Below are 236,248 nucleotides of genomic sequence, written 5' to 3' on the forward strand. Positions count from 1 at the left end.
TTATGCATAACAGAAAATAAAACAGTTCAGCTTCAGGGAATTCTGTGGGAAAAGTGATGCTCTTTCAAAATGCCACCCACTTCCAGCTGTGACCAAACACAAGCTGGCCCATCTCTGTTGCCTGTACCTGTGTGCTGACACACAGCAGTGCAGAGATGCTCAGCCTGGAACACGCTCCTATCATTGAGAATACAGGCAGGGTCTGGGAATGTTTTCCCGTCGTCTGCGGGAGAGGAGAAGCCGGCTCCCTGCGTGAGCACGGGGGGGAAGAGCTGTCAGAGATTTCAGGGAACAGTAGGAGAGAACCGAGTCAATTGTGAGAGGCAAACCTTTGATAAAGGGGGGGGAGAGACACTTTGTGCTTATATCTCCTCAGCGTTTTTCTGAATAGCCTCTCCTCTTATAAGGAAGTGATGAAGTGGCCCTAGAAGGGTATTTGGGGACCGCACCCTCAGCACTTGGACCTTGCTGCAATTTCAGTCAGTGACAAACTGTTGAAAGCATGGAAAGGATTTTAGCTGCCTTTATGAACTGCAACCTCTATTTCTACAAGCAAAGCTAATAGCCAAATCACTGAAAAAGAAAAAAAAAAATTGAAAGAAGGAAAATATCAGGGGATGTAATCAGAGACATCTAGTTGCAAATCAGCCCAAACGTGCAGTCCAGAAAAAAAACAATGAAGGAACAAAATAAGGCCTAGAAGAAGAATTAGCAAGAAACACATCCTTGACTAAACTTTTCAGCTTCACATTTGCAACTATAGACCTGGAAGGTGAAGAGATGTTTTGTGATTGCTCAGAGCAGGAATTGTGACCCTGTGCTCAGACCCATGATACTGAAGATGTGCAGAAAGATCAATAAAATCAACAATGGCAATGATATGCAGAGTGAAAACAGGCAAAACCCCGTGTATCTAAGTTATAAGAAAAGAAATCTGAAGGGGATATCTGCAAAAACAACTAACCAATGCAGTATTTGTGCTACCACCATATGCTCTGCATTTAATAAATAGGAGTATAATAATTCACCAACATCTAATAAATGGAGGAGATGAGTGCTGATGATTAAAACAGACCAACAGATTCAGTGATCTAGGGTCTTAGTACTGAACATCCAAAGACTTAATATTGAACATCCAAAAGCAGCATACATGAGGTAGATGAGGGTCAGGTAGTATTCATATGGCAGATAAGTGAAGATTCCAAATTGTGACCAGTTACTTCTGACCAAAAAGGCAAGTAACTCATCTTCAGATGAATAACACTTTCCTGAGCTTCAGGCAGAGTGAAGCTCTCCCAGAAACTTCCCCATATGGCTTTTGCTCAGCAGGCTGCAGTGCAAACACTCTCCAAAACCAGCATTTGAAGGGAAAGCATTTATTGAGTGGGAAGTGGATAATTCTGTTGAGTCTCTAATGGTATAAATGTTACTGGAGAAGGCATTCCATAACATAATGTTCGTCAGAGATTCAAGCCAAGGCAGCAGATGGAGAACATGCTGTCAGCAGGCAGAGGAGAAGCAGAGCTAAGCTTTGTGAGTCCCAGGGGAGTCAAGGAGAGCTGGTCCCTGCATGAGGCTCCTGACATAGGCAGAGAGGTCACCATGGCCCATCAGCAACGGAGACAGACAAAATCCTGTTTTGTTCAAAGCCAGTGATGATTGACAAGCTTCTCTAACCCTGAGCAGCCTGTTCTCTGGCCTGGCTGGTGAGTCAGAAGTTCTGTCTACCCCTGGCAACACAGCCCTGAGGTGGCATATGCCTTTATTTTAGAGAAGCACTGTACCAGAGGAGTACCTAGCTGTGTCTGGAGTAGATGAGACAAAGGTTAAAGCCATAAAATCCTTTTGTAAGGGACCCTATAATGTAGCTATTTACTTACCCCACAGCTCTGTCAGGTTTTATAAAGGCTACTGAGGGACTTATCGAATTTTAGTTTTTTAAGTGCAGGTGTTTCGGCTAAGCCGTTTGTGTATGTTCCTCCAAGGAGGTACAATGGGGGGAAATAAACTCCTGCAGAGGGGTAACTTCTCATCCCCCAAGAGAGGTGATCTGACTGGAAGGGCGCCTCTCTGTTTATAGCCTACCTGGCTTTGATGCCACTGCCACCAGGTAAGGGGGAATTCAATGAGATGGTGCTACAAACCAGCCTACACCTCCAGAAAGCTGTTCTTGTAAGGTTTCATGCAACACTTAGCAGGATGTGCCTGCTAGGTCAAAATCTGATCCCCGACGTAGTGTGTCCAGGACATAGCTCCCTCTCCTATGACACCCCAGAAGTGCAATGCAGTGAGATGAGACTGAAGCCTTGGGGGAAGCCCTGTGTGCACAACTTGGTTACAACAGCATGTCCTGAGGACACTGCACAGGGCCAGCTGGAGACACTTGTTAATGAGAATCCTGGTACACAGAGAATGAGAAATGTGACCTTTAGAAATTCAAATCAGGCTTGGCACATGTGTCTTCCAAATGACTGCTGTGACTCCCGTCAGGGCTCATGTGGATATGGGGTGTGTCTCAATGGCAGGCTCGCTGCTTGTTTTCCACGTGCTGTGACCCAGCCTCCTCCCTGCCACAGCAGCACAAGCCCTCTGCTCCACGTGTCCCTGAGTGTGTCGGGCCATGCTCACACGCTGAGCTGGGCTCTGTGACTCCAGGAGCTCCAGCTCCGCACCCTCAACCTGCCCACCCGGCCGGCAACGTGAGAGCGAGCACTGTGTGTGTGCCCAGGTGTGTGCACGGCTCTTCTGCAGTTCCTAGCAACTAAACTGCAGCCTCCCCACCTATCTACTCTTCCCTGTGCATCAGCTTGCTTATTCAAATATACCTCACTGGTGTCCAACCCTCTCTTTTCACCCTTTCACTCTTTTTTGCCCTTTTCCTTTCCCCTTGCCTCACTGAGATGCATTTCTGCTCTTGCTCACTCCTGGTATCAAGCCCACTGTAAAGGACTGTGATTTATGTGGAAAGAAGGGAAACCAGAAGGAAAAATACCTAAACAACTCCCATAGAACTTACTGCAGAAAGGTTATTGGAGCATCTGGGGAAAAGGATTTTCTACCAGGTAACTGGTCAAACTGTTCCTTAAAATCCTGTCTCTCTTAGGGAAGGTTTTCCTGAATGATCCCTCTCTTGCTAAGAAGGGAGTTCATGAGGCTACAAAATACCCTTGCAAGCTGTAGAAGAGAAAAATAAAAAAATTCCTCAAAATATAGTATAGAACCTTAAGCCCAGCATCAGGTTTCATAGCTTAGAATTGTGAGCATCTGAGTCAATTATCCAATAGTCTGATCTGGGGAAAACCCAGGAACAGGATGAAACAGGATATTTAATTTTATTATGGGAGAGATTATTATGGAAGTTCTGGCCTGCAGAGAATGTCTCCATGCAAGGTCTAAGTTTGATTGAGAGTCAAAATCTTACCACTTTCTTGAATTTCTCCTTTTATTTTCTCCTCTTTACATAATCCACATTTTATTTCCAGGGAAGTAGGTAGAAAATCAAACAAGTTAGGGAAAGTTACATTGTCTCATTGATGGCAACTCTGAATACATCAGTAATAAAACAAGCAAGACAGTGTATTACAGCTACAGAGTTTTCCTCCAAGATGTAAAAACTCCAAAAGGAGGAGATGGATATAGTGGGAAAACTACAATTTGTGGCACAATTACATGTGAGAAAAAGGATTCTGAACCACAGATGCTGAAAAAAATCAAACACATTACCAAAAAATCAGAAGAAAAAGAAGGGAAATAAACAAAAGATACACCCTATGAAAAAAAAAAAAAAAAAGAAAAAAAAAGAGTACCTAAGCTGTCAGGGAATACAAAATAACAGATCTATTTTAGGGCCACATCTGAATCTCTCTGGAAATGAGAGGTGGCTATTGCAATGACTGAAAACCACACTGGGTTTTAGTGCTGGCAGCACAACTCACCTAGAATGGGGAAATGCAAATTAAGTATCAGAGAAGGTTCATACCATGCTGTTGGCTGTCCTACCTTGACTACACTATCTCTCTATGCTGCAAAGATGAATGTATTTTAAAAAAAAAAGGAATATAAATGTTCTAGTCAAACCTTAGGTCATGCAAAGAGCATGTCTTTCTGGAGAAGCAATACATAAGTTATGTAACTAAACATTGTTTAATATATTACACTAAACATTGTTGTTCGTGCCTTTTCTTAGCACTCTCTTGCTTGGTTCCAGTGGACAGATCAGCAGCTGCAATGTTTTTTTTGTTTTGTTTTGGTTTTTTTTGTTTTTTGTTTTTTTTTTTTTGGTTTTTGGTTTTTTTTTTGTTTTTTTTTTTTTTTTTTTTTTTTTTTTGTTTTTTTTTTTTTTTGTTTTTTTGTTTTTTTTAGCAGGTAGATTTAAGAACTCCAGAAGGGGACTGCTGATTATCAATATTTGCATGGATTGTAATTTCAATGTATGATTTTTTATTACTAGTATTTTGTAACTTCACGCACTAGTTTCACATTACTTCTGAATCACCACCAAAAGTGACAACTTTAATTAGGTTTTTAAATATATACAAGACAGAGGGAGGCATTTGGAAGCCAAGCACATTGTATTTCTCCCTATCAGCCTCTAGGCAATCACTTGGATTGAAACTATGCCAGCAAATGGAACACTCCTGTGTACATACCTCAGTTTTACCCTCAGTGAACTGGACTTGTTCATGTAATTACTGATAGGGTGAAATCACCATGGAGAATGAAATGATCTCCTGAGTGAAGCTGGTATTTCCTCTGACTGTAAAATGTAACTATTTGACAGGGCATATGCTTTGGAGTTTATACAAGTGAAGTCTGTGAAAGCCAAGAGAACCTTCCTGGATGACGCAGAAAAATCCCAGAAAGTCAGTAACAAAATAAAGAGCTGCCACAAGTGTCACCCCAGAATTATACACAGATATTTTGCTTCTTTCTCCTGGCAGCTGTGTGAACATTGAAAGGTCCCACTTCAGGACCACAGATGAATCCCTCTGGAAAATGAAAGGAAGAGAACAAAATGTCAGTGGGGTTTGCCAGTGGACACAAGACTCACAAGGAGGGGAAATTACCAATGAAAATTGTGGAAGAGAACTGCTCCTGCAGTCACAGCACAAAGCTTAAGCTGTTGGACTGGCAGCAAAATCCATTGGCACAGAAATGGCACAAAAATCACCAAATCAGTCCTAATTTGATATCTGTGCTTCCTGATTCCACAGGAAAAGAACCCAAAGTCATTATTTTCCAGGTGTACATTTTGGGATGATATTGCAATGTAACCTTTAAACACACTGAAACAAACGAAACATATTGTGGAGGAAAAATCAACATATTTCTCAAATATTTCTTTTGTCCATATGGTTTAAAGAGTGAAGAAGAGCACCATGTTACTCTTCAGAGCCAACACAGCCCACTCTTTTCATGTTTATTCTTATTCTACACACTTTTTCTTCTGCTTCTGAAAGGGAAATATATGCATCTATTGAGAACTTCTAACAGTCTTGAGAACTGAACCTTATTATCACAAGAATGGGATAAAGTAGGTGGATGAAGAGGCAGCACATTGGGAGTCCTTTATCCAGCTGAACTTGTTAGATGGGTGATTGAGTGCATTTCTATTTTAAATGATCATTTATGTGCATTAGGCAGCAGGTCCACTCAGACTGTTGAGTTTACTCAGGGTTAAGCTGGGAGTCTTGCTTTGTGCATTGGACTCATTTTTTTTCTTTAAACAAGCCTACTGAAAGTTGACATTGGCACTTGGAAGCATTCTGAACAGCTGCTAAGAGTAGATCACACAAGCCATCACTGAGGTGTCATTCAGCTCTCAGAACTGTAAACCAATGTCCTTTTATCCTCTTCTCTGAGGAGTGTCTGAATTGCTGAGGGCTGAACATATTTCATTCTAGAGCTGCAAAATCATTACTATCCCTAAATTTTGCAACAACATCACTGGTTGCTGAAAAGGAGTTTCATCTTCTGTGGGTAAGCGGTGCACTTTCAAGGGTAACTTTTATGAATTACCAGCATCTATCAACAACAAAAGTAAGGTCTGTGATAGTCCAGAAAACATTCCTTGCAATAGTTTAAGTGCAGTAAGGAAAGTGTGTGCTTTCCTTTCCTCACCAAGATATGAACTTTAGCTCTACATTTTTTCAAAGCAAGCATTTATTCCTTCTAATTCTTTTCATATTGGGCAAAAGAATTCAGTATATTTTATTTTTCCAGAGGAAAAAAACATTGACAATTGCAATGAAGTAAGTGACAATTCATTCTTGCATCTCCTAAAATACAACCATTTGGCTCAAAACAATTAACAAAAGAGAACGTACACCAAAATGCTTTGGTAACTCAAGGTACCATGTTCTCATTGACTGCATGCAAGTCCTTCCCTGAGACACACAAACTTGTATCACAAGAAACCTTTTTTCCCTTTACCCACTGCATTTTTTCTTATATTGAATTACTGACAGAGGTGCAACATACTGCATAAAACATTCAAAGATATGCAAACATGTTTGCAGTGAGCAGCCACAAATCTACAGTAGCTGCCTGGAAAGCAATTTACTGTGAACACAAACATGTTCTCTACATCTGCTACATGCAGTTGGCTACATCCCTAAAACAGTTATTATACTATTCCAGAAAATTCTGAAACATGGTCTGTACAAGCTTGTGGAACAAAATGTTTTGTCAAGAATGCTGCTGATACTGTCAGTATTCTTCAAGGCAAAGAGCTACAAAGTGTTGGGATGAAATTAGTTTGCAATTGCAAATAGTAGGCTTCCTCCCTTTTTTTATTTTTTTTTTTTTTTTTTTAATTTGAAAAACGTTTTACTCACAGGCCCAAAAGAACCTACTTAGACATCTGCTGCCTCTTTACCTCTTACCCAGCACAGGACATGATGTTCAGTCTTGCATAACCCAACTCCTGCTTCTTCTTGCATGATGACCCCAGCTGATCCAGTCACCAACACTACCTTCCCTGGAGGCTCCAGGCTTGAACCCAAAGGCATCTCACAGGAGCACAAACACAGGGATGGGAACAGTATGCTTCAAAAGGATAGTGCTTGTCATACAGAAAAATGACAGGATGGTTTAGCACTCTCCAGGGTGTCCAAAGCCAGTAATGTGAAGAGCATTCCCTCATTTGCTGATGCAGTCATTATGGGGTTCTCCTCAGACTTGTACTAGAAACCTGTGATAATTAGTCACAAACCATCTTCACCCTGCAGCACGTGGCACAGATTCTGTAGCTACCAGTACCAGTGACATTAGTTTTGACACATATTAGGGTTACAAAGTTTATTCTTGTTGATGCAAATTTTGATTTTGACATAAGCCACTTATTTTTCACTTTTGCTTAAGAAAACAGAAAATTGCAAGCAGTCATTCTCAATCTCTTTGCTAAAAACCTCAAGAAATATCAGAAAATATTCTGCTGTAAAAGAAGATTGTTTTCTGTCATGGAAAAAAATGGAAGAAATCTATTCTCTTCTGATTCTTGTGAACAAATCAGTTTTATTAGCAAACATAACAGTGTAAGAAATAATATAAAAAAACTAAAGATGCCCTATTTTCTTTGCCACAAATTGCTACATACTCTCTAATGACTCTGGGTGCTCTGATTATTCACTTAGTCTCTTAGGATACACTTTCAGCCAAAAAGATAGTAAATAACCTTTTAAATCAGATATTAAACCACCTTTTCCCCTAAAGCACATTACAGTAAATGGATAACAGTAAAGAATAATAAATAGAAAAGTTAGTAATAAATTCATTACTGCAAAAGAACAAAACTAGATTTCCTTTCTAAAATTATTTTTGTGACTTATCAGTCCAGTTGATTTGGCAGGAGAATGCTGCTAGGATTTACATGTATCTGTTTCGAATGTACTCTCTGTACATGAGGAAGTCATCTCTTCCCAGGGGCTGCATGTTTCCTCTTCCAGCCTGAATGTGTGCATGGAAAATCTCTATCGATTTCCTATCAGCTCTTGGAGGCTGGACTTCGTAAATATTGTCTTGAGAAAAGGAGGAGATGCGTATTCTGGAAAAAAACAAACATGCAGAATATTTGGAGCTTTAGGCAAAAAATTTTCCACAGAGAGAGAGGAGTATTTATTTTCCTTGAATTATACAGAAGTGTCAATGAGAGGGCAAGTTCCCAGTAGATAATTCATTTACCTAGATTTTTATCACTACTGCAGACCTAGTAAGACCCAGCTTTCCAAGTAGGGTAATTAGGTAAGTTGTCATTAATCTCATTACAGAATACCTTCTCACTTCCCTTTGCCCTGCCCTCATTTCTTCATCCTTCCTCAGATCTGCTACGGTCAGTAAGTACCCCAGCTAAAGTAGATCTGTGCCATGCATTATAGCAGATTAAAGAAAGACTTCATTGAGCTTCCACTTAGTAGCAATTATAACAAGTGAATACACTCTGAGTCAACACAGAGAAAGGACTAATTAGGTAAGAAATTTCCATCTAATTATCAGGAAGCAGACAATTTATTATAAGCAACAGCACTCAGGTATTTTATGAATATATTTTTTAAATCTTCTTCATCCAGCAAATAACATATTTGAATCCTAATAGACACATGGGTCAAAGCTTCCCATGTAAGAAAGTAAAGTGGCAACTTACTGTCAAAGTTCACTATTTCATAAAGCAAACATCAGCCAGCTCAAATGCATATTGCCATATTCTACAGAAGCCACAGTCATGACTCACTATCTGTGTGCTTTTCAGGAGACAAGAAAGTTATTTTTGTGCATAGAATCTCTTATTTTGAAGGTGAAAAAACAAGTAAGAACTAGAGCACTTAAGCAAAGGGAAAGCCCTTCTATAAATAAAATGCCCTAATAAAGTCCTACTTGCACCATGTGCACAAACTAATGTTTGACACTGTTTCTAAATTAGGATCTCCATTGAAACTGTCAAAAAACTCTTGCTCCCTCATTTTGCAGCCTTTTATTTTAGTAAAATATATTGTATTTTGGATGTTTCATCATGCGACAGTTCATTAGTCTTAAAAAATTACTGCAGCGTGTCATGTAGGATATACTGTGCCTATCTTCCAGTACAACTAGAATATGGTATATAAAGCAAAAAGGTTTCCAGATGAAAATAATACTTTTCAATTTTATATCTCTACTTTCCATAGCCATACATTCATTTGATTACTGTTTGATTGCAATCATAGAATTACTTATACAAGTATACTATTGAACTTGAGACAATAAAATCACTGGTCCCCCACAGAGTTTGGCCACATACTCTAAGCTTTTTTTTTTTTTAAACAATGTCATGTGATAGTTTCTTCTCATTATCACTTCTGATTTATTTAAGGTGGATGTTTTCAGAACTGGTAAAAAACCTTAATCCAGGTGTTTTAAAAGTAGATTTTTTTTCCAAAGCATCCATATTTTCTGCAGTCCTTATTTAACCAGTGAAAAGCATCCAAGCTGAGACTCTAGTAATGGCATTTGACATTAGCACACTGTACTAACTTACCAATGTTACTATCCAACAATAAAAGATGTCACTTACTCAAATATAACTGGTCTGTCTGGTCCACTAGCAAGTGGGCAATTAAGTAAAGTGCAAAACAGAGCCATTACACTAAATTGATGCCTTCTCTATTTATTGATTGGTTTCTAAAGATACAACATTTCTGAAGCACTAATGACTCAAAAATCCTTTCCTTAGGTACAATGGAAGCTGGGCAGCAAAGGGCATTTAATTTTGCACATTTAATAACCAAATCTCAATTTTCCTCCTACTTGCATCAACATGATAAAAATATATTGAAAGAACCACATGTTCATGAGTGCCAACTTTGATTAATAACCCTGTATTAAGCTGTAACTATTTGTAGAATACTTGTCTTATCCAGTCATTTAATTAAAAGTTATTTCTCTAACATATTCGTGTAAAAATCTACTTTACTTGATAAGTTTAATATAGTACAATAGTCATGAAGGAGAGCACATTATTTATGACTTGGCTATCAGGTTTCCTTAGAGATCTGTAGCTTTATGGCCTCCCAGTGAAAATTACGTAGACAGGAACATAAGCTTTATGTCATGAAGGACAGCACCTTTGACACACAATTTTCAATTATTTTCATCCCACTTATGAGCAGGCTTCCTGGTGTTATGGTTTCACCAAGAGTATCATTGTCTCTACAGGAACAGATACAGTTAAAACCTTCAGTTATAATAAGGATGTTCCATACTTCCAAAGAGAAGTTCATGATGATGTAGATTAGCTCTCAGTCAGTCACCAGAAAGCCACTGCATTTGTTTCAACATTAATTAGTTCTCCTCAAGTCTCTGAAGTATATCTAATAAGTAATCAAAATCTACTTTTTCACCTTGTTTGAATCCTAAGCAAATATCCACGAAGAAGATCAGAGGGCTAGAATACCTCTCCTATGAAGACAGGCTGACAGAGTTGGGGTTCTTCAGCATAGAGACAAGGAGGCTCAAGGGAGACCTTATATCACCTTCCAATGCCTAAAGGGGGCTGCAAGAGAGCTGGAGAGGGACTTTTTTAAAGGGCATGAAGTGATGGGACAAGGGGGAATGGCTTTTAACTGAAAGAAGACAGGTTTAATTCAGGCATTAGAAGGAAATCCTTCACTGTGAGGGCAGCAAGGCACTGGAACAGGTCACCTAGAGAAGTTGTGCTTGCCTTGTTCCTGGCAGTGTTCAAAGCCAGCCTGGATAGGGCTTTGAGCAACCAGGTCTAGTGGAAAGTGTCCCTGCCCATGGCAGGGGCTTGGAGAACAGGATGGTCTTTAAGAGTCCTTCCAACCCATTCTATGACCTGACCTGAAGCACAGGCACTGAAGACAGCTTGGACTCTGATGTATGCACCAGCCACACTTTGCTAAGGATGTTTAAGCTCCTCTTTTGTGCTACAGGGAATCAAAACACTCAAATCCCTTTTCAGGAGGGAATAAAGTTTCTTGTACTCCTAGATAAACGTATGAAGTACATTTGAAAAGGTCTGAGAGTGTATTTTTACAACAGTATTATTTATATCATACCAAAATGAATACTAGGGAATTAGGAACAGGTGCACTGTGTCAGCCAACAGTAATTACACTACAGTACTTAGAGTCTGTCTTCATACACATTATAATAGATTGTGCTAAAAGTAGTCCAGCTCTGTTTAGCTCTAAGTAAAATTCCATCTTTTTTTCCTTCATGCAATTTCTAAAAACAAAAAGAAGAACTTCAGTATCCTTCCACATCCTCCACTCAACTTCAGTATTATTTCACTGCATCACTTTGGTCCCTGTTCAAGTCCCCATTTTTTATTTTTAGTCTATACTTACAGTTTCTAAATTCAAGACAGAACCTTCTCTTCAGTATTTATACAATTCATATTTGAATTCAGAAATATCACTACAGCAACATTATAAAAATAAGAAATATTTCTTTTTTTGTAATGGCTTCATGAATTTAATTAAAATGGTCAAGTGTTTAAAATTGTGAAATGTGGGGTTATTAAAAAGATTTTCTTGAGAAGTGTGGAAGAGACAACTAACCTAAACTTAAATTATATCTCACTGCTGATATGAACACAAAATTTTAGACTGAGTATATAATTTTACTATGAAAAGAACTAGGGTTTGATTGCATTTGTATCATATATGAAGCAATGACTTGAGAATTAAATTAGTCAGATTTTTTTTTTCAATTTAAAAGGTATCTAACATCAAATTAATAAAAGTTGGTATAATTTTTTAATTTCTTCAAGAGCTCCTTGAGAAACAAGTGCAAGCTGTGCCTCAGCTGCTCTTACTGAAAACCCTCCCTATCTCCCTAATCTTGAGTACACTTATGTTCATTCTATTGTATTTCTTAAAAGTGAGTATTCTCCAAGGCAATTCCTGATTCAGAGCAGCCATTCTAACTCTAAGTGAAAGCTTCCTTGTTTCAGAGTCGAACAACATGCCTTTTAAGCATGGCTACATTTGTGACTTTAACTAAAAGAACAATCTGTCACCACCTTAACATATTAAAACCTTTTAAAAAAGTTACAGAACAAAATCCAAGAAAAAATTTTAAGCAGTCTAAGGATATACTGTAATAAAAAAGAAATCACCAACTCTAAGACATTCTATTTCCTCTCTCATGTGCATAGAGGACCATGTTTGGTAGAACTGGCAAGGAGAGATCTACATGACTTCAAGAGAGGAGTGACAGGAGGCACGATCTGCGTGCCCTTTGACTTTTACACTTCTACTATTCAAAAACACATGGAAATTACTTGGGAAAAGAGAAAAATTAACATCTGACTATCCCAAAGCCACCAGAATTCTGTGCAGAGACTCACTTTAATGTGTTCATTTTACAGCAGCTCAGCATTGGGAAAAAAAATTACATTTAAAGGGGTAAGAAAGGAATTATTATCTCCTACACTGTCTTACATGCTGGGAGATTTTGCAATTACAAAAAAGAAATTGCCTTCATTCATAGCAAAAGAATACTCTTCTTCTTGCAAAATATTTTCTTAATAAACTTGTCCATTTAAAACATTCAGGCTTGCTCCCTCATATTGAAAAACAGTTTTACAGTTTGCCAATCTAATTTACTACTTGAATACCCATTAGGCATGTTTTATTAGAAAACTACAGGCTCATTTACCTACAAATGTGGTATCATCACTTTAAATGTAGGTAATACCAAGTAACTAAACACTGCTATTAGACAGTATTGTCTCATACACAGCATTACATCTGTTTCATGTCATTCTTTCTCAGTCCAACTGAGACTCACCCAGTCTCTCTCCCTACTTAGGTATAAATGCTGTGTTTAAGGTTTCCTCACTTCACCAGCACAGAGGGGTGGACAAGAGGCACTATAGGGAACAAAGTTGAGGCTTCTGTAAATCCACGGACTGCAGAAAAGCTCTTGCAGCTCTAAGAAGTGGCCACGCTGTTGGATAAAGGATCATGTACCCCAGCAACAGAAGTAAATAAAATTCTGCCTTGCCTTGGTGAAACTTTAAGCTGCCTACACTGCAGGAAGATGTCAACTGGGAAGGTATACTTGATCATCTAAATTTTAAGTCCTGGTTCAATATTAGTATGACATTTGGATAACACCATGACCCTTTTTATACGCTTGTACTAACAAATGCAACTTTGACTGTCTTTTAGTGAAGAGTAAGCAAGAAGAAATTACCCTCTAAACTCAGTAGATTCACCACTTTCTGTTAATTCAAGATTGCTAAGACTTTTAAATACAAACATTTTGGTACTACAAAAACTAAAAAAAACAAAACAAAAAACAAGACTCCCCAAAAGAACACAAACAAAAACTAAACCCCCAAAAAACAAAAAACCCAGTTCTTCATGCTATGCATTGAAACCCCTTATGCAGTAAAGAAAATGTAAATGTGACTCTAAAGCAATTTAAAATCAAGTTTACCTATCACTTTTCATAACTAATGACAAAAGCAAAATCAGGCTAATGACAAAATCAAAAAGGAAAAAGAAAAAGAAAAAGAATACTTACAAATTTATGACCTTATCCAAGGGCCGCCTTGAACAAAATTGCTGGCTGCCCTTGTCTTGTTTATGCTGACTCTGTCCCAGCTGAACAAACCTGTGAAAAGCAGTAGATTGAATAATACATCAAAGATATAAAAATAATTATCCCCCAAAAAATCATTAAAGAAAATGACACTAAGAAATGAGATTTTGAGTCATGCTATGTAAGTCACTGATCATGATGTACTTTGGTGAACAAGAGAGATATTTAAAAGTTCATAGTGGGTGCATGCATGAACTAAGAATCTCCTTTGAGAAAAGATTTGCTCATCAATTGGTGTCACCTAGTATGCCATGGGAAGAAACAGGCCTCCCCTAAGAAACAGGCAGCCCTCTACAGTTAACTTCCTATGTCCTTCTCAAAGCAATCAGTCACAGGAATAGTCTATGGAAAAATCAGCAAAAGACACAAAGTCTCTCAAGCTTCAGATTTAAGTCAGTCCTCTGCTTAATTCAATCTAGTTTATTCATCTGAAATGCTGTTAGTCTAGATCACTTATTTACAACCACAACCTTTTGGGAAAACTTCTCCATCTCCAAATATTTGCTGGAAGACACTGCCAATGGAAAATACTGTCATGGTTTTTTTTTTTTTTTTTTTTCCTTGGCAATGAAGTGGAACAAAATCTTCTGAAAAGTAGTTTATCACTAATCTTAGTCACTCAGAATAGGAAGAAAAGTCAGACAGTTTCAAATGTAAATATATGTAGCTATCTTGCATTCAATTCTCCAACACAGCTGTGCCACTGGAAGGACAAGTAAATGTCAGTTGTGATTTACTAGTTTAATTTTCTGAGGCAGAGAGTTTTTCTTAACAGTGAGCTTCCATTTAGCTTAAGAAGTCTTACTGGTCTACTTCAGGAATATTTACTATATTTTAACAAGCAACTATTACCAGTACAAAACCAATTGCATGAAAGAGTGTACAGAAGTCAAATGAACAACATGTTCCTAAGCAACTTACTGCAGCTTTTCTTTCTGCTACATTCAGATTCTATACTGTAGAGACAAATGCCTCAGAGACAAGCAACATCGCTTTGACTGTTAAAGGAATAAATACTTATATTACTAAATAAGAGAATTTTAGGTGGAAATCAATATAATTAAGATCTTCTACTGCAGGAGCCTGCTATTGAAACCAACCTAAAAAAAAACAACAAAGGTAAACCAATTGCATAAGTGTTTTAATTAATTGCTTCAAATTATTCAATATTTTGAAAGTTACAAGACCTAAATGCACACAAGCAAGTTTCCTGACATCAGGAAGATACCACACACAGTTGATCTGCAGCATACAACCTCAAATTATTGGAGGGACTTCCTGTTCCTTCCAAATTCAACCAATCTGGGCTTCTGTGATTTCTGTTTTGATGAGAATTATCTCAGCCATCAGTGAAAACAGGCTGAATAGATCCAAATTATTTTTAATTTGCATTTGTGAATAGGCTTAATATAGGTCAGTTGACATAAAGTAACTTAACCTGAAGTACTTTGAATCTGTGAGACCCTAATCCTCACAATGAAAAAACATGTAACATGTCCAGCGATGTCACGTGAAGTCAGGATCTTACAGCCCCTCTTCCCTCATTACAGTAACAGAAAAAGGCTTGATGTGAGAACTGTCATCATACTGTGAAAGAAATTGCTGCTATTCTCAAGTGATGTACATTTTGCAAAGTATAGATTTTACTGACATCCTTTATTATATAAATCAGCACACCAGACCAGAAATAGCACTATGTCTTGTTAGCTAAAAGAGATAAAGAATTTGTAATTTTTTTCTATTTTTAAAACCTGCATTGCTCAAAGGAAATGAAATAAATGCAAGGTTTGTCTTGTTTTTTTCTTAAAAGGGAAATAAATAGGGAGCTTCAAAGCCTCCAAAGGGTTTACAGTTTTACATTAACAAAAGATTGAACATTAGTCCAGCCTGAAGAAATTATAGAATTGGAAGTAGCTGCAACTCTGGATGTTAACACAGAGTTGTTCATCTGCACAGAGAGACTCACTGTAGATACCAGCTCACACTGGGCCATTTTCAGAACCACAATAACTACCTGCTGTATCAAAGGATAGTTGTCAAATTTGCATCCATCTTCTAGGGTTAAAATAAAAAAGAAACAAAGGTAGAGGCATAGATGAAGGTAAAAATTTCAGTTATAATGAGAAACATCCTCCTTAACCCTATTCAAGTGTAGGATCTTCAAATGACTCAGCTTGTAGGAAATAGTTAGAAGTGGGAATTTTAAAGAACAAAAGAGTGTAAGAGAAATAGCTACAGCTAAAGAAAAAGTAAGAGAAAAATAATTTTAAATATAAAGAAAAAAGGTTTTGAGTGGATTAAGGAACTAAGTCAGGATGAAACACCACATGTCACCAAATTAGATATCACAGTGAATGAAAATTTCCCTTAAAAACTGAAAAGGTTTCAAATATAACAAGACAGCTACTGCTATTACACATTAGAAACTAAAAACAAATGCACACAAGGCCATTTCAATGCATGTCTCACAAATATTCACTTCAATATACACACAGTGCCTTCCTCAGATGAAGTGTAGATTTCTTAGACCCCTATAAGACATCATGTTAAACAAAAAGACAATTTCTATTATTTTATATACATTTTTAAAGAATAAGCTATTTCATTATGACTGACTTGAACTGGAGTAATTAAACACTCGAAAAATGCAAACCCCACAGATTGCAAAGCTTACAATCATGGAACTATTCTTATGGAATTTACTTACCAATGCAATATGGAATTCCTATTAATTTACTTATGAATTTCTAGAATTATATTAAGTGACAGATATTTCTTTTGAAGCATCTTTCATTTGATTTAAGCTCCAAATTTTGCTTTCAGAGATATCTGCATAGCTTCCACTGAAATCAGCATTGACACAGACAGCTGAAAGCAGTTTGATTTTGAAAGAGATAGCATATATAGACAAATTTCTCATTTAAGTAAGTTTAATTAAAGGCAGCACTTTGACAAACTGCACTTAACTAGCTCAAATTATCCTTTACCAATTACCACTGGAAATTTATCTCACCTTGCATATATTGCAAGATCATCTTCTGAAGGGATATCTGAGAGATTGACTCCATACACATCTTTTGTTGATTGCACTACATTCTGGAACATAAGGAAGATTCAGATTAAGAATACTGTAGCAACATCCAAAGAAAGATTGCTCTTAAGAAAGAACTTCCTTACAAGCCAAAATATCATCTCAGAAGTGCAGACAAAAACAAACAGGTTTCTCACATCCACAGCAATCATAACTTATACATATTTTTTAAAGAAAGTAATTTATTTAAAATATTAACCAACACCATTTATTCAACAAGTAAAGAATTCTTGAAAGATATCATCAGCTAAAACAACATATTAGGAGAATAAATTATATTCATAGAACATAATTGTGTAGTTATTAAATTCTCTTCTGTATTGAAACTTAATATAGAATAAATCATATTCATTCATAACATGCTCCCATATTTGCTTTCACATTTCCTGCTGTCAATTCTGCAATAATTACAAACCTCAGGTTGAACAGAACTATTTTTATTTTATACATTATGCAGTCATGTCAGTCAACTATAACAAGGAATCAGTGCACATGCACTGATAGTTCACTAACTGTGTCTAGTGATTCAGTGCTAAACTGAGGAGGGTTTTCTGGCAGGACACATGAGTCAAAAATAAAGGCAATTTTCTCTTAGTTCAAAATTATTCAAAGAACTTCAGAAAGGTATGTCCTGACCAGAAGTATAAATGCACTTTTATTAACTTCTCAGAGATGTGGACAGAAAGGAGCCAGCCTTTTGAGTACCTCAGAAAATAAGGAATTAGATGAATTAACAATGTAAATTATGACTAAAATTCAATGCATGAAAAGGTGCTAAAAGATTGGAATGTATTTCTTCATATCATTAATAAAAAGTCAAAATAGCTCACCCAATTTTTAAGCCATTGAAATTAAATATTTCAAATCGTACTTTGTGTTTACATACACCGTTCATTTAAGCATCTTAAAAATCAAAAAAGGTGTTTTAGGTCTGAGTGTTGAAGTATGTTCAAAACAGAGGGAAAAAATGATGTGAGATAAATTATGCAATAGAAGGAATCAAGAAGAAAATTTCAACTTGGATTTTTGTTAAAAAACCTAGAAACAATCTGATTTGCTGGAGAACAGGTACTCTGTTATTCAGAGATAATGGAAAACCTTTAGATAAAATACCGTCTATAAACACAAATAAATAAATGTGCTTGTACTGGCTTAGGAAGAAGACACTGTTGAAGGCTGAAAATCCATTATCTGAGAACACACAATCCTAGGCTAAAGACTGAATAGAACCAAAATTGGAATCGAGGCCAAAAAAAAAAAAAAAAAAGGCAGTGTAATTGTCTGTTGCCTATCAGGCACTCAATTTTATGCTAAGGTCATAAATACTCAATTTTCTTCAGAAGTGATAACATGCACAATCCTATAACCATTTAAATTAGCTGTAGCTTTTAAAAAAACCAACCCTGCCAGACAACATAAGTATTTTCCAAATTTCTATAGTACACATTAGCATAACCTTTTGCTATGATACTTTCAATGGTATCCAAAATGGATATCTACAAGAAGGAATTTGAAGAACTATTACATGAACTAATAAAATAGATACTTCCATAATTCTTCATACAACTCAGTATTTTCATTAAATTAGCACCCAAGGGATTCCAACAAAATGGGAGTTATGCTAGCAAAAAAGATTAATAGTCCACAACTGCAAATATACATTCTTTCCACCTGACTGGGCAAATGCAATTTATTTCACTATTTTATTCACTGCTATTATCTGCAACCTTAGTAGCAGTAATAGCATAGGACGTGTGAGGTAACATTATCATGCACATTTTTGAAGTTAGTTAATTTTTTTTTAAATGCCAGACCACATAATTATGGGACAGCAATTTGAAAGTGTCCACATAAATCAGGTTGAAATTTAGACAGAATGAACATTACTTTACAGTTAATCGACCTAAGCAAGAGGCATTGTCCAAAGCAATTGCTTTGTAATTCCAAGAGGTGGCTCTCATTACCTCAGGTTCATACTACATGTCTTTCAGGGGCTTTGCTCCAGGTTAACTCCCATGGACTAAATGTTAATTAAGTAGGTAGATCAAGTACATTCCTGGAGAAAAGGAATCATTTGCATGCTCCGAGGCCACCTAATGATCTGTTCCAGAGCACAGTAACAGACAATAACCAGACAGGCACTAAAGCTCTGCATTAACACACTAATACAGGTGCATTTTACATTATGCAATGACCCAAATACCTTTCAAATGCCATAGGTTTCTGACAGTAGTTTTCTTTTTTTGTTATGCTATTTTCGAGTTTCACTATTACATGACAAGAAGAACAGAAAAGGTTAACAAACAGTTGTGAGGCAGTTATGCTAATATCTGCACCAAAAACATTACACTGGAGACCTTTGTCACTAAATTTCTCAGTGCTTTATTTCTGACTGTTCTATAATGCTTTTTTAAGGGAATGTGAATTTTAAGCTTTCTTGCCTAACACAGTAATTTCTTACCTCTGTGATTTTTGTATTGTCTCCTGTATCAGTCACCTTTACTGGAGTTGAACGTTGAGAAACAGCACCTTCATCTTCTTTATCTGTCCCAGAATCATCTTCAGAACTACTTGACACTGCTTCCTCGCTTGGGGGTGGAGGAGCACTAGCAGCTGTTTTGCGCTGTAGCACAGTTTCTTCTCTATTATTTTTGTTCCTATAAGGAAAGGCAGTGTGTATTTATAAAATCAGCAAGATATTAGCAATGAATATTTTCAATTCCTAATGTTGGTTACAATCTTTCCAGGGAAATAAGTTGTAACTTCTGGGGCAACTTTTTGCTCATCTTTTAAAATCCCTGATTGATTAGTCTTCTTCAATCTCTTCTTATTCCAGAGCATTTAAAGAAAGCCCAAAGGATTCTGTCGGCTTTTCTCCACCAATTCTCTGATTCTTTACTTAAATCCCTCCTCACAACTGAATAAATAAAAAAGAATAAAATTTAATTGAGACATAACATCTTTGGTTTTGATCTTGTAAAAAGTTTCACTTTCTGATGAATAACAATATCCACTCCAATAGCTTCCTTTATCTTGGTTCCAAATCTTAATGGCAATGTCACTCTTTTTCCTTTATTTTCCATACCTCTCCCCTCAATTTAATTCTTTAATCAGCAACATTTCTTGATGCAGTATGTATTTCTCACTCAAGAAATTCTAGTCAATATAAAGAGGTGCCTTATTTATAAGAAGCCTTCAAGATAAAGCATCTCTATGTAAGCAGGCTAACACTGGATTCAGCTTTATGCACTCTGAAAGGTACACATTACTTTGCCCAGCAGTAATCATACCAGACTTATGTGTTCTGCATCCTCTCCTACTGGCCACAGAAGAGTATTTAGTTGCAATTTCCTCTCAGACACTGTCACAATCTTTCAGGGAAGGCAGTTAATGAATAGACACTAACTAATGAATAGACAGTTTAGAGACAAATCCCTGGAAATAGGGAAGGAACATCTCTTCCTTGCTGCAGTGACTGTCCCATGTTTCACTGACAGATAGTTTGTCTCATTCTAAAGGAAGACAGCAGCATACTAAAGGCTGTGAAAAGAGCTCATAGATTGATGCAAATCCTATTTGGAGATGCAGGTCTAGTGCTCTCATCAGCATCACTTGAGCCCTAGTGGAGCACACCATGACTGTTACAGACGCTTTCTCTTGAAGTGAAATTCACATAGCAGTTTATCTCTGTACTGAATTAGCTACACTTTATATGCTCAAAGAACATGTATAAACAAGTAGGAGAGTCCTTCAAAGGTTCTGATCAGAGAGCATATCACACCCCCAAGGACATTATTGTATCAGAAAAAATCTTAGAGCTGGAACAAATGCCTTGGGGAAAATAACACCATGGGCAAGTTTGACTTCTGACTCAGCAGAACCTGACATTTCCTTGGACTGAAATGTACAGAAAGTTATAAAGACATAAGCATTCTTTTCAGGGAAAATAAATGGATTTTTCCCTACTTTTCTAGAGGAGGTGAAGGCCACAGAAAAGCAGTCCTTTCTGAAAGCTGAGGAATGGAGCAAGTAGCCAAACACTGGTGTTATCCTTACCCCACTCCCAACATGTACTCAGCCAAGATCTAGGCATCCTTGGGACCTGAATGCCTACAAACAAAAAGAGATCACCAAATTTCCTTCAGAAGTGTCTTAGATCATAAGATAACGACAGATGAGCGAGGCAAAGGTACCGCCTTTTGCAAGGCTAAATACAGGTGAGGTGCAAGAGTGAAGCTGTTTTACCCTACGACACAGTCAGTGAAGGGGAAGCCTTATAAGTGATACACAGGGAGTCCTGGAATGTGGCTTTGATGGAGCTGATTCTCTGTCCCACATCAACCCCTAAAAATCACAGCAAAGAGCTCGAATAGAAGTGCCTGAGAAAATTATATAATGGTCAACTATTTAATGGAGTACCTGGAGACAAATTAGTCCAAAATCTGACATTCTACCAAAGCGGAAGAATAAAGCTTATCCTCAAAATACGCATAAACTCAAATTCTTAGCAGAGATAAACTGTGTAACAGTTGAACAGTCTTCCTGTTTATTCCCAGGGAATCAGTAGCATGAAATGAGGTTCTACTGGTGATAAGCATAGTCTATTCTCAACATCTATTGACAATGAGACCCTCAGGATCAGAGCACATGAGAGTCAAATGTTCCAGTGTTTAACAGAACAGCAAGCTTTCAGAGGAACTTATAATGTTGTGACAGCACAGTAACTACTGATAAAAGGTTTCCTTAATATGAGCTACCAAAGAGAGAACGAATTCAGGAAGATTCTGCATAGCCCTTGTGGGACACAGCAGTGGAACAAAGAGAGTAACAAGGCAGGTCCAGGATACAAAAGCAGCTAAATGAAGCATTCATTTGTCCCAGCAACTGTTGCTGGATTATTTTATATAATTTTATCCATAAATATTTTAATAGCATATTTTATCAAAGACTATGCTGAAATTGGCATTTATTGCTGTTTCAGAATATGCACTATTTAATGAAAAATTTATCATTTTTTTAAAGACAAGAAAATATGCACTGCTGTCAACTCCAATAGAGAATAGAGTTGCCACTATGATGAAGAGATGATCAAATTTTAATAACTTGTGTATATTATTGATAAAATCTTCTAATGAATTTCCCTTTGAGGAATAAGAGAAAACAGAAAATATTAAACAAGTCGAATTAAGAATTCCTAGTGTCAAATAAAAATCTCAAATTAGATGTGATTTTCAAAGTGTAATTAGTGTGATCTTCAAAATTCCACAGTGTAACACCAATGAATTTTTTATTTCCTGTGTAACATAGAATATTCTTCACAGACACACACATAAGAGTTTATATATTTTCATTACAATTTCACGACTATTAAACCAGAACAAAATTTCTGATTTCAGACTTACCCCAACACAGATTTTCCAGTTTCATCGGGTTTACGAACAGTGAATGGACTTGGATCAATTCCCACATTCTTCGGCATAAAATCTCTGCCAAAATAGAAAGGAAGAAGTGTTCATGTACAAAGTGCAAGACATAAAATTTCTAAACTTTCTGAAGGACCACCTCTAGCATCTACCTGGGAACTAAAGAAAAAAAATCATCATAAAGAGATATCAAGTTCTAACTTTATAATTTCAAGTTGATGTACATATAACCTAGGTATTTAAAAGACTTTCAGTTGCATTATTTAGTTCCATAAAACATCTGCAAGTATCACCACCTGCCAAAGATGCTAGAGCATTGTGCTCCATTCCTGTGCTGAAGAGGCCGGGTAACTCAGGGCTTCGTACATGGTTTTCAAAATGCTGCCAAAACACAAATTGGGTCAAACAGCTACATGAAACATAATCTGCCTGGAAATCTTTAGCCAAACCATGATTCAGATTATGCTCCAAATAGCCAGCTGACTGCTGCCAACAACAACAAAAAAAAAAAACCCAAAAACATCTGACCAGCTGTGAGAACCAGATGAACTGAAGAAAGCAACTGCAAAATGAGAGCAGAACAACGGGAAAACAATTGTTTTGAAAGTAGCTTCTGTGATGTGAATCAACAGAAAATAGTTCATCTCTCAGGCATCAAGTGCCGAGACACTAGGCACTCCATAACAAAAAATAATTGGAAATCTAACTGCTTTTTAACTGATTTTTTTAGAGTAGCATTGTGATTTAGTTTCAAGAACTTTCCTAAATTTGAAATTACACATATTTAACCTAATAAATCAAATGCATGTTTAATTCACACCAAATCAACTTCCATTCAAGGATTTAGAGTCACAAAACATCCCAATATACCGTGTAGAATTGGTCATTGCCAAGCAGAAGGTCTCATCAAAACTGCTCAACTCATATGGCCTAAAAAACTCATTGTGGATATCAATTTCCTCTTCATATTTGTGGAATTTCTTCACTGTCAACTTGCGTCTGTTTTCAGCACATGTCACTGAGGGGAAAAAAAAAAAATCTTTTTACTAGCAATTACTGACTCTTGCAAAAATCTAATCAAACAGTAGCCTGCTCACCTAGCCACCACACCAGGCAATTTTTTCCTACAGTCATATCCCCTCTGAGATAAGGAAATATAACATGAAGAAGATGTATTGCACATCTTTAATAAATATGCATTATCAACCACTGTTGATTTAATTTGATTTCACTTCATGATGACAATTCCTAATAAAACATGCTCCACAGCACCCCAGAGAAATAAGGCACACCAGCTATATTGTGTCATCTGTGACAGGAATAGGACCACCAGCACAGACTCTAAATATATGCTAATGGACAAGAAAAGAAGAAAAAAAAATAATTAAGTGTGCCCTAGCTCACAAACATATGAAGGTCAAGTTTTAGCCATTTAGGTAGCTCTTGCAACCTGCAATTGAAAAATCGTATCTCCTTGGAGGGGGGAAGGGGTGGAGAAGTATTTAAAAAAACATTATGGAAACACTCTTTTTTCAGATTTGGGATCTAAAACAATTTACGAGCATTTGTGACTAAAACTTCTTTTTCAAGATACTCTGCAAGGCAAGGAGCAAATATAGGTCCTACCTTCATCAAAAGGAAGAGGCAAATGCTTTAGCACACCTGTGGTCCACCAGTAAGTATAGCTGTACAAGAAAAACAGAAACACAATTGACACAGAAGATTGGATCTTGTACCCAGCCTAACTAGTTTGAACATAACATTCACCCATCCATACAGTGTCACTTCAGCAAACATTGCTGAATTGGAGGGAGGATTTCAACAGGCCCCTGTCCAATTACTTTGCTCTTAAATCAAGAAATTTAAACACACGAAACCACACAGGTATGGACAGAACAGTGGTTTTGTTTCACTTAAAAAATATGTTTCAGGTGCCTACCTCTACAGCACTGAAAATTAATGTATTAATGTCTTAGTACATATCAAAAGTATTTATGTATTTCTTGTTTTGGTCAATGGAGGGTGGGAGGAGTGGGCAGAAGGCATACCCTCCCAGATGTTATTCAGATCCCAAAATTTAAGAAAAATATATGAAGAAGTGAAGGTCAATGATAATAAGATCAGATGACTGTCAAAGCAGCTGACAAAAGAAATACATTTTGATGTAACAGCTGTCGTAAGTCTGAGAGCCGTTGGCATATCCAACAGCAAAATTCAAGCCCTGCTGGAAGTTTATTCAGGATTTCTGTAAAACAACAAAGGAAGTCAAGCAGCATTCATAAAACAAAGCACGTTTTAGCTTTCATTCATGTTTACACATTTTTATTGTCTCTTCTCAAATATACTTTAATTTCTTCTCTAATTTATTCTGATAGTTTCTTCCGTTTCATTACATGGAATGAAAACACAATTGTCTTCATTGATTTTTATTTCAAATGCTTGCGTATTCACAATACTGTGAGGGCTATAATCAGTATTAATGTGGTTATCTCCTACTCCTGTCAATGTAGCCATCTGCAGCAGACACGATGGGTGTATTCCCATGGTCAGGGATAGGCTTGTTAGTGGGATTTAGGAGATGGTACAGGACAGGCAGGAAAACACACTTCAGTTCCAAGAAAGGTGTATATCCTAGACAGTAAGGAATGAGTTATGCTTGATGGCTCTGCCTCTTCTCAAAGTACCATGCTAGTAAGCAATATTCTCCAGTGCCTTCAGAAATTATGCAGACACACTCAGTTTTGTTGCCTACATAGATGATAAGTAACATGGGAAGACAAAGTCTCCTTTTCCATACTCACTGTTCTTTCCTGTGAATCATTAATTATATAGAAATAAGATATGAACTTTATTAAATATCTTCCTCCTGATGAGGAGGCAGTTACAATATAGAAAAAGCACAGATAGTCAATAAGAAGTTTCAATTACAGGAAACATCATCTTCCTTCTCCTATATCATGATTTCATTATGAGTGTCATTATTTCTTTTGCTGCTGTGCCCAATGAATGTAAAAGAGGCACTACATGGACAGGCAGGAAAAAGTTACACAAAGAACTTGTCCAAATGTTTGGCAGAAACAAAAAAATCACTTAGAGGGTTTTTTTTTCGTATATTTATTTCACCTAGTTATTACAGGAAGGTGTCATTTTATTCACATAATGAAACATCTTGATTGTATATTATACCTGCTCAGAGGAAATTCTGGCTAGAATGAAAGGTAAAAATAATTAACAAGTAAATGAAGAGTACCAACATTTCTTTTTGATATTCCACCTCTTTTGAGGACAGTATGTGTGACAAATAAGAGATGGCCTGTTTGAACAGAGTAACAGATGAAAGGGAGACTAGAACATTTGCATATTTGCAATATATCAGCTGAATTAATTTTAGACATACAATAATGTTCAGAACGAGTAGTTGAGAAAATTAATATTGCATGTTTAATGTATGCCTTAAATAGCACTTGGTTGTATGGCTCATATAAGCTACCTTCAAGAGAAGCCTCAGGAGACAATACAAGAGGACTGAAATTCAGAAAGAGCCATATCATGTGCCAGCTGCTGTGACAAGTTAACAAATAAGCAGCCAACAGGGACTGATCACACTGGGTAAACACTTGCAGTTTTGTCCAGACAAAAATCTAAATGCAGATATTCAGATCTGCCATTTGTACTAAAGAGCTTTACAGCTCACAAAATGAATAAAGATAAAAAAAGCCAAAATCCTAAGAGATTATTTTGTTGACAAGTTGAGTATTGTCCTTCTTGTCAAAATGGATTTTTTAAAATGCATAGTCTTCAAAAAATAATTTTTTCATTGTCTTCAAAAAATAATTTCCCTCTATGAAGCAATTGAATTACTTTAAAATTTTATACTTTATTACTTCTCTTTATTACCATGCAACTACAGTGGAATGCAAATGAAGAAAAATAGTCTTAAAACAGGCTAGACATAGACTGAAAGGAAGGTAGAAAATCATGGGTTTCTTGGTATGCACAGCTCCAGAGTAAGTGCAGTACACAGAAAAAATAAATGTTATCCTTATCATATAATCTCATATTCAACCATTAATAAATCTGACAATGAAGAATGCACCTATATATTGTTTTGTGAAACTGTAGTAACTGTACTTCAATATAGCACTGAAGCATTTTACACTGAAGGATGTAATTTCATGTGAAATTAAACTTTTTAAGTACAACAGGAAAATAACATACTAAACAAATCCTTTGAAACACCAACATTCAGCGTTTTTTGGTAATCTCTTGAAGGTGTTTTTAAGCTTTTGTATAAACATAAAAAACAGTAACCAAGTTTTTGACAGGCTGACCTAATTATTTGATTAGCAACGTGTATTTTTTACAATGTATTAGAGCAATACCAAAAAAAACCAAAAAACAGCAAAATACCTTTGCCTGGTCTGTGACAGACTGAGGGTGTTCTTGTGATGCAAATAAAAATCAGTGGGAAGTTCCCAGAGATGTGGTTTTCCTTCTGCAGGCTTGAACACTCCCAGAAAGAGATTGATAGAATCTTGCCTGTCCGCATCTGTTAGACAAGAGCCACACTTAACACCAGGAGCACTGCACAGCTCAAGCCCATTCAGACACTGCTTCTCTTTGCTCCTCAGAGACAGAGTTTGTGTCCTACGACTGCTGCAGGGCCCTCTGGGCTTCAAGCAGCACCAGGGAACTTCATTTACAGCAGACCTGCTACACTGCAGGGCACGTGGGGCTGGTACCAAGGCTGCCCCTTCCCTTGGCTTCTCCCTCAGGAGCCCAGGCTTGGCAGAGGTCAGACCTCACGCTGCAACTCTCTCTCCCACATGTGTGCATGAAGCACATGCATGGATTAAGGCATGTTTCAGGAAATCTGACATACCTTAGTGAATTTACTGCAGCCTAAATAACTGAAAAATGACTCGATGAAATTAAACAATATCCATATAACACAAGTTTCCAACAAAACACACAAATTATTAATTCTTTGGGATTTTCTTGCCAATACATAGTAAAACGATTAAATTTCACAAACACCTTTTAGTAATTTGGACTTGTTTCCTGTTGGTTTAAATCATCAATTTAGCTGGTCATATTCTAAGCTCCACCAAATTATCACTTGGTAAGTGTCTTACTTTTTCTCATCCATAAATTTAATTAGTAGTAATTATCCTAAGAGCGTTGAGGTCAACAGATGAAAACACTTCCTTATAGGACTAGATTACTTTTAGATTCATGTATTTTGAATGATAGACAAGCAGTAATGTGTGGCTAAGAGATTTATTTAAGAAGCAATGAGGAAGCCCCTTTCAACCCTGCTCTGAATCTTATATACTGTATGACCCCAACTGAATCACTAAAATTTTCTGAGTCTGTTTAATTCAGGTACATAAAATACACGAGCATCAAAAAAATGTTTCTCAGATCAGAAACACAAGGAAATGCTGATTCATGATCTAACTAGCCCTCAGATTTTTATTTCCATTTTAAAGGCTATTTGATCAATAGAAACAATAATAAATGCAGTACAGCAAATCAGCATCTTGTTCCAAAACTGTTTCTTTTTCTCTTCTTTCTTAGAAAACTTGAAGAATAAAATGATCTCTCTTAATGTGCCACATTAACAAGCAAGCTGCTGCCATCTAAACAGGCAGTGTTGGACAATAAACCTTTAAATTTCATTGAAACAAATATTTTAAAACTCCATACTCAAAATGCAACAAAGTAAATATGACATTGAATGCTACATTTCAACAATGTCATCTTCAAACACAAGGAACGCATACAGCACCAAAAAATATATGCCTTAAATGTGATCAAATAAGTAAATTGGGGTAAGTGTGCAGCACCTTTAAGAAAATTTCATTCAAAGACAGTATTGACTTCAGTAAAGACTAATGTCTGTTTTTGTACTTTCCTACAAGTTCATTGAGATGACAAGATGGACTTTATTTCTAAATTTTTTCTTCTTTTTGTAACATCTTTTTTAGAACAAATTCTTTTATTACTAGAAGACATGCATATCATGACTATCCTTGCAAGCAGACCACAACCCCAAATGTGAGCCTAGAACTTTGCTCAGGTTTCTGCCTAACTATTTCAGTAGCTGGCATAAAAGTAAACAGCTCAGAAATTTGTTCCATCTTCTATGTCACAGTACAGGTGACACTGCAAGTGTGCTACCTTTGGCTCAAAAGAGTTGATGAAGCTAGACTTTATTGCCAATGCAAACAATAAGAGACCACATCACTGAAATAAACAAGTTCTCCATTTCTCATTTAGTTTGGACAAATATGATACACAAATTTTGTGAATTACATTCAGAAAAGTTACTCTGAATGGTGTGCTCTCAACATTTTTATATACACAAAAGCAGTAATTTCAGCCAAAGAAATCGGAGATTAATGAATGAAGTATTTCTAGCCATTGTCCCACTCACTGTTTTAAAGTTCACAGTTTCTAAATAATTGCAGTCTGCTAAGACAAAGGGAAAAAAAGGTACTTCCAACCATGGCTATGCAACTTCTGTGAAAAAGAGTAATAGAGGATTGACAGAATATTTATAACACAGTAGAACTCAGTGTTTGCCCTTCTGATTTGTCTTAGACTGTCCTTTGATCATTCTTTTAGATCTTTTACAAGACTTCTAAACACACTACAGTATTTTTTTTGTTATTTTGCATAAGATAAGGTTCAGCATTTTTCAAAGTTTTCCCTTAGCAATGTTGCCCAGAAGAAAGTAGAACACTCAGTGTTCAACTAATGAGTGATATGAGCTAATAAAGGAATAAGTTAATATTTTACAGCTTATTTAACTGAAAAAACCCTAGCTTTTTTACTTGATTTTTAAATTTGTCTTTTTTTACCAGATTTAACAGTTTGTAGCTCCTATTTACACAAAACAATTACATGCATTACAGCTTGCTTTGTTTTGAGCTCTCAGAAACAACACAAGAAATACTCCAGATGAAACCTTCTAGTGATGTTTGGATTTACCAGTTTCCTTATATTTGCTGAAGACGTTCTGTCCAACATTTTAAAACTCTGTAACAGTTACCTGCTTCTCTATTGATCTACAAATGTCACTGACAGATGCAGTGCTACATGTGTACATTTTCTAAACAAAGGGCTGCATGCTACAACACAGGATGAATAAATAGATCATCAAATCAGAATACCTATTTGAGATGCTACTAAATTATTTGGAAATTATAGTACAGAGGAATTCTGTCATAAGGTCATAGTGTAGATTATTGAAACATCATGAGTAAGATGTTTTGTAAACAATGGCTTGAAAGAAACCACTTAAATTTACCTGAGAAAGCATTACTGTAGTATCTTGAGAGTGTTTGCATAATATCTTTGGAATGCTGAGTCCATGGAGCAATCTTTCTGTAAGTTTTTACTCTGTGGACAAGCTGAGAGCCTCCATACTGCAGAGAAAGCGTGTCCCCATGATCTTCATATAATTCCTCAAATAATCTGAAGGAAAGGCAAAATGTGTCATCTATGAAACTTCTGAATAGAAGTTTTTAAGAGAAAATATAATTAAGTCTTTCTGCAAGTGCAATACAATTTCTTCACCTTTATTCAGATAAATATGTGAAAATTTTATTCAGACATAATAATTACTAAGAAGGTTTAGACTTTGAGATTTTCATTACTTTTTAATATAAAAGAAGAGGCTCACATAGAGTATGCAGTTCCATAGATTCAGGAAAATTAACATGTCCTACTACTTAATGGGGAGAAAACAAGCAATATATCTTCTCTAACCAAGGCATGTTTAATACACTAAAAGGGACAGAACATATCAATATCTCAAGGCTACATTTTCTGTTAAGTGCACCAGGAATGAAGTTAGCATAACCTTCCAAAAATCTCTGTAGTTACAATAATGATGACTCAAAGGTACAAAATGAATAAACATCACTCGTAAGAAAAGTGTATGGAAATTAGGTAACATTTGCTGGAGCTAGAAAATCTTGATGTAAGCAGAGAGCAAAAAGAATTGGCTAAGAATTGACTTGAACAAGGAGAGCTGGCTAAAAAGCAAAAAAGTCTTCTGGCATCAAGAAGTTGACACTATCCAAACTGGGACTAGTCCAAATAGCAAAAATTAAACAAGCTTCCTATCAATGACAAAAACAAGACAACAGTCTTGGAAAAAGAGGCTATCTTAAGGAGATGGCACTTAGTCTAGAAGGTAAGAGACTGAAAAGTGCTTCTCAGAAATGGAGACTATGGCCTTGCTTAAGCAAGAAAATGACAAGGATGATACTTTGCTAAAGAAGACTGGAAGTTTAGTTAAGAGGCAAGAAAACTCAAACCAGAACAAAACAAGCCCCAGTCCCTCCCCAAAACTAAAAATTAAACCCAGTCATTAAACCTGGGGAATGTGTTCCACATCAGTATAGGAAGATAAAGTAATTCAGACATCTACATGTAATACCTGCAAATGAAAGAAGTCCTTGAGGAGTGAAAAGGAAGATAGAAACAAGCAACAAAATAAAATAAAAAAAAAAAGGGAAGACAACAAAAGCATTGTTGCCTTGTTCAAAAACAAGACAACAAAAGCATTCCCCTAATAAAGTTTTCAAGAAAAGGGACAGTATTGCATATGTAACCTTGCAACCATCTGACTGAAGTTCTCCTGAAGGAGCTGGATGAAGAACAGTTATCTGAGCAGCAAATCAATATTTATAAAAACTAAATAGTTGTCCAGCAAATCTTCTGTCCAAGGTCAAGTACAATATAATCAATTAGGAGGAAACATCTGCTAAGTAACTTTAAAAAAAAAACAAAAAAACAAAACCCCCAAAATAACAGACAAAAAAAAAATCCTCTAAAGAAATAACCCCAAACCCACTTGCCTCCACAGAAATTGTTCAGAGATCACAACACCATGTATGAGAATCTCATTTGTTTCTTTGGGTTTGGTGGGTCTGTTTGGTTTTTTTTTGACTAGTAGCCCCAGGAGGCTGCACAGCAACTGGTATTGGCAGCAGGGATTATTTATTCCCAGAGGTAAACCTGCAGCTCCCAGCAGCTGGGACATGGTGGATGAGAGGCACTGCTAGCACACCCAGGAAGCCACCAGCGGGTGCTCTCCCTGGCCACCAGGCAGAGGCAAGGAGCCAACCTCCTGCACAGTGAACCAACATGCTGCAGGTGAGGGGGTTTCTGGAGCACATACCAGCTCCAGGCACCAGGCAAGTGCTGGAAACTAATAGGAAAAAATAAGAGGAGCTGAAGGTGTATCTCAAATGAAGGGGACTGAAACCTGACTACTTGTGGTTTCTGAATACAAGTTAGGTCTCCATGCTCTAAAACTATCAAATCATTAGTTAAAAATCAGCAATGAAACCATAAGTTTCACAGTCACAACAACACCTTAAAAGAATAAAAACATAGCACCTTAAGGACTCCTACATTAATTTCTGAAGCATGTGTACAAGTTAAGCAGCTTAGTTCACCCTTACCCCCAAAGCATTTCAATACAAATGCTGGGCTTTCATAAAGAGTTTGAAGATGCTTGTATAAGTACCATTGACACTTGATCTGAAAGAATGCTGAAAAACTTTTCTTCAATAAATCAAAAACCATGAAATCTTCCCAAAGAAAAAGTAGGAAATAGCAAGGTAAGATGTACTTCTATAAAATTACCAGTTTGGCATTCTCCATGAAAGTGTGTATTTACTTCAGTTTTCACTCTCAGTCAGCATTCTGCCTCAAGCAATTGAAGCAAGTATAAAAGACTGCGGTGGAGGTTTTCTTACATTTATTTCAAAGGAAAACACATCTCTTTAAATTTCTTTTATAAAAAGAATGAAATCAAGCAGTTATATTGTAAGACTGATTAATATCCTTTTCCAGAAGATTGAACTTTCAGCATGACAGGATTTTCTCAAGATTTCAAGTATGATAGACGTTTTAAACTTGGATGAATAAACATGAAATCATTCCAGCAGAAATAACTGTACAGTTCTTCTATATGGACATAATTCTCCATAATCTCTCGATTCAAAATTAAAAAACCAAGACATACTTTTAATCTATCTTACCTTACAGCATCTGTATCAAATTGTAAATTTGGTTTATCAATCAATCCCAATGAATACAACTGGTAGGCCAAAGCACATTTCCCCACCATAAACTGGGCTGTGTTGGTGCGATCTAAACAGTCCACACAGTTGGTTCGAAGGACTCCAGTCTGGTAAAGCAAACCAAATAGAAGATTTATCTTAGTCAACAAATTACTACACTAATTATTATTACTTTTTTACTCCTAGCTAAGTCTTATCAAATCTCAAGTTATGTCTTTACAAAAATTTGAGGAAAGACATTTCTAATAAAAGTAATTCATCTCTAGCAAGCTACATCAGATGGCTGTCATGCCTATTTTCAAAATATTCTTGCTTTTATCATCACAGCAACTGGATGTTCCTTCAACTCACAAACAGCCCTGAAGAAGTCACAATTTGGATGTGACTCACAAGATGTCTAGTCAGAGGTGAACTGTGATCAGAATGCTTACATGTATGTCACTGGTGACTCTCAAATTATTAAAGATAAAATAATCACTTTCGTACTACAGGTAAACCTGTAAGTCTAAGATTAAAAATTAACATTAAAAATCAACTAGGGCTGATTTTGTTTAAAGAGATCAAATTGTATCTGCTCTGCTGTTTATCCACCCTCAACAAACATATCCCAGTGATCAGCTAGTACAGGAATGGTAATATGCTCTCTAACATAAAAGAAATAAAAATTATGAATGGCAAGTCAAAGCAACTAATGGCTTCTTAAGAATATGCCCTGTGTTCAGAGTATATAACTGTAGCATTCAGGTATAAATTTGATACTGTATGGTTTGCAGTTTAGTCAGTACTTTTCTGACCTTAAAGGAAGACATTTTTCTAGTTTTATTTTCTTTTAGTTCTGGAAACTGTAACAATGTACAGAATATTCAGCACTGGTGAAAATGTCAGCAACCCATGTTCACGTACATGAATATGCTACCAGGGTTAAGTATGTGTTTACTCCTCACTTCTTCTCTAGAACATTTTATGATGCAGTTTGCTAAAATGCTGCTGGTTTAACTTTCACTGCACTGGTAACATTACAGATTAAACAGTAATGGAAACCAGTTTAAAATACAAGCATTTCTCAGACTAAGTCCGGCAAAGATACAATTCCAACACCATAAGGTTTTGGGGTACCATGCAAGAACTTAAGGCCCTAATTCTCAAATAGATTTCTAGGAAGGACAGCCATAATAATATGTACTATAAATATTAATGTAACAGCAGTCTGTGAGTCATCAATCAGGCATTTAAGTGAAATGATTCACTGTTCCTTGGGAGTGCTGACCTACATCACTATAAACTAAAAAAATATATTTTAGTACCTGCAAGCGACCAGTGGAAACAACACAACCTCCCAGTTCATTCCACCTGAAAAAGAAACAGAACAGAATGACTTTCAAATTATTTCATAAAATAACAGATCACACAATCATGTATTGATCTACTCAGTGACAAATAGTTACTTCTGGATTTTCAGGGACTTGAGAGTTCATCTGCAGCAGTCTAAGCAAATACAGTTTCTATTTTCAAAAAAAAGTTTTATATTTTGTATGTATAAAACCATAAAATCCTCTCGTTAACAACAGACTCGTTTACAGTAACATTTAGATGACAATTATTTTATTAGTATGCCTCAAAAGAAGTCACTTAGTAATTTCCAAATTAGTAAGTCTTAAAATAACAAATAATTTAATAAACATAGAAATTCCAAACAACTTTCTAAGGAATAGGTGCTATTCATTATGCATCAAATAAATTATAGGTACTTTTCATCTGGACGCAAGATACTGCAGTAGGAATCGGGTCGATTTACAAAAAATCCAGTCTTCTTCACTACACTTTCTGCAATCACATTCAGCCTGTCTAGGACATTGCAAAGTTTGCTGAGGAGAGGAAAAAAAAAAAAAGAGACAGTCAAGATACATTAATACTAAAAAAAAAATATCTCACTACATAAAAAGATTTTCCATAACAAAAATGATTTAAAAACAGGCCCATATCACAGCTTTATTCATTCAACAATAAATTATGTCTATGGTTTTCTTAGATTTTACAGGAGAGAGAGACTGACTCTATCTGAGCAATTTTGCTTCTTTTTGATAAAAAATATTACATAAACTAGAAGAGGAAGACATAAAAAACATAAAACTCCTTGATTTTTACATCACACTGATTTTTCTCTACCAAACTTTCTGTGATTCAAAAATATGAATGAGGCAGAAAAGGATGTATGATCATCCTGAATCACATTCCCTTGTTTTGTTTGCAAGTTGCTGTTTTGTTCAGCAACATTTGCTTCAATATGTGCACTGCAGCTGCAAGCACTAGTACAAAAAAAACTTTTTCTACCTTTTAGTGTATTTGGCCATATCCCAGGGTATATATATAATTGCATGCTCTGGGGGTAAGAACTGGTTGAGATATGTCACAGCAGCAACAAGTTCTTCACTGAGAATCCTTTCGTGCTTTCTTTTTTCACGTTCCTTTAGCAAAAAGAAAAGGAATTTAACCTCAAAATTTTCATTAACAAATGTATATAACCCATACACATGCACACATACACATATGCATATATAATGGAAATCAAAAGTGGAAGCTGTAACAACACCAGGCAGTTCTTCATAAGTAGTACAATTAAAATAATAACAGAAAAGATAGAAAAATCGGAACATTCTAGATTTTTAACAGTCATATTATATTAGTAGTAAAAGTCACCTGTTTCAACCATGCATAATCATTGGCTGAAAAATGGTATGCCGTAAGCGTAAAGAAGAAAACAGAAAAAAAAGTGGCAATGCAGATGAAATGGAGAACCACAAAAGATAAGCAAAAACACAGGCAGGAAGGGAAGCATCCCATTCAAAAGGAAATTCTTCTCCATTACTGACAGGAGATGGCTAACAACAGTTCCCATCTCCCAGTCTTACAATAATTTTTGAAAATTAGAATTGTGTTGCCATTGCCTGAATATAACATTTGTTTTCATAGAGCCACAGAATGGTTTGGGTTAGAACAGACCTTAAGGTTATCTAGTTCCAACCTTGCTTTGAATGGAATCATACTATTTCAGTAGTTATTAGTGCTAAATTAAATTTAGTGATAAAATTTATTTGGACTTAGATCTAATGGGTAATAGAAAAAACCTGAAAAGAACAGTGAAAGATTACTGTAAAAAATCTCTAAACACAAGAAATTTTGTGGAAGCAGAGTTATGTACTATATTGTGTAGGATGAGATTTATGAAGAAAATATTCCATTTGTAAGCTAATATTAGTTTCAGAACATAACCAAACAACTACTGTACAGAAAGAAGCATAATATTAAAAATTAAACACATAGAACATATTCAAAATATTGTACCTTCACAAGATTCAATATAATAATGGGAGAGCCAAATCTCTGAAGCATCTGGTCAAAGTGAAGAGCAGCAACGTGTGCATAAGGATCTGCTTGGTCCACTGAAACAAACATATATTGAAGATGATAACAAGTGAGCTGTAGAATTTTCCCTTAATAGTACTCTTCACAAAAGATGTATTAATTCTCTGGTAGCAATGACACAGTTAAATGCTTTCCCCTCTTTTCATGCAAAAGCTGTTAAAAAAATATTCACTTTGCCGAATGATAGGCAACTTCTTAAATTTTCATGAAATGCTTATAAAGAACAATTATTCTGGCCCCATTAATCTCAGCCCAAACATTTTCCACCATTTTCAACAGGTTTAATATTTTATCCACAATACTAAGATAAATGTACCTAACTTCACACACAAAGTAATACAAAGAAAGCTCACGTCTTCAAACAGAAACATTTCCTATTTAATTTCTGAATGTAAAGTCTAAGATTGAGATTTTTTTCCATAATTTTTTACTTTGAATTAAGGCTTCACAAAGCACAAGTGAACAGACAATTTGTCCATTTTTGCAAGTTCAGTTTTCAATTATTCTCTCAGATATTCCTTTAGGACACAGCACTAACCATAATCTATCACAAAGAATAATTTGTACACACGTGTTATGGGTGGCTTAGGCATCATAGTTGAAATGTCTTGAGACCAGTACAGAGGGACAGACCCTCGAACCTGAACATAGGAAGAATAACTCCCCGCAGAAAATGACATAACTGAAGCATCATAAAGTATTTGTTCAGTTTCCACTTCATTAGCAACATCTCCCTAAACCAAACAGAAATACACATATGATGTAGACATGACATTCAAAGCTGCATGTAATACAGATAATTGATCATTACAAACAGAGCACAATTAAACTGTGAGACACTGAACCACAGTAGTGAGAACAACACTGAAGGTTAAATTCCCATTTGTCCCTAATGAATATTACCATGTTTTAATTTTTTCCCTCAGTTTGGGAAATAACATTAAGTGTAAAAAAACCAAAACAAGTGCCAAATTAGAACAATTAAATTTATAATTTTAGGAACAATTTTATTATGCCAACGAAAAATGTAATAATATCTGCATTAACATCATCTAATAGCATATTTTATAGCCGAACCCTTATCAACCCTCTAAACCATTTCAGCTCTTCAGTCAGTCAAGTTCAAGCTTTCATACTGGGGAAACAACCCCTAAAATCATATTTCATTTACCTCACAGTTTGCTCCTCGTTTCAGAAAACGTGTTCCAGCAAATTTGCTTGATCTTCTGGCTATCAGCGTGACATATATAGGGCGGCCATATATTAATAGTTCTTGAAAGAGAAGTTAAGGTTTACATGTCACATGCAATTTTTTGTTCACTTACTTTATGCCCACAAAAATAAGTTCTAACAAAAGTGTATGAAACTGATATATCTGATTTACTGAAATCACCCTAACAGTGGTGAGTATCACTTCCAGACTTATTTTGCAGCTGGAAGAGAACATTGCCCTTTCCAACAACCTGTTTTAAGAACTTTGAAAAGCAAATCTGCATTGCAATACATCACCCACTTTTCAGAACCTACAGAAGAGAGCAGCATTTCTATTTTATGAAATGACAATGGAGGTGAAATAGATACAAGATACACTTAGCAGTGCAAATGCTGTTTTTGTGAATACTGGGATTAAAACTTGGGAGCTTAATTTTCACTTTACAGGTGAAGTGTATTAGTCACCCTCCAATTATTTGTTTAGAAAAACATACAAATTTACAACTACTTACATAACAATAACTGAAAAGAGGGAAACACACTACAGATGCAGTGGTGGCTTTTTTACAGTCTTTTTCCATTTTACTAAAACCAAACAGAATCAGAGCCTAGTGTGACTACCACTACTTCCTCAGTGTTAGGGAGGCACAAGAAAGAGCTAAGAAGATACTTCCTCACACACTAAGCACCTGCAGGCTGTTGGTGGTCAGATCCAGCTTTGATTAAGTAAGACCACAAATGAAATAGTGGTATACAAAAACAGATCTAGCTTTTTATCTGGGGTCTAAGCCAATGACCAACAGTCTCACAATCATAAAAAAGCAAAATTAAATTTTGCAGACACTACTAATGTTAACTTCATAATTGTATTTGCTTCCCCAGAAATTTTAAGCTAACATGATAGTGATGGTGAATAAAACAGAGTATCTTTGTAATATACTAAATTCTTAACATGTAACATGACATTTCTTTGGACTGTGGCATGCATTTGGACTTTTGCTCCTCCTGCTACAATGTACCTTTTTAACAATTTAAAATAGTATATAGTCAAGAAAAGAGATTTTCACATGTCCTAGTGTTCTTCACACAGCAGGGCTGAAGTTCCATCATCGTCTTCAACAGAAAGACAGTAAATACAAGAATTTCTGCAAATCTCAGTAACTAAGAAATGTTTTGGAGAAGATTAGTAGGAAAGCATTTCTATGGTAATGTCATGGTTTAAACAAAGCTGAAACCAGATCAGTCAGCAATTCAGTTCTGCTTAGCTTTTCTCCCTTTCCTCAAACATCTGCAAAAAAATACAGCTGAGCCCAAAAATCCTCTCAAGTTCTTTACTACTAAACCCCACACTTATAAACAGAACCTCACTGAAAATGCAGTCTACCTCTGTTAGGGTCCTCTTACAATAACTATAATTCTTACTTAGAAAGTAATGAAAATAAAAGCTAAACAGTAAGTATAAAATTGAACATTATCTATATGACAAAGAAATAATTCAATGTTCAAACTGGGTTTTTTCAAAATTGATAAACCAAAATTCATTACGACAGTAGAAGGATACTTGATTGCCCACAGAATCCATTAATGATATACAGCAGCCAGTCGCGATGAACAGCACTTCTTACTGCTTCCAGAAGCTTGGCATTCCACACGTACTTCTCATAAGGCTTACTGCAAATCCCAAATACACCTAGGAAGTTGTTACAATAAAAATGCATTAGCAATTAAGAAACAAGCTCACTTGCTTTAAAATCCAGGACATCGGGTCTTTGTTTTGATTTTCCCTTGGCTGCAACTCAGTGTAGCATTTACTCGCATCCTTGAGGTTTGCTGAACACAGATAATTCCAGGCACATGCTGAAGTCCAGCGTTTATGAGGATTTGCAGTTTTTCTAGAGTTGCCAGTCATTGTTGTGATTGAGTGCCTTCATGCAGAAGTTACTGATCTCCTTCAGTACTGAAAAGAGATCTCTACAGAGTACCATCAAGGGATTTGATAACAAGGGAAATAAAGTTGTACATTCCAGTTAAGACAAAAATGCTCTTACAGGAGAACTTTATAAGCTTCTCAATTCTGGGCCACCTCTAATTACCTGCCAGGTTCTGGAATATCATGACCATCAATCCTTTTTCACACAATTCAACACAGTTTTCCTAATTTGCACTGACACCAAGAAACACAGCTATTGTAGACCTACAAATTAAAATTCTGTTTCTGATATATCTGGAATCAGAGTCTTGTTCTGTTTCAAATATCAGGACCAAGATGACAACTGTCGCTGAATGGTGGTAGAGGGAATTGAATGAATCTGAAACTTAGAAGAAAGAGGACAAGAATTATATTGCCTATATTTTTTCACACTTTTTTCAAATGAAGTTTCTGACAGGACAAATTATATGGCAGCAGTATGAACGCCAATTATAGCAGACAACTACAGCAGTCAAATGTTCCATTGGAGGAAAAAGGAGTTCTTCTTACAGACTGCAGGTGAAAATGCAACTGTTGAACAAACTGTTGTTACCTAGACCCAACTTACTGCAAGCCCAGGGTAAACAGATGTAACTGAAATATTTTCATGGAGTTTAGACTGTCAGCAGAAGCTGGTCACAAGCACTTAGCCAGCAATTTTTCCTCTTTCTTACTACTAGCAGCATTACTTTGGTGAGAATTAATTCTTAAATGACACGTGGCTATTTGTTACACATATTCTATGATTAGACAGGTGAGTAGCACACAGTGCTGATGGGGTCAAGGTTAGGGCATCTTCATTTCTGATTGTTTTTACAATGACATAGAAGAGATGGTGCCTTTGTAAGGATTCCTGAGGGATCCTCCAGATTAGAGTCTTTGCAGAAGAGGAATTATTGCTCTCTTCATTCCTTATGGTCCTTTCTGATATTTGATAATCAGTTGCTGGTACCTTGATATATATGACCATGCTACTAATATCTTTTTCTTGGGGGCATGGGGGTTACATTCAACAGAATAAAATCCAATATTAAAAATTTTAGGAGAAACTTTCTGTGTGTGTGTGTACAAAGAAAAATAGTTTTTCCCTTTGACTGCTCATCTTTATACTCTTATGGATACACTAGATCCAAACTGAAGCCTGAAGTTTCCACCCGAAATGAGTAATTTTTCTTACATTTCTTGACAGGGGTTGCTACAGTAAGATGATGCTAACTTCATACAGTTCCTCTGTTGTCAGTATTCTCCAATATAAAACAAAAAAAAAAGGTATTGGTACTTAATCAGTTATTGCTTCCCACTCTCTCTGTAACTCATTCCTGTTGGAAGACTCAGAAGTCAGTTGAGTAATCTATTGCTGAAAAATGTCAGCATGCTCAGTCATCTTCCCCAATTGCAATGTAACTTAAAACAATGACTACACACTTCTAGAAATTGCATTATTCACATTGAAATATATTTGGCACTTCACAAAATATTTTATTAACTCACAAGTGTTAGGACACTACTGACCAACATCATCAGTTTAATTAGATGTGTTTTCTTACCACTTCCCCCCTGTGTTGAAAGTCCTTCATCTTCAAATATATCAAAACTCTCTTGCCGGGTCTGGGTTGTTTCAGTTTTTAATATCTCAAGTGGCATTCTCAGGACAGTAAGATTATACTGAAGGGAGTGAGATAGATCATAGCTGTAACTGATAGACAGTTAACATTTATTAATAATTGTAGATGCAGAGGAATTTTCTGAAAGCCCTTACTTTCCATCTGTACTTGTATTTAACACAGTACTATTTTTATAGAAAAGACTTTTGAACAAGAAACACAGATTCTGATTCTATAATGGCAAATGATACAAATGATTTCCAAAAGAAGATTTACAAACACAGAAACTGTTTACAAAGACTGAAAAAGTGTTTATATTCTTCTTTTAACTGAAAATGACACATATTTCACATATCTTTTAAACAAAGTATATCAAAATCTTAATTCACCATGTCCCAAGAAGCATTCCAGAAGTTTTAAAAAAGCTATTCCATCAGAAATATCTATATACATTGACAACCTCATTTTTCTAAGATTTAAGTACTGCTACTTTCTAACCGCTACCTGAACTCAAAACAGCCAAAAAACTGGTCTAAAAAAAACTGGTACAAAAATGATATCCGTCCCCAAATTTATGATTGCAGCACAGTTGCATATTAAGGTGCTGGCTGCTGAATAAAGAAAAGGTTTTTTTTTTAATTCGTTCCATAATAGTTACAAATTTTCCACCTCATGTCTCTTTTACTAACACTCTATACTAATGGCTAAATTTTTTAAGCTACTAGGCTTCTTCCAAAGGAGAAACCAAAGGTACATTACACTTAAAATCACAAATACTCATATATTTCCATTTTAGTCTAAGACAGCATCAGTGATTACTGGCCCGCATGTAAGTTCTAGATATCCATTAAAGAGCTAAAGAATTATTTAAACATTAGACATTTAGATTTATCACTAATGATAACAACATGTAACCCATGCACCCACATATTTCCATAATAATGTCCTGACCCATCTGTTAGGGAAAAAAAAAAAATCTGTAACATGCTCTGGTTGCATATAACAGAACCTTTAAACAGTATCCTAGTAAGAGACATGTTCAGGCTGTTTCCCCCACTCTCCCCTTCGACCAAATATTTTCTTATAATTTTCTTCAGGATTTACATAAAAATCATGCAGGAAAATGTGTTATGCTTTCAGCCAAGAACAATTTAAATGAAGCTGATAGATTAAAAAGATTCTAAACAATAAGAAAGAATACTAGTATCATCCTATGTTTCTCCTTTTGAAACTGAAAATCAGGCTAAATATGCAGTTTAAACACAGAGCACAAAAATATTTTATGAAAAAATTCTTTTAATGAAAAATAAAACATAAACAGTAAATTATCTGCCAGTAGGAAAGTTTTCATTTATGCCACACAGGATTTGTGCCAAAAACACACTTTTGTATAAGTCATTCACTTACTCATTTTTTTTCTGTACAAGAAATTTTAAATATGTAGTTTATCTTCATTCTACAGTTTCAGCTTGGAGAAAATAATTCTTTGGGAAGACCTCCCTATGGCCTTCCAGTACTTTGAGAGGGTTTATAAAAAAGGAGGGAGAGCAACTTTTTACATGGGCAGATGATGATTAGACAAGAATGAATGGTTTTAAACTAAAACTGGACAGATTTGGGAGGAAATTCTGTACTGTGAGTGCAGTAGGGCTGGAACTGGATGATCTGTAAGGTCCCTTCCAGCCCAAACCATTCTATGATTCCTTTTATGATAAACGTGTTTGTTAGAGTCACATAAGAATCTTCTCCTTTCCTGTCTATGTAAAACCACAGAAACAGCACAAATTTGTCATCTCCAAGCAAAGGAGGTTGTGGGAAGAAGTTGTATAGAATTAGGGCTGGGAGACAATGCATGGAAGAAAAACTCATGTTTTACACAGCAAAAAATCTTGCACATGCCAAAGCATGAAATACACATAAAACTTGGGTAGGTTTTATCTTCACAGATCAAGCTGTGAAAGCCTTCATTTTCCAAGAAATTTCATTTTCATCTTCAAGACTGACACCTTTTGGTAATTGCAAGAGGGATTTTTAATTTTCTTTTTTTTTATCTTCAAGTCTTCTTCTACTACTGCCAGGTTTACCATCACATTTCTCCCATTTTTGTGCTGTCCCAAAAATCTCACTTAATAGTAGCTGGGACACAGAAACTTGCCTTCAGTATGGCATTCATGAAACAATAAACAAGAGAACTGCAATGCCTAGAAAGCCCTATGAAAGACATACCCCACAGAGGGTGTATCTTAAATGAGGACCTATATCTCTACCTTTGCTCCAGAGTCAAGGCAAAGCTTTATTTATGGAAAATGAGATCAATAAAGAATAAATAACAAGACAAGCAACCCCCCTGAAACATTATACTTTTCCAAAGAGAGAACTTCTGCATAATCTGGCAAGGCTGAACAGTCAGTGGAAACAGTAGTTTCAGTGTTTACTTTTTTCCATGCCATTAATAGTTCTATATTTTTTAACCTAATGGAGACTAAATTCCTAGCCAATTGATTAAAGGAGAAAGCAGTTTCAAAATAAACAGATGAAAATGGATAAGCAGCATGATTATGTGTCTTATTTGTCCAGAATATCAACCTAAAAGTCTTGGGTATCAAAACCAAAACCTATAATCTTCTAGCAAGTGTAAGTGCACATTGTTTTAAAGGAATAGTAACTAATACCTACCTAAAATAGAAGTTGCTAGAAAGGTCCACATTTTGAAAGATTCTCAGATACCTAGCAAAATAATTCAAGTTGTAGGAAAAATTATTATTTTAACAAGACAGACTATAGGATGTCATTCAGAGGATTACAGAAAAGAAATTACACATAAATATTGATTGTTGCCCTATGTTCCCTTCCTATCGTACAGCAATTGTTTTGACAGGTAATTAAACTAGAAAGTCAGCATATGAATTAAATAAATCAAATACTCTTTTTTTTAAAAAAACAAAACTAACGTCTACTCATACACATACTCTGTTTCTTTTCACAGTTGTAAAGTTGTGGTTCTATTTCCCACTTATGTACATCAAATTTTTCAGGACTTAAAAAAGAAAACTCTCAAAAATACTACAAAAGAAATAAAATTTTTCCATTACTCTCAAATAAATGAAGAAGAAAAGAAATATCTAGTAAAATCTTTGTAGATTGTTGTAGCCTTGCAAATTCCCAGAAGAAACCATTACATTGTCTATGAATAATACAATGGCTGACACCATAAATGTGTAGGTTAGATAACATGGTCTCCTGCACACTAAGAGGAGAGACTATGATCAATCCCACCTTAAAGTGGAAGTTTTTTTAATATTTACTACTGGCTTGGTTCTTTACCTGACATCAATTTATCATATATTATGACTTTTTGACTATTCACACTTAGTACAGACTGAAAAGCAGTTTAATGATACCAGTTATCTCCTATTTCATAGAAGCAAAGTTACCCTACCCTGATAAAAACATAAAGACTCAAACTTCTCTCTTCATAAAAAATTCCCTGAAAAGAAAGAAGCAGTTAAACTTACCAGTGAATCTTTTCACCGCCCTTTACAACTGCAACATTCACAAGATTCTGACAGCACAGAATAATTTACTAATTGATTCAGCACTTTTTGAAGGGCACAAACATCTCTTCAGGTGAGATTAACATCATGCAAGAGCTACTAAATAAAGAACAGTGCCCCAAATCGTACAAACCATTATTTTGCCCTTGCAGGAACAATGCTTATATTTGACACTTCTTGGTGCAGATTTGCTAAACTTAGCTGTGACATGGAGACGTGGACAATTGACTCTAGAAGACGAGGACAGTTGTAGTTACTCTCCAGGCACCAGATGCCACGGAACTTGTCTATTTCCCAACCAACAAGATAAAATGGCTTGAATGACATACTAATACAAAAAACCCATGACTGAAGTTTCCAGTTGCAGTTCAACATTGTTTAGAAAATATTTAAGAAGTACACACTAATTATCAGCATTATTTACCTGGCCTCATCGGGATGACTGACTCTTACAGAGTCATTTGGAATGTAGATCATATTTGTATCTTCTATTTTATATATTGCATGACCACCAATATCTGCCATTTTTCTTCTTTTTGTTATTAACACAATGTAATAGCCTTCTAAAAACCTGACAAAACCTGTTAAAACAGCATTACAATACTTTTAGTGGCATATTTGTGTTTATTTGATAAAACATAATTAGCAAAACAGTATCAGGATTGTCTCAAGACTTCAAAGAATTTTTATTTGTTCTGAATGTTATATGCATATATATATATACACACAGTCTTAAAATTCACTCCCATTAATCAATAAAATACATAGTTTTTACTTATTTCCCCTCCCACTGTGGGTATTTTTAATACTAGGTAGCAGAGTTAGGACACTGAAAACTTGGACTATGTTTCTGTCTACTTAACATACTTGTATTTGCTTTTGACAGGACTCTCATTGTTCAGAGTGAGGCATACTCTACTTACTTCAGGTACTAAAGGTTAATTTTCCAGGGTAAGGAAGAATCCCGGACTCCAATTTTTTTTTCAGGTTCATGTACTCTCTGCTGGGGAGGGACACAGAACAGCAAAAGGAGTTGTGGGTAAAACAACACCTTTGTGTTCTCTCTCTCCCTAATAGCAGGGATCTGAATTTCTTGACTACAGCAGCATCTCCCCCAAATCAGGCATTCAGAGTATCAGGGGTACTCCTTTTTTTTTTTCCTGTTTCCTCTCTCAGATATCAACACTTGACCCTGCTGAAACACAGAAGGCTAAGAAGATAGAACAGGCAGTGTCTGGTTTTATTGCCTATAAAAAGATGGCTTCTGAAGCCTCCACCCTCATTCCCTGTAGGGCATAGCCGTGCTTCTTCATGGAGTGCCTCCTATGGATACTTCTATTATATATGATTGGAGAAAAGTGTAACAAACCTTTAAATGCAACACAAATGTAGAAATTCAAACGGAAAATAGAAATACATAACCATCTCTGAAGTCAAATGTGCTACTAATACAGTATAGTACAGCAGTAATATGTTTTAATAAGTAATATATTACATTAATTAGCTGCTGGAGATAGCTGCTCTGATAGGTTGCTGAGAGCTTGAAACTCATTATTGCACTATCAACAAATAAATTAATTTGGGGAGGGAGGTGATGATGATGATACAAACGGACCCTCACAATTCATAGTTTTACTTGTATTTATACTCAGTTCTTTTAGCTTTGCAGTATAAAGTAAAGAAGGATGAGGAGAGCACACATTTTCCTCTCTATCACTGCTGGAGGCTGCAACGTGATCGAATGAACTGCAATCTTTTCTTCCACCTTATTAGCCCCCCTTGGAAAAATGCTCTCACCTGCACAAAGACAGGAGGACCTGCTGACAATAAGAAACAAACCTGCCATTTGAAGCAGACTATTGAATTTCAGTTGTTAAATAGTAGTCACAGTTCTTCCTGTATCCTCCTGGTACTAAAATCACTTATGTGAACAGTCTCTGTCCTTTGAATTTCAGCAAACATTATACCAAAGTCTGATAAGGAACTTGGCCTTTCTCCTTGGCCTGGTTCCCTCCCTTTAAAAGCAATTTCCACTTTTAAACACCACACAGTAAACCAGAACTCAGCCTATTAGCACCTCCATTCTGAGTGCACTGAATGTACTGCATCCGGTTAATGAAATAACTAGAGGAGAGAACAAAGCTGTTCTTTACAATTTTAGGAAAAATAGTCCCGTTCTTCTCACCTGAGCCAGGAGGCAGAAATAAACAACCAGTTGCATTCCTTCAAATTACATTTTATATTGATATGGTCTGAGTCATGTAATTTGGAACTATATCATCTGATAGAGAGTCTGTTACTGCTAAAGAGTCCTCCAGAAATACATATACCATATATGTTAACCAATACATTTGTGCAGCTACAGAACAGAAACTCTCCTGTTACAAACAGTACGTCTAAACAGTCATACAACTGGGATGCAAAATTTTAACTGATTGCAACCACTTTACAACCAAATATTTATCACATATTTAGACAGTGAGCACTGATGGCTTGTGCAAAAAAAAAAAAAAAAACTAATGCTGTAAGGCTGTTAGAAGCTCCTTTAGCTTTACCCATATTATGAATACTCTTAAGTCAGTAAGAAACATAAATACCATCTGAGCAATTTCTGAAAAGCTGGATGCATTGATAAGTTCCAAAATGCTTCACAGACAAAAAGAATGAAGATGAAAGTCTGCTTAATTTGCCACTTTGTATTAGAATAGAATTTTATTACGTTTTGATTGTTATGCTAAATTCAGGAGCATCCTTTAAAGTAATTGCATTCTCCACTTTCTCTGCAGCTTTGCCTTTGGATGTCCAGATGTATATTGACTCTGATAAACCACAAAGTATTCTTGAGAGCTGTCACAGCACATATTAACATTTACTTTAGAGACATCAGCCATCAATATACTGACCTCAGTATCAGACAATAGGCAGGAAAGTAGTGACTTTCAGATGAAGTTAGAAGTTATTAAATCCTTGAAGCAATGCTTGAAGATTATGGACAGCTGAGCAGCATTTTAAAATTCAGCTGACATACCAGTCGGTTATACTTGTTCAAACATGAAAAAGAAATCTTTAAATATGTCATTGCAAAAAGTTAACCAAACTGAAAAGTTATCTTTCTGAATAGTGTGTGATAAAGAATGTTGACTCTCATTTTCTTTTTAAAAAGCATTCCGTGAGCTCTGGAATTCAGAAGCCAGGTTCCACATGATTTGTATTCTAAGATCAGCTGAGTTTTGTAATATCTTCAGCCAAGTTTCTAGAGTTTGGCTATTTCCTAGATCTGTCCCTTAGTGACAATGAAAAGACTGCTTACAGCACAAATTCCACTTTTGTACTGACCACTCATTTTTAAAAAATACACAGAAACTTACTTATCTTTGAGCACGACAAATTTCTAAATCCTCTTTAGTTTTATAAATAAATAAAATCGGGGGAGACGGAAAGATACACAACATGACACAATAAGCCTCACCTCCCAGGAAAACAAAAGATTTTATAAAATCAAAACACTTACCAACTATACCAAAAGCAGAGACAGCTCGAGATAGCCCAGAAGAGCCCTTCTGCCCCATCTTTGTTCTGTTTCCCAGGTCTAAACGACCGAGAAGTTCCCTCACCTCTTGTTGTGTATAAACATGCTTTAAAAGAAAATGTCACAGAAGTTACTGTTTTGGTACCTAAATTTTATTTCATGTCAGAGAACAGCAGAATTTGCTTGATCTGTGAAATATACAATAAACCAAAGGCCTGCTCTACATTCCTTGTTTCCCATTTCAATGCTACCAACAAGTAACCAGTATTTGAAACAACTGGGAAAAAAGCCCAGCAAGTAAATACAGAGGCACTTACCTTATCATCAATTATAACCAAATCCTTTGGTTCAGTGCGATCTATTTTCAAAACACGGTATTTGGTTTCTGCAGGATTACTTCCAACTAGAAAATACCGCTACACAAAAGAAAACCAAGAAAACAAGTCAGAATATTATACAAGATAAAGCAACAAAACCCAGTGTAACTTAAGACATCAGCAGTGCCATTTACATATTGCTTAGATTAGATCCATTCCTACTAACATCAAATATGCAATATACCATATACTGTTAATTAACTGTTTTACACACCAGTATCTTAAGAGGTATATTTGTATACAATCAACCTCTACAACTTAAAAGACCTCTTTCTCTCCTTTTTACAAGGAAAGAAAAAAAAATTAAAATCAAAAGTTAAAACCTGTTTAGAGAAGATAAACTGTAACTTGCACCAGGTCCAACCACACCCTGCCCCAGCCATTACTGTGTTTTCACTTGTGCTATAAAATTTAGCAGAAGCTTATATATGAGTTCTTAACTTTTAATGATCTAAAACTTCTGTTGCTATATTGTACTACTTTGCTATTTCTGATCCATACCAAACACTGCAAAATTGTACGTACTTCAGTACCTCAAGTTTTCTTCTATTTTTTTTTAATATTTGCTATGATAGTCTTCTCAACAGTGTTCTTCCACAAAATGAAAATATTCTGGTTAACAATACTACTGTTTAAAAAAAATTAGCTTTATTTCACATTTAAAATATGAAAGAATGACCACAGATAAAAATATAGTACGTCCATTTTTTATGTAAGGAGATCAAACTATAAATTTCTACATTTAGAGGAATTAACAATAAGCTCAGGTTGCAGGACTGAATTGCTAAAAGTAGCTCTCATTTTTTCTAATTCATTTAATCAGTGTGGTGCTATCACAGCAAGGCAGATCTCATTAATAATGCTCAACCTAGTAGGAAAGCATGGCAAATTCATGTGGACCTACGCAGGCAGCTCTTAACTCTAAGAGTCACATGGATTTAAGATGTGGGAAAATAAATCAATAATCATATTCATACAAACTTCAGAATTTCATAATTTATACCAATTAGATGTTATTAAACATCTTTACTCTCAAAATATTTAAAGTGAAAAAAGAACTTAAAGACCTCTTCAGATTCCTTGAATTCACAAAAGCATATAGATATTCAGTAAGCTCTAAACAGGAAAAAAAAAACAACTTAACTTTAAAAGCCATAAAAGGAAACAGCATCAACTTCTGGCTCCACCTTGTACACTGACATTACTGTGGTAACTAAGTGGCAAGTTTTGCTGTTTACTCCCAAATGACAGTAAGAAGGCCCTTCAAATTCACAGGCCATCACAACACTCCCTCACTGAAGTCTTTATGGCAGCGCTTTGGCACAGGAAAGCGTTTCCTACAGTGTTTTTTTGAGCAGTGATGTGCTGCAGTGCACAGCCCAGGCTCCCCAGTCTGGCCTCCTCAGAGCAGCCTCTGAGGATCCCTTAGTGCCAAGCTCTTGCTTCCCAGGAGGGAAATTACAAGGACAGTGCACAGGACCAAATGGTACAGCTCTTCTGCTGGTATCACCCACCATCAGCAAGAAACACCAAACACCAAAAGACAGACACTTGCTATGACCATGCCATTATACCATCTTTTTCTTTTGCAGCAAAGGTGAATGGGCAGAGGGAAATATATTCATTTGTAATACTCAGATGATAAGTTAGTATGCACTTCAAGAGTGCAGCTTCTTTATTTGTAGAAAACTGTTACTTAATTAAAGGTAAACACTTTTAAGTGTTCCATAACACTGCAGTACAGTACAGTGATGTCCCACTATGTCCAGCTCACTAAATGAGTGCGATTTCTTCCCAAAGTGACACCTATGGTTACCAACAAATAATACTGAATAAAAATAGAAGAGCAAAACTCTAAGATGCTTGTCCTAATGACAGTTTGGCCCATAGAGCACATTTAAAATTGGAACACACAAGACACGCAGGGAGGGGGAGAGAGAGATGGATATAGAGTTGCAAATGCTATTTCTAAGGAAGTTCAGCTGCATACTTCTCCATTATCATTTTAATTAACCAATAAAACATAAAGAAGTGCTATAAGGAATGTGTCACTCACATCACCTTGGCAGCTGCAATACAGGGCTGTGCACAGCTACAGGGCCAGCATTAGGTGCTGCTGCTGCTTAGAACTGCAGCAGCAGTGTTAGATTAGATGAGGAGTAATTATACCTGCAGACCATGGAAGCAACCACTATAATGAATGGTACTTACAGGCTCTCTGAAGTAATTTAAAGACTAATTTACGGGGTTTAAGCTGGAGAGCCAGACTGTGTGATGTATTAAGGAAGGTCACTTGAGAGCAGCATCAAACCTGAGCATCAATGGACTTAAAGTAAGGCATGCAATGAGATATCTCTATTTAGGAAATGGGCATGTTACCCACTGCATGCCAGAGGATATTCTTGTGGAAATAATAAAGGAAAAATCTGCAAAAACTTTTGAATGGGGGTTACTGCTCAAAACTAGGAACTCAAAATTAGACCTCTGCTTAGCACGTTTTCAGGACAGGCTAACAACCCCAGAATTACTTGAGAAACAGCCTGATATGCCCACTCATATTCAACCTTCAAGATCTGAAAGAAAAAACAAAGATTGTATGAAAACTAATGATGAAAAAAAATACACAAAAAAGACACTTCAGCATTAGCTGTTTCTGCCACCTAATTTATGCATCTAATGAATAAATAAGTCTGTCTTACTGGATGACATGGAGCACAAATAAAACCGTATCAGTGACATGTGCTGCAATTACATTTCCCATCACATGAATACTAGGAAATCATAAAGAAAAATACCAAATCAACACAAAACTGAGCATGTAAGAGCAAATAAATTTCTATGGCTGTAATATAATTGTAAAATTAATCAAAGCTAAAATGTGCTGTAGTGTTTACAACTATTTTGATTAACAGAAATTGTTACAATAAAAAAAAAGCAAAAGCTACAGAAACCTTTCTGGGAGTATTTAGCCTTATAACTTCATTAGGTTTATTACTAAGTTGAACTGAATAATTTGAAGCATTTCCCAAATGTCTCAAACAATTCCACTCCATAGCACAGTCAGTGCATTTAGGTAAACAGGCAACCTTGACCAACAAAGTACTTTTTCCAGAGAACAAAACTGCAGGAGAAACTGCCAGCTCCCTCATCCTGCTCTGGCCAGAGCCTTCCAACCACACCTGAGGTGACCCATGCTGCTTCCAGGTTTACTGCGCCCCTGGCCTTTGCTGAAATTTGTTAACAAGCACACTTTACCAACTATGGCAACACACCAGGCAGCTACAAGAGCTGGACTGAAGCTTAATTTATTGCACAATTATCACTAAGCAACCACAAGATAGGAACAGCATTAGTCATTTCCACCTGGGACTGAGTTTTAACCAAAGCAATCTAATTGAAAGACTTTGCACCATCTTTTATCAATCTTTTGATCAAGCCAAAGCAAACAAAACAGCTTCTTCTAAAAGGAGTCAAAACAAAATAAAAAGACTTACTGAAATTTGTTTTTTAATGGCAGGATAACAGTTCTGAAATCAAGCATTCTGCTTACTTTTTTTTCCCTTTTTTTTTTCTTTAAGATAACTTCTTAGAACTCTGAGTCTATAACTATCATTTGCTTCTTTGTATAGACTAATTATGATCAAGAAATGCTAGCACAGCAAAAAAACTTTTTCAACCCTCAGTTAAAAAGCTACAAAGAGCTTAATCAGCAGGAAAAAAAGCGCGCAAAAATACACTACAAGTTGAAAAATAGGCAGTGCACTAATATAGCCAATTTTAAAATCTTCAAATAGCATTAAGAAAGCACTTATGATCTTAGACAAAAAGCTGCAAATGATAGCTGTTGAGACTATAGATGTGTCTAAAAACACAAAGCCCAGAAGAAGCAGGTTCACCATGGCCATCTTCCAGATCCCTACCCAGCTGCTCTCTCACTCCCTCTCCTCAACAGGACTGGCACAAAAAATAAGATGGAAAAGGTAATGGGTCAGGACAGAAAGATTTCCTAACACTTACTATTACAGGCAAAAGAGACTTGACCTAGGGAGAAGGTATGTAATTTACTGACAATTAAAATAGAATCATAGTATAATTACACCTCAGTGTAAAAACTCCATTCTGCTCCTTCATTCTACAGGACCTAGAGTAATTCTGGAAGTTTCTTCCATCTCTCATAGAAACTGGCAGAACAACACGAAGAAAGGAAGACATGATAAGGCGCAAAGAGAGGTACCTGGAAAAGCAAAGCTGTCTGCTTCCCATAATCTGTTGAAACTCTTCAAAAGAAGCTCCTTCAACATGAGAAATTTTAAAAACATATGCTGCTAAGCACCACTCCCTGGGCATGTAGGAATGAGTACCCATTCTCCATCTTATAAGCCACAGAATTCCATTAATCCCTTTTGTCCCAAGGCAACCAAAGCTTTTTGGTCCCAAACAAGACTTTTCTCTTGCTACTCCATTGAAGGATTCTCCCTTCAAATTCTCAGCTAAATCTATTAACTATCTATCTATACATTTTTCTTTAGCCAAACACTTATCTGCTCTTTAGCATCTATTCTGCTGGAATGCTTTCAAAAAAATAAGTAACTGGATGCCTTTTCAGCAGTCACTTCAGGAGACTAAAGAAGTCTTCCTGTCCCTTCACAGAATCACAGAATAATGAGGTTGGAAGAGACCTCTAAGATCATCAAGTCCAACCTATGCCCTAACACCTCAACTAGACTATAGCACCAAGTGCCATGTCCAATCTTTTTATAAACACATCCAGAGATGGTGATTCGACCACCTCCCTGGGAGGACAATTCCAGTACTTTATTATTCTTTCAGTGAAATTTTTTTTCCTAATATCCAACCTATACCTTCCCTGATGTAGCTTGAGACTGTGTCCTCTTGTTCTGTCAGTTGCTGCCTGGTGGAAGAGACCAACCACCACCTGTCTACAACCTCCCTTCAGGAAGCTGTAGAGAGCAATAAGGTCACCTCTGAGCCTCCTCTTCTCCAGGCTAAACAAACCCAGCTCCTTCAAACGTTCCTCATAGAGTTTGTGTTCCAAGCCCCTCACCAGCCTTGTTGCCCTCATCTGGACACGCTCAAGCATTTCAATGTCCTTCCTAAACTGAGGGGCCCAGAACTGGACACAGCACTGAAGATGCGGTCTCACCAGCACCGAGTACAGGGGAAGAATGACCTCCCTACTCCTGCTGGTCACACAATTCCTAATACAGGCCAGGATGCCATTGGCCTTCTTGGCCACCAAGGCACACTGCTGGCTCATATTCAACCGGCTGTCAACCAGCACCCCCAGGTCCCTTTCCACCTGAACACTGCCCAGCCACACTGTCCCCTGTAATGCTATAGGGGATTTTTGTGGCCAAAATGTAGAACTCGGCACTTAGACTTATTAAACTTCATGCTGTTGGACTCTGCCCATCCATCCAACCGATCTAAGTCTCTCTGCAGAGCCCTCCTTCCATCCAACAGATCAACACAAGCTCCCAGCTTAGTGTTGTCTGCAAATTTACTAATGAAGGACTTGATGCCCTCATCCATGTTGTCTATAAAAATATTAAATAGAACTGGTCCCAGTACAGACCCCTGTGGGACACCACTGGTGACTGGCCGCCAGCTGGATCAGCAGCTCAACCCTCCCACTCCTTCAGATAAAACACCCAGATCTTCTTCTCCTCTGCTGCTTCTGAATTGATAAACTCTCAGTAAACTTTCATTGGTGTGTAATCTGTTGTAAGGTGCATGAACTTTTATAGTACACCATTATACTTCAGATTATTTCTTTTATCTACTCCTGAGAATCATCATAATTTCTTGCTTTATTGTGCTCTGATTATCCTAATTATTTACCATACCTTAAAAGACTAATCAGAGCTGGTCCCCATTTTAAGCTAATAACATTAATGAAAATGCTTAAGTACATCAGTCCTAAAAACATTACTTGAAAAAAATCATCCCTATCAGATAATTCCTCATTCACTCCACACTAATTTATCTACTAATTTCTCTACTAAGCTTCTTCTTTCCATAACAGAGATTTTCCTTGTGGCACTGCATCTCAATAGAAGATTTGATTTAAATACATAAGGCCATCACATTTTTAGATTAAAATATGCAATACAACCAGATTAATCTGACAGCATCTACCTAAGTCTAGACTGTGTTTTATTTCATTTGCCTGAATTTGCAATTACTTTCCTATATGCAGGACTTCAGAATGGATTGAATATTCCATTTGTTATATTCCAGTCACAGCACTACCCTTGTCTTGAGTGACTTGAAAATATTCAGAGTCATTTCACTGTTTAGTATATTTATTTTTACCTCAACACTGATTGATCCCTTTTTCATAACCTTATTATTGTTACTCAATTTCTTTTCACCCCTTGTTCAGTACATTCATACTCAAAGTAAATTTCTACTTTAAATAGAGAATAATATTTATTTAGTTTTTAGGGCCATAACAAACTCAGTTTTAATAATAAAAATTTGTAATAGAGAGTGACTATTTTTATTCACCCTTTGTTACATTACAATAAATACTTTTTCCCCCATAGAATATTACCTTTAAATACACCAGTTTGTGATCATTTATCCACAAGCCTCCCATCCATAAAGGTGGATTCATACCAAAATCAAATCTGTATGTGTATCTCTCTTCTGTTGCTCTAGTGATCATATAATGACACCCAGGACAGATCAACACAGATCAAAAGACATAAAACCCATGTTGCTAGAACTGAGGCAGACATTTGTAGGTACATCTTTCACATCAAGTGGGTGCATCCACTTTTGAACTTTAGTTTTGTTCTGCCTGAATAGCACATATCCTTCAAAACCTGTGGTGTTCTCATCTCCGCTATGCCACCAGCTATCTGTCCTGTTCATAAATGCTCTCAGAGCCCACATACACCAGTAGATCAAGTTTCTCTATTTTATAGCCATATATCCAGCGCTATGGCAAGACGCTGAGACAGAAACAGTGTTTTCTTGAGTCGCACAAAACTCCTCCTCTTGTCCCAATTCCATGCTCTGTTCCACCACATCACCATCAATCCCAGAACGCCAATACACAGGGAATAGGAGAGTCAGCTGAAAGGAGCTGGCTTCTGCTAATGAAACTGTTCCAGAGAGACCACATTTCACAGCCACTTCCAGCTAGAAAATTATGATAGCTAATGGTTGCCCAGTAGGCTGTTCACTGCTTTCAATACATTTTTTTAATGTGTCAGATACCCATCTATATAAATCAGTGCACTTCATAATTCAGTAAAAATTCTACAGCCTTTTCTGTAAAATCATATTTTATATTGAAGTTTCTCCAAATTGACCACAGATTAACTTCAACATTAACTATGCAACCTTTTGAAATTTTAATATAAAAATCTTTACAATGTTATTATTAGAATAAACAACATTTAAAATAAAACACATGCCCATAGTTTTCTCTGGTGATTAAAGGGCAGAAATATCTACAGGTAATTATGCCAGTCACTTCACTTAATAAGCTTGTGCAAGTCATTTGGATATTGTGGAGATGAAGACTGTAAAAGGACCTGATTAGAATAAAATACTGTGAATTAAGCCTCATATCCTCATATCCTGAAAGATAGGCAAGTGATATGACTTTATAGAGACAATACAAATTGTCTTATTCAATGTCACATTGCCTCAGGGGAATGGTAATTTCCAGTGAACTAACCTACAGCTTTCAGGTAGGCTTCATCTGGGGGAAACACAAGAGTTCCATCTTCTCCTGAAGAAGAGAGGAAAGTATCTTTTGTCTTTTTTTAGTCATAGTGCTCAAATATCTTTAGTGCCCTCTGGTGTGCATTTCAGTGATCAATATATGAATAAAAGGAAAGATAATTGGCATTGATCTGAATAAAACCTTCAGTTAATCTTTCTGACTATTTCTAAACAAGCTTTCAACTTCCTAGGACAAGCAGGAGATACAGTTAACATTTCCATGGCATTTATTGACCCAAGGCATCAGTTGAAAAGGTAGGTTTCAGCAACTACCCTAAATATAAACATTAATAGAAAATATAGAATTTTGCTCTCTGTTAATTCAATTGACACTGTGAATTCAGTTCTCCTCACCTCTTGCAATCTCTTATTTGACTCCAATAACAGTACCAGAGCCTATCCTCTTTGACTTCAATAATACTATTGTATTTTTATCTGAAAAGAAACCCAAACGAAGAAACCCTCTGTAAACCATTTCCACTTTTTCCACTTCCTCATCCATTTCATCTCTTCCTGCTTTAACACAGAAGGGTTTAAAAGGAATAAGCTGTATGACCAGTGTAAACTTCATTGTTTCTCCCACTTCTGACAACTTAAATAATCCCTTCTTTGTACCAGAAATCTTAGGATACAGTCTCATGTTAGCCTGTATCTGACACAACTCCAAATCCCACATGCTGGATTTAGCAAGTCTATGGCCTTAGGGAAATCAGAAAAGCACCTGAAACAGGAGAAAGCTGTTCATTTTTATTTTTGGATGGTGCTTATGCTGTACAAGTGACTGTCACAGCTGGCAACTGTATGATTGTGAGATCTTATGCAAAGGAGATGGCATGAGGGATACCTTGGGGAGAAGTTTGTCAGCAGCACAACATGACACTGAATGAGCTGTAACAGTGACTGATCAAACCAGAAGTCCAATTTTGGGCTCCCCAGTACAAGATAGACATTGATATACCAGAGTGATTCCAGCCGAGAGCTCTCCAGATGATCCACATGACAGAGCACGTGGCATGCTGGTGGAGGCTGAGAGAACTGGGTTTAGGTTTGTTCAGCCTTCAGAAAGCTTTGGCAGCGCCTTGCTGCTATCTAAAACCATCTAACAGGAAAGTGCAGGTAAGAGACAAACTCTTGCAAGTGGTCTGCAGAGGCTGCAAAATCTATATGTTTGAAGGTATTCAAAACTCAGCTGCACACAACCCTGAGCAATATGCTTGTTGAAGATGATTTGAGCAGGGGGCTCCACGTGGTGTTCTCTGTGTTCTCTGGAAGTCCCTTCTAACATCCCCTTAGTCCATGCATTTATTAAATGCAGCAAGTCTTTTCAAATAATCATACCAAAATGATTCCTACGGAATTTTTTCTTTTGAAAAAATTACTAGAATTTGAATATCAACCCATGAAGTGCTTCAATTTGTACTTTCTAAGAGTAAGAACAAAACCTTACTCAGGGAAAAAATTCCATTTTCATCACTCACAAGAAGTGACTGAAGTAACAGCTTTGAGATGCCCTTGCTCAGCTGAGACATTTCAAACAGCACGTGCTCATCCACAAACCATTGCCTTTCACAGCTGATGAAAACCATCTTGCCTCCTGGAGCAATCAGGACTGCTGAATCTGCCCCTCACCAAATTCTGAACAAAGCACAGCATGGACAAACCCATCCATCCAGGCAGAGACTGCTAGCTACCACTGGCCAGATGTAAAAGTCTGTAGCTCCTGAAATGACAGCATCAAGCATCAGCTGGAGAGGCCCAGAGAGTGGCAGATAGCTGACAGAACTCCACAGCACAATATTTGCCCTGCACACAGCACGTTGTCTCTCAGCAACAGAGAGAAGCAGGCCAGGTATCCACACATGCCAGTCACTAGAAGCCAAATCTCAGCTAACTGAGATGTAGCATGAGTTGTGAGCCAAGAACAACTAAACTGAGTAATACAGGACCTGATTCAGAAATCACATTTGCCTGGTGCCCTACTCATGTGTAACAATAATTTAGCAGAAAATAGAAGAAAAAATAGCCTTTACCAGCAACAAGGAGAAAAATTAATGAGGTAGCTTTCAAAATTCATTTAGACATAGGTAAAAAGTAACACCTTGGAAAGACTTTCTGGAGTGTAACCTTCATTTTTAAAATTTACTTGTAAAAATAACTTTGCATACTTTAATCAGTCTCTGTTTCATAGGCTGTTCAGTGGGGAATTATGACAAAAGCGCAAATCAGCTTCTGACAGAAGCAAAGCTGGAAGTCAGATTTCTATTTATACTGAGATCATTCTTGCATCTGTGACATTTTGGGAAGTTTCCAAGGGGCTTCAGTGTACAAATTATCTTTCTGTCATCAGTACAGGTAACATCTGAACTTGAAACTAGACCTAACTGTTGCATTTAAAGCCATGGTACCTAACTCTATCAAAAACTACTTCAAGTGAAGAAAACCAACATACTATGAAACACAAAGAAATTTGATTGGGAGCTAAGAAATGGTAAACACAGTGGTATTTACATCAAGAATTGGATTCTGAGCCACAATGTGCTCATCACATGACTAAAGCAGCAATTACTATTCCAACCTCCAATCCACTTTGCCCATGAGAAAAAAAATACTGTGAACAACACATGCCTATAGTTTCTGCAACAGGACATAAGGAATGCTGAAAATCTTCAAGAGCTGACTTCCAGAGGTCAGAATGAAAACTTTGGAAACTGTTTCACCAGTCATTCAGACAAGGAGGACTGAAGTGTGTCATAAACAGCAAACACGTCTGTGCAGGTGGTAACCCATTGAGCCATTCTTAATTCAAATATTAATTCCGGACACCTTCAGCTGTCCAGTTTTAACTTCCCGTGGCACGGGGGAGCCCTGTTCTCCTGGCAGTTCTGACAGCAGCCACAGGGCAGAACAAGCAGGGGCCCAACCGCGGCAGCAGCCCCACCGCAGGGCCCTGCGCCGACCTGCCCGCCAGAGGCCACTCCTCCGCTTAAGTCACGAGGCAAAGACACAGTGAAAACAAGAATTTTAAAACCTTCCTTTTCTCCGTTCTTGGGATGTTTTGAGAGTGTGACCAAAAAGAACTAGATCCCAACACACCAAAAGAAAGGCGTAGTTTTTGACAAGCTGGAACCCAGCCGAGGCAGCAGCTCCGGGCAGGGCCGAGCCGGGGTGGCGGGGGAGGGGGCGGGACCTCCCCCCCCGCGCTGTGCGGCGGCCGCAGCCCCGGGACCTGCGGCAGCGGCGGGGGACGCTACTTACAGCCCTGGTCTCGTACAGCACCAGCTTCTGCACGGAGCTGATCAGGGGGGCGGCGGCCGCCACCGGCATGGCAGCGCCGAGGAGCAGCGGGGGCGAGAGCGGCGGGGGCTGCCCGGGAACACCCCGGGCGCAGCCGGAGCCGGAGCACTCCGGGGCTGAGCGGGGAACCACCGCCGGCACCGCGGGAACCCGGAAGTGCCGGCGCGCCAACGCGCAGGCGCGCCCGCGGGGGGCTGCGAGAGCGCGCCTGCGTCGTGGAGCCGCGTCACGCGCGGCCTCCCGGCAACGGCGGCTCCGGGCGCGGCGGCGGCGGCGGCGGCGCTGCTCATCCGCACTCGCTGCTCCCGCCGGGAACCGCTCCCCGCGGGATGAACATGCTCAGCACGGTCAGCACCAGGAACAGCTCCGCAGCACCGCCCACGCTCCTGTGTGGGGCGGGACCTCTGCCTCTCCCTCCCTCAGGGGGCGGGGCGCGGCCGTTGCCCGGGCAGCGGGGGCGCGCACGACGGGGCTCCCACCGGGAGGGGGACTGCCACCGGGACATCGTCCTGGGTGTGCGTAGAAGGGAGTTTGTTTGTGTGTTTGTGTGTGTTTGTGTGTGTCTGGTTTAATATGTGGGTGTGGGTGTGTCTGGTTTAATTCTTTGCTTTGTCTGTGATGGTTTTTATGAATTAGGAAATTGGCCCTTGTGAAGGTTTGGGAGCGAGCGAGACTGCCGGGAACGGCAGGTAAAGCTCAGCCGGTGAGTTTTCTGTCGGGGCAGCGGGGAGTTGGTTGGCATGTCGTGGCTTTTTTCTTTTTTTTAATATTAAAATGTTTAATGCAAGAGTGTCTGAACATTTGGGTTTGATGTTTCAAGACAAAGTTTTTCAGATTCTCATCCTGAAGTGGATTTTTTTAGTTGAATTTTTAAATTTAATTTAAAACTGACTGGGAGTTGTGTGGGGCTTTGCTGGGTTGGATGGTTGCATGTGGGTTTTGCTGGGGCTGTGACATTGAAGTGGCCCTCTAAAGACAGTGAGGTTTTGTTTTGCCTTTTTCAAACAAGCTTCAGCAAGCTTCTCATGTTTTGGCCTCCATTTTTATTTGAAAGGTCCATGCAAATTTTCCTCCAACTTGTCTTAATTAGAAAATTGTTTAGGTTTTAATTTGTTGTGCAGCACTAGACTTGCTACTGCCTGCATTCCTGGAAGAGCTGGGATTTCTGAAGAGGATGGTGGAAGAGATCAAGAGCTGTGATTTAATTCCGCAGAGTCTTTTTCGTGTACCTGCCTGTGTGGACACAGAGAGTAGTTCCATTGACCATGACAGGGCTCTTCTGTGTCTGAAGCACAAAACCAAAGGTCTTGGCAGGCCCGTGGCCCATTTCAGGGACCAGAGAGAAGTCACAATTGTGTGGTAATTGGAGCAGGAAAGGAAGATCAACAAAACAACTAAACAAGAGCAACAAGCAATATGAGAGTCATGAAGAAGTCATCAACAGCTTGTGATCAGGGGTTGTTCCAACAGTCCTTTGTTTTTCATAAGTGGATTTTCTCTCTTTTGATGGGTGCATTGTGTGTGTTCTGTAAATGCTTTTTGTTCTTGTAAAAGCTTTCTTTTTTACAAATCCATTTACCTTGTAATTCACTTCCATTTTAAGGTGATTTTACACACATGTAACTACTGTACTTTATAACAAATACTTTTTTCCTTCTAGCCTTAGAAAACACATGGCTTCACAAGAGGAAAAACAAGCTCAGCCCTTTACAGACATCTTTGATGAAGATGAAGCTGAAAGATCTATTCTGTTGTCCAAGCCCACTTGTTTAGTTGTTTTTGGAAAGCCAGTAAGATGTCTGATAGACGTGTTTTTGTCAGATATTCTGCTAACAATTTTATTTTTCCTTTCAAAACATTAGCTTACCAGTGCTACCAAAAGGGTCAAATACCAGCTTTTTTGGATTTTGCCACTCTTCAAATCCTGCAGAGGATGGTTAAAATTCTGGTCTCATTTAATGAGACCAATTTTTGCCTTCAGTCAATTGCGATTAAAAATGTTATTACTGTACTTCAAAGTTACACATTGCTCAAAACATTTCTTCTCTTTTGACATTGGCAAAATTGACTGTTTTTATTTTTGTGGTGGTTTAACCCCAGCCAGCAAGCAAACCCCACACAGCCTTTTGCTCACTCACTCGCCATGGTGGGGTGGGACAGAGGATCAGAAGGGTTAAAGGGATAAAATGCATGGGTTGACAAAAGCCATGCACATGAGCAAAGCAGAACAAGGAATTCATTTACCACTTCCTATGGGCAGGCAGATGCTCAGCCATCCCCAAGAACCAGGGCTCCATGAATCTTCATGGTGACTTGGGAGGACAAATGTTATCACTCCAAAAATACTTCCCTTTCTTTCTCTTCCTCAGCTTTGTATGCTGGGCTTGTCACCATGTGCTTTGGAATATTCTTGTGTGTCAGTCAGAGTCAGCTGTCCCAGCTCTGTTCCCTCCCAGCTTCCATCCACCCTCATTTTCCTCACCAGTGTGGCAGTATGGAAAGCACGAAAGGCCTTGGCTCTGTCTAAGCCCTGCTTAGCAGTAACAGAAACACCTCTGTATTATCAACACTTTTTTTCAGCACAAATCCAAAATACAGCCCCACACTAGCTACTGTGAAGAAAGTGAACTCTACCCCAGCCAGAACCAGGATAATGCTATTAAAATATTTTAGTTTTTAATAAACTTACGTAAATTGGTGAAAAAGAACCTTCAGGTTAATGTACTGACTTAGAGACATGCAAGGAGATATTACAGATCTTAATATTAAAACTTTGACAAAATTCTATCCTATATATTTGGAAACACTCAAAATCCACCAAGGTGTTGTGATAACAGAATCTGTACTACACTTTAACTATAATTCAAGGTCTGTCTTTCTCTCAACTAATTTGTGGCCTCCTTAACTTAGGAAAATTTGATGTTTTGTAAACCAAAACTTTTCAGACTTCCTTTTTTTCCCCAAATGTGGCTTTGCATTATTGCCTCAGTTTGTTGAAGGGAGTTTTTTTTTGGGGGTTTTTTTTGGTACAAGTTTGCCTTATAACACGTCTTATGAGTGTATGCTCTTGTAAAAGTGCACTCAGCTCAACAGAAAACTACAGTGAACTAACTCATCTAGTTTTAAATGAACATCAAAATTTTAACCTTACATGAAAAAGGTGACTTCATGTTTTATAGACCAAACCACCATAAAATGCTCATTGGAAGATAGTACAAAAAAATTCTCATATTCTCAACCATTGCCTTCAGTAGATGCTTAACATCAATATAACAAGCTACTGAAATTGTACAGACCTTACCAAAAAAAGGAAAGCAGGGAATTAAATAGTTTATTTTCATGGTATTAACTTTTATATATCTGACTGATGTGCAGAGTACCTATCCTATTTAAGATACATCTTTTAAATTAAAAACATAGTGCCATTAAAGCAAAGCCAAATACATCTATTCTGGTCACACCTGTAAGATGTAAGGTATGAGTAGACTGGAGTGTTTGTTGATACACTCTTAACTGGGAATGTAGTTTATTTGTTGAGTTTTGCTATTTTCTATCACAGAATTTATCAAGGACAAAAAAAATTGTCAAAACAGGTCTTCATATATGCCCTCCTAAAAAAAGGGCACAATCCTAAGGGTGGAAGATGGTGAGTTTTGCAAAATCCCATTCAGTTAATCACTCTTGGAAGCCTTATAGCTCTCAGTTATGTTGGTTTTCCTTTGTATTCATGTAAATAATAAAGATTTTGTCAACATCCAACCAGATTTGTGGACTAACAAGGGCAGTTACTAAGCATTTGTTGTTTTAGTAAAAAAGTATTATCCTTATGTATCCTACTCAGAAAGGGTTGAGTAGGTTTGTGTCATAATTTGCTTTGAGGCTGAAGATAATAAATTTTAGTCCTAAGGAGTTTCTCATAGGAATTTGTGGTCAAATCATAGCTGAGTTTTAGATACAGTTACTCAGAAATAAACTCAGTATAATGACTTTGGAGATAATTAGCTACAAGTAGCAGCATATTAGCAATGCTAGGCAATATGAAGTAGAGGATGGTATTAAAAAGAGTGTTTTATGTTTGCCCAATGGATAACTCAGAAGCCCTAATCCCAGTGGTAGATTTTCATTGTTTTTATCATGTGAAAATATGTTCTTCATTGTGCTATATGTTTGGTTTTGTTCTGTCTGGTTTTCTTTTAAAAGTGTAATTTTCATTTTAAGGGTTCTGGAAAGAAAACATTAGCTAGCAAACTAGCACAGAGATGGAACTGCATTTTCATAGAAGGTAAACACATGCTATATTTGGAACATTACTTTGGCTTCACAATAGCTTTTGGTTTAGAATACCCTCACTGTTCCCTGTAATTCAAAGGGCATGTTTCTGATTGCAGCAAACACTTCTGATAAGGACAAAGTTAGCATTTTACCAGAAATAAAATTACTGATCATGGTCTTTTAGTTATTGAAAGGCTTAGAAAAATCACTGTGGGTTTTTTTTTTTTTTTTTTTTTTTTTAATCATAAATTCTATTCCCAATCCTGTAAGGGGATTCATGTGACCCTTCTGTTTCACATTCAACTCCAAAGAGTGCAGACCATGAAAAAATAGGAGGCTCTTTCTGTTTGTGCCATGTCCAATATGAGTGGGTGTACTCCAGGAAACAGAATTATTTATCAGATTAAATTCCTTTACTTCTTTTAAAGATTTAGAACTGTAACATGGTAAAAATCACTTTTAATAAAGTGCTTTTTGACTTAGGTATATAAAGAATTTTTATATCATAGTATTGTATAAGAAGAAAAAAAAATTAATACTTGGTCCAAAACGTACATCAGGCCAAAATCAGAAGGGACTTCAGGAATGTTCTTAAGCCAGTCCACTCTGTTTGAATGTATTTAAATCAGTACTGACAAATGGTCATCAAATTAGTTTTTAAAAATTTCTAGGCAGTCTGTCTCTGTAACGATCTGCCATTAGAAAGCTTTTCTTAGCAACCAACCTAAATCTTAGTTACTGTGTTTTTAAGCCTTATTTCTAATTCAGGGAATTACTCCTTTCTTATTTTGTTCATGATATTTCTTTTAATCTTCTTTTAGCTAGTGAATGCACACATGTGTACACACTTATTATGCTAGTAATTTTTTTTCATTTTCTACATCAAAAAAGGAAGAAACAAAAAAATTCAGCATACATAAACATGAAAAATTTTGTTCAGAAGGGACCTCCAAAGGTGACTGAGTCCAACATTCCTCTCAAAGCAGGATCAACTAGAGAGGGCTCAGTTCAATCTGGAATATCTCCAAGGATGGAAACTCCACCTCCTCCCAGAGAAACACTTCACAATGTTTGACTGCCGCCTTGATGAAAAATTGCTTCCCAATTGCCCCATTTGAATTTCTCATGTTCCTATTTGTGTCTGTTGCCTCTTGTCCTAACTGCACTTCAGTGGTGACCATGGGTGTGTCTTTGTGACCTCCCAGTAAGTAGTTTTAGATAGCAGTAAGAGCTGTCTGGTTTCCTCCAGGCTGGACAAGGTCAGTTCTTTTGGCCTCTCTTAGGCTGTTCAATTCTTCTGATGGTTTTAATGTCCCCTGCTGAACTTGCTCCAGTGTATCAACATCTGTCCTGTGCTGGGTTAAAAATAATCCAAGACAGAAAATTATTGAATAGGAAAGGTATTTGCAAACTTTTTAATGACACAATGCCTTCTATTCATTTATCCAGTGAATAGGTCAATGCTCATAAGTAAAACAGGGCCAGGGTGCACACAGATTGCTGACTTTCAGTTGCCTGTATTGTTAATTAGTACATTCCCTGTCTCAGTTTTGGCTCATGGCAAATATCGTTCTCCCAAACACCTATCCATAGTATGAAAGGTAGGATGTGCAACAGTCATCATTCCTAGTAGGAACAGTTGGAAAACAGCAACTGTGTTTTGAGAAGAAAGATTAGGGCTGTATAGGCATGGGTCACCTGGCTTCAGGACCTTTCCCTGGCCTGGTTTTTTAGTAATATAAATGTAGCCTTAAGAGTCATTCTTGAAAACTTTTATAAAATATCTGATTATTTAATTAATACAGAAGTGTGAAAGACTTCCAGGGTCATTCTAGTACAATGTCACTATCCACAGAGTCATAGGGCAGTCTCTGAATTTGATGGATGTCATTTTTCTTAAAGTAGATGGTTTTGTGGGTCTAAACAGTTCTTCTAAATCTTGGGTTTTAAATTTAAAAAGTGATTGAGCTCAAATAAGCATCTCTGGATTACAAGACAGTAATGCTGATTGAATTTAAATCAGTAGTTCAGATAATCCTGCAAAACGGCTGTTGTGTATTTCTGTGTAGTATATACAGGGTTAAATTGTAGGGAGAAACACCCACCCAGTCCTTGCCATAAGACACCAGGTTCTGGATGGGCAAAGTAAAATAATGGCCCTAAATATAATTGCTTTTCATTCAATAATGATTTGAATAGTTGCTTGGAGCGCACATACATCCTCCTGTGTGTGTATGTGTATGTACATATGTATCTGCAGGTACAAGTCAGTTTAGAAAATATTTTGTATTAATTGTTTTTCTTATGTTTGATATGCTTCCTTAGCTTCAGAAGTAATTCAAACGAATATTCAACAAAGAACAGGATATGGACTTAAGGTAAAGGTCTAATCTTCTAGTAAGTTTTGTCACATTTTTAACAAACACTTACTATAAAAGACTATGTTTTGCATTTTACCCTAGTGTCAAAAATTGCTGTGTCAAGGTCAAAGTATTCCTGAGGAACTGGTAACAAAAATGATTCTGCAAATGCTTGATGAGTCACCAGAAGTTGCTCATTATGGTAAGTATACTTATAGCCTAAACTTCTTAGGGTGTACTACCTGTAATTTTTTGTCCATTTTACATCTATTGGTGCTCAAGTACAATTCTAGCTTTTTCTCACGCTCTTCAGGTTATGGAATATCAATAAACTGAAAGTGTGTTTAGGGATTAATTTACCAGTATGGGAGATCAGAAAGTGTCATACTGGTCCTGTGTTGTGTGGATTTTGAGAAAATAATTTTTCCAAAATTTAAAATGTTGATATGACTCTAATTTGACAATATTATCTGTTCAGAAGAATCTTAGGATTTAAAATACAGGTGTTTTATTCTTCAATACTTCTATAACAACAACATAACAAAAATCCATCAGCAAAAACATTTTAAGCATTTTAAATAAAGAAAAAGAAGGAAAACAAATTACTGAAAATGCAAAGTATCAAGGCTTTTTTTTTTCCTCTTACCAAATTATGTATTTCCTTTGCATTTTGTCACACAGAGTAGGATGGATGAGAATACTAATGGTAGTGGCTATAATTCTTCTGTTTGAGGAAAGATTTTGTTAATTGAGGCTGTCACGATGAGTGCTGCAGATCTTGCTAGTGTCTGAACCTGCTTCCCTGATGAGAAAACAAATGTATTGCCAAGGGGAAAGGAAGTAAAATGGAAATGTAGTTTCTTTTTCTTGTTCTCATTTATATTTGAAATTTCCACTATAGGAGAGAGACTGGTGTAGTGTCAATGTTAGTTTCTACTGCTCTAAAAACTAACCTGGCTTTTAAGTTTTCAGTTGGAATGGGTTTTATTCCTTCTCTAGTACAAGACTCAACAGTTTGCAAAATATGCAGCATTACCTGGTGAAACCAGGGTTTTAAAACAGTATAAAAAAGAGAAACAGGGAAGAAATTTTTAAAAAGGGGCACAAAAATCTGCTTGAAGAGGTAGCAGCAGAAATGCCAGTCTCTTAATACTTATGTGAGGACTCTGGTAAAGGCATGAAGAGGCTTCTGTGTTACTGGAGTTCCCCTCCTTGAATTAGTCTGAAGATGTTTGTATCACAGAGGAGCACAGAGGTCCTGGAAACTGTAAACACAACTGTAAAGTTGAGTAAAGTTTGGCTCTTGTAGCCAAGACACTTTCTGCATTACACATGCCCCAAAGTAGCAAGGAATCGAATAACCAACATCCTCACTATTTTTCCTGCCAAGTAGAACTGACCTCCAAAACCAATTTTAGTTTTAGTATTTCTAATAACTTTTTGTTTATCAGCTACTATCTTAACGAATTCTTGAGAAGCTTAAGTAGGTTTTCAGCAGGAACTAATTCAATTCACACTAAATTATTCATTAAAGATTTTAGAAACTGTTGTATGAAAGGTTGTTTTTTTTTATTTTTAGTGTTTTTAAAATGCAAATTTTTAAACACTACATGCAATAAGTGTGTCTCAAAAGTTTCTTGGTAATTCCCTGGTTACTTTTTGATCTAGTTGATAGTTGCCTTAGGTATACTTCATGATTTTTAGTCTCCTCACATTATTGATTTGGGGGTAAACATTCTCTCAGAGAATGGTTTCCCATGTTACACTACCATTTCCCTCACATCAGCTGTTGTTATCTGGGATATGTTGATAGGCAGAGGCTGTGCATGTTCTTCACACCTTGCTACAAGTTAGAATTCTCTAAAGGTATCAACAGTTTAGAATCCAGGATTTTAATTTCCTAGAGAATGGCTATATGTTTTACTATCCCTTGTTTATCTCTTCTTCTCTTGCCTCTATGAATAGTAGCTTCCCAAAGAAGTAGGAACACCTCTTGCAAAGACTGCTGTCACGTTTTTGTGCTGCCCAGACTTGCATTTAAATGTAATCACATAAAATTCTAAGCATGTACTGTTTCTCTAAGGAAATATTCTCATTATTTGGCTAAAACATCCACCTGATTTTTGTTTAGTCTCTCGTCCTGGCCTCATGGATATCGATTTTGTAGCTATTCAGTAGTTCTTACTGCATGAATACAGTCATCAGTAGTTACAGTACTTCCCTAGGAACTTGAAGCCACAAGTTCTTCCATGGGGCTGTGCACTGTAATACTAGGAAAACATATTATTACCACTCTGCTTGTCATGTCTAGGCAACATGTGTTTACCAAACAGGACTCAGCACTGGGAATCCTGAGTGAACAGATGCTTACCAAATGATCCACGTGCATATCATGTGCATAGTGCCTCTGTTTGAGAGGCAGGAGAGTGGTCAGACTCCCTTCATTAGAAGGCAAAACATTTAAAGGTTGTGTAAAAAGCTTAGATTCCTAGTTTAAATGCTTTAAATCATAGAGTGGCTACTCTTTGCAGTGTCTTTTATAAAGTCTTTTAGTGGCAAAACTGGTCACTGAAAGCTTGTTACTTTTTAGGCACTAAAATATCTGAACTAGGCAATAAAGCGGGTAGTCTGAGTATAGTCTTTAATGTCTACATGTTTCTGAGTTAACAGATGTTGAGAGTACTCTATAAATCTGAAAACAGCACTTTTTTTTGTCTGTATTTCATCTGAAGCAGACATGGGTGCACAGATTTTTTAGCAGTGTTGTGTAATGTACATGGTTTAAAATGGTACCACTATATGTATTGTTTAAAGGAGATGAGTATAAATAGCTCTATAATTTACAAACCATCTTAAAATATGTTCAATTAAATGTATTTGGCAGGTTATGTTCTTACTGGATTTCCTTCTCTCTCAGAGGAATACATGACTGTTCCACAACAAATAGAGAAAATAATGAATCTAAAATTAAAACCGGATTTCCTGATTAACATCAAGGTAATTGTCATCTTCAGTAACTTCCTAGTATTTCTCCTAATTATTAGTGGACTCATATGCTATGCATGCTAAATATAATATTTTCCTCTGTATACTTGAGTATAGAATTTATTGAGGAATGATAAATTCTTCTCTTTTATATTGGAATAGAGTTTCACTGGTTTGTTCCATTATAAGCATTGCTGAGGTAAAATAATGAACATTTCCTAAAACTTCAGCAGCAGTTACAGTTTTTGCACCTCCACCAATTAGAAGATAGAGGTTTTCAAGAAAGAGAAACTTTGAATTACATGATTATTATGGGACTTTGGACACATGTACATCTGCCACATTACATCCTGTGTAATGCAGGAAGAAACTTCTCACATATGGAAGTTAGAAAGTAAATAGTTTTATTTTTCAGTCACTAATTGTGAAATTGTTTCATTATTAATTCATCTTGTTTACAAATCTCAATTTCTTCATGAGCTATGATGTGACATACCAGATATTTTACAAAAGTGACTCTGATATAACCAGAGAAACATTGCTAGTGTGGGATTTAGAGGATTTTCTCAATGTAACTTAAAAGAATGGACTTGCTTGCTACGACCATGTTAGTAAGCAAAACAAAGCAAGAGGGACTCTTCAGACATCGGGCCAACTGCTTTGGCCAAACACTGCTGAGCTGTCTTGAGACAGAACGGGGTGGCAGTGCCCAAACTGTCCACAGGGAAAGGCCCAAGACCTGTGCCATTCTCCAGATTGTGCCCAGCTGTTCACTGGGGGAGGATTCTAGCTGGCTCACACTGAACTGTGCCAGACTCCATCCAACAAAACAAACGTATGTATAGTTATGAACACACTTTCAGGCCCTTCCTATAGCAATAATCAACTAGATTATTTTTGTCTTCTACTTTGAATGTGCAGAATGGGCTGCTGAGACAGCTCTGAATAGTCAGCCTCTGCTGGTGTGCTCCATTCTCATTGGGATTTTGATTCTAGTTGGCATGTCTGTGTGTTTGGTCAGATACTAAGCCTCTGGGCACAATCTGTCACTCTATCACTTTGCAGATTTAACTCAGTGTTTGTTTTAATCCCATACTTTTAAGATTTAATTTGCTTGAACATGCATAATGAAAGTTGGTGAATGCCTACTTCAAACCTTTTTTCTGTGGTATCAGAAAGATCCTAAAACATCAACAAAACATTTTTTTGTCCTGCTTTTCAGGCAGATTTGATTTTTTCAGAAAGTCGGTCTTTGTTTTAATGCTATGTAGTGAGAAATCCCTGTTGCTGAGCGAATGTGTTGTATAGATTCATGTGTAACAATACGAATAGAACAGTGATACTAAATAAACCAGAAAGAAAAATTAAATTCTTGACTTCAGGTAGTCACACTGTCTCTTCCAGGAAAAGGACTGAAACTAAATGCACATTAAAAATCCTTGCCCCAAAGTCAAAGAAATAACTTTGTTTTTTATTTCAGTGGATTGAAGCTGTTTTCACAGATATGTCAGAATTGTAACTATTTTCATTAGATCAAAAACAAAGGAAGAAGGGAGATTCTAGATAACTGTGGCAATAATGAAATACGATTATTAGTAGACCAATTTAGAGAAATTTTGTCTCTCCAAGAAAAAGATGTTATAGCAGTACAATAAACACAATTTCCCTTTAATTTTTCCTTGCTAGTGTCCAGATTATGAGTTATGCCAAAGAATATCAGGACAAAGGCAAAACCCTGATTCAGGGGAGATATATCAGAGGAGCCAGTGGGATCCTAAAGTTACTGACAAGTGTAAGAAAGAGAAAGATCAGGATGAAGAAGAGCATGAAGAAGAAGATGAAGAGCAGGATGTAGAGGAAGAAGAAGGAGAAGAAGAAGAGGTAAATATTGCTAATTTCTAAACAGTGCAAAATATTACAATGTACTTTAGACAAAGCAGAAAAAAATCTGATCTTCTAAAATATCACTGTACTATGTTATGCATTTATTTTGCTCAAATTTAATCTTAATTCCATTTCTGTCCTGCTTTAAGAGATGTGGGGTAACACCTAAACAGTAGGTTTAAATGACAGCAAATGTTGATCATTGTATAGCTTAACGTGGACTCAGTCTTTGACTCAAAAGTCACTGATCTTTTTCTTACCTTAAGTTAAAAGTGTGTATCAGGAGGAGAAGGGTGGCTCTACACTGCCTGTTTTTTTCATCTAGACAAACAAAAGAGTTCTTAATTTTTGTTAATTGTAGCAACTTTTTGCTAATATTTGCAGGATACTAACTTGTTTTCTGGTTTTAGTGTTACACTATTACAAATGGATTTTCTTTTTTTCATGAAGGAATTTAATTTGAATTCAGGTCAAATTTTTATAATAAGAGCCAGAGATTTATCAGCACAAGTTCTAGGCACACTGCTCTCCATTCATAGAAATTACACTTCATCAGAATAGGATCATGGTAAGCAGTCACTGGAGTAATACTCATTGCAATACTCTCCAAAGCTACTTTATTTAAATTTGAGTGAAGGCAAAAATGATTTTAATACATTATTTCTGTGTCTTGAAATTTTGTTTTGCAGACTGGAGAAGGTCCACATAAGAAATTAGAATCTTTTCATCAATTAGTGCAGAGACCTGAAGATTTTCTTGAAAATGCAGAGAAAAGAATTGGAATATACAAGGATATAATGCTTCCTCCTTTAGAAGTAAGAAAAAGCAAAGTAATATGATTATGCATAACAAAACATTTTTAAAATATCTTGCACTGTTTTCATTGGTTTTTTTAGTTTGAGATTTGTTGAATTGATGTGGTCATGCTACAACATATCCCCAGTTTCTGAAATTTATTTTGAAATCAGTGATACACAGTTGTCATCTGTAGGTGTGTTTCTACTCTACAGTCATGATAAAGTTATCAATTTTGACTTTTAAAAGTGAAACCATACCTGCCACCACCACAAATGCTAGTAAGTGAAATGTTTGAAGACTCCATTGTTTCATTGCCGTTACCAGAGTACATTCTAGAATGCAATCCCACAAGTAATCTGCATCCATTGTCTTCCACTCTGATAGAGTCCCTTTCTCACCTGCTTCATTGCCTGCAGATTTATATACACAGTAATTAGCCCATTAGTTTGTTTTACCACTTAATTTCTGAAGCTATAACGTTTTCTTTCCCAGTTGTGTTCAGAAAAGTTTAAAAAACATGCAGTTTTACTGTATGTGTTTTGCTTTGTTGGTTTTTTTCAGTTTTTTCTTTTTTTTTTGTTTTTAATCTCTTAGTAGAAGCAACTGCAAAATCCTCATGTTTGATGCCCACTTGACAATTACTGTTTATACCTTTCAATTTCCCTATGGATTGGTTAAACCTATAGATAAAATTGTGTAAAAGTGGTGTAAAGGTCTTTGCTAGAGTAACAGATTTGTTACTGCTGTGAAGGGGAAAACAAAAAATATGGTATCTTTAATCCTTACACAATCTCAAATGCATTTCTTATAAGTGAGGTAATGAAAAGTTGTTTAGATTAAATTACTTTAGGATCTAAACCACACCTTCAACACTTTCAACACATTCCACTAGTTGGTAGGGTTCACTTAGGATTCACTAGCAATGAATATATTGGTGAAGATGCTTAGTGGTCCACTAATACATTAAAAGAACACAGGGTTTTATTGGCCCAGGCAGAGATTGAGATTATGAAATTGAAACAAAAAGCTTATAAGGTGTGCAGTTTGCACTGATAGGAAGATAGGTAGAACAAACTTTGGAGAAACATTTTGATGTCCTGATAAATTGTTGGGATTAAATAAATACTGCAGTGAGGAAGGAAACCTAATGAACAACTACAATATGTGAAATAATAGGCTTGACCTCAGTACTTCAGACAATCTGCCATCTGTGGGGGTTTAGTTAGTCAAAACTAAGTCAATACATGAGATGCTATTGTTTAAACTCAAATACTATGAATGTACTAGTAAGACTGTAAGAGCACTGTATATAAGAGAAATACAAACTATTATCCTCTCTTTACAGGAGTATTAGAAAGAATTAATTAGTTATTATCTATTTTGACCAAAGATAGAGCAGATGATTTAATTTACAGTATAGAAGACAGAGTAGATGAAATAAGCCAGGAAATGAGCTCTGACCATAAATGTAGTGAAGAACTGGAACAGATTACCTGCAAAGGTGTAAAGTCACCTTCAAGTGGCCATTTTAGGCTTGAGGTTAGACCAGCATTTGTCAGGAATGGAGTGAGTGTTTTCAGTCCTCAGAGAGAGGCATTGAAACTAGCCGACATGGGCTAGTTTTTTTAGTCTAAGACATTATTTGTAGCGTGAAAATTTAAAACAAGAAAAGTAAAATATATGGTCCAAATTTTAAAGGAATTGGGAGTCAGGACCAAAATTAAAACATTGGGCTTATGACTGGCATTTCTGAGAAATGTATTAAGTGAGATTGTCTTCATTTTCCAGCTAAGAATTAAGGTAGTTGGACAATTAAAAGTTGAATTCATACACAAAATGTTACCGTATCTTGATATTTTTTAGCTCTCTTGCATTTGAGCTAAGACATCTAAGCTATCTTCTGAACCCATTGTAACTCCAGTTTTGGAATTATCTCTGTATTTATCTGTCATCAAATAAAAGTTAATCTCCAGAAGATTTTATAAACCATTAATACAATGAATTTTGATTTTGCTGAAGTTTCCAGGAGTCCAACCTTTGATATGTATAGGAAGAGAATGAGCCTCAGTGTCATTATCTGGTTAAGAATACTCAATTGACTGGCATGTTCTTTAACAGGGATTGCTGGCTTACCAGGATTGTCGATATCTTATTGAAGTGGATGGAAGTCAGCAACCAGATAATGTCTTGGAGGTAAGTAAACTGTGCACCAGCTAAATTAACCTCCACTAGAAAATAATTTCTCAATTCTGTGGATTGTTTTCCTGTTGGGAAAATGTTGTGTTTAAAATGCATTCATTTACTAGAATGCATTTTCATTTATTAGAAAACATAGCTTTTGAAATACTTGCTTTCATTCCTCTATTAGTTGTAAGATTCACTGTTCTGCTCCCAGGCTTACATATATGTTACGTGACAATATTTTCAGGCAAGCTACAAACTTTTGTATTATGTCCATCTGGTTTCAGTGCTTTTTCTGATCCATATTAATGTAAAATATAATGAGAAATTAAAACTTTTTCAGTATGATATATTTACAAAACTGGTTTATTTGATACTTGTGTCTAAAATGTATTTTTTATAATGGAATATAATTTTTATTAATTTTTATGTTGTTTTGCAATGTAATAGAAGACCCTTGATTCTTTTAAGAATTCTGCTGAGTGCTTGTGTCTAGATTTTTAGCTTGTAACAGAGTAACTTGTTCTCCCTGTTAAAAAACTTATAATGGTAAATTTTGAAGATGAATAATCTTATCCTCTGCCTCATAACTAAAGTTGTTTCAAATCAGAACCTAGACTATGGGGTTGAAAATTAGGTAGGAGATTGTTTTTGACAAGGTAGGAAGTGAACTTCTGCATTTTCTCCTCTGTTTGAAATAAATTGTATTATTATAATTTTGTAAGTTAATTATTTCAGTGTATGCTTAACTCTACCAAGAATGGTCCTATGGGAAAAAAAAAAAAACAAACCAGTAATTTTGCAGCATTAGAACATACAATTTCCTCATTTATGATCTGTTTGTGAACATTACAACAGCACAAAATTTATAGTAAATGCAATCAAGTTATGTTATGATTCCAACGATTTTACCTACAAGTAAGGCAAAAGCCTATAATAAAATTAGCCCAAACATGACAGAATTTGCTTTTTCATTTCAAGAATACTTGCATTCAATCAATATTACATTCAGGAAACATTTCAAATAAACTTAATAGAATCTGATTCTTGTTGGTAAACATTTGGTTTAAATACCTTTCAAAAAATACTACCCAAAGTTGTATTGCTTATGAATGTGTATAATCTGATTTCCCAAAGATGTTTGCCTCTTTTTCCAATTGGAGGTCCTCTGAGTACTTGGCCTGCCTTGAGAGAACCTTCACAGTCTTGTCCTTTAGTAGGCTTGGGATTCATAGCATAATGAGGTGACAGAAGGGCTGTGATTTGGCCTTTTGCACTGCCTGTATCAACCAAATAGCTTCTTAAAACTCCGCTCAATAACTAGCATGAGTCTGAGTTAGAAACTGGGCCTTGGTGTTTATGTAGCCATTACATAAATAATAAGTTACAATTTTGAATAGATTTTAGGGGCCCTTCTGAAGACAAAAGCAGTTCTGATTTATCATTGTCACTGCTAGAAATGAAGGGATGGGACTATTTGCAGGCTAAGAACGATTTCTTGCTCAGGTAAACATCAATCTCAGAGACCATGAGATTTTAGAGAAGCAAGCATTCGTCCATAGATCAAGAGTAGTCACAAATTTCTTCATTACAAAGCAATATATGACTTTCTAAACCAATAGACAGCTGCCACAGAATTTATTTTGCTTTTCTAACCTATCACCTTTACTTACTTCTCCTGCACTGCAGATACTTTTATCCAATGGACTTCTAACTCACAGGCACACATATGCTTCTATTATAACTTCTAAACTCTTAGCTTACTCTATACAACAGCACCCTTACATTATCAATCCTTCATCATCTTTTCAGTACTTTCTCACTAACTTAAGGCATATTCTCACCTACAACTATAGAAATATAAGTTTTTGATTTTTCTACTTAATATCTGTGTATTGTATTTTTACATCACTCTTAACTTCTTCTAAGGCTGCAAATCAAATCCTTAAGTGTTTGTGGAAGTTTCTGTTTTTCCTATTCCCACACTGAGTGGCACTAAATCAAGACTTATTTTCTTTTCAGACAGTGATAGGCCGACTTGAATCTATGGAAGTTCAAAATGCAGCTCCTGTAATCAGACTCCAAAGTGAACAAGAAGAAGAAACACTGGAGGGAAAGCAAAATGTAAGTGTGCTTTTCTAAAGTGTGATTGACTGTAATAACTAGAATTACTTTTTTTTTTCTGCTGTAAGCTTATATCACAGCATCTTTGTTTCACAACAGTGAAATAGTTTGTTTTACCATGCAGTAAGAGCATTTTGTAAGCGCTGACCTTTCAGAAATGAGAATTTAAGGCCATTCTGGGACTGAAATCCATTTTAAAAGTATGAAAATAAAAAAACCCCTGTCATTTCCAAAAAACAGGTAATGATTATAATAAAACTTTGAGCAAAATGTTTGTTTTAGGAATAGAGGAAAAATTAATTCCTTCCAAAGAAATAAAGAAACTTTAGCCAAAGGATAACAATCTCAGCAACTGACTCTTAGCTCAGTCTACTCTTTTCCTGAATAAGAATCAACATGCTAATCCAAATGTAGCAACATTCTGCCAAACTGAAATTACATTAGTTCTATCTTCTTGTAATTAATTAGAAACATGACAAGTTACTGCTGAATTTTGCTGAATCATGGCAATTATAATTTGGGTCCCTTCCAAATAAACGTGAAAACCAGAAGTTTTGCATGAACGTCATCACCTATATTTAGCTGCGATCAACTTTCCTATTTCTGAAACAAAACTTTGAATATGTGAATGGAAGTGTAATGGGAAGACCCCACGTTTTCAGAGAAATACCCCTCCTTCACTTTTCTGTTTTCTCAGTTCTTAACAAATTCACATGTGAAAGACTCTCCGTGTAAGAGGTCATCTGTATTTATTATTTAGTTCGTTTGTGTGTTTGTTTTAGTTTGTGTGTAAGCTTTTAGTAACCACAGTATTCAGGGCAAAGAGTTCTGCATCGTAACTGAACATTGTGCACAGAATTGCTTCCCTTTGTCTTGAACCTTTTAGCTCAGTGTCCTCCAGTATGCAGAAGTCAATGAATAGTTTGGTTCTCTACATCTGCCCTCTAATAACTCATGATTTCAGATTTCTATCCTGCTCTTACATAGCTATACTGAAGAATTCCAGTCTGTATAATTTTATTCCTTCTTACACAACAAGCTTGTTGTGGGATTGATCAGTTATATTACCTTTTTCTGAAATTTATCTGATTTTGCTGTGTCCTTTCTGAGATTAGGGCAGCAGGAGGCCCGTTGCAGTAAAGACAAGGGCAATATTTAAACAATTTAAACTTAAACCTTTATCATCTATTCTCTCTGTGCTCAGTATTCCTACCATTCAAGTTGGTTTTCTGATGGCTCTTGGGCATTGAAAAAATGCTTTCACAGAGGGATCTATTTCTGAGTAGGGACAGTCAGTGAAAACACGTAACTTTCTGTGTAAATCTGCTATTTTAATGCCTGCTTTTGTTGGTTCTTAAAGTTGTTCTGCAGCTCCTCACAGCTAGGACTTGTCCATACTATTCTGAATTTAGAGTCATCATGACTTCAGGATTCACTCACTATCCACATTCTGTAAAATGGCTATTAAATTTACTCCTATCATATTATCATTTTCTTTTTAAGTTTGTTTATTTTCCATCAAAAGGTTTCAAAAAAGTCTAATAAAAAGGCATATGTAGCTTCAGACAAAAATTACACTTGCAATTCTTGCTATTTTAATAAACAGGATGAACTTTTCCGGGCTCTGTCATCTTACAAGCTGATAGCACCCAGATACCGATGGCGTAGGAGCCGGTGGGGACAAGTCTGTCCCGTGGCTCTAAAGGAAGGGGACATTGTAATGGGAAACCCAGAGTTTGCTGTCAGGTTAGTGGAATTTGACACTCTTAATGTTCATATCTATTTTATAAGATCTCTATATCTGCTAGCTTCTCTTCTGTTTTAAGTTTTCTAGGTAAAATGTACGTACTGTCAAGCCAAGAGGCATTGAAAAAATTTGTGCAGAATCCACGGCCTTACCTCTTACCTCCAATGCCAGTTTCTCCTTGTAAAGTATTCGTATTTGGTCCTCCATTCTCTGGAAGAACAACTATTTGTAATGTAATTGCACACAATTATAAAGGAAAGGTAGGTTCATAAATGTCTTAGGTAGCAGAGTATCAGCTGGGGCTTGGCAATCAGTTAGCACATTCTTGTCATGTTATTAATATTCACAGTACAAATACAGGGATTACAGAGGAAACAGGATTTTAGTGAAATTCGTTTTTTTTATAAAAGTAGCTACAGATCAGGAATACTTTTATATACCCTCTTATGTTGCAGTTGTCTTAGCATTAGAATGCTATTAATAACTTTTGTGTCTAAGATAATTAAATATAAATGCAAATTAAAAATAATTTATTTTTCAAAAAAAACCCCAACCCTACACTTGAATTATATGTAAATTTTTCTGAAATCTGCAGAGCTTTTCCAAAATCGTTTTATTTTATAGAAGTTGGATCAGATGCTATATTTGGCTGCTGTGATATTTGTATTTTTTCAAATCATTTCACTAGGTTCTTGATATGGACAAACTTATTCAACAATATAAAGAATCAAGAGAAAAAAACACTGCAGAGTTGCAAAAGTATGCAGTAGAAAAGGCTATAGCAGCAGTGAAAAATAGATTGGGATCAGAAGAACAATCAGAAGAATCAGGTGAATAAGCTGTTCTGTGGTCTTTGAAGCTGTCTTACTTGCTTTATATTATTTAACTGAAGCAGTTGCTGTCACTTTGACTTGAAAAAGTTGTGGAAGTTCTTATGATTGCTGTGCATTAAATATAAACTAAAAGAATATGCAGTAAAGGGAACAGCTTAGTAAAAATCAGTTTTTACATATATATATAAATCTTTTGAATTTGAGGGCCATGTCCAAAAGAGTTTTCTGAACTCTGAGCTGAAAGAAGAAATTTGTTCTGACTGACACTGGTTGAAAACATTCTCTTTTAATGACTTTTGGGCAAGTTAAATCTCTGCAAAAATGAAATTCTCATCAAAAAAGCAGCTTGTCAGCTGGGCTGATGTGAATCCACACTATACAGATTTTTAACTTTGAAGCAGCCATTCAAGTATGCTGCCACAGATGGCACATTCATAAGTTGCTTCAGCTCTAGTCACATTTAGACTTCTTAAGCTGCCTAGTTTTTTGCAGCTTGACAAATTCAATAAATATATTGCAAAGGTGAAAATAATATGTTATTTTAGTATCTTTTAAACAAAGTTTGTATTTTTTTTCCAAGGAAGTTCAATGGAGGCTTTTCAAAATTATTTCTTTTGAAGCAAAAATGCTCTGTTGAATTAGAATTGCCTTTTTATAGTTAGCTCTAGTTATGGTTCCAATGGACAATGGGGCCATTTTGCCTTATTCACCTAAGCAAGGAACTGTGTTTGACTTTCTCATGGTCAGATACCTCTAACAAGAGGTCAGTGTATTCCTCTAGTGCTGCAAAACTGATGTTGACAGTGATAAAAAATCATTGGCATTGCAGTAAGAATAATGATGAGCTATGACACCAGAATTGAAACAGTTAAACAGTGGTACATTCCAGATTCCTGACTATGTAAATACTTTTGAGGACAGGGATGTTAATCCTATTAGAATTAATGAGAAATTAATCCTAATTAAAATTTTATTGCAAAACTGAAGTACAAACAGAGGATGTATTTTCCCTTACATACCTTTTTGTAGCATAAGATTGTTTCAGAATTTTTTAATAGATAAGAAAATGTTTGGGTTTGGGCTGCATTGAGTTTTTTTGCAGAATGGAAATTACTAAGATGCTGCCCCTTTTCTAGGCACCTTGTAACTTGGCAAAAGTAACCTGATAAATGTGTACATTTGTGCATGTAAAAAGTTTGATACATGTACATTTGATACATGTAAAAAGTATCAATGCAATCATTGAAAAATCTTGACATAAATACAGAAAGTAAATATGGCATTTTTTCCAAATTATACTCATGGTAGATACTGCAGTTGGCTAAAACAGTTCTTCATCAAATTTTATCAAATTAATTGTGAGTTAACTGCGAGTGTTCCTTAAAAAGCTTTTAAATAATTATAGTTGTTGTGCCAGCAATTACCAAGAAAATGTGGATCAAATATTAATGTTTTGCACATCATAGGGAATGCAGGCTACTTTATTGTTTAAAATACACTGCCTTGATCTAAAATTTGTATTGATTGAAAAATTAGTCTGGTAAACCTTTTGATTTAGGAGCCAAAGGGAAATCAAATCAAAGGAAACTCTAGAAAGTTGTAAGTGCTTGATTGTTCTAGTACAGAAATGTCATTCTGTTAATATTGAAACAATATTTAGCTTAGAGGTGGAAAATACTGTAAAGTTTAAAAGGTTGTGGTTTTTATACTGAGATAGCAAACCAAGATCTTAAGTTTATGAGAGACACTCTTCATCTGCATTCAGAACTGGGTGTTTGTTTCTTTCTTAGAGCAATTGTGTATTGCTTAAAAATGACTGCTGTGCTGAAGTTATGATGTAATGCTTTATTTAAGTCCTAATTTCTAATTTCTCTGTGAAGTGCATTTAAAAAAATCTATGTTTTAGTAAAAAATCTAAAAAAATATATGTTGTTAGGAATACCTGAGATAACTGCTGACCACCCAGAAGTTCAGGCCATGGTAGAAGCCATGAAAAGTGTGTCATTCTCTGAAGATACAATGTCACCTCAAATATATGCTGAAGCTCTGGAGGGAGCTATTGCAAGGGTGAGACTACAAGTACTATGTAGCAAAGTACTATTTTCCTAAGAGCAACTTGTAACAGGTTTTGCATTTTTCATGTATGTTCTTAATTTTTCCATTTGAGAGATCAGTTTCATTTATATCACATAGCCCAAAAGCTTACATAGGATTGAGGAGACACTGAGGAAGATTATGAAAGACAAGTCTAATGAGGTCTATTTTATAGACCTTTATATACAATAAAAATATGTATGTGCATGTATGTATATATATTCACACACTTATACAGAAATTATTTCTGTCTTGCAAATTACCTGAGCTACAAATTGTTAACAGCTGGGAGAATTATCTGACAGATCATTGTCTGCTCGCTCTATTCGTATATTTGTAGTCACTATTAAAGAACTGAACATCACATGTAAGAGTTTGAAAATAATTGTTTATAAAGATTTATCCTAGAATCTTGGAATGTTTTAAATTTGTTCAATGGCATGTAACAATTGAAACTGGAGTGTAAATTCTTTATAGGCAAGCTTAAAAATCACTATTACATTAGTCTCTTATATTTTAAAATGTTTTTAATTTCATTCAGACATATAAAGTTTTAAATGTCTTACTTTTTATTGACTTGAAATGACAATAAGGAAAAATCATAGCATTTAAAAAGTAATTTTGTATTGTGCAGTCTTTTTTGTACAGCTGACTTAAGTCTTTTTATATTCCTGAATATGACATTTTCTAATAGCTTATGAAGACAAACAAACACAGGTTTCCTGGTGCTTCAGAAAGAGGAGGGTGGGTAGTCGATAACTACCCTCTGTCAGAAGACCACTGGTCAGCTTTATCACAGAAAGGACTTCTACCTGACACTGTTGTCTGTCTGAAGGATACACAAAAAGATGGTTAGTAAATGCACTCTAATGCCAGTTTATATTTTCTTTCTTTTTTTCTGTGTTGATATCTGTATATAAAACATACTTAGGAGAAAAATTAGTAGTTATGTCCCATTTATAAAGCTTCAGGTATCTGGAGAATGAATCATCCAGTGAAACAAGACTACCACAATTTCTTACAATTTGGAGTAAGGGAATTACACAGAATTTAAACCAGGAATACTTTGCAATAACAGTAAAGAAGATTCCTCCCATTTTAAATCAGTTTTAATTTTTCTTCTCAGCAGGAAATACCAGTAGACTCTTGTAGCATCAGATTTTTGTATTCTTTGACTGGGTGGCTGGCCAACACCTTGTGGCTGTTGGTCAGTTTTCTCTGCCTTGGTTTTCCCATTTGCAAAATCAGATTAGAGGTAGGGAATTTCTCAGCTTGAAGAAAAGGCAAGGGGGAAGGTACTTGTATGCATGTGTCTCCTGTTCTCCATTCTGGGTCCAAAAATAAACCCCAGTAACTTCCTACCCAGATGGATACAATGGTTTAGTATCCATGAATTCAGAGTAAGGGATTTTTACTTTGTTCTTTCCAGCCGAAAGGAAGATTGGCACCAGGCATCAACTGAACGTGTTCATGTACTGTTAAAAGTTTGTCTGTCAAATCATGTCCTCATGGATCATATTTGCTTCATTCATACCACACCACAAGTTTAATTGATCTTTAGCAATGTCTGATCATTACCTGTTCAACCCAGTCCATTAACAAAAATTTTGCAGTGGCAGAAACTTCCATTGAAGAAAGACATGATGGGTCTATTCACATACAGTTCAAGAAAACTCATTAGGTGCCCAGCACTGGAATCAGTCTAGAGATCTTTTCAAACCCTTGTCCCTGAATATAAAAATCAATCTGAGAAAATCAAGGTTACACAGTTTACTAAGAACAGATTTCTTATTTAAAAAAACCCCAACTTTTCAGAAGTATGTCGACTGATCAGCAAATCATCCTCACAACTCAGGAATAGTACCTAAACTACTTAGTCACACAGCTTTGTGAAATTTTGTAAGTAAAAGTGTTTCGGTGTGGCCAGAGTTCATATACAGACTAAATACTGGCTGAACATTTCTATGAGAAAGTTCTAGATCCAGTGCTTGTCAGAAAACCGTATTTGCAGAAGCTGTCATTCAAGACTTCATCTCAGACACTTCTGGAAAGAACCTTGGGGCAAATTGCATTTCCATGCCTCATCTTTGCTTCCCAGTTATTCCAAGCTTATTGAAATGTTCATCGGCCTAGTTTCTGGGACACGGTGCATTGTCCTTTCATCCAGCCACAAAAAGCATCTCCTTCCTGTAGCTGGCATATGGTAATGAAATGTCAATACTGTATGCTAAATAATAAGCATAATAAATAATACTCTAGCCTGTACTGCAGGGAGAGCACTGAGGTGGGAGAGATGCTTTCAGAATTATATTAAATTTGTCTTCACTTCTCATAATTTAACAAATCAGTGAATTAGCTGGATAGAAGAAAAGGTTGTCTCATCATCCCTGAAATGTTTTAATCTAGACATTTTGGAAACACATAATTCTTCATGACAACCGTGTTGAAAACTAATCAGTAGCTGCTCGTTTTTTATTTTTTATTTCTTATTTTTTATTTTGTGAAGGGAAGAATTTGGGAATTCATAGCAGAGACTTTCAAATTAAGGCCCCTCTAGAGCCTTCCTATTATGTGCTTCCTTCCTGCAATATACACCTCTGCCATTTCCACTAGTTCTCAAAACCTAGCTCTTAATTACTTGCTCTAATCTGAACAACATATTTTATACTCTTGATAGTATAAAATTTTGGCTAAAAAATGTAGCTTTTTGCTTATAGATACATTTCCTTGAATTTAGCTATTTTGTTTCACTTTATTCTTTTTATTTGCACAATTGTGTTGACTCTTTACTTGATTCCCACTCATTTCTGTCATTTAAATAATCATGTAGTTGTGAAGTTTACCTTTTCACAGCATTTGAGTCATTACTTTGTAAGCTGTTCGCTGACCTAGTCTAAACTCTCATAAGTCCACTGATGAAAGCAGGTTTCAGCACACAGCCATATATAAATCTATTTGTCAAAGTAAATAAAGTTCTTAGTAGGAACAGCATATTCTTAATTTCTGCCAAACAGCTGCAGTAGTAGAGGTATGCACATTATTTATATTTTTATTTGAATGTTTTTCATTAGTTTCTTCATAGCATTCTTTCTACACTTGCAAATAAAATAAATGTCAGAGTAACACATGATATGTGAAAGAAAAAGATAAATCATTTCAGTTCTGTCTCCCTTTATAGCCTTCATAACCTTCCAATATCCCAGATTCAATTTTTTAGGTGCTTTAAATTAAAAAAAAAAAAAGCTCTAAAATTGTAGAAATCAACAGCATAATAACATTTCAGTGGTATATATACTTTTTGTTGACTTTAGAAGAAAATTGTCAATTATTTATTAATTGATTTTCCTAACCCAATGACTTTAGTTTTATACAGATTAAAGTCATTACTGTCATGTAATTGTGCTGCAGGAGCCTGTATACTACGCAGAGCATACCTAACAAGTAGGAATGAAAATAACTCTAAGATTTTGGAAAGACCAATAGATGAAGTATTAGAAAAGAAAGAAGATGATGCAAGGTAAAATATTCCAAATATCTGAATATATAAAATGAGCACAAGAAAATTCTAGCCTCACTTTGTGTTAAAGGTATCAGTGCATTTATCACACAAATTAACTAAAGTAGTACACTAAGACTAGTTATTATATGTAGGAAATAATCCAGTATCTGTTGTCTTTGAGGAATATTACATTTATATCAGTACATATGGTGGCAGTAAAATCTTTTCCTAAATGCTTTTTCATTAGCCTTTCATTAATCCAACCTTTTAATGCAATGAGACAAGAACATTTTAGATAATAAAGTACATATGATTTTTATTTTTTACAACTGAAATTATATTTCCACATCTTTATATTTAATATATCTGCAACTTGCTTTAGTAATATTTGTAAAGGTCTTAAGATAAATAAACTTTTATTTACAGAAGAGGAATGGAAGAAACACTGACATCAGAGGAAGATCAGTCTTCAGCTGCTGCTGAGGAGAAAGGTGTGTATCATTTGACTTCTGATCTAATTATGTGTTTCAATCATTTAGTGGTTTGATTTTCCAGTTTTGATTTTCCTTTTTTACATTCAGCATCTAGAAAAATGACTTTTTGTTACTCTCTTCACTGGTATACAGGCACTTATTTCTTTGTGTCATTCCTCATGGATGTTGCAGAATAGAGATGATTTCCATAAAATCAGCCAGCACTGTTGCAGTTTTCAATAAATCCAAAGGATGGGATTCTATTTCCTCTAGTAACTTTTCTAAGTGGTTTATTAACTGTCTTGAAATTACTCATCAAAAAAATCTGTAGCTCTTTAAAAGTTACAAAACCTTGCTGGAACTTAGTCAATATTTAATGAGAAAATCTCAAAATTGTCTGATTTTCGGGTCTTCCTCCAGAAAAGGAAGACCAGAGTAAGCTCAGCCTGAAGTAATTAAAAGGGAATGGAACTCAGTTCAGCAATGGCTCTCTTAACAAGCATTAGGAATTGCTCAATCTGATAGCAACACACATTATGAATTGCTGAATCCAGAAGCCCAGTAGAGTTAGGCAGCTGCAGCTCCATGTCTCTAGGACCATGTAATGAGTCTGAGCATATATTCCCATTTCCCTTTTCATCCTCTTCTTACTCTATTATCCATGCTACTTCCTCTCCAATCCACTTTTGATGCTTACTTTTCCTTGCCTTCTCAGAAAAGCTTCCTAATATTATATATCTCCCGCAATCCCAAAATTATTTTCCCTAGGCATCCCCTAATGAATCTCATGCCCTGTAGGCAGGAATACATCTCAGCCAGAGAGCTTCTTGGAGTGACCCATCTCAAAAGATTTCACACCCAGACAACGCCTTCATCATCATCTTCTAATGGCCCTGAGCGGTGTCAGGTCAAGGTGTCAAGGTTGTATTTGTTGTGATTAAGTTTTGGGGGTTCACCCATCTGTCATTTTTTCTCCCCTCCTTTGTTCTTATGGAGATTAGTCTTTAACAACGTAATTTAACACCATAAAAACGAATGGAATTCTGTGTATTACATGAGGTTCCCTCTCTGGTAACAACATAAATAAAACATTTTGGGTGAAGATGTTCTTACTTTGTTGCTTTCTATATTGACACAACCACATATTTTTTTGTTTCTTGTAAAGATCCTACTTTATATCAGAATTGTGTTATACTTAGTTTCCAGCAGAGAAAATATAATTGTCCTGGGCAGAAGTGAATAATTTGTGAGGAGTGAGATTTTGACAGCAGATCAGCTGTCACAAATAGGCTGGATTTTTGCACCTCAGATTCAGTCAGTTGAATTGAGGTTTAGAGTTAGTTCCAGTTAGTTTCAATGGTTTGAACGTCACCAAAACGTCCAAAAAGCTGCAGCGTTTTACTTCCCTCTTAGCCTTCTTTAATCCCTACATAGTTTCTTAGAAAAATGTTTCTGTCTGATTTGGATCTGCTGTCATGATGAATTCCATGCATAAATATCTGTCTCTGTATTAAGAACTAGGTTGGGGACTTCGGAGTATTTTCTTTCTCTACTATACAGTCTCAAGATTTCCCATTCATAGCCTAAATTATCACCCAAGGCCTGGAGATGAAATTAAAACATGAAGTGCATGAATTCCCACTTCTTTTTTTTTTTTTTTTCATCAAGGGTCTAGACTGCTACTACTGTTTTTCTTTCAAACATAATATACTGGTTTCTATACAAAATTACTATAGCCAAGCTTAAGTTCTGTATTACCAGTATGTCTCACATACATTTTCTTTCCTGACCTTTCTGACATTTATTTTATATATATATAACACAGCCCAAGTTGTAAAGGTAGTATAAGATAGACTGAATAAGATAGCATGCTTTTAATTTTTAATGAGGTAACATTTCACCTACTCTGTGAAAAAAATACTGAAGGTTTCTAGGATTCTTTACATTGCATGTAAGCTTTTTAAAAAATCCACATTATATCTTTTTATAGCTTCTAATAAAACACATAGTTCTTCTCCAAAGTGAATGAATCCTATAGTATTAAATATAAAGGCTTCTACAAAGATATTTTGTCATCTGTGTCTCAAATAACAAAGTTCATGGTAGTTTTGAATATCTAACTAATTTTGATCTGAGTACATCAAAAAAACATTTATTAATTATAGAAGTAATACTGTCATGTGGTCTTAAGACATGTTAAGTCCTTGTTCAGAGAAAATCTTGTTTTCCTACACCTACATTTTATTTCAATAATCAAACACTGACTCACCAAAACACTTCAGTCATGCCGCTCTTAGCCTGACATCATTTCATTTGACATGTAGTGCCATCAGCACATTGACTGCAGCTTTTCTCCCATGTGACATGTCTTTACAGCAATATAAATAAATGTTCACAGTTCATGTGTTCACAGTTTGTTTATAATATATAGCAGTTATAATATAAAAAAGATAGCTTAGAAAAATACTCCAGAGCCCAAATCATACTCTTTTGGTCTCTCATATATGGTATCCTATGGGAGTGGCTCAAAGCTGCACCAGGAGAGGCTTAGACTGGGCATCAGGAAGTGTTTCTTTACTGAGAAGGTGGTCAAACACCAGAATAGGATTCCTAAAGATGTGATTGATGCCCCAAACCATTTAAGAATCATTTAGGAAATGCCACTAATAACATGCTTATACTTTTGGTCAGGCCTGAATTGCTCAGCTGATGAGCAGTAGATGATCATTGTAGGTCCCTTCCAACTGAAACAGTTCTGTTCTATTCTATTCTATTCTATTTTATTCTATTCTATTCTGTTCCACTCCACTCCACTCCACTCCACTCCACTCCACTCCACTCCACCGCTCCATTCCGTTCTACATAAATAGACGCACATTTTAATAGTCACTATTTTTGTAATGCCAGTAGAATCTGGGATTGCTTCAGCACTGAATATATTAAAGTTTATAATATTGTTTGTGTTTAAAAGATAAAAATGCTTCCAGTAATGAACAAGGTACTTACACATGTCTTAATAAGAGTAAAAGTAACTTGAGAAGGAGACTTCATGTAAATCTAACAAATGTATTTAAGTGAGTTAAGAAGCTAAGTTCAATGCTGAAATGTCTGCTAAAGATACAGAAATCAGTTCATATGGTTACTCTTGCTTGTATTGTCTCGCTGAAACTTAAAGCCTCATATATTTTTTTCATGTCCTTTAACACAATTATTCTGAGGGTTTTTTTCAGGAATTTCTTGCTTTATTTACTTTATGCTCTGCAAAGCTTTTGCAGAAGCTTTGCATGAGTATGACTATTTATACTAGCTATATCAATTCATGAGACTATATTTCAGCTGTTGTAGAGGAGTTCTCAGCTTCAAGCAGATCTGTGGGTTCACTCCAATCTTCCTGAAGTAATACTTGGCATATTCTTTTCCTGCCGCATTTCTGCGAGAGATTACTTGATTACTTCCTTTCTGTAGCAAACTCAACTGGAGCACACATGCTTATGCCTCAGTATCTCAGGCTGGTGTGTTTGTACAAACCCATCTTCACTGATGTCTCTTCTGCTGCTCATGCTATTTGGGCATAAGTTCTTGGCAAAAATAAATTGGTAGCTGGGCTCATAATTCCAGATGTCACCTCTCATGCTTGTGCTTTCACAGCTGTTAAGATCAGTATTAGTTATATACTCTTTAATATTGAATCCCAACTCTTTACTATTGATCTTTCTCATTACAGATGGTGGAGGGTTGAATCAATATCCTTCTCTTAGGCTTTTATTCTATTTTCTTGCTGTTTTATTTTTATCATCATGTTAACTTCAATAAGATATTTGAAACAACAACAGCAAAAAATAGTTAAACCTGTTTATGTTAGTGTATTTCCCATTTATTTGAAGATAAATACTTTTTGGAATCAATTGTAATTATAATATTTACCAGGCAGATGATGTGTGCTCAGTCCTGCAGCCTCTAAATATATTTCCTTTGTTTTTCTTGACTGACTTGCATCCTGATTTGTGCTTTCCCCTACCTTTAACTGGAGACTTTTCAGAGAGAGAGTTTGGACAAGGACAGTTTATTAAACTGGAGATGAGAGATTGCACATTACTTGTACTGCAAACTTCAAAGCAAGCTCTAGTGATATTACCTTCACAGTTTGTTCAGTGTTTGAGCAAAGCTGCATGATCTTCAAAGCCACTTTCTGCTGTCCTTCATAAATCAGATGTGATAATTGCATTCTAATACCTGTAATCCCAGCATTTTAGGCAGAGAAATTTCAAAAATTGAAAAACAGAAAGCTTAAGAACAACTTCCTCAGTTAAATCCCAAATACCTTCAGGTCTTAAAGTCTTTTAGTCTCTCATTCAGATAAATAAAGACTAAGGAATATTGGTGGAGAACAATTACTCAGTGTTTTGCAGAAAAAAGAACAAAAGCCTATGATTAAAGCTGTCAGTCTTTCTGGAAGCTCTTGTCACTTTCTGAACATAATAAGACAAAGGACATCCTCTTAATTTACTTCACTTAATGTCTGTCCATCTGTCCTCCTTGACCCTATCCATTACCAGTCTTGTAAATTAAATAGAACCATAAGCTAATGAAAAGATATATGAAATCTTGTAACAGCTTTCTCTCAAAAAACACTTTGAAGGCAACTCATCTTTAATGGAGATGGTTGGCTTTAGTTTTTAAAATATACATTTTAGCTTTTATCTGCTAGAATTTTTAGACTATTTTAAAGAACACACCAGAAATAAATAAAATAGAAACCATTTTATTTTAACAGAAAGTTGTTAAATATACATATTTTTATGCATTAGAAAGAATCAACTTTATCTGTAAACCAAAGTTGTCTTTCCAATTTAAAAAATTCGGTACATACAATATAAGTTTGTCTGTGGAGTGTATTTCACTGTAACATGCTGAAGATTATTTGGCAGTGTATATTTATGAGTAAGAAAGGAAAAGTCGGTATAAACAAACTACAGTCTGTTTCAAAAAGACAACTGAAAATACATTAATAATGAAATACAGGTCAGTTCCAAGAAATCAAAGTGTCACTCTTATCATATATTTTGCCTTCCTGTTTATTTTGCTAGTTAAGCTCTAATGAAGAAGACATACTGGCTTCTGGTGTGTCTGTGTCAGCTTTGGCAGCGTTTCAATGAGGATAAAAGAAGGACTGTTTAATCTTTTTTGATGTTGCATATGGACCGAGGGAAGAAAAGGTCACAGATACTAAGATATTTAAGGCTCTCTTTCCACAACAATTCACTAGAGAATGTGAGGGCCGAAAGCCTTTGAGGATTGTTTGTCTCTATGGTGACAATGCTCAGTTAAAGCACAGAACATGCAGAGCAAAAGAATATGAGAGATTGGCATGTAGGCGTTCCCTACAAAAGCCCAAGATTTAAGGCTGGGGAAGATTGTTTCCTATCACCACTGTGATAAGAAAATTCAATTAAGAACAGTACTGTTAGGTAAAAGGCCACCTCCTTGGAGAGAAAGTTGTTTGCATTTTTATATAATTTATTTTTAAACCACTTCTGTCTTTTCATGTATTTTTCTTGACTATGTTTTTAATTTTTAAAAAAAATCTTCTCACTATAAATAACCTCGCCAAGCAGAGTTATTATAATTTATATCTAATGGAAAAGGTACAGCTGCCTTATTTGGTCCCTGAGACAAAGTAAATGTCAGGAAGGCAACATTTTTATCATGATAACGTTCAAATACCTGAACCAAAACCAAATGAGTTTTGGGTTGTATGATTTTTCGTTTGTCTCTTTTCACTGGGAATGTAAACCTTTTTTCTTTTGTTACTTCTCCCCTCTTTCCAGGGGAAAATTTCTCCAGTTCACTTAGACCTGAGTAATCTATTTAAAGTTTCTGTAAGTAGGCAATAATAGCTGCTGGATATGTTTCCTTAAGCAGCAAAACCTTCTGGATAGAGGTATTCTGTTGGAATTATGTGTCTAAAGTAGCAAAATGAAGCTGGAACACATGCTGGTCCATCCTTTGCTGAATATGGCCTGTCAGAAGAGGTAACATGAATTGTAAGTGCATCTGAGATAAACTACTCTATGAACTACTCTATTAAGTGGATTCATTGCCATTTTCAATATTCTGTCTCAAATGATGCCAAATATTAATTTAAATCTCTTGTTCTGCTTGTATATTTCTAAAGTGTCATGACCTGCTGAGAACTGAAAGGTTTTTAAAGGGCTGGTCTGTAAGATGAAGTGTTGAAAGCCAGATCCAGCCAGCCCTCATCCCATCTTCCTTGTGCTACTGCCATGAACGGGGCAGTGGTTCACAAGGCAGCACATGTGATTTCTGCAGTGTGACTGTGCCAGGGATAACATGTGCAAGCAGCAGTTAGTGTAACCCACTTGTTAGTGTAACCCACTTAATAGTGTATCCTTTCCTTCTTTTCTTAACATCTGTGTTCCTAAGGGAGTCATCATTACTAATTGCATTAGAGCTGCCCAAATTTTAAGCATGTTTTACCTGGCTAAATCTCTGTCTCCTTTGGAATATATCACTGCAGAATGCAACATAATTAGTGGTACCATTTGCACAACATCTTTTAATGTACATAAAAAAGGTATATTTATGTTCCTATTTAGAATCATGGCAAGAGGCAAAAATGTCATTGCAGGGCATATGTAATGACATATATAGAATGAATATCTAGTTTAGCAAAATGCAAATGTTTGTAAGCCTTTTCAAGGGAAAACATTTCTAATTCAAGATCAAACTATTTGAAATCTGCAAGGTGTCTCTCCTTAATGATATTCCCTTTTGCACTTTGATTTATGTTTAGACTAATAATCAAATAAGAGGAAGGTTAGCCACAAAGGTGTCAGTCTAATAGCTATGTTGTTCAAAACTAAACCAAAAAAAAACGGGGGGAAGATGTATTAAGTATTGGTTATTATAAAAGATCACAAAAAATACTTGTCAAAATGCTTATTTGCTAATAATTCTGCAGTTTACCTTGGCTGTGCAATGGTATTGCTGGAGCAATGGCTGACAGCCCTGAGGGCTGACAAGGGGTCCTGGGCTCTGGGCAGGTGGGGGGAACCCCAGGGGCTGGGTAGGGACAGCCAGGCCTGGGGGTGTCCTCAGGTCCCTCAGGCAGCACATGAATTGCTATAGAGAGCCCAACTTGCTTCAAACCTCAGTTAATCATGGATATAGTTCAGGTAAATGGTGATATTGAAAGGATAAAAGTTTCAACATCAAAAGCAGAAGAATAAAATTATTAAAAGCATGTAAGTATTTAGAAATGTAGCATATTTCTAGAGAGCTACACATTGGGATACAGACCCTTAAAAGATGTAGACATTGCAGTACCCAAAGCTCCCACAGTACCTCTAAAGTGCCTGATTTCATGTATGGACTTGTAGAAATAGGCACAAGTAGCAAACTAGCAAGGGACCAACCTTAGTGGGCCATGAAGGAATTTCAAAAGAAGGTGTGTTACATATGGTCCTTGTTCTGAAGGCACTCGCATATCCCAGCTGATACTGGCACTTTGAGGTGATGCTTTAGTTGGTAGAATGTTACACAAAAATTAGGCAGCATCTTTACTCTGACCATTACGTTTTGATCTGTTTCCTGCCAAATCTTACTGGTACCTAATCACTGAAACCCTGCTACATTAAACACTTTTTGCCTTTTGGCTCTATTTTGGAAAATTAAATGTGTCATTTGGAAATTTCTTCAACAGTCCACAAGAGGAGATTGAGAGATATTTGATTCATAAGAAAATATATTTTCTTAATGAAGAAAATTGTAACAGGGCAATCTAACCCTTCATAAGCCAGAAAAATTGTTTGGATTTTTCAGGGAAAAACTCAGAATGAATGTTAGAGTGCTGCAGTTTGACAGAGTGAGCATTGGCCTGCTTAATGCTAGAGAGTGACCATAAAGCATTGGGGGTTTAATGTTTTGAGGTTTTGTATTTTTGGGAAAGTAGTCAAAGCTTTTTACATATAAGGCATTACAAAAGACTTTCATTTTTAGTAATACCTCTGCTTTATTCATGTAGGAAGTTACATAAGGAAGAACAGTAGTAATGGTCCTTTTTTATGTAATCTGTTGAAGTTCATTGGAATAGACCGAGCATGTTGTTACTTGTGTCAAAATCTGTTCATGCTCTTTCAAACTAAAAACAAGACAGGAACAACAAGAGAAGGGGAAAATTTTGGTGAAATAGAAAATCATTGCATTCACTGATAATTTTTTTTCTTGTATCTTTGTTTCTGGCAAGAAAAAAGCACAGCATATGCTGTAAGTCCCAGCAAACTTAGAGTAATATCAGATCATTTAACTCACTGCTCTCAACTGCTTTTCTGTCTGTTAGCTGACATCACTTATTAACAGAACACAAAAAAAATTACAAGAAAAAAAAGACAGTCAAAGCTGAAAATTAAATGAATGCAGAGAATGGGAACAGCAGCAACAACACCACATCCCTGCTGTCAGCGACAAGGTCTTATGGAGTCATAAAGGCACTTGGGTATCATCTTCAAGCTGAGATAGGACTTTGTCTCAGGACTTTCAGGGTCTAACAATGTATGAATGGATAGTAATTGCAGCCCTGTCTAGCTCCTAATTGGAACCGTTTTTAATGTGTCAGTATCAAGTTTATAATTCCATATCTGTTGTCAATATCAAGTTTTAAATTCAACATCAGCTGTCAATATCAAGTTCTTAATTCCATCTGTCTTCTTTAGCAAGAAATTGTGGTGGAAGAAACTAACCCCTTGTTCATTTGCTTACAGAGTATGACAACACATTTGGCATGGTTTTGTCATGTTTACAATGTGTAGTACCAGTGACTTTCTTATTTATATTAGTTCATCCTTTCAGTCTCTACCTCCTGTCAGCTTTCTGTGAGACAGTGTTAGGAAGCAGGCTTGGACTGATCTTAAACAACAGACACTACAAATTTCTGCATGTTTCTTAAGAGATTAAAATATTCTCTCTTTCAATTACTAAACAAGTGATTGTATGCAGACATGGCTTCATTAAAGCCAGAATTTCCTGTGAGAGTTTCCCAGTTCCAGTATTTAGAGAGGGAAGTCATTATAAGATTTTTAAACTTTATTTTCATTTATATGTTCATTCAGATTTTTCCCATATTGGCATGAGGCATGACAATACGGAGAGTCTGTAAAAAGCTGTTCATCATTGAATCATACTTTTTAGATTAATATATTCTGTATTGTATTTCTTTGCAGAAAGAGTCATATTTATTTTGAATGCTGATTTAAATAACCATATGTAAATATAGTTCAACAATTTGACCTCATTTATTTTCCTGGAGAAGCCTCAGTGTATAGAGTATCAATATAATTAAACTGGGAGTTTATGAAGTGTCTTTGTAAACTACTAGTGTAATAATTCATAATTATGGGGAGGAAGAAGCATTAAAAGGTATGCCACCATATTTGAGCAATATAAAAATAGTTCTAAAGCATAATGATAGTTTTTAAATGTAAAAAAATTTAGAGGAGCATTGCCTATTTTACATTATTTGATTTTCAGAAATAATGCAACCTGAGTTTGCAGAGGATGGTTTTCCAGATACAGAAGAAATGAAAACAATTAAAATGAAGATTGACCTTTTCATGAATGATTGGGAAAAAGTGGAATCAGAAATCAGGGAGTCATCTCAAGTTCAGGTGGTTGTTTTAGAGATTGCTGAGCAAACACCAGAAAGTCTGCTTAATCAAATTGTGCTGGTTATGGAAAGTAAGTAATACTGTTTATGTGATTGGCACTTCAACTATCAAGAGGGATTTTGGATAGCTCATGTGATGAGCAAATTAGGGAGTAGGTTATACTCAGTTTGATATTACTGATATGAAGACGGTCATATTGTGTTCTCTGAGTTCTCTGAGCTGAAAAGCACAATAGCAGCCTTTCAGACATCTAAGAGTGGGGAAAATATATATATTTGAAATATATATATATATAATGTAGCTATGCAAATAAGTGCATAATGGCTCCCTAAACATTCTGAAAGCACATTTCCATGATTACTTGTTCTATCTGTGCATGCCAGGATACTGGTTTGAGACATGGATGGATAGTGAAAGTTCACGAATGTGTAATATTCATTGGGTGAGTGAGACTTTCAGGATGTGTAATAATCTATCCTAACTGTGGATATTCTCAGCTCAGTCAGAGAGAAAGAGAAAGGTTTTCTAACCAGGCAAGAGCCTGGGAAAGAGTTGGGAAAGAATGTAAATAATTCTCTAATCTATCTTGTCATTCACATTGTTTATAGATATGTTCTGCCACTGTGCATCATTCACTGTACACCAATGGTGTGACACGTTTTTACTCTAAGACCAATGAAATTAGTCTTCTCAATGTCCTCTATATATAGAGCGGTATATTTGAAATAAATCAGAGCTCTTTTCTTTGCCTTCTGATCTAGAGTTCTCTGTTCCCGTCCTGCTCGACAGCGACACCTAACCACCTGCACAGACTGTATTTCAAAATTTAATTTTACATTAATTATTTTTAAATTAATATTTTTGTGGCAAATTACATTTCTTCATTTGTGTGGTCTTGCAGAATTTTGAGCACTAGATATAAATAATACTGTGTTTTTCCTATTATCACTACAAATCAAGTGTTTTATTAACCAAAACATCTATTGTTCTGGCTCTATAATAAACTGAAATTTGAGTGATGATTCTTCCCAACAAGTAACAGGAAAAAAAATAACTGTTAAACAGAATGGTACTATCTGCACTTGTTTGTATAATACTTTTGTAATACAAGTTCCCATTGAAAATACAATTTACTTCAACCAAAAACAACCTGTAGAATTTCCATTTTTGGAGGATGCAATATACTAATTTCCACATCTGGGGAGAACATTTCGTTCTGTGAGTAGAAGAAACGCAAGATGCAGTTGGAAATATTTTCTTCCATGTATTCGCCTACTTTCATGGACAAAGAGAATATATTCTGGTATAGCCAAAGGATAACTATTAAAACAGAAAAAAACCCTTAACCTTTTCAGAACCTTTTAAATATTATGGCTGGGAATTATCTGATGAAGACTTAGAGGAGGAAGCACAAGATCTGGATGCTGAAGCGGAAAATGAGGAAGAGGAAGAGGAAGGTGAAGAAGAGGAAGAGGAAGGGGAAGAGGAAGAAGAGGAAAAAGTAAGCATGCCAGTTTTTATCTATTTATGCTTTTATTATAACTCCTTTATTTTGAGTTTGAACATAACCTCAGAGACGACAGATTTTGCTTGATCCTGATTTTTTTTTAATCCAGTTAAAGCCTTCTTAAAAAATAAATATTAGCATGTGCTTCAAGAACACTTTCACTACATTTCTGTGTTGTGGCCGATAGTAGTTTTACTACAGCAAGAAGCTCAAATACCCCCGTGCTAATAGAGAGAATGACTGTACCTAGTTTTGCCCAATGGCAAGGAAGGGTTTTATGAAAGAAACGAATGTGAACTTTGATTTCTGTCAGCTCCAATGATTCCATGAGCCATCATGTAAGCATCAGAAGATGCAGAGTCCTGTTCCATTTCAGATATTGATAATTTTCACACACCCACTTTAATGAAAGTAGAGGTCTACCTTTGCCTTTCTATTTTCATCCTATATTGGAAGATTCCCATCCCAAAATTTAACAGTACAGGATATCTACAGACTGAGTGAGCAGTATTGAATATATTTTTTAGAAATTACCTTTACTGGATAAGTAATCTGACTTCATAACACCGGCTCTCACTGTATTTTCTGAAGAGGTCTGCATTTAAACAGATCAGTTTCAAAAACACAGTAGGGAAAGATTTTATCATAGATACTTCTACCCTAATTTTGGTCCTCAATGGCTAACTATGATATTCATGATATTTTAAATTTAATTCTTTTCTCAGTAATTCTCTTGGACAGTGTGTTTTCTGACTCAGAATCTAAAAAGTGTGTCTTTTCATAGACTTATTTTCAGCATGCAAAATGTTTTGAGAAAACCACCCTAATTCAATTGTCAGTTAATATATTTGGTGTTATTTAATCTGATCTACTTAATCTAAGTAAACTCCTGAATTCTTTAAAATTTTCATATTTTCAGGATGAAGAAACAATTAAGCAAAAGAAAAGGCATATGGGAGACACAAAACACTTTTGTCCAGTCAGTCTGAAAGAGAACTTTGTCCTCTATCCTGGACTCCAGGAGTACGCAGCTAAATATAAAGAAAAGATTTATTACTTTTCAACTTCTGAGTACAGAGATAAATTTTTGAAGAACCCTGAGGAGTATGTAGCTCACAATGAACCACTACAAGTGAGAATCTTAAAAATTATTTAAAGCAGATAATAGCAGATTAAAATAACTACTTTATGTTTCCATTTAGATTTGTTTATTACGGCTGATTTGTTCCTAAGTAACAATATATTAGGCAAGCCCTTGAAGCAAATAAAACACATGGCTTCCCTAGTGATTTTTAATGTAAATTTGTGTTAACACATTGAATTAATGATGCAAATACAGCGGAAAAGAGAGGAAGATTATAAAGACTTATGATAATCTTAAAGTGTGTTTAACAAATTACAAATATTGGGGGGTTTGTGGGTTTTTTATAACTTGAAAAAGGGCAAAAGAATGGAAGATTTACCAGACCTGTCTAATGAAGTTTCATTTTTACCTGCTGATAGTAGAGTAGTAGATTTGTTTGGTGTTTCCAGAGAGCAGATAGTTTGGTTATAACAGCAATAGAAACTCTGGTAATATTAAAATACAAAAGTATGTGACTGGTTTTTGATGAATTTTTTAATCATTATATTTTTGAAGTGAAAAACAGTAGGGGGTGGGTGCCCTGTATACTCCAAGATGTTACAGAATATTCCATTTTTTTCCCATAGGCTCCTCCTTTACGGGTGTGTTTACTTGGGATTCATGGAGCAGGTAAAACTACTTGTGCACGAGAGATAACAGACAAATTAGGCATTTTCCATATTCAATTTGAAGAATATCTACAGGAATTGATTTTACCCAAGACTAAAAGGAAAGTTGGGCCCTCTTCTGATGAAGATCATGAAGATGACAATAAAATACCAGAGGAACTGGAAGACTTCTCTCAGACCATAACTAAAACTGAAACAGAAAAGACCAAACAGGTAATAATAATATTTTATACATCCATACACAAAATAACCATTTTCTGGCCAGAATGGTAATTCCTTATAAAATTGTAAAAATTGTAAAATTATGTTAAATTAAATACTTGATTAAATTTAGAAATAATACTTCATGACAATGCTTTATAAATATCACCAGCATTCTTCAAAAATATTTTCAGGAGTTATATACAGGGTTTTTTTCTAAATATTAGAGATAGATTCTAAATGCCTAATGGAAGACCAACTGAGGGGGGGAAAAAAGGTCAAGGTCAGAATAATAATGGGATGGTTTCCTGTAAGTGTTTATAATATACAGATTCAGTCAAGTGCGTGTGTTCCAACTGCACAGGACTTTAAAAATGTTCCCAGCTGTGCTCTTTGCACTCTCTTGGAGCAAAAGAATAGAATGCCTCTACCAACCCTTTGATCTGATCATCCCTCATAAAAAATCAGAACTATTTATCATTAATAACAGTGTAAGCTAGTATTTTTTTAATGCAATAGTTTTCTTAACCTGGATTTTAGTGTTTTTTTTGCCTATTGGCAGTAGTTTCAAACCACAAAAATAAACCAACTCTTGGGTAGCATAAAGCATGCCTTGTAGCTTAACTAAAAAAATGTTTCAAATAGCTGTATGTTCATGATACTGGTAGAATTATTAATGAATAATAATTTTCAGAAAATTAGTACTTTTGCTTAAGCAGATTGACTACTGGCTTAAAATCCTTATAAATGCACATTCTAAACCCTATCTCTTATAGGATGCAATTTCTTTGAAGAAGAAACTTCTACCTAACTGTTTATTTGGGATAGTATTTTCTTTTATTATGCAGTGGTCTGTTGAGAGAAAAAAAATCCACAAAGTTTTAATGCAAATGAATTCCTTAGGTACCAATGGATATGATAAAAGCCATTCATTATGTGGAGAAGTCTCACCACAGGTACACAGCATATGAATCTTTCAAAAATATGTAGTAAAAAACTGAAAATCTATCTCTCACACAACAGAAATAAGGATTTATTCAACACTCAAAAATTCAGGAAGAAATATGTTTCTGCATCACATTTTAAGAGCCTTTTTTTTAGTGTGTGCTCCTTTATATCTGCCAAGTTCCCTCAAGTTATTAGTCATTAAAGATCTTCAAACACTTCCTACTACAGGATTTAAGGAAGCAGGCAGGAGAGGCAGCAGACTACAGAGGAGGAGGCGTACAGAAACAATACTCAGGCACAGTATTAGGAAGATGAGCACCCAGTGGAAGTGGAAAATAATGAGGCCTCTGAATATAATTTTATTTCTGCTCTTTTACAGCAGTAAAATATCTAGAAAATATGAGTCTGACACTGAAACATGATCTTTGCAAGTACAGTTTAATCTGTGGCCTAGAGGGCTCTGTGTCTAACAGGAAAGCCTGGGTAAAAAAATGGTACTACTCAAAAACAGAATAGGATTAAATTTGGGATCATTTTTGTAAACTGGACATATACAGGTCGATGGGGTGCACTTGCAGGTGATGAAAGAGCTGCCAAAGGTACGTTAAAGATGTGGAGCAGGTCCCTGATAACTTGGAAGGTAGTGTTCTGATGAAATAATACAAGAGCAAGTAATATTTGAAAGAAATGCTTCATCACAGATACAGTACAGATCAAAATCATGGATGGCAGAAGAAAAATCCAGGTTTTCATCAAAATCAAAGAGGGGGTTCTTTTGAAAAGTCAGCTTACAACTTGGTCATCACAGCCAAAATATGGCAAGTGTTTCTGGCACTGATGGTTATGGCTGGATCTCACTCAATTTTATTTCTTTGGCATAAATACATGTCTTACACCAAGGCATTTCTGTTATTATTTTTTCCTTGTCATCTTCATATCTGCTGGGAAAAAATCTTCGATTTAGTATTTCTTTTTCTCATACTCCTTTTAAACTGCTTCATCTGATGGTGTGACCTAAGCACAGCTCATACAATTTCAGTTTAGTTTAGAAATCCATTCACTCATCCCTGCACAAAACTCTAGAGGATAATTTCCAAGGTTGTAGAGTTCCCAGGCATTTCTCTGAATATGAATACAACTGGACTATCTGACTACCCACTGACCCTCTAATTCTGCAAAATTGCATTAAATTCCATTGTATCGCTCTCATTCACTTTGGCACAAGACAGTAGACATTTATCTGTCAAAGCTTAAGGTCAGCTATAATGTTCAAAGCAAAAACCACTACAGGCAAATAAAAATATACTATGCAGTGTAGGAAGTTCAGCAAAAAGATATCATCGTGATGGTTTTAGTACCACATCATTGAAAGGTCTCGGGGGGAAACCTTGTCCTTCAAATCACTGTTCTGTGATTTCTGTGTTCTCTTTTTTCTACCTGGAATATACATCTCATGCTTCTTCTCTTTTATCAGATGCAAACACCATTCCTACCTCTCTTTAGCAGTGGTAATGTCAGGGATACATTTTTATATGTTTTACTGTTTTCTCCCACTTCACACATTTCTTTCAAGATACCTCTGTGTTGCAAATATGGCTAGCACTTTGTCTACTTAGGCATCTTCTGTCATACAAACATCTTTTTATATATATATTGTATCAGGCACCAGAAAAAATATTACACATACACAGTATTAGAGCTGTGACTTCCAGCATATTCTCAAGTTCTTTTGTCTATATTATCAGAATAGATGTCAGGCATAAGAATTCTTATTCAGCTATGGCCTTTTGATATCAGACACATTTTGATTCTTAATTTATGAATTATGTAAACTAATCCAGAACCACCAACATATATCATCTTTTCAATATTTTTTACCACAGTCTATGTCAGGAAGCCATTCTATGAGAAATGCATCCTCAACCATATCAATCTCACAGTTAGATATTCTGGGAAAAAAAACCTTAACGGTTTTGCACAATAATTTAGTATTTTGGTCTGTCATTTGAATACTCTGCATTTGACTAGCCATTAATACTACTACTGTTGTATAGAACAATGCTATCTATCTGGTATCTGTTCTTCTGCCTATACCAAATAACCTTACATATCCTTCTTCAACATAATTTTTGGAATCCATCCAAATATAATTGTTGCTTTCAAAAAGTGAAAAAACATTCTGATGTAGTGCAAGTAGTCTTCCAGCGTGGGAACATGTATAGCCAAGTAGAAAACTGCTTGTAGGCAATTAGGAGAAACTGTGCTCATTTCAGTTTCTATTCTTCTGAATTGAGCATATGTATAATTAAATACTTAACAGTTGTGCTTGATTTTAGGTTTCATTAAAACTCATACAGCAGCATTTGCCCTAATTTTAGGGAATTGCCTAAAATGTGTAACATAGTATGATGCAATATGGCAAATGAGTTTGTTTCTGCTAGTTTAAGTCAAATGAAGACAGTACCCTACTTAACCAAAAACAATAAACGTGCCAAGTCAAGTAGATACTTCTTTCTGGTTTGTTTTTTTGTTGTTGTTGATTGTTTGTTTTTTGTTGTGGTTTTTTTTTTTGTTTGTTTTTTTGTTTTTTTTTGTTTGGTTTTTGTTTGTTTGTTTTTTGTTTTGTTTTGTTTTGTTTTGTTTTGTTTTTTTGGTGGATTTTCTTTACATAAAGGAAGTGGAATTAACTGGTGAGGAAGAGGCAATCAAAGCAAATCTAATGGACAATACAGAACTGCCTCCAGAAGTCCTTGATAAGATTGTTCCTGACTGGTGGAAGAAAGAGCCATTCCGGTAACTGTAATTAGATTCTCTCTTTCTTTAATTAATTTTAGGAAGTATATCATCCATTGTGTCCACAATTGTAAATTACTATCACAGAGATTATTTCAATGCTCTTGTACTTTTTATGAGTAATGACCTACCTGTCAGTCTTGGTTTTGTTGTATTATTTTAATTGATATTTTGACAATAATATCATGTTTCATATGCTGCACACAGGATTGGACAAAAGTACTTGGCACACCTGAATTAGATTAAATCTCCTAAATAGCTGGGTAGTTTTCATGGTCTTACAGGATAGATACGAAAACAAACCTTTTATATTTTTATATAATTTTTGTCCTGACTACAGATAGGGGACAATAGTTCTCTACACAGTGTAAAAACAGGGAGATTAGTTCTAGGAAAAAAAGAATGCACCAAGACAAAAAATTACCCAGTATTATGCATAATGTTGTAATATTATATTGTATTAAATTCTATTGTATTGTATTATATCACATCACAATATATTACACTAATAAACTATACTGTGTTGTACTCTTCTTCCCCACAGCATTCAGGGCTACTTGTTCTTTCCTCCACTTCCACTTCTTCTAGCTTCTTTGGTTTTCTGCAATTTTACAATGTATCCTATTAAAGTCTAAAGTAATAGGTATAAATACTAGCTTCTTATCAATACAACATTCATCCTTACATAACTACTTGTCTAATTCAAAATTGTAAGCGCTCCAATAAGCCATAGAGCTTTATAGGTATAACTGACTTGTTGTTAACATATGCAGGAAGAGAAACAGAAGTCATGCTGAGTGGCAAATTTCTCATCCTTTACTACAGAAGAAGCATAAATTTTCAGGCACAAGGTTTCTTGGAAAGTTGTTACCATAAAAGTGTATGGGACACCTTTTATTTTTTGAGACCAATGCCTAAAAAGTATTGTTTTTAGAGTGACACAAGCAAGTCTGAGGACCCAATTAGGTTTGGATTTTTAATTTTAAGTTCTTTTAAAATATTAAGTGTTGCACATTAAAACCTCAGAAGAAATTTGTAAGTACACTAATCAAAATACACAGCAAAATATCAATTTTACATTGTCAAAATATACTAGCTGAAAGTATTTTTCAAATTGTGCTCCTAATATATGCATTTAATATGGGAAGTTTTGTGGGGTTTTTTTCAATTACATGTTCATTGTGTTGTACTTTAAACTACACTGTATAATACTAAAGGTGTTATTTTCCAATTAGGTCCACAGGCTTTATACTGGATGGCTTCCCTCGTACTTCAGATGAAGCCAGCTATTTGTCAGAACGAGGACTCTGTCCTGATGTTGCAGTTTATATTCAAGTAGAAGAAGGTGACATTCTTAACCGTCTTTTTCCTCCACGTCTGAAAAAATGGAAAGACAAACAGCTTAAAAAAAAGGAATATAAAAAGAAGCTAAAGGAACTAAAAGCAAAACAAAGGGTAAGTTTTCAGCCCTATGCCATTTTTTTTGGTATTGTTTCTACAGGACAGGTCTGAACACAGATTCTGAAACTCCCAAAGCTGTGAAGAGCACAGAGAGTAACAGGTAATGGAGCCAGAAGAAACAGTCCTACACATTCACAACATTCCTAGGCTTACCATAGGAACCAAAAATAATTTAGGGCTCCTTTCCTCTTCTATGCAATTAATGCATGCAGGAGTTTGGGCATCTTGCAGCCCAAAAAAAGTAGCCGTGCTGCCAGATAAATGGCAGTCCTGGAAAGTCCAGGGAAAAAGGCAAGCCCATGGAGGGAGTGAATATGGCAATAAAAAAAAATCAAACAGACAGTTTGTACACTGTAGTACTGCTGCATCCCAGATTCCCTGAGCATGTGCTGTTGAGTTATCAGCATCTCCCATAGACTGACTTCAGTACCATACAGGGAGTGTGTCTGTTCTCAACTCTGATACTCTGCACAGGAATGCAGTAACTCTAAGCCACATTCTCAGTGCTGTTGCAGCTGCTCTGTGTCCCATTCTAAAGAATTTGTGCCTACTGTTGAAGAGGTTACAAATGGTTGAGGTAACCTGAAGCCTCTATGCAGACATTTACAATTGACACATGTAATATTTTAAAGGTTCCTCATTTTCTATAAAAGTGAGGAAGTACTATACATGTAAATATCAGAAAAGGTCTGTGCATAATTACTACAGAGCAGCTGACACATGGGAAGTTAGGACAACAGAATCTGGGACAAGACTCATACAATACCATCTACTATCTCTAAACATTGCTATCTAAACATTAAACATTACCATTACTATCTCTAAACAGTCAAAGGGAACACAACACATTTACTACCATACTCAGTGACCCCTTTGCCAAATGGGTGAAAACCACCTATAGAAACCACCTATAAATTTAGAAACTCTGTAATTTACCAATCAACCTATTACTATATTTTCAGTGTGATAAGAATCACAGTCTTTTTTTTCTTGTAATATCAATCTCAGAAATTGCCAAATTAGTTTTTCTAAAATATTCTTACAAGTTTGCCTAGTAGAGAGTTATATCTGGTCTGCAACATTTCAAACTCTAGGTAATGTTTTTTAACATTAGAACCAACTGGAACAGAATTTAAGGTGGAAAAAGAAGAGTTGATTATAGGTTACCTTACCAGTTTTCAGAGGGGAGTTTTTATCAGGAAGTATCATCAGACTTTTTACATCTTTTTTTTCACTAACAGAATGAGATGATTGCCAGAAGAAGGGAAGAACTTTTAGCAGAACAACAGAAGAAGCAGGAGGTAAGAAAACCTAACAAGACAGTTTTTAATAGAAGCATTTGCATTCATACCAGAATGCATTCTAGAATTTTCTAGAGCTTTTAGTCACAGACTTCAGGACAGTGTAGAAAAGTAAAATTATAATAGACTTTAAGAAACTTCAACTTTCAAAAATAATTTTATATTATGTTTGAATTGCTTTAGAAACTATAGATTCATGAAGACTAAAAACTATTTTAAAAGAATTCTCCATATGTGCTTAAATTCAGGAAAATACTTATGAATGTGTTTAAACTATATCATATGTAAGCATAAGAGTAGCCCCACTAATTGAAATTAGGCATGTGCCTTTAAGTACACTGTCAAATCCATGGTTAATCCAGAATAGGACTGTACCAGGATTTCTGCCCAAAGTCAATTACATAATATATTTATAAATGCATTCGTGTACTACTTGACTGTTCATGATATTCTGTCAGCTACACTTTCATCAAACATGCTTGTTTATAACAAAGTCCTCTCAAACTCAATACCATGTATGAAAAAACACTCATCAAAACTGCAGTGTAGCTCCTGAGGTTTTTTAAGTACTCTTGGAAGTGGTATGATGCTTCACTGTATGCACTATGCAATACTGCTGTATTTTCTTCTGAAATAAGATTCTAGAATTTACTAGATTTTTTGCATATGATAAAGGATACCCCAAAATGAGGTTTTGTTGAATTAATGGCTTTTTTAATTTAAAAAGAGACAAGAATACCATATGTTCCTTCAAAATATCTGTATCATAGACATGAAACAACAAAATATTTTCTCTTTATAGGCTTTAGCAGATAAGGATAATGATGAAGCTACTGAGGAGGAGGAGGAAAATGAAGATATTGAAGCTATACTCGCAGAAGAGTTTTTAGAAGATGAAGAGGAAGAACCAGAAGAAGAAGAAAATGAAGAAGATGCTGTTGAGCGCATGCAAAATGAAATTTCAGAAAAGTTTGAATTAGAAGTAGAAAGATTACAAAGTGTGCAGGTACTGATACCACTGCTTATTTTGTTAAATTATAAGAATTTCCATATTTATTTTCACATTAAAAATTATAGTGCCTAAATAACTGTGCTGCTATACTCATGATCTAAGTATGTGAACATGATGATGACTGTACTAAGAAGGTATAAACTTTAAAGAGTATATAATTTATGTAACTAATATAGTAGAGAGAAAAAAAAAAATAAAAGAAAGCTTTTGGGTAGACCTATCCAGTCTTGGTGTAATTTTATTTTTGATAGGTCAGTTGACCCAGGTAACCAACCTAGAGAGTTGTGAATGTATGAACAGTATTTCAAAATAATTTTTGAGGCAAAATTCTTACTAGACAGATCTATTTTTAATACAGATCCTATTTGTTGGTGATGAAACCAAATGTAAAGAAAAAATCCAAATCTAATCTCAGTTAAGATGCCAGGTGTTTGGCACCATTCCCACACTTAGTGACATAATTTTCTTGAAATCAGTGCAATTGCCTATGGCGAGAACCTCATCTAACACCAGATATCTGCAATGCTAATGCCACATCAAAGGCAGTAGGTAGATCAGAGACATTTGTTTATTATCTACGAAGTATTTCACTTCAGAAATAAACTAACCATGAATTAGAAGAAGCTCTATCCACTGACCAGACAGAAGGTTTACAAAACCAGATAATAATACAATATTGTAACAGTGTGACACCTAATACAGAAATTTAAACTTCAGTGGACAGGAAGACTAATTCCTACCAAACTTTGCTGATTTATGTTGACTGAGAGCATGCTTAGGAAATCCTTGATAGTTCACAGAAAATCTTGCCATCAATCTTTATTTAAAATCTGATTGCATTTATGATTCTAATATTTCATTATGTTTTCATAACCAGGAAGAACTTGAAAAGTTACTAATACCACCAGTTGAGATCAATGGGGGACGGAAGCCTCGTGTTGTGTGCTACCAAATATACAGCAAGCTGAAATCCCTAGTGGAAAACCGCAGGAGCATTTTTGAGAAATGTTACCCAATAAGTTTGCCACTTGCACAGAAGATGCTAGTTTTCTCATATAAATTGCGAAGTTCTTTTGGTCAGTGGGATCCAATCAAGGTAATGTTCTTAAATGGCTGAAGAATGTTTTCAAGAGCTGACACTCTTTAAAAATGTATTTCACATTAAAAAGATGCTATCAGACAGTAGCAACTAATACCAGAAATATTTAATGAAAACTACATGATTGAATCAAAATTACACGACTGAATATACTCAAAATACAGCAACCATTAATAATAAAAGGTGTTGGTCTTTTTAGTGTTGCAGCTAATTTAAGGCTGAGAAGCATTAAGTTAAATTTGTTACACTATCATTGGTGACATGATTAAAGGTGGCATTGAGTCAGAAAGAAATGCGTAACTCTTAATGATACACAAAACACAGGACAACAGAGAAGGTCTTAAAACCTTCCAATAGTAGTGAGAACAAAGTAAAAGGATTTGGAGTATGAATTTGTAAGAAGCCACACTCACAACTGGCCACTAAACCTAGCAGTGGCAAAAAAAGGTACTTAATTAGACGTACTTAGTTCATTAGCACTAATTCTTTCTTGTCAAAATTTAAAATCTTTGAAGAGCAACAAATCTATTTCCATGGTATTTTACTAGAGATCTGGAAAGTTGAGGTCAGAAAGTACTCATCACTATCCCCAAGGTAGGAAAAGAAATGTTCTCAGGTAATTCTTTTGGTTTAATGCTAGAAATAAAAGCTGATTGGATTGTGAGTAAATAAAAATTAAAAAGGTAGATTTGTTGAAAAAAAAGTCCAGTGAACAACATACAGAAAACACAAAAGCCCTGAAGGAAACATACTTTGGCCTTCATTTTACTATGCCAATTAATCAAACAATTTGATTCCCTTTTATATATATCATGTTATCATGTTGGGTCTTCACTTGTTCCGGATCACATTTGTCTCTCTTTAACCTTAGGATCAGAATCTTCATTCTTTTTCATGGCTGCATCAATTGGCATCTAATAATCTAGGTGCATACTAATAGAAGTAGACATGTCTACATTTACATCATTTACCACTACTGAACCACAGTTTGTGTTTAATTGCAATTACTCTCTAAACCCTAGTCTTTGCACTTCATTCTGTCAGATTTCACTACATTTTTGTATTCCATTTCTCCACTTCATTCCTTTGTTCTATACAGTGTTTTTTTACCAACCAAAAAGTACAATTCAGTTAGAAGAAAGAAGTCATAGGAAGTTATTGGATAAAATAAGAGTGATGTGCTGATAGTGAAAATGTACAAGCTGATAAAAATGAAAGGGAAATAGGATCATTTTGAGGGCATTTTAGGATAATAATAGAAATTATAAAATTTATTACAGATTGGAAGTTTTGGAGTAGAAAGGCAGATTGAGTATATTCCAGTTACTTTGAGATTAAATTTGGGGGCGGGGGGGGGAAGTAGTTATGCAACTGGTTAGATAAGCAGAGAATAAACATTATGAGCTGAGTGGGGAATGGAAGCAGATATGCAGTAGAATAGACTCATGAAATCCCACAAATTGAGAGCAAACACCCTGAAATGACTTGATCCAGGAGTAGGAACCTAAGCGTATGAGAAGAGTCTGGCAGGACAATGCTACACAGTAGCATGTTGTAATAACCAGACCAACCTTACTGATTCCTTCAAAGAATAGTAATAGATTTGTGATTTTCCTTGACAAGAAGCTGAGTTGGCTCTTCCCCATTATTTGATGTGTATTCATGTAACTTCTGGGTTTTTTTCCTTAGTGTATTTCAGTTTGCTCAATACAGAGTCAGATTTACTGGACTATTTTTGCCAGGTTCTTTGCTGGGAGAAAACTTTTTTAAAATGGTAATTTTTTCCACCTTCCTTCTTTTGTTGAAGGAAGGTCAATGTTACACATTACTCAGAATTACACTTTTGAGTCTCTTTAGAATAGTAAGGTGAATGCCATCTGGTCTGGGCAATTTTTTCTACATACTGATTTTCTACATTTTGTTTTAAAGCATCTTTTATTGACATTTTAAGACAGTTCTTCTAAGAAGGGCTGCAACAGGGACACGAGTGAGTTTTTCCATAGAGAATAGTAGTGCAAGGAATTAATCTGGTATTACTTCAGTGACTATTTCTGCCAACTGCAGAAATATCTCTTACATATCAATGATCCATCAACACTGCAGACTTTTTAGTAGGCTGTCTGATGTGTTTGAAGAGATTTCATCATCAGTGCATGTATTTTTTCAAGAACTTTTTCAGCTTATCTTGTGGTTTTTCACTTGACCATAATGTAAGTATTGATATCTTTTTACGTTTTCTTAATTTACATATGACTTCTGGTGAATACAATATTCTCAGTGCATTTTCTGTTGGCAGGCAGGCAGGCGGGTGAGTTTAATTCACTGAGGAATAAAGCTATTCTCTTTGTTCTTTGAAAATTAAAGAAACTATTATGTTATTCTTCTCTGACTACACTATCTTGACAGACATAAAGTGTTATGGTACCACCTACTGGAAATAGCAAGTATTCTTTCTGTCTTCAATGTATCATTCATATTTTTGAACAAGAAGTGTAGGTATAGAAGTTTGTCAGATTTGAGCAAAATATTATGTCCATATGTGTGAATTTTAGAATGCTTTGATGGTTTGTCTCATACAGTTGGTATTCCTCTATCTGCCTATAAAGCCACTTCTCTGGGATGGAGGAAGAAAAGGCTTTATTAAACCTAATTAACTGATTCCGATTTTGTATGTTACACAGTTAAGCCAAGGAGATGTGATCAAGCCACAGCAAAGGCAGGAAAGTGCAGTCTTTCCAGTAATCCATCGACAATATATTTATTTCTTTTCAAGTAAAGAAAATAAAGAAATGTTTATGACAAATCCCATCAAATATATTTGTCAGCCAAAACCTAAGCAATCTGTGCCAGTAAAGATTGCAATTGTGGGACTTCCAAAATCTGGAAAGACTACAGGTATGAGCAGTTATCTATTTAAAACCCATTTTTTAATAACTGAAGCTGTATCTGTCCTTACTATTATTAAAAAATCATAAACCATTAATATTATTGGTCTTCCTGCTTTTCTTGCTGGCCACAGATTCTTTTAGTTACATTCTCTGGTATCTCATTTGACAGTCTGATAGTTATGCATTTTCCATCTGAATTTTATCCTAGATCCTTAAGAGGTTAGTGACGTGGACTTACATTTAGAAAAAGTGGACATACACTATTTATACCCCTTGTATTATTTATTAGTATTTTATAATTGTTTCTTACTTTTTTGAGTCAATGTAAGATAATGTAAAATGGAGAAATAGTCCTAGGATCAAGGATGAGGACCCCAAATTCCCCACTCCTCAGTCTGTTTTGAAATTTCTAGATTAAAAAACGCCCAAGATTTCCATCCCTCTCCCCTCCCTTTCCTCCTCCATGACTCTGTCAATCCACACATTTCTGCCTTTTACTGGAGGAGGAGAAAAATAATTTTAAACCATAGTTACTGAGAATAGGATGTTAGGAAGAAATTATCTCATATTTAGGATGAAATTTTAGCATATTTCCCATTTCCTGGGTAAATAATGTAACTGATGGGTTGTTCTGTAAGAGGAACAGCAATGAAGGCATATTTGCTAACACACTCTAATAATATTGACTATATCTGCTGAGGTTTGTTCTAAATTGAATAGTGTTTGCATGCCCTGTGCATATACCAGATTGTGATGTTGCTTACCCTAAAAGTTGTGACTTGAAATCAAAATATTTTGCAGTTGCCCGGAGACTTGCGAGTGTTTATGGGTTCCTGCGCCTGTCCCTAGGAGATGCCATCCGGTTTGTGATAAACAGCCAGCCAGAGAGCAAGTTGGCACTTAAGGTACAGTCACACCTTCTCCAAGGACTCACCGTGCCTGATGAATTGGCCATCCAGGCTCTAGATGTGGCTCTGCTAAATCTCGTGGATAATCCCACTGGGTAAGAGTTTTCTTGGGGTTTTCTCCAAGACACGTCAGCTCTTCATAGCCATGGATTCCCACATTACCGCTGTAGAACAATTTCACTAAAACACATCAGTGGTTTCTGCATTAAAAAAAATAATCTGTACAAAAGGAGATTTTTTTTTTACAATCGCTCTGGGAAATGAGACTGAAGCATAATTTTCTGCAATTTTCAAGTAACTATATTCCAGTACATCAAAGTGATATACTTTTTGACAGTTACTTTTTTTCAATCAAGAAGCCAGTATCTTCTACTATCCTTTGAGTGTTACCATTTGGTCTCTCTTATACCAACTACAGAACCAACTTGGACATACCTGATTCTCTTTGATCATGCAGGCTGTTTCAGTACTCAAGTTTTTTTTTTGGTTTTTTTTTTTTCTGGTTTTCTTAACAACTGAAGTTATTAAGAAGGAACTGAAACCAGTGGGTGTTTCCATCTCATTCATTTGTAATCCTAGGCTCTTTCTCCCCCACTGAAACACCTTTGAAACTGGGCAGTCGTAAAAAGCTTTATCATCAGTATTTCACAAAATACAACTTCTCTCCCCAAAAAGGAGAATTGTTACAGAGAAAGGCAATTCTGCAATATTCTCTGAAAACTATTTGTGCTTGAGATCAGAATCCTTTCAGCGTCTCTTTCATGTTAAATCCTGGAATATTGTTTCAGTATATTTTGTTCCAGTATTGCCTAATACATGAAAAGCATTTCTTCTTCAATATGATTATAAAAACTCTTCAAATACTGTAGAAAATAATTTTACTTACCACTTTAAAAACTGCTCCTCCCAATCCACATGGAGACTTCTCATAGTTAAAATTATGTTTCTGAATGATTGATGTGTCAGAATACTAAAGTACACCATTTTTATAAGTCCCAGCCATCCACTTACCTTTTGCCCTTTGTGCATTTCCTTTTCTCATTACTACTTCTTCTTCTGCCAACTTGATTTTTTTTATTTGGTCATAAATTCTTAGGAGTGAAGAATGTGCTTGTCAAGTGAGAGCAGTGATAACTTCATGGCAAGGGTGTAGAGTTTTGTCTCCATGGAAAATGTACTAGAAATACACACAGACTTACTGGTTGATTGGAAACTCACTTCTTAGTGAGTTTCTTCAAAACTATTTTTCTGTTTCTGTTTGTGTGCAGAGTTGTAATTGATGGATATCCTCTAACAAGAACACACGTAAATCTCTTGGAATCAACTAGGATCATTCCAGTGAAAATCTTTGAATTAGATATGGATACAAAGGAAGTGTTCAGAAGAGCACTGCTGGATAAGGAAAAAACAAACCGGTAGTGATACTCCCTGATAGAACTGTTTTTATTTTCTAGATGATATTGTAATATCTCTATGTGCCTCAGTGCTATACCCAGAGGTTGTATCTAACCTGGAGCATAACTCAGCTGTCTCTGAACTCCACATATGAAAAACATGGGAACCAGTCCCTCTCCTTTGTAATGCTCTGATTTCCATAGACCAGAAATAGGGATGTAAGGTGTTTGGGGTATGCTCTGGCCAGATCCCTCAGTTGCATGACTGAGATTACAAATGTGCAATGCTGTGCACCCACTGCTTAGTTTACCTGGTTTAATGAAACTGTACATCACAAATGTTACCACTTCTCTCTGCTGCTGAAATTTATTTTTATTCAATTATTGTCATGAAAGATATTGATACTTCATGTAATAATCTCTCTTCTAAAAATTTAATTAGAGTTGTTCTAAAAATATGGAAATAATGCATATTTAGTAGTGTATAGAATTCAGTTCTAAGCTTTTCAGTTCAGTTTGTTCTTCTGAGAAGATAAATATTCTGTTTAAAGAGCCATTGATTGTTTTTGAAGAAGAACAGTAAGTAGTTTATAAGCAGACAGAGAATGAAAAAGAACAGAACATTCACCTTAAAATTAAATTGTGTAAGAACCTGTTTCTCATTAGAGGAAGTGTTTCTAAGAAGTTCCAGATAGCTTGGACCGTTACTGCATGCCTCTTTCATTTTGTCCTTTTCTTTTTGTCTCTTTCTTTTTATCAAGTAATCAGTACAATGTTAAATTGTTTACTAAAAGACTAAAGACAATTTGCATTGCAAAAAAATTAAATCAATGATGTGTTTTTGAAAGTATTTACTTTAAACTTCATTTTAAATACCGAACTAATTATATTTCATAGGCTTAAGTAGAAATCAAGTGTGCAATATCAGGGTACCATTTAATTGTGTAGTGAGTGTCAGGTAATATGTGTTGATACATTCCAAATCCTTTGAACAATAATTATTGAGTTGTATTTGGGACATAAATAGAAAAAGTATTGTTCTTTGTTTTTGAAGGACTGTCTGATCATAAGTACACTGCTTTTCACATGTAGCTTTTAGTATTCTTCATAAGAAATTTGTATTTCTCAAATATGTTCTACAGTGTCAAATAAGCAAAATTTTGTAAAAAGAACTTACAGTGAACTCTAGAATTTACACCTGAAATTCAATGAAATTATCTAATCCTCAAATTTAAATCACTGTTATTTTTCATTGTCTTTAGACTTCCCTATCCTGAACATGACAGCCCACAGATTCTAGCTATTAAAAATTCCTGCTATAAACAGCACATTGATGATATTAGAACTTACTATATGACGGAACATCAAAACTGGTGTGTGATTGATGCCAATCATAGCAAATGGAGGGTCTGGAATACCGTTCTGCAGAAAGTTCAGATGGTTGTTAAACAAATCCAGACATACCTGGAAAGAAGGAAAGAAGGTAAAAGAAAAACAAAGTTTTGCAGTATATTTGTTTCTTTAAAAAGCTGCAATATACTATGTACATGACAACTTCACCTTTCTTTGGATGAGGCTAATTTTTGGGCACATACGTACCCTTAAATTCTTCAATCTTATCTGCAGAGATCCTGAAGAGATCTCTTGAAAATAGTGATGACAAAGCCAACTACAGGGCAATCTGAGGCCATCCTCCAAAGAGGAGGGTAACAGAAATCTGCTAAAGGAAGTCAAAGTCCTTGGTCCATAGTAGATCTGGCAACACTGGGTGGTAAATCACAAAGAGTACCCCAGAGATACAAGGGGAACTCTAACTTGCAGCTTCACTTTAGTGTTAGTGAAGGAAGAGGGAGGGATAGGGAAGATGTTAATTTAAAATCTAGAAATAAGCTTAAATATGTCATCTGAGTTAATTTCTGTGCTTTGGGAAGAAGACCAGTTTATCCTAAAATAGCACAGTTCCCACTTGAGCTTTTGTCTGTCGGCACTGGTCAGGATTAAATATGCCTTTTAAACATGTCTGTACATGTCAGAATTCCTTTGAAGGGCAAATATACTTCCTTATCTTATATCCACCTTTTGGGTTTAACTTTTACAGCTCTGTGGCTGCACCCATCTTAAAAATTGGAGTCATAATCAAAAATATTAAAATACACTTAACGCTTACACATCAAGCTTGAAAAAGCACAATTTTTAAGTAATTTGGTTTTGAGATGACATTTTAGTCAAGATTTTGAATGTATTTCCTCCAGATAGACTGTAGCATTTGCAAGATATAGATGAAAAAAGGGGAGGCTTTCATCACACCTTGTACTCTTTTTCACCAATGTAAAGAAATATAATAATAGCTGAAATGTCCCTTAGTAACACAAAGGAGTGAAACAATAAATCATAAATAAGAAGAACAGACCAATAAGCTGAGCATGCAGAGTATCCCACACCATTAATAATTATTATATTTCTTAAATGCTACAAAAATGTTATTAAAATTAATTGGTAAAATGAGTTACAACTTCATTTCATTACCAAATTGCTGGTTTAGTTCTCATTATTTTATATAATTTTCAAATTATGAATTACCTCCTAGACTATAGCATTCCTGAGTAGAATTGTTGGATGTTTCTATGTCTCATAAATTGCACATTATCATTAATTGCTTTAATTAACAGGAAAAGCAGTCAGCATTGCTGGTTTATGTATCACTCCCAAGGAACTACAGAGTCAGCTGGGGGAGTGTGGACAGTACTGTCCTGTCAGCCTTGCAGAGAAAGGTGAACTGGTTGACTGCTCTGTAACCCCCTCACTGGAGTTTGCTGCAGAATTTCAGGGGCGCTATTACAGAATGGCTTCACAGGAAGAACTGGAAGTGAGTGCCAAAAAGCAGGTCAAAAAGGAGGGGATTATGGCAAGAGGGAACATTATTGCTTAGATTCTTTGATTCCATAAAGAAATAGGTAATATGCAACTTGAATTAGACCACTGTTGTTAGCATTCAAGCTTTTGTTCTGCATACTTCTGCTATCAAATGCCTAGGCAGACTAAATACAGCACAGACGCCATTGAACTAAAGCTCATGTTACAAGTTGTCACAGATCAAACATTCATTTGAAAACAGTATCTTTCTCCTTTCTTTATCTGTTGTGGAGAGACTGGGTTAGAAAGTGGCTTATGACAGCAGTAGATAGTGATGGATGGTGGGTGAATAGTGACTACTTCAACTGAGAGTAGGTTGGAAAAGAAATTACCCAAGAGCAACAGCAATGCCAACACACTGTTTCATTGTAGAAAAAATAGGTATCTAAATTGTGTGAGCCAGTCCTCTGGAGTTTGACTAACAGTCCTACAGTGCTTTTTTCATTATAAAAATATTTCTTTTTCTACAGAAATTCTTGAGCAGACCTGAGGTTTATGTATCATCACTGGCATCTCACCCTCTCCCACATATGCTACCAAAGAAATTGACTGCAGCAGAAGTGAAGGCCTTATTCCCTGTAAAGCCTGAAATGCAGGGATACTGTCCAGTCACTTACCTAGATGGAAAACAGAGGTATGTCACTAGAGTTTTCATTATCTGAATTACAGAACAAGTGTCCTACATTAATGCATTAATGAGGAAATATTTTCAAAGTACTTTTTAATGCTGTTCAGGGTTTAGACAGGAAAAGCAATTCCTATTCTCTACATTGCACCCGTGGCTTTGGAAATCAAGATAAAATCACCTTTTAAAACTTGTGTGGATACAGGTTCTACAAGAATCGGTGTTGGCTTGATGTCTTTCATGATGAAGATGGACAGATATAGTTTGAATTCGCTCTATCATAAGCCTTCAAAGGTTAAAAGAAATCTCAGAAATTCCTAGTAGATGCAAAACTACCTATTATGATTTTTGTAGAGATCCATAAAGCTCTACCATAAAGTGACACAGATTTCCTCAGTGTGCAAGAATTTGTCATCAGAGGAGAACCTTAATAGCCAATTCTATGTTATCCCTTTTTAATCTCCTGAACAAATATGATTGGCATTTTAAATGGAGAAGCTCTAAAGAAGCACTATAAAAGTTCCTTAATAAGCAGATTTTGAGGCAGAGACTCTATCAGATTTTTAACCTTGTAACTATCTGTCATGTAGTGGAAATTTGGATGATCCAATTGCTATTTTTGTAGTTGCTACACTTGCTAAATTACCAGAAGGCCACCAGTAGCTCATGAATTTACTCCACACAAATTATGTTTTATGTTTTCTGTGAATGAGTTATTCTTGCTTCGGCTTTTCAGATACGAAGCTTTGGTGCCTGGCAACATCGAGTATGCAGCAAAATACCAAGACAAGGTATATATTTTTGAAAGTGAAGAAAAACTTCAGAAGTTTATGAGGTAAATACTCTAACTGCATTTTAATCTTAAGATGTTCATACAATCTTAAGATGTCTATACATCTTAAAAATGCTTACTTTATATCTGGTTAGGTTACCAGAGAAGTACTGGAATCTGAAGCTTCCCTATAAACTGCCTCCAAAAAAAGAGCCTATGCTACTAACTACACTTCCTTTGCCTGGATACCTTGAACAGGCCAGTTTTTGCTTTTCTATTTTAAAACATGATTTTGTGATATATATCATATATCTAGCATATCCCACTCAGGTTTTTTTTTTTTAATTTTTAATGCATTTGAGTCTTATATTTATTAATGAGATTATATTAAATTGATTTTTTTAGTTACAATTGAGAGCAATTTTTAAAACAACAGATGTTTGTAGCTTTAATGGAAAAAATACAAGGCCATCAGAGGGGGATAATAAGCTGCAGTATTATATGATGATTTTCTGACTTAGTTGTTTATCATATCTTGTAAGAGTACATTTTGGTTTGACTTTTAACACCAGCATAGACACAAGCTTACTTGGAAAAATTTAAGAGTAGTATGTTATACTTTGACACACGAATAAATAAAAAAAATATTCACACAGCCCTCCCTATTTTATACTAATTTGTTATCTTCTACTATTCACCAACTTAAGATATCGTCCTGTATTGTTAGAGCTGCATTACAACAGGATAAGGCATTCATCAAGATTTCTGTAATGGTCTTTTAAACCAATTTTCTTTTTTTTAGGGAGTAGCAACTTCTCTAATAAAAGCTCTGCATGAAGTTGGCAGCCTTAAGCCAAAGTTTCCATTCCTAAGTGTGAAAGAAACTGCTCTGCTTTTTGTCTCCTTCCATCTAAAAGGTAGTGTATAAAATAGCATGCTATAAAATAACTAATTGTATAAATGATATAAGACCTCTGATACAAGATAGCCAATCAGTGTTCATATTTGCTATTTTTTAGAATTTCTCTTTGGGTTTTTTTCAGGCAGAGATATCAGTTGCATGTAATAATCTTTAATAGTTTGCAATCAGCTTAACTATTGCCAGCTTTCTTGATTTCAATGCCCTTGTTTGCAGGTCTGCTATTGCTTTGGGCTGGTTTCTAGTACTGCTGGAGATTTCTGGAGCAAGACTGACATTTCTTTCAACCCACCACTTTTGTCATTTATAAGCCAACCTGTTCACTGGGTGAACTTCACCTGGCCTTTCATATTTTACATTTTTACTTATTATTTTAATTATTATTTCTAAGCTCTTCATATCCTGTGTTTCCTCATGTAGTTTCCAGATCCCTCCAGAATTTTCTTGAACTGTCACAGATTTTTTTTTGCTAGCACAGCTTTGTAAGGAAGACCATTGAACAGGGCAGGCACATGGTAAGCCCCTGCATAAATGTACAATTCCTATGCCACCAAACTGCTTTCATACTGTAGTTTGCTTCATTCACAAAGGCTATTTTCATTCTATTGTTAGCATGGCTTTGCTAACATAAGGATGCCCATGCTAGGAGTGTTTTGCTCATATATTGCAACATTAAATCATTATTAGTAGTGGATGATGAACCAGAAGGGTTATGCAAGTGCAGAAATCTCTTCTTCTCATGCAGTGCCAAACTGTTTGACCATAGGAATCCAGGAAAACAAGTTATCTTCTTCTAGCACTGGGTAGGACTGCTTCCAACTTTAAGATATAGCATTCCTGTACACTAATAAATCACTTGAATGTGAGGAAGAACTTCTTTCATGTGCTAGTGACCAAACACTGGAAGAGATTTCCCAGAGAAGTTGTGGAGTCTTCATCAATGGAAATATTCAAGAGCCATCTGAACACAATCCTGTGCTGTGTGCCCTGGGATGACCCTGCTTGAGCAGGCAGGTTGTCCCAGATGATCCAATGTGGTCCCTTCCAGCCTGACCCATCCTGTGATTCTGTGATTAGTTGCAAATACAGAATTATTTATTATTGTGCATCTCTTCAGAGTAGTCATGCCATTCTTGATAAAAAAAAAAAATTATCAAAATGCCTTAAGTTGTGGTCCCCTGGAAATTTATTTCATCCTATTTCTATGTCAAGTTAGACCTTCTCATCTTCAATTAACATCATTCTTAAATCTCACATTTAAAGACTGAGTGTCCTTCAAGCTGGACTCCTTTAAGGGGTGTATTCAGAGCTGTGCTTGAAAAATCTCTCAGAAACTGTTAAATGTAGCTGTCTACAGTTTAAAGCTAGTGGGCTGAAGTGTCTTATAGCATAGTTCTTCATGCTGTCCAGTTTATGTAATGAGATATAAAATACTGTCCATAAGAAAAAAAAATGGTTATGATTTGGCTCACTCCTTCCCCTTTGCCTTGGGGTAACAATTAAAATAATAAACTGTACTCTGAGGACTGGCACTCAATACTAATGTATGCCAAAATAGGGCTTAGGGCAGAGAGAAACCTTCCTTCCTCCTCCAAACTACTGGTCAGCTCTTCACAGACTCATGGAATCACAGAATATGCTGACTTGGAAGAGACCACAGTGATCATTGAGTCCAACTCCTGGCACTGCAAAAGAGCATCCCAAGATCCAATATCCTGGAGAGCATTGTCCAAACACTTCTGGAATGCTGTCAGGCTTGGTACTGTGACCACTTCCCTGAGGAGTCTGTGCCAGTACCAAACCACTCAACCCAGTGAAGAACCCTTTCCTGATACCCAACTTAACCCTCCCCTGACACAACTTTAGGCCATTCCCTCAGGCCCTGTCACTGGCCACCACAGAGATCAGTGCCTGCTGATCCTCTTCCCCTCACAAGGATGTTGAAGACTGCAATGAGGTCTCCCCTCAGTCTCCTCCAGGCTGAACAGACCAAGTGACCTCAGCCACTCCTCCTATGGCTTCCTCTCAAGGCCCTTCACCATCTCTGTTGGCCTCCTTTGGACGCTCTGATAGTTTAATGCCACCTTATATTGTGGTGCCCAAAACTGTACACCAGACTCGAGATGAGTCCACCCCAGTGCAGAGCAGAGCAGAGCAGGACAATCTCCCTTGCCTGGCTGGCGATGCTGAGCCTGATACCCCCAGGACACCACTGGCCCTCCTGGCTGCCAGGGCACTGCTGGCTCACTTTCCACCTGCCACTGACCAGCACCTCCAGGTCCCTTTCCACAGCACTGCTTTCCAGCCTCTCATTTCCTAGTCTGTCTGTGTATCCATGCCAGGTGCAGAATCAGGCACTTTCCCTCCTTGAACTTCATATGATTGGTGATTTCCCAGTCCTCTGATTTGTCAAGGTCTCTCTGCTGGGCCTCCCTGCCCTCAAGGGAATCAACAGCTCCTCCCAGTTTTGTATCATCTGCGACCTCGCTTAGTATCCCTTCCAGTCCTGCATCCAAGTCATTTATGAAGATGTTGAAGAGCACAGGGCTGAAGATGGAGCCCTGTGTAACCCCATCAGTGACAGGTCACCAGTCCAATGTCACCCCATTCCTTATAACCCTTTGTGCCTGAGTGGTGAGCCAGTTGCTCACCCATGGCATGATGTGTTTATCCAGCTGTGTGCCTGACATTTTGTCCAGAAGGATACTGTGAGAGAGTATTGAAAGCTGTACTGAAATTCAAAAAGATCACATCAACTGACTTCCCTTGGTCAACTAGGTGGATTATTACCTTGTCATGCAAGTAAGTCAGGTTTGATAAGCAGGACTTTATTCTCATGAAGCCATGTTGGTCACAGTCCTGCTTATCATACCTGACTTACTTGCATGACAAGGTAGCCCACGTTATAGGCAAAGCCCACCATATAGGTCATAGAACACCTGTACCAAGAACACAGTGGCCCAGCACCAGCTATACCAGACCTGGGCTATCCCCAGGATGCGCCACATCAGGTTGTGTGCCACACTACCCAAATTTGCCACTGCCTGGAGTTTCACCAGTATCTCATGGTCTGAGAAATGAGAAGTTGACAGCAGCTGGGCATGTTTATTGTGTCTTCTTTTAGAAAAGCCTGATCCTCCTGATTATCATGACAATTTGGAGTCAGGAACTTTCTGAAATAGAGGACTTGATCTTTTTGGCTTGGCACCAGCAGTCAAGGTGTTTATCTGTACCAAGGGTAATGCTAACAGAGGTAGACTTGGTCCCTTTGAAAATTTCTGTAATGTAATTCCACGAAGTTTATAGGAGACACTAACATGCTGCTTAAATTCTTGCAGCGCACAACCCCCGGAGCTCAGAGCCAGCGCGGCAGATGTACAGGAAGAAGCTGTTGCAGTTCGTGGAGCACTGCCAACTCATCCCCTACCTTGGGACTGCCATGATGGGCCCGTATAAGGAGCCAAGAGATCGGCCCCGTGGCCTTGATGACAGACTGCAGACTTTTTTCTCCCTGAAAGGCACCCGCCCCACTTTTGTGTGAACCCTGTATTTCTGCTGATTAACACATGGAGTGTTGCCATCAGGCACCAGCATGGCTGCAACGTGGCCTGCGAACATCACGTGTTCTCAGGCCAGTTTTTAACCATGAAATCTTAGAAATAAAATCTTTTGTCTGAAGTTGAGTGATATCAAGCTACTGGAGAGCGTCCAAAGGAAGGCTATGACAATAGTGAAAGCCCTTGAGGGGAAGCCATATGAGGAGCAGCTGAGGTCCCTTGGTCTCTTCAGCCTGGAGGAGACTGAAGGGACACCTTGTTGCAGTCTACAGCTCCCTTGTGAGTGGAAGAGGAGGGGTAGACACTGATCTCTTCTCTGTGGTTCCCAGTGACAGGCCGCATGGGAATGGCCTGAAGCTGTGCCAGGGGAGGATGAGTTTAAATATGAGGAAAAGGTTTTTCACCCAGAGGGTGGTTAGGCACTGGAACAGGCTCCCTGTAGAAGTGGTCACAGCACCAAGCCTGACAGAGTTCAAGTACAGCATTTGGCAACGCTCTCTGATACACGGTGTGATTTTGGGGGCAGTCCTGGGCAGGGCCGGGAGCTGGAACCGGATGATCCATGCGCACCCCTTCCCAGCCGGGCTCCTCTGTGATTCTGTGGCTCCAAGTCCCGTCCGTGTTGCGCTCATTGCGGCAGCGCAGGCGCGCTGCCAGCCCCGGCCCGGAAGTGCGGCGGCGGCGGCGGCGGCGAGCGGCGAGCGGTGAGTGGTGAGTGGTGGGTGCCGGGGCAGGGCGGGCGGCGGCCGGGCCGGGTGCTCCGGGCCCGCGGCTCTCGCGGGGCAACGCCCGCTCCCTGCTCCTGCCCACGAGGGACGAGCGGCCTTCCCTTGAGGGTCGGCCCGAAGGGCTCACACGGTGCACGGGGACGGCGACCCGCACGGTGCCCTTGGCCGTGGCCGTGTCGAGGCCCAGCCCCGGGCCGTGCGCTGCCCCCGGGGTCACCTCCCGGGAGCTCCCGAGCCCTTCCACGGCTGGGCCGGAGTGTATCCGAACGCACCGCCGGCAGCGTGCGGCCTTCTGCTGGAGTACAGCCTTATTCTATAATGGTGAGGGGTTTTTAGTGAAGTCGCGTGGTTTGGATTTTGCAGTCAAAATACTAATACTGTCACCTCCTGGTTAAACATCGAAGTCCTTCATGCGATCAGAACTTACAAAACACCCACTACTTTGTCTGGAACACGTGTAGATGTTAGGGGATGCCTGCAGGCAGAGTTGGCAGCAGCCGTCCAGGAATTCTTATATTGCACGATAAGGCAGGTTGGGTCACACCTGCAGCTGTGCTTTCAGGTGCTCCAGCAACAAACATCGGGCTCACATGCTCCAGAAGTTAAAGTACCCAGATAAAACAATTTGGCTCCGCTATGAACTATTTGGTAGCTGATTAGGGCTAAAGAATCCCCTTTTCGCCATCTCAGTAGCATTTAGGTATCATCTGTAGGTAGTGTCTGCTGTTTCATGAAGCATTTGTTCAGGTCATTGAACCTGTTGCACTAACTAAATACAAATATTTAAATTTACATGTGTTTAATATGACACTTGTATTATCTTTGGTTTAGCTGAGCTTTGTAAATAGGACATTGTGGGCATATCTCTTCTGTAATATTTGGTGGATTCTTCTAAAATTGTTGTATTTTTTTTTGTTTATTATTAATTTTTGTAAATTTACTATTGAAGCAGCTTAGCAAGTCAAATTGATCGTTAATAGTACCTTAATGAGTCCTATATTAGAACCCTTCAAAACACTGCTGTTTATGTGTTTGTATTGCCTACCTTCTTAGGCTGAAGCTTAGTAAAGTTAAAAAGTGTTAAAAAAGAGAATTTTTCAGAAGGATAAATGGGGGTAAAAGAAGTAATGAAGTCCTGCCACATTGATACCAGTGAAGAGAACTTTAAGATCATCTAGTCCAACTCATGCCCTAACACCTCAAATAAACCATGGCACCATTTATTATAGGATTTCCTACCTTGTCCCTGAGTAAACTGCACTGATCAAGCTGCAGCTGACCTTTTTGTTTCCAATGTAGTGGGTTGGTGCTGGCTGGACACCAGTGCCCACCAGAGCCACTCCATCACTCCCCTTGTGAGTGGAACAGGGAACAAAGGATATAATAGCAGCTCATGGGTTGAGATAAGAACAGAGAGAGATCACTCCCCAGTTTCCAGCACAGGCAAAACAGACTTGACTTGAGGAAATTACTTTATTGTCAATAAGATCATTGTTGGATAATGAGAAATAAACCCAAATCTTTAAACAGCTCACCCCACCTCTCCCTTCTTTCCAGGCTCAGCTTTAGTCCCAGTTTTCTCTACCTCGTCCCTCCAGCAGTGCAGGGGGATGGAGAATGGGGGCTGCAGTCCGTTCATTGCACATTGTCTTTGATTCTGCTTTGACTCCTCACACTCTTCACCTGCTCCAGTGTGGGGTCCCTCCCACAGGAGACAGTCCTTCTTCCATAAACTACTTTAGCCTGAGTCCTTCCCGTGGGCTGCAATTCTGCTCTGGCTTGGATCCCTTCCACAGGTGCACTCCTTCAGGGACAGTCTGCTCCAGCCTGGGTTCTCCATGGGATTGGAGAGTTCTGCCAGCCAACCCATTTCAGTGAGTCCATAGGTCCTGCCAGGGGCCTGCTCCAGCACAGGCTTCCCACAGGCTCCCAGCCTCTTTCAGGCATCAGCCTGCTCTGGTGTGGGGTCCTCCAGGGGCTGCAGGTGGATCTGTGCTCCACCATGAACCTCCATGGGCTGAAGGGGCACAGCTGCCTCGCCATGGTCTGCACCAGGGGCTGTGGGGGAATCTCTGCTCTGGCACCTGGAGCACCTCCTCCCCCTTCTTCTCCACTGTCCTTGGTGTCTGCAGGGCCGCTGTTCCCACTTTTCTCACTCCTCTCTCCAGCTGTAGTTGTGCACATTTCTTTCCCCCCTATTAAATCTGTTATCTCAGAGGTGATACCACCGTCCACTGATGGGCTTAGCCTTGGCCAGCAGTGGGTCCATCTTGGAGGCAGCTGGTGTTGGCTCTGTAAGACATTGGGGAAGCTTCTGACAGCTTCTCACAGAAGCCACCCCTGTAACTAACCTGCTACCAAAGCCTTGCCATGCAAAACCAGTGCTGTACTAAGGAGCTGTGACCAAGGAATTGTTTCTGTCTGATTGTTTTAGTTTCAGAAGCTAGGGTAGCAATTTTTTTTAGATAATACAGGGTTCACAGTACATCAGAGATAAAAAAATGATAGGCAGTAATTCTGATCTAAAAAAACTATCTGTAGCCTTTTCATAGGATTTTCAAATACTTTTTGAAGAAATTCCATGTCAGCAGTAGTGTTGATTTTTCAAAAGTTCAGAGGATTCAGAATTGCTTCAGAAACTCTTGAACTCTGTTATGGGTATAACAAATGATACTTGGGTCTTATAATGCCAACTGTTAAAATAATTCTTTACTAAAGCTATTCTGTTTTTCTAGGCACCTCCTTTAATATTCATAATTAAAATGGCAAAAACAACTGATCCTTCTGAGAAACTGATCATCCACTCCAAAGCTCACAAAGATACCATTCTAGCTAATTTTGAGGAACAAAGAAAAAAGGATTTTCTTTGTGACATTACTCTGATAGTGGAGAATGTGCAATTCAGAGCCCACAAAGCTTTGCTGGCTGCCAGCAGTGAATACTTCTCAATGATGTTTGTAAATGAGGGTGAAATAGGGCAGTCAGTTTACATGTTGGAAGGAATGGTTGCAGACACCTTTGGAGTTCTGCTAGAATTTATTTACACTGGTTGCCTCTGTGCCAGTGAGAAAAGCACAGAACAAATCCTGGCCACTGCACAGCTGCTGAAAGTAACTGACTTGGTGTGGGCCTGTACAGACTACCTGGAAAGCCGCAGCCCAGGTAGTGCATTGCCAGCTCCAGCTGAAAGTGTAGCCTCTGTTGTTGGAAGTGACAGGAAAAATGATGATCCACCAAAGCGAAAACGGGGGCGACCAAGGAAAATCAAGGTTGTCCAGGAAGAAGAAGAAGAATCAGGAGCAAATTCTGCTGAAGATGGGCAGCTGAGAGAAAACAACTCCATGCAAAATGAGCAAAATTATATGAAAAAAGACACTGAAGTAGAAGAAACAGTTGCCAGTGAACAGGCTTCAGTGAGGAAAGAGGGAGAAGAAACTGAACCTGCTTGTGGCTCAGAGGCTGCTGTTGATCTGTCAGCTGAGAAAGATGAAAACTATGATCCCAAATCTGAAGGAATACAGAGCACTCAGAGCCGTTACAGCAAACGTAGAATAAGGAGATCAATCAAACTAAAAGATTATAAACTTCTTGGGGATGAGGATGAGAAAGGACTGGCAAAGAGAACTGATGGAAAAAGAAAACGTGCGGGTTCTGAAGCCCGCTGTAAAGACTGTGGCAAAGTATTTAAGTACAATCACTTCTTGGCTATTCACCAGCGAAGCCATACAGGTAGGCCTTCAGAGAGTGCTGCTTTTGGGTTAGGTTAAGGGATGTTGCCAAATGCAAGTGACGGTTGAAGTGCTGTTTTTTGACTACAGCAAGAATATCCAAAATAGCATGCTGGTCCAAATTACGATGTGTTCTGTGTTTACTGTTTTATTCTTGTCAGCATATCTCAGAACCTTTATGTCTTACCTAGATTTCAGTGTAATTAATAATTTAATTGTTTAAGCACTGAATTATATGGCAATAGCTAAAGAATTCTTTTATTTCTATGTGAAGCTTGTCTCTTTACCACTAATCGAGACTTAATTTTTTCAGTAGCTACAACATTGCAGCGCATCTCACTACCAGCTTAGAATATCTAGTAAGAAATGATGCATCTCTGACTAAAAATGTCATCTTTTGCTTTCAGGGGAGCGCCCTTTTAAATGCAGTGAGTGTGGCAAAGGCTTTTCCCAGAAGCATTCTCTTCAAGTCCATGAGCGAATGCACACCGGGGAACGGCCGTACACGTGCACCATTTGCAGTAAGGCTCTAACAACAAAGCATTCTCTTCTGGAGCACATGAGCCTACATTCAGGTAAATACTTCAAGGCAAATGTCTCTCTCTGCTGCAAGAATCTGCCTTTCTGAAAAAAAGGTACTTCTGATCCGTCTTGTATGTGCTGGTGTCACATTCCACTGAGGGGAACTGCAAGGAGTTATTTTAAAAATGGACGGTCAGGAACAAAATAATGTCACACGAGACAAACATTGTATCTGAGAACTGTTTATTGGTAATGAAAAAACAAAATTAAAAGAAGTTATCCTACTAAAGAGAGCTAGAAAAGACAGAACAAGAGGAAGAAAAATGGGAGAGGAATGGGAGGAGAGAGAGGGGAGACAGAGAGAAAAAGAGGGCTTTACTACCGGGGAGTGCTGTCGATGTCCACGAGGTGGGGGGTGTGCACGCTGCCTGCCTGGGCACGGCTCCTGCGGTGACGGGTGGCCGGACACAAGGTGAGGGATGCTCGGGCAGGAGGACCAGAGCCATGCACACGGTTGTGGCAAGGATCACAGCAGTGGGCTGGCTCGGAGGTGGGCAGGATTGGACGCAGGGACGCTGGGACAAAGCAGTCAGGGAGTTGGTCAGGGACACAGGGAAGCAGGACAGATGCAAGGGCCAGCAAGGACCAGCAAGGGCAGGAGAGCAAAAAGGCAGGCTGGGGCCAGGGCAAAAAGCATAAGCACTAAATCGAAAGCAAGTTTCTAAAAGCCCGTCAAATCACCAAGCCTCAAAAGCAAAAGCACAGTCTCAAAAAAGCCCCAACTGAAAAGCCCAACTCAGAAAGCCCCAGGGCCTGTGACACAGTTACATTTCATACCCCAGCTCCTCCCAAAGTCCACCTGCTGACAGGAAACCATTGGCCCAGTCCAATGTCCCAGTGCAGTCCATTAGCAGAGACCTTTTGCCATCTGACTGGAGAGTGTCTCTGGGGTACAGTGTCTTTGGTACTGCTGACTGCCTGTCCCATGCAAGACATGAACTCGTTGCCAGGAAAGCTCTCCCCAGAGACAAGGCTTTCCTCCATATTTTCCTAGGTGCCTCCTGGACGTGGCACGTGTGCAACTCTTCCCCCATGTGCCTTTGACATTGTTGAGGCAAATCAAAACTGAATTGGCTCCTCACAGCTGAATTTTGTATTTTATTTATTTTCTTACACTTGCTTTGGACGTGGCTTACATTTTAATAAGTGATTTTCTCTACAGGGCAGAAGGCTTTTACCTGTGATCAGTGTGGGAAATACTTCAGCCAAAAGAGACAGCTCAAGAGCCACTATCGACTACACACAGGTATGACAAGTTTGGATTGAGGACCTGGCTTACAGTCCATGCTGATTTGTCTTCCTAAAGATTAACATAGGCTGAAAGTTCTTCCTCAGTGATGTATTTAGTCTTTGCTACCTTGATGTGTCCTATCTTGGATAGGTATAACAGTGGATAGGGTGAAAAAGACATAATGGTGTATAGTAAATGCAATGTGTAGAAAAGTGTTTAATTGAGAAGGGCTCTTATGATGATTAAAAATTAGTTACATTGTATTTGACATACAACTTGATTATTTTAGCCCTGCTGTCCATGCTACATAGAAGCTGGGAATTGTATAAACAATTGTGTCTGCTGCCTGGTCTGCAAACTGCACTGTAGTTGCCCGCTACTTTGGACTAGTAAGGGCATACAAGCTTTAGGAAGTGTTCTTCTCACTTCTGGAACAGGATGAAGATACACACAGAGGAAGTGGTGGAGAAAATCAGAATTTACAAAGCTTCGGGAGAAGGCGTTTTTAGGCAGGAGCAGGTGTCAGTCCCCTGTTTTCCTGTGGTAATACTAAATTGAGAAATAGGAGTGTGACAGTTAAGACAGGGAGGAAGCAGTGAATCACCTTTTGTTTTATCTCTATATTATATCAAAGTGGTTATTTTACAGGAAAGTGCTTTAACAAAGATCACTGAAGAGATAGAGGGGATCACTTAGGCACTGACACTTTTTTTGTTGTTGCGACAAGGCCGTTCACTGCCGGAATGTAACCAGTGTCGGCGCAAATTCATGGATGCAGCTCAGCTAAAGAAACATCTAAGAACACATACAGGTAATGCTGTACCTTGTGTTTTGTGGGGTTTGTGGTTGGTTTTTTCTTGACGTTACACGGACAAAACAATGTTAAGCAAATTGCACTTGTCTCTGTGGCATGAACTTCTGCTCTACTTGTAACATAATGATGCCTGTGTTGCTAATGAAGAGATTTGACATCAAGAATGCAGGAGCACAAAAAAAGCTTGTGTTACAGCAGCACAGAAGCAGTGCCTATTACAGGAAGAGGGCTTTTTTCCCCAGTTTTATAAACCTGCTGCAGAAAATGCCAGTTAGCTTTCCCGTGATAGAATCCTGGACTGAGAATTCAGTTTGTTGGGAGAGTTGTATCCAGCATGTATCGGGCTTGCAGTGAGCTGACAAGCAACAGAAAGTGTTTGTCCAAATGAGTTGGACACCTCTGTCTGTGAGGGATGGGTGCTTATGAAAAGTGCTGTGACCAGAAAAATAATTATTTCCATTTAGCTTTTACTGTGCGGTAATAAACCAGATGTTGAGAGGAGATGGGCTGGGAGGGATGATTTAATGCAAGTGCGTCAGAGGGTGTTTTAAGAGATTTAGAGGGCAGGCTGGTAATGAATCACTGGGTAACAGAGATAAAAATGTTGATCTATTCTCTCATAATAACAAGGCATAAACTTCATAAAATACTTCCCTTTGAAGAGTAAGTTCATAAGGTGATATGTGAGTAATTTTGTCTTTTAAAGTAAGTGGAAACAGTGGCAATTGTTTCCTCACAAAATCAAATTGTTCTTAAGCGTGTCACTTGCAGTTGTAATACATAACAGCCTCAAGCATACTTTAACTCATTCATTTCCTCCTCTTTTCTAAGTGAAAAAGATTTAAATTTTCTGGGATATGCTGAGGTCAAAACTTGTGCTTCTGGGAGCTTTTGGTTATCCAGACTAGTGCTAGCATGTGATACTTATATAATTTTGTACTGAAGAGAACTCAGTGTTGACACAGGCAAGAGTTTTGTACCTGAAGCTGATAGAGCTCTCTAAATGTAGTGGGAAATGAGTTTGGGGTGGGAAGTGAGAAGAGGAAGCTTACTAGCAAGGTAAGATGCAAAAATATATGAGTTAAGCTGATTTTCAGCAGAAACTGGCTTGCAATATATTTTGCTACTAGAAAAGACAGGCAAGATACCAGTATTAATTATGTAGAAATAATAATTCATTTGTCCCATCTCATAAGCAAAGGAAAATTCCAAGGCATTTGGGGGACAAGCGTTAACATAGATACAACTGTTCTCCTTTGGCAGCAGTCTGGTAACATGTGTCATAATAATACAGTCTAATTGGGAAGTTACTCCTGTATTCAGTAGCAAGCTGGGACTGGATGACCAGAGGTCCCTTCTGACAAATGTTTCTTGTTCTCTCATCCTTTATCCATGCCCTCCAAAGCCACATGAAAGCTGGTAAGCATTGCAGTTCTATGCTGAATGGGAAGCTTCCTTGGAAACTGGCTGCTGCCCAGCGCCTGGGTTTGGTGTGCTTTGATGGTGTGAATTACCACAGTGGTGATCTGGATTCTTGTGTCTGGTGTCTTAAAGAACCTCAGTGCTACAAGGATTTGTTATGGTGTGAATTAGGATTTGCTTTGGTTGTGTAGGATCTGTTTCTATGAACCTTCTTATAATTTAACTTGGCCTCTCTGCTTCTACTCAATTAGACATCAGAATTCCAAATGCACTAAAAAAAAACCCCAACAAATAAACAAAAATTCCCCAAACAAACTCACATTTTATTTAACTCATGATAATTTTTTTTTTTTCTAACTGGTGTTCCCAGAATATCATAGGCCTAGTAGGATGAAACCTTATAGAAAGCCAGGCAAGTTTTTAAGATAATGGATTCATTTTCCAGCTTTGGAAGTTGGAGCTTACTCACCTGGATGGTGCTGCACGTGAACATGGCATTAATTCCAGGGTTCAGGGACAGCCTTTTTCAAAGCATTTCTGTTCCGTATGGAGCACCCACATCTGTGCCATAGGTACAGCTTTTTGTTGCTTTGGGGGCTTGGATCACCTAATCCTTCATCTTCAAAGGGGAGAAATGCTAGAGGTGTACATTTAAAATGTTATACCCTCATTTTGACTAGTGAGTTCATTCGGTTTTGGATATCTGCTGAACCATGACAGAAGTGTGAGGAGCCAACAGTGCACTGTGATACTGTGTATGGTAAAATGCAAAATGTTTTTAATGAATTTATGAAATGTGCGATTTAAAAAGGGAAGTTGCGTTTCTTTTTGATAGGTGAGAAGCCCTTCACTTGTGAGATTTGTGGCAAATCATTTACGGCTAAAAGTTCACTTCAGACTCACATTAGAATTCACAGGTAAAGTATGTCTTATTTTCATTACATTCTATTAAAATGTAACTTCTAGTTTTATACCTAGAAGTAGTGCTTGTTTAATTATAGAACAGTCAGGACTTGTTTGCATTTTGAATGATTGTTAAAAACTTAACATTTTTGCTTAATCTGTGTAAGAAAAAAATTGGTAGTGGAAAGTACTGAAGTCCTAAATACTCATGTGCCAAGATACTGTAAGAGTCTTCTTTGGTGTTTTGTGTCTGTTCACTGACAGTGTACTTACTGCTATGCTATTTTTGTGAAAATTTTATTCTAAGTTTTGTTTGAGAACAGGACAGTAGCTATGATGTATCAAGGTTATTGGAGCATTGCCTTGTTGCTCGTGAGCTATCCTCTCTCTTTAACAGCACTAGTTGTCTTTTACCCCTGTCAGCGCAATGCATTGTATAAAGACATGTTAGATTGTAAATCACTGGAGAACTGTTGTCCAAGAAAACATTTCCAGTAAAATTTCTTGTCCTTTTAACACAGACAGCAAGTTAGGATTTGGAAACTTCTTTTTGGTTTTAAGCCCACACTTTTAAGTAATGTTCTTAAAATGGTCAGTGCTTAGAATTGTGTAAAGTTGTTGCATTCTTGTCAAGGTCAAGCAGCATGGAGCTTGTACCTCTGTTTTTCTGAGAGGAAGGCAGTTATCTCTGTAGCTCTGGAGTATATACTAATTGTACAGTTTGTGAAGTCAAATAGAGATAATCAGGAGATCAAATAGAGGATGTTTTTAACACTACCCTTTAAGTACTTACAATTTAGAAAAACAATGTAATCATTTAAGTGTTTTATTACAGAATAAGTTTCAGAAAGTAGCATTGTCAAAGTGAATATTTTAATGAGATCAAATTCTTTCCTTTTGCAGAGGAGAAAAGCCATATTCTTGTGATATATGTGGAAAATCCTTCTCTGATTCCAGTGCTAAGAGAAGACATTGTATCTTACACACAGGCAAAAAGCCTTTTGCCTGCCCAGAATGTAGTTTGCAGTTTGCTCGTCTGGACAATCTGAAGTCTCATTTGAAAATTCACAGCAAGGAAAAGCAGTTTCAGGAAGCCAGCGCCGCCCCAAGCACCAACGCTCATCCGGAAGAAGTGAGAAACATTCTCCAGCTGCAGCAATACCAACTTGCCACCTCAGGAGGGCAGGAAATTCAGCTGCTGGTTACGGATGCAGTACACAACATCAACTTCATGCCCAGCCACAATCAAGGCATCAGTATTGTGACTGCAGAAAATGCCCCCAGCATGACTACGGAGCAGGCCGCGAACCTCGCGCTCCTTGCGCAGCCACCACAGCAGCTGCAAAACTTGTTGCTTTCAGCTCAGCAGGAGCAAGCAGAACAAATTCAAAGTATCAATGTGATTGCAAACCAAATAGAGGCTGCCCAACCTGAACAAATGCATGTCATCACTCTTTCCAAGGAAGCACTAGAACATCTCCATGCTCATCAAGGACAAAATGAACAAATCCACTTGGCGGGATCTTCACATCCAGCTCAGCACGTGCAGCTGGCTCAGGAATCAAGTCAGCAGTCTCACTCTAGCCACGATACAGTTCCTTCCCATCAAGTCAGTGAAGAACATAATCAAAGTGTACTTGTTCCGAATCCCATCAGCAGCCTCTGTCAGTAAATGAGTCATCTCATGAGCATCCTATCCAGGGACAGGCTTTCTGAAATGCTTGTTTGTCAGCAGAGGGCTAGGCCAGAGAATGCTTCTCATCCAGGCAGGGATTACACATGTCATACTTTCTTTTTTGCAACATAAGCTATCCAAAGATGCATTTCTTGGTGATTTTGGATGAGTGACTCAGTTTCCTTAGCCATATTTATTTTAGACTATTTTGTTTTTGTGGATTGGTATTTCTTTACTATACATAGTCCTCCACAAGTACCTCACAAGCAATTAATGTGGGGTTTTGTGCCTCATACACATCTCTGCCTCCTGAGGAGATATTTTGCCCTCATTTGCATTTCTGAGTGACTCTCCAGAGAAGTTCACCTTGCTTGTAGGAGAACAATGTTTAGGATATCTGTGGATCACAAAGTACCACTTCTCTGATAAGCTTAACGTTACACCTGAGCTACTGTCAAGCTTCAGACAACCAGTACTTTTTGCAAAGCTAACACCGTATTTCTTATGTTTAATGAGCTTTTTCTCTGCAGGTTAATGTAGAATTCTCTATGTAATCATTCCCTGAAGTGCATTACGAGTTACTGACTACCAAATTTATTTGGTTTGGGTTGAAACTGTTGCAGCCTTTAACTGGCCCTGAATCTTCCCTAGTGTTTACTGTGTGCTGTATACATCTTGCTCCTCAGAAACATTTAAGCCATTGCACTTGAAAAGTGGCAATGAGATGTGATGGTTACACTGGAGAAGTGAAACCCCACAAATTCTGCCCTGTTAGTTCTACCACTCACTCTCTGTGTGACTGTGGGCAAGGTAGTTGACCTCTGTGCCTTATTTCACCATCTAGTAAGTGGGGATAGTGTTCACACTCTCTGCCAAGCACTTTGAAGAGCTCTTGATTTTGAAAGCACTGTCTGTTGAAGTGCAAAACCCTCTACCTGACAGGATTCTATCTAAGCTTAGGAGCCACTGTATATTTAAAGTGTTATTTTTTGTACTTTTGAGAGAAGAACATAATCTTACTTTAATATATGTTAAGACTGGTAATTGTTTATGTGAGGATTCAAACAATGAAGAGCATCACTTCAGAGCATAACAAGTTACATAAATGGTGCACATCACTTAAAGTTGTACAGCTATTTTTGTTGACTAAATTAGAGGTGTACAGATTGTTTTCAATGACTGACTGCTAACAAAAAAGATTTGACATCATAATAAAATGCCTTGCCAAAATACATGCTTTCTGTTTTCAGGTTTGACTACTGGTAACACCTTTACACTGGTATGTTAAAATCCACATATAATGCCACTGATGTGTTAAAATCCAGGTAAAATGCCACTGTTACTTAAAAGAACATGCTCAATTGTCTCTTCAGCTTTAAAATGTCATACTTGTGATTTACATGGATGTTTTATGTTACAACAAACAAAAAATTCTAAAAAACATGGTGAATTTAAAAGCAAAATTATCCACATTTTTTATAAAATCCCGTGTTCCAAGTCCAGATTACTTGGCGAGCTCCTGACTGCATGCTGCAGATGTTTGGCTAAGTATCTCCTGTTATCAAAGTTCTGGATCACTTTTATATAAATGGATCATGATAAGGGTAGACAGTGGGAATATATCAATGCAAAAAAAACCCAAAAAACCCCCAACAAATCCAAAAAGCAACAAGCCATCCTACAGCAAAGGTGTTCAGGCTTTTCACCTTTCCTTTCAGAATAGAGAAATAAAATTTGCGTACATTCTGCCACCAAAGTGAACCAGCATATTCTACAGTTCTGCCTGAGAAGAACTCAGAGAGGTCTGAGAAGCCTGAAGTCTTGGTGTAGTAAGAGCAGATAAATAAATCCAGTAAAGCCTGTTACAACACTTATGACAATCTTGCTGATTAATTGTATAAGCTTACAGTAAATACTCTGGCAGTTTAATCCTAAAACTTCTGCTTTTATCTAAAACATTGTACAGTGCAGCCAGACTACTATCTGGTCATAAGTTTACAGGAACCTGCACAGAATTCATTGCCATATATTTACAAACCCTGAAATGCTTAAAAACAGGTTACAAGCTAAATTCTGAGGCTACCAGTAAAGGAACTGTTCAGTACTTTTCTTCTTTGGACTTCATTTTGTTCATTATGCAGTTATCATTGCAGGGTTCAGTTCCATGCTGCAGTTAAAACATGGGACACTTCCACATGCTGATTTCTCAGTGCTTTCCCTGTAACTAAAAAAACTCAAGCTTGGTTTTTGGAATTTTGTTTTGCTTTTCTGCAGATTACCAGTGAAGAAACAAGCTGCTGTGAATAGCAGGGCAATGACTAATCCTGCACCCTGCATTGCTTAAGCTGTCAGCACATATTGTAGCTTGCACTCAAGAAGCTGGCGTGGCTTCTCATACCAACAAATGTTGCTTTTTGGACACCATTTGCTTCCTTTCTAGTGAATGCCTTTCTGTTAAAAGATGAAAATTAATCCTGTTTCTGTGTATGCATTCTTAAGGCTTCAGCTGAAGTCTAGGATTGCTTTGAATTTGAAAGGAAACCACTTCATCTTTGTTTTTCAGTCCATCTGCCACTAATAACTATTTATGAAGAAAATGCATCCCTTAGAAACTGTTTCAGAGCAGCTCTCTAAATATCTTTACTCCTTAGCCAGTAAACACCTTAACTTCTCTTTTTCTCACATAGACTAATCCTAGCAAATCCGTCTCACTGCTTTCTATGTAAAAATGAGATTAAGGTTTTAGACATAAATGCAGGGCACTAAGAGGACTACAGAAAGATCTGGGTTTGTAAGCATTTAACACCATTGTATGTTTCCTCTGCTCAATTTGTAAGTTACTCAGTGTAGTTGAACTCTAATAGGATCTCACTTTTTTTTTTTTTTCCCCAAATGCAAGTTTATCAGATTTTGGCTTTTTCTGAAGATTTTGGTTGGTTCTCCAGGTGCAAGTTGAAACAAATCTCTGAGAGGTAAAGCAAACACACTCTGGAGCCTGCATTTGCCTGTTGTATGTGTAATTCCCCTGCTTGGATTTCCAATCCAGCATCTTGGGTTTTGATAAATGAATATCAGAGTATTTATTTCATATGGTCTGTAAAAGCAAATTACCCTGACAATAGGAAAAGAAAGCACTACTAGGGATTGTGCAGCGATTTTATCTTAACATCTAGGAGGAAAAGGAGAAGACTTTACCTCATCACAAACTCTTTACAACTGAATGCCTATTCACAGGTTAAAGTTAAGGATATTGAGCCTGACATTGATCTTGCCAGCTGTTGAGGAAAGGTCTGCTTGCATTTCTTTCTTTGTGACTCGTTTCAGTGTTGTAGCTGGTTAGTCATCGTGGTGAAGGTCATGGTTGGTGTTTGCTAATACCTATCCTGGTGTGCTTGGATGTGGGTTTTTTCAGTCTTTTCCCACTTCACTTTAACTGTAGGAGCTAGTAGGGCATTCATTCCTAATCACCAACCCTGTGCCTGTGTGAGCACAGCAGCTGGGCATGTTTCCTGTCTCCCCACATCTTCCAACTCTGCTCCAGACTGTGTCCCTGACAGTATCCTGTGTAAGTATCATTATCCCAGAGAAGTGAGTCTGGGCTGGGAGTGGCTGGGAGGAGGCCGGTTTGCACAGCAGGCGTGCCCTGGAGTGCAGGAGCAGCCAAGGGTCTTTCCCGGGCATGCTTATCTTCACATGGGCAGAAGTCCATCTGTGCCAGCCTTTTCCCCAGTCCTTCTGCACTGCAGGTTCTCGCTAAGAGCAGAGGAGGAAGAAGTAATGCCCTACTCTCCAGAGCTATGATTTTAGGACCTCTTTTACTTCGTCATTAGAGACTAATTAAAGAGTCTGCTTCTTGCAGAGTTGCAGTCCCATGAGCTACAACAGTTCTCTATGTTCTATCCCTTTTCAGATCCTCTGTAAAACACAGTGAACAATAAATGGTTTTCCACAACAGAGGGACTACTGATCATATCTGTCCCAAGCAATTCTTCCAAATGGAAAAACCCATCCAGGCATATTCTCAGCATCTCACTGTACTATGCTTACTGCTCATTTCTGGCTAATATTTTAATCCTACCTAATTGAAAGTATCTTTGGAATAGCAGGAAACAGACTTCTGCTTTAGTTAGCAAACTTCCTACCCTGTCCTGCAAATTTTTCTGACATGAGGAAGAACTTCCCTGTGTGAGTGACTGAGTATACTGCAACACATGGCCCAGAGAAGTTGTGGAGTCTCCCTCACTGGAGAGAGAACTGTCTGGACACAATCCTGTGCCCTGTGCTCTGGGATGACCCTGCTTGAGCAGGGAGGTTGGACCAGATGACCCACTGTGGCCCCTTCCAACCTGACCCGTTCCATGATTCTGTGATTTTACTTGCCCTTCACCAAGATGTCTCTCAGTGACCCCTAGCAGCTCTGCTTTAGAGTAGGGGTCTCTCTCAAATACATGTGTGTGTGTGTATGTATAATTTTTTTTTTAATTAATTTTGTCTGTTTTCTGTTTCTCTTCTGGTTTGTTTTTTTTTTTTTTTTTTTGAGATGCTATTTTGGACTGGAAGGAACTGAAACAGCTGCAGCTGCACTAGGTGGAGAAGTTTGGACCAAGAAAACCCTTTAAGAATCACACAGAAGCAAAACTCTTGAGTCATGTGTCTGGGTATGTGTGCATTCTTCAAAGGACTTCAAGTTTCCAAGAGCATTGCTGCACAACCTTTGAAAGGCTTTCAGGATCATTGTTTAAAGGTGCTGCACAACCTCGTGTGCAGTCTGTATTTTTCCAAATTTTACCAATTTGTGGTAATTGTTTTCCTCTCTGAACTGAATGCAGCACAGCACATCTGTCACAACTGGCAAGCAGAACAGCACCAGCTAATTCACATCTAACTATTGCCACCCACAGAACATTTATCCTCATCTGAGTACTACAAGCAGGCCTGCAGAACAATATCATGTTGTCATAAACAGGTAAAAAATAGAGTGTAAAATTAATATTAGTCACGCAGTTCAGGATTTTAATATATGTTATTTTCATAATTGGCAACCTGTTGAATAGAATTTAATGTGCCTGAATCACCAAGTGATGAGAAAGGAAGTGGAGAAATAAAAACCAGAGTAGGTTGAGACAACAAGTAATTGGTGGTTCTTGGCATGCTCTTTTTATAAAAAAAAAAACCAACATAAATTTTCAGAAAAACAGTCCTGTTATGCTTGTTAGACTAATCATTGCTTTTCTTTTTGACTTTGACCATCAGTTGACTATTATGTTTATAGTTAATTCCCTTTCTTGCCCACAATGACAATAAGAATCTCTAGAAATTATCAGTTAAAAAACAGTATTTTTTTCAAAGAAAACGGATTAATGGGAGCCAGTCCTATGTATGTGGAGATTAAATTTTAAGAACAGAACTTTTTGTGTGTAAATTCAAGCACATTTACAAAATGCAGATATCCATCTCAAGATTTTTTAAGTGGATGTAGTGGATTGCTCTGGGTTTAATCCTTAAATGTTGTGGTGCAAAAAGGAGCAAAGAGATGCTTCAAAAAGCCCAATAAACTTCAGTTGTATTTATCTGTATCAAGCTAAAAATATGGATGCAGGGAAAAATAAGATAGCCAAGACAGTATATTCTGAAGCTAATTTTATATTTGACTCTGGGTACACTGCTTCTGCTCTGGATTTCACATAAGGCTACTATAGACTTTTTTTTGGCTATAGCAAAAGCCATATGCTCTGGCTACCAAAATTAGATTCTGCTTAGCTTACAGCCTACAGAGGCTCCAGCAGCTGTGCTGCCGACCTTTGAGAGGAGGAAGGAAAGGGCTTTCCTTTGCATCAGTCAGTCACAGCCCACAAAACTCAGCTCATCTGCTGCCACCCAGGACCTGGCTGTGAATTAAAACTGCCTTGTCTTACCATTTTAACATGTCTCCTTGTCCAAACTGTTTTGTCTGCCTTGTTTTTCTGCATTTTTTTTTTCAGCAGGAGAACATCATCACATGAAATGATACACCTTGTGCATGGATCTTTCAGGCAAGGGAGCAGCTGTGATAGCTAAACATTGAGAATCTGATCTTCTTCACAGTCTCTGATATTGTGAGGATGGAGCTCTTCAAATTCAGCACTGCTGCAAATCCCAACAAAACTCTTAAAAAAGCATTGCCCTAATGAATCACTGTAGGAAATTGATCTGGCCACTGAGCCAGACCAGAGAGACTTCAGGGCTACCTGGAGGAAGCCCATCTGCAACCTGTGATTTCTTTCTCAGTCTGGTGTTTTTTATAGACACTGTAATTCAGCACATTTAGCTCAGAGGCTTTTTGGTTCTCACTCTGTGGTTATGTAAAAATGCATCACTTTATAAAGCCACAGGGATATGCAGTCAGGGGAAAAGTGTACATTGTTATTAAAATGAGAAATCAGTTTGTTTGGGTTTTTTTTTAATTTAACATAGGTTTATTCTGCATGAAAACCACAACTGCCTCATCTGCAACAGGACTTTGACACATGAAAGTTTACGGTGCTCAGAGATGAAAAGTGACCTGACCCCACTGTGCTGATGGAAGCCCAAGCTGAACCTACAGCTGTCCCACAAAGCAGCTTTAGCACATGCTGCATGAGCCAAAAGAGAGCAAAGCTGCCGCGGTGGCACAAAGCTTTGCTGTGGGAGCCGCGACCCCTCTGGAAGTGCTCCGTGCACGCGCTGCTGGCAGGAATGATGTCTCAGCAGTGCCCAGCAAATACAGCCGTGGGTAGGAGTTTTTGTGTCAAAAGGAGGCACACACTTTACACACGGTGTAATTAAGCTGTAAATCTCATTGCCACAGAAATTTGTGGATGCCAGACTTTCACAATTCCCTGAAAAGCAAAGAAATTCAAATGGAAAAGAGCTGCCAGTGGGAATTAAACACAAAGATACCAGGAAATCCTTGATCAGAGGCACACTGGAGGCTGGGAGTGGAGTGGGGAAGCAGTTCTCTCATGATTGCTTTTACTTACCACTTTTTGCTGGGCATTTGCTATTAGCAAGAGTCTCTTCATCCTTTAAGTATTACTGACAGCATCCATCAAGAGCTCTGGAAAGAGCTAGCTTCAGTCCTCTGCTCTGCCACAGGTTTTTTGTGTAACCTGGTTTTCCTTCCTTCTGGGGAAAAGAGAAATTGGAGCATTTTCCAACCTCCCACAGGGTTGAAAACTGCTCACATTAGGCTTGGGAAATGCTTAGAAATGCAGGGTAAGGTGTGGGCTGGTGTCTGGTGTTGCTGTGGAGCTGGGCCCTGTTGACAGATTCAAATTTGTGGTGGCCAGGCTGGTGTGGGCCCATGGTGGGTGCCTGTGGCAGTGATGGTGGTGGGGCTGCTCCAGCACCTGGTTTTCCATGTGACCAAGTTTATGGCAGAGGTGACCTTTGGGCTTCAGCCCCAGCACCAGTTTGGAAGCTGCAGGGAGTGGTGTGCACTTGAAGCAAATGAATAATATCTATGTAGTCCATAAAAGCAATCTAATATTAAGTTTGCTACTGTAGAGGACTAATGATACCCGGACAATGTCTAAACAATGTAGCAAAACCAGACTTATTTAAAAAAAAAAAAAGAAAAATACTGGTTTTCCTTAGTGAAAAGGAATTTCCTTAGCTGAACAGGAATTTCACTCTTATCAAGTCTCCTTTCTTAGACAAGTTAGTGGCCTTAACTTATCATAAAGTTCACCTTCTAACCCTACTCCCTCTGACAGATGTCCTTCTTTGGGACACTGCTTCTATGGCTCAGTGCTGCCAGTGTCATTGCTCTCCCAGCAGGAGATGCTGGACCTTCTCAGAGCAGCAGCAATTAAACACACTGTATGAAATAATTGAAAGATTGTCTTCTGGAATGGAAGCAGGGCTCTGCCCAAAGGTCTGTCAAAATTTCAGTAGTGAAACAGGGATGGAAGTAGTTGTTCCCCCAGGCTGATGGGCAACCCACATCTCTGACCTCAGCTCAGCTGCTCACTGACAACCCTGTGACAAATGCCTGTCATAACTGTGGTCCCTTTTATCTACCCTGCAGATACCATAACTGGAAAGGGAGATGAAGGAGAGTCAGTTTATGGTCCTACTTTTGAAGGTAGGTCTCCCCAGCTATCTGACTGTGCAAATGGTGAATTTCCACAAAAATCAAGTTGTTGATCTGATCTTATTCACATAACAACCTGGGAACTGTTTTTCATGTCCCTAAAGCAAAAAGGTTTGGTTTTCAGTCAGAATTATAACCTGCTTGTATTAGCAAGGGCAGACTGCTTTAGTGAGAACACTTTTTGATCTGTAACCTTGCCTCTGTCTTCTTATGTTCCCTGCCTGAGGCTCCGCTCCACCAGCCCCTTGTCCTTGCCTAAATGAGGGCTGATGGTCACCCACTGCCTACTTCAAAATTCAAATACTCACCTTTGTAGACAGGACCCTAGAAATGCAGAAGTAGATTAGCTACAGATCTCCAGGCACACCTACCACCTGTTTAAATGTGTTTCAAGTAACTGAAGTAAGTCAGCTTTAACTCTAGATTTCCTGGACATCAGGCAGCTTCTCAGGTTTGGGCAAGGGTTAGGCATTGCTGCCAGCAGCCTCAACTCTGCTTGAGGTGGAAGGGGAGTTCTGAATCTCATGTAAAAACCTGCAAGTCGAGAAATTACAAATATGACCTAAATTTAACTGAAAATGTTCCCTTGTACTGGCATAAAGTAATAAAATGTAAATAAAAAAAGAACATTCTAACTTCTGATATTTAAGAAAAACAACCCATGTAATTGACATAAGCATTTGGGATTTTCTGTTTAGATTAAATGCTATCCATTGAGACACTTTATGACAGTTAAAGCACTTTTGAAAATTATTTATGTTCCTTTCTATAAAAGCTTTTCCACTGGCAATGGTGCAAACCATTGGAGCAGGCTGGGCAGCAGCCAGCACTGAGATCAGAAATGCTAAGTGCAGCTAAAAAGTTTCTTTCCCAAGATGCTGGAGAGTCTGCCTGCGAGGAGAATCTGCTCTCACCTCAAGGTCCCAGGTTGGATGAAGCAAAATGTAGTAGCACTGGCAAGCAGGAAAGCTGCTGGAGGTGGGAGTGGGTGTGGTATTTAAAGCACTAAATGGTATGAGCTTCCTGGAGTGGAAAGAAAAAGGCAAAAGTCACTGTGATGCTGGAGCGCCTGGAACAGGAGCAAGCCCAGGCTTCCAGGGCATACATATCTCTGAGAACATAACATAAGCTGATAATAAAAAAAAAAAAAAACAGGACTGGCTGTTGAATTATTTCCAAGGTGGGTGTCACCAAGAACTTAAAATTTTGCAAATCCTCTTTTCCAGCAATGTTATCCAATGTATTTGTGCTGGAGCCCATCTTTCACCTTTGCACCTTCTGTTTGGGTAAAAATTGTCTTTTTTATGACCCGTAGATTTACTTGATTTACACATCAGGTAGAAACAAGTTTGCATGTACCCAGGCACCTCTGCACACAGGGGAGCTGTGGCAGCTTGCATGCACTGTTTGACTCCAGCTCCATCATCCTCCCCCAGGCAGAGCTTGTGCTTTCCCTGTGCTACTCAGGAAAGAAGCTGCCATGTCATGTGGGAAGGGGACAATATACCAAAAACTGCTTCTGTAATTTTAAGGCGGATTTCATTTGGAATCAGTCAACCTTGAATGTGTCCCTGCAAGAGTTCTGTTACCCGTATTGCACATAGTCCATGTGTTGATGCATTAAATGAGGAGATTGCTACTTCTTGCTCTCCCCCTCTTTAATTAAAGTTGCTTTCCACCCTTAAGAAAGGTGTTCCCCTGGGTATGCCTTTCTATTTTAAGGCTTAGATTGCTTTCTCAATACTTCCCGCAAACCTACTTTACCATGAGGGCAGAGGACAAATAACTTCAATATCTGAAAAGGGTGAGAGATGCCGCTGTCAGCCGGTAATGTTCCGGGAGACTCCGTGCTTGGCACGTGTCTGGGCACTGCAACCAGCACCTGCTGGAATTAATGGGACACAACCTCATTTTACTGTAATGAGATGAGAGGACTGAGGCAATTACGCAGAATCGCTCGTACTGGAGCATTGTGTCAAAGGACAAAACATCCCACTCCAAAATTAGTCTGCTGGAGTAATTTTGCAAGTCACAAGGCAGCAGTCAGAATAACTGTTCAGTTAAAATTTAACTACCATTTGTATGAATCAGTTTCTGAGAAAGGCTCTCAAACAAGGCAACAAGAATAAAAAAAAAAACTGAGAAAAATAAAATCTAAATATTTCTTTGCTTTCCTTCAAGCTTGTTGAGAGCTTGATGGGGCTCTTGACTGCTCATTGTGATCAGGTTAGATGGTGATGGAGGATGACAGGATCAGTGGTTCCCCTGCTCCCCACCCCAAAGCCACGCTCCTCTCCACAGAAAAGGAAGTCAAGTCCTTCCCATAATCCCCCAAACACAAGCTTACCTAATGCTTGCTTCTCCCCAGTCATCACTCTTGGGAGTCATTTCTTCTCTCTCTCACCAGTTCTTTCCCAGCCAGCATGGAGGATCCTCTTCACCTCCTCACAGCTCTCATTCCCATTGCTTGCCTCCTCTCCTTACCCTGGAAAAAATCTTCTACTCTGGGAGCACCCTGGCCTCCTTAACTCAGTATCTGCTCTCCACTCATTCAGCTCTGTCATTTTATTTAAATAAAGAAGTATCCTGTTCACCCTCCTGTGCAAATTGCCAAGGGCTGGGAGCAGCTGGGTATCCCAGCCCAGCCAGCCATGTCCCACCCTCACAGCCCTGACTGTGCTCACGGGAGCCTTGTCCTGTGCCACTGGCAGTGGCATGAGGAGAGGCAGAGCTGAGCCTGTGATTGGAGCACCCTCTCTGCCTCCTACCTTCCTCATCCGTACAGTGGGAATAATACAGCAGCCACAGGGAATTGCCATGATCAGTATCTTGAGCTACTCTGGTGAGAGTCGTTACAGACCAACAACAGGGATCCAGAGTGCTTTTTTATGGGTACATTTTTATTAGCTTCTTTACTGGCTGAAAGATGGATTTAAACCAGACTTTGCTGGCATAAGACTCAGTGAAACCTTTGAGGGAAAGGAAAAAGTTGAGTGCAAAAGAAGGAAAAGGAGCTTGAGGGAGCTGGTAAAAGGGACTTGTACAGTGAATAGCAGCAAAGGGAGCACCACAACTGCAGCACTTCATCCCCCAACTCTTTCCCTGGATGAAAGCTCCTCCGTCTATCACAAAGAAAGAGGGATCCTCGGGATGGCCAACAAGGGTCACCATAGGAACAGCTCACAGTTCCACATCACCTTCCAGCCAGTGCTCCACCTGGACAAGAAATATGTTACTCAAGCTAGAAAACCCTATGGCAAAACTAAGGAAGCTGTCAGGGCATCTCCAGGACCAAAAGTTACAAACTCATGCTGCAGAGCTCAGTGTCAGCCCAAGGTGGGCCCTGACAGACAGGGAGGTGTTTCACAAAACCTCCAGTCTCTGCTCTGCCCTCACAAACTGAAAAACATTGTTTTAACAGATGCATACTAGAAGTTTGTTCTCAGTAGGTTAACATATAGGACTAGCCTGCTAAAATTTTTAGATTTTCAGGAATGTAATAAACAAGAATATTGCTTTGAGCAGTTTGCTTGATGGAAGAGAACAAAATATTTAAGTTTTACCACAGAAAGAACAATTCATAGTGTAGTTTCCATGTTACCACACCATGCAGAAAGACAGCATCTTTAACAGTAGCAAAATAGCATAACTTTCAAACCTACAGAGAACAACCCAAAAGCTGGAAATATTCATAACCAGCAACATTCACTCCAAGTTGCTGCCCTGCCACCGGCTCTGTGCAATCTGAAAGGTGTAGGATCCATGACCTTATAGCCAGGCCCTCCTAAATCTGAGTGGGAGTTTAATCCTGAGGAAGCAAAAACAAGCCACAGTGTACAACAAGGACAGCCAGGTACTTTCCAGGCTCTGCTCTGTTCAGGTTTTCTGATGTCCCCAATTGAACAAGGGATGCCTGCAGCATCCCCTCCTTGCTTGGTGCAACTCTGCTGGATGGGGTGGGATGGGATGGGATATGGTACAAAGCTGTATGGAGCTCTGCTGGCATCCATCACCATGCAGGAGGCACAGCTTGTCCTCCCACAGCGTAGGAGAAGGACAGCCTGAAAATCATAGAGATCGCAAAATGCTGGACTGCTTTCAGGATTCAGATTAGTGCTGTGAAGGAAGGAAATGAAGGATATTTCACAGGGAGTCACTTCTAATACTGTCACTTCTCACAGAGTCTCCTGACTTCATCTCAAAAGTACTGGCCATTTGTAGCTGGGGCACATGGAACAGCACTTGCTTCTTTAAATAAATGTAGCTGCATAAAGCCACAGTATTTCCACCTCTCCTAAAACGCCAACTGGAGGCTACTTAATCACAAACTGACAGCACACATTGTGAGGAGGAACTTTCTAAAGAGTGTAGTGAGTGTAGCCTGTCACTAGGAAACAGGTGCCTGGGTTTAATGGCCCCACAAAACAGAGGCTGCAGAGCTTGGCTTTGGATGGAAATGGATCCCACGGGCACTTTCTCTCTCCTGTAGGCAAGTGATCAAGGACACAGAGATCCTCCAAACATTGGAGGCTGTACCTACATATAACAAAAGGCCTACAGTAGCCTGCAAGATAATTAACTGTGGGACCTTCAATTCATGATTCTCAGAGGGTTTTTCCTGCCTGCTGTAAGGTAGAGCATAATTTCCCACTCAGCTTTTTACAGACCAGCAAAAATAAAACCATGTCATCTTGCACATTTGAATGGCTTGAAAATATTTTGGGTTTTTGGCTTAAATGTTCACAAGGTGTTCAGTATTTTTACATGAGAAGAGAAAAAGACCTATGAACATAGTGCACTTACAATTTATGGAAAATAATGTTAATATGTTTATATAGTTACAAGCACTGATATGATAAAATGACATCTCAGACAAAAAAGAAGAAAATATATGTTTGTAGGACTGTGGCTTCAGTGAAGGCCAAACATTTGTTCCTGCTCTGACTACTATAAGCTAATGTCCTTGAAATCAGATTGGCTGCATGAGGCTAAAACCAGGAAATGCTAAAGCAGGCAGAAGATTTAAGTAATTATTTATAGCAGACGGTCTCAATTTAAAAAAAAAAGTGACTACTGCCACTGAAACGGAGAAAAATATTGTTTATAAAGTTATTGCAATATTGTTAAGGTTATGTGTGGATGTAAATATATAATCCAGTGTCAGTGATTTCTTGTATGCAAGGTCTCTGTGACACACAGTGCAGCACTGGGGCATAGATGGCTCCAGGGGAGCAATAAAATAAGAGAAGGTATGTCTAAGATCAAAATGCAGGCTGGAAAGAGAGGCCATAACCGAGTGCACTGGAGGTTCAAAGGAAAGAGCACTCATTTGTGGAGCTGGGAAGCAAACACAAGGCTAAACCAACCCTGCTGTGCCAGGGCAACCCGGACACCATCAGAGTGCAGCTATCCCACCCCTGTCCCCAGCTCTGCCAGAGTGACCTTTGCTCCTGGGCTCACTGCATGAGCTGCTGAACCTCAGACAACAGCGCCAGGGTAAAATGGGGAAGGCTGAATTAGGGAAGTATTTGGAGAGACCTGATTTTGTCCGAGCTTAAATCCACAGATTTCATGAAAAGTAACGATCTTAAGTTTACTTCTAAATGGGAACAGATTTAACAAATCAGCAAATGTTTAACTGAATGCCTGAAGAGGGCATAGACCCAGAGTGATCTCCAGAGGCTCTGAGGATGAAGATTGTATTAATTTTAGCAAGGGAATTTAGGTTTTTCTTTAATGATGCTACAAAACAAGAAGATTATTTAACCTAAAATACCTTTATATGTCTGCAGCTAGCTAAGAAGCCAATAACACATTTCATCCTTCCATTTTCTAAAGCATTCTGCAATCTATATACACACTATTACATAGGAATTAAATCTTCTGTAGGAACATTTCAAATCAATCTGTCTAGAGAGTAATTTTTTTCACTTCATAGTTCTGTGTCAAATATTAAAAGAGACTGTGATATTTTCTTCATAAAACCCCACATTTCCTGACAAATTACTTTTTGTAAGTAACAGAGACTACTGCTATGAAAAGATACGGTTTTGCATATTGAGACAGAGGTTAGTGGCTCTTATTTCTTGCAAGGATTGTAAATTATATTCAGATGTTTAAAGTCAGGAAAGCAATTTTAGTTCTGAAGACTATCAGAGGACGACAATGTTAGGAGGCCAGTTAATTGATTTTTTTATTTGCTGTTGGTTTGGTCACCCATGGCAGGTCTGCTCTGTGGCTGCATCCCAGTGTCTCCAGTGTTCCACAAGAGATCAAAGCAGAACACAGCATGTGATTTGAGTCCAAATGACCTGATCTGAACAGATGTCAGAGCCCAGAAACTCATTCTCTGGCAGTGGGCAATGTTCAGGGACTCTGAGAGCAGGCAAATGCCTCATCACATCAAGTATCAGAAAGCTGATCCTGTGCCAAAAGTCACAGACCTGGTGACAAGGATGGTGGCTGGATGTCCAGCTGGATGTCATACACTCAGGGTCTAGGACAACAATGCATGGGAGCTGGGCAGGCGATAACTGGCTGAAGTTACACCACATGAAAAAAGTTATAATGAGAAGAGAAGGGTACAACCAGGAAATATTTTGAATTTCAGGCATAACAATTCTTCAGGCAAGCCATAATTACTGTATTTGCATTGGTCATGGCAGGACACTCTGCCAGAAAAAAGCATGGTAAAATCTTTCATCCAGTATTAAGAGGTCACCTAAAGAAACAAGTGCATCTTTCAAGCCTGGTTCCCCAGTGCCTGCAAGTTGGAGTCCAAGGCTATGAACAATTAAACAGAAATAGGATATTCATCTTAATCCAAAATGATGTTTTGTGACATATTTTCTGCTATAACTTACATCTCTGGTCAAGTCAGTAGAAATACAGTGCTGTCTCTCAGAGTGCCATACCAGAGAAATAGCGTGCACAAGCATCCAGAGGACATGCAAGTCCAGAGGCAAGCCATAGGGTTTCCACAAAGCCAGGAAATTCAGGGGCAGTTGGCAAATGGGGAGGTGAAGACTTTCATTGTCAGCTGCTGGGTTTGGAGAAGTTCCCTTCCCAGCAACCATATAAAACAACTCCCTTCTACAAAGAACAGCTGGCAGCAACATGCATTCTGAGAAAACTATTATCTTACCAGATTACACAGTGTTTCATTTATGTAATGTGTCACCACTGTAAGAAAAACTGGTATCTTTCAAGTTTTGCTTTATTGGGTTTTTTAAAGTTTATGAGCTTCTTACTCCAGCAAAACACTCTCTTAGACACTGCTTTAAATGGAAAGTGATGAAAGAAGCCCTCAGACTACACACCAGTTTTCTTTGCACAGGCGTATGTGTCAAAAGCACAAGGACGTTGTGTTAATACAGCACAGACAGTAGGCTCCAATCATTCCCCCTACTTATTCAAGCACTGATGAGACAGAAGTTGGAGGCCAAAGTCATTATCTACAAGGTAGTTTACCTAATCTGAGGCCAGAGGGTTTCTGAATCCGATCCAGGAGGGCTGCTAAAGCCAGCAGAAGTTGTTAGTGTGGCTCCTCAGCTGTGTAGGTACTCCACAGGGATCTGGGGAAGCCCTGGGATCTCTGAAGCATACGTTCATTTTCAGACAGACCTCTGACAACATATTTCACCTTCCTACAGACCAACCTTGCCTTCCTTTTTAGACTATCATGGCTACAGCTCTTTGCTATTGCCCTTCACATACTTTATTGCTTGGGATGCCCTTCACTAATTCACTGTTGACCCACAGCTGTAAGTCAGACAAAAAATTCTTGCCACCAGTTCCAGGGAGGAAAAAAAGGTACTCGGAGGGACTGGTTTTGAAAGAACTTCACTGATAATATCAACTATGCAGCACATCAAATGGATCAGAATGATGTAATACAGCTATTGCACAAAGAAAATGGGTAAGTGGAATGATTTTACGAACTTCATAGAAAAAGTCTTGGTACTGTAATTCTGATAAGATTTGGGATGTTAAGAGGCAGTAATGGGTGGCCAGATCAACAGAGCTCAGTTGTGCCTGGACCTCAGCTGCTGTGTGGGAAGAAGCACCAGTCCAGGCCACCAGGGCTCAGCAAGAGCACAGGTGAGTGGGACCCAAGGCCAGGCACAGGCAACCCACAGGTGTTACGTCTCAGGCAGGGGCCAGATGCAAGAGCCTCAGAACAAAAACATCTACTGAGAAAAAGTTGTGGAGACCTCCCTGAAGTTCCTTCACTTGAAAACCTCCCAGACTGACCAAGGCATTTTTATCAGCCAGGCTTGAGGACACAGCTAAACTCCTAGGGAATATGCTCCTGCCCTGACACAGGCCAAAGCCCACCACTGTATTACACTATCACCAACTAAAAAATGCGTGTTAAAAAATACAGTCAGTGGATGTACTGTTACAAGAACTCCATCTAAACATTATTTCCTTTGGCCTTATTTCCTTTGGTCAGCTAAATCAGCCTGTCCTCATTATCTGGTTGGCTGCAGCTGCACAGGTGAAAAGTTTATTCTTTCCACTCCATCTTACCTCTACCTGTTGCCTTTTATTATTCTCAAGACATATCTCTGGCTTGCCTTAGGCTAAAAGCATCCGCCTGTATCTCTATCTCTAAAAGAGTTAAGAAAATATTTTAAACATTATTTTATTATCACTAAGCACTCTATTATTTTATTTGTTCCTTATGTTAAAAGCAGCCTTTCCACCCCACCTGGTGGGGCTGAGTGAGTACCTGTAACAGAGAATTCGTGTGCACCAAACACAGCTCCACCTTGCCTGCCTCAGGCCAGCAGCTTGTACAGTACAGGTGCCAATGTCCTCACACAGAATTCCTGCTGGGGACAGACACACAGGCACCTTAAATACACCCCTGATGTCATGCAGTATGGCATGCACCGCCCTGGATGTGCCTGGGGCCATATCCAGCCCTGGCTGGACACACCCCTACAGCGGGATTTACTGCCATACCTGCCTTAGGATGCAAGGACCAACAAAGGTTACAAAGCTCCAGGCACAGGAGTCAACACATTATTTCTGAACAATTCACCATTCTGGTGAACGGCACCAGGATACAATAATGCATCATAATGTAAATGGTAACAAATACCTCAAAACCTCCTCAGATGCTGTATTCCCCCTGCTAAAACACCCACCACATATTTACATTTCACATGCACTTCTCTTTCCGTGCACTTGAAATGACAATATGGAAAGAGAACCAATGTTTACAAAATGAAGGAAATATATATTCCCTTCAGTTAATCTTCTAAATTTTGTTTTTCATTTACTGCTGTCATCCCAAACTGCTGTATACTCCTGTGGAATCTCTTCAATCCATTATCACATCTTGCAAAGCACCAATTGATACAACACAATCTGCTCCAAATCCTGGGCATTTGCTATGTTTCAAATGTGCTTTCCTAAAATGGGCATCTGCAGACTCTTAGGTTTTGCCCATTTTGTCAAGGATTTTACATAATTTTCCAGTAATGCAGTGCTTGGAATTCCTTATAGATTCAAAACAGACGTAAATGCCTTACTAACCACTAAGTATACAACAGTGCAATGAGAACTGAATCCAGTGATTAATGTGGTGTTTTAAATCCAACAACAACAACCCAGATTGCCATGATCCTGCTGACTGTATGCTGCAACAAAGTCCCAAGAGGCTGACTATAAGGAAAAACAGACAAACCACATTTATCTTTTCCCCGGATTCCCACCAGCCCCCAGAATGATAAACATGTTTTCACTTGCTTGTGGAGATGTTCTTGCCTTTGCTGGTAGTCTTAGTTCTATTTTTTTATGTACTTCATTTTCTCCCACTTTTTCCATACACATAAACACTAATTAGAGTCTTGTCTTTTATCTTATTTAACTTAACTGTCCTATTACTTTCTCAAAAGAAGAGATTTTTAGTATGCACTCCTGATGAAATGCAGATTGCAGCAACCATTATACTTCATGTGTCTAGTACATCAACAGAACTGCCACTGCAATCCCTCATAAAACACTGATAAGTGCTGAAGATATATTTAACATTATAACCCACAAGACCTGCAAAAAAGAAAACCTGAGTTCACATGTCTAGTAAAATCTCAGTAGACCCTCTGAATAAAGCCCTGATCCAAGCAGAAGACCCTTGTCCCAGAAGGACATAAAAACCTCTTCAGGTACGGCCAGGAGGGATGAGTGGAATCCATAGAAAACTCCCTCATTCCATGCTCCCTGCAATTTTGACTACATTGCAATTTTTACTTATGCTGTTTCTCAACTTATGCTGTTTATTCAAAGTGGAACAGAAATATCGTATTTTAATAATGTGTGCGAAAAATATTTCTTATTAAAAGGCCAGAAACTTTTGTCATACTGCAGAAATAACTAAATTATTGTACGCTACCACTCCAGTAAAAATGGAGAATGAGAGATAACTGAAGTCATTGTGCGACTCCATTTTCTTATCACTTTTCAGAACTAAATTCTGATGCTACTGACATTTACATACAACAGAACATGTTTGGTCATTTTAATGCAGTTGTTACAAGGTTCCAGTTCGTATCACAAAATTGATTCTATTTTGTTTCTCTGCAGATCTTTCTTTTATGTTTTCTCCCTGAGACTTCTTTGCAGGAAGGCAAAGCATTAACCATCCTGCCTGCTAGCAGAAAGCACCACAATATATGGCAGTACAGAACTTTGTCAGAAAGCTTTGTACCCGAATTATGTATTACCAGCAGCCCTACAGGCCCCTCGATAGCTAACACAGTAACCATGATAGGTAGCTCGACTTAAAATGTCTGCATTTGTATTGGTCTCTTGGCTCCTGGCAATATAACACCTTCAGGAAAGAAAGTAAAATGGGAAGATTAAGCTAGGGATTTATTTGGCAGTTTCCTCTTTATTGCCCAAGTCCAGCTCACACTTAGGAGAACCAAGGGGAAATTGTCCTGATTATAACTCTTTTCTTCCATTTGTCCTTTGACCTAGAGCATAATAAAATTTACTTTATAGCTCTAGCTTAGCTCTCCTTGAATACAAGCACACATGAATGTTTGCCTTGGTTTCCCAACATTCACCTCTGTCGACACTGCACAAAATGCTGAGGCAGATTTACACAAATAAACTTTTATTTGCAGAGAGTCCACTGATCATTATATATATAGACTCAAGCTGCCTTAGGGAGAAACAAAGGACAGAGAAAATGTGATAGGCATAGGGGGAACTCTACACAGTGGTCTGGGGGAATCACTGATTCTTAGAATCATTTAGGTTGGACGCATCCTTCGAGTCCAGCTGCAAACCTGACACTGCCAGGTCCACGAAAAGAAGCGGCGGGATGACCAAGGAGCCTTCTCCAGGTGCTCTATACAGCGCAGCTGTAAAGATAAGGGTTACAATTTGTACCACGCCTCCCTCCTGCTACTGCAACCATTCCACCCGGGACCTACACAAACTCCCAGCGTGCCGCTGCCAGCTGTGATGGCACCAGTGCTGCTGGGAGCACAGCTGGACAACACTCTGCAAGCGCCGCACGTAGATTGCTACGGTTCACGCGCGATTCATTTAAACCACCACTTAAGTATAAATTAAGTACGCTTGGCAGTTTTGTCACGGTAGAAATGGGGCAGCGGCGTGGGAACGGGGCAGCAGCTGTGGCCCGCGGCCACGAGCAGCTGGTGCGGGCCGGCGGGAGCAGCTTTCTCCGCACCGCCCGCCCAGCGCCGCTCCCGCCACCAGCACGGACCGCGTGGCCGCCGCCCGCGCGGGAAACGCAGCCCCGCGCGCGCCCCTGCCCCGCCCTCCGCCTCGCCCCCAGCCAATGAGCGGACCCGGCGGGGAGGGGGCGGGACCTCTCTGGTGACGTAGCGGCGCGTAACGCGCGGGAAAAGCTCCCTCCCGGAGGAGCGGCGGGGTCGCGTGGGGGGAGGGGGGGGGGGGGGTGGCGCCGCCGCGCTGCGGACCGTTCCATTACCCGCCGGATGGGGGGGCAGGAGGAAGCCGGGCGAAACCACAGCCCCGCCGCGGGAGGGGGGCGGGGCCAGCTCGGGGCGCTCCCGTGACGTGACGCTGCGCGGGGCGGCGGCGCGCAGCGGGAGCGGAGCGGGGCAGGGAAGGGAAGGGAAGGGAAGTGCCGAGCAGGAGCGGGAGCCGCAGCCCCCTCGTTTCGCCACATCGCCGCCATGGGCCGGACACTTACGACATTTACGTTCCCCCTCGCCGTCGTTTCCGTGGCGTGCTGCCTCTGCGGGCTGGCCGCGAACCTGGAGACGACCGACGGTGAGAGATTCGCGCCCTCCCCCCTCCTTTGCTCCGGGAGCTGCTGACGGGGCAGCCCCGCCCCGTGCCCGGCGCTGTGGGGAGCGAGGCGGGCTCCGCGCACCGAGCCCGGCGGGGCTGTCCGTCTGTGCGCGCCTGCTGCCGGACCCTCCGCGGGCGGCGGGCCGGGAGCGCCGCGGAGCTCCGGGACCCGCCCTGCGCTCCCCCGGCGCTCGCTCGGCCGCCGCCGCCGCTTCCTGCGCGCAGCGGCCGGAGCCCGCCGAGCTTTTGAGCCGCGCTCCTGCTTGTGCCGGTCTGGGACCCGTTATCCTGTGCTATCCCCCCTTGGAGGAGGGAGCCGGTGCCAGGGAACCGTGGGCGGCTGCTTCTTGCACCCTTGGAACGGGTCTGGGAGCGGTGCAGCCGTGTCGTTCTGGCCCTGCTGCCGCGTGTTCCTTATCCCGCTGGGAGCCCCGTTACTCGTCCCGCGGGCTTGGCCCCAGCTGCTCACAGCTCGGGCCCTGTGGGCTGTTTGCCGAAGTGTTTGCGGGGCCGAGAACCGCGAAATGTGACGCGAGCCCCAAAACGCGGGGACAGCAGCAAAAAAGAAAACAAAAAAGTTGTCTGGAAGCGCTTCAGTGTTCCCTGGCCGCGGTCCGTAGCGGCGCTGGCTGCAGCCGAGGGTGACGCTGCCCGGTCACCGCTGCTCTAGCCCGCAGGGATCTCCTCCAGCCGTGCCCCGCCGGCGGGATGCGGGCCGGTGCGGAACACCCTGCGGGAGCGGCAGCCTGGGCTGCTCCGCCGGGGCTTAGCACGCTCCGCTGCGACGGGAGAGGGCACTGTTGGGCCGGCAGGCCAGACCCCTCCAGTGGTTCCTGGTTCCTCCTCGACTGTAAGGGGAGTATCCGAATTTACCCTGCGCGAGAGCCAGTACAAGGGGTTTATCTTGGGATAAACGTCAGCTTGGCTAGGCTGAAAAGCTGAGTTCGTGGTATCAGGGTATTTTTTTTTTTTTCAGTGAAGAGCAGGCATCTAGTGATGGGGAGAGTTGGGGAGCTTGCTGTTTTCCCATGTAAAAGACCCCACAGAGGCTTTCACAGCAGGAGGTGTCATTGGGACAACGTCTGAGACCCTGATACAGATTCTGAAGTTAACAGCTCATTGATAAAAACATCTCCTCATCCTTTACTCTTGCAAATCTGATCCTTCACCGTGTTAGTCCGGGAAGGCTGTACTTGAAACTAAATTAGAAGTCCTAGTGTACATTGTATTAGTTGGCTCTACCAGTTGTCTTCCTGTCTTAACAGACGTACTGTGCTAAATTTTCCACATACCAGTGAGGAGTGTACAAGAGTGAAGGTTGTTCATTTGTCAGAGGCCACTGTGTGTGCTGTGATCATTCCTCAGATGTATATCCACCATAATTGACTGACTTTCCCCCACCCCAAAGTCATAAAGCTCTTGAAGTGCATTGGGCGCTACCTTCCTAAAGGGAATAGGGCATCTGTTGCACACCTCACTGATGCAACCTCAAAAAGGTCTTTTCTTATCTTCTTATGTGAAAGGGAAGGAATAGTGGCAGCCTTTCTGACCTGATCCTGCCATAACCAAGAGAAAGGCCATGTGGATTCAGGCTTCAGATTGTCAGAATACTGAAGTTAGATAATGTACTTGTAGTTGTTATTTGAGAGGTAAATGAGCATGCTGCCTGCCAGAGATCTGTGGATAGCAACATTCCTTTCATGGAGAAAAGTGAAAGGTCACCCCTAGGTGCCTGGAGTGGGTGGATATGATGTGAAATGTGCTGGAGAGCATGCAACAGAAGGAGTTGTGGGTTGTATGTGGGTTTGCTGAGTATGATGGCTGTATGAGTAAGTCTCAATTAAAACTAATGTGGTAAAACTGTAGATTTTGAGAAAATCTTAATTGATCCAGTTAGTGGATGTGTTGTCGTGGTTTTAAGGTAACAATGTTTGACCTGAGATTGACGTAAAAAGGCAGCTGGACTGATTAGGTTGCTGGCTTCTGCTGTGATCAAAATACAAATAGATTGACTTTTTTTCTGCTCTCCTTTTTATACATGTGTACATTAATTTCTCCAGGTTCTTGTCTTTATTTCCCATACTTTGACTGCTTTCTACTGTATTTATAGCTGGCTGCATTACCTAAAGCTCAGGTTCAGTCTCAGTTGCAGTGAGGTTGGGAAGCAGTGCTCTATACCTAGTGTTCTCCTGTGTAAAGCATGCAGTTTCTGCTTGGACAGTAGGGTTCTTCTCACTCTGGTTTGCTTTGAGGAATCTTGAGTTGCCAGTTGAACACTGGCTTTATTGGGCTGCCCGTGACAAGATTTTTCACGTATTCACTTATGCAGCTTTTGGTGTTAGTATAATGGATTGAAAAGCTTTGTAATTTCAAACTAAAACTACTAGAGCTACTAGAACTCAGTGCTGTATGAAATTCCTAAAGCTATGCTGTCTGATGTTGTTTTGTTGGGTTGTTTTTTAGTTCAATACAGTCTCTAATGTAACTTTATTTTTTCATAGTTTCCACAGTTTCTCCTCCTACCAGTGTTGCTACGCCCAATGTCACTGTAATACCTACTTCCAATGTCACTGTAACACCCACCAATGCCACCACTGCGTCTTCCAATGCGACCACAGCATCTTCCAATGCTACCACGGCGTCTTCCAATGCTACCACGGCCAGTACTCCCACCACAGCTCACACTCCTATAGGTAATACAGAAACACTGAACTCAGAATGGCAGGAGACTGGAACTGGTGAATAACATGAAAGACAGCAGCTTCTTCCAAAGTTCACTGTAGCAGCCTGGCTACTAAAAATCTGATGTGCAGAATGCATTAAAGGTTCTAAGGTTTGGAAGGAGTGGGTTTGAGAAAACTCTTAGTTATGTTTTCTGTGTTAAAAATTGGCTCAGTGGTAATTGAATTAGTAATTCCCACTAATTATGAATTCTTAGGAGCTTGGGGTTTTTTTGGTGTTTTTGGATTTTTTTTTCCAAAAATTTCTCTGTCATCTCTACAGTGAAATTCTTTTTTAAAAAGTCACTGAATCTTTAAAAACTTGCTGATCAAGGGAGCTGGGAGGTAATAAGTTGGTACTTGATTAGGCTCAGAGCAGCCTAATGTACAGTATGATTAGCTTTGAGTAAACCCACAGATGCTGACACCTGTCCCAGGCACATAGGGGAATACTGATTAATTTTTAGTAATACTAATCTTTAGGGGAGGGGGAGAGGTCAGAGACCCAGCTTAGGTGGCTTGATGATGAAAGTTTTTAGGAGACAGTTTCATTTTAGGTGACTGGTTTTATTCCAGTGATGGCATTCACAGTGTTTTGAGGACAGGAGAAGAGAGAGTGTGTGTCTCCTGTCTAGAGGTATTAGATTAGGTACTTTTTTAGTACAATTAATACTAACTGATTCTAATGAAAGTTTAATGAAAGTATTTTGCCTAGATGCAGATTCTCAGTTGTCTTGCAGCAGATCTCTTGATCCTTGTTCAAATACCAGCATTTATATGAGTGCTTGAAAGAAAAGTCATTTTGTCTGAGCAAAGAATCACTGATCTGTGGAGAACCTTGAAGTATTTGGGTAACAGTAGTATGCAAGTTTGAAAATAATCCTTGTTGCAGGAACTTGGCTTAATGCCATTCAGCTCACCACCTTAATTGTGTGGGATACAGACTGAGGGCAAAGGTTATCCTTGTTAAAGCAAAACAGGAAAAATCATTTGTATAGGAACGTCAATGCTTGCAAACCTTGCTTTGGAGTTTATGGTGTGTACGTACTGTCTTCTCTCAAACAGCCAACGTCACCAATGCAACTACTCATGCTCCTCCGCCTAAAACTACCGTGACTTCAGCCACCACGACAGCCACTCCTGCAGGTAACTCTACAACTGCCATAATTCAAGCATTAATTACTTAGAAATCAGTGTCACTTTAAGAGTGTTATCTTGAAAGACTCACCAAGTGGCACCATTGGAGTAATATTAGTGTATCTGGTGTTGTCACTTCTAACTTCATGGCAAGTCTTTTTGTTAAGGTGATGTATGCAAGTAGCAAGGTTATATAGCCTGAGAAATAGAGCTAATTAGTGAGATATAAAAAGTCAGAAACATGTTGGTCAAATGAGATAAACTGGATGATTTTAATAGTGTGGTTGGAAGTACCTTGTTAACTCCCCTGTCTTTGGGAGGTGGTATTTTGTTCTTGCAGCATAATAATGGGATGGGGTTTTTTTTTGTTTTGTTTTGTTTGTTTGTTTGTTTTTTGTTTTTGTTAAATGAAATTGTTCTACAGTGATGGGAATAAGCTGAAGTATTTTATTTCCAAGTCAGTCCTAAGTGTGCCATTTCATGAAAACATCTCACAAAGCAAAGCTCTTTAAAACTACCCATCAGCAGATGGCTGTTATTTCCAGACTTGTGTTTGTAACTTCAGCTGTTTTTTTAAGCCTAACTCTTGGGGTAAAGTACAGTAGATGGAAGATAACAATTTCTGTTAAATTTAAGCCAAAAAAAAAAAAATTGGAGCAAGGAGCAGTGACTGGAAAGTATGTCTTGAATGTGGGCATATCAATAATATATTCTATGTAGAGGAGGAAGGCTTTGGCTTTTTGAAGTACAAATAAAGTCCAGCTGGGTATTGCTCAGTTTTGAGGTCTGGAGCAGTTGGTCTATAAATAGTTCTAGCCTTGTGCAAACAGCATTTAATCAGAATTTCAGTACCAGTAATCTAAATTCAGATGCTGGCATAGCTTAACTTTTGATTCTTTTTTGTTTTCTTATTGGTGTTTTGATGTTTTGAGTACTCTTAATACAAGGAACCCAGCACTTAAATCTGTAGAACTGTGGTGAGCATTGTGCACTTACAGTTTCCAATTTGCTGTTTAACAGGTTCAAATACTACTGTGGCTCCTGTACCTGCTCCACGCAAATCTACGTTTGATGCTGCGAGTTTCATAGGTGGAATTGTCCTTGTTCTGGGTCTGCAGGCTGTTCTTTTCTTTCTGTACAAATTCTGCAGATCTAAAGACCGAAATTACCACACGCTTTAGGACCTGCCCCTTGGTAATGGACTAGTAGCCCAACACCTGTAGTTCACTGAACCAAAATATTTTCTGTTGCTCGTGGAAGACAGCAGTTCATAATATCCTTTAAATCTCTAAAAGAAGACTTCAAATGAATATTTTTGCAACATTATACTTGGCAAGAAGTGGTATGAATCTCTTCAACAGGATTACTTGCAATATGCTGCATGGGTTCTAATGGCTGTTTTATTTTCCTTTAGTGGCTGCTGATGTGGGACTTTTCTTGATAACGCCAAATGTAGAATGTTTAGAGATTCTTATTCAGTGGCAACACTGTCCAGTAGACAATCTTAAAATTACTTTTTCTGAAGGCTAATATAAACAACATCTGATACAGTATACCTTCAGTTTTATCAAGATGTGAATTATCGGTGACTGATTTCAGGGAGTGAAATACCATTTGTAGTAGCTTATGGCTCTTATAGTGTGTTGCTAGAAAGATGGGCAAAAATGTAGAATTAGATAATGTCTTAACAGAATAGCATAACCCTGTTTTTTTTTTTTACACGAGAATTAAAGTTGCCTCATAAAATACTTCATTCCAAAAAGAATTCCTATGTCATTTCAAATTAATGTTGAGGGTGGATGTAGGAATAATCCTTCTAATGGGGAAGTAAGTACTAGTGCCTTAAAAGACTAAATTTCAATAGGTTGTAAGCATGTCCCAGCTATATCGAAGATAAATAAAACTTTTAAGTATTTACTTTACATAGGAATATAGAATACACATGACTTGAGCATTCCAGTTTAAAAATAATTTCCCTAGAATAACTGTCCCTTAGTGATTTTGTTTTAGAGCAAGGAGTACGGTACAGCGATGTTCAGCCACAGACTGAAGCTTTGGCTTGTTTACCTTTTGTTCTGACCTACAAAGACCAACCATAAAATTAGTGATATAATTCAGTTCACTCCCTGTATAAAAAGGCAACAGCTCACAATTATACTTGAAATACTGATGTTTGGGAAATCCTGATGTTTTTGTTATTCAAACGGTTCTTAAAACTTGTTGCAATTAATTTCAGGAGCTTGGGTTGTTGTTATTTTTCTTTATTGCCCTCCCGTATGTCTGCTTGCTGAGGGAGCAGTTAAGGGTCATTCAGGAGGGTCTGCTGATTTGATCCTAGTCAGGATTGCTGTAATCCTGGGACCGCAGGTTACACCTTTTTTCTGTCCCTTCTCCCTTCCTGGCTTCAGATTCCTGCCATCTTGCAGTGAACTGGTGTTAAGGAAATCTATTCAGCCAAATAGTTCAGGGTGTTTTGTTTTTTTTCCCCTTGGCTGGATGAGCCATGTGATCTGAGTATCAAAGGTACGTCATCTCCAACGCAGACTGACTTGAGCACCTGTGAAAATAAACCCACAGGAAAAATGGAAGTAGAGATAAAATCAAGTGATGGAGGTAGCACATAATGCATAGCTTCTGATGATATCCCCTGATGATCAGTTTTGGGATAATATGTAGTACTGTCTTACTATCTCTGACTTGACTGGAATTGGGCACCCAATACAGAAATAGCATTGATAACAGATAGTAGTCATGGCAGCGGGACTTGAATTATGGAGCAAATTAAGTGCATTTCAGTTGGAAACTTGAGGTGTACAGTGTTGCTTTCTTCGAGTTTGAATGGCATTGTTTCTTTTGTGTTGCATAGAAAACTCAAATTGCTACAAAGTGTGGAGGTTACTCACCAGTACTGTATCTTTGAGTTCATTAGCTTTTGGTTTTCTAAACAAAAATAAGACAATCAGCTCAGGTTTATGAAAACAGCAGTGAGCAGCCAGTTTTCAGCAACACTATGTGTGTGAGTTAGAGGGTATATCCTTGGCCTTATTGTGAAATCACTTAAATCTGTCCTTTCCCTATCTAAGAACTATTTTCCTACATTTATTTGTTTAAAAAAAATCCATGAGCTTGTATTCTGTGCTTTGAAGTGAACAAAACACTCTTGAAATATGACAGTTTGCCTTCAGCTCAGCAAAGCAAACTATACCTAGTATACAACTTTTGGCCTCAAAGGGCTCTTTTGGGAAACCTGCAGAAAAGTCCTAGAGAACACTTCATAGCATGGAAAACTTTGCCACAAAAAAGTTGCTCTGTAAAATGTTGCTGAAATGCTTATTCATGAGCTTTGCTGATCCTGATTTAGGTTGATGATAAAGTATGCTGGTAAAGCAAACTAAAATAATGTTTAAAGTGCCTTAAAATTGCTTACTTGTTTGCCTCAAATTTTATTTTAAAGGGTAGAAGGGATACCTTGCCTTAGTTACTAAATTTGTTGTGGTGCCAGCAATTGCTATTTTCCAAGACTTTAGGAAACCCAGGATCTCTGGCATGTACAAATGTCTCTCTGAAAAACTCAAGTTTGTGCTGTATCAATTCAGTCACATTCTGGAAGGCCTGCACTACACACCTCTTGCTCATTAGCCTTGCCTGCAAGGTGTAATTCCACAGTTCAGAGTTGTGGCTTGAGTTGTTTCCCTTTTGGTTCTTTGGGGGGAGGGGAGGCTGGGTTATACATCTTCACCATGTGCTTGGCTGCCTCACTGTCAAAAGTAATTACTCCTTTGTGAAATGCAGTATCAGCTGATGTGTGCTGTGTACTAGCAAAAAACCTGAAGTAACAACTTGCAGTTTTTCTTGGCCTTGTGTTTTGAAGTGGAAGGTAGCTGATAGATCTGTAGCTGTACTTGCCCCTAAATCAGTTTTAGGCACTGAATTGTAGTGACTCTTCAAGTTATCTGGCTTTTTCTTGAAGCCAACTTGTGCAAATATCAAGCTGTTACCTTAAGAATGTTCTCTGCAAGTGTTGCTGTAAAAGTTTGTATCTTGTCTTCAGTGGAAGAAAACTGAAGCAGTTGTAATTGCAAAACCAAATTGATAAATAAAATCTGTTGAATGGAATTTTACCTGTGAACTTTCTTTAATGTGAGCAATCCCCAAGAGGAATGTCTGCTTGGTGACTCAGAGGTGAGCTGTTTCCCATGGGAATTGAGAAATACTAAGGGAAAGAGGAAGAATGCAAAAAAAAAAAAACAAAACAGTATTAACTTTGTATTTAACAGTACTGATTCAAATTTAGAATTATCTCATAAAGAATTCTCATTCAGGTCATGTTTTTCTGTATTAGCTTAATTCTGGTTTTCTGCTTAAAGCCAAAGAGGAGCAATGTATGCATTGTGTACACTTGTGTATGCACTTGTAACAACCTGTGAGGCTTAATACTCCTCTTTCTAAGCAAAGTTTGTAATACTGGATGTCAGGTGGAAGAGGGGCTGCTGTCTGTGTTTGCACAGAGGCTGTTAGAACTTTCATGGAAAAGGTACTGCTCTGAGCCTTATTTCTTTTCTGATTGCATAGAACCATGGAGTGGTGGTGATTGGCAGGGAGGATCATCTAGTTTCAACTCCCCTGCCCTGGGCAGGAGCACCTTCTACTAGACCAGGTTGGATGAAGCTTTAATATTTCCAGGGATGGGGTATCTAGAGCTGCTCTGAGCAACCTCTAGACTCACTCCTGCAGGTCCAGTGGATGCAGTGCTTGAGGTGGGTTCTCACAGGAGCAGGTTGGACAGCAAGAATCACCTTCCGTGACCTCCTGATGACATTTCCCTTGATGCACCCCAGGACGCAGTTGTTCAGGGTTGTGAGTGCACATTGCCAGCTCATGTTGGGCTTCTCATTGACCAAAACATCCAAGTCCTTCTCAGGGCTGCTCTCAGTCCGTGTCACCAACAAAGATGTTAAACAAAGTGCTGCTCCCAATATGGAGCCCTGAGGACACCACTCATCACTGGTCTCCCCTTGGACATTGAGCTGTTGACTGCAGCTCTGAGTGTGGCCATCCAATGGAACTCCTTATCCACCCAGTGGTCTGTCTGTCAAATCCATGTCTCTCCAGTTTATGGAGGATGTCATGTGGGGCAGTGTCAAATACTTTGCACAGGTCAAGGTCTGTCACTCTTCCTTCACTCACCAATGCTGTAACCCCATTGTGGAAAGCCACCAGTTTGGTCTGGCATGATTTCCCCTTAGTGAGGCTGTGATTGCCTCTTTATTTTCTATGTGCCTTAGCACAGATTCCAGGAGGATTTGCTCTATCTTCTTGCCAGGTACCAAGGTGACACTGACCAGCCTGTAGTTCTTGGGCCTTCCTTTTTTCTTTTTGTTTTTAAAAATGGGGTTACATTTCCCCTTTTCCAGTCAGTGGGAACTAAACCTGACTACCATGACTTCTCAAATATGATGGACAGCAGCTTCATCTGCCAGTTCCCTCAGTCCCACATGCCAGGGAATTTATCAGTATGCTTGAGCAAGAGAAGAGAGGGTGTGCAGTTCTGTGGTTGCTGACTGACTGAAATGATAACCAGTATGGGGGAAGAAACCTCAGTTTCGCATCATGACCTTGATGCTTATGTGGGTAGTGTATCAAGTATGAATGTGTATTGACACGACTCAGTTTTATATGATGAGAAATAGCAAAAAATATAGCTGTAGTTCTGGAAAGGCTGTATGGGAATGAAGGAAACCTAGATGTTATTAAAATTTCTATGCCTTCCAGAAAATCATCCATCTGCTGCACTCAGTTAAGGACTGAATTCAGTTTTTGTTACAATTCACCACTGAAAATCTGTGTACAGTGGTTTATCCCTGTAGTACCAGTCTTTGTTACTTCTGTTCTTTGAAGACTATCTCCTGTAGGTATAACATTTTTTCTAAATAGTCTATGAATTTTGCTATACTGAGTAATACTTTAGGTGTTTTAACGAGAAGCTGTGATTACTGGAGACAGCCCTTCCCTTTTTGCTACTGATTGGTATGTTAAGTGCTTCATACTGCTGCTATTGCTCTACTTCTAAATTGGCATTTGGTTTCTAGAGTGTGCTAAAATCACATTTGATGGCTTCTCTAGTGACAACTGACCTTGGATAGATATCACTCACCTTGTCCTTCATTTATTGCATATCTTAAAAAGAACTGATGTTATTTGATAGCTGATTCCACAGCATTCTGGGAATAAAGTTACTTGTTTCAATGTAGCAGCAAGCATGCATAAATTAAAACTTGCTTCAGTAATTGTGAAGGATGTCAGCCCTGTTCTAGGAATCCTGTATCTCTACATACTGCAGCATTTCTAATGCAACTTTCAGCTCTTTTAATCTGTGTTAAACAATGCAATGCTGTCAAGTTTTGTCTGAATTTAATTCTAGGTCTTAGTTGCTTATAAAAATAGTGCTGAAGTGTTTGATTGTTTGTGTTCACAAGCATCCAGGCACGTGGATGATGCCAGAAGACACATAGATTAGTATTCTCACTGATCAAAAGCTGCAGTACAATTTGATGCATCTCTGGAAGATACTCTGAATCCTTTATTGGCTAGGCTATAAAAGCAAGCTTTTTTTCTATATAAGGTAAATACAGATATACTTATGATCATTTTCTGTTTTCTTCTAAGTAGTGTAGCATTCTGGAAGGAGCTGCACTTCTCCTTTCTAGGCCGAGAGCAGAGAAGGTGCTGGGGCAGGTCAAGGCAACACTTCTGATGAGTCATCATTAAACAGACATCAAAGGTTTAGTGTGCAGGCAGCAGCCTCTGGGGGTGAGAGCACTTCATTGGGCAGGATGTGGTAGGCAAGGGTTGCAATAGGAAAGCAGTTTAAAAAAAAAACACACCACCAGACATCAATGGTTTTTTGTAAGCACCTAGCTGTGTTTTGCACCACCATGTTCCAGGGCTACCATAATCAAAGGAAACCTTTTCGTTTCAGCTGATGGCCTTGCCTTTCTGTACTGTGCTGCACTGTCTCTGAAGGGAGGACATTATGTGCTGCTCTTGCTCAGGAAGGAGTCCTGCATCACCCAGTACCTAAAATGGATTAGCAGATTGAAAGACTGGAGCTGGTATTGAACACTGCATCCAGATGCATTGAAGTACATGTGCAGAGCACTGGAGTATTACTACCTCTCTTTGATTTATGTGTGGGTTATTCTTCCCTTACTTCAAGGTTGCCAGTTCAGTGGTGTTTTCCAAAATGACCTGAAATGATTATAAAATACATTTAGGTTTACTTCTGGGCCAGCCTTTATTGCTGTAGCTGTGTGATGACAGTAGGAAGAGACTTTTCATTTAGGTGTAGCAATATCCTATTTGCTGTTCTCTCCTTCCATCTGCTAGGTACCTTGAAGCATAAGTAACATATAAAAAATATCATTGATCATGGTACAGTACTCAAAAAAATTCTCCCTTAGACCGTTGCTAACTAAACATCTCCTTCCTGCTCCCTTTCCTTAGTCAGTTTTTGGAACTTCTTTTCCCCATTTACTAACAATGCATATTGTCACCTTGCTCTTGAAGATAAATCTTCAAAGGGCTTTGACTTACTGTCCACATGAAACCTGCCTGGGTCTGTATACAAATCACAGCTTGCAGACTAGCAAAAAAATCTGCTCATTCTGCAACCATATCAGCTGATTATCAATGCCATCATTACTTACTGTCTTTGGTCTTGGAGTGTTTCCTCGTTTGTCATTGCTTCTTCTTGGGTCAAAATCAAAAGGATATTGCTGGTAGTGCTGACAGCTTGTACCTGAGCTGCAGAACCTGAAGAGTTACTAACAGAGAGTTAAAGTACAGCTCAAGTAAATGCAAATGCTGTTGTTTCTGGCCTCTTAGAAAAGTGTTAGGGTAAAGGGAAAAAAAAAAAAACAAAAGAACAAACCCTAAGCTGTGAACCTTCAGCATAGAATGAATATTTGAATAATATATTGCTTAGTCTGCAAAAGCAGTTAATTCATGGATGATCTTGACAGAAAGTAAGAAAAAAAAATTGCAAATAGTTGGAACTACTCACAAAACCTGAAATTTTCTACAATTTTTACAGCTCACCCCATGACCTTTCAATTCATAGTAATGAATGTATCAGCATTCATTGCTGCAGCAAGAGACATCTCAGTGGAGCAGAAGATTCCTGCTGTCACAAATCTACTTTATTATATGAGACTATTTTCCCCACGACTGTGTCTTTTCTGGTCTTGCTGAAAGCCAAGATTAAAAGGTGGAGATCTGTTCCCAGTGACACCAAATTCCTTAGTGAATTCCAATCTTCAATTTAATTTCTGAAAAACAGAGATGCAGCCCCTTAGTACCAACCCTTCAGCTCCCAAGAAAAATCCCCAGTGACTCAAAGGCTTTGCTTGCTGTCAGCTTTGATGTGATTTAGCCCTGATTAATATCTATGTGCAATGTGATGTGACTGTACTGCTCCTCACCCTGTGTTAGCATCTCCCACTAACTTTAGCTAAAAAGATGAGCATGTTTTTACAGTGTGTCTGTAATCCTGCACTTAATATGTTAATTGAGACACTTCTCAGATATGATCCAAGATGTTAGCTGTGGTTAGCTGTTTCTGGCATTATTTCAGGGTGCAGGCCCAAAGGACTCTGGCTTTCTGCTGAAGCAGCAGGAGAGCAGCTGACCAGAGTGCACAACGATCCAGTCTGGCTAGATGCATCAGGTGTCCACACATTCTGCAGCAGGGGCTTGAGAGGGCTGCCTACACAAACATCACATGAACCCAGGAAGAAGAGCAGCAACACAAGAGAACAACAAGAGGAAGATGTGAAAGGAAAAGGACTGGAGAAAATACCTAGAAGACATGGCTCAGACTGCTAATTGTAGATTATTCTTACAAACTGGCTGAAGTCTTAGTCCACCTGGGCAATTCCTGAAGCTGGCATGATCTGTTTCAAAAACACCTTTGCCTTTACAGTCACAGCACAGCTATTCCATGTAAGAGTTGCCACCCCAATATAGATAGATTTGGCCAAGTACTGTACGTCTGAAGTCAGGTCAGTAGCACAGTGCAATCAATTTAACAGTAAATTGATGATTTTTTATGATGCAAGCCTGGATTGCCTTATCAGAAGTACTAGTGTTAATGCTTTAAAAAAATAGCTATTTAATATTGACTTATTATCTGGAAAATTACTTCTTATGCTGTTTGTACTGTGGGACAACAGCTGGGCAAACTTCCTTCTACCTTTTTGAAATGGAAAGAAATCAAAACTTCACAGTATCCATTAAATATTAGACATAGGAATAAAAATACCACAAGTGAAAAGGTAGCTACAATACATTGCAGAGTTTTGACGCATTTCAGACTATGTGTCTGGAGTTTGATGGCACTCTTGTGTTGAGCACAGAGCTCTAAGCTCCTCAGACAATTTTTCCAGCTCTGCATCATCTTTAACAATAATAACTCACTGCAGGAGAAAAGAAAATCTCCTATCATAACTGCTCTTCTTGTGCTCAGTGGCATCAATGTGACAAGTTTTGCAACAACTCTTTCCCTGAACTTCATTGGCTTAAAGCCAGAGAAGCCAAGTATATTTGTGCATTAAGTAAAAACATCTCCCATTTCTTGATTTTCCCAGATTTGCTTTGTGTCTTGTCTTCAGCAGTGTGCTAATGAGCATTTCTCAGTTTCCTGCAGCAGGAACAGCTACCGTTTTCCTGCAGGAGGAAACTGTAATTAAATTTGTTGTACTTTATACTCTTCATAGCATAGAAGTGGACCTTGAAAGATCATTGGAGTTTTTTTCTGTGTACTTGACTTACTAGGAATTTGGGTATTGCCCATTCATTTTTCTGCATGCATTTGTCAGACTGACAGTAGGATTTCAATAACACAGAAAAAAAAAGTAGAAACGGGTAAGGGTAGAAATCCTAAACAAGCTTTAAAAACTACATGAATTACATAAGCATTACCTCTAAAAGTTACATAATAAACAGCTGAGAAGAAAGATTTCTGTTAAAAGGTTTAAATTCCAGGTTAATTCAATTAGGGGCTAGAAAGTTCTCACTGCTGTCTTGAAAGCCTCTAAAAAACTCCTGCAGTCATAGGCATATATCTAAGTGAATTACAAGGATGCAGTCTTGTTTGACTGCCCCACATGGTTTCTAAGTAAGCTGTTCCAACATCAGCACCACTACTGAAGCCTGATTTCCTACCACTTAGGATCCTTTGTCTCCCAATTGCCTCCCCCATTAAATGCAGCTCTCCTTTTATTTCCCATGATATCCCTACAAAGCAAAAGACAACATAAATTATGGTTTAAAGTTATTAAACTTTAAACTGGGTGTATTGTGCTGCTTCAGCAGCTGTGGTGTCAGAAAGCATAGATACAGCTTTTGAGTTGTCTGACTTTTCCTGGAGGTTGGTTTTGGTCTTTCTCCTCTACCTAAATGCTTTCATTACAGAGCAGGTTGTCTCCTCTTTTATGTTTGGCTTAAGTTGCCTATTCCTTCAAAGTTTAAAGAGGCATTCAGAGACATGGACACATAACTCACAACCTGTCTTTACCTGCAGTCACATTTCTCTGGGAAGCTGCAGCTTCCAGATCATCAACTTGACATTGCAGTTCATCAACCTGTCTCCTGTTTTAAACTGCACTCTCGGGTTAACTGACTTTGTATCTTAAAGGTGGTAAAAGAATTAATGACACCAACAAAAATTCATCATCTGATAGCTCAGTCTCCAAGTAGGGGCCTAGATTGAAATGGAAAGATGTTGCCTTGTGCACTCAAGTGAATAAGTTCTCTCTGGTTGAAATAATCCATAATTACAGCTTTGCTAAATGTACCTATAATCCCTCTGAATGCAAAGTACAGCTTGAATAGTGCAAATTGACATTCTCATTATTGTTTAATAGGACATCTGGGTTTCAGGCATTGCTGGAGGAAGATAAAAACAATAAAGAGGCCTTTTTCGCACTGTTCTCTGCAGTAACCCTAATTAGACAAGGCCCTATATCCATTTTCAGGGCAAAGGTGTATGGAAAAAATCAGCACCTCTTCCCTCACCTCTCACACAGACTGTAATTTGCTAACTAAATTAATATTGGAGGTTTGTTAGTGTTAATGACCACACAGGTGCTAGGACTGTTGTGTGTCAATAAAAGCATGGGCACTGCAGTTACTCTTTTGTGTTCTGCTCTCCTCAAAGGCTGATACAGCTGTTGACATCTCTGATCTCTTGAAGGGTTATTTTTTAAACAAAGCAAAACAGTTCAGAGCCCCATCAAAGATAGATACCAATGAAATCAGTGGCCTCAGGTGTCTGCACCAACTACTGTGGCTGTGTAAAGTCTCTCATATGATTTTGTTTAGAAAACATGCCAGAAGCCTGAGAAATTATTTCCAGCAGAATGGCATTTGTCATCCTGACTCTGAAAAACAAACAATTCCTGCTTTCACCTTGATGCTAGAAAAGATTGAAGACAGAATATATTTTGCTCAGTTTAGGGGAGACATTCAGATACACTTAGAAAGCTTTTTTCTCAATAGACCAAGAAAGCAAGGGCAAGAAGGCTTTTGAGGCAGCAAAACTGTCAGTAGATGGATTCACCTAGTTAAAGTGTAATCAAGTAGTTTCCAAACAGTATTTTTTTTTTCTGCAGGCTACACTACAAAAGAAGCACTGCACATTTCACAGTCAAGAGCCTACTCTACCAACTGTGCTAAATACAGAGACTGTATTTATTTAGCCAAAACAGTTTTTAAATTGAAGCAGTTAAAGTTCTACAGCACCTTTCACATGGAGACAATCTTAAGAGTGGATCTGATTTCAGTCACACTAATCAATGATTAGCAAATATGCACTAAAATTTAGATTCAATACATCAGTTCAGTACAATAGCATCAATTTAATGAAAACTAATGCCATTTTTGAGGTCTGGCTGGCAGACCTTTCCTTCCCAGTACATTCATTTGGTAGTCCAGAGTTTGGGGAACAGTGTTGTAATGTGTGACAATGTGAAACAGAAGTAAGGGCAGAGAGTTCATGTCCAGTGCAGAGTAGATAAAGCCAAAGGATAGCAGTTTGTCAGCTCTGCAGCACTGGTGTCAAAACCCTGCCTGGAAAATGTCACAGGCACTGCAGACCCAGGAGCATGGCCCCAGCAGGGAGGCAGTGTCCAAGCAAGGCTCCAAAGTTCCTAGTTTAGCCTGGTGATGAGAATGGCCATTATGGCAGAAGGCTGGGGCACATCCAAGTCCCCCAGATCCACCAAACCCAGCCAGCTGCTGCTTTGGCTGCACCCCCCTCAGACTTCCCAGGGCTGCCAGCATGTACTGTCTAACACTGCACATCCATTCCCTCTGCACCAGCTCCTTGCACAAATTCTTAGGCAGTTTACCTCTTCAGTATGGAGAATACTGCTCACTTTCTAGAGCAAGGATACTGACCCACGGTCAACAGGATGGCCCTGAGAAGTAACAGAAAGACAATCATAGAATCATAAAATATGCAGAGTTGGAAGGCACCCATCAGTATCCTTGAGTCCAACTTCTGTCTGTGCACAGCCCTATCCTCAAGAGTCACACCCTGTGCCCAAGAGTGTTGTGCAAACTTCTTGAACTCTGTCAGGCTTGGTGCTGTGGCCATTTCCCTGAGAAGCCTGTTCCAGTACCCAGCCACCCTATGGGTGAAAAACCTTTTCCTGATATCAAACCTAAACCTCTGACGCAACTTCAGGCCATTCCCTCGTGTCCTGTTACTGGCCACCAGAAAGAAAAGATCAGTGTCTGTCCCTCCTCTTCTCCTCATGAGGAAGTTATGGACTTCAATGAGGTCTCCCTGCAGTCTCTTCTTCTCCAGGCTGAGGAGACCAAGTGGCCTCAGCTGCTCCTCATATGGCTTCACCTCAAGGCCTTTCATCTTTGTAGCTTCCTTTGGACACTCTCCCATAGCTTAGAGTCTTTCTTATATTGTGGTGCCCAAACCCCCACCCCAGCACTTGAGGTGAGGCCACCCCAGTGCAGAGCAGAGCAGAGCAGAGCAGAGCAGAGCAGGACAATCCCCTCCCTTGCCCAACTGCTAATGTTTTGCTTGATGCATAAGATGCCACCAACAAGTGGACCATGACCCTAAAGCCCCCAGCAGACTGCAGCTAGCACAGTGCCAAGACATATCCAGCACACTTCCATGACTACAGAGAAGCTCTGAAGTTCAGACACTTGAAGGGACACACTCAGATATGTGGTCAGACAGTGTTAAAACTTGAGACATCTCTTCAGAAATGCTAATATTTCCTTTTTTAAACTCAGCATTATGAGTGTATCTGCTGCATTTCTTTCTTGTCCCCTTTTTTGTTGAAGACAGTATGTTTTAGAAGGTTTTTCAGCTTGCCTCAAAGAGGCAAGCTCTGCTCTTTTTCTTCTTTCTCTTCAAACAGCTTCTCCATGTTTTTGGTTTTCATTGCCCAGATTACTTGTCTCTTGGAAGTTCTTACTGTTTGTAACTTCCTCTATACTACTTCCAACAGCTTTTGTTTCTAAAACATGCAATTATAAACACTTCAGAGTTAATTACTTTATCCCAGTTCCCACACCCACCTTTTTGATTTCCTTTTAAACCCTGATGATCAATCCTCAGATGTCATGCCCAGCTGAGCTGAATGAAGAGAGACTCAGTCCCACATTGTCTTCATTAGTACTGAAGATAATGAAATGTTGGCAAACAAATCTGAATTATCCTAATATCTAAAAAACCTACTCAGACCTAAACCCACAATAAAATCTGGGTTGTGAAAACAGGGAGCACAAGGGAAGGGTAGGGTGAGTTAGCAACAGAATGCTGTATTTGTATCATTGCTTCTTAAGAGAGATAAGCCTCAAAACAACATTCATGTGGAGAACTCATTCAATTGCAAATAAAAAGTTCAGTTGCTTCCAATTTCCTCATTGTGTTGTAATTTGCTTTCTGCAACCAGTCTCAGTTTTGCATGAGAAACTTGTTTTTAAAACAATGTATAAAAAAGGAAAGAGGGGGGAAATGAGAACAGCTTTTTCAAACGTTGGTGTTTGTGCATAGTTTGTAGAGACGGACAGTATGGCTACATGTTGGAATCTGCACTTCAATCAAATGCAGTGGTATCACAAGCCACCCATATCAGGACAAACCCTCCTGTACAGGCAAGGTTGGAAGCTTGCTGTTGGTAAATTACATCATCATAATAGTAAGGAATGAATTAGAAAGAAAGGAAAGAACCAGAAGCCGATGTTAAGAAACCAAAAGAAAACAAAACCAACAAGAATTGTTGCTAGAAAGATGATGGATGAAGTGGGTCTTGTGGAAGTAAATTGACAGCTTGTCAGTGAAGAAAACCAATTTATTAATTCCACTCTGCTGAAAAATCTGAGCATGCAGAATTTAAAGCAGTCACAGCCCAAACATTTTTCACTGGGGAGCTCTCTCAGCTTTACTAAGGTTGGAGTTTCATAGACTGATAAGCTCAGAATGGTTCAATCAATCTACCAGATGTGAATTTTTAATATCACCTTTACCTTCATTACCCTTGTACTGAAATGAGGAAGTTGGTTTGGCTAATCCATGTTTCCCAAAAAGCCATTTGTTTTTGATGATACTCCATTTGCCATATTGTCATTGCTTAATCACATTTTGAAAACATTGTTTCTAATTTCCCCTTTTTCAATTTTTCAGGTCTCAACTTTGAAGTTTCACCTTTCCCTAAGTACTTTTTAATGTCTGATCTTTCTCTCAACATAATTATCTGTAGATTGTAGGCATGCCACACTTCTTTCAGATAAGCTAAACAGATTGAACACTCTGCTAGAAAGAATTTCCTGCAGCCCTCAAACAACTTTTGGAACCCTTCGCTCATTTTTTTTCTCATCTGTTTTATGTAGTACACTCTGGAGCTGGCAGCAGTATTTCTGTGTTGTACAGAGAGCTACAAACTTTTTCACTGTACCTGCACTGCTCTCCTTTTTATAAACTAAAAGGTTGCAGTATCCATCTTTTCCAGTGCCACACTACACAGCCAGTCATCTGTCTGTTAAATTCCCTGTCCTGTCCAGGGATGCAGTCACCCAGCTCTGCACAAATCCTGCTTTCTCTGGTTCTTCATCTAAGCAGGCACTGAAATACTTCTCAGAGGGAGAATCAAGTTACTGAGTTACCTGTGTGATTCTGTCCTCCTGCTCTGCCCACTGAATCATTATTCACTGTATGTGCCTTATCAAATTCACTAACATTCCTCCTCAAATATGTCATTGGTTATTTTTATAATCTGTAATTTTATATTTATTTCCAAGCCACTGACAAAAACGAATACTGATAGCTCTGCTACCAACCCTTGTAGAAACCCATCAGAAACTAACTAAATTTAATGAAAATGCTGCATTTTTATATGTCAAAAAAATTTCAATCCATTTAGCATTTTTATTGATATGGTGTAATACTGAAATTTAAAATACAAAATTTATGTGCAGCTAACCCACACAGCCCTTCCAAATATATATTACATCTCTAGCACAATGTTTATCTATCTAACTGGTAATTTTATCAGTGGAATAAAATGAGGTTGGTTTGACAAGACTTATTTTCCACACAGTAATGTTGCCTGGCATTAAGTATATTGCAAGTGAAGGGTGTGCTTTTCAGTCTGACTTTGAGGAATGGGGCATTTCAGCATGTGCAGCCATGTGTAGAAGTGAAAGGCAGCTTGCTGGCATAGTGATATATCCATGAAGGTGTTCAGATTGAAAAAAAACCCAATCAAAAAACCATGTCATTAATTTATTATGGTTTTAATGGCAACATCCTGAATGTTCCCTTGAAATTTAATGATTGGGTAGAAGACTAATAATCTCAAGGTCTGTAATTCTTTTTTTTAATCTCTGGAATAAAATATTAATAGTGTCTTTTGCACTACTAAAACATACATCCAGCACTGTTGATGACAGATGTAAATGTAGTGCCTGTAGGTGTCATTTGGATATGTGACTCAAACTTCTTCCAAGATGCTACTTTTTTTTCCTTAGTTTTCTCTGCCTGAGATGGTGAGAACCCCCAGACAAATACATTATTTCAGTGCCATAAAATGCACATCCAGCTCCAGTAGCTGTATTATGTAGTTAGTTTTTAATCCATTTCTCTCACAGAATAACAGCAGGCAAATTGCTCATTAAAGCAAGTGAGATGGAGAGGAGAATTCAGATACCAGTTTACACTGCCTTTTCTTTAGCTTGACAGTGTCTGCTTGAGATTTTGCAAGAGCTTTCCTTACAGACATGAGCTGCCTCTCAAATGAAGCAGCATTCAGACACTTATTTTTGTTTTGAAGAGCTTCCTGTAAGTAGAAAGCACATAACAGAAACAATATGGGAGCAGCCGTTTTCTCTCTTTTATAGAGAAGTGGGTTTCTGGAAAGGTGAATTTCTCAGAGAGTTTTGAGTAAACTGGGATTGAATTGTTCCTATTTTCTAACAAAAGCTGGACTTTTTATAAAGCAGAGACGGGAAGAGGATGGACAAGAGGGGTCTCCTAAAGGGGAAAATGTAGGATGATGTTTCCTATGGGTACAGTTGCACATCTGTAATTATATTTACATTTCAGCAATTCAAATTCTTGTGTGCAAATAAGCTCAGAGAAATGCAAAACTGATCTCTCATGCATTAGAAGGACTTGTCCACCTGTTTATCCCTTCATTGTCTCTAAAGCAAAAATGTCTGTGAGGAAGCTTATTCTCCTTCCAGGCAAGGTTTTTTTGTTTCTTTTAAACAGAAACATAAATGTGTGTATACATACATCTTACTATGTCAGGCACAGATTCAGCAGCCCTCCCTCCTTTCCCAGCCATTTGAACTGGAAAAAGAAGGGTCCAGGATCCTCTGCACTTGGAGTGGGGAACAGTGAAATACAAATTCTTAGATCTTCGGGACCTTTCCAAAGTCAAACACAAGAAAGCTCCGCCAGAGTGAGGTGAGCTAGTTTCTAACTTTAAAAAAGCCAATTTCTCCCAATAATTTTTCTCAGTTTCAGACTTTCCTTTTAAATCCTGTGACTATGGCTCTCATTTCTTATTTAAATCCACCAATTTGCAATAATTCAATCAATTTTTGACTGAGCTATTTAGTAAAATATTCTGATGATTTAGCATCTCCCTGATACAGCTGAACTAAGTCTATGTACATCCATTTTATTAGGGTTTAAAATTACAAGAACACAAAGCCCATTTTTTTTTCACCCATTTAAAGTTAACAAATATGATCCATTCTGCTTTCCTTAGTTTGACATGTGCAGCTAATTAGCCACTATAACAATCAATAACCTGTTTGTCCAATCCTAATAATCTTCATTTACAGCAGTGAGGCGCTTTTCTTTCCATCCATCTTCAGTTTAATTTAGAATTTTTGTCCTTAATCTTGTATTTCTTTAATTAAATTGATAAACCTCATGCCGTGTTCTGCTTCATTTAAGCAGATACCAATTAAAAAAAAAAAAAGAAAACAAATGCCACCACTTCCCAGACAACAATCTAGTTCATTTTCACTTCATGTCTGCCTGTCTTCCCTTTCATACCTTCTGGCCAGTTATGAAATAGGAAATTTTGATGCAGTGTCATAATCCATCTTCTGAGTCAATGATAGAATTAGGAATACTGTAGGCTACACATACTTCCTAAACTCTTGCTTCAAGCAAGCATGAGAGATTTGTTTCACATTCTTCCCATTTGGAGACCAACTACCATTATACCCATAAGACAGTGGGGAAAAAAAATTAGAATTTTTACCTAAAATTTGCAGTTACCAAGAGCTCCTATAAGCTCATGAGCCTCTCCAACCTGACCACGAGTTTTGCAAAAAATTAGACATGGTAACAGATGAAATGTTAAGGAAGTATCTTTGCAGCATCTCTGAGCTTAGCAGAGAGCTGTGCCTTCTGAGGGTTTTGCTTCCAATGGTTCAGAGCCTTTTGCTTACTCACCAGCTTGCTAAGCCTGGTATTGTCATCCTGCATGAACTGCAGTTGTTCCTGCTAAAGAAGACATTGTTAAGAGTAGACCCAGAAGGATTATTTCCCCAGGAAGCAACATGGTTTGGAAGTAAATACAATTGCAAAAGCATGCAACACTTTATATCACTTTTTAACTTTCAAATGCTCAAACTTTGCAGTATAAAGCAGTGCAGCCTTTGGCAATAAATTTCTATTACTGTATCTCTGGGGAAACAGGAAATGTGAATGGGAAAAAATTGAAAAAATTTAATCCCAAAAAGCAAGCAGTGAACCCCTCCAAAATGAAGCCCTCTTAATAGTAGTGAATACTATTACACCAAATGGGGATTCAGGTTCACACTATATTCATATACTTGGTTGACCCTAATTACAGTGTCCTCAGTGAAAACAAAATTGGTGGATTCATGAAAAGTATAGTCAGAAGGTTTTTTTCTTCATTGTACCAAGTAGACTTGCCCAGAGAAGCTGTGTATGCCCCATCCCTGGCAGTGTTCAAGGCCAGGTTGGATAAGGCCTTGAGCAACCTGGTCTAGTGGAGGATGTCCCTGCTCATGGCAGCGGGACTGGGACTAGATGGTGTTTAAGGTCCCTTCTAACCCCTTAACATTCTATGATTCTATGACTTCCTGCTGAAAGCTCTTACAGAGGTTCTGGAGGACTGCTGGAGGTTCTGGCCCTCCTGGCAGAAGTGTCTCTGCAGAGAAGGTCTACCATTCAGTGTCCACTTCCCTTCTTAGCCTTTGTGCCCCATATTAATTTTATCTCCAGCTGGGCTTTGACCTTCCTAATTTCACCACTTTGGGTCTGAACTCCAATATTCCAGCTCTGTGGCCCTCCCACATTTCTACTATTTGCAATCTCCCTTTTTGTATTTCAGTTCCTCAAGAAGCTCCTTGCTAAGGCAAACAAGGCCAAATTTCTGCTAAACTCCCTGGTCTTCTTGCATAACAGGGTAGCTGGTTACGAAATCTTCTCAGTTTTATTTAAAAATCGACCAGTTTTTCTCTGCACTTTTCCTCTCTTGGCAGTGTTTCAGGGATTCTGCCTATCAATTCCCTAAATAAGTCACAGTCCACTCTCCTGAAGTCCCAAGTCCTAAGTCTGCAGCATAATTTTGCAACCTTTCTCCTGATCCTGAAATAATTTCACAGTCAATACAGCCCCACATGGTTTTCCTTGTTTGTGAGCAGCAGAAGTAGGGATTTACCAGAGTTGGCTCTTTTAGCATTTGCTCTTAAGATATTATCATTAATGCTACCCAGGAACTGCCTCAACTTTCACAATGTTGTTTTCCCCTTCTAGTACATTTCTAGATTAACACCAAGACATCAAATTAAAAGCACTTTTCCCTGTCCCTCTATAGACAAATCCATCAAATTTGTTCTCTTGACCAGTCAGATTGTCACACATTCCCCACAGCTGTCATTAATCTTCTCTAACATTCCTCCCTCCTCTGACCTTGACTCCTAGGCTGCCAGTAGTGCATCTGCACACTCCCTCACAAGCTTTATGCAGGGAATGAACCCCTTACACAGAACACAATCCTCACTCCTCTTCTTCCCTGCTGATCCTTCTTATGCACCCTGCAAGCCGTGGTGTGCAGCAGCCCACCAAGTTCCCATGGCTCTGCTCAAACAGAGCCCTCTGCTGCATGTGAGCTCTCCACTCTTCATGTCCACTGCATCTGCACACTGTCCCTTCCAAGCAGGGACACCAAGGTCTCCCTGCAGCCTTCACTTCCATTTCCACTGCTTCCTTGTTTCATTCTGGCTGTGCCCACCTCCCACCTCCATTTGGGCTGCTGAAGGCCCTTCTCACCCTGATGGCACTGCAGTTATACCCTGCTTTGCAAGCTTCTCTGCTTGAGAGAGCTGCAGACATATTTGCTTTGGAGAGAAGTATATTGCCATTATCCATTTGATCTCATTTGTATTCACTGGCTTACTACCATAATTTCAGTACAAATTGAACTTTGCTGAAGAGGAATACATTTGACTATAAAAGAAATTGATCTGGAAGTTGCAGCTTGGAAATAACCTTCCAGGCTTTAGTTTATAATTCCCAGAAGATCAGTTTTGGGGGCCCTTTTTCAAAACATAAAGCTGTATATATTTTTTTATTCTAAATAACCACTAGTGTGAGAAAGGATTCTGCCCCCATTCTTTTATGTGACCAGCTTGCACAAGAAGAAGATGAAACTCCTATCAACACATTTATCAGGGTCACTGAAACACCACAGTCGCTTTCCCCTGCCCAGAAAACATTGACATTATGACTGAATGTGTGTTCACATTTATACTTCCTCAGATCCAAGTTCAACCTCTCCAATGTGTAGAAAGCATGGTGGTGGTTTCATTCAGAACAGCTCAAAAGCAGAGTTTTTAAGACCCAATCCAATTCAAATACATGTTGTTATTCGGGTTCTAAGGGCCCAACATTTTTGCACTTGGAGCATAAACACACAAAGATTCGTGACAGGAAGTCATGAATTAACAGAGTCTAGTAATGGATCACCTCCAGCTCTTCCCCCAACCCATGTCCCAGGCAGAACACAGTAACAGCAGCAGCGAGCTCAACCAGCACATTGTCCTTGTCTTTGTTTACTGACACACAGATGTATTTCCTTGCTTTAGAAAAATGTTCTTTCACTGCTGATTTCAAGCACTCATTGCTCAGTGCTAAGGCAATAGACATCTGACTTTCCCTGCAATTACAAACCAAACCTGTAAGAGATGGAGTGTGCACATATGGGAAAGCGACGTTCAGAAGATTTCAAAATTCTCTCAACTACAACCAGATGGTCTTTCTTCTTTACTATTTTCCTAGAATCAATGTATCAGGAAGACAGAGCAATATTCTTCTTGCCTCCAGGCACTTAAAAATGTGGAATTTTAATTGTGTCATTTGCAGGCAATCTATTGGCAGTCCTGGGATGTATGTATTTAATGGAAGTAGCAGCACCACAGTGAAAAATCAGGCTCTCTGGTTAAAACTGGATTCACTCTTAGGACTGCAAAAGTAATCACAATATTCCTAGAGTCACTATTGACATTAATGAGCTCATGTACCATCAAATCAAAACTCTGAGGATCTGACACAGGTCCCAGTCAGTTCAGTTTTTTTCAGACTATATTGGGATATCTTATTTTTGCAAAGTAATAGCATATGCAGCCACAAAGAAATCAGTGCACTACTTGAAAACAAAGACATTGTTAGAGTGAGCAATACAATTATGCAGCAGACATAAAGTTTCCAAGAAAAAATAATGCAGAATATTACAAGCTGAGGTATATCCAAAATATTCCCTCTGCTGTAACTAAAAAGAGCTTCCATCACTCTCTGTAATGTGGTACCTGTTCCTACATCTCTCTCAGAGAAGGTACATTATTTTTCCACCAGACATTTTTGCAAGATGCTTCTAGCAGCAGGAGACAAATGATTCACACGTTCATCCACCTGGTACACTGCAGCAATTTATTCCTTTGAGTGCTACACTTGTGGTGAGTTATACAACAGAACAGAAACACTGATTGAGTACCCCCTCTTATTTTGTACTTTTAGATGGACACAAGTCACAAAAAGGTTCTGCACTAGAGATTCATATTCATCCCTTACTTTACTAACATGCTTTTTGAGACCAAGATTTTCTTCCTCTCAGTCACTGAGATGGCCTCTGAGAGCAGTTATTTCCATAATCATCCCATGGCACAGCCCCACAATCTATCACAGCAGGGAAAATGAATGAGCAAAGCTAGAGATGAGCAAATACCACAGCCTAGGAGTAAACGATCCAGAGCTCAGAATATACTCTGTGATACCTATTTAATTAGAGCAAGAATATTTTCCTAAATGAGTGGCTTGGTGAAAATAATCCTTTGATGATATGAAATAATCAGATTTGTTCTTCTCTGTTTGTTGAATAGAAACATTGACTCCCTGGAAGCAATAGGAGGTTCATGACCAATATTTGAAGGTGACAACTGCTTGAGCTGGGAGGTTGGACCAGATAACCCACTGTGGTTCTTTCCAACCTTACCCATTCTGTAATTCTGTGATTCTGTGAAATGTGTAAGTTTCATATATGATCTTAAAATGTCTGTTTCTGGTCATCAGGAAAGATCTTCTCACCAGTAGGTATGAGAATTGACAGAATGAAGTGTGTGCCAAAGACAGAGGAGCAGAAAGACTGGGGAGCAGGATTAGGAAATCCAATTTTTGGAGAAGATCCTGTGCCTGGTTCTGCTACATCAGTGAGCCTGGCCTCCCATAGCATAATGTCCCCTGCCTCCAGAGAGAGCACTGGAACAACTGTGACTAAGCTTCTTTCAGCAAGCTGTGAGATAATGCATTTACCAGAACAAATATGCTCTTTCTGATAAGCTTGTACATACAGACTATTTAATATATGATAAAAACAATTGTTCCATTTGTTGATATTTGGCAATCAAGCTGCCCTCAGAAAGGGCACACAGATTAGCAAAAGTAGGAAGGTATGCGATAGAACTGAAACATTTAAATGACAGTATTGAAGTTTCACATAGGTAGGTCATTGCTAGGTATAAATGTTTGGGCATTCTCATACCACTGAACAGCACTCTCAAGCAGATGAACACAATGCAGGGAAGCTAGAAGTCATTCCTAGCATATTATGCTACTCAGATAAGAAAGAGGCACAACTGCAGACTGTGGGCTCAGCCAACAGCACAGTCTGCTTTCAAGGTTGCCTGGCACCTCTGCATGCCAGACCTAAGCAGTAAATGTTAATAGCTACACTGGGTTCTTGCTAAAATTTTCTGTGGTATTTTTTTGGTTGGTTGATTGGATTTTTATTTTGTTTTATTTTATTTGGGTTTTTTGTTTGGTTTTGTTTGTTTGATTGTTTGTTGTTGTTGTTTTATCTTATAATGAACATTACTAAGAGATTTAGCCCTGCTTTAAAATTCTGGTGATCTTTATTTAGAGCAGCACTAGCTTTCCTCTGATTAGGGTTTCTTTTTTCCAAAATCAGCAAAAATCTTGTTGAATCCTAAGACACTACTGGAGATAACAGAACAACCCACGGGTTCATATATGTTCTTTCGATGCTTTTTAGTTTTTCAACTATCTGCCATCCCATTTTAGCTGATCATGCCTGATCATTTCTTGCATCTTCTAACAGCTCCATGGAGCATCTGAGCTTGCTCTTCAGACCTGCAGTGGCCTCTGTTGATTGCTTTAGGATAGTGGGAGGAGGATGTCTCTTCTGAGGCTGAAGCAGAGCCCAGTGACATTAGGCAGCTGGTGACCATGGGCCACTTCCTTTGAGTACAACACAAGAGGTGACACAGGGATTTGGTGGTGGTGGGCTGGCAAAGTGGAAGGAGTGTGGGGAGACTCCACTGCCCACAGGCTACAGGAAAGTCCAAATGACTCCTGTATCTTTCCATACAGCTAAAACCTCACATGCATTTCTTATTTCTCTCTCACTTGAGCCTTTTCAAACATATGGAACAGGACAGTAAATCAGGCAAGAAGGAATGTTGCCAAACAGACACTCTACAGAAAAGGATGTAGGAGAAAAGAAAAAAAAAAAAAGAAAAAAAAAAAAAGAAAAAGGGAAAAGCATGAGAAAATGCAGAAAAAAAAAAAAAAACAAAAAACAAAAATCAAACAAAACAAAACAAAAAAAAAAAAAAAACAAAAAAAAAAAACAAAAAAAAAAAACCCTGATAAGAATCCTGGAGAAAAACTGAAATCATGGAAATCATGTAGTCAGTAATGAGGCCAGATTAGAGTGCAGGTGTTCTAACTCTGCTGTGCAAACATCCTTGGAACCCAAGCAGTCTTGTCCCTACCGCAGGTTTCTGTAGAAGCTGACATGGCTGTAGCAGTGGAGTTTGTGTTAATGGAGCCCTGCCTCCAAGTCAGCTAACAGATTACATGGATGTCACAATTCCACAAGACAGCATTTCTGATTTATTGGCTGGGTTTACTTCTTTTCAAAATTCCACCCACACGTAGTAGCTATCCTAAAACACACAACTGAAGCTGCGAAGCCCAGCTTAGAGCTCCAGAACAGTTGGTTCTGCAGCCATATTGCAGAATGTTTCGTACTGACCCTGCAGTGCCTGACCCACTTCTGTTTTCTGTCTCAGCCAATGCACAGGATTGAACTGCTCTGGGAAAATGCCTTGTGAAAAAAGAGACCCAAGAGTAGAAGTTCAAGTTAGAAGGCTATCAGTGTAAAATCCATTGTGCGCATGAACCATGGAGCAGCAGGCCACTACCTCTGCCTTCAGGTTATCTTTGTTTCACCAAAGATAGTTGCTGATAGCTTCATCATGTCCTTCTGGCATGACTAAGCAACAGCCCCAGAGCCTCTGAGCCTTCCTTCTCAAAGGCTGTCACCACGTGTCTGTACAGTGGGACACCACTGGCAGCCTGTGTCAGAGCTGTGTCGCTTGGGCTGCCCCCTTCTTCTACTGCGTGCAGCTCCTGAAGGAAAGCAGGGAGATGCACAGTGACTGTGCTTGTGCAGCCCAGTTCCCTTTCAGCAACTTCCCAGCCAGACAGCTTGGCTTTAATTTTTACTTAGCAACTGCCTCCTACCCAGAGAAACCACCTTCTCCTGTTCTCAGAGAGTAGGATCAATACTCTGAACATACTTTTTAGTTTTGGTAAAGTAAATGATGATGCTGCTAAAGAATATTTCCATAAATCATGGAATGGGGCTCAAAGTTGCTGCACTCTCTGGCTGTGATGTCATAGCCCAGTACAGTGAAACACTGCTGTAAATTACTTTTTTAAAAATAACCCAGGCAAACAAAATAAGAAACCCCGTGGGTGGCCTGAGTCACAATGGTTGCTATATACAACATACATCAAAATGAAATATGGTCACTTTATTGTAAATAAAGTGCTTCTGCAATACCAAAATGAAGCAAACTGAAATCATTCAATGTAAAAGTTTGTGCCCAACCTACAATTTCACTGAACTAATGGAAAACAGATTTGTCATTTTTTTTGACTGGTTCTAGCTCCAACTGTATAATGTTGTTTTTTCCAATTAAAGCTAAAAGAGAATTTTCAGTAAAGAAATTAAATTAAAGAAACTGTCTGGATTGCAGCTGGGCCCCAACATCCCTTCTCTCACTGAAAAATGTGGTTTGTTTTTTTTACCAGAAGTGGTCGTATTTTCATCATTTTTTTTTTCAAATTTCCCTGAAAGAAACGAATTCTGCTTCCTAACATCATGACTGACCCCTGATTTAGCAATGACTCAGGAAGAAGAGTTCCCACTACTGACTCTCTGAATAAAGTCCTGCAACCCTGCATTGCAGTTGCATATAAGTCTCAAGCCCTAACTCATCTTAACATAATTACAGTCCCGAGAGCTGAAATAAACCTGTCAGAAGGCAGCTGGGCACTGCATAAGTTTGATGCCAATGCTGCTATTACAAACCAACATAATCTACATCTAAGCTCATAATCTTAAGAAATGTGTTTCTCTTTTAGGTCACTGATTGACAAGAGCTTTAAGAAATAAAGCTGTAAACATGATTTAGCTGTTGCTTAGCTAGAAATGCAGAGTATTTACCTCTGTATCTGATTCTTGGTGGTTATCCATCAATCTTTGAACAACTGTTTTGACTATCTGTGGGTGTACAACTGAGAAATTTTCTTGCTTTACCCTGTGTTTCCAGAGCTCTGCAGGGACAGAGGGAGAAAACAAAACAAAACAAAACAAAACAAAACAAAACAAAAAAAAAAAAAAAAAAAAAAAAAATCCAGAATAAAACCACACATCGGTGGGTATCACTATCACAGAGTATTGATTCTTCAGTAATCCCTGGGATTTGACACTGGCTATGCTTTACAGCTTAGTGCTTCTCCACTTTCCTAAAATGTTTACAGCAAAAAGTAAATGTCATTGCAAACAGATTGCAAAGCCTGTGTTGAGCAGCAATATCAAATTCATTCTAGTATCCAAGCCAAAATGCAATTTCATTACAGACCAGCTCTGTCAATAATGGTCTGGCCCACAGTTGTATATTGGAGTCCTCTGCAAATATTGAGAAAAGAATATGGCTTTTGTTTGGAACTGAGCATTTATGTACACTAATTATTGCTTCCTGTAACCACAAGGAGTGACAGTAGGTCACATTTTTCTTACCTTTTATTTCCTCTTTTTCTTTGTTTTACTATTTGTGTCCATGAATACTCAAATTGTCCACATCCATGCAGTAATTGTACCAACATGACATACCTAAAATACTAAAAATTCTGACATTTAAATTGCTCTCCTAGGCCTAAAATATTAACACTACAACACAAAAGGAGTAGAGAAGTAATTTCCTATCAGTCCAATTCAGCCTGCCTGCAAACTCCAGCGGGGAGCTGAGAGCAAATGCATTGACACACAGGACAAGGCTTTGCTGCCTTTATGCAGCAAGGCTACTTTTCCCAAGAAAATTTACTGAGCTCCCACATTCCCCAGAGAGAGTATCTTAATTTTCCTGACCAGAGGGGAGAGCTACTCATCTGGCTCTTTCAGATGTCACTAGAGTCATGTCCAGATTAATTTTCTTCTGCACATCATGGATCATGTGGATTTTGGAACTTTCCAGAAGCTTTTGAAACTAGAATCAAGTTTAATACTTAGCTTTTACTTTATGCAGTTTATACAGCAACTTGCTAGCAAAAAGTAGCAGCCTAAACTAAAGTAATTATCTTGCCATTCTTCTCTAAAATACAGAATTTTCCAATAGAATATCAAGGTTAATATTATTTGTGGGTGACTGTATGCCTAGTGCTGTGACACGAACTCTCTGGACAGGGGCAGGTTTTACTGTTGCTTTGGGCTCTCCCAGGACCCACACTTGGCGCCACATGACAGAGGTGACATTGCAGAGCCTCTGGGGTCACTCACATCTGCCAGACCTCCTCTCCTGACAGCCCCCATGGGTCCCTGATGAACTTCACTTATCAAAACCTCCTCTTCCATACCTGTCTGACTGCGGCTTTCATGTCTGGGCACAGTACGCCTGCACTAAAATCTCTGAGACGTGGATATTTCACACATTCTCTCTCAAAATGACTGTTAGTATTTACTGACCTTGGACCTTGACTTTCCTTTGTCTTCCCCTGCCCCTGTCCCCAATCCATGCAGAATGTGGTTAAGTCTCAGCTCACTGCATCAGCCTCACTTGACCTACAATTGGGTCAGGATTGTCTGTCTCTTCTTTGCTGGTCCTGCCTTACCACATAGTTCAGTCTCTCTAAGTTTATAATAACACAAAACTAAAAGCAAAGGGAAGCAACTGAGGGGTCAAGCACTTTAAGGACGGAAATTTGGTCATTGGTGAGAACATGTCTACCGCTGTTGATCAAACAGAGCAAGAAGCTCTGTCCAGCTCCTATCCCTGCTCTCCTTGGTATCTGATGATGGCTTGCTCAGTGCTTCTGAGTGCCAAGGCAGACAATCATTGTGCTCTTGGAAATGGAGGAGGCATTAGCAAGCCATATCCCTTGTTGCAGTTTATTGCTTTAATCAAGCAGCATTTTAAACACTTGGTGGCATGACACAAAGGTCAGCACGGAGCACAGAGAGGGAATTAGAGAACTCTTACCTGTGAAAGGAGATGGGTGGGGATTTGGAGGAGGGAAACAGCAGGATTTTTGGATCCAGTACATTTAGCAGATTGTGTGCTGTGAAAGAGCATAGCACTGCCCCAACATTGCTCCCTCCACAAATTGCTCCTTGGCACCAGCCATGTAATGACCACCTCAACCTCAGCAAAAGGCTGCTTTTACTGCTTCACTTAGGGTTAGGGTTACAAAGCCCAGAGCTCCAGGGACACTGGAACTACAAAAGGCATGCCAAGGGAAGCACAGCACTGCCCCAACATTGCTCCCTTCATACCTTGCTCCGTGGAACCACCCAGGTGCTGAGCACCTCAGCCTTAGCAAAGGGCTCCACTTAGGGTTAGGGTTTAAAAATCCATAAAGCTTAGACCTTCAGGCAGACTGGAACTACAAAAGGCACACCAAGGGTAGCATGGCACTGTCCCAACATTTCTCTCTCCTGTCTTGGTTTGAAAGTCAGGTGTCTGCCAAGGAAGGTGGTAACCTTCCTGAAATGGACAATATGACCCCCTTTCCTCCAAATTATTACAACTGTGAATTTATGGGGCTTTCAGCTAAATACATAGGAAAGGGAGTAACAGTTCTTTACTGGTGTACACATGTATAACAAGGCAAACAAACAGCAACAGCAGCAGCACCACAAACAGAACCACAAAGCCAGTCCCCGCCCTCTCTCTGCCTTTGGTGCAGTTCCGGTCACAGCCAGCAGGGGCGCTGCGGGCTCCCGGCCGGGCAAGGCGGCTGCGAGGATGCCCCGCGCCTGCAGGGGGCGCTGTGGCCTGAGCTCAGCCGCCTCACGCCCCGCAGTAATGGCGGCTCAGTCGGTGGGGGAGAAAGAGAACGTGGCTCCCTTTGCAAACTCATGGGGAGCAGCTGGTCTCAGTGGCACTCCAGGTGGTTAAATAGACTGTAACAGGAACCTCAGAACAGTGGCTGGAACAGCAGAGGTGAGCAGACCCCTGGGGGCTGCAAACTGAATTGTAGGACTAACCCTGAATCAGTGGCAGAAGCAGAAGTAGCTGGGGGTCATGGTGGACACAGGGCATCAGGCTAAAGTGTAGCAAAAACCCCAAAGCAGCGTCTGAGAACAGCGGGGCTGGGCAGGGGATTGCTGCTTTGCACAGTTCACCAGTGATGGCTGGTCCCAGTGACGCTGTTTGGGTTTTTCCTTTTTTCCCTTTAATATTTTCTCTGTATTCTTTGCACATATATTTGTAGCTTCCTAGCCTATTGTATTAGTAACTCACTTTCCCAGTAATTTTCCATGGCCTTTCCCTAGGCAGAAAGACAAAACACATTCCAGAGCTCCAAGCCCCACAGGCTACAAGGCCCCAGTTCTATCTTGGTTCTTCCTGGGAACCAAGGCTGAGAATAACTCTTCAAGATACATTTCATGGACAAAGTGCCAAGCAGCACTTTGTGCTGCTAGTGCCAAGGAGGGGACTCCAGAGAAGGGGCTTGACATGGGGAGGAATTGCATTAGCATTTGTCCTCCTAATTAGTGTTTTTTATCTATTATGTTAATTTCCAAAAACCTATAAAAATGTACTCATCCCTGTGGTATGGGCTTTTGTGGACATCTTTCCCAGTGCCATCCCAGCAAGGTCTTATTTAGTCTCTGGGAGCAGCTGTGGCCCAAGAAGCAAAAATATTTACTACTTTGGTGGGTTTACTTAGGGATATTCATCTGAAAGGTTTTATTTGTGCCCTTGTCTTGTCTGCAAGCTGCTCTCAGAGTTCCTCACCTAAGTCTAGAAATGGTGGATACATTTTACCATGTGGTTTCATATATCCTGGCTTTTGCTCAATTAGGAAATTCCCAAAACTGCTTTTGTGTCTTAAATCCAGAGCCTCTGACCCTAGACTGGGGAGTGACCAAGAGGATTGAAAAGTGACCCATACTGAGTGCTTAAGCAGGTGCAAAAGAGTGTAAAATACTGATAATGAGAAAGGGGGAAAAGGAGATTGATATCAAGTGAAGAATAAAGTCAAGATGAAATTTCATCCTTTTTATTTTCTTTTTCCTTCTGCATTTTACTTGAGGAAGGCTGTTGTGTTTCCACAACATGTCCACAGCATCACAGATCTGTCATGATCTCACAGAAAAGCAATGCACCCACCAGGCCTGGGAGGTCTGCTCCTGCAGGGAATAGAAAACATGGTCCAAAAACTGTTCTTCCAGCTTTAGCACGCGCCTGTTAAACCATCTGATCAGCCTGCGATGACTTTCTCTTTACCAGAAGATTTGAAATGACAGGCTGGGGTTGCTATAGTAAATGTGTCATTTCTTTTCCTTTCCAAAGGGTGAAACAGCTGAGGTGTGTGTCATCCTGCATGGAGACAGATAGGACTGGTTTCCCTAAGAACTTTGGCTTGTTATTCAAGTCAAACAACTGCAGGACTGGGATTTGCCTGCCTTTTCTTTAGCAGTTAACAGGGAGGTGGTGAGTAACTACCAGCACCTCACCACAGCTCAGTACCTCTGCTGTCACTGGACACCTCTGCAGACAATTAAACTTGATGTATGATAATTAGGTGTCGGAACCCAAGGTGTCCCTCAGACACTCTTGGATGTTCTGGGTCCAGGGCAGAAGCCTCTGAGACCCTGGCAGGCAGCCAGAAGCCCCTGTGGTCTTGAGTTTGACCCATGGAACAATTTACCAGCTTTGCAGGAAGAACAAGAAATCACAAAAGTTTATATATTATAATAGAAGTAATCACAAAGTAAAAGGTAGGATTTTTGAGTGCTGTACAGGGGGGTTTTAGGCCTTGTACAGAGGGGTCTGAGTTTTGTACATGGGGGTCAGAGGTTCTAAGATGGAGGGATTTGGGCGTGCCCTGTCCTCCTCCTTTCTTCTTCCTATTCCCCATGTTCTTGGTGGTGTTGGCACTCACAGATTGGTTTAGAGTAGAAAGCCACTGTTCAACATAGGTAATAGGCATTGGGGAAAAACTATAAACATCTAATACGTAATGTGTGATATAAAAGATGGCACCAGCCCCTTGGGCGGGGGAGACAGAGAAGAAGACGAAGAAAGACAAAGGGAGACAAAGACGGAGGGAGACGGAGAGAGACGCAGAGGGAGAAGGAGTCAGGGACAATGTCAGGGAGTCTGTGTGCCTTGAGATAATATGCAATAAACTGCCTTGAGACCAGACGACTGAAGACTACTGAGTCTTTCTTTGAAGGCACGGGTTGGAGGAGAGACTTTACCACTCACCCCAATCTGGGGGAAGGCTCCGGCAATTAGGCAACCAAGGTCATGTCAGATAATCCTGTCCCAAGTACTGAAGTACTCTTTTGGCATTTTGCTTTTCAGCCCCTAGAGTATTCTCACAGTATAATGAGCTGGAATTTCAAAACATGGCATTTTATGCATACAATCTTCTCTGTGGGTGTGAGTGCTGCATGTCTGGAAAGTTTTCCTGTCACTAGGAAATGCTCCTCTTCACATATCTGTACATTTGGTGCTGCTCACATACAATTCAGGAGTAAAAAGTTTCTCTGTACAGCTTTCTTTTTGTCCTGGCATCTGTTAAAAAATGAAAAATCTATCACAACAATTTGATAAAAACAATAAAGTCTTCAATAATTGCTTAAAATATATAAAAGACCAGCTTGGTCTTTATGTATTTTTTCTTTTTATGTGAGTAAGATTTTTATTATCAGTTCTGAATTTATCTTCCTGAATTTTCATTTTGGAAGGAAGAAAGGAGTCAATGAATCATAAATACTTGTTACAGCTTTAATTTTACTACTGTGCTTATGAATGTTTGATGTTTGAAGTGGGTTTATTTTCTCTGACAAAAAGCCCTTCCTGTTCTGTGGTGTGTGCTCATTGTGCAATCAAGTGCATATCAGTAACTCCATTTGTGTATGACTGAGAAAGCTCACGTAAATTAGCATGCATAATGAGCTTTGAAACACTCAAAAAGGCTGAGCTCAATGATCAGTGAGAAACCACATAACCAGACGTAGGAGGAATGCATCTAGTGTGTGCCTAGCTACTACACTTTTAAAACAGAAAATATGGGCAGTGCTCTGCTGTCTCTGTAACACATCTTGTACAGAGTTTTACTCCGTTGCTCATAACCAAGAGATCTTTTTGGTTGCTGCTGCTGAGGAATGATTTCCCTCTCCTCCAAATCAGACCATTTAACTTCCTTGAATGATGGCAGGCCCTTCAGTCTGACAGAGAGAACATTGAGTTTCTATAACAGGTAGTTCTGAGTTAAATCACTTCTGCCAGGGCTGTCTTGGGAGGCCGTCAAGCCCTGTGCGCACACTTCCTACAAGCACCAAGTAAGAGCAGGTGCTCTTGTAAGGATAATGACTTGCAGAGACCCATTGCTTTGAGGAGTTTTTCCTAAGCTTAGAGGGAATAAAAAACTTTGAGCCTCAGTAGGAAAATATTCTGCAGCTTGCAGGATTGAGCCAAAATAGTATTTCATTAAAAACTGTTGGAAATGTTGTCCCTCTCATGCCTAATCAAATAGTATCTAGTTTAGGTCTTTGGAGTAAGCAAAATGCCATCTCTGGATATGATTCTGCTTGTGTCTGACAAACCCAATCTTAATATGATAGTAGGATTTACTACCAGCCTTACTTGGATTTTATAATATTTAACTTTTTAATGGGAAAGGCCAATGAAAGAACCAGTCTTTTGAGTTGCATGCAACTTTCCATTACTATGCCTTTTCCTCCCTGACTTTACTGCATCTGCATAATTCTCCACCTGCCACAATCTCTATTCTTAAAGCCTGCTTTTTTAATGTTGAGGGGGTTCTAAACAGATGCTTCTGCATCACAGGGGAGGATGAAAAATTGAGAAAGTCCTGAAGTACAAAACCTGTGGAGGAAAAACAAGTTTACAAAACTGACATATTTTTATGTGCAGTTTCTGACACCTTACCTGATAAATTTACTCTTCTTGAGATTGCAGGGACTGAACTTCAAGACACACAGAAAATTCTCACAGCTTCCAGAATCCACTGGATCTCAGCAGGGTATGCCAGCTGTTAACCATTTACAGAGAAGTGGTCTTTCTACAGTTTGATGCTGCAATCAGGCATCAATTATGGTAGGAATTACAACTTGTTGGGGATGGGACTGGCACCTTTTTTGATAAAGAGGTGCATTTTTCAGTTGATCACAAAGAAAGAAAAAATGTAGGAAAGATGAATTTAAATTTTGTCCATGGTGTCTATTCCAAGATCATGATATGTGCCTTGTAAGTGTAGACATATTCCTTTCACTGAAAAGCATTAATTTTATTTAACTAAAAGTGCTGAAGATCCTTACATGCCTCACTGAGAGATCTCAACATATCATGTTGAGTACAGTTGTCCTATTACCTGAGCATTTTATCACCTTTAAGTTCTGATTCATAGTTTACTATGTCAGGGAGGTTGGTGGCTGCCACAGAAGTTGACTTATGAGTTAATATTTTTGTTTTTCTGTGGGATCTATGTCCAATTTTAGAATCTCCTCTATCAAAATATCCTTTATAAGCAGATAGAGAACTTACCTACTTATACCATCTTCAAAATAAGAGACTACATAAAAGGAGAATACTTGCTCAAAAAAAATCAGAAGGCGTAGCTGGGAATTCAGTCCTTGCAGATGGCATGGAGACCCTTTGAGGACATACTGGAAGCGTTCAAGAAATGCATACCACATGTGAAGAAAGCCTTAAGAAAGGGTGAGAGGATGCTGGCATTGCTAAACACCAGGATTAAACAGATTATTAAAGCAAGAAGGCATACTTCAAAAAGTTGAACTTTCTTTCAAAGGAGGAGTTCAGTGTGTTGATAAAATGATGCCCCTTGGGGAAAGAAACTAATCCCAGTGTGTAAAATTACAGCCTCTGACTTGATCATTACATGTCAATGCATTCACTGTGCAATACCAAAATCTCAGAATTACAACAGATAATTCTGTCAAAATTTCAGCTCGGTGGTGATAAAAAGAAAAGCAAATTGATTCCCTTTAGATAAAAAAAAAAAAAATTAAAAAAAAAAAAAAAAAGAACACCACTTCACCACTGGATAAATCTGTGTTGACAAGCCTACACAGTTCTGGTCGCCACCTGAGGAAGGAGAGAGAACTCTGAAAGGTGCCCAAAGGAGCTACATGGATGGTGAAAGGTTGCTGGATGGAACAAGAGGTACAGCTGGGAGCCCTGTAAAATTGTCAGTCAAGGTCAGGGGATAAACAAGGAGTGTTTGCTCGCAGTCTTTTCCAGTCTAAGGTGGAGAGGTGAACAGCAGGGTAACCAGCTCTCAACAACAACAATAACAACAGCAGCAACAATAACAAGGTGTTTCTTGCACAAAGCCTGTAATTAGGCTGTGGGATTTCTTGCTGCATTGTGTGGCGGGTGGTAAAATTTCATAGGACTTGGAGGGAGCCTGCGCAGGCTTGTGGAAGAAAAATCTACCAAGATTAAACATTCAGCAATCATGTCTGGTTGAGGAAATGCCTGAGGAGGCCGTGAGAACATCAGTGGGAAATACCATCATATGCTTGTTCTGGAGATTTTTGTAATCTTCTCAAGAGCCTGCTTTTGATCACTGTGGGAGGCAGGACTCTGAGCTGACGGACCTTTGCTCTGACCCAGTGTGATCACGCTTGTGCTATCCAGTGGAGTTGCATGTATTTGAAGACTGAGGACTTTTCTGGAGATCTGCAAGGAGATAAAACTACCTAGTGCTTTTATTTCTATTTTTCCCTGCTTAAAGTACTACAGAAGCAATTTGTGAGGGAAATGTTTTCCTCAAATAAGGAATTGTGTGTTAACAGGAAGTTAGACAGAATGCAAATATCAGATACCTCATCTTTCTTGTTCCTTGTTGCCAGTGCAGTTTCCATTTTCTTCACACCTGGGCTTAGTGCGACACTAAATCACATTTAACCTCATTTGAACTTCTCTTCAAGTTCAATCCCAGAAGCTGTTATTTGCCCCTGTAATTTTCTTGCTAGTCCTGCAACTGATACAAACTCCAGGTCACTTTTAAAAGCACTTGCGTGTGTTTGACAAAAACAAAGAACAAGATCCTTGCCTCAGAATTGCCTTTCAAAGTAGGATATGCAGCTACAGAAAATGTTGCAGTGTAGATTGCTTTTTATCTTGCAAGAACTGGTCAAACAGGGACTTTTTTTTAAAAAAAGCATGAGAATGAAGTACAGAAGGATTGAGAGTCACAAAGAGGCTGCAATGAAATGACAAAGTCATGTCTAAGCTTGGTTGAGTAATATATTTACAAGACGCATATAGAGTGCAAGAAAAGCTTTATGTGTGGCATTGCACAGCACAATGCAATCCAAGCATGAGTCAGCTGGGTCTTGGAAGCACTTGTACAACTGTATTCGACGAGCACTTTGATGGTTTAGTCGGGTACTGATGTCCCCTGCATTTCTGTGTGAGTCCAGGTCTCATGAAAATCAGTGCGGCGTGCTCCTGCTAAACCTAGCTCTGGACTCCAAGAATGCTGTCATTTAGTTTTCAAAGTTTCACAGGCACTTCTGAAAACTTTGGAAAGCTTTAGTGGCTCTCCCACTTCGTATAGGAAATTATCTTAATATCAGGAATAGGAGGCAATAGAGCTTCTGAATTATTATCCAGTCAATTAGCTACAGTAACATCCCTCTCTGTGAGCATTCCTCTCAGACATATGTTTTGCTGTAAATGTCCACAGTCAGAGGCACTTTCAAATATGTATCTAGGTCACTAATATTTGTGTCTTTTTGTTTTAATCAAGTCTGCCACTATCCCTCTTAGCTGCCACCATGTTGGGTTAAAATGAAGTGCAGGTAATTTTGTTATAAAGCATTTGGAGAATTTTGAAGTCACCTTACTTTCTTTTTTAATACAAACATTTTGATTCCTTTTCGAGAGACATTTTAGTCCTCAGGGTATGTTTCAGCCTACGAGAGTGTTACAGACAGGGTGTACCATGTGCCTCTATTGAGTAATTCTGTGATTCAGAGAGCATTTGCTTCACAGCTACGACTCCCACAGCTCCTGGATGCTCAAAGCTGCAGGGTGAGTAAAGCCTAACCTCAGAGGCACTCTTCCTTCCTCCATTTGCCTTGAGCTCCTCAGAGAGCAATGTCCTCTGCTCTGCTTACTCCTTCCCTATCATGGGGCAAAGAACCAAACCACTAACAGCTAATTCAAAAAATGCCCATAATCACAGCTTATTAACTTGATTCTCCATCAGGAGTTCTAGAAAGCATTCTCTACAGAAGGTTAGATAAAGAATAATAAAAATCTGAGACAGAATGTAATCATACTGATGTCACCAAAATGGAATTATTCTGCATGACAGACGTTGGCATTTCTACTAACTTTCAGTTTTGGTTAATTACCCTTCTGAGCTCTCTTACCACCTGGCAGCAGTTTTGATTGATCAACATGTCTGTCATGGTTGTGTGCAAGATATTTAGGTGGAGTGGTTTTCTCAGATATAGCATCAAATGGAGTTACATAATGCCAAAATACACACCTATGTGCTCAAAGGCACCTTGAATGACACTGGCAAAAGAAGCTGGTGTCTTGCTAGGGAAAGTAAAGATGAGTCTTGCTGACAATACTAGTATGTTCCAAGCTAAGAGGCAGCTTTAAGTAATTGTTCTCACTTAATATTTCTTAATTTTAGTGCCATTCTGCTAATTATCCAATGCTAGATATTATGATTTAACCTCTAATATTGCCTTTCCCAAACAATAACTTACAGGAATACAATTTTCTACCTTGATTTAGGTCCAATGACACGTAGTACCTACTTAGCATAATTGAGAAACCGGATTTATACTGGCATGCAAAATTTGGAGCTTTGATGATTAAGATGTCCTGATGCCTCTGAGGTATGACCAACCATAAATGATTGACAGTAGCTAGGTAAAGACGTGGGAGCTATTCCGTGGAAGTAGAAGTAGTCCAGCATCTTGGCAGGACAAGTATTCTGGAATTAATTTTATTTTTTTTTTTCCCAAGGATTGATAACAGATGCTCCTCTCTTTTCTCATACCTGGCCTACTTTCAAAGTCAGAGCAGAGTGTATCACATATCAGATATCAATGTGGCCTCTGAGTTGCCTTTTCCTCATCATATTAGATGGGAATCCCATAACTAATTGAATGTTGTTCTTATTTACAAAGAGTCATCTCTATTTTTTTAGGCACACATGCATTTTCCTTGGAGGATATTCCTAATGGGTGGAGGATTTTTTTCCAGTTACTCTCAACAATGCAATTAATTTAAATTACAACATACAAGTACAGTGAAACAGTAGCCTTGTACTTATGTCCAAAGACATAAAGACAAGATGATTCTGTGACACAGGAGGGAAGTAAACTAGGATTATCTTTTTTCTGTCTTTGTTTTTTTAAAGGACAGAAGTGAAAAAAATCTCCTACCTTTCTGTCCAAAAGCCCTTTTTACCATTTGCATCATATCTGATCTTTCTTCAGGCAGAAAACAGCATTTTTGTTGATAATAAACCTGTACCTAGCATTTTTCTAGTGTGCTAGGGCTAGACAATTTTTATGCATGGGCATACGTGGTTTAGAACCATGGTGCTAAAAACTTGAAACCCATTCGTGTTTGTAACACAAAGACCCCTGTGCTGACAGTTATGAGATTTGCTATTACTGGTGAAGCTCTGACAGCAGACTTTCAGAGACCTTGCCTTCCTCCCCAGCTGTACCTGTGCAGCCGGAAGAGTTGCTCATGCAGAACTGGTGGTGATGTACTTTCTTCTGGAGGACGTCCTGCAGCCATGGCCATGCTGTGGAGGAGCACACTGACTGGTCAGGCTTTGTTAGCTCAGAGCTAGCTGGTATCTCTGACAGCTCAGTTTGTTTGGGACTGTACAGATTCTGTGTAGGACTCCTCTTAATATTTGCAATGAAATCTCTGTGAACATAGGTGACCTAGATCTGAGCTGTGCCTTCACCCACTCCTGGCCAGCTGGTAAGAAGCAAAGGGAACAGTGTTGTCTCATAAATCTTGAGTGGTTTCAAAAGAAGCCCTAGTGGCAGATGCCCTTTGAGGACCTGCTGGTATCTCCAGACTTCTGGAGAAAGCAGAGACCCCATAGTCCACCAAAGGACCAGCTCTTTCATGTCAAGAACTACTTGGTGCAAAGGTCACTGTCTAAAACCAAGTGAAGGAGAGGAAAGGTACTTCCAGGCTGTACTTCACCAAGTAATTCCATTCTGGATGTGTTTGTGAGGAATGGCTCCTAGGGGCACTTAAGTCTACCAGAAACTACATAAAGATTTGGTTCAAGCAATGGGGAGAGATTCAAACTGTTTGTGATGGAAAACAAATACTAGGAACAACTTTTAAAGTAAAATGAGTGGAAAGGCAGATTTCTGTAATAGCACTTTTCACAGCGACCAAGCAGAGATGCTGTTGATGCATTCCACTTGAGGAAAGCAGTAATAAAACAAAGGATTTCACTTCTGTGCAATTTTATCCCCATCTCTTCTGTGTGTGAGTTCCCACTACAGTCAAAAAATATGCCCTTTTTTCCTGTGCCATGCTCCGAACAATCCTGGTGTAAGGCTGCAATTGCACAATAGCCTATCGCATGTCTTGTCTCATTGCGCATCTCATGAGATGATATTAAGCAAAGAAAACATTTCCTTGTGACTTCCAGTAGAATGTGGCAGAAATGCTTGACTCAAGTACTAGCTGGTTGCAGGATGGCTAAAAGGCATGCAAACATTTGCTGAGGGTTGATGATCTGGTTGTATCACTTAACTTGCTGAGATCTTTTCTGATACTGTGGAAGCAACATTAAAGGCAGAATAGGGCTGACTGAAGCTGAGGACTGAGACTATCAATACAATTCTTCTCTACAAAGAATTTTGTGAGCCATAAGGATGCAAGTATATTCCAGAGTGACTGAAAAGATGAAAAATAAGAAAATTTTCTGCCTTGTTCATGCTTTTTCCTTCTGTCCTCCTCTTTTACTTTCCTTTTTTTTTTTTTTAATTTCTGCCCTTCTTGTTATTTTTGCTTGTTATTAGCTAAGTACTTTTGCTTTTCTCTAAAGGCTCAAAGGTTACCTTCTACTTCAATACAGTTGTTTTTTCCCCTCTTTCAAGATCTGTTCAGCCTGTTTGCTGATGCTGATGATGTATTCCAAGTGCATTCTTCTCAGTCATGTGACCCGCCCCTGTAATTCAGATTCCATAAACAATGTTAAATACAGTACTTTAATAAATGGAAAATTGGGAAGCCTGTTAGATGAATTGTAGCAGAATTCTTCTTAACCCTCCCACTTGGCTCAGCTTTGAGCAGTCAAGAATAGAAATTTGAAAGATTGCCATCGGAGACATCCTTCTGAAAGCAGAAAATTGAGCATTGCCTTTTAAAAAGCCTTGTCCCCAGAAACCACGAGAAAGGAAGTGAAAGTGCAAGATGACACAGTGAGGGTGAAATCTGTGCACATAGACACTGGAAAACACTGTTGTCATGCAATGGGTCAGGAAAGAAACAATGGTCAGTGGGTATGTCCCAGTTAGGCCAAAGCATTTTAAATTGACAAGTCTGAATCTGTCACAGAAAATTTGTGTGTTTGCATAAAGAGCTCGTATCAGATTTGCTCCATTCTGGTCTCCATTCTGGTCTCCAGGTATCTGTATCCCAGGGCTATCTCCCATGCATTACTACCAGAGTGGAAGAAACCCAGTCCAATCCTGGGAGCCCACAGTCTTTAACTAATTTATGAAATCTGTTGAGGGAACAACTCCAGGATGGAGCAGGACTGGGTTGCAGGAGGGCTGGAAGTCAGGGATGCAGTTTCTCTGTGTGGAATGAACAACAGCTTGTGCATCATCCTGGAACTGGACAGCTGTGGGAGAGCCCTGGCCTCAGCATGTCCCAGTCCTACACACAAGAGATTTCTTATGGTGATTCCTGAGATTCAGCATAGCAGTTATTGCCTCCTGAGAGAAGTGAGCTCCGTGCCCCTGCCCTACCTTGCACTGGCCACTGAGCATGATGAGCACCTGTAGAAGCAACTTCTGCTTTTAAAATTCCAGTATTCCTGGAGCTCTAGGCTTTGTGGATTTCTTAACCCTAAACCTTAGTGGAGCAGTGAAAACAGCCTTTTACTGTGCCTAGCTCCAAGGAGAAAGATGTGGAGGGAACAATATTGGGGCAGTGCTGTGCTTCTCTTGGCATGCCTATTGTGGTTCCAGTGACCCTGGAGCTCTAGGCTTTGTGAGTTTCTTAACCCTAACCCTAAGCATAACCCTAACCCTAAGCAGAGCAGTAAATGCAGCCTTTTTTTCAGCTGAGGTGGCCATGACCTGGCTGGTGACAAGGAGAAAGGTGAGGAGGGAATTGTGTTAGAGCAATGCCGTGCTTCCTTTGGCATGCCTTTTGTAGCCGCACCAAAACCCTTCATTTGTTGCTCACACTGACTGCATTGGAATTGTCACTGTAATTGTTTTTTCCCTGTGTCCAGTTGTAAACCATTTTGTAATGCATGCGAAAAGCCACGGATGGCTTAGTGCCTAGAACAAATTTTCTTTTAGCATTAACAAATACTGACCTTCTCTGGAAGCGTTTTTTACATGACCAACACTTTGTTAGCATGAGTCATTATCTACAAGTTAAGGAATGCGTGCCCATACTTAGACAGCAGAGCATGTTTGAGGTTAGAAGGAGTTATTGCAAGGAGCTAGAAGTATATAGTGTTTTGAGGCTTCTTTGTGCCTGTGACTTCCCAGAAATCCTTTTTTTTTTTTTTGGTTTTGTTTTATTTTATTTAAACTTTTACTTGAGCATAAGATTTGTCTCTCAGATTTGAAGCAAGTGTATTTTAGACATAACACGATTTAGCTATGATGTGTAGAGTACAAGGTAAAGGTTTAGTCTTCAAAACCTGCTGAATTTAAATGACATTTAGAAGAAACTTTCTTATAGCATCTAATCTATAAAGCAAATATGTGAGCTGCTGCACTGAGGGCATTCAGGGTCTCTTCCTCCAGGAATGAGCTTTTCCTGCTGCCTGGGACAGGAGACAGGTAGAGCAATGCAACTGACACACATTAAAAATGTGCATCATTATTTTAAAATATGATGTGCAATTACTAGTGGGCAGCCCACTTTTACCCAGAAGACATGAAAAAAACATTTATTACATGAATAACGCATTTTCCTGTTTTTATATACAATATGCCATTTCTTGTCTTCATCTACATGTAGATGAAGTACAATATGCAGTTGGTACATTCTGAAATAAGAGACATCAGTTAATCTTAGAGATTAAGTTCAGGTCTTTTTGAAGTGAGTTTTACAGGGTTTTAATGTCTTCCTTTTTCTTTTATACTGAAAAAAGAACAAAGTAAAATTGAATGCAAAAAATTAGACCTTTGATTTGGGTGGAAAGCAGTATTGAAAGGTTAAGTACTCTGTGTTGTTAGCATGGAAATTATGATTAGGCAGGGTTTGTTTAACCAGCTGTGACCTAATAACTTTTGCACAAGAATGATAAGCACAAACTGTACCTGAGGAAACCAGATCCTTTTCAGGGTGAGATTGGTATTCACACTCCCCATTTCCTCAGCTTTACATCACAACCCGTAAATGATACCAGCAGAGTGAGAGCAAGCACGGCGAGCAGGGTTTCCTCCCAGGGCAGAAGCACATACACTGTCCAGGTGTGTGTTATGTTCACTGATTTTGGCAATCAAGGACTGTGAGTTGCCTGCCACAGATGCTGTTCTTCTCCACCTCACTGCAGGACACGAAGGGTGACTTTTCTGTAGCCATGTTTGCAGAAGAGTCCCAACACTTTGTCAGTCTTCTATGACGTGGCACCTGACTTCTTCAGAGAGAAAAGAAGAACATCCCACTGCATCTAGATCAGTGCAGTAACAGATGACAGACTTGCAGTGCCATTGCCCAAGAAACAGCTAAAACACAGTTTAATCCCAAAGAGAATGGATTTTCCACATTGTGTGGAGAAAAAAATTCAAACCCTAGCCACCCCCCACCCCAACATGATTTGTCATGCTCACAGAGTGACTAGTACTTCTAAAATATGTATGGCTGAGAGCCTTGACCTAGTTTCATATGCCAAATCTGAGAACAAAAGAAAGGTCTGGAGGAGGGAAAGAACAGGGTGGCACCACTGCACTAAACCCACAGTTCTACATTGTCCTCTTTCATCCTGCTTCCAACACCTACTTTTAAGACAGCAGTTTCTGTGAAAGTTCTTTACTATCTTCTGTAAGGTAACATTTCTGCTGTACCCAGTGCTTCTGCCTTTTACTCAGAGACACTGCTAGGGCCTACGTAAGCCAGTAAGGGTGGATGAGGACTACTATCCACACTCTTTCCTTCATCCTGCTGCAGCTCAACTCTATGTAACATGAAGACAGCCAAAATCAGGAAAGTAAGAGGATTCACTTGACCAAATGCAGATTTTGACAATGTCAGCACCTCCCCTGAGTCCCTGGGGAGAGAAAGAGGGTCTTCCAGGACACAAAACATCTCATCCAAACCCAGGAGTCTGAAACAAGTTATCTTTGAAGCACCTCCTGATGATCAGGGGAATCTTCTCAGACACAGGTGACTACACTCAGATGGGCCATTCTCAAACAATCCCCATTAACATTAATTAATTTTAGTCTTATGGAAATGCAGATATATATTTCCAGAAATATCCACATTATAACTATCTTCTGCTTCTCCCCAGAGTCAGTAGCCAATAGCTCGTTCGTTCATTCATTTGTTCCTTCCTTCCTTCCTTCCATCCATCCATCCATCCATCCATCCATCCATCCATCCATCCATCCATCCATTCACCTAGCTGCAGCTCCTTATCAGAGGGAAGAAGGGAGAGAGAGACAGGAAAAGCAGGGCCTGCTCACCCCAGAAGCACCTGGCAACCAGAAATGCACATGGCAAGAATAGTTCAGGAGATAAGAAAGCAATTGAATTAACTCCTGCTATAGCCCTCCAAATGCAGGCAACCTGGAAGCTAAATTTCTGCTTTCATTATAACTAATTGGCAGTTACTGTCTACAAGGTGCTTCTTGGCTTCGGTTAAACAAAACCAGAAAATGAAACATTAAGTGGTAATAACTGATAAAGCAGGGATGAAAAAAGAGCAGAGGAGTGGAAAGGACAGGAGCAATTCTTAATTAAAGCCTTTTCTCCAGCAACTTGCAGCTGCCTTTCTGGCATGAGTGCCAGTTTCTGTGGCAGCCTGTGCAGGGCAGGTTGACACAGGTGTGAAAGGTGTGCTGCAGTGGTCCCATGCTGCCGGGGTCCCTGAAACCCATTCTGAAGCTATCCCCCATACTGCAGCTGTCCCCACATTCACTGCTCTCTGGGCGCCCTGACATCTGCCTCCCTTAGTAGGTGAGGTTTTTGCTCTTGGCTTCCTTTGCATCTGAAGCACAGAAAAGTAGCATATAAAGTGAAAGTGAGTGTGGCTGGGCCACACACTGATGGAGAGACACAGGCAAGTGTCAAAGCAAAGGAGAAGAGCAGGCAACTTAAAAAAAAAAATCAGTGCTATTAAAGAAATAAAAGGGCATTCATATGTATAAACACATTTTCCAGGATGTGTCTGTTTCTTGGATGTTTCATTTTAAAGTGTAAAAGGACAATGTGTAACATCTATAAGTTACACATTAACTTCCTTGAAGAAGTGTAATAGTAGAAATCTACAAAATATTATAGGGTATTGAAATATTTTCTTGCTGCTAACAAGTTACAGGCTCAAGAGGCACAAACCAGCATCTGATAAGGGTGCACAGCATTAGGGCTCACAGATCTCTGTCTTGATCATTCCAGCAGAATCAGTGGTCTGGAATGCCTTCTCTGCCACAAGATGGATGCTCCTGAAATGCACCATGGCTTTATTCTTTACTTGACGTCCTTGTGACTCCAAGAGTAGCAGGAAGTGCATGGCATAGACTGCAGATGGATAGGTTCTGCAGCTGAACTCAGCTCCTTGGTACAAATAAATCATGTTCGATTCCATCCTTGCTGATAAACTAGGATGGCTACCAAGAGTTACTATGGCAAGCCACCACCCTTGGTCCTGACTCCCAAATGAGTTCAGGGTAGGAGGACACTGAGACTCTTGAAGCCACAGACTGAAACAATCTGAGGTGGGGACAGCAGGACCTTGAAACTTAAGTCTACTAAAATAATCTGCTCTAGGATTACTATTATCTCTTCTCTTATTGTGTCCAGAGAAAACTCTTTCTAAATCTAAGAGTAAATGTGCTATGAGTGGCCTATGTGCAATTTTTTTATGATAATACATAACATAATATCAAGCTTAAAAGCTTCTCGGGGCAGTTTGAGAAAAAACACAGCTGCTTAGACAACACCCAACAAAACTAGGCAGATAAAGCAAGGAAAACAGCCTGTACAATAAGCCTGTGATGGGGCTACTTTCCAGCAACTACCAGCCAGATAAGTCCTACCCCAAACTGGTGTAGCTCCACATGCCTGCAACTGGTATGCAGTTAAATAGCAGGGGAGGGGTGACAAGCACCTTCTCAACTTTCATACCTTGCTGGGCTTGTAACTACAGCTTCTAGCCTCAACACAAACTTCTGCCTGAACCTTAACACGTGTTTTCCTGTGTTTCCTGCTGAGTCTCTCTATTGCTGGGGAACAAGATGACTAAAAGCAAAACTAGTGTGCTGGGGGGCTATTTCTAAACCCATCTGTCTGCTGGTGCTAAGAGAGTCACACAGGGAGTCAGCAGAGGGGCACGCCTTGCTAGACACAAGTTTTGAGGAAGGAGATCCTTGTGACATGGTCAAAAAATTGTACTTTTTCAAAGGAGCAGTTGATACAGGGTCATCCCCTAAGCTGCTGTGTGCCCTTTTTCTCTCCTTTCCTAACTTCCAAGTCACATGTCTGCAGCTTATTAACAGGTTTCATTTAAACCTTAAATAAATAAAATTTAAAGAGTAAACAACCCTCATTTCCTAAGCTTAATCATGAAAGAAGTGGATTTACATCCTGAAAATGAGATTATCTGTTTGCTTTTCCCTTACACATAGTGCTGGGATTAGAAGCAAGAATATTTTCAACATTTTCTTTCTCTGTATGCTGGCTTTTGCAGGAGACTCTGTGCACATTCTCCATCCACCAAAAATTGCCTGAAGACTAGCAGAACACACAGCTCAAGGCACTTTCAGACTATCACTCCCTTTACAGACATGTATTTACCTTTACTTAGCAACATGCACTGACTGAGGACTCTGGCCCCCAGGAACACTTTTGCAAATGTAATGCAAACCTGGCATTAGCTGCAGGATTTTTCTCTGATGACAAGGACGTCATCTAAGAGGCTCCTTAGGCTATAGTAGTGCCCAGTGAGCTGACCTCTCAGGACATGCTGGGACATACAATGACACAGCCTAAGAAAAGTATAATTTAAATATGTAATTTTGTGCAGGGCATCATCAGCCCAGATAAGCTCTACCTTTGCTGAACTTCTTTCTGTATGGACATTCTTGGCATCTTCTAGGGCCAAATCTACAAGCTATGCTTCCTCTGTACTGTGACGACTAGCATGATAAAAATTGTGACAGTGGCATTTAAGAACTAAGGTCAATTTTAGATTTAATGCCTTTCATCTTACATGTGTCTTTACAATCTTTAGAAAAATCCACAAAATAATACAGTAGCCACTTTGTGGTAGTTGCTGATACTTAAGTTACAATAAGGCAGCAGAAGCGGGAAGAAGGTGAGATGATGACTTAATTGCAGAACTGGGGATTCGACAGTGTGACCCTGAGTCAGATTTCATTTCATCATCAGCTGAAACTCTACTCCAACCCCAGGCAGCTTGCAGCCTGGGGTCCCCTCAGTGTGGCCTTACCCACCCACTGTTACCTGGGATACTGGCAGTCTGTACCTGCAGTGTGACACAAACCCACACCGTTTGCAAAACACGGCTTCCTGGAACAGCTGTCCTGCTCACAGCACTCTCCTTGCTGAGGTGTTTCCCCAGGCTGCTCAGATGCACCTTTCCATACCTGGGCACATGAAATGGCACCTGGATGCTGCCCATATGCCATGTTCTTGTCCAGGCTTTTGGCAGAGTGGAATATACACTTCTAGGTGGCTTCACAACAGGCTTCACACCCAGTAGAAAGGACACACATAAACTAGATTATGGGGTTATGTGGTCTGTTTCTTAGTGAAAATAGACAAGAAAAAGCCCATTTCTGTTTTTAAATTCTTCTTTATTGCCATTTGTGCTCAATCTCAAGATATTGTGTGTAAGAGAAAGTTCTCAGAAACATTAACTTATCTGGGAATAAAAACAATAAATAGTGAACATTAACATATGAACACAGAGTTAGAAAAATATAATCAAGTCCAATTGTTTGAACTTATGTTTTCTCACAAACTGTTTTACAAGCTATATTGAATTTACAGCACATCCCACTCATTCATTCTTTGATCTACTGCACATTATTTCCACTACAATTTATCACTCATATCAATGATGTTTATCTGATATTTCTGCTGAAGTACCAAAAAAGTGTTGGTGTTGTTGCTTAGCATCCCACCATCAATCCTTTCTCCTCATTAAGAAACCAAGTGGCATATTTCCTACTCATCAGCATGGCTTGTACTACGTGTAATGTTATCCTACTAAACCACTGCAAATGTTCTTTTCCTCACCTTGCAAAATAGCTTACAGTGTATTAATAATATTCTGAATAAAGAGTCTAAGTTCATACTATCCACATGAAAAAGATAACCTCAGAACAAGAGTTAGGTTTAAATTGTGATGCATTTGTGTGGAAATGGCTGTACTAGGTCTATATTAAGCATCTATTAGACATACACTAAACATCTATATCAGATATTCTTACTTATGGCAATATTCAACAATAATTCTTCTTTTGAGTTTCAGAACTTTACCCTATAAAGAGACAATATTTTCTTCTTACCATCATGTAGGACTTACATGCACTCTAAATCTGGCAAAGCCAAGACACTTGTAACATTTTCTATTAATATAATTTTTAAAACCTCTCTAGATTATGTACAGTATTACAAACATCTGAACTATGAAACTCCAAAATCTTAAGGAGGTTAAACATTAAAAAACATTTCAAGCAGTATGCCAGGCCCTGTAGACAGCTAAAATTATTTTATTGAAGTCTGTTCATACAGTTTTGTTCACAAATTCTGTAGTATTTCCCCAAAAGAGCCTGCGGCTTGCAGTTATTTCCTTGTACTGTCACAAAGCTTACTGAGATGGCAAGAACCTTAGGAGTATATTAAACTAAATAATTTATGCTGGCTATTTTAGAAACAGAATAGGCATTAGGGAGTTGTGTAAAAGAAGTTTGATTTCACTACCTGGTAAATTCTTAAAGGCTGTGCCTAACCTGTAATGCAGTCAGCACAAGATTCAGAATCACAACCAGTTTAATACAGGATCTATGTTCTCACCTTTAGACACTGGATAAATAAGAATTTGCAAAAGACAAAATCTATAGTCATAACTGTATGTTTACATTTATTATTTTAAAAATAACTATCACATCTTCTTCTAAAATTGAAATACTTATTAGAGGAGCCTTTCTCACAAAGTATCCCTCTCTAGCTAGGACCACTGTTGGACAGTTCATATGCAAAAGCCCAGAGCAATTCTGCACCCATCAGCAGAACTACAGCCAGAATTTATGTCCACACCTAGGCTGGAAATAGTTTTGGAGCAATGTTCATTAGCACTCACAGCCTTAGTCAGCCCTGTGCCTGTGGACTGCTGCTGTTTTCCATGCCCCTCTCCATCCATCACAAGCCTTGCAGCCATGCCCATGGGAGACCAGAGGGAGACTGCAGCAGAAGGAGCCAGGCCACTGTCTAGACATCTGGCCACATCCCAGCCCCGTCCCCTCTGCTGGAGTTTCCACACCTGCCACTGGCTTACCCTTCCCCTTAAAGTAACCACTGAGAAAGTACAAACGCTAACTCAAAGCTGCCACTCCACCTATGTGCCAAAACCCAACAGTCCCTCTCAAAATCACTTGGGAGCATCCTGAGGTACTTACAGGGCTTTGAAGCCTGCTGCCCAGTGCTTCTCTCTTTTGAGTGAAAGGGTTCAGCATCCTATCTCGGGGTCCCTATTTGTCCAGCTGAGGTCAAGTGAAAGCCTCTGGAAGCCTAAAGAGAGAAGAAAAGCATGGGAGCTGAGAAGAGTCACCTTTCAAAAGGTGAACTGAAAATCTACTTCTGAACTGCTCAACTTCTCTAGGTAACTTCTCTAACAAGATGCATTTTATTGATTCCTTATATATAATAGATATAAATACACAGGGCCTTGTGGATCAGTTATCAGAGATAAGGTGAGTTCTGGAGAAAGTCACACAGTTTATGTGTTTTTAATTTCAGTGCAAGCATAATATATGGTAAAATAAATAATGACAAAACAAAACAACAACAAAAACCCAAAACCAAAAAACCTCTTTGCACTAGCATTAAAGTAGCAATAGGAACCATGGGTCTGCCTGGGCCAAACTAGACACATTGAATTCTCTTTTACTTGTATCTTCAAACCAGGTGGTTCAGTTAGCACACAGTGTCCTATGATCAACTTCCAGCTAATCAGCACTGAATAATATTAAAAAACATATGTCTTGCCAGTACACAGTACCTCATGTAAAAGCCAGGAAGTAGTAAGTGGGCATAAAACTATTGAGACCAAGCTCTGTTCTACAGGAAGAGAAAAATCATATTTAATGGCCTTATTCTGGCCCACTTATTATTTGTCAAAATTTTGCAGTGTTTCCAATTGTAAACTCGATGATGCTTAGAAACTCCTGAGAGGCATCTAGATTTTCTCCTGTAGTTAACAAAAGGTTTTCTCCATGGGTTTTAACATGAAACCAGAGTCATATAGAACCATAGAATGGCTTTGGTTGGAAGGGCCCTTAGAGATTACACAGCTCTGCCATGGGCAGGGACACTGTCCACTAAACAAGATTGCCCAAAGCCCCATAAACCTGGTCTTGAATGCCATCAAAGCAGCCAATCCTGTATTTCACTCCCAGAATTTCCAAATTTCTTTCATCTGCTGAACTGCTCTGACTTGTTAGGCTTAATATATCACTCCTAAAATTTTGTGAACATCAATTCTGTGCTTGCTGTCATAAAGACTGGCAGCTCTTCCTACTAAACCATTGCAGATTTGAAATTCTGTGTGTTTTCCTTTACTCCGGTTTTATGCTGTAATAATTCACTGGGATTATTGAAAGTCACAGAAGAAAAACATTTCTCATTGAGCACAGGCATAATGAAACTGTAGCAGTAGCAGACTTAGAGGCAGCACCCTATTTATAAATCAGACTACATTCTCAACATTCAGTCAGCTGCAAATAAAATATGAATATTTACAGATAGCTACATTTTTCAAATACGTACAAATAATTGTTTTTCTAGGCTATTTGTCTGGAAAATCAGTTTGCCTTCCAACAAACAAGAAAACTACACTCATCCCCTCACAACTCTTATGTAAGTCCCATTGGCTCTTGGTATGAAGGAGCCTCAGAAAGTTTTGCATATTTATATAAAAATAATCCCATTTTTCAAATAGGAACAAGTGGTAGTTTTCCAAATAGTTTAAGTCATATTTTAAAAGTGTCACAGGCCATTTGAAGTCCAGGAGTGCTAAAAAAGCACACTAATTCCACTGCAGCTCAAGGAGAACTATTGTTGCATTTATAGCAGGAAAGGGAAAAATCAAAGAGGGGGAAAAAAGCTATGTTTTTGAGGATTGACTTCCTTCTCTTAACTAAGTACTAACTTGACTTGGGTTAGTGGCAGCTTGCAGATAGGTCTACCAAAGAATGCTTTGGCTCTGTTGTAGAAAATTGATTTATTGCCCAGAGAACAATTTTTCTGAGCACAAGGAATATAAAACGTATTAAAAATCAAGGGTCAGCAATTGCCTTAGAAGTAAATGGGCAGACATGAGCAGTGTCTTCCTGAGAAATAGTTCAGCCTATAAACAAAGGCAATATAGTAAAGCTGGGCACTGAGGTTTCAAATACAGATACAAATACAAATTCATTCTGAAGGTCCTAGACCACTGTCAAACAGACTGGTCTGCACGAGGACTTATTGCACATTGAGTCTGGCCTGGTTAAGCCTGTGCCCTTCATGGCACAGCCCATGTGTTTTGGCTATCAACCAGCCAGGCCATGGCAGGGGCTGCAGAGCACACAGCTCCCTTGGCACCACACAAACAGCTTTCCTTCACACAGGCTAAAGGGAATCACCACAAACCTTGCCCTATTTTCGATGGGCAACGACACCACTAACAGCATCAGCAGGTCCCTCAGTGCAGACACAGCCTGTGACATCCTGAATCCATCTCCTTTTCCTGTGTAAGGAGGTTTTACAAGATGTGTTCCATTTTTATGTATTACTCGAATAACAGATGCATGACCACCTTATCACTGCCTCTGTTGGTTGTATTGATTCTCTCCTATATGTGTTTGATAAGTTAGCTAATACCCACTGACAGTAAATCAGCAAAAACTGATTCAGAATGGATGCAGCAGTCACTATATGATTTACAGAGGTGAGGAGACATCTGAAAATGAAAAAGAGAGTTGCTGCCATTCTGTGGCAAAGAAACTAGTCTGCATTTAGACAGTCAGAGAGCTCCAAAAGTTTGGAAGATCAATTCTTTTCAACCAGTTGCTCAGATCCTCTTGAAGACTGCAGTGCTGCAGGATCTGATGAGAAATGGAGACATGCCTGTGAGAGGGAATGGAAACCAGGCTGTTGGATGAAGCAGACCCTGGCTGGCCCAAGGAGGCTGCACAGCTGGTCTCAATGCCTGGGTGCCCACCAAGTGGCTGCAGAGTGCAGCACCCCCCAGGGACATGGGCTGTGTGCTGCCAAAAGCTGCATTCAGTGCTGTGAAGGTTCCTGCTCAGCAATGAGCAGGCAGCTCTGACCACACAGCACTAGGCTTTTTCCTGGGGGATTGTCAGGGTATCAATTTGTTTGGGCCAGTGGATCTCATCCATATAGTGCAGAATCACTGTCCTGGGACAGGATGCAAACCATGTAGTGGTGGAACTAGTCTGTTCTGGTGCAGTTGACAGTCTCTGGAGGCAGTACTTTACAATTATCTCCAATTTAAGGAAAGACAGTGTGTAGTACACTGCTCTAGAAACAGCAATTCATGCTCAGAAGCTTGCAAGTCACAGCTGCAGTGCATATGGAGTTGTTCCCTCCCCTCCTTACACTGCAGCTTTGAGTGACCCAAAATGAGACAATGGAGTGTCATGATAACATCTATTTTTCAATTTTAAACTCAGAAAAAAACTAGTGGTGTGTGACACAGGAAATGGTTTAGCCTCATTCCCTTAGCTGGTTCATCTCCAACAACTTTTGAACCCTCTGACTAATTTTAAATACATTTGACATAAGAACAGAGGTCTTGAGGGTAAAAAGTTCATTCCAGTTTTGCAAAATCAGCATTCAGCTAGTGAGGAGAACTCTCTGCTCAGGGAAAAGGCAGGGAGGGTTTGATCCCTCGCTGCTTTGTTTGGCTTGCTCAGCTCTTAGGAGGCAGCAGCCAGCTGGGTTCCCAGCATCACAGCCAGGCAGTCAGCACGTGCACAGCTACAGACCTGCTGCAAAACACAGTGTTTCTTGCCTGGCTAGACAGCAAACCACGGGCACTTCCTACACTCAGGAATGGGCTGAGGATACTCCCTGGTGGTGAGGGATTGAGCACAGGGTGCATCAGGGATGCAAGAGGGAGCTGAGGGGAGATGGAAGAAGTGTATTAAGGAACACAAAAGGGATGTCAATATAAGCACAGAGAAGGCACAACAAGCCCCAAAGAATCTCTCTTTGCTTATGAATTCTATATTGCACATGAGATCACTTCGCTCACCACTGTAAGGCAGCTGTCTCTGGAAGAGACACAACAGCTGTGTGATAATGCTGCATAGAGCCCTATGAAAACTTGGCATGTATAAAGCAAGGGCAGCTCCTGGACATCATATATTAAATGCAGGATGTTAAAAAAAAGGAAAATCATATATGAGGAAGAATAATGTTGGTAACCCTAGAAGGTGGCTTTTGAACCAACATCATAGCATCAAGCTGGCATGGAGATTTCCCATTGTAAATAGCATTGATCATACTTTTTGGAAGACAGGACAAACGAAAGTAGTGGGAATTCATGGTTTCACCACACCAGAAGAATGCATACTTCAAGGTCAGGTTGTGATTGCTAGCCTTTTGCATACCACAGGCTTTAAGATTTCACTGTGCCTTTTGAACACAAGTCTCCAACCTCCATCAGTCCTCTCTTGTGTATTTTTAGCTATGCTTCATCGCTAACTCAACTCATAGACTTTGTATAAATCACTGATGTGACACCATTTATTTTTATGTCATGTGCTAATACACACCCACTACAGTTCCTGCAGTCATCAGTGATGCTGATCCAAGTATTGTGCAGGACTGCCACCCAACTGATTACAAACAGAATTAACAGATACACTCTGAGGGCTAAATCTGACAAACCCCATTATTACTAGGGCAGTGTGAGGAAGAAAATGCTGCTAACCTTTCTGTCCAGGGACAGAAAGGGAGGCTGGATCCAATGTGGAGGCTGGATCCAATAACACAAGGAGGCTTGCTGAATGTCTGCCAAAGAGCATTTATCTGAATGACCTAACAGGCCAGGATAAATTACATCTTCCTTATTCCAGATAGACACAAGAGCTAAGGAAAGGGAAAACAACGTTAGGCATTTCCTCTGCTGCTCACTTCACATAAACCACTCTCTGTTTTGTAGTACTTCAGCAGCTTAATTAAAGAAAGGAGGAGTAAGGGAGGGTATTCTGTTATATTTGTATGCATTGTTATCATTGAAACATGACTAAATGTAGAGACCGAGGAAACATTTCATTCATTTGTGTTTAGTGAGCGTGTATGCTCAGTTCTACATGGTAGAGCAGAGTGCTAGAGACTGCAGCCAAGTGCAAACAGGCTGGGAAAGGAATATATAGCAAATAAAACCTATTTCTTTTTCCTTGGTAAATTTTTAATTACAAGCCACCATGCTGCAAAGTACAATTCATGACTGAATTGATGGCAAGAAAGAGACATTGTGGAAAGCTTTAAAGAAGAAATGTCCATGGCCTGGCAGTCTGTCACACTGTTTGTATACACCTGTACAAAGAGAAAAGGATTAAGTACACAAAAAAAAAAAATTGAAGGCTAAAGTAATTTTCTTTTCTAATTTAATATACATATTTTTGCTTATTCTGCAAATTAAATCATTCTCCTGCCTTATGATCGCTTGTACAGACACTAAACTTTCCAATATGATTGTCAGTTTTTTGAATGCTTGTTGGTAAGCTACGTGGAAAATATCTGCAATAAAAGCAAAATTATTGATCAACATAGAGTATGACAGAAAGAAGCCAAACTGAGAATAAAAGGAAAATTGTAATAAATTCAGAAGCACTTTTTATTTCTTTCCCCCTTTAGATTTAGAACAATAATGGAATTGGTCACTCTAGTCCTTAATTTAGTGATATTAGGATGGTGCTATAGTTTTCAAAGGAGTTTTTTAAGAAAAGGAATATTTTCTCATGATGTTTTGTGGTTGACTTGAGAATGATTCATTAATGGACAAATGGAACTCCCCCAAACCTTCTTCCACTGCAAAAGCCTTATATAACCTAAAACAAAAACCACATGGATGCATTTGAAAAATTAACTTTCCTTCTGCTGTAAACAATCCACGTCTAGAAATCTGCCTCCATCCTATTCACTTCAGTGAGACCCCTGCATTCAACTTAAAATACTTCTTGGCATCTGAAATGGTGTGATGGATACAAAGCAAAAAAGTGTTGTACCCAGAGAGCTGATGGTTGCTCAGGATTGCCCATTCCATTGACACAGGCAGCACTCACAATGGGCAGCCAGTTGAAATGCCTGTAATGGCATAAGGGAAAACAAAGGGAAATAGGCTAACTGTTCTCATTTAGAAAGGAAAGCCTTTGGTAGGGAGATGAATAATATTATTTTAGATTAAAAATTGGGCAGAGGACTGACTGCCAGAGAGGAAGCTTAAACAGACAAGTAGAGCTCATACACATTATTACTATTGAAACAGAGATTTCAAAACTTAAGAAACATTTATTCTAGATAGCCCCAGTATGACACCATCCTAACACAACCTTCCCCATCTAATGAATTATGAGAGCAGTCCATCAGCAGACAGCAAACACATAGTCTGGATGCAACCACTAGCTCAGGAAACTTCTAAAGCACCAAGTGTCAGAAGCTGGGCACTGTTCTGCTTTTAGTATTCCCTCCCTGGAGATCCATCACTGCACTCCTTCAGACGCAAGACCACAGAAATATTGATCTGGTCTGTGATGCTTCGTCTCATATAGTGTAAGAAGATGTCAGAAAGAAAGGCTTTGACTTTTCAGTACAGAGTGCAAAGGAGTAAGATACTCCCTTGCTTCCTTCTAACATCACATCAGGTGTTTTATCCGTCAAAAAATCTGGTCACAGAGAATCTATGTTGTGAGAATGTGATAAAAACACAAAGAGGACCTAGAAGACATAGCTCTTAATCTTTTGAAATCAGGTGTCATTCCCTGCATACGAAGTAAAGAAAAGAAAAGGGGAGGAGACAATACATGAAAGACACCATGTGCATGAATAAAGAATCCCACGGGACACAGCCAAAATCAACTCTAGGATCTTAAAACAAAGAGCTCTGTGTTATTATTATAAATGTTGCTCTCAATTAACCAGTATAGACATATAAAGAGCCTGTACAGAACAGCCATCAGCACACACATCAGCTTGTTGTTATCATGTAAAGGGGAAAATAGACAGCAATAAAATATATTAAAAATGTATCTGTGTCAAACAAAACCAAAAAGAAGCAAAATTCAGACTAAAGCTGCACTGTCTAGCTCTAGTTTTCTACCAAAGGATGTCCCTTGTGATGAAATGGTATAAGAGGAATACTGAGAAACTGAGAACTGGGGAAACACTGAGGAAAAAAAAGAAGCTATGGGGGCTGAAAGGAACAGTACATACAATATAAATGTGTACTTTTAACTGTAAATAACCTTCCACTCCAGGAATGGGGATACAATCAAGTAATAGGAGTAATTCTGGCAGGTCTGACAAAAGCTATTTTATGAGATAGAGGAATCCATAAATTAACTACATTTAAGACTGCATAACAGGAAAAGAGATCACTAACCTTTCTGATGTTTCAGTCCGAATCTGAGCCTTTACCAGTTCATACTGAAATGAACTGCGAATTTCATCACATCAAAAGATGTAAAAACATCCTCTCCAAGTACCATATTAAATAAGCTATATAGGTTTATATTACTCTTTAGACTGACTTAACAATCTTCTCTAAAATGAAGATAATATTATGCTTACTGGTCTTACATATTAGTCTGAGATTTTACTGTCTGTCATAACTTTCCACTCCATTCTCATACTGCAAAATGACAACTTACTGCTATTTCTCAGGGATTTGTAAGTAAACCACCTCAGATAAGTATGTCCCCTTAGTCCTCTCCCCAAAGAAATGCAGCCAGGCAGTGATCTGGACTGCCCATGTGTCTGCTCTAAATGACTTCTATAGCAATTAGTAAGTATTAATGAAATCGGATACAGAGACAGAATTTTCAAGACACTAAGTTCCTACAGGTTTCATGAAAAAAAAGGTAAGTGAAAAGTTTCTGTGTGACCTTACCTCCTATTAATTACCAGAAAATGTGTTTGTATGCATGCATGTGTATAATTGAAGGAAAAGCTCACCCAGCAGTAGCTTAACTAGAATATCTATTTTATTAGAAAGCGGAGTATCCAAACAAGAAACAAAAACTGCCAAGAAAAGAGACCTCCTTGCTTCATGGAATTTTTTGGCTGAAGTAGATTAATCTGTTTGTTAGTTTGATCTAGAAAGTTCCACATGTCAGATTATAGTTCAAGAAGTTCTTATTTCAATGAAAAAGAGTTGTGACAAAAAATTAGATTTCCCATTCAAACTAAGTTGAGTGGTCATGGCTGACATATCTTAAAGATGTCTAGGTTTTCAACTGCTGAAAATATATATTGCTGATTTTTTGATACAGACTGAATTTTTAAGAGGAAAGTTAGAGAAAGGGTTAAGAAAAAAAAAAAAAAAAAAAAAAAAAAAAACTGTGACTGTAATGTCATCTATCCTACACACCCAACTTTGCTATTGCAAGCAATCACATCCCACAAATCCTTTCCATAAATGAATCAAGCCCCTCTTTAAAACTGGTAGTTTTCTACTGTTTGCTCTTTCCCTTCCAGAACTTTGTTGTCTGATTCTTAGAAATCCCCTATTAATTTCAAGATTAAATTTATTCACAGTGATTAGATCCATTTGTTCTGCTGCCAAAATTGACCTTTACTTTAATAGCTTCCCTCCATTCTCAGTGCTTATCTTTCTGGTGTATTTATGGAGAAAAATCTTATCTTCTCTCAGCCTTCATTTTTGCTCGGATAAACAAGCCAATCTATTTCATTTGCTTTTGTAAAATGTGTCCTCTATTTCGCCCCAGCATGCCAGTATATCATCTTTGCCCCCATTCCAGGCTGAATTGATCTTACCTGAACACAAATCTGCAAATTATACATAATAATGCAGGTAAGGCCTTAGCAGAACCAAATACAGGCATCAATTTCCCCTCTATCTATAAACTCATTGCCTGACTCACAGTAAGGAATAATGGCTTTCCTGCCCATCACAGTTGTGATATGTTGGCAGTTTACAATCATCCCATGGTTAGCTCTACACCCAGTTCTTTCTCCTCCTCTGTTGTTTCCAAGTAATAAGCTCAAAGCCCACAGGAGAATTTTCTATTATTATTCATAACCTTAAGATTTGTGTTATTGATGCTTATCTCCTCTCTACTGCTCTAATCCTTAGAACTGTGAGTTCTTCCTGCAAGGTATTCCATTTATTTTCCATATCAGTTTTATCTGCCAGCACTGCAATGTCCTGGATTTAATAACACTTCCTTATGTTTTCTACTGACATCATTAATAAAAGTGTCAAGCAGTATGGAGCTGAACAAGAAGAATTTTCACCAATAACCTGCCTCTAAGACAGCAGTTCAACATTTCCTTTTGTAGTCTCCCCATTACCTCAGTCCTTATCTTCTTTGTCTTCCTGTACAAATTATCATCTCCTCCAGCTGATAACTCCATAAATGACATTGACGTACCTTGCCTATCTTATTTCATTATCATTGTGAAGATCAGCAGAGCTAGAGCAATTTTGATATTTTCCTACATCTGGTGGTGAACAAAACTTGCACTTCCTGTGTCTCTCTTCTTATATTGCACTACCTTTCATAAAAAGGCTGTTAAAATATTTAAGTGTGGAAAACCTAGCAGAAGGATGGATCTTTGTGGTTTTTTGATTAGTGAATTCCACCTGCTCCTTTTGACAGAATTTTAGTATTTTCACTGGGAGAGAGTTTCTCCTGTCAAGCTTTGAGGAGCAGCATGGCTTTAACTTTTGGAACTAAACCCATCTCTACATGCAGGCAAACAGCTCCCACAACAAAAATGCAGGCACTCTCCTTCTCTCTGTATTTTTTTCTAACTGTGGTAGGTGGCCTATTTAAAAGGAGTAATTTTTTCCCCTACAAACCTCTCTGAAATCACCTCAGCTAAAACAGCACTAACCTAGGTAACCATACCTTCTTTGTTGCCACCTTCATCTGCCAGTGGCAGAGTGTGACAAGGTCCAGGAGAGTGCAGAAGGAATCCAGGATAAAGAACTGTCTTTCTCTGCCTGACTTTTTCTCTTTGTCTGATTTCATCTAATAGTGACAAAGCAATTTCTTGCACGTACACAGGGTCTTCTATCAATACCTCAGCAAATAACTGCTAACAAAGGGGAATAATAAAAAAGGAAACAGATAAATAATTTACATACAGATAACAAAGGCCTTTAAATACTTTAGGGAATCATTCAAAAATCAATCGTAAATTGTGACTGGATTTGTTTCTGACTTGCCACCCATGCAAGGCCAGAATTGTGCCCACTCTGACCTATTCTGGCCCCTAAAAATATGCTGGCATTTTGTCTTTTGCTTTGAAGGTAACAGACACTGAACCTATAAACCTGTCTTTGCTCAAAGCTTATTTTATCCATAACAAATGTTATTTTATCTATTTTTTATATCTAATGCAAGATATTTACCTTTTGAATCAAAATTCAGTAGGATTTCATCTGTATATACCTCTCTAAAGTATAAATACCTCTGTAACCTGGTTCACTTATTACCAGCTGAGGCCATTCCTTCTCCAAATACCATGCAGATCCCAGCACATGCACTAGTGTACCTATGATGCTCCCAAAATGTGGGCAGCAAACACCTATGGTCTGCAGAGCTGGACTCCTTTTTTACTGATGATGGAAGCCTCTAAAAGAACAGAAACCCCAGAAAATAAAAATTGTCAAAAGTTGAAGATTGATCACATGGAAGCTGAAAAGACAATGGTCCATCAGCTGTTGTGCTGTGGAAGTGGTGTCAGGAATCCTGACTCTGTGCACAGAAAGATGCTCCTTCTCTATGCCTGTCCCAGCCTGTACAACTGGGCCACCTGGCTCACAGCAGTGGGCCACTGCTACAGCTGTGTGGCTTCAGACTTTGCCACTTATGACCAATGAATCACAGATCATAAGAAAATGTGAACACAGCCATGCAGTTATTAGTAATAAATGTTTAGATTTCAACACCAGCCATTCCCCACTCCTTCACAGCTATACTGAAAAAAAGAGTTTGGAAAGACAGCACCCCAAACTTCAGTGTCAGAAGCTGTTCAGCTTTATTCTGTCCCCTCTACCCAGTACTTTACAATGTGCTTTTGTAACTCTGTGACTCTGGATGGGTGGGACAGGAAATTCATCTTTACACACTTCTTCACAGAGCTGTTACAAGGAGAACAGCATCTTTCCTGTTTCTGGTGAGGACAGGAGAAGTAGCAAGCAACAACTAAGCTGACTAATTAAAAAAACCCCTGCTAGAGACATCCAACATCAGTAATTTCATTCACAAGAATTAGCATTTATCAAAATTATACCCAACTAAATTTGGAGTCCTACACCAGGAAATGGTAGCTATTATAGTAATACTTTGCTTCTACTATAAAAATATTTGCTTTAATGGCAAGTCTTTTTTTTTTTTTTTTTTTTTTGACTATACACACACACAAACAAAAAGTCTGGAGACTTATCATGACGTCACATCAGTATTAAACATGTATGTTTTCCTTCTCATTAAGCTGATTGCTTCTACTTCCTGCCACTATGAGATCAAGAGTTCTACCTTTCTGTGGTCATTTGCAGGAAAAAAAATCTTGTTTTAAGGGTGAATATAGAATATATAGGTTGAATGTATAGAATGTATATTCACCAATCTTAAGCAATAGATAAATAAATTAAGGATCACATAGCTAAAATTTAACCAGGAAATGTAATTGAACTAGCAAGATCACACTGGGGCATTCGACTTGAAAGAATTATTACTAACATAAGCAAAATGTATCTTATGTCCTTTGGAATCCAAGAACTATGGGTTTTCCATAGTTAACCACTTATCAACTATTTGCTGCAGTACTTATTTTTCTGGATTACCGCCTTTGTTGTCTGGTTTTGCCCTGTAGATGCTGTGGAATTCCTGGTAGACATACTGAAGAGCTCTGGGGATTGAGTGCACCAAACTAAGAGAAGGGTGAAACTCCAGCTAAATAACTGTTCCTCAAAGTAGAACTTAAAACCAACAAAAAAAAGGAAAGAACAAAAAGGTCTCAAATAAGGCTTTTATAAATTGTCTACATAAGAAACCTTTCAATAGGTTAATTTGCAAGAATAAACTGCAATGCTTTAGTGCACGTCAGATATCAAACATCAAATATGAAAATAGAACTGAAGCCATAATAAATGTAATTATATTGAAACACATCTAAGCAATCTCATTTGCTAATGAAAACAGAAAATGTTTAAAATTCTCTTTTGTTAGCTGACATGGTTTATTAACCACATTGTCACATCTACTATGATTATAACTGCCCATTAAAGCTGCCTGCACTTGGAAATAAACCCTTACATAACCAACACAAAATCACAAGGTCTGTGAGGATAGGAATAAGGGCAAGGGGCTCAAGACAGAGGCAGGAATCCAGAAGGGACCTGAGGCAAGGAGCTCTTGGCTTCTGGGTGTGTATCAGCTGCTCTGTGGCTGCTCTGCATGACCCACAGTGTTGCACAGCTGCGGGATCAGGTGCGAGGGGCAGGCCTGCACTGCAGGTCATGGGTGGGTTCCACATGTGAAATCACAGTGCACACACATCCAGCTGGGCAGCTGTACTCAGATGGGTAATAGGCTGTGGCCAAAGGGCAGGGAAAGTTGTACCACCACATCAAAATACTGATGCAGCGACCCTGAGGCCAGGCTAACTTCAGTAATTGCTTCCATCATTACTGTTTAATATTCTGTACCCATAGGAATACTAATGCCCCAGTGCACTGCAAGATGCAATTACCAAATCCATTGTCATGAAAGGGCAGTGTAAAGCTGGCGGGGAAGGAGTCACTTTTTCTCCTTATTTTTTTTTCCTGGGTATCTAAACAGCATGAGACTTTTTATCTGTTGCTTGATTCACCATAAGACTGCAATTTTTTCAAAGAGTCTTACTTTTGGGTGTTGGATCCTAAATTTTTTACAATGTGGTGGCTGGATGCCAAGTGCCCACAAAGCTGTTCTATCACTCCACTCCTCAGCAGGGAAGGAGAGAGATGATATAACAAAACTTCTCATAGGGAGAGATAGGGACCAGAGATCTCACTAGTTACTGTCATAGGCAAAACAGGCCTTACTCAGGGAAAATTAATATTGACATTAAAAATCAGAGTAGGGTAATGAAAAAAAACCCAAATCTTAAAAGAGCTTTCTCTCACCCCTTCCTTCTTCCTAGGCTCTACTCCACTCCTGATTACCTCCCCTGACAAGCAGGGCAAGGGGACAGGGACTGGGAACTGCAATGAGTTCATCACGTTGTCTTTGCCACTCCTTCCTCTTCAGTGGCAGGACTCCTCATGCTCTTCTGCATGGGTCCCTCCCACAGGAGACCTCCACAAACTTCTCCAACCCAAGTCCTTTCTCCAGGCTGCAGTTCTTCACAAACTGCCCCAGCATGGGTCTCCCCCACAGGGTCACAAGTCTTGCCAGCAAACCCATTTCAGTGTGGTCTCCTCTCTCCATGAGGCATAGATCCTGCCAGGGGCCTGCTCCAGCACAGGCTTCCCACAGGCTCCCAACCTCTTTCAGGCATCAGCCTGCTCTGGTGTGGGGTGCTCCAGGGGCTGCAGGTGGATCTGTGCTCCACCATGAACCTCCATGGGCTGCAGGGGCACAGCTGCCTCGCCATGGTCTGCACCAGGGGCTGTGGGGGAATCTCTGCTCTGGCACCTGGAGCACCTCCTCCCCCTTCTTCTCCACTGTCCTTGGTGTCTGCAGGGCTGTTTTCTCTCACTTCTCTCTGGCTGTAATTGCTGTTGCACAGGTTTTTTCCTCCCTTCCTAAATCTGTTATCCCAGAGGCACTACCACTGTCACTGAGGGACTCAGCACTGACCAGCAGTGGGTCCATCTTGGAGCTGCATGACATTGGCTCTGTCAGATGTGGGGGAAGCTTCTAGAAGTAAACAAGTCTTGTGGATATATTCCCTCTGGGCCTCTACATAAAACTTACCAATAAACACAGTAACGTTAGCCAACAAAATTCACATATAGCTAGAAATCAAGGCAAAAATCAACTATTCTTTATTTAAATGGAAGTTAGAACAATTTCTATCTTTTTATCTATCTATATCTATCTATATCTATATCTTTTATATATATATATTATATCTATGTAAAAATGTTCATGTCAGTTATCTGTGTACCCACTCTAGATGAATCATTCGTATTGAAATTATTTTGAGTCTTTCATAGTGTTTCAGAACAAAATTTGAGATCCATTCATGCTGGCAACATTTCATTTTTATTGCTAGTAATGTGGAAGCGCTGGTGGCAACAGCAGCACAACAGGTGCCTCTTGTACCAAACCCCAGCTTCTGTCTGTGGACTAAAAGCCATGTTACAAAAGTTAGCTAATTAAACTTCCCTACCTGTATCCTCTGAAATCAAAGCCCAGAGAAAGGAAATACCCTGTGACAGGATACAGCAGAAAGCTGACGCAGATTTTTAGACCTGAAGAAAATGGGAGGATTTGAAATGCTGTGCTTTAATTATTCGCACAGGAATTCCCAGCTATCTGAATTTTTTCAAAGTGCACTACAAAGTACAAGCTTTGTATATACTTTCTTTAAAGTCTCCCTTACTCTAAACATGACTAGTTCTTTATCCACTGCATTACAGAAAAATATTCAATTATAATTTTATTTGCCTTCCATGCCTCTCAAATGCTATTTCTAGTTGCCTCAAACAGCAGCAGATGGGGCTTTTACACGACATATGAAGCTCTGCGATCTTTCCAATGTTTTGTTTTTTATGATGAGGAAATGATAGCTTACTGCCCTTGAGCTTCAGGCCTTCTATATATCCATCCATGGACTTCATTTTTAAATTAGTACTGACTCACCTTAACACTGTAAATGCATGCAGGCTTTAATCAAAGTTTTCCATTATGGATTTCATCTGCTTGCCCAAGATGGCTACTTTGTAAATTCAACCTACTTGGTGGTTTGCTACGTCCCTCAGCAGTGGGGTGAAGTTGCAAGCACATGCATTCATCTTTGTAGTCGTTAACATACATTGAAGCTCAAGGTCAAACCCTGGATGTTTATGCATGATGTCAATCATTGCTCAGGCCAAAGTGAATCTTTCCTCTGGGTCCAAAGCATTCTGATAAACCTCAAAAACATTAAAAAGCTGAAGAGATACTCAGAAGCACATTTAGAAATGTTTATTTGCCCAAATATTTTTTTTTTGGGGGAGGAGAGCTTTCTGAACACGGAGGTTGCTGCCTGTATCAAACCACCAGTAACCTGATGTAGCATCATGTTTATGGTACAGGATATTACTGAATGCTTCATCAGAAGGCTCAAGAACAGAACATAGAATAAATTGCTCATGGGAGAAATTTCTTCCAAATCCTGCAAAGTTAACTTTTGGATTTTTTCTACTGAAACATGAAGATTTTTATGATACATATTTTTCTTTTTAAAAAGTAACAGGCAGTGTACTGCTTTAAAAACACCTGCTTCTTTTGACAACTTTTTAAAAAACACCTGCTTTTTTTGACAACTAATCAATTTTCATAGATTTGAAGAGCTCCATTTCCCTCAGCCTGAAACCTGTTGACTCTTCAAAGACTTTCCATCACCACATTTGGCAATGACTGCTGCTGTTACTTTATATTTTTGGAGAAACTCCAAATTAAATGAGGGTGTAATTAAAGATGCAAGACAAAGACTCAAGTCCTCTTTAGGCTCCTCTACCCTTCTCTGAGTTTGGTGCACTCAATTCCCCAAAGCTCTTCAGTATGTCTACCAGGAATTCCACAGCATCCTGCCTAGATAGCTGGGTTATGGGAGCAATTCCAGAATATACCCTTTGATGCTTTTGGAAGAAAATTACTGTATTGTTGCTGTTGAGATTTCATCATTCTCTAGCTGAAGTTTTTTCTTTATAAAATAAATCGAGTTTCCTTGTACACAAGACCCATGATAAAAATGAAAGGTAGATTCACAGAGGTAGCATGATCATACAGCAATGGAAAGTGAAGTCTGTTGGGATGAGGGCAGAAGCTTAGTGAACTAGGCAATTACATAGTCTTTTATACAGCTCTGTAACACCCATGAAAACAGAAGAGAGGCCTTAGGAGATTTCCTAAACTACATACTTTTAGTTTTAAGAGGTTTTCTATTTAAAGCCTCCTCAAGGGTACCCAGGAGATTCCATAACACCCTCTACTATTCTTATTCTGAGAGCTGCCCTGTGTTATTCCAGGACTGAGAACAAAACAGTTCAAGTGTGTGAAGATGACCTCAATTAGTGCCATTTCTCCCTGCTTTTGAAATGGTTTATCTGCCCCTTTCCACTTCCTGACACTCACATCATTGTTCTTGAGACTGCTGAGTCCCCTAGGCAGAAATACACTGCCAAGCTTCTCTGGGTCCATTCCTCTCAACTTGTCCAATCTTCACCTTTCAACACTGAAGTCTTTCTTGGCCAGAAACCCTTTATGCTTCCATGGGCCATGGTAAAATACAGTCACATCTCCAGATTCATAGAGAGGAAGGGGAGAGCCCTCTGGATATGCAGCAGCCCTAGTGAATAACAATGCTACACGTTGCTTAATACACGTTTTGGTGTTGGTTTGTTCATTGTTTTTCCTAACTACATTATAAAGCGTGGCACTTTTTTCTCAGATTAAATAACAATTAAAAAATAAATTTATAGTAGAATGATATTTATAGAATATATACATTTGATGGCTCTAGCATCCATACATATGCGCAACAGGAAACATTGAAAGGGAATCTTACGCAACCCAAAGCAAACTGATTGCAAATCACTGTTTTCAGACCAAAAGTCGTCTGTACCTGACCCTGTTTTTTCCAGGAGAGCAGTTTCACAGGTCCAGAGATCAAACAGCATAGCACATTGATACACAGAGGCATGTGCCCAGCCAAGGATTGGCTTGCTGCCGTTGAATTGCTCACAAGTTACGTTGCCTAAGACAAACCAAAAAAGGAGAAAACAAGCAGATGTCAGTATCACAGGGATTTCCACATGCCTCCGGTCCCAGGGTTTATGGTAATTTGGTTTATTAATAGCAGGTTTTTGCTTGCAGGGAACCCCAGGCCAGGAGAAGATTTCAAGTTCCATAAGCTTTGGCACACCTCAGAGTATTCTACAAGGAAAGGAGTAAGCACACCAGCCATTTGGTGTAAACATATCTCTTCCATCTTTGTTTAACAAATATGCTTTGTGAGATTCAACTTCAAAAGACACACATCAAGAAACATAAAGCCAGAGAAAACAGAAGAAAAACTAGGAGAGGAAAGTGAAGAGAAGCTTAATTATTCACAGACCAAATCCTGTGGTATCATCTTCATCCCTTCACCTTCACTCTCCGATCAATGAAAAGCAGCACAGACTGCTCAAAGATAAATCTTACTAGGAGGTATAGGGACAGAGAGTGAATCAAGGGGGTAGACTTTCTTTTCAGATAGCTTAGTATCAGAAAAGTCAGTCTTCATAATTTGAAAATTACTGTGAAAGGAGGAAAAACCAATGCTACAAATGTTTCAATACTATCAGTCCATGAGAAATCCTTAAAGAACCGATGCTTTTGGTTTTTTTGGTTGTATTGCTATCTAAATTAGAGCTATTTTTGACAGTAAATTATAAATCAAGTAGAGTGAATCTGAAAAGTTTAGAGCTGCAGAGTTAAAAATCAGTCATGGGGTTTCCAAGCTTCTTCCTCCTCACCCTTCTAGAAATACACCTGGTCTTATTTAGAAATCTAAAGTAGTCTGACTTTACTCAGACCTTACTGTTTAAGAAAAAGGAAGTCTGGAACATCAAGTAATTTGTGGATTTTAATTTACAACTGAGAAAAGTTTAAAATGGTAGGAAGTTAAATATAGTTCTGTGGAAAAAGAAATTCAGTACATTAATTAAAAGATATTCAGAAAAAATTAGCATTTTCCTTTTCCAACTCCCTGTTTCTAGAAGATGTGTTTCCTCAGTATATTACTGAACTACATCAGTAAATGTCTCTTCTCTGTTATTATTCCCTCCAGTGTGACTTTGTTGTCTGTGACCCTGAAAAAGTGCAAAATTGTGACATTAACTATATGTGACAACCAATTTCACATGTTCAGTTAGGTATTTGTGGAACATTCATCATCTAACTAACTAGAAGGATAAAGAAAGGTCCCAGAAATACAGTCAGCACTTAGTCTTGCAGAAGTACAGCAACAATTCAAGTCATGGACTTGGCCTACCTTGAAAAGTGCAAAACTAACATAGGTCTTTTTGACCTGTGGATATCTTTATCTTTTTAATATACTGTCTGGTGACAAGCAGCACCATTCCCAATCTCCTTTCAGTCTTCTATATTCACATCATATATTATGTAAAACCCTCACTGGTCCTCTGTGTGAATATATCCATCCTCACCAGTGTGAGCGTTGTCATGGTTTTCCACCTCTGCAAACTCCATGAACTTAGTGCTGTGGACCTGTGCCATGAAAAAGAGACACCCAGGAAACTGCAGCCAGCTCTGCATAGATTTCAATTCTGTATAATCGACCTAAGAGTGGATCTGGCCTTGGAACATGGTGTTTTGTCACTAGCAGAAAACAACTAAATAAAGTATCACTGAAATATTACTTTTTTACAGGTAAGACCTACACTGTGGTTTCATTTATGTTGTCACAGAGTAAGACATACTGTATGCATTTTTTATTGTGCCTAGTTTTTCCTTCAGTCATATAAATTCACAAAAAGGACCAAGAAGGCATTACAATGCAGAAGATTAGCTCTTGAACTAAACTAGAACGTTCCTTCCTTCTTCTAATTTAGCTGAAGTTTGGAAAAAAAGCCTTAAATTCTGATATTCAATGTCAACATATTTTTAAAGCCTTCCTGGCTAGGTTCCGCTTGCAAGATTTGAAGATAAGCTCACACAACACAAGGACTTTAGCACTAATTAAAAGGAAAACTCCTCAACACGTGTCCCAAATTGATGTGACATCAGAACTTGTTCAGTGGATTAGTTTAACAATGACTTTTTTTTTTTTCCTAGAAAATCCATCAGCATCTTTAAGAGAGAATTGTCTACTTTGGCAGTGAGTCATTAGTTAGGTTGGTAACACCCCAGGCAAGAATCCAGTACTGCAGTCAGCAGAAGTGGTGTTCATTTTCAAAAGATTCTATTTCTTGACCAGGTGTGCCACAAAGAGAATTACATACATACATCACTGGTGTATAATTACTGAAGTTAATCTTCCAGTATAAACAAGCACTTGGTATAAGGGTACAACCATGGAAATTTTTTAAATGACTCTCCATGTAAGAATCTAGCAAGCAAATGCAAGGTCCTGGTTTTCCTCGTGTTTTGCTATTTCTTGGTGTGTAATGACCTTTATTCTCCCTTCAGTGCCAAATAATGATGCATGATGTACTGCAGACTTCCTTTTCCCACTGTCTGTCCTAACATCTGCCCTGACAGGATCTCCACTGCTTCCCAGGTGTCTCAAATTCTATTCACAGAAAGGATGGAGAAAAGGAAGAGATATTTGCCTTAGTCATTGAAATCTTAGTCAAATTTAAACGTGCTGGGAAGAACAGCTTGCCAGCTTCACAGGCCTATGCTGAATCAGAATTCATTCGTTACCATGAAGTTTATGAGGCACCCCTGAAAAATGTTCATTTCATTTGAACATCATATTGGATCAGCCTGGTCAGATTCCTTTCCGTTTTCTGATACAATTCTCTGCACTCTGTTCTTTCCTTATTCTTCTGAACACACTATCTGTTGCACTGCTCTTAATGATGGGGTGCAGAGTTTGCTAAAGGTTAAATCAAAGCCCTTTATAGAAGAATTACATCCAACTTGATTGAGGCAAATAACTGAGCATATTCTGGGCTTACTTCACTATAGCAGAAGAGGTTTTTGATTGTGTTTTTAAACAACATTCATTGAAATACCATTCACTGAAAAAACATTAATTGAAATATCTCCACTTTCAAGATCTTGACTCTTTTTTTTGGGGCAATTCCTGCTCCTAGTCCTAAACATCTCAGTCAAGACTACTGCACTTTGCAAAAGGGGTATGTGACTACAAAACTAGAGATATTTTACTAAAAAAAAAACAAAAGAAGAAATTAAGACTTCTCCCTGTTGTGCTTGCTTTGGGAGTCATATTTTAAAGAGACTACCCAAGCCTCCTAAGTACTACTTAGGCCTATAAATATCTTAGCAGCAAAGCAAGTACCTGGATATTTGAGTGATTTATTTTTTTGCTTCAGGTTTTGGGTTTTCTCCTCTCATTCTGCTCAGGCTTACTGGGCCTTACTAAATTGGTTTTGGGTTATAAAGCAACACTTACACACCAACATATGTCTTATCTACTTTCTTCCAAGCTGAATTTCAAAGCGGAACAGAAAATGGTTTTAACGTAATGTAATTCATTGGTTTGCAGGGCCTTCTGTCAGTGTAACCCACACCTCTGATCATCCCAGCAGTCTGCTAGGGAGGGTGCAACACTGACTCAATCTCAGTTTCAGATAGAATCTGTCCTGAACTGTCACACTGGCTCACAGCTTACAGTGTGGAGGGATTCATAACACAGGTACTCCTCCAATTAAGAGCATTGATCAAATAATAATGTATTTAAGAAAAAATGCCATACATTTTGTGTTTATAGCACATGCTACCTACATGTTAGGTAGGTCTCGAGTAGGTTGCCAGTAAATTGGCTTTCCTGTTGTTCCAGTTCTTGAAAGACAGTCTGTGCAGTATATCAAAAAAAAACCCAAAGCAAACAAAACACATTAGAGACTGTTGTTAAGGAAATACTGCTGCCTCTGCTTCTAAATTCACTGCCAAATAAACTGTAATCATATTAGTAAATATTTATCTAGGCTTTAGTTAAAGTTCAAGAGTATATATCCATATCCATGTATTAGACCAGGGGAAAGACAGGCCCCTGTGCAATAATGGCTCTCTCACTGTGAGGGCTCTCTGAAGTATTTCACATCTAGTCTCCAGATCAGAGATTGCCTACATGGAACATCAGAACTGATCTTTGCATCATTTCTTCTGCCACTGAAAAAAAGAGGAATGAAAACAAACTTATATTATGTAAAATTCAGGAGATTTTGTCCCAGCGCCTGCTCCCTGGAAAGCTGACAAATCCCATGGGAAAGCAAAAGTTTTCAAATTACCTTTTCTGACTTGAAAATTTGAAGATCCTGGAGCACTCTGTTCAACATTTCTTTAGTGGAAAAATACAGTTTTCTAGTTCCAATTAGCTTTCATTTAGGAATTTTACTGATTATATTTTTGAAGGATAAATGGGATCATATTAGAAATAAAACTAAAGATACTTAAAAAATATCACCAATTCCATGTCTGTCCCCCACATTTTGTTTATTTTCAAAGAAGTTGAGGATTTTTCGTGTTTCTGGATGAAGGTGGTGTGGGTTTTTTTTTTTGTTTGGTTAGTTTGATTTTTTTGCTGTTGTTTATTTGGGTGGGTTTTTTTGTTTTTGTTTTTGTTTTTGTTTTTTTTTTGCTTTGTTTAGTTTGCTTCTTTGTTAGTTTTGTTGGGGGTTTTTGTTGTTTTTGGGGTTTTTTTGATGGGGTTGTTTTGTTTTTTTCTGGGGGGTGGTGGATAGAATGTTTGAAGTCTTACACAAGCAAGAATGGGAGCTGGAAGCCTACTTCCTTTTTGGTTATAGCCACAGTTATTCTGCATTTGTGTTTACTTCTATATGTTTCTGTAGAGAAAAACACACAAACAAGTTTTCAATAAATAAGAAATAAATATGAGTTCCAAATGCTGAAAAAGCTCCTTGTAGAATACTATCATGCTTCTTCAGGTTTTGTACGTGAGAATTTTGGGATGAGTGTTAAGTAGCAGAAATTCTACTTCTCAAAAGACAAAATACTATATACCTCACATCAAACCACTACTATCAGGATGAGATACCGACTCTTTTTGGGGTGTTCCACAAAAAAGTCTGGAGACTGAAAGTTTGATAAGCCTTAGGAATTACATTTGTAGCTATTTTTTCAAATCTGTCAAGTAAATGTACAAATTATCTCACTTCGGCCACATGGCCTCATGCAAGATTAAAAACCAGTAAGTCCTAAGGTCTACCTAAATCTAACAGTACATTTTAGAAGTCATTAGGAGCTACTTAAACGAGCATTTCCATAAATTGCGGAATGCCTCGGATTTTTCTGGAACATCTATGCTGTATGATAGTCCCACACTTGGAGAGGTTGTAGTTTAAGCACAACCAGCAGCACCCATGTAAGTGAATGTTTATCTGGCAGTCATTATTGACATTGCACTTCTACATGCCTAAAATTTCTCAGGTTTGTTACAGACCAAGGTAAACACAAGATTTAGTTGGTAAGGACAAGACATAGGGTTCTGAGGAATGGGTTACCCTGAATCCCTCAGATCATTCAGCAATTGATTAGAACACAACTGGCAGGGAGAGATCCAGAGCACTGGATAGGGCACTCCTGGTGAAGAACATGCTTTGGAAGACTTGGGTGGTACCTCACCTTGGTGTGTATTGAACATGTGGTTGAGAACTCAGGTCACCAAAAACCCCAGTGCCTCCTTTGGCAGCATCTTCTGTGTGGGATTTAGGCAACCAGCCTTTAAGGAGTGGCCAGCAGCACTCATGGTCAAGCTTCTCTCCATGGACCTGAAATACTTAAGGATCCCCAGGCACATTTGCTGGAACAAGTGAACAGGTGCATTTTCAGTTGGATGACTGTCTTAAAAAAATTAACTGTGATCTCTGCAGATTTTATGTCAATTTTTTTTACCATTAGCTCACATACTCCTCAGGGGACATAAAAAGAGATGGGACAAGTAGGGTCTTCTCCTCACCACATGCTCCCTGCAGGCAATAGCTGTGTCACCTTCTAGCCTGGGCAGCTGCAAGCTGCCTGTATAGCTATACCTTTTTCCTGACAGGAAAAATGTAATTACATTTTTTACTATTCAAGGAGATTTCTGAACCTCTCCAAAGCAAACAATTTGGCTATGTCTGTTGTCTAAAAGAAGACTGGTGCTGCCTACAGGACTGAAAATCATGGAAACCTGCAGTAAGGAATAATGAAAAAGGATGGCACTACCACTTCTGTTAATATATTGATATCATTGTTTTTCCTTCTTTTGGGCTTTATTAAATATATACATACATAAACGGTTTTATGCATAGACTTTATTATAATAAAAAGAGAAGGAAGTTCCATACTGGATGAAATTCATAATCCAGCCAGCAGTGAAATTATCACAGTATATAACTCTACAATATTTGATTCCTTTTCAGTCCTTAGTGGTTTGTCCTTGGGCTGTATGAAAGCGCTGCCCCTGTTTCAAAGACAAGATTGTGGCAAGGGACACAACAAGGGAATTTTCCAAAGAAATTTAGAACATCTGTTTCACTAAAACCTCAGCACAGCTATGGCTAGTGACATGTCCGACCTCCTAGTTCATCCTCTTTCCTCCAGACATAAAAAGCAAAACTAATTTCTGGGCTCCAGCAGGTCATAAGGGCAGCATGGGGTAAAATCATAGTGTGGAACAAAGAAGTAGCATCAGACAAAGCTGTAGGAAAGTTTTACTGTGACATATACACAATATCCCCAGAACAAGCATACATTAAATGCTCTATCCAACATTCTGTAAAAGGAAATTAAATACTTGGTTTGGGATTTTTTCCTCATTTCTTTTGAGCACACTCAACACCATTGTAAAAAAAAAGGAGAAGAACAGCAAGCAAGGAAACAGCTACACCTGCCTTGGTATCAATTCAAAGGCCTTCTCACAAGCATCAGGAGTTACTCTACCAGCATCAGTGGAATTAAACTGGCATTAGAATCAGTGTATATGAGAAGACCACTGTAAGTCATGCAGTATTTATTAATTGTGGATCATTATGGACAGTGATTTACTTGGCATTATCAATTTCATTGTCTCAGACAATAAAGTAGATAAAAAAATTCTTATGTCTTCTCTAACCAAATTTATTTGGGTGGCATAAATTGGAATCCTTTTCAGTGTGCTAAAGGTTTAACATTAATCTTGGCCTTGGTTTTTTCTGATTAGAGAAAATCCTGTTAATGTATCTTTACAAATGGGTGCTTGGCAAATTTATCCTGCTCAACATGAGACATTGTAATGAAGCTTCTAATAGAAGTGGCACAGATAAACTTAGGACTACCTTGGCAGTTCTGTAAATTTGCAAGTTGACATCATGAGCGTATTGCCTCCAAGAATTCCTTCAAGCCAAGCAAATCTTGATGACAAACTGTCAAGCAATGAATTCCTTACATAATCCTTGCAATGACAGATTATCTGTGAACCAATTTCTCTATCTTAGTATGATCATCCTCACTCATCCTATTCTCATTGACTCTAAAGGTCTAATTTCTTAAATCTGAGAAACTTGAGGTCCTTCCATCTCTATTACTTAAAATAGCATGAGGTTACATTGTATTAAAATATGTTTTCCTGAATCAATAGCATTAATTGTGCATCTCTGTTAAATATCACAGTAAGTATATGGACTAAGCATGGGATGAAGCATTTCCACTTAAAATTTCCAATCCAAAACAACAGACAATGCTGTCTGAAAAACGTGAGTGACATGAGGAAAAAAGCGATGGCACATTTTTGGCTAGCAGCTAAAGTTTTCTTTTAAAAGAGAGAAACCTGGACAGCACCTTTTTTACTTTGTGGAGGATCTAATTCTAGTTCTCCAATAACTTTGATGACTAGACTGTTTTGAAATTTAAATCAGTCACATCCCTTTCATTGCCCTGAATCAGCTACTCTTTCCCAACTCAATTGTGGATTTAGTGCACTTGACAAAAGATGCAGTGGGCAAACCTGTCTTTGTTCCTTTTTTTTTCTTTTTTTTTTCTTCATTAATTTTCATGTTGCTTGCATGAGTCAACCCAATGTTTGGAGTCTTTTTTTGTTTTTTTCCCTGAAGTTTTCATTTATTGATTGAATATTTCCTGGTCTGGGTCAGCCTGAGGTAGGAAGACCTTCAGTATTTTTTTGCAGGTGGGAAATTTTCCTGACAAAAAATGTGGTTATATTTTTAACACAGAGTTGGTATCAAGCTTGGGACAGATTAATCAGCAGGAAAGAGGGAATTTGTGAGATGAAATGCTTTCTCTCTTTCTCTGTTCCCTTTCCCCTGCTCCTGTATTACTGCCATGCTTAATGCTGGCCAAGCACATGGGCTCAAGACCTTCTCATTAACATTAGAGCTGCCTCAGCCCCAGTAGCTGAGACCTTTCCTCTTCAAAAAACAGCAGCAAAATGAGGAGATTTTTCAGTTTTTTCATACCTTAACACCAGGGCCCACTGGTGCAGGCATTGGTAGAGTGAACCAAATTGAACATTGGGCTGTAGATACAAAAACTTCTGGGATGTAACCTTCCTGTGCAAAATGCAGCAGCTGTGAAGGGCTTCTGAGTCCAAACAATAAAGAAATAGGGAATCAAAGCCCATGTGCATCAAAGGGATAGCTTCATATTCAGAGGATTAGTCATAGAGCTTGCCACACAGACACTGTAACTTCCCTAGATACCAGAGAAGTAGGTCCTACTTTTCATTCACTACCCCCACAGGGAGGGCTTTTGGGCTTTTTCAACCCTTCTACAAAACCTGGGGATTTCTTGTAGCTTCTGAGCCTCTGTGAGGCCATGCCCACAGATGCCACTTCCTCCTTTAGAGGAGGAACTTGCTACCACACCTGCCCCTGCACAAAGTAGGCATTTGCTCTCTGGTCCCCAGGTGCTCAGCTGCTGGATGGCTTCTAATAAACAAGTCATGCTAACCCATTCCCCAAGAGCATTACCCTTCAGTAAATACCAGGGCACACGTCCTGTGGCCAAATCCTCACCTGAGCTCTGCTACAGGCACATCCCCTTGTTGTTTTTACAGAGGTGCAGTCTCTGCACCTGCACACTGCTTGTGCTGTACTGGAGCTGGTGAGCACAAGGAGCAGAGGACACTTTGGCACATCACCATACACTGCAGCTGGGCAGGAGACCGAATTTTGAAAAAGTGGAAGGCTGGTGTCCAAAGAGAAATCTGTTACAGAACCCCTCTATCAAAGCTGACAAATACTTGCTTGATATGTTAATTGTCCATTATCCATAATTTCTACCCTTCTAAGTATTTGGTGGAACTTCTCCCAGACATAATCGTAGCTCTGCTGTCCAGTGGCATGAAAAGTAGTGGTAGAATTTGACCACACAGGATGTGTTTCAAACAATGCTGCTGCGTGTTGCTGGAGATCCTCCATCACTCTCACACCAAATACAGACAAAAGATTCACAAGGCCAATGAGTCAGCACACCAGACCCCATCCCGCAGTGAGTCAAGATCAATTTAGAGCATCTGGCCTCTGCAGCACTGATCCTGACTGCTGCTCTTTTATTTGAGAAAGTTCTCTGCTGCCCCCTCTCCAAGGTGAAAATGCAGAATGGATTTGCTTGTTATAGCATGTGGAGGAAATACACCAGATGGGAAAGAATGCAAAAGTGATTTTTTTCTAAGCTTTATGGAAGGAAGGGACGACCTCTCTCATTTACTGTTACCCCCATCATTAAGGAGTGATGATCAAAATCAAATATACACTATTTGGTGAGCAAATCACTATAGAAAACACAAGGAGAATGATCTTTTTTCTTTCATTGTCTCAGTGAGCAGCAAAGCCAGTTTTACTTCTATTAGTGATGATGGCTTGTACCCAAGCTTTCCAGAAAAACTACCTGCTGTAGCAAGTTTTGAAAGAATGGTTTCTTTGTGAAGTATCTGGCATGGGGAAAAGGTCTGAAAAGAGGGATCATAAAAGAAAACTTATTTCTGTCCTAATTTTTTTTAAAGGCCACGAACATCTAATCTTTCTGAGTATCATCAAAATCAAACCCATTACATTAGTTAAAATATTGTAAAGCCAAATTCAACTGTAAAGCCTTCATATCCAGTTTTTGAATTCTGCAATTTAAGACAAGTCCTCTCTCAAATGCTTTGTGAGACCCACAAAAGGAATAATGAATGTTAAATAGGAACCAGTGAGAATATTAATATACAGAGTACTGCCAAACTCTAGGTTAAATAAATTTAATAATAGTACAAAAGTAATTTTAAAAACACACATCTCATCTTGCAGGAGTTTTTAATTGCCACTCTGATCAGAAGTATAATTTAAAGAACATAGTCATGTTTTAGCAGTATCCATAAAATTTTCTTGATACAGCTTCTAGCAAAGCATTATAGGAATTCCAAGGATATTAAGAACAGGAGTTTCATAAGACTCTTTGTTATCTGTTTTGAACAAATGGAACCTTGCTTAACACAGAAGAAAAAAACATTAAAAAGGGGGGAGGCAGGGACCAAGAAGCCTTCAATAAAAACACAAATTAAATATTAAACTCTATGGAAATTACATTTCCATTAATTTCCCTATTTACTTTATTCACTTTCTTACTGGTTGGGAATCAACAATTTCTGATCCTTTACTGCTTCTCTACTAAACAGCTACCAGCCAACAAGGGTCCCAAAGGAAAGCTTGCCCACAACTCGAACACCTCCACAGCATCGTCTGCTGCTCTTTGACAAGCCCACTACCCCCTTTCTAGACAGCAGGGATCTTCAATTCTGAGCACAGAAGTATTTGGATGGACTGCAGCAGTGGTTCTTTGGGAATAGAAAACTTAGGAGCTCAGCAATATTTCTGGGCTGAAACAGCCTCACATGAGCTGGAGACATCACACGAGTAATAAAAGAAGAAAGAGACAGCACACCAAGGACTTTCCATTTGTCAGGAATGTGACTATAGATAGAAAAGGGCACATGGGGCACAACTCTGCCACAGCTTCAGAGAAGGCATTTATTTTATGTAGAACTGGGAGGTGAGCTACAAAGTGTTCTTATTTTCATTGTGCTTCAGGCTCACCCAGGGGATGAGAGGCAGTAGCCTCCTGCTCTGACACCACATCAGTGTCACTGGATGAGATATTTATATAGATCCAGCTCTATAGTAGCAGTTCACCATCTTAACTGCATTTGTTTTCCTCTTGTTTTGGAGGCAGAACACTCCTGTTTTACCAGTTTTACAGATGAGGATACCAGACCTGCTCCAATTTCACTGGGAAAATGTGGCAAGACCCCAGCACACTTGACCAGCCTGTCATACCCTGAGTCTCCTTCAAGCATCCATAGCAGGGGTGAATGAGCATCTCTTGCTGGACAGGTGCAGGTCAGCCCTGAAGGGTACACACAGTGAATAAGATGCAATTAGGACAAATGAATGAGAGGTGTTAGAGGTGATCTCTGAAGACACATTGCCATTTTTCCAAGGAGGCTGGGTAGCAGGTAGCACATCCTCCAAATGTCCCAAAATGACATTGTATCACCATAGTCAAGAGAACCTGGGAAGCCAGAACTAAAATAGAGACACTCAGTAGCCACTCCCTGGGACACATTGTACCCCAACAACTTGTACCTTATTACTAGAGCATCTCTCCTTGTCTTTTGAGCACAGATCTGAACCTTGGTCACATTACAAAAAGAGCTGTTCTGAGCAATTCCTTTGACACAAATTCTAGGGCTGATTTTTACTTGACTTGGGTGAACTTCAGAGCTTTTGAATATTTATACAAGTGTTTCAGCTGCCTTTTGAAACTCCTGAACTGGGAAAGAGGAGGGAAAATATCTCTATAGCATCTTTGAAATAGATCTTTATGAATTCAAGCATAAGCACATGATACATAAACCTGAGGCAACCTTTCTCTAGAGCTTTCAATTTTCCTGGAAGTGTCCAATAAATAAATTAAAATAACTTCAAATTAACTCACTTTAGTCACTTATATTACCTCTACAGTTTTAGAAGAAAGGTCCATCAGTTTATCTCCTTTTTTTCTACTGTTGCAGTTTCATCAAAGGTTTTGCTGCCAGGGATCTACTTAGGATTAATCTGGTTGACATAAAAGTAACCACAAAACTTATGAATATTGCTATCTGTTTTTATACAGGAGGCAATATATAGTAAAGCAAGAGCAACACATTCTGTTTGTATTTTCAGCAGATATGAATAGGGCTTCTTGACTATTGTAGTACAGAAATGTTGTAGTTTGTACAGAAATATTGTCGTTTGATAAGGCCTGAATTATTTTAAAAATCGTCCTTCCATTTGTCAAAAGAAACATTTTAGATTTTAATTGCTGAAATGTATCTTGCTACATCCTGAAGACTAGTTAGAATTAACACAACTGAAAAAGGAAAGTTCCTCATTATTACATTTAAGTAAGGAATCCTGAATCCTGTAGTTTTTCTTTTCCAAAGTCCTGGCAGCATCTAGCAGGCCCCAGGTCTCTGACTGTGAAACCTCTGCAACATAAGCTAGAAATGTTCTCATCGTCTGCTATTTGCAAAAAAATGCTTCTAAAGTTTTGCAGAACCTAAAGCACAAAAGGAGATGGTACTGATATAAATTTCCTAAGCTGGATATGAAATCCTAGAGTAAAGGAATACTGGATATTATCAGCCAAAAAAAGAGATGAAAATAAGTGGAGTGGTAAAGGGGAAAAGGAGACATTCTGGTTCTGTGTTTCTTTTCTTTTCCTGCAGACACAATGAAACTCCCTGCTGTTATTTCTGGCACCTGCAAATAAAAAACCAGGATTTTCAAAACCACTGTCTTTCAACCAAAGTTAATAGCAAATTTCTTGTCAATGGCTTTGGTAAGAATAGCATTTGCCCAGAAGGTATACTTGAAAGTCCTGTTCAAAAACTAAAATCACAAACTAAGCCAGTTTACAGTGAAGGCAGTGTACATCATTGCCTAGTTGGGTAAACACGTCTGCCTGTGCTTATCTCTGATAGCTCAAATGCTAATTTAAGGAAAGTGTTACAGATCAGTTTATGCAATCAAACCTTTGTCCTTTTCAGCTGATCACCTATGCTCATTCAAGGTGCAGTTAGTAAGGCAAGTCATGCATTTAAAAGCAGTCTGTTCTTTCTGTTTAACACAACTCTTTTGAACTCTGGGCACACAGAGGAGATTTTTGTTTGGTTTTGCCTTTTGGATGACAATAAAAATGAAACTCAGAGTTTTCCTGCTGGTATTCCGAGAACTGTGGAGGCTGGCGAGTTTCTGGGTGATGGTGTGCTGCAGCCGACCTCTAGTGGAAGGACCACAGCTCAGGGAGACACCAAACAAAGGCAGGAAAACTCGAGAAAATACACAGAAAACGCTAGTGAGACCTGAGAGAACAAAGGCACAGCCTCAGAGCCAAGATACTGAAAATACGAATGTGAGCAGTTATTAGAGCGTAGTGGGTGTGAGTTGAGCCTTTCTGCTGCTTCCTGTCAAGAGCAAAAATAACACAATCTTATTTTCCGTGATGCAAAACACTGACTTGTAATAAAATGGGACTTTCATCCATGCTTTTAAAGACTTTTTTTACCATTGGGAAGTACATTTCAGTTACCAGGGAAAAGAGGTCCAACCTCATCAGTGAGTTATTGAGATTCTTAAGGTTATAGTCAATATCAGAGTGAGAAAGCAGAAGCTGGAACTGAGGTTTCAGCTCCTTGGTTTCACTGTTGTGCCAGGGCAGAGTGAAACCATTGTCCTTGTGGTAGGACTCTGCAAAAAAAACCATAATCAGACCAGCTGGAGAACATCAACACTTTAAGCAACATGAGTGCAAGATGTCTGAAAGCAATGCTGTCAGTGGCCTTTACTTTTCATCCACACCATGACTTAATTCCCTGGGGCTTTTTATCCTGAAGCAGAGAATGGAATATGATGGCAGGGGAAACCCATGTTGTGTGGATTTTTATTATTTTCATATCTCTTTTAATAAAGGGCCTTCTGCCAGACCCCAAAAGCTGTTGGAGGTCAAGGCACCTCCACAGTCCTTGGAGGAGTGCCTATCCTCTAGGAAAGGACATCAGCTAACAAATCCTTCTTCCTGAACAGAGTCCTGCTCAGGCATGTACAACATTCTTCTCGCACACACACCTCCCAAATCTTCACATGCCATGAGAACTTCAAGTATGTTACTATTTCAGGGTTACTACTCCTCTGGTATCTGATTCTGGCACGATGCTGCTATCGCCAGCTTCTGAAACAAGGGTGTCCAGGGGATGGCTGAGTCTGGCCTGGTAACAGTGTTGAAGAGTCTGTTGGCATCATAACAACCATTTTTAGAAGAAAACTGTTTTCTCCTTCTTCTTTACATCACCTCAGGCTTGCTCAAGGCTTTGAAGGATACGAGTATTACTTCATCCTTGAAGAGCCAAAACCCCTGTGTTACTTTAAGTTTTGTCGTATTTCCTTTTCTCAGCTCTTTGATGGGTATACTTAATACTGGGAGTTTGTTTGGTTGGTTGGTTGATTTTTGTCTTAGGCCAAACCATAACAAAGAGCAGCACTTTTTCTGCTACTACTTTTCCAGAGACCTTTGAAAGTCTACATAAGTATCAGCTGATTCTTCTTTATCCAGTATTGGTGAGTATTGCTTATATGTGCAATGATCCCAATAGGTAAGATAGAATTTGCTAAAATTCAGCACAACTCTTGGGGTTTACTGGAACTACATGTAATACAATTTTTATCTCATTGTTTAATCAATACGGGCCATCTGTGTTTCTGTTCCATGCTTTATTTCAGCTTTGTTTTTAATGTCTTGTCTAATCATTCTCTTGTTTCATCTATGATGCTCAGATCTAGATAGCAGATGAATGACACTTATGATGGTAAGATGAAACTGTTCCTCAAATATTAGATAACCAGATATTGAAGATCAAAATGATCCAGAGCATGTCTGAGTTGCTTTTACTACTAATAAAGGTCTATTCCACAGAGTGGCTCTGGTGAACTTTGCAATGTTGTAGGTCTTGCTCCCTTTTCTGTACATTATTAACCCATTGTATCCAAGATCATGGATCATCTCTCTTTCTTTCCTGCTTGTATAAGAGAAATGTGGCAGATTCAAGAGGCTGCATTTGGGACAAAGAGTTTAACCCTGCTCTTCCTGCCCTGGTAGTGCCATACTCCTGTGGCAGTGCAGCTGTGTCTCCCCATCATGGAACCCTTTTGGTTTAAGGAGTGAAAAGTGGCTACACCAGCACCACCAGTTAGACTAGTCAGAGCTGCTAACCAAACACTACAGACCCCTTATCTGCCCCAGTGCTAAGGAAAGTACAGGAAAGCTGTACTTTCCTTAGCACTGTCCCAGTCAATTGTCACTGGTTGGACAGTCCCACTTGGGCCAAGGGCTGTGCCTTCCTCCCCTGTGCGAATCCACAGGTACATCCACTAGAGATTTTTGGTGGAGAAAGGAGACAGGGAGGACAACTCACAGCACCTTTTCATTCCTCCATCCTGGGCAGCCCACTCCTCACCTGCAAGGATGAGGCATAGACCTGCCTAGTTCCCAGAAGAGGGGTGTTGTACTTTTCCGGAGACAATCCTGTGAACTGCTACAGTTCCAGACAGTTCCTACTCTGTAACAGCATGGGTTACATCCTAGGTTTTAAACACACTGCAACAGGAATGCTGCTTTGCTTGCTGAGTACCACTCATATGAGTAATTCTATGTAAACAATTCCCTCCCTTCCTTCAAAAGGAAAGAGAACTTGAGAATAACCACAAGCAGATACTCCTGGACACCCAGTCCCAATAGTGAATCTTGCTGAGCAGCTAATTCTGATCATAAGCAGACAGTTTAGAGTGAAAATCTAGAAACTCCTAGAGATACTTCAGCGTAAGTCTTTAAACAAGAGCCTTCTTCTCTTAGTTTATGCAAAAACAGCCCACCAACAGAAATATTTTAAATAATATTGTTGCAGAAAATTGGAAGGATGAGTTTCAGGGTTTGGCATAATTGAGACAATATCTTGGCTTCTTTATCAAGTCGATCCCACAAATATCCTTCTGAACTGCCTGTTTCTGCAGTCCAAAACACAGGAAGTCCAGAGGAGCAACCACTGCAGATTCAGGGCTCCAGACTCTGGAGTCTGAGCACCAGATTTCCAGGATTCCTGCTGACTTTAAAAGCCACACTCCAGATTTCTCAAGCATACAAACCAAGGATGGCAACATTTGCAGTATTGACCTTTCTCAGAAAATACATATAAACAAATGCATTATCTGTAGGACTGTGGTTTTAAAGGAAAGCTGATAATTATTCACAATTTCTTCTTAAAACTCTTGAACAGGGAATCACATCAGTGTTAAAAATACCTGAATTCCTGTCTAAAGCACTTCTTAATTTTTCCCAATTGTCTTGAATCACATGAGGATATTTATCATCAACCGCATTCATTCTATGAGAAATAGGCAAATGCTGGAAAATTTGAGCTAAGAACATACCAAGTATTTTTCTTAGTCATTTAGAAAGCATATAAACT

General features: G+C 38.7%; 4 protein-coding genes and 1 long non-coding RNA gene across 10 annotated transcripts; 3 read left to right on the forward strand and 2 right to left on the reverse strand.

Annotated features, from left to right (window-relative positions):
• Nucleotides 1–4,367: 4,367 nt before the first annotated feature.
• FIG4 (FIG4 phosphoinositide 5-phosphatase) lies at nt 4,368–59,085 on the reverse strand. 2 transcript variants are annotated; one of them, XM_053972645.1, is made up of 23 exons: nt 58,913–59,085; nt 47,837–47,935; nt 47,502–47,625; nt 44,415–44,571; nt 43,113–43,163; nt 40,380–40,528; nt 38,425–38,553; nt 36,823–36,923; nt 36,223–36,385; nt 35,571–35,668; nt 34,560–34,693; nt 33,977–34,093; nt 33,533–33,578; nt 32,187–32,335; nt 29,438–29,604; nt 26,533–26,671; nt 23,749–23,807; nt 22,993–23,140; nt 22,102–22,185; nt 19,161–19,356; nt 16,622–16,704; nt 13,531–13,620; nt 4,368–8,044 (listed from the first exon to the last, which is right to left on the reverse strand). In XM_053972645.1, exons 1-23 carry the CDS (start codon nt 58,979–58,981, stop codon nt 7,867–7,869), a joined length of 2,730 nt encoding a protein of 909 aa, XP_053828620.1. In that variant the 5' UTR covers nt 58,982–59,085; the 3' UTR covers nt 4,368–7,866. The 2 variants fall into 2 exon arrangements, with proteins under 2 accessions (XP_053828620.1, XP_053828621.1); XM_053972646.1 differs by lacking the exons at nt 47,502–47,625; nt 47,837–47,935; nt 58,913–59,085 and adding an exon at nt 44,914–44,931.
• A 109-nt stretch (nt 59,086–59,194) lies between these two features.
• Nucleotides 59,195–120,055, forward strand: AK9 (adenylate kinase 9). Of its 2 annotated transcripts, none has more exons than XM_053972642.1 (37): nt 59,195–59,298; nt 59,588–59,654; nt 60,612–60,741; nt 63,170–63,233; nt 65,549–65,601; nt 65,686–65,785; nt 68,468–68,580; nt 70,255–70,449; nt 71,142–71,267; nt 73,369–73,443; nt 75,454–75,555; nt 77,162–77,301; nt 77,382–77,562; nt 77,991–78,132; nt 80,072–80,202; nt 80,924–81,080; nt 83,638–83,746; nt 84,155–84,219; nt 93,748–93,954; nt 95,240–95,385; nt 96,311–96,523; nt 97,102–97,356; nt 100,967–101,085; nt 102,321–102,540; nt 103,788–103,847; nt 104,650–104,853; nt 105,737–105,955; nt 108,640–108,853; nt 109,648–109,849; nt 111,023–111,169; nt 112,411–112,631; nt 113,818–114,014; nt 114,532–114,695; nt 115,423–115,521; nt 115,614–115,720; nt 116,265–116,375; nt 119,716–120,055. In XM_053972642.1, exons 3-37 carry the CDS (start codon nt 60,625–60,627, stop codon nt 119,916–119,918), a joined length of 5,178 nt encoding a protein of 1,725 aa, XP_053828617.1. In that variant the 5' UTR covers nt 59,195–59,298; nt 59,588–59,654; nt 60,612–60,624; the 3' UTR covers nt 119,919–120,055. The 2 variants fall into 2 exon arrangements, with proteins under 2 accessions (XP_053828617.1, XP_053828618.1); XM_053972643.1 differs by having other exon boundaries at nt 68,501–68,580.
• A 628-nt stretch (nt 120,056–120,683) lies between these two features.
• Nucleotides 120,684–132,249, forward strand: ZBTB24 (zinc finger and BTB domain containing 24). Of its 4 annotated transcripts, XM_053974337.1 has the most exons (8): nt 120,691–120,983; nt 121,067–121,190; nt 123,398–124,391; nt 124,798–124,965; nt 126,135–126,218; nt 126,931–127,014; nt 129,275–129,356; nt 130,246–132,249. In XM_053974337.1, exons 2-8 carry the CDS (start codon nt 121,134–121,136, stop codon nt 131,012–131,014), a joined length of 2,238 nt encoding a protein of 745 aa, XP_053830312.1. In that variant the 5' UTR covers nt 120,691–120,983; nt 121,067–121,133; the 3' UTR covers nt 131,015–132,249. The 4 variants fall into 4 exon arrangements, with proteins under 4 accessions (XP_053830314.1, XP_053830312.1, XP_053830311.1 ...); XM_053974336.1 differs by having other exon boundaries at nt 120,691–121,190; XM_053974338.1 differs by lacking the exon at nt 121,067–121,190.
• Nucleotides 132,250–150,241: 17,992 nt separating this feature from the next.
• On the reverse strand, nt 150,242–151,414 carry LOC128805533 (uncharacterized). The gene is made up of 2 exons (XR_008436475.1): nt 151,330–151,414; nt 150,242–150,508 (listed from the first exon to the last, which is right to left on the reverse strand). It is a non-coding gene; the product is annotated as an uncharacterized LOC128805533 (long non-coding RNA).
• Nucleotides 151,247–159,403, forward strand: CD164 (CD164 molecule). The gene is made up of 4 exons (XM_053974291.1): nt 151,247–151,409; nt 153,932–154,123; nt 155,216–155,296; nt 156,308–159,403. Exons 1-4 carry the CDS (start codon nt 151,313–151,315, stop codon nt 156,466–156,468), a joined length of 531 nt encoding a protein of 176 aa, XP_053830266.1. The 5' UTR covers nt 151,247–151,312; the 3' UTR covers nt 156,469–159,403.
• Nucleotides 159,404–236,248: the final 76,845 nt, after the last annotated feature.

The sequence above is a fragment of the Vidua macroura genome, chromosome 3 (assembly GCF_024509145.1).
Source record: "Vidua macroura isolate BioBank_ID:100142 chromosome 3, ASM2450914v1, whole genome shotgun sequence".
NCBI lineage: Eukaryota > Metazoa > Chordata > Aves > Passeriformes > Viduidae > Vidua > Vidua macroura.

Excerpts from the sequence above, each read along its gene's own strand:
- FIG4 (XM_053972645.1), bottom strand. The coding sequence starts at position 58,981 with ATGCCGGTGGCGGCCGCCGCCCCCCTGATCAGCTCCGTGCAGAAGCTG. Across the intron at positions 47,936-58,912 it reads TGCTGTACGAGACCAGGGCT|CGGTATTTTCTAGTTGGAAG; the intron begins GTAAGTAGCGTC and ends TCTTTTGTGTAG. Across the intron at positions 19,357-22,101 it reads ACTGGAAAATCTGTGTTGGG|GAACAAAAATAATAGAGAAG; the intron begins GTAAGTCTGAAA and ends CTTTCCTTATAG.
- AK9 (XM_053972642.1), top strand. The coding sequence starts at position 60,625 with ATGGCTTCACAAGAGGAAAAACAAGCTCAGCCCTTTACAGACATCTTT. Across the intron at positions 96,524-97,101 it reads CTCACAATGAACCACTACAA|GCTCCTCCTTTACGGGTGTG; the intron begins GTGAGAATCTTA and ends TTTTTCCCATAG. Across the intron at positions 112,632-113,817 it reads CCTGGAAAGAAGGAAAGAAG|GAAAAGCAGTCAGCATTGCT; the intron begins GTAAAAGAAAAA and ends TTTAATTAACAG.
- ZBTB24 (XM_053974336.1), top strand. The coding sequence starts at position 121,134 with ATGCCTGCAGGCAGAGTTGGCAGCAGCCGTCCAGGAATTCTTATATTG. Across the intron at positions 124,966-126,134 it reads GCACATGAGCCTACATTCAG|GGCAGAAGGCTTTTACCTGT; the intron begins GTAAATACTTCA and ends TTTTCTCTACAG. Across the intron at positions 126,219-126,930 it reads CCACTATCGACTACACACAG|GCCGTTCACTGCCGGAATGT; the intron begins GTATGACAAGTT and ends TGTTGCGACAAG.
- CD164 (XM_053974291.1), top strand. The coding sequence starts at position 151,313 with ATGGGCCGGACACTTACGACATTTACGTTCCCCCTCGCCGTCGTTTCC. Across the intron at positions 151,410-153,931 it reads GAACCTGGAGACGACCGACG|TTTCCACAGTTTCTCCTCCT; the intron begins GTGAGAGATTCG and ends ATTTTTTCATAG. Across the intron at positions 155,297-156,307 it reads CACGACAGCCACTCCTGCAG|GTTCAAATACTACTGTGGCT; the intron begins GTAACTCTACAA and ends GCTGTTTAACAG.